This window comes from Gopherus flavomarginatus, chromosome 4 (assembly GCF_025201925.1).
Source record: "Gopherus flavomarginatus isolate rGopFla2 chromosome 4, rGopFla2.mat.asm, whole genome shotgun sequence".
Taxonomy (NCBI): domain Eukaryota; kingdom Metazoa; phylum Chordata; order Testudines; family Testudinidae; genus Gopherus; species Gopherus flavomarginatus.
The window spans coordinates 35,923,565-36,211,922 of NC_066620.1; the positions used below are offsets into that span (position 1 = coordinate 35,923,565).

Below are 288,358 nucleotides of genomic sequence, written 5' to 3' on the forward strand. Positions count from 1 at the left end.
GGAAGTTGGGTCCGGGGCTTGCCCCGCTCTGGCACTCCAGCCAGGGAGCGGGGTCAGGGTGTTGCCCCACTCTGCATGGCTCCCAGAAGCAGCGGCAGGTCCCTCCTGCAGCTCCTATGCATGAGCAGCCAGGGGGCTCTGTATGCTGCCCCTGTCCCAAGTGCCACCCCCGCAGCTCCCATTGGCCGGGAACCACAGCCAATGGGAGCTGCAGGGGCAGCGCCTGTGGACAGGGCAGCATGCAGAGCTGCCTGGCCGCACCTCCGGGTAGGAGCCGGAGGGGAGACATGACACTGTTTCTGGGAGCTGCTTCAGATAAGCGTTGCCTGGAGCCTGCCCCCTGATCCCCCTGCCGCCCTCCGAACCCCTCAGTCCGAGCCCAGAGCACCCTCTTGAACCCCCAACCCCTCATCCCTAACCCCACCCCAGAGCCCGCATCTCCAGCTGGAGCCCTCCTGCAACCCAACCCCCAATTTCATGAGCATTCATGGCCCACCATACAAATTCCATACTCATATGTGGCCCTTGGGCAAAAAGTTTGCCCACCCCTGGTATAATGGAATGGTAAACCAGGCCTATAGCCTTCAAAACTGGGATGAATCCTCCAGTCATTCTGAATAAAGCAGCCTTCCAGCAAGTGGATTCCTGGAGGGTCAATATGATCATCCACTGTGTGTGTCTTGCTTGGTTGTTGATGCTTTTTCTTTTTCAGAGGACAAGTGTATTGGACTACAGTTCTGAACTGAGCTACACTGTGGTGGGGCAGATCCCCAGCCACATCAGGAAGGTGTTAAAGGAGAACAATCAGCCCCAGCCCAGCTCATGGGCAGGTTCATAGGAAGGAGGATCCCTGCTCAGTCAGGGTAGCACTCTGAAGAAGCAGACTGTAACTGAGAGCTCTAGTTCCCAGCTCCTGGAAGAAGGTGTTGCTGTTTGGTGATATAGCTTGAGAGCCTTGTCTGCCCACGCCCTCTCAGAGAGGAGGAGGGCTTGGTTTTTTTCTTTCTTTCTTGTGTGGCTTCCTGGCAGCATATTGATGCCCTCAACCCCAAGTCAAGAGTTTGGAGTAGTATCTGCAGAAGTGAACCCCACAATTAAGACTTAATTATGCAATACAACATCTCACTTAGCCTTGTAATGATGATATGTTATGATGAAAGAGTTCCTGACAGATGGCTTTAATTGTCCAAGCTCTGATGCATTGTTAATTTCAGACGGCTTCCAGAATTTAAAAGTGAACGTCTCCCTACCTTGGCAAGTCCGATAAAGCAGTAGCAATCTGCCCTCACACTAAGGCAGGCAGGATTTGTGACAAATCAATTTGTGTATTCCCATGCAAACACACCTATGCACAAAGTGCTGCCAAATGCACAAACCGCTAAAGTGTGACTTGGACTTTACCCCCAGGCCAGGGAGTAAGATCTGTTTACCCCTATTTGATATACCCAGACCTGGGATCCAGACACACACGAGTAAATTGGGCTATTGCCCACTTATGCCTTTCCCGGGAACAGGTGGATGGAGAGGATCAGCAAATGAGCAAATGTATACAGTAACTCCTCACTTAAAGTTGCATTTTTCAGGAACATAACTACAATGTTAAACGAATCCAATTGTCCCATAAGATTTAATGTAAATGTGGGGGTTAGGTTCCAAGGAAATTTTGGGAGGGCAGACAAAAGGCATTACACTGTATAGTACTGTATTGTACTGTGGTTGGGAAGTGCCCCTGGCTTACCCCACACAGGCACAGCCCGCTGCAGACAAGGATGCTAGGAAGCACCTTTGCAGCAGCGGCAGCAGCTTCCCCAGAGAACAGGCTTGGATTTTGCTGGGAATGCTCCAGGCCCACCTCTTCCTGACCCCGCTCCATTCCAGGCCCACCTCTTCCCACCCCACTCCACCTCCTCTCTGGAGCATGCCACATCCCTCCCCTCGAAGTCCTAAGCACTGTCAAACAGCTGTTTAGCGGCACTTAGGATTTTCTGGGAGGGAGGGGGAGGAGTGGAGACACAAGGCTTCCCTGCTCCTCCCCCTCCCTCCTAGCACTTTGTGCTTAGGACTTTCTAGGAGGGAAGGGCAGGATTGGGGAAGCCCTGCATCTCTGCTCCTCCCACTCCCTCCCAGAAAGTCCTAAGTGCCGCCAAACAGCTGTTTGGTGGTGGGAGAAGCGCAGGGTCGGTGCAACCATTTAGGTGACCTAGGCGGTTGCCTAGGGTGCTGGGATTTGGGAGGCTTCATTTTCTTCGGCAGCAACCGCGGCAGCCAGATCTTCGGCCACCCCTGTTGCCGCCAGCATTTAGGCACAGGGAGCTGGGGCAGGGGAGCACAGGGAGGGCCGCCTGCAGCAAGTAAGCGGGGGAGGCGGCACCAGGGGAACTCCCTGCCCCAGCTCACCCCTCCCCAGCATGCCGTGGCTGCTTCACTTCTCCCACCTCCCAGGCTTGCAGCGCCTAAGCTGATTGGTGCCGCAAGCCTGGGAGGCGGGAGAAGTGAAGCAGCAAGGGTATGCCCGGGGTGCTCGTGCACGGAGCAGGAGTGAGCTGGGGCGGGGTGCATGCCTCAGGGTGAAGGGTGGGGAGCTGCTGTGGGGGAGGGGTGACTCAGGGCGGATAGAGGGAGTTGCCGTGGGGAGGGACGCCTCAGGGCTGGGGGGCGGGGGGAGCAAGGTGGAAGTTTCGCCTAGGGCATGAAACATCCTTGCACCGGCCCTGGGGAAGCGCTGGGAGGGAGAAGGAGGAGGCGGAGAAGCAGAACTTGTGCAATGCTCCCTTGTAAAGTCACTGCTCTTCCACAGAATCTTACACGTAGGCAGCCAAAAGACATTATAAGGGAGTATTGCACAACTTTAAATGAGCATGTTCCCTAATTGAGCAGGGATGCAACATTGAAACAACGTTAAGTGGGACAAGGTTAAATGAGGCGTTACTGTATTTGACAGTGTCTCTTTTAAGTACCATAAGAGAAATGCACCTTGAAGTGAGGCAAAAGAGACCAAACGGTACATTTTTTAAATCCTTTGTCCCCCTGACACCTTATCTGAGTTGCCTTAAGCTTTGCAGAAAAAATCTACCCTATGATGAGCTGGGATGTATGAATTTTCAGATCCACTAGCGTATGTTTCGGGGCTGGCATTTTAAAATGTATAGTGGGATGTTAGGGCCTCTCTAGATGGGGACATCCAGGAAAATTAATCTGAATTAACTAAGGGTGTGAATTTGAACCAGATTAGTTAAACCACATTAAATTCCTGTGTGAACACCTTCATTTGGAATTAACATGGCCTTAATCAGGTTTATTTTAAATTCAAGGCTATGTTAATTCTGAATGAGGGTGTGTACACTGAGATTTAATGTGGTTTAACTAATCTGGTGCAAATTCACATATTTAGTTAATTTGGATTAATTTTCCTGGATGGCCCCGGGTATGTAAACTCTTAGTTTCAAGTGTCATTTATGGAAGGATTAGCTTCTCTCCTTTATGCCAGAGTTTCTGAAATTGTGGTCCATGTGATGAGGTGTGGAGCACTTGCTGGTGGTTTGCAAAACTAGCTGGACACAGGGTGCTGGAGCTCCCTCTTATTCCTGGTTGCTAAACTGTTTTCAAAGGAAGCTAAAAACAAATGGTGTACACTGGTAACATTATTTTTTCATGTTAGCAATTGCTGTATGTACAACAGTGATATTGGGTAAAACTTTCAAAAGCGTCAGTGACTTATGAACCCAAGTCCCATTTTCAAAAGTGACATAGGGATCAAAGTCCCATTCACTTGTATGTTGACCTAAGTGCTTAAGTCACTTTTGAAAATGGATTCCTAAGCCACATAAGCACCTTTTTGAAAACTGTACTTGTTATGAGATTGCAAATGGGAGGGGAATTTGATCACTAGACAATCTTTGTATTAAAATATGGTTCTGTGATGTATTGAAAACTATTAAAGCTACCAGTTTAAGGGCTTTCCTGGTCATGATGGCATGCTGTAGGGAAGCATGTGATTTGCATCTTCAGCCATCAGTCTGTAAACTCTGGAGCAAGATGGAGAGAGTTGTGCCTCAGATAGAAGACTACTCTCTCTCTCTTTCTATTTGGCGATTGTGTGTTAGTTTCGGATTCTTAGAAATAAAGTAGTTTACCTTACAACCTTTCAGGAAGCATGTTTTGTTTTGTTTGTACCTCTGTGTGTCTGCCATGACCATAACAGGTTCAACTATTTCATAAAAGCCTGTGAGGGATCTCTGCTAATTGAGGAGATGGGAATCTTCAGAAAGCCTCCCTCAGACTTTAAGGCTTTGATCTTGCAAACATCTAAGTATGTGAGTAACTTTATTCACATAAGAAGTCCCACTGAAGTGTGTCAGTGTCTGCAGGAGAAGGGCCTTAACGTACTGACATTAGTGATAATGAGGAGCTTGCACGTTGCATCTCAAGTGAAAGCTCTGAAAAGCAAAGCAGCTCTTTTTTGTATGTGTCTTTTAAAAATCACTTAAATAATCCTTACCTGTGCTACTAATAAATAACACTCATTGGGCCCTGACTCTGCAATTGGTTCCATGCCTGGGCTCAAGGGTCCATACACAGAGCTCTACTGAAGTCAAGCGGGGCCCTGTACAGGCAAAAGGGTCCAGCTGTGTGACCTGAATGCAAGATCAGGGCCTATGATGATAAAAACTGATGGCATTTAAAAAAATGAATTTGCTTTTCTAAACTGCTTATGCTCTTTGTGCTAAATCCTGACATCGTTACTTGGCTCATACTCATCCACAACTTTCATGAAAGAAGCAGGAGTTTGCCTGGGTAAGGACAGAATAAAAGCTGACTAAGGTGCTGATGTTTTCATTCATTCTTTACTTCTTCTTTTTCACCTGATGAGGATGATTGAATCAGGTTGGTTAAAGTTTCATTCTTTAACTCTCCTGTACCAGCCTGGTGCCATAGCTTTGTTTTTTCCAACACTGTCATAGAAAGCTTAAAAAAAAACCAAAACTTTTCACATTATTTTCATATCTCCACTTGCTTCTGCTCCCCTATCTGCTTGTATGAGTATGTTCATTTTTTTAAACAAAGCCTAAATTTGGGGCCAACAGCTATTTTTAGGTGTTAGTCCCACCACGTTTAGCTGATAGACGTCTAGTATGGCCAAACACAAGAAGAGAGAGAAGTTGCTAGACAGCAAAGGAGAGCTGCACAAAAAGAATCACAGGGACTTCACATGGAGTCAATGAAGTGCTAGCGTTAACTCACCTGACCCTTTCCTGTTTGGAGCATGAGAAAACCCTGCTACAGTGGCACTTCTTTGTGTTACTTTATCTTCCATCTTAGCAATGGAAAGGGAGGAATAGTTCAGTGGTTTGAGCATTAGCCTGCTAAACCCAGGGTTGTGAGCTCAATCCTTGAGGGGGCCACTTAAGGATCTGCTGCAAAAATCAGTACTTGGTCTAGTGAAGGCAGGGGGCAGGACTTGATGACCTTCAGAGTCCCTTCCAGCTCTAAAAGATAGGTATATCTCCATATATTATATTTCCATTATGTGGGGTCTGAGCCAACCACAGTTGCACAAGGATGGATGTTTTGAAGGATAAATATTATAAGATATCTAGCCAGAAGCATTTCTCATGAAATACATAAAATGTTAGACCCATTCATGGAAGTCTAAGCAAGGCTTCCTTACCACTTGGGGCCTGTATAACACCCAGGTGGGATCCAGAACGCTTGTATTACCTTTTAACTTACAACCTTGAAAACAAGTTAATGCAATGACTGCATGGGATTTTCCATTAGATTCTCCACATGTTTGTTCCAGCTCCAACTAAAGTGTCTCTCATCCATTCAGCAGGGCTTCAGGAACATCTCCTGGCACAGAGAACACAAAGGCTCCTGCACTCTCAATGCTCCCCCAATGACTGCCAACCTGTGTGGTGCTGGAGGGAGAGAACAGGAAGAAGACGACTGAGTGCCTCTGTGTCTCCTTGCTGAAAGGGGGAGACGGGCATTTCCCTGAGAACAGGATGAGATGGAGAGAACAGACTCCCTTGAGCCCTTGTCCCACACGCCTGTTCCCTTGTCTGGACTCACAGGCCTCTCACAAATGCCAGTCCAAGGCACTCTTTGTATATAAAATATAACTGTGGATACTTTAATAGTCTAGTCATGTGTATAGTCAAGTGAATACTTCATTAGTCTAATCATCTGCCAGTAGTTGATGTACTTGAACACCATCTCTAGCACATAGGCTGGTGGGCCCTTAGCTCAGTGGGGCCTTACTGTAGTAAGGCTGAAAACCACTGCACTAAGAGGCTGATTCCACTGTGTTCATTAGACCAACCTACATGAGGCACAAAGCTGGTGAAAAAGTCCTGGGTAACGGCTAGCTTTGGGAAAATAATGAGATTGACGATCCTTCCCTAAGGGAGGGCAGGGTGTCCATTTCCATCAAACAAGCTGCTGTGAGGTCAGTGTGTGACAATTTGTGACCTTATGTTCACCAGTTTTACAAGACTACGATAAATTCTGCACAAAGTATGCCTGGTGAGGTATCACTTGAAAACTCATAATCTGTTGAACATTCTTCTCCTGGTAAAATGCGTGGCAACACTGTATGTAAAGTTATAAGATTCTAGTGTATGACTTTATAGAGACATATTCCAAGTTTAGAAAAGCAGGTAAAGACCAGTTCCTCAGAGACAAAAGGCAAACTGACACCTCATCCAAGCGTCGGCACAATCAGATGGACTATCACTGGATTAAGTGGACATTCTTTGGCAGGAAGAAGGGTGACAGCATCTGGGGGTTCCCATTTAAACAGATTGGCTGTCACTTGAGCTGGAGCTTCTCAAAGAGGAGGAAAAGATATAAAAATGAGTTTCCCAAATCACCTCTCTCCCCTCATCTCTACTCATGGCATCAATGACATTTGGAAGACAAGGAACGCATCATTGAACTGGGGGAAGGATCCTGGCTGAACTGTAAGCATATGGGAAGAGAAATCTTTTTGCTTTGAATTCACTTAGCTTGATAAGTTAGGTTTTAGTTTGCATTTTGCCTTTTATTTCTTTGTAACCAATTCTGACTTTTATGCCTCATTACTTGTAATAATTTAAAATTTACTTTCTGCAGTTAATAAACTTGTATTGTTTTATCTAAACCAGTGTGCGTTTGGACTAAAGTGTTTTGGGAAGCTCCATTTGAGATAACAAGGTTGGTGCATATAATTTTCTATTAATGAAACGATGGACTTTCTATCAGCTTGTGTTGTCCAGGACGGTGCTGGGCAGTGCAAGATGCACGTTTCTGGAGACAAGTCTGGGACTACGAATCTGCTGGTGTTACTCTGCAATATAATTCAGGAGTGGCTGACCCTGAGCACTCCTATAACTCAACTGGGAGTAATTTACATGCTAGAGGGTGTGTGAGCAGGCCAGCCATGGTAGCTCTTACAGCAAAGCAGTGTAAAAGGCACCCAAGTTGGAGAACTGAGGGGACACAGCTGTCAATCAATCCAGATTGTACCCAGGGTAATGTCACAGTCTGTGGTCAAGAAATGCTCTCCTGACATTGTCTGTCACTTTGCCTCTAATCCAATCATTTCAGACAAGATAATAGACAATGGTAGCAAGGCAGCTCCGGCGTGATCTGGAATCTTTGGGTTTCTTGCTTGGAGAAAATATGGAGACAGTGTTAGTTTGTGTGGTTGTTTATCTCCTAGAAATAGACAACACTGATGTTTTTATTGATTTTTACATCTGCCAGCAGCCTTTCATATCACTGACTGCAAAGTTTTGGTGAGTCGACTCTGAAAGGTGTGGATAGGATTGCACTTTTCTTGTTAACAAAGGAAGGGTGGCCCTGTAGCTAAGGCACTGCACTGGGACTCAGCAGTTTGGATTAAATTCCCTTTCTGTCAATCAGTACCTATGGGTTTGACTTTGGATGATTAACCTAAACTATCTGGGTGAGATCCTCACCCCTGCTCCATATTCTTTGTACCATGTAAAAAAGTCAGAGTGGTATCAAGGGGCCTGAAAAGCCCTGTATCCACCAAGGGAGGATTTCTGTTGGTCAGGAACTGTGGAAGATGGCTGTAAGGCTGCCTTCCAGGAACCCTCTGACAAGCCCTAGTGGAGGGGGTGTGACAGGAGTGAGAACTGGACCTGCAGCCTGGAAGGACATGAGCCTACTGTAATTTAGCCTGGGGCAGTGCCATGGGACAAATGGCCCTTTGATGGGAACAAGGGCCTGGTTGCTCATAACAACCATTTGAACTTCATCTTGGAGCAACTGATACTCCAGGTCTAAGTTCCCTCTAAGCTACATGGCCACACAGCTGTCTATTAAGCTCCGCGCAGGGGCTCAGGGCTGCAGTGGGGAGAGATGCCTGTCCCCCAGCATGGACCTGCCGCGGTGGGGAGAGGTGCCCCTCCCTGCTGGCCCCAGCATGGACCTGCCCTGGACTTGCCATGGCCGGGGGAGAGGAGCCCCTCCCTCCGCCCAGCCCAGTCCAGCCAGAGCTGCTGCAGCTGGGGAGAGGAGCCTCTCCTCTGGCCTCGAGCTGCTGTGGTGAGAGAGAGAGGGCTGGGGGGAGTCCTCTCTCCCACTGCAGCCCCAGGGCAGCCTGTACCCCAAACCCCTCATCCTTGGCCCCACCCCCTTGCCCAAACCCCCTCGCACCCCAACCCTCTGCCCCAGCCCTGAGCCCCCTATCACACCCCAAACCCCTCGGTCCCACTCCCACCACATGAATTTTGGTATGTGCACCAACATGGAGGTGATATGTCACACATCACCTCCATATTGGTGCACATACCAAAATTCATTCTGCACATGGATGTAAAAAATTAGAAGGAACTCTGCATCCAGGTGGTTGTTTATTGGCCAGTTAGGAGTGATCCCTCTAAGAAAGATATCTAAGCAGTCTGGGGACAGGGGAGTTCTCCAGGGAGGAAGTGCCTTTAGAGTAAGAATAGGCCTGTAATGGAAAAAGGTGGCTCTCAGGGTAGACTAGCTAACTGAGAGACAACTCTGAAAAAGAGACTGACAACCCTAGTTTACCAAAAGCTGCCTAGGAGGCAAAAGCTGGGCTTAGAAGGCAAAGGACTTGGGGTTGCTTTTGAGGAGGGAAGAACAAGCATTCAGAAAGAATGGACTAGAGACTAAGAATAGCTCTAAAATAAGATTTTACTTGTATTAATTTCCATTAAAGGGAGCCCCTGGGTCAAGGGGTTTCTTAATGGTAAAGGTAAAAGTTTGTTTGGACTAGTTTATACAGGGTGAAAGAGAAACTGAGGCACGATCCCAAGGTGGGCTCTTGGATAGGCAGGGACATAGCCAATATAGACATAACCAGGGCTGTCTCAGGATATCTACTCATGTTGCTCAAACCCGTGCTGCTGTATTTTCAGTGCTATCTGTAGCTATGCTAGCTCGGGTAAAGCTAGTGCAGGTATGCCTACCCAAACCGCAATCACACTAAATTATGCTGGGGGATGCTCCAGCCCCCAAAGCAGCCCAGGAGGGGGCAAGAGTGGCACAAAGCCACCATAGGCATGGCTTCCCCTGGTCTGAGTTTATTAAATAGCACCCTGTGTGCCTAAAATGCTCCCCTACCTGATGGGGTACTGGGTGGAATATTAATTAATTTACACTGGATTATCAAATGCTATGGTGTGGGGTCCGTGTAAGTACACAGAGGGAGATTCACATTGTAGGGGTATTCCTGGATCCCTGATTGATCCTGCAGTCCCAGGTGGCAACAGTGGCTAGAAATGTCCTTTTTCATTTGATTCCTGCTCAAAGACTATTTCTCTTTTATATGGACCTTGCCTGTGTCATTCAGGCCAACTAGATTAAATTACTGATATGTACTCTACATGGAGCTATGCTGGAACACCACTTTTTAGGTGATGCTGAATGCAGTGGTGTGTCAGCTTAATGGCCTTGCTTTAGGCAGATTGTTACACCAAAGACTGCACTGGTTCTTATTCACTTCTGGGTGTAATTTAATTCAAAAGTTTAAAAAACAATTTGTAAATAATGAGTGGGGAACTCATTGTCACAAGACACTATAGCAGGCATAAGTTTAATAGGTTTCAAAAAGAGATTAGACATATATATATTATAAGAACATCTGCAACTACATTAGATGGGATAAAATATTTGAGAGATATAAACCCTTATGCTTGAAGGGATAAGTCAACCACTAACTGATGAGGTTTAAGAAGCAGCAAAGAGTCCTGTGGCACCTTATAGACGAACAGACGTATTGGAGCATGAGCTTTTGTGGGTGAATACCCACTTCGTCAGATGCACATGCATGTGCATCCGACGAAGTGGGTTTTCACCCACGAAAGCTCATACTCCAATACATCTGTTAGTCTATAAGGTGCCACAGGACTCTTCTCTGCTTTTACAGATCCAGACTAACATGGCTACCCCTCTGAGGTTTAGGAAGAAATTTCTCCTTTGGGCAGACTATTCCATAATTGTCTAGAATGGATTTTACTCTGAAGCACTGGGTACAAGCCATTGTTGAAGACAGGGTACCAGCCTAGATGGATCACAGGTCTGATTTCTATCTTTCTGACTTGAAAATCTGGGGTGATGAGTCTACATACAAAACTAGACTCTGTGGTAGAGAAAGGAATCTTGTGAGAAGTATGAGCCACTCATTTGCAATGGTGACACAGACTGTATACTGAAAACCCAGTCAACAACTTTCCCAATAGTCATCAGGCACACTTGGTCAAATAAAGACTATGACTGGTCATTTTTTACTGTTGTTATTCTCTTAGTGCAGAGCACCATAAGGTCACAGTACCATGAACAGTAACCACAACACATGCGAGTCATTGTCCAGCAATCTTCCTCCATGTCTTGTGATCTTTGCACAGCCTTGAGTTGTGTGCCATGCCACATCCCATCCAGTCAGCCACATTATCAAACCACACTTGTTGTGGGAACACCCTGCTGCTGGCCCCAGTCCCTACAAAACTATCTTCAGCAACCTTCCTCTGCTCATCCAGCCCACATATCCCACAAACTCAAGTTTTCTTTCTTTTGGTGATATTGGCTATCACTCAAGTTATGCTGTAAATTCAGAGGATTACCTATTTGTTAGTCATGTGAAAGGTATAGCTAATGCTCAGCAAGTGCCTGTAGCATTTTGATTTGGTAGACATGACATTCAGCTCTTTGTGAGTGCCTCCTGCTGGGTGCGTCTAGTGCTGCAGTCTTTTTTTCTCCTGACACTCCCTCTAGGTTGTCAGCCTCATTAGGCAAATCTTCAGTGGCTCAGTCCTCCAGCCAAGTGAAATCACAAAGCCTCCTAATGTCCTGTTTCCTTAGTGTCCATGTCTTGCTTGCCTATAGCAAAATGCTGAAGAAAAGAGAGTGCATCAATTTCATTTTACACTTCTTAGTAATACCTTTGCTTCTGCAAATTTGGCTGACTGTTGCTGGAATAGCAGTCATGAGTCCAATTTATGTCAGATCTCTAAGTGATCTTTAGTGTCACTTGTAGTCCAGCTACCCACATATTTGAAGTGCTCAATGTGCTTCAGCGCCTCTTCAGATTTGGGTAGATATACTTTTGCCATTTCAACAGACTTAGATGTCACCATTGTAAATTTGTGTTTTTGTGTGATATCTTTAGACCTAACTTCTCTGCTTCCACTGCTACCCTTTGTCGCAATTTTTGTACCTCTTCTTGCAACAGTCCAATCATGTCAATATCAAAAGCACAGATGACTAATGTTTCATTCACCAAGGGGAACACTCTCCTGTAGGATTCCATCAGTGGCTGCTCTTAACATTTCTTCAAGAGTCAGTGATAGCATGCATCTCCGGCTGACTCCGATCCTCAGATCAAACCAATTATTCTGCTCACAAACACTGAAGCTGTCATGCTTCTGTAGATTTTGGCTCAGCCTTATTACATTTTCACCTGCTCTGACCAGCCATAAGATTGCCTAGACACATTTGTGCCATATGCTGCCAGATGTCTTAACAAAATCCACAAAGACATGCACCACCTTCTCATCATTCTCCAGCACTTTCTCACATAGTGCATGGAGAGTGAATATTTATTTGCTCCACCCATAGTTGAGCTATGTGAGTTGAGAGAAACAGAATCTTGAAATATGCTGGATGCTCTTGCCCACTCTCTTTCATAGATTACATATTCATTTTTTTGCACTGCCTACTTGCTTGGATGCTCCCATTAATTGGTTATTAACATTTTAATCTCTTATCCTTTAAACAGTAACAAGCATTATTACATCCCTCTGTTTGGCTTGTGATTTTTTATCACACAAATAATACTAACAACTTTCTGGCTAAAATCTATGCTTTATGAATTACTGAACAAAATCCAACTAATTGAGTTCACACTGATGCCTGGCAAAGGGATATTAATGAGCCCAGCAACTTGTATAAATACACAAAAAGTCAAAATCACAGGCTCTTGCTCCCAGATAGTACATGATGTTTATCATTATAACCCATACATTGTAATCATGCAATTAAAAAACTTAATCTTGATTAATTGTATGATTATTCACACTATTAAACAATAACAGAATACCATTTATTTAAATATTTTTGGATGTTTTCTACCTATGCAAATATACTGATTTCAATTACAACACAGAATACAAAGTATACAGTGCTCTCTTAAAATTTATTTTTTGTTAAAAGTATTTGCACTGTAAAAAAACAAAAGAAATAGTATTTTTCAATTTACCTAATACACCTCTACCTCGATATAACGCTGTCCTTGGGAGCCAAAAAATCTTACCGCATTATAGGTGAAAACGTGTTATATTGAACTTGCCACCTAGAGCACTGCTCTACCTCGTTAGAGCCAAATTGGTGTTATATCGGGTGGTGTTATATTGAGGTAGCAGTGTACAAGTACTGTAGTGCAAACCCTTTATCATGGAAGTTGAACTTACAAACGTAGAATTATGTACAAAAAAAACCTGCATTCAAATATAAAACAAGGTAAACTTTTACAACCCGCAAGTCCACTCAGTACTCTTTCTTGTTCAGCCAATCTCTCAGACAAACAAGTTTGTTTACATTTGCAGGAGATAATGCTGCCCACTTCTTGTTTACAGTGTCACCTGAAAATGAGAACAGGCATTCTCATGGCACTATTGTAGTCGGCGTCGCAAGATATTTAAGTGCCAGATGCACTAAAGATTCATATATCCCTTCAGGCTTCAATCATCATTCCAGAGGGCATCCGTCCATGCTGATGATGGGTTCTGATTGATAATAATCCAAAGCAGTGTGGACCGATGCATGGTCATTTTCATTATCTGAGACAGATGCTACCAGCAGAAGGTTGATTTTCTTTTTTGGTGGTTTGGGTTCTGTAGTTTCCGCATTGGAAAGTTGCTCTTTTAAGACTTCTGCAAGCACCTCGTCCCTCTCAGATTTTGGAAGGCACTTCAGATTCTTAAACCTTGGGTCGAGTGCTGTAGTTATCTTTAGAAATCTCGCATAGGTACCTTCTTTGCATTTTGTGAAATCCGCAGTGAAAGTGTTCTTAAAACGAACAACATGTGCTGGGACATCATCTGAGACTGATATAACATGAAATATATGGCAGAATGCAGGTAAAACGGAGGAGGAGGCATATCATTCTCCCCCAAGCAGTTCAGTCACAAATGTAATTAACAAGTTTTTTTTTAAATGAGCATCATCAGAATGGAAGCATGTCCTCTGGAATGGTGGCCGAAGCATAAAGGGGCATATGAACATGTAAATAAATACCTTGCAATGCCAGCTACAAAAGTGACATGCAAATACCTGTTCTCACTTTCTGGTGACACTGTAAACAAGAAGAGAGCAGCATTATCTCCTGTAAATGTAAACAAACTTGTTTGTCTTAGTGACTGGCTGAACAAGAAGTAGGACTGAGTGGACTTGTAAGCCCTGAAGTTTTACATTGTTTTGGTTTTGAGTGCAGTTGTGTAACAGTACAAAATGTACATTTATAAGCTGCACTTTCATGATAAAGAGATTGCACTACAGTACTTGTATGAGGTGAATTGAAAAATACTTTTTAAAATCATTTTTACAGTGCAAATATTTGTAATAAAAAAATTGACATCAAAGTGTATATTACAACACAGAATACAATATACATAAAATGTAGACAAACATCCAAAATATTTAATAAATTTCAATTGGTAGTCTATTGTTTAACAGTGCAATTAAAATTGTGAGTAATCCCAATTTTTTAAATCTTGATAAATTCTTTTGAGTTAATCATGTGAGTTAACTGATTAATTGACAGCCCTAAAATTTAGTCCTTATATTGAAGGAAATATGGATTGGGAAGCTCTCTCTTCTGTAGAACTTTTTACATTGAGTCAGATTCTGTCAACCTGACTCAGGTTGACTAGCATTTTACTCTGCAGGTACTTCATCTGACTTCAGTGGGCCTACGTGGGGGATGAGGTTCTATTTGGCATGCAGAAAGGTAGCAAAACTCAGCTCTTAAATTGTACAGTTTATTTCACTTTATTTCCTTTCACTATATATGTAAACTTCTAAAATGCTCTTTGTTCCATGTGACCTATTCTTTTTCATAATGGTCAGCACGTTGTGAGCTAAGATTACTGTTTTTTACGCACAATAGGATCATTTTATTGTTACCTCATCTTCCCTTTTGCCTATTTTATACATCTGTTGTGTCTTGTCGCACAGTTGGCTTGCCAAATCTCTGGGACAGGGATGATCTTCTCACTACATGTTTGTACACTTCATATCACACCAAGGTTCTAGGGCTGGCAACTTTCTGAATGCAGAAAACCAAACACCCCTGCCCCATGCCTTCCCTGAGTCCCTGCCACTACCCCGCCCCTTCTCCAAGTCCCCACCCCTGCGCACTCCATCCCCACCTCTCCATCGCTCGCACTTCCCCACCCTTGCTCATTTTCACCTGTCTGGGGCAGGGATTTGGGTGCGGGCTCTGGGCCTGCACTTACCTCAGGCAGCTCCCAGAAGTGGCTGGCATGTCCCCCTGGCTCCTAGGCAGAGAGGTCCGCAGGTGCCACCCCTGGAGATCCCATTGGCTGCGGTTCCCGGCCAATGGGAGCTGCAGGGGTGGCACTTGGCATGGTGCCTGTGCTGCAGGCAGGGGCAGTGCACAGAGCTCTCCTGGGTGAAGGAACATGTTGGCCTCTTCCAGGAGCTGTGTGGAGACAGCTGCTTTGGCCAACCAGATTTTCAGTGGCCCAGTCAACGGTGCTAACCAGAGCCACCAGGGTCCCTTTTCGATCGAGCCTTCTGGTAAAAAAGCAGATGCCTGGCAACCCTACAAGGTTCTCACCCCTGACGTGCTACTGTGCTGTAAATAAAAATACTTAGTTCTCATACAGTACTCTAGTTGTTTTAAAATATTCCATCTCACCAGAGTTCCTTCCCCATGTTGTCTGTGGGGCAGGGCCCAGCACTCCCCAGCTCTGCAGGGATGGCCAGGTATTTTTCCCACTCCACTTCCACTCCTAAGAGGCTCAGCCCTCCAGCTGGACCTGGATAGTCCACTCTTCTGTGGTTGGAAATGAACAGAATGAAAGAGTAATTAATACAAGTGAATCATCCTCAAACTGGGTAAAAGAAGCTCTCTTCCTTCAGCAGGTGTTCAGCAGGCTGCAGTCCTAAGCTGAGTTCACAAGTAAATAGAGGGGTTTAGTCCTCCCCCTGGAGAGTCAGTGTCAGGTCTTCCCTTCCTTCTGGAAGAGGCTATTGGTCAGTGGCCAGACCACACACTCCTGCCTTCAGCTGGCCCCCTCTCCAGGCACCGAGAACTGAATTCAACTCTCCTCTCATGTCTGCCTGAGCCCAGAACCTTTTCACGCTCCTCTCTCCATTTTTGACCTCCCTTACAGGTGTGATGGGGCAAGGCCAGCTGAGCCCCCAGTGGCTTGTTAACCCTGTGTTGCCCAGCGTGGAGTTTGCATGTCCCCTCACACACCTTTCAAGGAAAATGATGACCAGCTTGTCCCATGCCAGGGGGCCTAGTGGTTTAAGATAATGTAATTTCTGTTTGGTTCAGACAATTAAACGCCTTCCAATTGTGGCAGAATCGTAAGATCTGAACATACGTCTCCAGAGATACAAGCTCTTGCACAAAGTCACTGTGCCTCCAATCCCTCCACTAACCACTTGGTCAATACAAAAACAAAGGCCCACAGGCTGATGGTCTGGCAGCAGGTAAGGAAATTCACCACCACAAACCTGGGTAAGGTGCATACCTACCATCAGCAATGAGGTTTGCAAAATTGCAGCTCTCCTTGCCTGAGTCCACAGAGTGTAAGCCCTACATGCCAAAGCATCTCACTGAAAATCAAAAAACAAAACAAAAAACCAGGAGCCCTTGGGGCACCTTAGAGACTAACAAATTTATTTGGGCTACAAGGACTCCTCGTTGTTTTTGGGATGGAGATTAACACAACTACCACTCTGAAACTGTCACTGAAAAGCAGTGCCCCTATTGCAATGGCGCTAATTAATTACCCTTACATTCATGGTGACCTCAGCCATTTCGAGGGAGGCCGGTGCAGAGCCTATGCCTCGGAGCAGCAGCCCCACACCTTCCCGCTCTGCCTCCGGCAGGCGGTTGTGATATATGTTCGTGTGCCCTGTTCTGCTTGTATCCCTCCCGAGGGAGGCCCGGACACGCGGGCGCGGTGCGTGTCACTCAGTCGGCGCTGCAGCACCGGGGCTTGCGGATCCGCTTGGCCCAGTGCAGGGCGCTGGATTTGCTGGGGAGGGGCAGCGAGAGAGGCGGGCGCTTGCGTCCTATTCCCATTCCCCGCCCGCCCGAGGGAGCGCGGGGCCGTGGTGTGCGCGCGCTCTCCCGCCCCCTGGCTCAGCGCAGCTGTCGCGGTGCAGGCGGAGGGGGCCGGCAGGCTGCGGATTCCTCCAGTCACTCCCTTTCGCTCCGGCCACTGCTGCTGCATCTCCCCCCGCTCACCGCTGCGGAGCGGAGCCCTGAGCTTCCCGGGACAGGAGCGGCTCCCCGGCCAGGCGAGGTAGGGGCTCTCGGTGCATGCGGACAACATGGCACAGCCATGAGCGACTCCCCCGGCCCCCTCCCCACAGGCAGCAGGGGGTCGGGGGAATGTCACCTCCCCATGGGGAAGAGCACAAGGAGGCTGGGAAGGGGGAAGTGTGTGTCTCTGAAGGGGTGGGGGACTGCAGAGAAAGGAGGCGGCGGCGGCCTCTGATGCACCCGGCTGAGTCTCCCTCTGCAGAGAGAGGGGAGTGAAAGGCTTTTCCCCTGCCGGGCGGGGGGACGAGGCCGTGGGCTTGCCAGCCCGGCTGGAGATGGTCGGTGTGGGTGCGGGCTGCGCGCTCCCATTGCTCTAACAGGCTCCATCATTATATTGCAGTAGGATTATTGTGCCTGCTCCTCGGGCACTAACGCTGTCTGGTTTGTGCGTGGACAAGGGGATGAATTGTCCAGCAGCAAAACTGGGCAACGACGGGGGGAGGCGAGTAACAGCAGGAGGCTTAACCCCCCCCCCACGCCCCAAATCCCCGACCGTGGGAGCTGACATAGGTGGCTGCCTGTAACGGTACTTGGGATGCAAACAGGCGTGGTCGGGAGCTAGCAGTGCTGCTGCTGCCTCTCCCCCGCCGCCCTTCTGTCTTTCTGGACTGGGCGTACGTCGGCTCTGGAGGAGACCGGTCCATTTCCCCTCGCTGTTTCCCTCCCCCCAGTACTTCAACAGGTTTGTCTTTTAGGGTTAGATGTGGATCTGCCAGGTTCCCTCTGTTGGTATAATTGGCATCTTCGTTACGTATTGGTTAGATTGCGGTAAAAGTGCCTTTCAAGACCATAAAATCTAATCAGATTTAAATGTATCTGTGTGAAATGATGGGGAAGCTTCGCCTCCCTGTTTGCTATGTTGCAGTGTTTATATTTGGGAAGCATGTGTGTGTAAATCATGCCTGCGTTATTTATTGTTGTGGTTTTCCCTTTCCTTTATGCCTGAGGAGAAATGATGCAGCACAATGCAGTGATCTGACAACCTTTATTCGGGGCTTTCCGGCTGCATTTTGCATGATTCCCTTATGCACTGTCAAAACCCCACCCAACAGGAAATCGAGATTGTTTTTTCCCCGGGACAAACGCAATCACGGTCCTATCATTCTACCCTCATGCTTTTTATGTTGGTTGTTTGTGACTCCGATCCGTGTGTCGTGGAGGTGCAGATGGCAATTGTGTATTTAGGGTGTGTGTGTTTGCTTGCTCTTGGTCTCTGTAATGAAGGGGGAGTTATGCGATTGCAGTTCTGCAGCTCTAATGCGGTCTGATGGAGTCCAGCCTGCAGCTGTGGAACATTAATCTGATACTACAAAAGTAGCAGCATTAGGGAGGGGTTAGAGGAAGAATATTATTGTAAATGAGAGAAAACGGTGTACATTTATATTGTACCAGATAGGCATCTAATGTTCATGCACCATTTAAACGCAGACTGTATGTAAATCAGATGGATATAGTCAAACTGATTGTTAATATTAAGTGCCCTTTCACATTATGCAAGAGAGCGTGTTAGACCACTTGATATTTCTTTACCTTATACCTGAAAGGTATTTGTGCTATCATCACCATTAAATCTTTAAATTCTCATACTGTACATTGAAAACACTAACATTTAGTGATCTAAAAATATTTTCTGCTCTTTGAAATGATTTGCACTCCAGTCTCTATTTAAATGAAATCTACAGTCATTGGTCTGTTTTTTTGCAATTTCATTAGTCTCCTTTCAGATTGTTACACATTTCTGTTGTTTATATTTACAGAAGAAACATATGTTTTATTTGGAGTGTTTAAATTTCTTGACTTTTAAATGATTCGCCATATAAAGTTCCAACTTATTTTTTATGAAGCTTTGGCTTAATTTTTTTAATAGGCTGAAAGTTTTATGGCCCTGAAATGCCTTTATTACTGAAGAGAACACATAACTAAAAAAGCATAATACATGGACTTAAATTAATTGTATCTTCCAGATCAACAGAGTAGTTTGATGTCTACAGGCCTGTGGTAACGAAACAAAACCAAAAAAAAAAAAAAAAGGCAGATTTCTGCCAAATATTGCAAGACTGCTGTATCTCTGAAAAATCCATCTTTCGTAGCAGTGGAAAGTGGCATGTTAAATGATTATTTTTAAGTCATCTTGATTTTAAACATAGATCTTTTGATTTTGAAGTACATGAAACATTAATCTATTACAGGACTTAACTTTCATGGAAAAATGGAGTGAGCAATTGAATATAACGAAAAGTCCATTCCAGTCGTCTAGTTCTGAGGAAATTTGTATCCTTACAGTAAGAAGAGTGGGGTGAGAGGAAGAGAAGAGATATTTCTTTCTAGATAATGTCTACACAAGATTCTATGCTTTCATCATGAGATTGTCCATAGACATAGATTTTGAATTATCAATATCAAAAGTAAAATTCCTGTAAATGGAAAATAAAACTACCAAGGTTTGAGATTTCTTGAAACATTATGTACAAAGGTTTGTTGATAGAATTGTGGCTATTATGAAGCCTGTTCATTGAGCTAGGTGACTGATTTTTTTGATTATTTCTGGCCTGTAAGTGAAATCATGTGTTGCCTAAAGACATATTGGAAACATTCCGAATAGTCTTGAAGATTATCTAGTCAGTTGATGTTTATTATTTTATTAAAGAAATATCAGCAGTGTGGAAGCATCACAAGAAACTTAGCCATTTTGATTTGTCAGCCAGTGTGCAAAATTCCCAGCCATAAAAAGGACTTGAATGTACCATGAAGCCTCTAGAGCAGTCATATTTACCATTGTGAGTTGCATCCACACAATAGATATACTACCTGTATGGGCCTGAGGATGTCACGTGGGCTGCAGCTGTGTGCTGATTGGGCCGAAAGTGGCCCGAGAATCACTGCTCTAGAGTGAAAGATGTAAGTTTATGATAGTAATGGTGATAAAGATCAGTAGGTGGCCAAAGAATTAGTTGCTTTTACTAAATTAACTTCTACTGTTCAACAGTTTAGTTGTCAAGATGGTTGACTTTTCTGGAGAGAATTTGCAAAAATGATTGTTGTGATTCCACTGTGACAGCAATTCTTGGTGATTAGTGCTGGCTGGTTAATGTGTCACAACTGATACTAGGAAGACACTAAATAAAATGAATAAACCATAGTATTTTTTGTGATATTAAACTACAGTTTATTCTTTTCATAATATAACAAAGTTGGTACTAAATCTGGCAGTAGAATAGTAGCATTTCTGCATCTTGCTGTAGAACAATTTTAATGAAGTAACTTGTATATGGTAAAAGGTAAAGCTTTTGGTGGAACATAAATTAGTAGTTATGTGTGAGAAAGTATTGTAGAACCTTATTTCAGCTATAGTGTGGGATGAATCCAGAAAACCTTGTGATTACTATGTGCCTGCTTCCAAAGATGGAACAGACTGATGATGAAACATTCATGCTCAGACTGGTCATGTTGTACTCAAACCAAAGCACTACTGCATGATCTAATTTAAGGCCTACCTGCCTTTAAATTGGACATATACCCTCAAAAGAAATTTGGTGAAAGCCCTTTTTTCATATAAAGACTTCCGCAATGTTCATTGACATTATATAGGCCTGGGGAAGAATTTTATATGGGTCAGTGTGACATGAGTAGGGCCCTGCCAAATTCACTGTCAATTTTTGTAAATTTCACAGTGGTTGCATTTAAAAAAATCTTGAATTTCACGGCTTCAGATATTCATATCCTAAATTTCATGGTATTGTAACAAAATATGAATATGTATTTTAAAAAGGCAAAATATAAACATGTAAACCCCTTAAGACTGTTTCTCAAACTGAGGGTCCGGGCCCAAAAGGGGGTTGCAAGGCGATTGTAGAGGGAGTCACAGTATGGCATAAGAGAGCTGGGTGCCCAGCTCTGAAGGCAGCACCACTGCCAGCAGCAGCATAGGAGTAAGGGTGGCAATACTGTGAAAACTCACCCCCCAACATTTGCAGTCCATTGGTGTCTTTCTTACTGTGCCCAATGACAAATTAAGGCTGAAGAGTAACTTGAGCTGTGTTCTTTTAGCGCCATTGACTGTCTTTCTCTGACCCTTTCCCCCTTATTAGTAATTTTTTGTTGCACTGATGTCATTTCAGATGTTTCTGCTTTTATGTACCGTTTGTTTTCCTTTCATAATTTTCTTGTCTTCTGCACAAATTTAGAATTTCCTTAAGCTTTCTATATTTTTTTCATTGTACACAGGACTTCTTTTGACTTGTAACAATTGTCACTAGACTGGAATGCCTTATGCTAGTTTATAGTCACTTTTTTCATTAACTCCTTTGGAAATGTGTCAAGCATTGGAACATTTATTTAAAACATATATAAGTTTGACTTGTTCAGCAATCTTGGCACATCAAGAAAACAGCATGAACTGAACAAAAGGGCCACTCTGTGTGAAAAATTTAGGTCAACAAATGCTAATTCACACCTGTCAGCTACCACGAATAGATTAGTGGCTAATACCAATTATGCCATTGAACCAGAAGAGGTGTGCCATTAATTTGCTGTTCAGAGACACTAACTGCACTGCAATCAGTCTGTTCACAGGTAAATTTTCCAAATTAAGTGGATTTTCCGTTTAGTAGGGCCCTAGTAGATTTTACTACATGCAGCTTGTTTGTCTGAAAAAACTGCCTGCAAGGTTTATCTTGTCAGATCCTGGAGCTACACCTGTTGATAAGAGCTGAGGATGTAGCTTGCCATCCACAAAGCATAATCACCATTTGTTCTGTTGAAGATATTAAGCTCTGGTAATGTGGGATTTGCCTCCTGTTCTGCCCCATGCAGCCCAAAGCTCTGGGCAAGAATGTTTTCAGCTCTCATCTTTGTTTATATAGTGGTGTTTTTTTTCCAGTTGTAACCTGAAAGAGAAAATGCTAACCCTAGTCCATGGAGAGGGTTTCTTCTTTTCCCTCAGTAGGAAAAGAGGTAGATAAAGAAAAGTTAGAAAAATAAAAATGAATAGAGGCCAGTTCAGCTGTCAAATATGCCAGTTTGAACATGATATAACTCTAGTAACTTCAATAGTGATTTATGCTGATATAAGAGGGTAAGACAGAGTCCCACTCAGGCATTGTCAGTCAGAGATCTACTGGGTAACTAAACTAGTTTATTTCAGGTTTTATACAGCATATTCATATTTTAAAGTTGAATATGCAGTTCTGGAAGAACAGTTTATGACTGATGAATCAGTGGAAGGAGTGATCAGAAGTGGAAAAACTTATTGGAATTAAAAAAAAAAAAGGTCTCCCTCTGTCTCTTCATATTCCAGACAAACTTAATAACAGGCAGGTTAATATATTTGTTTAATGTTGATACATAAAGTCCATTGATAACAGGGCTTTCTGTATGACAGTATTAAGTGTATGTGCACCATCTGTTAGGTAAATCTTGTAGAAAGCAGTTGGAGTACAAGTGATGTGCAGCTCCTACATAGGAATAAGTCACAATTCAAGACCTGATCTTGTAAAGTATTGAACATCTTCAATTCTCATTGACTTCCGTCCCAACTTCCCATTGACGAAACAGGTGAGACAACTGCCCATTGTTTTCACATGGGATTGAGAGTACCTCAGCACCTCACAGGATGTGTTCAGCATCAGGCAAGATTGATACCCCAAACAATGTTACTGTCCCTTGTTAATGTTAGCGATATTTACCTGTACAATGCACTCTGAAGTACATTTCAGGTTCTTCAACAAACAATGAACTAGTGTCATATGGCAAATTTAGACCCATCTGTATTTCCTATTACAGCAAAGATGCTGACATACGCTAGTGAGTTAGTTACCATCATATTAACTATTTTGTATTTCTTTAAGAAGGAAGCTTAATTGGCGTAATCACCACTGGGGTGAGCCAGTTAGGTGGGTTCTACTGTAGTATATTATAAATCACCTACTTTATGACACTTGTTCCTTACTGCTGTGTTGGTAAAGTGGAACCTTGTTTATAAGATGATGATTGACCTAAATATGCCAGCTTCCTACAGTACTGAACAGAAAAACCTAGATTGACTAAGTAAGTCTAAAAGCTTAATTAGAATGGGGCTAATTTATGATCATTGTGGCCATTAATGTAGAATAGGAAATATAGTTTTTATAAAACTTGATTGAATTTTTATTTTTTCCAGCTGTGAAGTGTAAGTTTGTTAGTGCAGTGATGCACACTGCAAACATTCCATTTAATTATGGCAAGTGATTCCTTTATTTTTACATTAGAAGTCAGAGAGCTATGGAGGCTCAACACCTCACCTTGACTATCAAGATGCTTATTTGGGTGCTTTAATTTAGATGTAGGTGCCTGACTTCAGGCATCCATGTCTGAAAATGTTATATGTAGCCTGAAGTAATCATGAGACTTGTTTCACAAGGACTATCTCCGACTTTTCTTTCGATAAACAAGTATCTAATAAACGTGTTTAAAAATCTATTGCCAGTGTCTGAAGAGGGAATGCTGTGCTGCAGTGTGTAGTTGTGGAGCAGGTTTTCTGCTTAAGTATGCATTTGTGGCAACAATGGAATACAGCATGAGGTTAACCATTCTAGTTCATTCTTGAAGAAAGCAGTTTTTGCCTTGACTAGTAAGTTATTGATTGCAGTGGTTTTGGAAGGGCACATTGGCTCTGAGGGGCTCTAATGGAAATCAAGTGGGTGTTTTGATACTGAATTCAAGAGGATCATTAGCAGGTGCTGAGCCCTTTATCAAAAGCCAGTATCATCCAATAGACAGGGTGCTGGAGTGGAAGCCAGGAGATCTGGGTTTGGTTTGCAGCTCTCCCACTGGCTTACTGCGTGACCCTGCACAAATCAGGGAAAAGTTTTCACAAGTAACTGTTGATTTTGAATGTTTCTGTTTTTGGGTGCTCAACATTAGATGTCTTAAAGGGACCATATTTTTCCCAAAATGCAGAGTACCCACCCTCTAAAATTAGACGTCAAGTTGGGCTATTAGAATCACTATTCGCTCTTCAAAATCCTGAGCTTAACCTGCTGTGCTTCAGTTTCACTTGAAGATAATGATCCTTTCCCTTGTTTGTAAATTGCTTTGAGATCTATGTATGCTAAGTCCTATTGTCATTTTCACAAGGATGATGATACTGATGCTTATTACCATTTTTTTGTTTCTATGCTGAAATAATTAAATTAACTCATGTTGGGTTTATTGTATAATTTAAAATAATGTAATTTGCTGGGTATAATAAAAATGACTGTAAGATTCCCGTTTACAACAAACAGTTTTGACCATTTCACAGTATCCTCCTTTTGGAGTAAAATATTCTGATTGTCACAGCAAGCACATTTACAAAACCATATTCTCAGGTGGTATAAATCAGTATCTGATTTCAATGGAGCTAAGCTTATTTATACAACTTGAAGATCTGGCCCAGGGCCTATAACTTACTGTTAAAACATTTGTTGGAATCTATTTTAATTATTGTCTTTATAACTTGGACATTTGGAGGAGCTTGTTCCAAATGTTTTTTTCATTTGTAGGCTAAGATTGTGCAAAGTGACCTCATCCTAGTAAGGGTGGGTCAGTTCTAATGTGGAAAAATCTTAGTCAATGTGTCTTAGAGATAAGTGGGACTGAATCCCAACTAGAGCTGTGCATTAAATACTGGAATGTGTTGGAGACCTGCCAGCACTTTGGAAGCGGGACTGTGTGACGAGTACTAATGCAATCACACTATACCTTAAAATAGTACCCTGGATAACAAAAAATCAGGAAAGTTGTCACTTTACCTCATTTTAGCACACATTCATTCCTTAAAATAGATTAGAGAATGAGTATATATTTTTTCTAATTTTATGCTCTGTTTGCTTTTTATAATTTACAGGTCCTCAAAAAACTTTAACGCAGGGCAGAATTGCATTGCAGGAAAGAAGGAAAATAACTCTAACTTTAACACTGGGCACAAGTCCTTGATTAGGCAAAACAATCCATTACCTATACTGAAACCTGAGTAAGGACTGAATAAGGATCTTCACCTTTGCTAGGATCTAGTGTGGTCTTCTCAAATTTGTCTTCATCTGTAAGCAAATATTGAGGCAGAGATAAGTCAGTTACACTGGCACAGAGTTACATGGAGGCAGGATTTGGACTTAAGATTCCGAATGTGAGCAAGCAATATTTGAATATTTAAAGTTAATATTGGTTTACCACCAAGCTTTGTTCAACAGTAGAAATAAGTTTATAGAATTTTCAGGTCCATGTCAAATTTCTCAACAGAACAGTTTGATCCTGCATTTTATTCCTTGGCATAAATGTTTTAAAAACGTAAAACCTGTGATACCTAAAGTAGTTTTTTTTATGGAAAAAGGATGAGTATGTGCTTCTAAATGGGCACTAGGGAGAAGAAAAAGGAGGGGGGTGCTGCTTTTTTGGAACAGCTTGTGCTATTGAGCCTGTCTGTGGTTCTGGTTAGCATTGGTGAGAATCAGCTGTAGAAAAGCATGGAATGAACCAACCATTCTCTTAACACATATTTGTGTTGCTGTGGGGACCAAAACAAGAAACACTGTAATAGGAAGAGGAGAGTAGAAATAAAATGGAACAGCAGATACAGAATGAAAAATACATATGTAAATCGTGACCTTTGGATTCGTGCAGGTCTCAGGACTAAAAATTAGTTGCATTTTTTTTTAAATGACATGGCTTACTTCATTTGAGGAAAATATACAGCACTTTTGATCTTGTTTCATATTTGGAATCAAGGCAACAGCAGTAATTTAGCTCTGGCTGAAAAGGAAAGGCCTGCTCCTTCATTTTGTTCACCCGCATTGAAATCCTGGTCCCAGGACAATGGTCCTTTTGAGCTGGGCTCAGGGCAGGACTCAAGTGTTGGGAAGAGGCAAAAATGGCTTTACGCTACCCTTGTGCTCCACCAGTGGTGGTGCTTTTTTTAGGGTGGGGGTTTCATTCAGGTTTTAGCGTAACTTACAGAACCCTCAGGGCTGCTTTAAGTAATGCTAGCTGGTAACAACACCCTGAGGGTCATTGCAGCAGCCAGGCATAGGTTGGAGCAACAGTGGCACTATGACCGTGCCGTCTCACTTCCAATGCTTGTTCTTGGAGGGGGTGTAGTCTACCAGCTACACCAGTTCTGCACTACCTGGGGATTCCCCAATCCCAGCTGGCCAGCTAAAATAGCTTTAAGAATTTGTATTGTTGGAGTGTTGCTAAGCATCGTTAACGTTTGTATAAAACTAGTATAGTGAAATGGACAATCAAATTCAAAAATTTCAGCCTGAGTTTCACTGAACTTTCCATTTTCCCAGTCTTGTGGTCTTTCAGAAACTACATTATGTAAAAAGCTATTTGAGTCATGACTAATAAAATATTAGGTGACACTGAGTTAAAGAGCAAGTAAATGATGATAGTGGATTATTTTCAGAGAGATACTTCAAAGATATGTTTAGCCAAACAAGGATAACATAAGTTCTGGGTAAATGAAGCATACACTAAAGAGAATTAAACATATTTGACCCTGGCAGATATTTAAATAACACCAATACAATAAAGAATATCTGCTAGTTATTAATAGAAGTCTCAACTGGATTCTTAAATTTATTCAGTCATGGAAGAAAAGAACAATGTTAAACTTAATGTTAATAGGTGGACTAGTTGCAGTGGAGTGATTTTTCTTTTTTCTGCTGGGCTTAAAAAATGAATTGGCCAGATCTTCAGCTGTTATTAATCTATACTGCTCAGCTGAAGTCAGTGAAGCAATGCTGATTTCACCAGCTAAGCATCTGACCTGAGATTTTAAATTCTCTTTGTATAAAAAATGCAAATGACTTTATTTGGGATGCACATTGATCAGTTAAATTTTTAACCAGTGTAAATAATCTGAATCAGGAGAGGAAAGATTTGTTAACAAGTATCCATAAATCACTCTTGTAGATGATGATACCCTCTGTATGGAGAGGTTTGAGTGACACAGAGCTCTTATCTTATCTGTGTTTTGAATCTAAGACAAATAATCCTAATGTGTAGTAAATCCTGTATCAGTATGCTACCGAAACATGTGAAACAAAGATCAGCACTGATATATCTTAGAGAAGAAATAGATTCTCAAGATGCTTGCTTAGCTAATACTTTATGGTGACAGTGCAATGTAAAACTAGGAGTTTAAATTGCTTTGACCACCATTTTCTTTTAAACAAGCAGATGAGACATTATGGAAATCTAGAGAGCTGCTCACTAAAATGGAACTGACAGGTGAGGACCACAAGGACATACCAACTGTAGGTGGAGCAGTGAATTGGTGTGTGATACGCCAGCCATTTTAGAGTTGTTTCTACAGCTGTTGTCAACTAGTGGAAAATAATGTGCATCACTTGGGCTTGCTGTAGCTGGGTTTGCTGAGAGAGTTCAAAGAGACACAGAGTTCCTCAGATTCCTGGCATGGTTCTGTGAACTTACATGTCACTTTAAGGGCAGTTTGCAAAGTCACATGTTCACATTGTTTAAGAGCATCTTTAACAGTAGTTGATATAGTACATCTGTTTTCATTTTTAGCTTCTGGGTGTCATAAGCAATGGCAGAAGGCCAAGGAGCCATTGAAGGGATTTGGGGCTGAAATTACTTTTAGCCAAACTGGATTATAGTGGCATCTATTAGCACTCTTTTATAGTTAAAAATTTTGTGCATATTTCTTTGTAAAACACCAGTCTTTTGTATATCTTGGTAATTTGCCTATTAAATTACTCTGTGCTGTAATTTGGAATACAAACATGAAACAAATAGTTTTGATTGTTTATAATAAGTAGAAAAATGCATCTCAAAAAGAGTTTTTAAAATATAACTTAAATTTTTTGGGTTTAAAATATTATTAGCACATGGTCAGTCTGTAAAAGATTAATGTATCAAATGTCCAAGATATTAATTTTGGAAAGTGGCTGTTAGGCAGGCAGCGTTACTACTTTATTACATGGATGTTTACAAATTGTATTGCAAACATATTTTTTGCAGAATTAAAGTGATCAGGGATTCACCTGTGGAATCGTGTTCATGATTGTTGCAGCTCATCAGTTCTGTACATTTACAGAAAAAATTTCTTATCCCAATAACGAAACAATTTTGAGAATCAGGCAAAAGGAAAAATAACAGAATCAAGCCCCAATCTGGCAGATTATTCTAGATAGCCACGGGGTGCAACTTGCAGGATTGGAGACTTAAAAGTGAAACTCTCTTCTGCTGCTCTGTGCTTCAGGATTGTAGTGCCTATAAAACAGCCCACAGTGTCACATGCTGTTCTGAAGCATTTGTAACATCAAATTAAGAGCTCTCATAGTAAGGTATATATTTGTACTAAATTCTTGTGCCCCTCCATTATGTTCACACATTATGCTGATGTCCAAGGATCTGATTCTGCAAAGTGCTGAGCACCTCATATGATGAGAGCTGGGAGCAATCAGCACCAGTCAGATGATACTCATTATCTTGCAGGCTTGGGCCCCAAGAGCTCAGAACATATCTGGAGACAGTGTGGCCTGGTCTACACTACGCGTTTATACCGATTTTAGCAGAGTTAAATCGATTTAACGCTGCACCCGTCCACACAACGAGGCCCTTTATATTGATATAAAGGGCTCTTTAAACCGGCTTCTGAACTCCTCCCCGACGAGAGGAGTAGCACTGAAAACGGATTAGGGTTAGTATGGCCGCAAATTGACGGTATTGGCCTCCGGGCGATATCCCACAGTGCAGCACTGTGACCGCTCTGGACAGCAATCTGAACTCGGATGCACTGGCCAGGTAGACAGGAAAAGCCCCGCGAACTTCTGAATTTCATTTCCTGTTCAGCCAGCGTGGAGAGCTCATCAGCACAGGTGACCACGCAGAGTTCATCCACACAGGTAACAATGCAGTCTCCTGAGAATCGAAAAAGAGCTCCAGCATGGACCGCACGGGAGGTACTGGATCTGATCGCTGTATGGGGAGAGGATTCAGTGCTAACAGAACTCCGTTCCAAAAGACAAAATGAAAAAACATTTGAAAAAATTTCCAAGGCTTTGATGGGGAAAGACCACACCAGGGACTCAGTGCAGTGCAGAGTGAAGGTTAAGGAGCTCAGACAAGCCTACCAGAAAACCAAAGAAGCAAACGGAAGGTCCGGGGCAGGGCCAAAAACATGCCACTTCTACGCTGAGCTGCATGCAATTCTAGGGGGGGTCCGCCACCACTACCCTACTACCACTGTCCGTGGATTCCGAGGTGGGGGTGGTAATCTCAGCCATGGCTGAGGATTCTGCGGACGGGGAAGATGAGGAGGAGGAGGAAGAGGACGACGAGCTTGCGGAGAGCACACAACACTCCGTTCTCCCCAACAGCCAGGAGCTTTTTCTCACCCAGACGGAATTACCCTCCCAGCCCTCCCAAGCCAGTAGCCCAGACAATGAAGCCATGGAAGCGAGGTCTGGTGAGTGTACCTTTGTAAATATAAAACATGGTTTAAAAGCAAGCATTTTTTAATGATTGATTTGCCCTGAGGACTTGAGATGCATTCGCGGCCAGTACAGTTGTTGGAAAAGTTTGTTAACATGTCTGGGGATGGAGCGGAAATCCTCCAGGGGCATCTCCATGAAGCTCTCCTGGAGGTACTCCAAAAACCTTTGCAGAAGGTTTCTGGGCAAGGCAACCTTATTCCGTCCACCATGGTAGGACACTTGACCACGCCATGCATGTAGCAAGTAATCTGTTATCATTGCATGACAAAGCCTAGCTAAGTATGGTCCCGGTGATTGCTGGCATTCAAGCAACATCTGTTCTTTATCTTGCTGTGTTATCCTCAGCAGAGTGATATCGTTCATGGAAACCTGGCTGAAATTAAGGAATTTAATTAAAGGGACAGAGATGGCCATTCTTACTGGGCTGTTTGCCTGTTGCTTAAAAGAAATCCTTCCTTGCAGGTAGCCAAACGGGGGGAGGGGAAGGGGGTAATGGCGCTGAGCTTTTTTGCGTTTGGCTAGCAGGGATCTTCCCTGCCAGCAACCACGCGGTGGGGCAGGGGAAAGGGGGGTGATTAGCAGTGATCTTCCATGATACCAGCCACGCGGTGGGGGGAGGGGTAAAGCGATCATCCCAGAGAATTGGAGGAGGGAGTAGTTTCTGCTGCTGCATGTTAACAGGAAAGAAACAGCACTGAACGGGATTTGCTTGGTATTTGGGAAAGGAGGGCACTCTGTATATGAAAGCTGCAGAAGCCGAAAGACAATGGCTTACCATGGCTGCATGCAAGCTGAATTCTGCTGCCTGGACCTGCGTCTGTGAGATCTCTAACACAGAGCCGCAGGCACTCAATATTAAGATGCAAAATGCGACCTTGTAGTGAAATCACATGTGCTATGTAAGGTGAATAGTGTTGTTCACTGTGAAAGAGTATAACCATTGTTCTGTAAAATGTATCTTTTTAAATACTTCTCTCCCTTTTTTACCTCCCTCATGCAGCTGCAAATTTTCCAAGCCTCCCTACTCCATCCCCAAGGCTATCTCAGATAAGGCAGAGGAAAAAAAAGACGCAAGATGAAATATTCTCTGAAATCATGGAAGTAACCCGCAATGAAAGAGCTCATCTGAATGAGTGGAAGGACGTGGTATCAAATTACAGGAAAGATGCCAGTGAATGTGAAGACGGGAGGGACCAACGTGAGGAGAGGAGAGACGCTCGAGATGAGAGGTGGCGGCAGGAAGATCAGCGGTGTAGGCAAGAAGATCAGCGGTGACTGAATGCAACGCTGGGACTGCTGCATGATGAAACTGACATCCTCCAACGTCTGGTGGAGCTTCAGGAACAGCAGCAGGGTCACAGAGTGCCGCTGCAGCCCCTGTGTAACCACCCTCACCACTCACCATGTTCCATATCTTCCTCACCCAGACGTGTAATAACACGTGGGGAAAGGCTTCGTGCACCCGCCCACTCCATCCCCCTGGACAGCCCAACCAAAAGGCTGTCATTACTTTGAAATATTTTTAGTGACCTTTTCCTTCCCTCCTATCCTGCTCCCAAACCACACCCGGGCTACCTTGTCAGTTCTCTCCCTCTTTTTATAATGACTTTTTAATAAAGAATACATGATTTTTAAATGATAGTGACTTTATTTCCTTAAGCAAGCTGTAATCGAAGGGGGAGGGTGGGTTGCTTACAGGGAATGAGTCAATCAGTGGTGGGGGGTTCATCAAGGGGAAACAAACACAACAGTCACACCGTACCCTGGCCCGTGATGAAACTCATTTTCAAAGCTTCTCTGATGCGCACCGCTTTGTGGTGTGCTCTTCTAATCGCCCTGGTGTCTGGCTGTACGTAATCAGCGGCCAGGTGATTTGCCTCAGCCTCCCACCCCGCCATAAAGGTCTCCCCTTACTCTCACAGAGATTGTGGAGCACACAGCAAGCAGCAATAACAATGGGGACATTGGTTTGGCTGAGGTCTGAGCGAGTCAGTAATGTGCGCCAGCGCGCCTTTAAACCGCCAGATGCACATTCTACCACCATTCTGCACTTGCTTAGCCTGTAGTTGAACAGCTCCTGACCACTGTCCAGGCTGCCTATGTATGGCTTCATGAGCCATGGCATCAAGGGGTAGACTGGGTCCCCCAGGATAACTACAGGCATTTCAACATCCCCAACAGTTATTTTCTGGTTTGGGAAGTAAAATTCCTTGCTGCAGCATTTTAAACAGAGCAGTGCTTCTGAAGACGCGAGCGTCATGAACCCTTCCTGGCCATCCCACATGGATGTTGGTGAAACGTCCCTTGTGATCCACCAGTGCTTGCAGCACCGTGGAAAAGTACCTCTTGCGGTTTACGTACTGGGTGCCCTGGTGCTCCGGTGCCAAGATAGGGATATGGGTTCCATCTATCACCCCCCCCCCACAGTTAGGGAATCCCATTGCAGCAAAGCCATCCACTATGACCTGCACGTTTCCCAGAGTCACAACCTTTCGTAGCAGCAGCTTAACAATTGCTTTGGCTACTTGCATCTCAGCAGCCCCCACAGTAGATTTTCCCACTCCAAATTGATTCCCAACTGACCAGTAGCTGTCTGGCGTTGCATGCTTCCAGAGGGCTATTGCCACTCGCTTCTCCACTGTGAGGGCTGCTCTCATCTTGGTATTCTGGCGTTTCAGGGCAGGGGAAAGCAAGTCATAAAGTTCCATGAAAGTGCCCTTACGCATGTGAAAGTTTCGCAGCCACTGGGAATCGTCCCAAACCTGCAAAACTATGCAGTCCCACCAGTCTGTGCTTGTTTCCCGGGCCTAAAATCGGCATTCAATGGCTGGAACCTGCCACGTTACCGGCAGGATCTCCAAAGTGCAGGGGCCCGCAGTTTGAGAGAATTCTGTGTCCATGTCCTCATCACTCTCGTCGCTGCTCTGCCGTAGCCGCCGCCTCCTCGCCTGGCTTTGCAGGTCCTTTTTCAGCATAGACTGCATGAGAATGCGCGAGGTGTTTACAATGTCCACGATTGCGGTCTTGATCTGAGCAGGGTCCATGCTTGCTGTGCTATGGCGTTTGCACAGTTCACCCAGGAAAAAAGGCGCGAAACGGTTGTCTGCTGCTTTCACAGAGGGAGGGGTGAGGCTGTACCCAGGACCGCCCGCAACAATGATTTTTGCCCCATCAGGCACTGGGATCTCAACCCAGAATTCCGAGGGGTGGGGGAGACTGCAGGAATTATGGGATAGCTACGGAATAGCTACCCACAGTGCAATGCTCTGGAAATCGACGCTAGCCTCGGTACACACCGCCGAATTAATGTGCTTAGTGTGACCGCGTGCACTCGACTTTATACAATCTGTTTTACAAAACCGGTTTATGTAAAATTGGAATAATCCCGTAGTGTAGACATACCCTGTGACTTCACAATACAGAATGCTAACTGCTTAAAATAATTAGTTACATTATTGTAACAAGTGGCCAAATTCCAGCCCTGGTAATTCTGCAGGATTAACTAATAATCTTCATCTGCAATCAGTTCTCCTGTCTACCCATATTACGGTAACAGGAGTGGTGGAAATTGGTCCTTATTTTTCTGTCTCTTACCAACATAAATAATTCTGTCCTCATTGCACTGAAACAAAAGTAAATCTATAAACCATTGTTCACATTAGTAGTCATTGGTGACTTCAGTGGGATTACTCATGTATGGGTTTGTAGTATCTGCCCCAGTATTACAATTTACAACATTGCTTCCCCAAATAGAAAACACTTCAGACTTAAATATCAAAACCAAGTTTTGTTTTCATAGCTGAACATATTATAGGTTGGAGACTCGAACATTCAAGATGATACACTTGGAGGAGGGACACTTCCTCATTTTTAGAGATTTTTTTTTAAAAAATCACGTTACTATTCCACTCTTCCAAATCATGGAGGTGAGATATATGTGTGAAATTACAGAGTCATGAAATTTATTATTTTAATCTCTATCACTCTATTATTATGCTTTCTGCTGCCAATCCATCTCCTCCAGGATTTACTCCAGCACTCGCACCCCCTGAATTCCCCCCAAAAAAGAAAATCAGAGTTGTCCCCAAAAAAGAAGAAAACAGGCTGCCCCAGAAATATTCTTTTCTTGTTCTCTCCCCAAAATGTGGAATTACTTCAAAAATTACCCAGGAGTGAGGCCCCAATTGGACAAGATTTAATTCTGGACCAGGCAGCCTTTGTAGACCTCAAAATTATGACAATTTTAAAGTTTTATCTCATGACTCTGCAGGAGAAGAAACAGGAGTTTGATATCATTTGGAAGGGTGGACAGATCTGAAATATTCTACTTTGAAGTCATGACTTTTTATGTATAGAAGAGCTATATTGTGTCTTTTTTTAATGATTCCTTCTGAAATTGGTATGGTTGGACTTATAGAGCCTGATCTTGCACCACTGAAGTCAATTCCAGGGGGAGCTGGTTTATAGCAACCAAGGTACCTGACATTTGAGGCAAAGGGATATGATAGATAGTTCCGGGAAAAAAGATTAGAATTCTTTAAAACATTCCTGAATTTATTTATTTGGCAACATATGTGACACATACAGGTAATACGGGGATGTATTAAGGTTTTATTTGAATGTATTTGGGGTGGCATGCTGGCTGTAAATCAGGCTTCCTAAATTCATACTGAGAACACCTTCATGTAACATCACTCTATCGTGTATTATGTATATTTATATATGAATGAGAGGAAGAGAGAGAGCATAGTTGTTCTCTCTTGTATTCACTCTTTAGGAGATTTTCAAATGTTTGTTTAGTTTAATTTTTTTACAACTTAAATCTTACTATTAAAATCATCCTCTCCTTTGAAGTGGCTGGGATAGGGAAATTGTTACATGAATCTGACCAGAGAAGTTCTATCTTGTGTATATTTTAATACTTCCTTTTGCCCCATTCAGTTTCCATAAAAGGAAAATTTCTGTAAGTTATATGGTAAAACTGACAAGCAGTGAAATTGACACATTGTTTGACAAGCATCAGGTAAAGGCACTTTGTTACAAATATTATTCCCCCTTCACCCCCCACCCCTAAGTATTTGATTTAAATAAAGGATCAGCTCACCAGGGGATTTTATGGGTGATGGTCTCATACACATGTAGCATATTTAAATGTGGAAGCTTTTACATAGATAACTGTATGCGCTGTTCATGCCCAGTAAGACTTTGGAATAGTTCCCTTCCTCTTTTAATAGGGTAATTATGACCTGTAGGTTTCAGTAGTGGAAGTTCTTGAAAAATACACTAAAAAGCAGAATTTTCAAGTGGGCTTTAAATAAAAAACAAACAAAAAAACCAATCGCTGCTTTATTAACAGATTTTGCACTTAGCTAATCAAAGTTGTGGATTGCTGAATGATGATGTTATATCTTGTACAGATTACTCATAATGCATGTACTAATTTTTTTCTCCAAATTGATCTTAATGTATGGCAGTATATGACAGCAGTTTCTACATTGGTTCATAGAATTACAAGTAGCTTCCCATTTTTTTTATTGTGATTGGGAGTGATGAATTCTTGTTCTCTTTTGCAAAGCTGTCCTTCCTGTTTTTGACTTTCATTAGCTGGTGCCTGGAAAATATTGGTATTTCTTTTCAGTTGCACTGGAACTCTGTCAGCATTCAACCTGAAGGGCACAGTATACCTTTGGGAAATGCTGATTGGAAGCTTAGAGCATGCTGAAACTGGAATGTCCACAGCTTTAGCACTGTCCAGATCTGATGTCTCCGAAAATAAGAGCCAGGAAAAAACTGCACCATTTTATTAAGACACGGGATAAAATACTAATTTTTCAAGTCAACAGATTTCATGTGTGCATAAAAATGAGCAACTAGAACTAGTACCATCTGATGATTCATAGTCCTTTTGTAGTGTGACCAGATAGCAAGTGTGAAAAATTGGGACAGGGTAGGGGGTAATAGGATCCCATATAAAAAAAAAGCCCCAAACACCGGGACTGTCCCTATAAAATCAGGACATCTGGTCACCCTATCCTTTTACAGTACAGCAACTAACAGCTGATGTTCTCAAAATTATTTAGAAAGCTCCTTATCGCTCCCCTCTCAGATACGTAAGTAGTAGTATCCCCATGTTACAAATGGAATCACAAATAGATGAAACGACTCGTCCAAGATGTCAGTGTGTATCAGGTAGAGCTGAGAGTACAGCCCAGAATATCTGACTCCAAGTCCTGTGCTCTAATCCCTAGACAATACTCTATGTTAAGTACAACTAATTGCTTGTATTTTTTTTAGTAGTGAAAATGCTGATTTAGTGATAGTTTTCAAAGATTTGATCTTAGAAGTCAAAACAGGTGGTCTAATCTTTTGAATAATAAAACATATAAATGTTGATAATCTGTTTATTGCTCTGAAGTGCTGATATTATATTAGTGGAATAACTGAGAAAACTGATTGCAGTGCTGTTTGCCACGAAGCAGGGATCTGGTTTAGGTGGATGCAGCAGCTTCCAGAATAATGACATGTTCGTGGAAATGATGCAGTATACATGTTTTGGAGATTAGCACTGAACTGCTTTGAGTGTTGATTGTTGAGAGAGGTTCCTGGCCCCTTTGATAACAAAGTGTTATCATTAGCTCTTAGCAAGCAAGAGATTCTACCTCACAGTTCGAACAAGAGTTTCTGTTCATGATAGTCTAGTGGAGATGCAACTTTTCCTTGTGAGAGACTGTAGGAAATGGAATAGGTTTGATTTGCATGGTCAGTAGTATAATTGGCTTAATTAGTATTAGCATTGTGCTTAGCAGCATATTGTTTAAAGCTGTAGCTTCCTATTAGAAAAAAAGTAAACTTTGATGGCGTATTCCTGAGTGTCTTGTTTCAGAATGGAGGCTACAGGCCATCTGTAAGATGTCAACTAAAAAGGGGAGATGGGCTTGTAACCTGAGAACCCTCACCCCCCCACCCCCCACAAAAAATGCAAGGGAGAGGCAGATGGGTGGAATTTTTGTGCCTGCTAGTAGTTAGCATTAGCTGTTGTTCTTTCTCTATTTTTTTTAAATTTATGAATGAATGAATGTGTAGTGCTCATAAGTGAGAAACCAATAGGCTTGGCTAGAGACAGGCATGTTGCAAGTTCCCACCATCCAGTTTTACCATTGTACCTCAAAGTTGATCTATAATACCTCTGCTACTCTAGTTGAAGGTTTCTCAAATGTGGCCACCAGGAGATTTTCTTGTGGCCACAGCCTCCTGGCTGGTGATGGGAGGGGGGGAAAGCAGTGGCCCCTCGCGCAGTGGTGCCAGCAGTCATTTGGCCCTGCTCCTCTGGAGCTGCAAATGCCAGAGGAGCAGGCAGCTGGGTAAGTTCCCCATCTTCCCAGGGATGGCAAGACTCAGGCTTCCAGCTTCAGCCCTGGGAGGTGAGCTGCACGCTCCAGCTGCATGGCATCGGGCTCCGTCCCCCACCTGCGGCGGGGCTTCCGGCTCTGGCCCTGGGCTCCCCTCCCCTCCATTTCTCTTGGCCCCCACTGCATCTTCCATCTCCAGTCCCTGGCTGCAGGGCTTTGGGCCCCCACCACCCTCTCCCGCACCCCCCAATTTCCCCTACCATCTCCCCCTGTTCCCTACTGCCTCCCCATCCAGGGATTAATTTGTCTCCCAGCTTGCCAGGGCTGAGTAAGTCTGCTGTGAAAAGTGGTATTTGTATGTTTGTTTGTTAATATCACTTTTCACTGCCTCCCAACTAGCTAGCACTATTTGCTGTGAAAAGTGATAGTAACAAATATCACTCTTCATAGAAGCAGACTTACTGGTTAGCAAGTCAAACAAACAGAGCAACCAAAAGGCAAAATAAACAACAAAAAAGTCAAGAGCATTAAAGCACCTTATTTGTGTTTCCATTCTGTTTAGGTCCAGTAAAGAAGAGAGACAAATGTACATTATATTTAATATTTAGTCTGCAAAAAACCCCAAACCCGTACATAAATAAATTACTGTGATTTGTATGTATATATGTGAATATTTATTTGTTTTTTCTAAGTTAATTAAGTATTTTAGGAAGAATTGTCAGAGCGGCCAGGACCACCAAAAAAATTGTTGTGAGAACCTTGGAAGCAGAGAGACTGCCAGTAGTGACCGACTAATACTTTTGCTGTGTTATGCCCTCTTAGTGAGACTAGACTGTTTCTCCCAAACTCCATTTCCATGTGTAATCCAAAATGGGATGTAAAGTCTAGTCATTAAAGGTGAAAAGATGATACATCTAACCCACAGTACCACATTGTCTTCTCCTGGCTGTCTCACTTTATTGCAATACTGCAGATGGCAGTCACCCATAGATTTATTTGCATTGGAAGTCTAGTACATTGATCTTAAAGATAGACATGTGCTTTGGTCTCTCTTCATGTGTCAGTCCCTTAGCTGAAGGGGGGTCTGCTTTTTTTCCTAGCTCTGCGACAGGTATCCTGATACCGTTTAGATCATGAATGTGAAATGAAATTCTGGGTCGTGGGAAGTGCCAAATGGCAGTGGCAAGAGTGTGCAGTGTCACAACAGCTAGTGTAAAGGATTCCTTGCCACATCTCAACATCTGTACATTGTGACCTGAGTCACAGCTTACTTGAGTCACTTCAGTTTGGATACAGGTGACTTGTGGAGTCTGAGTGGGTGGGACTGAGAGATGACTGTAGTTTTGGGTGAGTGGTTAGGGAAAGTAGTTACCGAGGCAGGGTGTTAGTCACACTGGAGGGAGAGGGTGAGTAAAGGGACCCATGGAAATAGGGGAACTGATACAGAGAAGTTGGGGTGGGCACCTTCTGAAACATTGTTCAGATGATATTTGTCTGCGCTGATGTGGCTCTTCTGGGAAAGTCACCTCCTGCAGTGATTGAAAGTTCCTTGTACAGTGCAGGATATGCTACAACCTGTTGAGCTGCTTTGACCTAGCGCATATGCAGATGAGTAGCACCCGACAAATACCGTACATTTACATATTGTCTTCCATCTGAGGATCTCAACGCACTTTACAATGGTCAGCTCTATCCCTGTTTTTCTAATTGAAACTGAGGTACATGGAGTGACTTGCCCATCATCAAACAGGAGGTCGGTGGCAGAGGTTTAGAAGTTTAACTGTTTTCCAGCTGTAACCATTAGACAGCACTGCCATCATCTGAAGTGTCAAGAAGAGAAAAACGGGGGAGAAGGAGAGAAGAGGTGAATGCAGAGGAAAGAGGCTGGAGGAGATTAAAATAAAATGAGGAACATAGGGAGATCAGAGAGAGAGAGAAAGAAATACATTAAAAAAAATCCATCCTTCCTAAAACCAGGGTTGGATAAAGGCAGGATCCTGATTTGTATTTTGGTGCTTTGTGCAGATGGAGCTCAGGCAAAGCAATGAGAATCAGAGTAGCAGGCAGAGGAGCACTCCACTAATTGCTATTGGGAGGCCAACTGTTGGGGTGGATGTGAACTGACTGGGCAGCTGCACTTGGGAAGAAGATCAAGAACTTGTAAAATGTGAATGTAAATGAGGAGCTCTGCCTATGTGCTGTGGGATTGAGCAATCCAATCAAAATATGGATTATTTAAAAAAAATGTTCTTGTAGATTAGCTAAAGGAAAAGCAGCAAAGAGTCCTGTGGCACCTTATAGACTAACAGATATATTGGAGCATGAGCTTTCGTGGGTGAATACCCACTTTGTCGGATGCATGCACGAAAGCTTGTGCTCCTATACGTCTGTTAGTCTATAAGGTGCCATAGGACTCTTTGGTGCTTTTACAGATCCAGACTAACACGGCTACCCCTCTGATGCTAAAGGAAAAGTTAATAATAAAAATGCAGTTTCTGGAAAAGGTTTCTCTCAACTTGCTGTGGATAAAAATGTGCTGGAAATGAGAATTTAGTCTGAGATGAAATAGAAAAAAGAAAGTCATGCAAACAAAAACGACCAATTTCTATTTAATGAAAGAAAAAGCAATTTGCTTTTCCTGTGATTCAAAGGAGTCAAGTACACCTTAGTGTCATTAGTGAGAGGAGAGAGGAAACCACCCAATGCACAACTTTTATTAGTGCAGTGGAGTTCAGAAAGGCTTTCAACAATTGCTGTGCAGCCAAAATGATTTGTCATCTGCTGCTGAAGGAAATCTAATTTTCCTTCTGATTATGTTGGACCAAGTGAATGATGGTAGTGCTCTTGTGTTTTAATTCTTCTTGAATTTCAGAGTGAAAACGGATCCTTTTTCCTGTCTCGTTTTCAAGTTTGACTTTTGTGGGTAAGGATGAGACTAGCAATATTTTGTTTATTGGCTTAGTTTAAAAAAAAAAAAGGATTCCATTTGAAATCAGATCAACGTTCAGCTTAGTTGACTTGCATATTAGCTGTAGTCCACTTAAAAGGTAAAAAAAACAGAGGAGAGAATTTCTTAGCAGTTTCTTAGATGTTTAGCTGCCAAGAACATATCACCGTTGCAGGAAACAATAGTAATAATAATACCCAGCCCTTACATAGCACTTTTCATCTGTTTCTCTCAAATCACTTTATCAAGGTGGGGAAGCCTTATTGGCCTCATTTTGAATATGAGGATGCTGAGGCACAGAGCGGCAAAGTGACCTGCCAGGGCTACACAGTGAGTTGGTGGTAGCCAGCCAGTCAGGCAGCGGCATAGGTAGCTGCAGCGGCACAGGAGCCAGCAAACAGAGCTGTAAACAGGGGAGTTTCAGTGGGAGTTTGCAGAGGAGACTAAGAGAGACAGGCAGAGGAATAGACAGGCCAGTGAAGGGAGTGGGTAGTGATCTGCCGGTGTTCTGGTGCCCGTTGGGGGTTTGTTTTGCTGTAGGTGGTGGTGGTTTGCTTTGGTTTGTGTTTCCTGGACTAACAGGTTTTAGATGGGAAGACTATGACAGATACAGAGGCAGCAGTGGAAGACATAATGAAGATGACTGGATGTGGAAGCTGTGGCATGTACATGATCCTAGAGGGGGTACCTGAAAAGAGTTTCGTCTGCATGAAATTCCGCCTGATAGAGCTGTTGGAAGAAAAGGTCCGAGGATCAGAGATGCAGGTGGAAACTCTGGTTGAGTTTAGAAGGGGGTTCGAGCAGATGATGGAACAGAGACATGAGGAGGCTGAAGGGAAAAGCTCAAACTTGCAGATGGAAGCAGGACCAAAGAATTCTGAGGGGAGACTACTAGGTGAGGAAAGTGGACGGTGGAAGCATGTGACTAAGAGAACCAGGCAGAGGAAAAGATGGGCCAGTGAAGGAGAAATAATGCTCAGGAACAGGTTTGCAGAGTTGGAAAATGAAGAAGGGGCACAGCAGGGGGTCGCTGAAGGTGAGAGGGCAAGGAAAAAGAAAAGCAGCTAGTCCTGTAGGAAGAGGGGAAGATTCAGTGGAGACAACACCAAATATGAGCCCTGGGAGGATACGAGATGGGTTGCGGAGGATTGCAAGGGAGAATAGAAATTGAATGGACTTGCAGCCAGAGGGAACAGGGAATAGACCGAAGAATCACACCGGCACCCGGAAAAGGCAGGTCTACGTGACTGGGGATTCCTTACTGAGAAGAATAGACAGGCCTGTAACTAGAGCTGATCCGGAGAACAGAAGGTTGTGCTGTCTGCCTGGTGCTAAGATACGGGATGTAGACCTGAGGCTGAAAAGGATCCTAATGGGAGCGGGAAAGAATCCGCTGATTGTCCTTCATGTGGGAATGAATGATATGGTTAGATTCTCACTGGAATGTATCAAGGGAGACTATACCAGACTGGGGAAGACGCTTAAGGAAATCGAGGCTCAGGTGATCTTCAGTGGATTCTGCCTGTTCCTAGAGAAGGGCAACAAAGATGTGACAAGATTATGGCGATCAACAGATGGCTCAGGCAGTGGTGCTATAAGGAGGGCTTTGGGATGTATGGCCACTGGGAAGCATTCATTGACAGAGGACTGTTCTCTCAGGATAGACTTCACCTGAGTAAGGAGGGAAATAGACTTCTAGGATGGAGGTTGGCACAACTGTTTAAGAGAGCTTTAAACTAGGAATTTGGGGGAGATGGTTGGGAGATGTCCAGGTAATCTCCATGCCGGAATTTAACCTTGAGAGGGAAGAAAGCAAAGTAAGAAAGGATTCAGTCATGGGTAGGAGAATGGGCATGAGGAGGAAGTGGAGGACAAGTGCTAGTAATAATAATAGGGCTTAGATTTTCCTAGATGCGTTAGCTGATGGATTCCTTCACAAGTAGTTGAAGAACCAACAAGAGGGGATGCCATTTTAGATTTGGTTTTGGTGAGTAGTAAGGACCTCATAGAAGAATTGGTTGTAGGGGACAACCTTGGTTCGAGTGATCATAAGCTAATTCAGTTCAAACTAATATGGAAGGATAAACAAAAGTAGATCTGGGACTAGGGTTTTTTATTTCAAAAGGGCTAACTTTAAAGAATCAAGGAAATTAGTTAAGGAAGTGGATTGGACTGAAGAACTTGTGGATCTAAAGGCGGAGGAGGCCTGGAATTACTTCATGTCAAAGTTGCAGAAACTATCAGAAGTCTGCATCCCAAGAAAGGGGAAAAAATTCATAGGCAGGAGTTGTAGACCAAGCTGAATGAGCAAGCATCTCAGAGAGGTGATTAAGAAAAAGCAGAAAGCCTACAAGGAGTGGAAGATGGGCGGGATTAGCAAGGAAAACCTGTCTTACAAAAGGAGACTCAAAGAACTTGGGTTCTTTAGCCTAACCAAAAGAAGGCTGAGGGGACATGTGATTGCTCCTTATAAATATATCAGAGGGATAAATATCAGGGAGAGAGAGGAATTATTTAAACTTAATACCAATGTGATCCTGAGAACAAAATGTGATCCTGTTTGTTACACTAGTGTAAATCCAGAGACTCTTCTCATGTTAGTGGAGTCACTCCATATTTGCACCAATGGAAGCTCATACACCTTTTTAGATGGGTTTATGTGTACCTTTATACTGGCCTCCAGCTACTTGCAAAGGGAAATGGTGGGGCTATTGCTATATCTCCAGCCATCCCAACCACATTCTGTTGGGAAATGGAGCATCTGTGGCAGTGCTGCTCTGGTCTCTACCCTCCCCTTTACCATAAGAGAGCACAAGCACTGGCATTTGGGTTGCTTTGTGTATAAAGTGCACAGGGAAGAAAGGGAAGTCCTCTCTGTGTAGGGTGACCAGACAGCAAGTGTGAAAAATCGGGAGGGGAGTGGGGAGTAATAGGAGCCTATATAAGAAAAAGACCCCAAAATCGGGACGATCCATATAAAATTGGGACATCTGGTCACCCTATCTCTGTGTCCCCAAACTCATGCCAGGTCGAAGCTACAAACTTACATTGGTATAACGACATCGCTCGAGGGGTGGGGTGGGGGGCGGAGAGGTGTGAAATATCCACCCCCCCGAGAGATTTAGTTATACCTATCTAACCCTTGATGTAGACAGTGTAGAGATTGCTTCTCCTGTTGACATAGCTACTGCCTCTAGGAGAGGTGGATTAACTGTGCTGATGCTCCCCTGTCGGTGTAGTAGCGTCTTCACTAAAGCACTACAGTGACTCAGCTGCAGCACTGCTGAAGCACTGTATCTGAAGACAAGCCTTCACATTTCATATCAGCTGAGGAGCAGCAACATTTCAGACCTGTTAGTTTACAACTGTTTATCTATTAAAACAAAAACCAACAACAACAAAAGGCAGCAGCAGCAGTAGAGCAGGGTCCTGATTGTAGAGGAAAAAGGAGCAGGGATGGTGTCATTCTGTGTGTTAGTACAGAACCTAGATAATGGGGCCCTAACCCAGACAGTGGGCCCCAACTCTGCTACCATAGCATAAATAATATATTCTGCTGTACTTTAAAAATCAATTTATCTAAGTAATGCCAATATCATTTATTTTCCAAGCAAGATTTCCACTTGGTGTAAACAGGTACAGCTTCAATTAATTACACCACATGTGGATCTGTCCCCCTCTTCTCCTCATGTCCAAATCCTTTTGACAAAATTCATCCCACGTGTAGCCCCCTGTGCTCTATGGAGTAACACCAGGGATAGATTTGGGCCGCTAGGTGTCCTGCCTTTCATATTACCAATGAACAGTGTGGAATTTACTTGTGTAGTAGCCTGCCTTTGGAAGTGAGTACTCAAAACAATAGCTGGTTGATTTTTAAATAAAGTTGATTGTGTAGATGGAATAAAAATCAATATTTCATCACCAATACATCATGCTAAACAAAGGACCAGTCCTGCAAACTGTTAGTAGCACTACAGACATCTTTATTCCCTCCCACCTTTAGTTATATGGACTATGTTTTGTGATTGTTTGAGCTATTAAACGCAAAAGTAGCAACTTTAAAAACAGTTCTTAGTTTTTATTTTAATTAATGAAGTGCCTCATTGTATTTCAATAATACTTTGAAAACATGAAAGTTCCTGCCACTGTAGTACTTACCCAGGCAAAATTCCCATTGGATTATGACTACAGGATTGGATTCCCAAAGAGTTTTTTTTCAGTATTTTTATTTTTCTTGTATGGTTGATATTTTATTTACCATGAAGAAGAAGATGGTTGAACAGGCTTGGCTTTGGATAGTACAGAATTGCGGCTTATTCATTTTCATGAATATTTGATGAAAGTGTCAAGTTTCATCGTGATATGTCTTCAGATAACGTGTCCCATGTGTGTAGCAGCTGCACCACTTTCTCCATTTGACATCTACAGCATTTTCTTTTGTCTGACTCATCTGACCGTTGGTTGTGTTTTGGAGGGATGGAGGAGGGAATGAGGTGAAAAAATCTGGGACATCCGAGATGATCCTGAAGCCCATAAAGCTGGACAGCTAGCAGTGTGTATGGAATACCTTTACAGGTTTGCTGGGACAGCTACCTCAAAAAATGGATGATCCTGGGATAACTGAACAGTTGGCAACCCCAAATAAGTATGTCTAAGGAGGTTGTATAGAGGAAATTATTAACAGGAACATGTTAAAAGAAAAGATTTTAATAGTTGTATTCAGTTTTACTTTCATAGCTGAATGTTACTTTGAAAACTATCAGGTTTTATACAATGGTTCTGTACAAACACAGTGGTCATCATTAATATGTCATCATTTACTCATGTAACCACAGTGGTATCTGAATATTGCAGTTTTTCCAATTCTAAGAACAGGAAAAAAATGCATTATATCAGATCCCACAGGGTGGAATTTGATCTTAACTGCTTGGTTTTCATTGGCAACCACTGTAATTCTGTTAGAAACATTAATAAGATCTTTTTTTTCTGATAATGAGTCTCAGTTTCTCCTCAACAATAATTCAATATCAGAAAAACAGTGGAAAGAAATAATCAGATAAGTATTACCTAAGTATTACCTTTATTACCTAAATTTTAAACATTAGTTTCATTCTCCCCACAAGTTTAAGCCACAGCCTGCAAAGACTTATGCACTTGCTTAACTTTAAACTTTCAACTCATCAGGACTATTCACATGCTTAAAGCTAAGCATGTCTGTAGGTCCTTGTAGGATCGGAGGTTTATTTGTGACTGACTGAATCCTGGGTTCTGATTTATTTTTCCTGCATTTCTTTTTAAAAAAACAACTAATTTTTCTTTGATGGAAGCAATGTCTGTGATTACCTTGAAACCTGCTTGTGAAGGGCATGATGCTAGCGCATTCAGTGGTTTTAAAATAGCCTTATTAGTTGTCTAAAGGTACAAGTACGAAAGAAAAAATATCAGTTTACCTCAATGTAGCTGAAACACTGAGCTGGATTGATACTTGACAAAGAAACTGAAACAGGTGTTGTGAGGGTGAAAAAAAATCTCCTTTTCACATACCTGACTTTTTCAACTAGTATAAAACCAAAACCAGCTTCATGATGGTGATCTAAAAATGGAAAATATGATAAATAAAGTAGAACAGATTTTCTTTTGAAAGAAATGGGAGGTAGTTTAAGATCCAGATTTGTGCCTTTTTGCAAGGCCAGCTCATGGGTTCCCTACTCAGTGCTTCCTCAGACAGCTCCCTGACTGAAGTCAGTGAGAGTTTTGCTTGAGGAAGGACTGAGAGCCAGATTGGACCTTGTGTGGGGAAACCTGCACAAGGGCCCGGAGACCCCACGTTTTAGCTCATATAGTTTCTGGTCCATAATTGAGGCATTAGACTAGATTTGGCCATTCAGAGGGCCAGATACTTCCTGGCCCGGCTTGAGTTCTAGGAGGTAGGAGAGTGTAAGCAGCCTTCTCCTGCCTTTTGCACGCTTCACAGAATAGGAGGGACAGTCACAGTCCTGATGCTTAGGAGCCACAGACACTTGTTCCCTGCTAGTGTCTGAGGAGTGGGGATGCATAAGTAGCTCTGTGAGGGATGGGGAGGAGGTAGTCCGTGACCATCCCCCCCATATCTGATGGAGCTGGCCAGGTACACCATGGGGAGCAGGCTGCACTGTCCTGTGGTCCTCCCATTTGCACTAAGGAGCTGAGGAACAATCCTTCCTGAGCTACCCCTGGAGCAGTGCGGTTCTGCACTGTCCCTTACCCAGGGCTGGCCCCCAATGAGGAGGGGCAAGACCTGTCACACACATGGATCCTGTGGACCATAGAGTGAGGGGATCAGCCATAGAGAAAATCAACCGACCAGCCATAGAAGCTGGATATGTACTTGTAGACTCAGTGCCAGTCAGTTACTCCTTGGGCACCTCTCCCTCATGAGCTATTGCACAATGGCCTCCCTGCTGTTCAAGAAGCTCTCCCCTGGTGGAATGGGAGGTACTGTGTATAGGGGGACAGTGAAGAATAGAAGGTTGGTAGGTTTGGTCTTATCTTCTGTGAGAAATCTCTGTGAGTGTTAGATGGAATAATACTGCAGAGAACAGCCATTTCCTGGCCTCTTAACCCCTCACAGAAGAGCCTTGATCCTGAGGGCTTGGAGCACAGAAGGCTTCTGCAGGATCAGAGGGGAAGGGAAGCACATGCTACAGAGACAATGTTTCCCCTTTCCCAACCTGAAACCATTCCTACCTTCAAAGTAGTTTCTGCCGTGTTAGGCTGACACACTCAAGTTAGTGAGAGGAAGTATATAGAGAGCAAGTTTTGCTACCCAGGCTTGATCCTCAGAGGTACTGAGTATCCACAAATACAGTTCAAGAAAACGTTGGCTGCAGGTTACGGGCACCTTCTGAAACCTAAGTCCCTAGCATCTGGCTGTTGGCAAAAAAAAGCTACTTTGTTCAAATGCCTGTGTCTTCTAATCTATTTCCAGTTTTTGGTGAGACAAAATTCAAAAATTGTGGCTTTGTTTAAACCTGGATGGATAAAAAAAATTTTTTCTGATGTTTTTAGCTGCCAATCCAGTACGGAAAATATAATAATTGCCATGATTTGTAACCAATTAAATGAAGTGGTTGCTGGTTTTGTTGTGTTTTCTGCGCTTGTGCAACCACACAGTAGCTCTGCAGTTTAGTTAAGAGAGTATTCCCAGACACTGTTCCATATACTCCTGCTGACTTCGATTATGCATTTTTGAACAGGTTTTCATTATTATTATTATTTAATCATTTCATTTAAAGAAAATACAGAAGTAAGGAAAAGTGTTCATGGCTATGTTTGTTTCTTTTCTCCAACAACCTACTGAGAGTCTGATTCTGACGTAAGTCATTCTGGCTTTTTACACCAGTGTAACTTTATTTTCTGCAGTGAAGTTACTGATGATTAACATCTGTTGAAACAAGATTGGACCCTTGATATCAAGTAATTTAAATAGGAGGTAATATCATTGTGCATTTTTGGGAATAAGATAGTCTATTAATAAAGACTGATTGTTGTCTTATGAAATGTTAAACCCTGTTATCTTTTTTGATTTGTTTGTGAGGTAAGGCTGTGGCTGGCAACTATTAATTTATAAAGAATTCTTATGAATGTCGGAGCCTTTCTGTAATTTCCTCCCACTCCTGGATTCCCTTTCCTTTCTGTAACCCACACCCTCACATTTGTTTGTTCTGGTTTCAGTTAGTTCGGAGTAATTCATCATTATGCTGCATCTAGCATTATACAGCTTTCCTTAATATCTCAGATTCAGCCTAGAGGTAACTCTGTTGAAGTCAGTGGAGTTACCCCAAAGTTTAATTGGCCCATTTTGTTTTTTGTAAATTACAGAAACACTTCAGGATCACAGGCCTGGTTTAAATCAAAGGCCATATTCAGTGTTTTTGTTACTTTCATGTGTATCTGTTCCCAGAATTGTGTCAGGATTGGATATTCCCCAAAAATGTGATAGTAATTGTCTAGTTCTTTCCCCACCCTTATGCACTACAATGACTTCTTTTAATCTTGTGCTTCACAGGGTTATGAAATAATCTGATAGCAGCTACCAATGAGGTGAACGAGAAAGGCACAAAGAACTTTTGTGCTACGTGTCTTATGTTTTGGGACATTCAGCAGCTTTCAAAAATATGGAGCCTTTATTTTAAATTAGCATTTCTGTTTGTCTTTAAATGACTACTTTGTCCTTCCTGGATAAAGTCAGATAGTAGCTGATAATTTACATTGGAAGAATCTAGCACCAGGATTAATATTCTTAATCTCTTTTGTGTTTGGGGTGCGGTGCATAGAAATTTATTGTGGTGGGTCCCTTGGGGCTCCCAGCAGAATTAATTTTGGAAAGCAGTTTCCATTTTGATATACAGAAAAGATGTTCATGTGGTATGCTATAAAGATTTAATCGTCATAGTTCATTTGAGCCTGTGCCGCTCAAGTAATTCAGCCATGGCAAACTTATGGTAATAAAACAATCTTTATACTACATCATACAATTCACCTAATGTATCCATATTGAATATGGTTTATTTTGGTTCTGTTCTTTCTCAGTCTGTTTTGGGTGGATTGCGTTAAAATTTTTGGTCACTTGTAATTCTTCTATTGATGTTTATATCTTGCATACCAAGCACATCCTTGTTAGCTTTGTAATATGTATTTGGTAGAGAGGAATATGGTAGTCAGCACAATATCTTTTGTCATGGTTAACCAGACTCTCTTCACAGCCACAGCACTTTTTTAACAGTTAGTGAGTTTAATGCAATGCGAACATCTCAATGGAGGGACAGTACTGCAGGCAATTTCAAAGTAACAAGCACCAAAATAAATGATACAGTCTTTCTATTGCTTTGTGCTTATTTTCTGTTGCAGTACCATTAACCTGGAAAGACCCAGTTCTCTTTGCCTGGCACATGCATCAGTTTTGGGGGTCCTTGGAAATGAATATTTAAAAGAACTTACTGACTGATTTATATTTTGTCTTTTTCAGTTTGCGTAAATAGTAAACATTCCCTTAACTGTTTGAGGACTGTAAGTGCATTGTAGTAGCATAAAAATAAACTACTTGCAGACTTCATTGGTAATCTTTTCTGTTGGCATCTTTTTCCAAAACGAAATTGATACAGTAAAACACATTTTTGCATGTACAAAGTAAACAAATATGACTGTAGTCCTACTTGCAGCTTCTGTTTCAATGGAGCCCAAAATCTCGTGTCATTAACTCTGTGTTGTTGGCATCACTTCTAGTTAGATGGATCACTGATTCACAGCAATCTGGATTGCTTGGTAAACTGGATGCAAGCAAACAATATGCATTTTAATACAGCTAAATGTAAATATATACATCTACAAACAACAAATGTAGCCATATTTACACAACAGGGGACTCTGGGGAAAAAAATGTGGTTTCTGGTGGACAGTCAGCTGAATATGAGTTTCCAGTGTGATGCTGGTGGCCAAAAGAGCTAATGTGGTCCTGGGATGCATGAGCAAGAGAATCTCAAATAGTAGAGAAGTTATTTTACTTCAGTATTTGATAGTTGGGTGACCGCTGCTGGAACACTGTCTCTAGTTTGATGCCCACCGTTCAAGAGGGATGTTGGTAAATGGGAGAATGTTCAGAGAAGAACCGGGAGAATGAGTAAAAGGATTAGAAAACAGGCCTCATAGTGATAGTCTCAAAGAGCTCCATATATGTAGCATAACAAAGAGAAGGTTAAAGGGAGACTTAATATTCACAGTCTATAACAGGGGTCGGCAACCTTTCAGAAGTGGGGTGCCGAGTCTTCATTTATTCACTCTAATTTAAGGTTTCGCATGCCAGCAATACATTTTAATGTTTGTAGAAAGTCTCTTTTTTATAAGTCTGTAATATACAACTAAACTATTGTTGTGTGTAAAGTAAATAAGGTTTTTAAAATGTTTAAGAAGCTTCATTTAAAATTAAATTAAAATGCAGAGCCCCCTGGACCAGTGGCCAGGACACGGGCAGTGTGAGTGCCACTGAAAATCAGCTCACGTGCTGCCTTTGGCATGCGTGCCATAGTTGCCTACCCCGGTCTATAAATATCTCCATAGTAAACAAAAATTTAATAATGGGCACTTCAGTCTAGCAGAGAAAGATAAAACGTAATTGAATGGCGGGAAGTTGAAGCTAGACAAATTCAGACTGGAAATAAGATGCAACTTTTTGACGACGAGAATAATTAACCACTGAAGCAATTTACCAAGGGCTGTGGTGGATTCGCCATCACTGATGATTTTTAAATAAGAGCGGATGTTTTCCTCAAAGGTATGCTGTAGGAATTATTCTGGGGAAGTTCTGTGGCCTGAGATATATAGAAAGTTAAACAAGATGATCACAGTGGTCCCTTCTGGTCTTGGAATCTATTAATCTAATTTGCGTTTTTGTTTTACCATAGCACTGTGTCAATGTCTATATCTGTCTCCATTTCATATACAGAGATTTGGCTATTTCATCATACAGGTCCCCAATGAGAATTATTGATCTGAGAAATCCTGCTCCTTCTCACACCCCTGTGAGCATTAGCTACCTGAAAGGTGGTGGGATGGGGATAGGATCATGCCTTTTCTCCTTGCACAGATAGCACAGCTGACCAGGCAAGATAGGAGCATGTTGTGCCTTCCCCAAGAGTGGTTTAACTGCCGTTCTTGTGTGTATTGTCTGGCAGTCTACAGGAGGAATTCTGGTGTGAGTCTATCAGAATTGCTCTGGGGGATTTTGTCTGCAAGGTGGCAGCTTGTGCTCCCTCTAGTGTCCCTGAACACACCATGGCATGAGAGATATTTATCTGCAAATATAGCTCTGCTGCTGCTGTAGGCTGGAGCACCCATGGGGAAAACCCCCCCCGGTCAGCTCCCCTCAATCCCCCGGTGCCCCTCTCCCTTTCTAGGGGGGCCCTGCGGATCAACGCCTCCACCTCTCCCCACGCCTCCTGCCTGCTGAGGATCAGCTGTTTCACGGTGTTCAGGAGGCTCGGAGGGGAGGAGCGAGGACACGGTGCGCTCGGGGGAAGGGTGTGGAACTGGGTGGGAAGTGGGGGGTGGTGTTTTGGGGGAAGGGGTGAAGTGGGGGCGGGGTCTGGAGCATCCCCCTTGGCACTTTGGAAAATCGGTGCTTGTTGCTGCTGTGATGTCTTCTCTTTTTATTTATTTTTTTCAAATGTTCTGGAATAGTATCATAAGTCATAGGTGGGCAAGAACACTAGCATCCATCCCAGTGAAAGTCTATAAAATTCAACACACTAATGTTTTGTCTGCCGTTGCCCCCTAACTTTTTTTAAGGTCTCCCTACTTTTGCAGCTATATGCTTTAGGCAGAACCATTCCAGTTCCTAGATCAGAGAGGTGCTGCCGAATCTGATGTACGTTATCATACTCAAGAGACCAAGGGGACTAGCTAATTCTGGACTTAAAGTGGCTGAATCCTTTTGTGGCTTGGTGTTACTTCAAGATGGAGTCAGCCAAATTGGTCATTTTGGCAATCAGTCTGGGCAATTTTGCTAGCATTGCTGAATTTACGGGGCATCTATTTATTTATTCCACTTGCCTGATGTCTGCACCACTAGCAAATATTTAACTCAGACCTTTTTCCCTTCAAAACGGCACACTCCATGCTACTCTGGCTTGCCAAAATACCAACAGTATTTGCCCAAATAAAGATTGTAATAGCAGCAGGCTTAGGAAAAGGAGGGACCAAGCAGTGATCTTGTGTATCCTTAATTTTAACCCATTGGTAATCTCACAGTGCATGAATTTTTAATGGAGAGGTGCAATTATGAAAAAGCTAACGTGACATAATCCGAGGGTTTATACTAAAGCTTCTTATGAGCATTTTGTGCATTTCAAAGTACTCAATTAATTTATTTACTTTGGAAGAAGATGCACAGATTCAGATGTTCCTAGTATATGCTGGTACAACTTAGTATCCCAAACAAGGTTGCTTTAATTGCTGTTGACCTGATTAAATATGCTTCCTTTTGAAGTATTGATTGCCACACACTGATAATGTTTGTTTCATTTATTTAACTGTTACCCTAATTGAAATCTGTCCTCAAAACTTACTTCTTTTTTTCTGATGCCCAGAGGAAGGGAGTTTTAATGTATTTATTGGGAGGGAAAGGACTCTAGATTATCCCCTCTGCAAGGTTTCAAAAAGTGTCCTGTTTTCTCAGTGTCAGCCAGTCTTTTAGGTTATTCACTCTTTGTGAAAGGGGCTGTCTTTATTTTTTGGTATTGTATAGCACCAAGTTCTTTGTCATTACTAACTGAATACGTCGTTGAGTTATTGTATATCTCTGTGTTTACTACATAACAATATTATAGTGGAGTTTCTGAGTTGCTGGAAGTTTAAATGAGCTGTCTTTTCAAAATGTTTTAAAGTTCCAAATCAGTAATAGAATATATGGGATGATGTAAAATTTACGAATGGATGCATTTGCAATCCAACCATGTTAAATTAGCCCCTGGTTTATCTGTCAATATGTGAGGTTTGGGGTTCCGTTTCTCCTGAAGCAATATACCTCTACCCCGATATAACATGAATTTGGATATAATGTGGTAAAGCAGCGCTTTGGGGGGGGGGCAGGGCTGCACACTCCGGCAGATCAAAGCAAGTTCAATATAACGCGATTTTACCTATAACGCAGTAAGATTTTTTGGCTCCCGAGGACAGCGTTATATCAGGGTAGAGGTGTATATGGATTCAATAGCACTTAAGGCTCTATCTGTTGTCTGTGTCTGTCTACCACTCATCATCATCATCATCATGCATGAGCATGGTTAGATGTTCATGAAGCCATCAACAGTTGCAAAAGAAGTACAGAACCCTGGTCTTGTATCTTAGCAGTTAAAATACCTTTATTCAGTTTTTCATGCTGTTTCCAGTATTGTTTTGTTGATAGTGCATTCTGCTGTTGCCTGGGACACAGTCACTGGTCTTTCTCCCTGGGCCAGCAGGGAATTACTTTCAAGTCAGCACACTGCTCCAGATGGGTGGTATACCACATAGGGCTATGATCTGGTAGACACCAAAGGGCCTTGATAGTACTGCAGTTAGCAAAGCCAGATCAACTTCTGTGGTTCTTGGAGGCCCATCAGCTTTCATACTCGTTACACGAACTCGAACTGCCACACAGCATTTTTTGTTTATTGTTTTTCTTTTTTGAATGTATGCAAGTAACATTTTCAATGTAAGAATAGAGCTGGTTGAGTAACAGAAATAATGGGTGTGATGTTGCAGTCTATATGGTTTTATAAAAAATATGCTAATGAGTGAATATAATGTAACTGAAATATGCTTCATGCAAAAGGTCGCTTGTAAGGTATCATTACCAAGTTTATAATCTGAGTGTGTTCATCCTATTTGTATAAATGTACCACTCTTGTATCTGGAACTAGAAATATAATATAACTCTGAGGGCCTATTGTAATTATGCAAAGTGTGGGCCATTAATGGTGGTTTAGAATCTTGATGATTTCCATTAACCAGGACAATTGACTGCAAATGGCTGTTTTACCTGCAAGTCTTCCTTTATATGTGTGTGCTGGCAAGTGGGCAATGAAGTCTTGCAGTGACATGTGATCATGTCATCTGAACTGGAATCCATCTTTAACCTGGTGTCTTTCCATTGAGAAGGAGGGGGTGGGAATTCAGAGAGGGACAAAGGATTTTCGCCTTATGCAAAAGATATATAAAGGGGTGGAACAGAACAAAGCAGGAGGAGCCATCATGAAGAATCCCCTAGCTACCATCTGAGTTGGAACAGGCGCTGTACCAGGGGAAAGAATTGTGCCCAGGCCTGGAAGGTGTCTAGACTGAGGAAAGAACTTACTGAAGCATCTCTGAAGAGGAGATTATCTGTATTCAGTTTGATTAGACATAGATTTGAGCGTTTTATTTCATTTTGCTTAGTGACTTAATTTGTTCTGTCTGTTACTACTTGGAACCACTTAAATCCTACTTTCTGTATTTAATAAAATCACTTATTAATTAACTCAGAGTATGTATTAAGACCAGGGGGAGCAAACAGCTGTGCATCTCTCTCTGTCAGTGTTATAGAGGGCAAACAATGTATGAGTTTAGCCTGCATAAGCTTTATATTTATTTGGGTTTAGACCCCATTGTGAGTTGGGCATCTGAGTGTTAAAGACAGGAACACTTCTGTTAGTTGCTTTCAGGTAAACCTGCAGCTTTGGGGCAAGTAATTCAGACCCTGAGTCTTTGTTGGAGGAGATAGGAGTGTCTGGCTCAGTAGGACAGGGTGTTGGAGCCCTGAACTGGCAGGAAAGGCGGGGTAGAAGTAGTCTTGGCATATCGGGTGGCAGCTCCCAAGGGGGGTTTTGTGATCCAACATGTCACAATGGGAACATTTGTTCACAATTGTTGCTCTGTATGAGACATTAAAACTTACTTCCACTAGAGGCCTTAGAGACTTGAGCACTAGTTCTGCAGCTTTTAAAGCTATAAATTGATTGCCATCTTGGATGCCCTCACAAAGGAAATATTGTGTCTAGTCTCTTCCTTGCCCCTGAGTTGCATAGACATTTTAGAGCTTTAAACAATTTTTGCAAGAAAAATAAATGTTCAAAATTTGCTCAGAGAAATGAAGCTTTTATAGCTTTAAAAGGCCATGAATAAAACTTTCTCTTTTTGAGCTGTGTCCTCGTCTAAGGTGACCATCTGGAGTGAGGTGTAGAAGGAGAAGTAGTAGCGAAGCTCTGGAGAGTAGCCAGATGTTTGAAAGGACAGTGCAGTTATGAGCTCCCTCATACGTCCCACACCCCTCCTGCACCCCAACCCGCTTCCGTGAGCCCCTTCCTACACACCGCACCCCACCTCCACCCCACACTCCGTCCTGCACCCCAACCCCCTGCCCTAGCCCTACATTCATGGCCCTGCATGCAATTTCCCCAGATGTGGCCCTCGGGCCAAAAAGTTTGCCCATTTCTGTTCTTAGGTTTCTTCCAACCCTAATATTCTGTGATTCTTTTACTAACCCACGAATGCCATGCTAGTTCTCTTACCATTCTGCATCGTTTTAGTCTTGGAAGGGGATGGTTTGTCTTCCTCAGAGTTGATAGGAGAAGTTAAGTAAGCTGTCCTGGCATTTTAGTGTGAATTCCTGCTAAATTAAGAAATAGAAGTTTCTCTGATTTATCTTTTCAATCAATACCTTCAACAAAATCCTTGTAACAATCAAGATACAAAAGGAAGAAAGTTTTACCAATGTACTTGGTATCTGAACAGATAATTATTTGAAGTGGGGTGTCCCTAATGCTATTTTTTGCCTTCCTGTGTTATTCCCTGGTCTTCATAACTTTTACTAGGATAAAGGATTCATGGTGTAGGTCAGTTAAAATTGTTAATTCAGCAGTGTCGGCATAAACTGAATATACCTCCACTTCCCTAGTTGTGGTCACTCTCAAAGATATCCTCAGTATAGCATGTGTGTAAAATAAAAGGCACAACTGAGTATGGAGTTGATACATATGATACATTCATATTTTGACTGGATGAAAGAGAGACATCCAGCTACATATATCATACAGAGAAACTTGACTTGTGTTCTAACATAGCAAGTATCATTTATAAATGTTATCATTCCGCAGCCACTGGGCCACCTGGAAACTCTGGAGTTCTGAAAGGACAGTGTTATCTGGACCCAGAGACAAAGTTCTTGGCTTTGCTCCAATAAACATCTCTTTTTGGAGGAAGACAAGTGTGAATGACTTAGTAGACAACCAGTCTTGTCTGCTTCACTTTTCTTTTTATTTGGTTTAATTGGCTGGAAGTTGAAAGGGAAGAGTTGAGGTTTAATATCTGGACATTTCATAACAGCATCAAAATTTGCCTCTCCACAACAAAAACTATTATGAATATTGGCTTCCATGCACAGCTATATTGGAGATAGTGGCCAAATTCAGACCTAGTGTAAATAAATTTGAGTCTGTTAAGGTCAGTGGATTTGCACCTGCATATATCAGGTCTGAACTTTGGTTCAGTGCATCTTAACAAGCATTTGGGAATAACTAAGTAGCACCTATGGTCCTTAGTTTCTGAGTCGGGGGTAAACTCACAAATAATTAAAGTTGTACACTTGAAAAGAATGAAAAATCAAATTGAACTTAATGAGGAGAACAGGTCATTAGCCTATGGGTTGGAAACAGCAGAGGAAGCATACCAGGAACTATTCAGGGGATAGAGCAGCAAGTAGTGAACATGATACATGAAGAAACTGGAGAGGGTGTGCAATGATTTTTCAGAAGCTAAGAACATTTGCATCAGCTCTTCACAATGTAAAATGGAAGTTTTCACTGGTCCTTTTCATTTTTCACCTTCTTTAAATCTTTAGTGTATTCCTGTCTCCTCAGTGTCTCCTCCCAAACCTTTAGCATAGTATTAGAAGCCATTTAGGGTAGGGTAACTTTAGACAAGTAGGGTAACTTCCAGGACTGTCTTTCTGGTATGTGTTTGTACAGCGCCTAGCACAATGGATTCCTGTTCCATGACTAGGGTTCCTGGGGTGCGATCACAATGCAAGTAATAATAATAATTAATAATGTTGTGAATCAAAAGGACTGGGGCATCCTTGACTGATGAAATCTGTAGCACAGCTGTGGGCAGAGTGGGATATTTCAGGTCTCTATGAATTCTCTTTGCTGGACCTCCAGATTTAACAGAACAGCCTTTTTAGATGGGAATTGGATTCATAACTCCCATAGACCCCTTTGAAAGTCCCAGCCTTTAGAGAATTTGAGCGCTGTGAGCACTTCATAGGAAAGGATGAAATCATTTTTCAGGAAGAGTTTATCAGCAAGCTGTGGACTGTGGGAAAGGATTAAAGAAAATGTCAGGTCTCCTGCAGAGTCACAAACTGTTCCTGGGGTGATGAGGGAGGGGTTAGATTGGGTACTGTGTGACTGACTCTGCTAGAGCAAATGACTGTGTTCACACAAGTAGTTCGCAGAGACGTTATCCTGCATTGAATATTACTATGTTTGATTTTCTTTGGTAAATGCCTGATGTGCGTGTTCGGATTTTTTTGTGAAATATCATCATCCTATTTTATTACATTTCCTTGCCATTGTATGTTTGTGTAAAGAATTGAAAATATAATTTGAAATGTACCAGGTCCTTGCCACTAGTTATACAAAGTGCTAGCAAACTCTCTTTATATTTTCAGCTTACTATTATTTACTGTGAATTATGATACACATTGAAGATTTCAAAATTTCTTTTGGAAAATAAGTTTCATAAGATAAATATCAGATTTCTAAAACCTAATCTTTTAAGAACTGGATTACTAAAGTAGGCAGATTAACCTGGATTTCATCAGGAAGGATGAAGTTCAGATATGTATCTGTATGACTACTGGAGAAGTGAAGTTCACAAAATACACTGAACAAATACAGTTCATATTTCAATAGAGAAATTGAAATAAACTTTGTTTTATGCAATATGTTATTCTGCATACCATGTAAGGTCACTATAAATCTGTTAAGTGTGTCTGGTGATGGTGGGGAAACCCCATAATTATGCAAATATATGAGCATAGTATGTCAGCACGTAGTAGGGTGGATGTTTACTAAGCACCCTCTCCTGGCCAGGGTCACTTTGCAGGCAGGCTGCCTCTTTTAGCCCCTCCTACATGCCCCTTAAGAACAGAAACTATTCTTAACAATCCTCAGGGTCGCAAAATAAAGTCCACAACAAGTCCATACGAAGCTCTGATGTCTTCTCTCACAGCTGGAGCTCTTCTTTTGTCGCCGTCTGTTCTCACAGCCCACTGTTCCAGCTGGAGCTTGGCCTTCTGGTGCTGGCCTCTAGGCCCAAACTCTGCCCAGGGTTTCGCCACTGGTGCCTTCTCCCTGGGTTCCTCTCTGTCACGGTTCACTTGGTTTCAGGGTTTTCCCTGCAGTCTCTGTACTCTTTCTCTATGCTTCCCCACTTCATTGCAGTCTCCTTCTGCTCTTTATAGGGCACCCACCCTCATCTCTCCCCTTGTGGCTCATTGTAATCAAGAATGGCTAGCACTAGCTCTGCAACCTGTAAGGGGCCAGCTGCTCTCTCACAGAGCACATACCAATAAAGTCTGTTTAAAGTCCATGATTTTTGTTTTCAATTCACTGCCTTTGGTGATTTTGATTAGCTGTTTCATCAGGAATTCTAAATAGATTTCCTTTTGAAATATGATAGGTTTAGTGTTTGGGAAATTAAATAAAATAAAGTAGTGAGGCACTGATTGCTTTCAGAACCTGCCAGATACTGAAAACTAAAGTCAAGTTCTTATTTAAATATGGCGTTAATAATAAATGACATATACAAATCCATAAACAAAGATTGTTACTGAGAGAAAACAAGTGGAGTTGAAAAGTTATTTATTTATTTTTGAATGAGAAATTCTAGAATATTCTTCAAGCATAGCATGCATAGTTAACTTATTAAAAAGTCAGAAAGCAAACAGGTGATAGAAACAATATGTGAGATACTGTCCAGTGAGTAAAGCTTCATAAATCTTAACATCTGTACTCAATTATGAAGCCTCTATGGATGTATTTTTTCCTTAGTCCACATTTCTCACTATGAACTAATAGTACATAATAATAAAATCTTGGCCATCTGCCAGCACAAATAGATTTTTGGCTAACTTCTAGAGTGTTTGTGGAAGTAGAAAAGCAATGCAGCTGTTGGGTTGGGTACTTTCCAGCTGAGGATACATTTTCCCGACAAAAAAACTTAAATCAGAATGGAGTGTAATACTCAGATATTTTGTGGATCTTGGCTTTCTATTTCTTTTCTTTTCAGTTTGTCCTGTGTTAAATGTTATGGCTCTATAGGGTTTGTAATCAAGGTATTTTGCTGTGCTCCTTACAGCCGAGGAAACCAGAGAAAAACTATAAGTGATTTGTTTATTTTTTCCGTGAGTATTTTTTGGGGGGACAAACTAAATGTATTTTGACATCTCCTTTTGTCTTTTGAAGTTTATAGCTTAAGCCTTGGTATATGTGTAAAATAGTTTAGGTTCTAAATATATCACCAGTGTTTTTCTTCATGTATTCGCTGCAAAGAGCCATAAAACTCAAAAATAATAAATATGGAGTATGTTAGATGAAATAATGCATTAATCTTTTTTTTTTCTAGTCTCAAACTGAGTTCCACTTAATCTGTGTAGTCATTGTAGCAATATTCATTTGTGGCTTGTAGCTGTTTATAGTAAAGCACCATGACATTCCCAATGATAACAGTAGCTAGATATTTAGATAGAGCTTAACTCATTTTGTTTATTTGCCTGTGTTTGTTCAGTTGTTTAGATAGTGAAAGAAGATAACTAGTCAGCTATAGAGGTTTACTTTGAAATATAAGCTGGGTTATGGTAACTAGCCATGAGTTTTTGAGAGAACCTGAGCTCCTAACAGAAGCAGGGAAGAAGTCTGTCACTGTGCTGTCTGGTGTTCTACTAATGGAGGTGGTGACCTGGAAGAGATGCTTTCATGCACAACAAACTAGCAAGGCAACTCCCAGGTCAGCATGGGCTTGAAGCACTGCTTTAGCTCACGGGGGCGGGGGGGTGGGGGAGGGAGTGCCCTGTTTCACCCTATAGTCACTCTGACTTTTCAGAAGACTAAGTATTGCACTCCTCAGATGAATGGATGGCTCTTGCAACACTATGACAGCGAAGATGGAGGGAGTAAAATTAAAAATGGAGAATGGGACTTGGAGAGCCCTCCAGGATGACTTGGGAAAAGCTAGGGGAAAAATGTCCAAGGCACCATCTTTCATGTCAGATAAAATGTTGTGTTTTAGATTACTTATGGCCCAGTCACTTTTAAAAATGCATTTATTAGCCTTGCATTGCGTACTTTACAGGACAACACGAAACATTTGTGGAAACATATTATGGTGGCCTTTAAAGACTGGCCATTTGTCTTAGATACCTAAATACATTATAAGTGTTCAAGGTACTTCCAATGGTAAGTGTAGGGGAGTACAAGGGAATGTTACAGATACTGAGAACCATATCTGTTTATTTTTGGTAAGACAGGCACATTTCTAAGAACCATGCGGTATCATATAAAAAGAGATAAATGCCCACATTTAAGATTAAACTGCAGGGGAGAATAGGTGCAAAACTACCAACAAAAGACCTTGACCACTGTTAAAACACCAGAAAATTACATGATTTAACCAAATTATTTAAGATGTAGCTTTTCTGAACTATTCCTCCATCTTCTTCACCCTGTCTCCCAGGGTGTTGAAGCACAGTGTGTGTGTGTTTTTCTTTTCAGGCTGCCCCTCAAACTGTTCACTTATAATGCACTGAAAAACAATTTGACTTAAGCTAGATGACATTAAATCCCTCAACCCATCCCAAAGGTCATTGGAGACCTATAGGCATGCATCTACAATTAAGGCAGTCATGATATATATTTCTTTTTCTTGACTGAAGAGGCCTAACTGTTTTATCTGTACATCAGATGGAAGTTTAGGGGGAAAGATTTCTGTTAGTCTTGTCAGGAGTTGGCTAAAAGAATGTGAGGAATGTGGAAAGGAATCGGCAGCTGGGGTCCATTAAAAGCTTCAGTATGACCGAATATAGCCAGTAAGTTTAGTTTTACCTGACATCTTTTCTGTGAAAGATTAGTTTAGAGAGGCCAAGAAGAGCAGGATGATATGTGCTGCTTTCCTTTTGGGACAATGAAACAGAATTTATGTTCTTTTTGAGGAAACATTGGGCCAAACCCTGCTTGCCTATTGACTTCAGTGAGGCTACTCAAGCAGGGTTTGGCTTGGGGTTTTATTATTGTTATTCCTGGATGCTTCTCTTTCTTATCTGAGGGTTCATTTTTCATAAGGTTCTCTATCTTGCTTCCATTTTTGCATACACGCAAACATAACCCCATGCTTTGCAGGTGACACACATTTAAGAATTAAAAAATTCTAACAACTGAGCATGCATTTTCTTTAGTGCAGCAGTTGCACACACAAGTTTCAGTTCACATCCATGAGCTTAGTGAGTAGAAATTGACACTTGTGCATGTAAGTGTTGCTGCAGTGAAAATGTTGCACTCACAAAGTGTAGACACGCATGCAGAGCCTAGAATCTGAAATTTTACTTCCTTGTGTAAGGTATTTTTTGGGTCCCCATGATCTCACTATGTAGGTGCCAGCAGTATCCTGTAGGCTCTTTGAAAAGAGAGACAGAGAAATTTGCGTTCCTGAAAAGCTAAAGAGAAATTGCTAGTGTAAAAGGCAGATGTTAAACACTAAACTAAATGCTGCAAAACAGAGGTTCTTTCAAGTTATTGCACATAAATATGATGTGGACACTGAAGATAAATACACTAAAGATTGTGCAGCGCTCAGATATGGATGTAATGGGGGTCATACTTGAAACAGACATTCTTGGCCTAATTCTCCAAGATGCTAAGCACTGGCAGTTCTCATTTTTGTTTGATTGTTCAGTGGCGGGTCCATAGTAACTAGGGCACTCAAGCAATTAAAAAACTTAATTACGATTAATTGCACTGTTAAATAATAGAATAAAATTTATTTTAAATATTTTTGGATGTTTTCCACATTTTCAAATATATTGATTTCAATTATAACACCGAATACAAAGTGTACAATGCTTACTTTATACTTATTTTTCATTACAAATATTTGCACTGTAAAAAACAAAAGAAACAGTATTTTTCAATTCACTTAATACAAGTACCGTAGTGTAATTTCTTTATCATAAAAGTTGAACTTACAAATGTAGCATTATGTTCAAAAAATAACTGCATTCAAAAATAAAACAATGTAAAACTTTAGGGCTTACAAGTCCACTCAGTCTTATTTCTTGTTCAGCCAATTGGCCAGATAAACAAGTTTGTTTACATTTGCAAGAGTTAATGCTGCCCGCTTCTTGTTCATAGTGTCACCTGAAAGCGAGAACAAGTGTTCGCATGGCTCTACTGTAGCTGGCGTTGCAAGGTATTTACATGCCAGATGTGCTAGAGATTCATATGTCCCTTCATGCTTCAACCACCATTCTAGAGGACGTGCATCCATGCTGATGATGGGTTCTGCTCGATGATAATCCAAAGTAACGCATACCGACCCATGTTCATTTTCATCATCTAAGTCAAATGCCACCAGCAGAAAGTTGGTTTTCTATTTTGGTGGTTTGGGTTCTGTAGTTTCCATATCGAAGTGTTGCTCTTTTAAGACTTCTGAAAGCATGCTCCGCACCTCATCTCTCTCAGATTTTGGAAGGCACTTCAGATTCATAAACCTTGGGTCAAGTGCTGTAGCTATCCTTAGAAATCTCACATTGGTACCTTCTTTGCGTTTTGTCAAATCTGCAGCGAAAGTGTTCTTAAAATGAATAACGTTCAGAGTCATCATCCAAGACTACTATAACAAGAAGTATATGGCAGAATGTGAGTAAGACAGAGCCAGAGACATACAGTTCTCCCCCAAGGTGTTCAGTCACAAATTTAATTAACAAATTATTTTTTTAATGAGCATCATCAGCATGGAAGCATGTCCTCTGGAATGGTGGCTGAAGCATGAAGGGGCATATGAATGTTTAGCATATCTAGCATGTAGGTACCTCGCAGTGCCGGCTACAAAAGTCACATGCGAATGCCAGTTCACAGTTTCTAGTGACATTGTAAATAAGAAGTGAGCAACACTATCTCCCGTAAATGTAAACAAACTTGTTTGTCTTAACAATTGGCTGAATGAGAAGTAGGACTGAGTGGACTTGTAGGCTCTAAAATTTTGCACTGTTTTGCTTTTGAGTGCAGTTATGTAACCAAAATATCTAAATTTGTAATTTGCACTTTCATAATAAAGGGATTGCACTGCAGTACTTGTATGAGGTGAATTGAAAAATACTGTTTCTTTTGTCAATTTTACAGTGCAAATATTTGTAATAAAAACAATAAAGTAAGCAGTGTATGCTTTGTATTCTGTGTTGTAATCGAAATCAATATATTTGAAAATGTAGAAGAACATCCAAAAATATTTAATAAATTTCGATTGGTATTCTATTGTTTTAACAGTACAATTAAAGCTGAAATACTCATTCATTAGCCCGTTCGTTTATAAACCAACGCCCCTAAAAGGATAGGTGAAAATAGCAAAAACCGTATGACCCTTTCATAGGCCAACCCTATGTTTCAGGGGTTGGAAAACTTTGACTCCTGGCCCATCAAGGTAAGTCACTGGTGGGTTGGGATGTTTTGTTTACTTGGAGCGTCTGCAGGCATGGAGCCCCTCAGCTCCCATTGGCTAGGAACAGCAAACCACAGCCACAGGGAGCTGAGGGGCTCCATGCCTGCAGACGCTCCAGGTAAACAAAACGACAATATATTAGATATTCAATTCAATGATTCCATAGAGTTAAAAATCATCACATTTTGGTTTAGACCCATTTATAAGCTGACCCCCGCTTTTTGATAAATCACTTTTTTTTACCAAAAATATTTGGCTTATGAACGAGTATATACGGTAATCATGATTAATTTTTTTATTGCGATTAATTTTTTGAGTTAATCGTATGAGTTAACTGCAATTAATCTACAGCCTTAATAATAACATGAAAATTATTAAGATTTTCTGATAAATGCAGAAATTATAAGAATAGAGTTTTTTTTAACATGTATCTGTGCAAAGGAACTATTTTTATTCAGACTGTCTTGTCCTTTTCTTCATCTTACTTTGCAAAGTGCTTGGATAGAGAGAAACTCTACTTCCCACTGGTGTGTTCTAAAAAATAATTGTGTAATCAGCCTCTTTGAAGTAAACTTGATCAGTCAAAAATTACACGTCTGTCAGTAACTTTGATAAGTTAGTAACTAAAAATTATACAGTCCTTGAAGCATGCAGTGATCTTGAGCCAGTTTCAGCCAATGGGCAGTGAGGCTCCTCTGTTTTAGGGCTACCGCCTGGGGTCAAACACCTAGAGGGAAATTTTAAATCTGGAACTGTCTCTGGTGAGCCTTCTCTGAGTTCTGTCTAGGACAGCTTCCTTTACTAGGTCATGTCCTGGGCAGTTGTTCATATGAGACCAGATAAATTAGGACCTGAAAATGACCTTCAAGTCTAATGAGCTCAGGACTGGGGCTTGCAGTAGGAGCATCAGGTGCACTCAGCTCAACAGTAGGGACATATCTAGTCAGGTGCTTGATAAGGTGCTCTTGAAACTGCTACTGGGCTGGTAGTTACTCCTTCATAAATTGCTGCTCGACCTCTTGGGCTCCAGCCTGGGCTTGCTGTTGCTCAGCTGCCTATTCTTGCTGTTGTGGAAGGGTTGCCAGTTTTGGTGGGATGGATTCCTGGAGGTTTCATCACATGACATAATATTTAATTAATGATTAATCTTTAATTCCTGGAGACTCCAAGCCAATTAGATATTTTAATGTCTCCTCCATTTACCCTTTTTTTAAAGGGAGTTCATGAACCAAAATCTTGCCACCTATGGATATAGCTGGCTGTGACCCTGAGCTGACATCTCTCAGCTGGCCCTTTAAATTACTTCCACCAGCTCTGCCTGGAGTGGTTGCAGAGCTTCTCAAATACACTGAACTTGAAACAAAAACCTTCACAAATTATCCTTTTCTCCCCACGTGCATCTGCTGGGTGGGATTTCCCATTGCTCCCCCACAATTTGAAGGCAGAATCAAAACAATTCAGGTTCATTCTCCCTGGCCTGGGAGATGTTAGCAGGCACTTTGTCTCTTATGAGGAAAGAGGCAGATTTTATGCTACCCTCCTTTTCAGTACTTGTTCATATTGGCTGCCCTGTCCTACACTGTAAAACTTCTGGGTTCTTAAATGAACAGGCTGGGCTTTTCCTGACACCAAATGTTACTCTGGGCCCATTTCCTTTCTCTGAGTGTCTGCACCTATCGTTCTCTGGGTCTCTGCCCCAGAACTCCTGACCTGGCCCCCAAGTCTTGTCTTTCTGGCCTTAAATGGCCAGTATATTCTTACAGTCCTCTTTTTCACAACCATAACAGAATGTCACAGACCAAAGGGGCACCAGGAACAGACAATTAATGATCAATTCTACATACCTATCAGACGAGGCCTGTCTCCTAAATATGGCAGCAATCCTCTTGATGGACGATTGTAACACTACAGCAGAGTTAGTGTCAGGAGAAACAGACAGATTGGCGCTCATAACGTGTGGCGGGGTAGTGGCAATTTGTAGGATTGTGGCCTGGATGGGAAAGTTGATTTTATTTATTTATTTATTTTTAAAGCAACAATTGAAAGTGAGTTATGTCCTTCAGTAAAGAGCCATCACAGTGCTACAATCCCTTTTTTGAGTCTGGGCGTGAGACACAGGCAGACTCATACAGGGAATCAAGGGAGGATTAGTATATCTACCATTAGGCTGGGCTTTTGCCTTCAGTTCTAAAGAATCGTGGCTGTTTATCAAAAATGTGTCTCAATGTTTAAAAACTGAAATTAAAACTTCTGATTATATGAGTCAAATACTAATTCTTCACAAAAATTATTCTTTTGTATCCCAGATCCTGCCCTCTGAAGGTTATTTGCCTAATGGTCCATTAATCAGTCCATGGTATTGTCCCTAACACACTCAGTCACACAACAGGTTATCCATTTTCTTAATAATCAAAGAAAGTTGGAAGAAAAACTTGTAACATGATTAGCTTGGGGAAGGGTGAGAATTCAAGAGTGGGAGTATAAATGCTAAAACTACAACAAGTCCTGAGCTAGCAGAATCCTCAGGCTTGTTTATTTGGCAGTGTTCATACTGAAAGGAGGTAAGAGTTATCAAATTTCAGATTCCAAGGAATTTGACCAGACTACAGGGAATTACACTCTCTAGCTTTAGTACAGCTGATCCCATGTTTAAAACACCCTCTTACCAGAGCCAGTTTTTCATTAGGCTTCTACCAGAGGACATTGGGAAGGCAAGTCTGTGTATCCTCCTTTGGGAAAAGTTATAATAGTCACTGCTGCAGAACAGCTCTCCCACTTTGCTAGATTTTCTTGTTAGCTACAGGAGATGGGACAAAGATCTTTCAGGAACACTCTCATCCCTAGGCATTTCATTTCATGAAGCATACTTCAACCTCCTCTCCACTCTTTCGCCCCGCTTCCCCCCCCCCCCGCGCAGTTCTCCTTCTCCCCTCAGTGATTTTTCTTTAACAAGAGAATAAAATAGTGCTTTAAACACATACCTGCTAATCATAGGAGTATTTCATGAATACGATGACAATGGTCACACTATTGAATGGCTGAAATTGTTTGTCATTGGAATGAAGCTCTTTGCCTTTCATTTCTTCTAAGGAATGACGTTTGTTAGGTTTTATGCCTGATGCTATAATCTGTTTGCAGTCTAAATGTTGGGTAGAAACATGATCCTTAGTGAGACAAGATGTTGCCTGTTGATGCCCTCCATGGACTGCTGCTGAGAAAAGTTCACAAATGTGATCAGGATTTTCTGGCTCTTCCATTCTTCTCCATCTACTCACAAATGTATGCCTTCACCCACAGAAGAGCTAAGCTCCTGGCAGCTGTTACTGAAGCCAGTGGGAATGCGAATGTTCAGCCCCTTTTATGGTCAGCCCTGTAGCAACTCAAGGCCAGTTTTCAATAAAGCGAGTTAGACATTCTCTTTGTCATAAGCTGGTCTATAGCAGAATCGTAGTCAGAAAACTGGCTTTCTCCTCCAAGAGCAACTGTATTTTATTGAAACCCAGAAGGCCCATGAGCTAATATAGAATATTGAAAGGGTTTTTTAATGATATTGAAAGACAAAGGTTCATACTACTGTAAAATATTGTTCCATATTCTGAACTTCTTTTGGAAAAGCCTAGCTGAGGGACTGGCTCCTAAAACAATGAAGGATTAGATGTTGGCATTTAGAGCACTAAGGAGCAGATATCAGATTTCTCAACCTTTTCCCTCATTAATCTTCATCATAAGTAGCTAGTTTACCATTTTACTTTAGCATAAATTTGCATGCGTGCATGAGAAACTCTCTCATTCAAAGTTTATATTCTGGTAATTGAATCAGTTATATTTAGCTCAGTCTTTTAAATTTCATATTCCAATCCATATTTACTTTTAGATTTATAGAATAGCAGGCCTAAGAAAAGTGCAGATGCCTCTAATGAAGGCTAGATAACAGTGTTTCCACCAGGGAGATGCATACCATCAAGATGCAAAAACATTCCATGAGTGAAAAGGCAGTATTGTGTGTGGACTTACTGGAGACAGTGTAGAAGGAATTAATTGAGCAGCTACACTGGAGATCTCTTGAAATTTTTGTGTGAGCACTGATTAAATCTTCCTGTCTGCCTGCCTGGATCTCCCCTGAACTGGTTTTTGGCCAAAATGTACTTAAAGCAGTTTAAATACCCAATATATTCTTCTTTTAATATGATCTCAGTGGCTTTAGAAGTGAATGGGAACTACATACCTCATTAATTTCTGAGCATTCATCACAGTGGTAGTGTTAGTCTGTATCCACAAACACAACGAGGAGTCCGGTGGCACCTTAAAGACTAACAGGTTTATTTGGACATAAGCTTTCGTGGGTAAAAAACCCACTTCTTCTGATGCATGGAGTGAAAATTACAGATACAGGCATAAATCTATATTGGGACATAAAGAGAAGGGAGTTACCTTACAAGTGGAGAACCAATGTACTCAGGCTTTGGCTTCAGACCTGGATGATGGGGCTTGGAACCGCAGGCTTCAGCCCCATGCAGTGGAGCTTCGGCTTTCTGCTCTGGGCCACAGCAAGTCTAATGCTGGCCCTGCTTGGCGGACCCCTGAAACCTGCTCCGGGCCCTCCCAGTGGGCCCCAGCCCCCTCGTTGAGAATCACTGCTCTAGATCACCCTCTTTTCTCTTTCCAGGTGGTGATCATATTATCACTTGATGTGAAATTTGTGTTGGTAGCATCCTTAAAGCATGTCCTAAGTGTGTCCACCATCATCATCTTACCATGTTTGATGCTTTAGGTTGATTTAGTATACTTAGAATTTCTGTTTTTGCAAGAAACGCTTCCCAGTGAACTCTGAAGACCTACAGGCATTTACTTTGGAATGAGCTCATCTTCTTATCAATTTCTGTTGTAGATTTCTATAGTTGCTCCATAAAGGAGGACAGACGTTATGTTGGTGGTAAAAATTCATATTTTTGTTTTAATGCCAATCATGCCACTTTTCCAGATCTTTTCAAGTTTATGAAAGTTGTTTGCTGCTTTTGATATTCGTTGTGTGACATCAAGCATATTATCACCATCATTGCTCATCTCATTCCATAGCTTGGTAAAATGATGTACTTCTTATAGTGTTTCTCCATCTACTCTGATTGTTGCTTTGGGGACCTTGATAGCCATATTTTGTGCCTTTCCAGTTTTCGCCCTCCAGCATCCAGACAAGAAAACCACAGCAATAGAGCATTTTGAGGCACTCAGGGTTACAAGACAGGCAGTGATACAACTCCTCACCTGTCTGGATTGCACCCAGAACGTGACCCCATTGTGACTAGCCCCATACACAAGGTTAGGTCTGTGGCTTTATATTAATTATTTGGAGCTGTCCACATGTGGATGCTCCCCCATCCTGCACTTGGTGGTTGGGCTTGGTAGCTTTGAATGCCCCCAAACTGACAGTGACTACTTAAAAAAAAACAAACAAAACTCATAACAGATAAATATTGGAAAAGATGTTGCATATTCTGAATCTTGCTTAAAACCCATAATAAAGACTTAATATTATTCCAGCCCTACTCAAGTGAAGAGTATTATGAAATGGCCTTAATTACATATTGCTTGTGTGGTCTAAGTGCATTCATGCATATGTCAGCGTTTGGTGCAAACTGTGCAGCTGAGAAATGAAGCCTTTGCTGGGATCCCTGTAGATGTTCACTTTCTGTGCAGAGATGGAACAACATGGCTCACTAGAAATGCATTAAATGGCTTACTTCCACAGCTTTCTGTACCTTGCTGCAGCAAACAGTTAGGCAAACAGTATTTTACTTATTTTATTTTTTAAAAATGTGGTTAGTGTTTTGGGTCTGTGTAGAACCATGCTTAGGTAGTAACTATGATAACTTTCCATCCTGAGCCAGATTTTGTCCTCAATCCTTTCCACCTGAAATTTCTCCTTACTGGTTATTTCCTAGCTTGAGAGGATTTTTTAAAAAGTGAGGTTACTTGGAAAAGTTGTCTTGTAAATATGAGAGTATGAAAACTGATAAGCTTCTGTTATTGGAACAATCTTCATGCATTCTTTGGAATATAATGGGCCAGATACCCATCTCACTGGAGCTATGCCAATGCACACCACTTGAGAACGTGTCCCAAATCATAGAATCATAGAGTATCAGGGTTGGAAGGGACCTCAGGAGATCATCTAGTCCAACCCCCTGCTCAAAGCAGGACCAATTTCCAACTAAATCATCCCAACCAGGGCTTTGTCAAGCCTGACCTTAAAAACCTCTAAGGAAGGAGATTCCATCACCTCCCTAGGTAATCCATTCCAGTGCTTCACCACCCTCCTAGTAAAAAAGCTTTTCCTATTATCCAACCTAAACCTCCCCCAACCAACCTAAACTTCCCCCAAATCTTAAATGGCTTGTTCTAGAACCTCCAGGACAAAATCCTGAAGTCCTTACTGAAGTCAATAGGACTTTTGCCTGAGTAATGGGTGACTCAGGTGTCTCAGTGCTACAAAAACTGAAACTCATGGGCTAAAGTTCCTAATGTACTTTGGTCATTTCCTGGGGAAACAATAACAACATGAAGATTTTCTGAAGAACCGTAACTCTAAATTACCTGTCTTTCAGATGTTTGTGCTTTGAGCTTGGCATGCAAATTACTTACATGGGAACATATATTTGTAATGTCATGACCTATACACACTGTTCCTGCATGTAACTGGAAGAAAGGAATTTCAGTCTTATTTTGCAAACGTATACATTAGTTAAGTGTTTGTGATGCATAGATTGATATCTGGTCTGTACCTAAATCATGAGGTTTCCAAGTAATGCTAAAAAGGTAAATGGGTTAGAGTGAAGTATCCATCTCATGGAGGGTAATGGGTAAAGATGGGGTCTTGCATATGAAGGGTATAATGTGGACCATAAGTGAAGGTAGGTATTTGAGATGTAGCGATATCCAGACTGCTCCATGGGGACAGTAAGGATTCTTATCTCCAGTGAAGAATGCATTCTTCACAGGTCACTATTAATTTTTTTTCTGGACTGGATAAGTGGGCGGGACTGTTACTGGTCTGTTCAAAATTAAATGTTGCATTTCTCAGAGTAAGGAAACCAAGTTAAGGATGATGTTGGAAATGTAGCTGAATCATTTCAGATTTTTTACGCTTGGTTTTTAAGGTCTCCAGTTTTTCAGGTGCATATGTTAGCATGTAGTTAACTAATTGCCAGATTGTGGCCCTAAATCTTTATTTTTTTTAAAAATTAACCGTAGCAGTTTTATGTAAGAATGTCAGGCAAATAAAATAGAGTGAGCAGTGTGTTAGTCAGGGAATAGACAATTTACATAAGTAATGAGATCATTTGAGATGGTTCTTCAAAAGATAACTAGTTATAGAATCATAGGCTTTAAGGTCAGAAGGGACCATTATGATCATCTAGTCTGACCTCTTGCACAATGCAGGCCACAGAATCTCACCCACCCACTCCTGTAACAAACCCTTAACCTATTATTGAGTTATTGAAGTCCTCAGATTGTGGTTTAAAGACCTCAAGGTGCAGAGAATCCTCCAGCAAGTGACTCGTGCCCCACACTGCAGAGGAAGATGAAAAACCTCCAGAGCCTCTGCCAATCTGCCTTGGAGGAAAATTCCTTCCCGACCCCAAATATGGCGATCAGCTAAACCCTGAGCATGTGGGCAAGACTCACCAGCCAGAACCCAGGGAAGAATTCTCTGTAGTAACTCAGATCCCACCCCATCTAACATCCCGTCACAGACCAGTGGGCATATTTACCACTAATAATCAAAGATCAGTTAATTGCCAAAATTAGGCTAGCCCATCATACCGTTCCCTCCATTAACTTATCAAGCTTAGTCTTGAAGCCAGATATGTCTTTTGCCCCCACTACTCCCCTTGGAAGGCTGTTCCAGAACTTCACTCCTCTGACGGTTAGAAACCTTCGTCTAATTTTAAGCCTAAACTTCCTAATGCCTGTTATATATCCATTTGTTCTTGTGTCCAGATTGATACTAAGCTTAAATAATTCCTCTCCCTCCCTGATATTTATCCCTCTGATATATTTATAGAGAGCAATCACATGTTCCCTCAGCCTTCTTTTGGTTAGGCTAAACAAGCTGTGCTCTTTGAGTCTTGTTTCATAAGACAGGTTTTCCATTCCTCGAATCATCCTAGTAGCCCTTTTCTGTACCTGTTCCAGTTTGAATTCATTCTTCTTAAACATGGGAGACCAGAACTGCACACAGTATTCCAGATGAGGTCTCATCAGTGCCTTGTATAACAGTACTAACACCTCCTTATCTTTACCAGAAATACCTCGCCGGATGCATCCCAAGACCACATTAGCTTTTTTCACAGCCATGTCACATTGGCGGCTCATAGTCATCCTGTGATCAACCAATACTCCAAATTAAATCAAAATCTCTTGATAATCCTTGGGGAATAAGAGTAACTTGAAACTGACTGTACAGTTTAGGACATTTTACATAGGAATAATAACTCTTTAAAGTTAAAATAAAGTAAAATTTATTTAGTTGTAATAAATTCAAGTATTGTATTAGGAAGTAAAGCTGGATGTGGTTATGACAGAATTATTGTCACTGTAATCATATCCTATTAACCAGAATAGTGTAATTCAGTGGGTAATCAGTGAGTTTCTTTTAAAATTAATTCTTTCCTCAGACGATCTGAATAAAATTGTTTATTTCCTGTTATCTGATAAATAAATGCATCAGAATCCAGTATATTTATGGGAGTAAATAAAAAGGTTCTTCCCCTTGGAAATACTCTTTGAAAGCTGTGTGAGAGAAATGCTGCCTAGTAGTTGATTCTCTTTTATAAACCACTTCATCTTTTTGCAGATAATGTCAAGAAAGGAGAAACTCTTTTTATACAATATATTTTAAAAAATACTTTGAAATTAAAGGGCTTGATCTGGTAATTATGTGAATGCTGGAGTAAACACCATAGTGTTACATTGGATCATCAGCATACAAAACTGTTGGTTGCAAATCAGGAGCAGGGCTCCATACTTAAGGCCTCCACTGTGTATTTAGGGTACTGTTACCAGGTCTATGACATTTACTTCGTTAATCATCACGTTGATTTTAGTTATGGAGTCACCATTTTCCTTTGTATCTGTGGTACAGTGTATCATAACCTTAGTCCCAGATTTGGACCTTAGCGTCCAAAATATGGGGGTTAGCATGAAAACCTCCAAGCTTAGTTACCAGCTTGGACCTGGTACCTGCTGCCACCACCCAAAAAATTAGAGTGTTTTGGGGCACTCTGGTCCCCCTGAAAAACCTTCCCTGGGGACCCCAAGACCCAAATCCCTTGAGTCTCACAACAAAGGGAAATAATCCTTTTTCCCTTCCCCCCTCCAGGTGCTCCTGGAGAGATACACAGACACAAGCTCTGTGAAACTACACAGAGTGACTCCCCCTCTCCGTTCCCAGTCCTGGAAACAAAAAGTACTTTCCTATTCCCCCAGAGGGAATGCAAAATCAGGCTAGCAAATCCAACACACAGATCTCCCCTGATTTCTTCCTCCCACCAATTCCCTGGTGAGTACAGACTCAATTTCCCTGAAGTAAAGAAAAAACTCCAACAGGTCTTAAAAGAAAGCTTTATATAAAAAAAGAAAGAAAAATACATACCAATGGTCTGTCTGTATTAAGATGATACAATACAGGGTCGATTGCTTAAAAGAATATTGAATAAACAGCCTTATTGAAAAAGAATACAAATTAAAGCACTCCAGCACTTATATTCATGCAAATACCAAAGAAAAGAAACCATATAACTTACTATCTGATCTCTTTGTCCTTACACTTAGAAACAGAAGACTAGAAAGTAGAAACTACTTCTCCAAAGCTCAGAGAAAGCAGGCAGACAGACAAAAGACTCAGACACACAATTCCCTCCACCCAGAGTTGAAAAATCCGGTTTTCTGATTGGTCCTCTGGTCAGGTGCTTCAGGTGAAAGAGACATTAACCCTTAGCTATCTGTTTATGACACAGTGAGGTCTTGCTTTGGTGTAAGAAATACAGTATACATGTGTGTGAATGTCAGAGCATTTTTAAATGCACAGTATACGTTTTGTAAATGAAATTAGTTTATAATTTAAATAAAACTTGATTTCGTTCTCTAAACCCTCATGTGTAAATGTTTTTTCTTGTAATTTTAATACAGTATGGGGCAAATGAAAATGTCTATGTTTTGTTAATTTTTCCTAATTGATACGTTTGATCACCAGCTAAGATACTAGCAGATACCTGCCCCGTAAGTTTTCATTACTGAAGAATGGGAAGGACTTCTCGTTTAAAACTCACCCCCAAAATTCCTGCAGAAGGCTGAATTGAAAATCCTTTATGAATACTGCATATAAAGTTACGATTCCAGTTTGGCCAGTATGGATCAACAAGTTGCTAATGTAACTGCTAAAAGATGTGAGCTTGAATACTTGCGGTGAAATCCTTACCCCACTGAAGGCAATGGCAATACTCCACTGGTTTTAGTGGGGGTAGGATTTCATCCTTGGTTTTTCCTACTTTGTCTCTAAAGCTTTGGTGTGCAAGGCCTCAGCATGGAAATATGGAGGACCCAAGGAGGAAAAAAAACTTTCCATTTCCTAAACCTTTGCGTGGGCCAGGTACAGTCTGCCTCTAAGTTATTTACTTTCCAATGTACACACAGCAAGGAGCATAAGTGTGAAAAGAAATTCTGAAATTCCATAGCAAAGAAACATAGATCTAGGATCTTTGTTAAGTCTTGTTTTCTAAGTACGTACTTCTGTCATGTTCTGTTAGTGTGGAAGCGCTGTACCCTTACAATTCTGTGTATTTGGCTGCTCACAGCGTATGACAGCTAAACTTGATTTTCTATTCAGTACATAAAGTCTGTTGCATTGTTAAATTGCTATTTCAGCTTAAAGCCAGGATATTTTAAGTGAAATAAGTTGCATTTTTGAGCTAAATCTTTTCTCTGTCAAAAATACTTTTTAATATGTGCCAGATATTATATAGTGTATTTCTTGCAAGTGTTTTACCAGACACTTTACACATGACTGGAGAATGCTACAGTAAGCTAATGATAAACAAAACAAGTGTCTCCTGCTTTGTGCTGACTATATAGTTCAGTAGAGCAACTCTGCGCTCACAAAGATCTTGCTGAAATCATCAAGCAGCGGATAATTGAGCAAATACAATTATTGAGCAGAACTTCAGTGAAGGTAACATGCTGTCACTGAAAGACAGATGCATGCTGAAAAGACTTAAATCTGTGATGTGTTTGGAGAATATTATAGACAATAGATCATGCTTTAAGTAATTAATGGTGATCACACCTACTTTTATTTGGGCATAAGCTTTTGTGGGTGAAAAACCCACTTCTCTGTGCATCTAAAGAGTGGATTTTTTTACCCATGAAAGCTTATGCCCAAATAAATCTGTTAGTCTTCAAGGCGTCACTGGATTCCTCATTGTTTTTGTGGCTACAGACTACCCGTCTGATACATAATGGATACTTTCGCAGCTGTAAAAGTATTGTCAAACATTTTTTCCCCATGTTATATTTATTTGTCTTACAGATACTGTGTCCAGCTTTTGACTAGGGGCAGTCGTAATTTAGGAACGCCACTTAAGATTTTAACTAATGAGAGCTACAGGGATTCCTTTTCTAGAATAAGGAACCTGAAAACTTTACCTGATTCTCATATTGACCTTCCTTTTGCTCCCCAGAGCCCCTCGTGCAGTATTTTTCAAACCGTGAATCGCAACCCACTGCTAGGTCGCGGCTTGTAAGGCGCTGGGTTACCTTGCTCTGGTCAGCACCACCGACCGGGATGTTAAAAGTCCCATTGGTGGTGCTGTCCAGCTAAGGCATGCTAGTGCCTACCTTTTCCGACACCGTCCTGTGTCCTGGAAGTGGCCAGCAGCAGGTCTGGCTTCTAGGCAGGGGGCCACGGTGCTCCGTGCACTGCCCCCGCCCCAAGAACCAGCTCCAATGGGAACTGGGGGAGGGCGGTGCCCATAGGCGAGAGTCACGCACAGCTGCTTGCGCGCCTCCAACTAGGAGCCAGAACTACTGCTGGCTGCTTCCAGGGTGCAACACAGTCCACAGTGCACCCTGGCTGCACTGCTGACTGGGAGCCGCTGGAGATAAGTCCACACCCCAATCCCCTGCCCCAGCCCTGAGCCCCCCCCAACCTGGAATCCCTTCCTGCACCCCAAACTCCACATGCCTGGCCCTAGCCCTGAGCCTGCACGCCCCACCCAGAGCCCTGACCCCCCTCCCACACCTGAACCCTCTGTTCCAGCCCAGAGCCCCCTCCCACACCCTGAACCTCTTATTCCTGGCCCCACCCCGCAGCCCTTATCCCAACCCTCTTCCCCAGCCCTGAACCCTTCCCACATCCCAAACTCCTCATCCTCAGCACTGTTGGGTCGCATGCGTCAACAATTTTCTTCAACTGGGTACCCAGAAAATGAATTTGAAAACCACTGCCCTAGTGGAGCAGTATTGGACCAGGGCTGCAGCTGGAAACACAGGAAGCTGCAGACAAATATACAAGGAAAAACAGGAGACTTCCCTGGCCCTTTTTAGGCAGACATGCCAACTCTCACAAGTTGATTTTGAGAATTGTGATGTCTGAGTAAAATTAAGACTCCCTCATGTGCTCCTGATAGAACTCTCAAATACCCGGATTTTTTTTTTTCACCTCCAGCACATTCTTAAAATGTGTTTCCAGTCAAAAAGGAGATACCCCACCCTGAACAAAGTATGTGATTTCTCCATAGGGCAGTTACTTCCAAAGTACTTTGAGAGGCCATCGTTTACATATCAGATAAACAAAGCTTTCAGTCCAACAAGTCCAGAGAAGAGACTATGTAGCTACACCACAGCAGGGAAGAGAAACTTCATCTGAGATATAAAGAAGAGGGGAATGGTAGAGCCCAGTGGCGTAGCCAGGTTCTAAGTGTAGGGGGAGCAAACATAAAAAAGGCCCCCCCCTTGGTGCCTCCTCTGGCCACGCCCCCCTTGGCTCCTCCCATTCCCCCCCAGATTAACCCCGAGGCCCAGCTCAGGACTCCTGTGGGCTTCCTGGAGGTGCGGATACCCCCATTCCCCCACAGTCCCGAGAGAGTCTCTCCTGCCCAGCCCGTGCTGCAGGTGTCCCCTGCCGGGCTGCGCCGCTCAGCCCCACCCATGGGGTCCCATCCCCTCCGCCCCGGGCTCCAGGATCCTGTGCCGCGCCAGGGCCCCCCATCCAGACAGCGCGGCCTGCGCCCCTGCCCTGCGGGCCCAGCCCCGGGGAGTCTCTCACCCGGACCCCCCAGTGCAAGGCACCGGACCCCTGCCGCTCACCTTCCGTCCTGCGCTGACTCTCCCCGGCCGATTCTGGCCCCGCGCCGCAGGCGGATCCCAGCTCTGGCTCATGAGTTGCTGGCTGAGCCTCGCTCCATGGCGCTGCCGGGCCGGGCTGGGCCCTGACCCTCCCGTCACTCTCGGGGGTAAATACCAGCTTGGATCCACAAGCTCGCCCCGCTCCTGGCGCTCGGTGCGCTCCATGCGGGGCTCACCTGCCAGGCGGCCTTAAAGGCGCAGGGGCCCTTTCGCCTCCTCCCGCCCACTGTGATGGGATGCAGAGGCCACAGAATATTTCACTGGGCCGCGAGCTGCTGCCGGGAGATGCTGCTGCTGCCAAATTAGCAAGGGGTGGGGAACGCTTGGCTGCCGAGCCCTGAGCCGCCACAGGAAGTGGCTGCAGCGTTGTTGGGGCCGCGCTGAGCATGGGGCGCGATGGCTGAGGAGCTGGCCCCCTCGCTTCTCTGGCCCCACCTGCTGCCCTTCCCCACATGGCTCCTCTGGCCATGCTGCCCCCAGCACTGGCCCAGCAGGCCCCACTTTTGGAAAATGTGCTGAGGGGAAGCGGCTGCTTCCCCTGCATCCCGCTAGCTATGCTACTGGTAGAGCCCTTCAAGGACACAAAAATGTGGATCTGCATCTGATCTGCATCCGCCAGTATCAACCTGCAATCTGATCCTCAATCCTCTAGCCATCTTTTACCTGTATCCGCACCTGCAGCAGGAAGCCATCTCACTAGGGCTGAGGGCAGGGGGAAGGGAGCGAGTGGGGTCTTGCAGGGAAGAGGCAGCATGAGGGTGGAGACTGAGGGTAAGGGACAGTGCGAGAGTGGGGTCTCAAGGAGAAGGGGCGGCATGGGGGTGAGCTGGGGGAAGGAGCAGCACATCACATGCTGCTTCCAGGGGCTCGTGAGCGACTGCACATGGCTGCAGCAGTGCATGCTGCATCACAGTGGGGCGGAGGGGTGGGGCGATGAGGCCCTGCCCACTCCAATCCCTGTGGTGGGAGCGGGCCCTGCTGCCCAGAAGCCAGTGAGCTGGGGCCAGGACTGAGTGGGGCCAGGACTGAGTGCAGCCAGTGCTTCCAGGCCATGGTGGGGATGCTGGTGCTACCCGAGGGTCCCAAGCTGCTGGACAGGAAGCGGTGTGGTGAGTGGGTGCTGGACAGCCCTGACTCCGATGTGCCACCCAGCCCCAGCCACTGGCCCTGAGCACGCTGCGCCCCCCAGCAGGGCTGGCTTTAGGCCTATTCCACCAATTCCCCCGAATCAGGCCCTGCGCCTAAAAGGGCCCCATGCCTGGTGAGAATCCCTTCCTTGGCTAGAGTCGCCTTTTAAATTTTTACTCACCTGATGGCACTTTGGGTCTTCAACAGCGCTTCGGTGGCGAGTCCTTCACTTGCTCTGGGTCTTCGGTGGCACTTTGGCGGCGGGTCCTTTAGTGCCACCGAAGACCTGGAGCAAGTGAAGGAGCCACCGCCGAAGTGCCACCAAAGATTCAGAGCATCGCCCGGTGAGCACAAGCCCCACGTGTTTTTTTATATGTGTGTGGTTTGTTTGTTTGTTTGTTTGTTTTTTTAAGTCATCCCTGCCGGGTCTCCGTTGAAACTGTTGGAATTGGGCCCCGCATTTCTAAAGCCGGCCCTGCCCCTCAGGCTGCCTGAGTTGGGTGGGGCAGGCGCCGCTGATGAGTAGAGCCCTGTGTGGTTGTATCTGTGTCCAATCTGCCATCTGCAAGAATGGTCTGTGAATATCCATGGATTTTAATGGCTCTAGGGAAGGGCCAAACTTCAAATAAGCAATTGAATCAACTGGGGAAAAAATCCTGACACATGAGAGTTCTAAAAGTGAGGTTTAATTTTACTAAGAAATCCTGTCAGCCTCCCCGGGCGCGGCTGGGGCTCCAACTGTCAGCTGCAGGTGGCTACTCCCCTGCCAGCTTGGGATGTGGGAGCACCCCCACCAGTCCTGGGGAGGCTGAAGAATCCTTAGGAGCAGAGGTGAGGCTGGGGACTCCAGGGCGGGGGTTAGAAGGATGAGGACTGATGGGGTTGGGGGCTGTATTGATGGTGGGTTCCGAGCAGATGGGTGAGTGCTGGGAGAGTGAACTGAGGGCAGTGGGGGTTGATGGGGTAAGGCAGCTGAACTGATGGGGTGGTGGTGATGGGGACTGAACTGGGGGAGGAGGGACTGAATTGAGGGGGGGTTGGATGGGGACAGAACTGATGGGAGGACTGAGAGACAGGATTAATTTCTGGTCCATAAATGAGCACAAGTGGGGTTGAGAGCTCCTACGTTAGGGGACAAAATCACCATATTCAGTTAGGGTTGCCAGGCATTCAGTTTTCGACCGGAATGCCCACTCGAAAAGGGGCCAGAGTGGTGACAGGGTGACGAAAGGTCCAGTCAGTGGTGCAGCAGGGCTAAGGTAGGCTTCTCTGCCTGCTCTGGCTCTGCGCAGCTCCCAGAAGCAGTGACATGTCCCTGCTGTCCCTAGAAGCAGGGGCAGCCAGGCGGCTCCATGCGCTGTCCCCGCCTGCAGGTGCCACCCCTGCAGCTCCCATTGGCCTCAGCCCTCCCGCACCCCAACCTCCTGCCCCAGCCCGGTGAAAATGAGCGAGAGTGGTGGAGAGCAGACGACGGAAGGAGGGAGATGCAATGAGTGGTGGCGGGGCCTCGAAGGGGTGGGGTAGGAGTGGGCCTTGGAGAAAGAGAAGGGCAAAGGTGTTTGGTTTTCAGCAATCAGAAGGTTGGCAATCCTATATCCAGTAGTTGTGTGAGTGGGCGATACTAATTGTCACATGCACAGACCCTGGGGATGGACAGGGGGAGCTCAAAAATCAAGAAACGGATCTAAAAAACGTGATGTACTTTTTTTTTAAATGTCATGATTTTGGGGTCAATTTCATGATTTTTTGGAGTCTGATTCATAATTTTTGATCTCTTGAAGTTGGCAACACTGTTTAGGCAAGTTCTGTATTTTTTTCTGAAGGATTTTTGTGGATTTGTTTAGGGTGGATATCCTGAAAAATATACTGAAATTCTCTAGAAAGAACTGTGGAAACCTCTGGCTGCGGCTTTGATCTCTACAATGTCTGTTCCCTGAGTCTCTGGCTGCAGCTCTGAAACTTCCTGTCTTGATACATATGATTAGGCTGACAGTACAGCCTCCTTCTGCTTCATTATTTCATATTTAAAAATTTTAGTGCAATTTTAAAAGAAATAATTACTAACAATTTAGTCATGGTTTATGTCAGAGCAAGTGAGGGAAATGATTTCATATTGCACTGAAAATTTCCTTTAAAATTGTCTTCACCATAGTACCAGAGTGCTCTCTGGCAAAACACTTATTTTTTCTCTGCAGTTTCTCTCCTCTACCTGCTGGTCTGCCTGTCCCCATGGTACTCAGTCTACATTCCAGACATAAGCACTTCTTTTAGAAATGCCTATTTTCTACAACAATCTTCTTGGAACAACAGGAAAATGCAGGTTGTCCAGTCAAGCAGGTTTGAAATAATGGACCAAGTGCATCTTTATCAGGAATGCATCTTTACCAGGGGTGGATTGGGCCCACGGAATTAGAAAGGAGAAGACAGGAGTAGGTGGGTCACAGCTGTTTGGTATACACATCTGTAGATATAGATGATATAGAAATAGATGAACTCAATGGCCTATGGGAACCAATGGGAAATTAAGAGGGTTCAGTCCTTAAGGTTCATTAATTTTATTTTTCCGTTCTGAATTGCTGCTTTTCAAAAAATACATTGAAACTTCAGGGGAGTCATGATTCTTAGTGGATCAGAAGGAGTGTTGTAAGTTACACTACACATTTCGTATCAAAGACAGCTGTGAGTTTGCAGTTAAGACTGGTCTAATCTGATGCTGTGTAAAAGATATGGGGCCTGCTTGTTTTACACCAGTGTAACTCCATTGACTTCAGTAGAGTTATTCCTGATTTATGCCAGTGTACAAGCCTGATCAAAAACATATGGAAGTCAATGGGAGTCTTTCTGTAAACTTCAGGCCTGATCCAGAGCCTGTCTTAAGTGAGATCAGAATCAGTCCCCTAGTGCTACTGCAGAAATGTGCCTACCATGGAGTGTGAGGACTAATCAGGCTTTTTTCATCCTTTTCTGTGTCTGTTTATTGACATGCTTTAAATTACTCAGGCTGAAAAATATCTATTTTCAGAGTTTTCTGCTGGAAAATATTGGCCCCAAAAGGTAAAATGCCATAAATGAGGGAGGATGATTTTTAAAAGGCCTTCCCAGAACAGCTTGTTTCATATTCTTTCATCTGTTGGCAGCTTAAAATAACAGAACTGATTCCTTCCCACCTTTTGTAAAGGTCACATAGCTCACAAACGTGCTCCAGGAACAGTATCTTATATAACCACTGGCTATCTCTGTGTAAAATAAGGGGATTGTGCTGGAAATCTCCTGGGATTGGTGTGGGGAAATTAACCACACTTTTTATTCTAGGATATTTGGCTGGAAGGCAAGCACATCTCATTCAGAGAACAGTGAAGTTCAATTTGTGTTCCACTGAGATGGGTTTTTTTTTGTCAGCTGCAAAATGTAAAATGCTGATGGAATGAACCTGGACTCAGTAAAACCATTCATATATCCTTATATAGGTTTTGTAACCTGAACTCAAGGTAGGGTAGTAACAGTGCTTTGCTGTGATTGCTATGTAGTCCATTTTCATGTGTCAGTAGGTGGCACCAGATAGCTAGGCCAAATCCAGAGACCTTGTCTTGAGTAGCTTTTGCTTCCCCATTAGATTGTTCAAGGAGTTTTTGTTTGCTGTACTGGCCATTGGCTGTAGGTGTTAAGTACTTTTATTAATGACGACTGTGCTGTTCGGGACCCATTAGCAATAATGAGAGTCAAACTCTACTTCATCATACTTCTCTGTAGAGCTAAATCATCATATTAACATCCAGATGCCTAATGTTGCTTTTGTTATGGCATGATAAGCTTTAAAAAATGTAAGATATGTAATATGTCGTAGTCAGGTCTTGTGTGTTAAAATATCGGGCCTGATCCTGCAATCTTTACTAGAGTTAATATGCAATGCCTGAGATAGGACTGCAGGCCTTAGTCCAAAATCAGCTTGCTGTGTAATTCTGTATTGTTGTAAAGAGCTGTCTTGTATTAGAGAATTTGTGGAGGAGAGGGGAATCATATATATCAATGAAATCAGATTCTTTAAATTTGTTGACAGTGTCTGTTCCTGTGTAGCACATATTGTTTGTATTGGATTTCCTCATGCCCTGACCCTCTTTTTCATATTTTATGAGTATAGTTTTTATCAGTGTTATTTCTTTATGAAGGGAAATTGTGCACTTGATTTTATATTTATTTTTCATCCTTTACATAATTATTTAAAGGCTTACAGCAAATATTTTGGGCCCAGCTCATTAGAAATATTCAGTCCACATATGCACAGTTTGTTTGTAACTGATGTACTTTTCCCTAACAAAATACGGTACTTTTCTTTTCTAATCAAGAGCAGATATTACACCCGCATCTCCCCAGAGATGCAAGGCAGCACATTCACAGAGAGGCGTAAATGAGAAGTAAGAACCTGTTTATATCCCTGCACAGTCTCCCTGGGCCTGAGGTTTGAGTGTGCAGGGGTAAACAGTTACTGCAAACTCAGGACTCCAGCCCAAGTAGGTGGGCAGGGGAGTGAGCAGAGCCTGGGCTCGTTCACCCAACACTAGCCACTGACACAAGGTGGGTAATAAATAAGCTGTTGCTATAGCACCAGTAGAAAATGATGATTTCCCCCCGCCCCCCCCCCCACACACACCCTCATGCCTCTGGAGGACTGATTCCTTCCTTACACTGTTCCTGTGATCTGTGAGCTTGTGTTAGAAGTTATACTGCAGACCTTAGTCATGCTTGTAAAATGCTTTAAGATCCCTGGATGGAAGACAGTAGGGATGTGCTAGATACCATCCTGCTGATTGCAGGATAACATCCTAATGTATTTTTTATAGTATGTAGTGACTGGTATGCTACCATTTTGTTGCTGAAATAAGTACAAGGAAATGGTGGTTAGTGCTGTATGTCACTGGACAGGATTCCAGGTAAATTCCCTGTGATAGTCATTTGATCAGACTTTACATATGCAGAAAGAAATGTTTCTTCCTCTTCATATTAAATGTTCCTGCTTGTCAAAATACTCATCTAGTGAGTTTACATGAGTGTGTTTTTAATTTTTGACATGAGTCTGCACCTTTTTTGGAAATGTGTCTAGGTCTTTTTTTGCACATTAGGTTTTTTGTACCTAAATCATCTAGAGTTCATGTTTTACAGTCATGTTTCACAGATGTAAAATGCAAACAAATTCCCTTTGAAAATAAAAACTATGGAAATATCTTATTGTGCCATTTAGCATGTTCCATTCCCTTTGTTGTGTGTCATGATGACCTTATTTATTTTTTACTGGAAGTAAATGTTGTTCAGTGGATTTCAGCAGGAGCGATAGGCCGTTAAGACTTCTGAATTATATTGGAGCCGTTTCTTCAGTTTACCAAGTGGAAGCCAGTGACTTTAAAGCCAAAAGTCCTGGGTTTGACTCTTACTGCATCTTTTCAATGTATGTGTATAGTTCTAAGCGACCACCTTATTTTTTCCTTTCTCCAGAGCTGTTTAAGGAGAAGCTGATGCCAAGGATAGGTTAAGAAGGTTCAAGATGACAACAACAGTAGCGACAGACTATGACAATATTGAAATCCAACAGCAATACAGTGATGTGAATAACCGCTGGGACGTCGATGACTGGGACAATGAAAATAGTTCTGCACGACTGTTTGAGCGATCCCGTATTAAGGCTCTAGCTGGTAAGCATTCAAGTAATGAGAGCTCAGTGCAAGTAGGTAACAAAAAAAGATTTCCATTCAGTAGAAATCTGATGTGATAAGTGAATTATTGCTTGATGTGACACCCCAAGGTTTTTAAAATATTCCTCCTTGAATTTTGCATGTATTTGCCCCTGTTAAAAACATTATATTGTCTGCCTGAAAGCACCAAAGCCCAAGACTCAAAACGCTAATATAATTGAGTAAAAGACCCTATTTATTTAATATGTAGTGTTTTGGGAGGAGAATACTACCATTGTAGGGCCTTTGTGACATGCCCTCAGCAGTGGATCCCACTTAGAAGTACAGTCCTTCCTTGCCATGTATGAACTTAATTTGTAATGAAAGAGGTGCATGGGCTCAAGCAACTTTTTTACATTCATAACTAATGCAGCAAGCCCAGATGTGCCAGGGCTATGAACTGCCAAGCCTGGAGGTGCTGGGGCTCAGTCCTGGCAAGCTATGGGACAAATTAAGCACTGACCAGACCCATTTCAGAACAGTTTCCTTTCCAAATCAGCCAATAAAAGCTGCCATGGAAACAGTACCCCTCTTCAACCTCCTGCTAGCCTGAGGAGTAGGAGATTGAGATTCAGACTGAATAACTGACATACTGAGGGCCAGATTCTCTGCTCATTTTACACCCATTTAACCTGCTTGATTTCAGTGGTGTTGCATGGAAGTAATTTTAGACAGGTTTTGGCCCTCTATGTACCAACTTAGACTTTAAAGTGCTAGATGATAGAATCATAGAAGATTAGGGTGGGAAGAGACCTCAGGAGGTCATCTAGTCCAACCCCCTGCTCAAAGCAGGACTGACACCAACTAAATCATCCCAGTCAGAGCTTTATCATGCCGGGCCTTAAAAACCTCTAAGGATGGAGATTCCACCACCTCCCTAGGTAACCCATTCCAGTGCTTCACCACCCTCCTAGTGAAATAGTTTTTCCTAATATCCAGCCTAGACATCCCCCACAGCAACTTGAGACCATTGCTCCTTGTTCTGTCGTCTGCCACCAGTGAGAACAGCCGAGCTCCATCCTCTTTGGAACCCTCTTTCAGGTAGCTGAAGGCTGCTATCAAATCCCCCCTCACTCTTCTCTTCTGAAAACTAAGTAAGCCCAGTTCCCTCAATCTCTTCTCATAAGTCACGTGCCCCAACCACCTAATCATTTTTGTTGCCCTCCACTGGACTCTCTCCAATTTGTCCACATCCTTTCTGTAGTGTGGGGCCCAAAATTGGATGCAGTACTCCAGATGTGGCCTCACCAGTGCCGAATAGAGAGAAATAATCATTTCCCTTGATCTGCTGGCAGTGCTGCTACTAATGCAGCCCAGTATGCTGTTAGCTTTCTTGGCAACAAGGGCACACTGACTCATATCCAACTTCTCATCCACTGTAATCCCCAGGTCCTTTTCCGCAGAACTGCTGCTTAGCCAGTTGGTCCCCAGCCTGTAGTAGTGCATGATGGGATTCTTCCATCCTAAGTGCAGGACTTGCACTTGTCTTTGAACCTCATCCGATTTCTTTTGGCCTAATCCTCCAGTTTGCCTAGATCATTCTGGACCTATCCCTACCCTCCAGTGTATCTATCTCTTCCCCTAGCTTAGTGTTATCCGTGAACTTGCTGAGAGTGCAAACCATCCCATCATCCAATTAATTAATGAAGATGTTGAACAAAACCGGCCCCAGGACCAACTCCTGGGGCACTCCGCTTGATACCAGCTGCCATCTAAACATCGAGCCATTGATCTCTACCTGTTGAGCCTGAAGATCTAGCCAGCTTTCTATCCACCTTGATACCAAACCTAGCTTTATATTATGTACTTTTGGTCACTGACGATAAAAGAAAATACAGTAATAATATTTTTATAGTTCCCCATTTCCTCAAGATTGATGGCCTAATAGGGATAAATTTAGTACTGTACTAAATTTGAAGAGCTCATATACTATACTGTCCTTGGAACAAGCTAGAGAAGTTGGTCTGCTCTAAATCTGAATCTGTATGGCAGGCAGTGAGTAGCTTCTATTTTGGTCCATTCTGGCCTATTTTGCTACCTTATCATATCCATACAAAGAGTGTTAAAGAAGAGGCTCCTTCATGCACCTTGACAATACCAACTGCCTGATTCATTGCCCACTGTTGTCAATGGGTGTGCCCGAATACCTTGCTGTGATTTAACTTTCCTTTCCCAGAGTCTGAAAGTGAAAATTCTCAGGCAGCCTGAGTCAGTTCCCCTAAATGATTTGAATTCTCTGAAAAGGAGGGACTTATTTGTAATTATTTGGCTAGATTATGCTGTCTGCTGAACATTATATGTACACTTTAAAATGTAACATTTCTGATCATTGTCTTGGAAATACATGTGGATGCTTGATATTTTTAAACAGTTTTTCACACATAGCATTGTTGAACCAGAATGCTTTTACGCATTCTTCACAGAATACTTCAATGAGTGAATAAACTTGTCCTGCAACTCAAAATAAGTTCCTATCGCCAGTGTACAGAAGACACACACATTATATTTTTGAGAAATATGGATTTGCTGCTTAAAAAACAGGACAACAGAAGGTTAACTTCTTTTGTCAGTTACACCATTATTAAACAAGAGTAATTCCAGTGAAATCAGTGGAGTTATTCCAGATTTATATTGGAGTAATTGCTAACAGTTTTTATTCAGTTTGTTTATCCAAATGCACACAATCCGCATCCAGAGTGCAGTAGTACTTGTTTCATTCTTATATTAACTTTCTTATTGCCTTTCTGAATAAACTGTTATGAAATGTCACTCTTAGCCATTGTGATTTACATTTTTTACAAGGTAGGTGGTCTCTGGTGGATCATGCACATGCCCTTCTCATCTAGAATATAACTTCTGACTAAATTTAAAGCAATGTTTTGACTAGTCTGCTTCAAAATATAAGTCTAGTAATCAAAACTACTTCAGTTACATACATTAGATGGGAATATTCACAGTTTTTAAAATTTTGACTGCATATTCAAATTATTTTGATTCATGGTCCTGTAATGTACAACACAGCCAGCAACGTTAATTTCTAGACCCTAAAGGAATCTGAAGGACATTATAACTTTCACAGTTTCACAATCTCTTCTCTTAGCAAGGTTTAAAACACTCAAGCTGTCAAATGGAGAAATGCTGTGTTTTGGGGCTTTCACTATCAATAGTAAGTTCTGACAAAGATATAAAATTATCTAAATTAATAAAGTTTCTAAAATCCAGGCAGTTTCCTTTCTAACTACATTCTGATCATCATGCAAATTGTGTTTGACTTTATTTTATGTTTTGTTTAAAGGTATGTGATTATTGCATATTAAAGGTTGCACATTAACCAAGTATGTTTGAGTAGCAAAGATATTATGTCATGCCCTCTTAGCTCTGAGGCACTATACTGCAAAGTAATTTTATGCTTTCTGTAAATGATTTCCTGAATCCCATGGTAGCATGCCCACATTCCTGACCTCTGAACAAAATGCCTCAGTAGTATGGGACATATTGTGAGCAGGGAAAATGGCTCAAAATGTGCTGAGGTTCCTGGTCACTGGAATTTTGATTAGAAGAACAATTACAAATACAACAATTGTTAATGTCTTAAAATATTTTATTCATAAAATTTACTTTGGCAAGGGATAGGTACTCTCTGCTTTCATTCATTAGGACCAAACTGCGGGACGAATCCTGAAAGGTGCTGAGCGCTCTCACTCCACCTATTGAAGTCAATGGGAGTTGAGGGCTCACATCACCTTGATGTTTCTAAGTATCATGCAGTATCAGGCTTAGAGCTGGGTAACAGGAATATGAAATAGTTCATTCAGCTAAATAAAGGCCAGATCTTGCAGCTCATACTCATGTGATTAACCTGTTGACTTCAGAGGAACTACTCATGAAGGGGATGAAGGACTGGGTCTTAATTCTAAACTTTGTTACTTTCAGAAGACCTGTATTTTTTTTATTTATTTTTTTGGCACTCACAGATTACATCAGTGAATTTGAATTTGAAGTTATAAGGTAAGTGTCTGCCCTGAAATGGTGAGATTTTTTTAACTAATTTTTTCCAAAAAAATTAGAGCCTGATTCTGATCAGCAGTGACTCCAGTGTGAGCTCAGAATCAGGACCTGTGACCTTCAAAGTTTGACATTACATGAGAAGCAAATTGCATTTTACTACTACCAAGATACAATACTCTGCATTTTATTTTTATCCAGTAGATTTGATGGTATTTTTCTTACAAATTGTACTAGCAGGAATTAGGCACCTGATATAGCTCCCATTGAAATCAATTGCTTCATTGACTTCCATGGCAGCTAGGTCACACCCTATCTGAGTAATAAATAATAAACATGAAACAATCACTTAAAGGATATATAAGTAGGTGCTTAAATAACTCAGATAATCTAAAAGAAACACCAGTTTCAAAGCAGAGCAGATTTGGTATGCAGCTATATTTAAACATACTCATTTCTCTAGTAGGGGGAATTGATTGGGTTTTTATGTGCATTACTCACCATTATTATAATTTTTATACACTTTTACCTCTTTGACTTTGTATTTTATTGTTGGCATTGTGAGCACCTTGTGGCAAGATGCTATGGCTACACTAGAGAGTTTACAGCAGCGCAGCTGCACTGATGCTCTCTGTGTAGCCGCTTTAAGCCGATGAGGGAGAGCTCTCCTGTTGACTTAATCTACCCCCAATGAGTGGCGGCGACTTAGTCTACCCCCAATGACATTTTCCCGCCAACATAGCACTGTCCACACCAGCGCTTAAGTCAGCATAAGTTATGTTGCTCAGGTGGGTGGCTAATTCACACCCCTGAGCAACATAATTTGTGTCGATTTAAGCTGTAGTGTAGCCATAGCCAGGGACTTGGCTTGTTCCTTCCACTGGTGCAGCACTGCTTGAAATACTGGCATCACAGAGCTTTATTTCAGATCAAAGGTACTAGTTATAATCTGAATCAATACTGCAGGCACTCTGCCTGATGGATGACCTTTCTTCCAGTCTCACCAGGCAGACATGCAGTTTCAGATTTTTAACGGGGTCAGGGTAGTTAACCATTGGAGCAGACAAATAAGGAATGTGGTGGATTCTTGAGGTCTTTAAACCAAGACTAGTTCTTTTTCTGAAAGATATGCACTAGTTCAGTCATAAGTTATTGGGCTAGATGCAGGAATCACTGGGTAAAATCCTATGGCTGTGTTATGCAGCTGGTCAGACTAGATAATCATTGTGGTTTCTTCTGGCCTTGCAATCCATGAATCTATAAAACTATTCGTATTGACACTACCATCCCAGAAATATTTAACTCCTTTTAATCTCTAGTCTCTGTTGGCAGATGTGTTTTTGCATCATTGGCAGTGTACATATTTACTTATTTGGCTGAGCCAGTCATCTCTGTCATTGCAGGATGTGACAGAGAAAAGAGAAGGACCTCAGCTGCTCCCATAACAGCTCATCTTTATGACCAAGTAATGGGAATCATTATTGTTGTTGACAACAAGACCCTGCACTCTTGAAAGAAAATACTTATACATAATTTTGCTTCTTTTGATGCGGCAGAATTCACAGTTACCAACAGACAACACTTTGGCCAAAAATTAATCCTCCATCAATCTAGAACTGTATATCTTCACTATTGTCTTACTAATCTGGGTAGTATATGGGATGTTTTTTTGACCTGTTCCTCTTCTATTGAGCCTACACTTTGAACTGCTAATTATCCACCCAGTCTTAGCTATCTCCAGTGATGGGTATATGGAGGGGATGGTGGGGAGAATTCTAGGCCTTTGTTATGATAAAAGTAAGATAGATAAAATATGTTCAAATCATCCATTCTCTCCCCACATCAGTTCAGAACCTTTAAATGATACTCTACAAGGTTCAGAGGTGTTCCTAGAACACAAGAGCAGGGGTATTCTAGGACCCAGTCCAGTGCACATTGAAGTCAGTGCAAGTGTTTCCACTGATTTCTTTGGGCTTTGGTACACAGCTTCACCAGAGAAAGAGAGTTCTTCTCTTCCCTTTTTTGTTTTTTAATCAAATAATCTTTTCTATCTCCAAAAATATTTCACCCACCTACTAGCTCCTCACCTTCTGCTAGCAAATTGAATTTAGATGGACACTGGCTCTTTCTGGATGTTCTGGATTAGAGTAGGTCACCAGATTATAGAGCAGGCTCCTTTTCCAATATGCCCATCTCCTGATGGCCATATTTTTCTTTCCTGAAGTGATACATGAATGACAGGAGCCCTAGATAACTGTAGCTAAGATCACCCAGGAACATGTAGCTTTTTCAAGACATCTCCCTTTCTCTGAAGTGACAGGATAATCAGAAGACATATTTGACTAAGATTTGTACCTTGACACCTTCATACACAAGGCATGCCCCAATAAGCTGTCATTGCCAGTCAAATGTTTATTAACTTTAGTTCTTCTGATCCTTAGGATAGGATGGATGCTGACACCCTGATCCCTCTTTGGATGGCGGTATAGCGCTAGATTCCAACAAAATGAATGTAACGTCTTGTAACCAATGACATTTCCCATTATTAAATCTTAGGAAAGAAATTGTTTTCCAAACATGCTCATAGTGCTATGATTTAAGGACAGCAAGCTTTTTAGAAATGATTAGATTAAATTTTGGAAGAGATTTCTTGCTTCAAAATTTCAGGTTAAATTAAACATCAGATTAGTGAGACTCTATACCTACCCTACCTACAGAAGTGTCAGTCAGGTAAAAACTTAAAAATCACAAGCACCATATATCACTTAGGATATATATTGTGTTACGACCCATAACACAAGTATCCATGAAAGGGTAGTTTTATTTAGTGTTTCATAAATGGACAATGTCTTTAATTTCCCTTCTTTGCTCAGTTTTGCTGTTAAAAATGGCTTTTCTTCTAAAATGATTAAACAGCTCTGGTTGCTACAACCATTTGAATACGGATACAGTGAGATTGATCATTAAGTCTGTGGAATTTTCTCCTGTCAATATACTGCTCTTTATAAAATGCATATCCCCATTATTAGTCTTACAGAACAGATCGTGATTCTTTATGCACCCTCATAAGTAATGGTAGTAACAGGTGGCACTACTGCAGGCATTAGAGACTGCACAACCCATGCATCTGTAGTCAGTGTGAATAATCCTACTGGTTCAAATGCTATCTGCCACATAGCACATCTTTGGGAAGCAGTATTAGGAAAAGTATGACACCTCCAAAATATTCCATTTCTCAACTAGATGTTAATAAAGAATTAGCCCATATTTTTCAAATATGCTTTCCTAAAGCTATTCACTCAACTCCATGTTTTAAATATTAATCTTTGTCCCTCAGGTTTACCTGAGAAAGTAGGAGTTAGGATACTCTGTCCTCAGCCCACAAAGCATTCATGTCTAGGGAGTGTTAACAGCCTTATCTGACCTTAAATGTCACGGTTGTGCGTGGGAACAGGAATGGTCTTTTAGGTAGACAAAGCCCAAGCCACGCATGTCTCATTGTTCATTGTCAACATCGTTCATTGAGTTGCTTCCATAAGCAAACTGTAGGAAATGAAGTTGTCAAAGAGTTTATGCTGTTTATGTGTTTTCCTTTGTTAATAAGGGTAATATGGATTTTTTTTAGGCTGAGGACAGAAAAATTCATACTGGAGATGTGCTGGGTAGCTACAAAGTGAGTCTGTCCTGTGTGAGTAGATACATTGTAGCCCTTGGCCACAATACTTCAGCCTGAATTTGTACTACCCACATTGTTCTCTGGGCCCCCAGAGAACCTCATACGCTGAGTGCATTGTGGTAGACATTTTTATTTTTTACCCAAGAGTATTTAGTCATTTCGATAAAACACAAATAAACAGCTCCAGATCAAAAAAGGGAAAGACGTATCAAGTTACTGCTTACATTACTTTTTAGGCATACACTTGTTTGCCTTTGCTATTTGTCTAACGTATCCCTAGTGCCAAAGTTTCTGCCCCTTCAGTTTATGAAGTATCCAGTAAAAATATACAGTCAAAATAAAGAATTGAGTCTAAAATCAGTAACAAAGGAATATAAAGCAATGATGTAAATTTTGCACCCTTATTAAAGCTAAAAAGGCTTATTCATACATTTAAAAGATACTACTGAGATTAATCTTTTCCAAAATCCCTTTCATGAACCTTTGTCAGATAAGGTGTCTGGGATCTTAATAAAAATAAGTACATTGATTTAAAAAAGAAGTATTTAAGTGGAGTGTAGTCTGGATGGATACTTCTAAATAATATAGATGCTTTCAAGGCCTCACAGACAAATGGAGATCAGGTATAAAGGACATCTAGGGCTTGTCTACATCAGAAAGTTGCAGCGCTGGTGAGGGAGTTACAGCGCTGCAACTTAGGAGGTGTACACATCTGCAGGGCACCACCAGCACTGCAACTCCCTGTTTGCAGCGCTGGCCGTACTCCCGTTTTGTCTCGGGTGTAGAGGATCCAGCGCTGGTGATCCAGCGCTGGTAATCAAATATAGACACTTACCAGCGCTTTTCTTGACCTCCGTGGAATAAGCAGGTATCCCAGCATACCTGAGGAAGCCTCTGGTAATCAAGCTGGTCTCCTTCCCCGGTTTGCTCTCGCGTTCCCCGAACCCCGAGCAAGCAGGTCTCCTTCCCTGAGGTTTGCTGGGTGGTTCCGGGAACGCGAGAGCAAACCGGGAAAGGAGACCAGCTTCGCCGCGGTTTGCTCTCGCGTTTCCCGGAACCACCCTGCAAACCGCAGGGAAGGAGACCTGCTTGTTCGGGGAACGCGAGAGCAAACCGCGGCGAAGCTGGTCTCCTTTCCCGGGTTTGCTCTCGCGTTCCCCGAACCACCCAGCAAACCGCAGGGAAGGAGACCTGCTTGTTCGGGGGTTCGGGAACGAGAGAGCAAACCGGGAAAGGAGACCAGCTTCGCCGCGGTTTGCTCTCGCGTTTCCCGGAACCACCCTGCAAACCGCAGGGAAGGAGACCTGCTTGTTCGGGGGTTCGGGGAACGAGAGAGCAAACCGGGAAAGGAGACCAGCTTCGCCGCGGTTTGCTCTCGCGTTCCCCGAACCTCCCTTGAAGCCGCCCAACAGCGCTGCAGTGTGGCCACATCTAACACCACTTGCAGCGCTGGTTGCTGTAAGTGTGGCCACTCTGCAGCGCTGGCCCTATACAGCTGTACTAATACAGCTGTAACAACCAGCGCTGCAAAATTGTAGATGTAGACATGGCCTCATCTAAAGGATTCACTTGATACAAAAGAGAAACGTAAAACCCACAGTGCTGAGTTAGCAGATGTACCTCTTTCACTGTGTATTTAGTCAGCTGGAATTCTAATGGCTGCTCAAGTACTGAAGATAACTTAAATAAGTATATTTTTATGGGAATATGCAAATATGTACCTATTTTAAATGCTTAAACCAACCTACATTTTTTCAGGACTAGATCTTGCTATCATCACTCATATATAGTTCCATTATTTCAGTAGTACCTAAAATTACTGCAGTGTTATAACCCAGTTAAAGCAATGGGACTAATCATGTGAGAGAGGATGACTTGCGGCAATCAGAGTTGCAAAACTAGAATCTAGAGGACACTCCTCTTGGTCCTTCAGAACCGCCTGATCACTCTTAAAGTGACAAATGTAAGTCTTTTCGATTTATTTACAGTAGCAATGCATAACCCAGCCAGGAAAATGGAAAAGAAAGGAAATGCATATGATCCATTTCTGGTTGCTGAGATCCCCACAAGCCTCCATAAAGTCCTATTCTGTTTCTTTTTCCTCCATTTTTTCCCTGATCCCTTTTCTTTCCTAGATGACAGCACGATAACAGCACTAAATCTAGCCTTAATTTTCAAAAGCGTGCATTAATTTTTGGTGCCTGAGGTTTGATTTTTCAGTGGTATTGATCACTCATTGCACCCATTGATTCATTTAGTGGTGTAGGTTTTCAGCACTCTGAAAGTTAGAGAGATAGGTGTCTCAAACAGGACACTTAAAATGAATGGATCCTTTGAAAATGTAGGCCCGTAAGACTCAGGGCTGGTCTACACTACGGGGGAAAATCGATCTTAGATACGCAACTTCAGCTACGTGAATAATGTAGCTGAAGTTGAAGTATCTAAGATCGAATTACTCACCATCCTCACGGCGCGGGATTGATGTCTGCGGCTCCCCCTGTCGATTCCACAACTCCGTTCGGGTTGGTGGAGTTACGGAATCGATATAAGCGCGTTCAGGGATCGATATATCGCGTCTAGATGAGACACGATGTATCGATCCCCGAGCAATCGATTGCTACCCACCGATACGGCGGGTAGTGAAGACGTACCCTCAGAGAAGATACATTTTATTGCCACACACAAGCATTTCCATCCATCCACAACCATCTCATGGGTAGCACCTTTACAGCAGAGCAGTTAATTTCCTTCCTCTTGGAGATCAAGCATGTCACTGCCACTTGCTGGGTTACGCCTGATTTGAAGAGAAGGGATCACGGTGATCTCTCATCAGGTGTGTGTTAGCACCGTGCTATATCAGCAGTCTAGCAATTTACAGTTCTTTGCTAATCTGATATTTTGCCCAGTAGTCCTATATTCTGGCAACAAAGTGCAATTAAAACTAATTGAGAAATTTCTAAATTTTATTACACCAGGCCAAGGAAATGATTATTTTACATACACTTCAAGGGAAGGGGCGAGAGAGAAGGGAGAAAATTGTAGTAGTTGCTCGATTTAGGTTAACAACAGCTTCGTGGCCAGTTACTAAGGCCAAGTCTACACTAAAAACCTTTTCTAGTCTAGTAGTGTCAGTTACGGGTATGATTCCCCCCGTCTCCCCAACATTTCTATATTGATAAAAGCTCTAGTGTAGATTCAGCTATACTAGCATGTACTTATAGCTTATTTTGCTTAGGGGACCAGAGCAAAAGCCCTTTTTTTGCCATTTATAAACTCTGTCTACACTAGGAGGGTTTGTTGATATAGCTGTCTCAGTACAGATATACCGGGAGATCTTTTCTAGTGTAAACCTGGCATGACACAGTTAGGGCTCTGATTCTGGAATGGCTTTTTAAGCTGTAGTCTTGGAACTAGTGCCTACTGGAACCAGCATAGAACCAAGTGAGCTGGAGGGAAAATGGGTGATACATTTTAGTCTCAAAAATCACGGATATAATTTTAGCATCTAACATGGCACTGAGGGAGAGAGTGTGGCAGAAGAGCTACTGTTACATTTTTGTACATTACCTGCCATACTTACATAGACCAGTGGTGAGCACTATGCTGTCATGATAATATTTAAAGCTTAACCCCATCTATCACTGGTAAATGATTTATTTGATTTTAGGGTGGTTGAGAGGGAAAAAAAAAAAGGATTAGCAAGCAAGTAGCAAAATTGTTTATTTTTGGCTTATTTCATTCCTTCCTCTTCCCCCCCACATTTTAAAAAGTCTTGAGAGGGTAGTGCAGAGGCAAATTATGTACATGGTGTGACGGGATCCCTGGGATACAATCTGAAACTGGGGTACCACAGTGCCCACATAACTCTCCAGCCTGGGCTGTCTCTCCCAGTGCTCTGCTAGAGACAAGCAGTGAACCCCTCCAGGTGATGTTATCGCTCAGCACAACAGCAAGTGGAGCCCCATGCCCAGCTAGATTGTATGAATGCTCCCTCAGCTACTCACAAATCACACAGAGAAAGGCACCAGCCAATTACCCCCAGCTCCCTAGCCTTGCACCCAGAACTGTTCCGTCTTGCCCTGGTCACAAGCCTGACCAATGTACATTTATTACCCAGTGCGCCCCTCTCTCAGTGTGGAGAGGACAAACAGAAGCCTTTGTAAACTGAGCTGAGATTTCCCAAGCCCATCAACCAAACACACCGTTTTAGGTAAAATATAAAACATGTTTATTATTTACAGAAGGATAGATTTTAAGTGTTTAAATGGTATGCACAGAAGGTCAGAGATAGTTACCAAAGAAAATAAAAGATATGCATACAGTCTACATCTTAAACCTTATTACATTAGGCAGTATTTGGATCAAGCAGTTTTCTCAGCCCACTGGATGTTATAGTTCTTAATACACAAGCTTCACCTTTTAATCCTGGGAAAAGTGGCCTTAGTTGAAGTCTATCTTCCCAGCATTCTTGTTGCTTCCAGCATAGATGGGGAAGGACGGAGGCCAAGGCACAGTGCCACTGTCCCTTATTTTATACCCTCAGTCCATGTGCCTGGAAAACACTAGCCCAGACATGTCCTGCTGGGCTTTGCTGAGTCATGGAGTTGAGCAATCTACCATTGTGTGATGTTTGTGCAACTTTCCTACAGTATTGTAAATCCCTTGTTTATAACTCTCCTGCTGATTAATGGTCATTTATCACCCTCCTGGGTGAGAATCACTACCCTTGTTGTCACTGTGGAACTTGCAGTAGAGACGCTCAAACTTACAACATTTTGTAACAGCCATACAGCAAAATCTAATAATTTCATGTGCACTAATGATATACATATTTGGATGGAACAATAGGTTTCAGCAAATCATGACCTTTCATATGATATCTTACATGGCATGCTTTCTGTGAAATATCTCATAATTATATGACACAAGTGAATATTGGGGTTCCAGGGTGCTGCTTTGAGGTACGGAGTGCCACACATGGATCTGTCTGTCTAGCTATCATACATACAGCAGTAGATATACAAGTAAATGGTACAAATAATACTATTTTTGGAACAATATCATTATACATAGTTTGAGGCATAGGCAATTGGTATAGCATTGTTACAACTCAGAAGAAAAGCATGGTTTTGGTGTGGCATAAACACAGTTGTTTGTTATGGCCCTGTTATTGCTCAGTAGGTGCAGGAGTAGATGTTGTAGGAATACATATTTTAAATATGGCCAATATGCAAACAGCCCAGATACATAAATCAGTTGCTTTCCCGCTGTGATTAAATATCAGATCCATGTTCCTATATAATTCCTTGATTATAAAACCAGTTCAAACCAGACTGCAAAAGGGACAAATGCTGTCTGTCTGTCTCTCTATCCATCCATCCAGTTTGTTTAAATGATACACCCTGGTTTGTTTTAAGGGTAGTAATTAAAATTATCAAATGATATGAGGAGTTGGTTAAAGGAACTGATTGCTTGATGGCAAGTTTAATAGCTGTGTGAAACAGCATACAAAAAGCCCAGGTATGACAAGTGTAACTGTCAGAATAGACTTTGATCTCAGGCCTGATCTACACTGGGGGCAGGGGAGGCAAGCTAAGTCGGTCTAAGGCCATGTCTACATCTAAAATTTTGCAGCGCTGGTTGTTACAGCTGTATTAGTACAGCTGTATAGGGCCAGCGCTGCAGAGTGGCCACACTTACAGCAACCAGCGCTGCAAGTGGTGTTAGATGTGGCCACACTGCAGCGCTGTTGGGCGGCTTCAAGGGGTTTTGGGGAAGGCGAGAGCAAACCGGGGAAGGAGACCAGCTTCGCCGCGGTTTGCTCTCGCGTTCCGCGAACCACCCTGCAAACCGCAGGGAAGGAGACCTGCTTGCTCGGGGGTTCGGCGAACGCGAGAGCAAACCGGGGAAGGAGACCAGCTTCGCTGCGGTTTGCTCTCGCGTTCCGCGAACCACCGTGCAAACCGCAGGGAAGGAGACCTGCTTGTTCAGGGAACGCGAGAGCAAACCGCAGCGAAGCTGGTCTCCTTCCCCGGTTTGCTCTCGCGTTCGCCGAACCCCCGAGCAAGCAGGTCTCCTTCCCTGCGGTTTGCAGGGTGGTTCGCGGAACGCGAGAGCAAACCGCGGCGAAGCTGGTCTCCTTCCCCGGTTTGCTCTCGCCTTCCCGGAACCACCCAGCAAACCTCAGGGAAGGAGACCTGCTTGCTCGGGGTTCGGGGAACGCGAGAGCAAGCCGGGGAAGGAGACCAGCTTGATTACCAGAGGCTTCCTCAGGTATGCTGGGATACCTGCTTATTCCACGGAGGTCAAGAAAAGCGCTGGTAAGTGACTATACTTGATTACCAGCGCTGGATCACCAGCGCTGGATCCTCTACACCCGAGACAAAACGGGAGTACGGCCAGCGCTGCAAACAGGGAGTTGCAGCGCTGGTGGTGCCCTGCAGATGTGTACACCTCCTAAGTTGCAGCGCTGTAACTCCCTCACCAGCGCTGCAACTTTCTGATGTAGACAAGCCCTGTGTTACGCAACTTCAGCTACGAAAGTAGCATAGCTGAAGCTGACGTACTTGGAGCTACTTACCACAGTGTCTTCACCCTGATAAATGGGCTGCTGATGCTCCCCCATTGACTCCACCTACGCATTTTGCTCCAGTGGAGTACTGGAGTCAACGGGAGAGTGCTCAGCAGTTGATTTATCGCATCTTCACTAGACGCGATAAATCAACCCTCACTGGATCGATCGCTTCAGTGGTAAGTGTAGACATGCCCTTAGTTAAGTGTCTTGGGAATGATATAGAATGTGAGCAGTTGCTAGCAGAATGTGCTGAAAACTCTGAAAACCATGGTTGCTTTATGCCTCCGCTTAAGCTTTATTGGGGCCATCAATAGCTTGTAAGAGGTGGTCCTGCTTTGAGCAGAGGGTGGGACTAGATGACCTCCTGAGGTCCCTTCCAACCCTAATATTCTATGATTCTGTGAGCCCAGCATCTTGCCAGAGACTGAGACTGTTAATTCTTGTATATTAAGCTCCAGGACTGGAGTGCAGACACCATATTTCCCCCACTTAATCTCACAGAAAGAGCTCCAGGCATGCATCAGTCTTCATGCACAAAGAGGGATGAACTTCATGCTTCTGTGATTCAGCTGAGGACAGAGTGGTCTGTAAAATTTGGTGGTTTAGCCAAATGGAAACTTTTTAAAAGAAAGTGTAGAGCATCTAAGAAAGTAAAGGAAGTGACAAAAGCTCATTAGTTGTATAACAGAGAGCCATCTTTGCAGAGTGGAAAGGAGGCTGGAAGCTGCTGGAAACTCGGTATAAATGTAGATGATTGATTATTATTTTTATTTTTTTGCATGTTCAGTTCCCAGGAGGTAACAGAGAAGTCAGTAACCTATGGACCTGATTCTGTTCTTTCACAATTGTTCTCACGTTAACTGCATTGACTTCAGTGCAAATAATTCTTGATTTACATTGCTGTAAGTGAGAATAGAATAATGTCATAGGACTCCCTGATTGGTGCAGTTCAGTTCTATCCTGTCTATCTTTGTTTTCATCACTTGCTCATCACTATGATATCTGAAGAGAGTGGAGCACTGTGGAGATGTGCTTTTGGCTGCCTCTGTTGCTGAGTTAAGTGGGCTGTAGCTTTCTGCATCAACTGGAGCAGGACAGGCTCTTAAAAGCAGTAAAGAGAAGGCAGGATATTATTTATGAAGAGAACTAAAATAGTTCTGGGAGCCAAGCTGCACAGAGAAGAAAGGAAAAGTGCTCATGATAAGTAAGAAATCTTTCATGGAGAACAACCTGAATGCTAGTGCATAGGTGCTGGAACGAGGGGTGCTGCCACACCCCCTGTCTTGAAGTGGATTCCATTATATATAGGGTTTACAGTTTCGTTCAGTGGCTCTCAGCACCCCGCACTCTAAAAATTGTTCCAGAGTCCCTGCGCTAGTGAGATGCCCAACTGAACATTGGTTGTATCAGATGAAATCATGCTAAAGTACATGTTTCTGGAGGAGAGCTATCAGTCTAGAATGGAAAAAGACCAGAACCTCAGCTGTTGTAAATTGCCATAGCTCCAGTGACTTCAGAGAAACTGTGCTGATTTATACCAGCTGAGGAGCTGTCCCAGAATGAGAATCCAGAAGATTTAAAAGGCTAAAATCTACATGTTATCATCAACATTTTGCATATATTTAACAATTAGCCCAGGATCTTTTCTGTGCTAGGTTCTGCTTATAGCATTAATTTAGTAAAATACTTAAGCATGTGCTTCATTTTAAGTGTGTACTTAAATGTTTTGCTGAATCATGACTTTAAAAGATAAGTTTCTTGTTGATAGTTGCCCCCATCCCAGTAATGGCAGATTTTTTTTAAAAAGCCGTATGACTTCCACCAGCGAGTAATTTGGCCCATAGTGTTAAGCACATTTCAAAATCTAGCCATGAGCCAATATTTTGAGAGAACTGTATGCAAACTCTTTAGTATGTAGAAGAAAATATTCTCATGTCTGCCTTTAAGCTTCAACCTAGCCAGGCTTCTGTATTTATGGAGCCAAAACTCAGGGTATGGCTACACTTGAAACTTCAAAGTGCTGCTGCGGCAGTGCTTTGAAGTGCGAGTGTGGTCGCAGCGCCAGCGCTGGGAGAGGGCTCTCCCAGCGCTGCACGTACTCCACATCCTCTATGGGTGTAGCTTGCAGCGCTGGGAGCCGCTCTCCCAGCGCTGCGGCACTGTTTACACTGAGGCTTTACAGCGCTGTATCTTGCAGCGCTCGGGGGTGTTTTTTTCACACCCCTAAGCGCGAAAGTTGCAGCGCTGTAAAGCACCAGTGTAGCCATGGCTTCAATGTTCTTTGAGTTTCTCCTTTTTGTTGCTTGGATACCTCTGTAGTAAAAATTAATGTCTAGCAGAGCTTATTTCAAAGTAAAGTTCAATACAGGATTTTTAAAAATGTTCCTTAATTTCTAATAACTTCAGAGATATTCCATAGGGGAAAGATTTTTGACCAAAGCATCCCCTGAGACCACAGGTTTGACCCGGCCTTCACTCTTCAGCGGGAAACTTACTCTATGTTCAGAGAAGAGCTTCAACAATGGTTTAGAAAAAAACACCTCACAGTCAGACACAAGAGCCTATTAAGAGGCAGCTTGATCATGACCTAACACATCACTTTAACACAAGCCAAAGATATCTAATTTTAATGCGAGATGGTAAACGATAGATAAGATATCTGGCCCTCAATTTAGTGCACAAAAGCATCACAAGATCCAGTGGCTGGAAACTAAAGTTAAAAAAAAAAAATCAAATGAATACATTTTTAATAGTGAGGGTAGTTGACGATGGAGACAGCTTACCAAAGGAAGTAATAAATTCATCATCATTTGGAGTCTTGAAATCAAGACTGAATGTCTTTCTAAAAGATACGCTGTAGCTCAATCATAAGTAATTAGACTTGATCATGTTCACTTCACAGTAGGGATGAGTAATTCTCTCAATTGGAGGACTGGGTGAAATTCTTTACCCCGATGTTATGCAGAAGGTCAGACTAGAATGATGATCACAATGTGGTCCCGTCTGGTGTTAAAATCTATGAACTATGTTGCTGTCAGCTCTGCATGGACTTCAGAGACCTCTTGACACTTCCAGTTTGCCTTTGTCCTTAGCAGAAATGTCCTCTTTCCCACATTGTTGGGTGGGAAACAACACTGTACATCTATACTATTCAGTTTGTTTGAAGTGTTTGGAATCATTCAGAATGGGAAGTACTATATAAATATGTAAAAGCAGCAAAGAATCTTGTGGCACCTTATAGACTAACAGACGTTTTGGAGCATGAGCTTTCGTGGGTGAATACCCACTTCGTCGGGTATTCACCCACGAAAGCCCATGCTCCAAAACGTCTGTTAGTCTATAAGGTGCCACAGGATTCTTTGCTGCTTTTACAGATCCAGACTAACACAGCTACCCCTCTGATACTTGACACCATGCAAGGCACTGCATTTAGCCATATGGAGTGGAAATCCATCAACGTCATGAAGAAACTTGCACAAATACAGACAGATATCATCTTCCTTTCCAAATGCAAACGGATGGACATCATACCAAATGGACTAAAGGTAAAAAATCCACTGCTATCTACATACTACACAGACCACAGTGAGTGATTATGCCATACTGTGTCAAAGAAACTGAGGAACCACCTGATCAGCATCCTATACAGCGAACAGGAAGACATCAAAAAAGAACTCTCCAACTTCCATACAGACGGACTTCACTAAAATAAGACAAGAGATCTACATTACTCACTTCACCTCTCTACAAAGGAAAAAGGACTGTAAGCTGTCTAAACTCCTACCTGCCACATGGGGCCACAACCGTGGTACCCCTAACCCACTCACCAATATCGTCAACCTATCCAACTACACACTCAGCCCAGAAGAAAAGTCTGTCCTATCTCAGGGACTCTCTGCCCTGCCACCTCCACCAACATGATACAGTTCTGCGGCGATCTGGAAGCCTACTTTCGCCATCTCCGACTCAAAGAATACTTTCAGGACAACACTGAACAGTGCACTGATACACAGGAACCCTCCTACCAACAGCACAAGAAGAAGAACTCCACATGGACTCCTCCTGAGGGTCGAAATGACAGTCTGGACCTCTACATTGAATGCGTCCGCCGACGTGCACAGGCAGAAATTGTGGAAAAACAACATCGCTTGCTTCATAAACTAAGTCGTGCAGAACACAATGCCATCCACAGCCTCAGAAACCACCCTGACATTATCATCAAAGAGGCTGATAAAGGAGGTGCTGTTGTCATCGTGAACAGGTCTGACTACCAACAGGAGGCCGCCAGACAACTCTCCAATACCAAATTCTACAGGCCACTTCCCTCAGATCCCATGGAGGAATACACTAAGAAACTGCACCATCTACTCAGGACACTCCCTATAACACCGGAACAAATCAACATACCCTTAGAGCCCCAACCAGGGTTATTCTGTCTTCTACCCAAGATCCACAAACCCGGAAATCCTGGACGCCCCATCATCTCGGGCATTGGCACTCTCACTGAAGGACTGTCTGGATATGTGGACTCTCTACTCAGACCCTATGCCACCAGCACTCCCAACTATCTCCGTGACACCACTGATTTCCTGAGGAAACTACAATGCATTGGTGACCTCCCAGAAAACACCATCGTAGCCACCATGGATGTAGAGGCTCTCTACACAAACATCCCCCACACAGATGGAATACAAGCTGTCAGGAACAGTATCCCTGATGATGCCACAGCACAACTGGCTGCTGAGCTCTGTGCCTTTATCCTCACACACAACTATTTCAAATTTGATGACAATATATATCTCCAGATCAGTGGCACAGCTATGGGCACCCTCATGGCCCCACAATATGCCAATATTTTTATGGCCGACCTGCAACAATGCTTCCTCAGCTCTTGTCCATTCACGCCCCTTCTCTACCTATGCTACATTGATGACATCATCATCATCTGGACCCATGGGAAGGAGACTCTGGAAGAATTCCACCACGATTTCAACAGCTTCCACCCCACCATCAACCTCAGCCTGGACTAATCTACACAGGAGGTCCATTTCCTAGACATCACGGTGCAAATAAGCGATGGTCACATTAACACCACCCTATACCGAAAACCTACTGACCGCTATGCCTACCTTCATGCCACCAGCTTCCATCCAAGCACTGAGGTACAACTGCATTGGCTCTAACCCCTCAGACAGAGACCAACACCTACAAAATCTCCACCAAGCATTCTCAAAACTACAATACCCACATGAGGAAATAAGGAAACAGATCAACAGAGCCAGACGTGTACCCAGAAGCCTCCTACTGCAAGACAAACCCAAGAAAGAAACCAACAGGACTCCACTGGCCATCACATACAGCCCCCAGCTAAAACCCCTCCAACGCATCATCAAGGATCTACAACCCATCCTGGACAATGATCCCACACTTTCACAGGCCTTGGGTGGCAGGCCAGTCCTTGCCCAAGACAACCTGCCAACCTGAAACATATTCTCACCAGTAACTGCACACTGCACCATAGTAACTCTAGCTCAGGAACCAATCCATGCAACAAACCTCGATTCCAACTCTGCCCACATATCTACACAAGTGACACCATCACAGGACCTAACCAGATCAGCCAAACCATCACCGGTTCATTCACCTGCACATCCACCAATGTAATATACGCCATCATATGCCAGCAATGCCCCTTTGCTATGTACATCGGCCAAACTGGACAGTCTCTATGGAAAAGGATAAATGGACACAAATCAGATGTTAGGAATGGCAATATACAAAAATCTGTAGGAGAGCACTTCAACCTCCCTGGCCACACTATAGCAGATCCTGCAGCAAGAAAACTTCAGGACCAGACTTCAAAGAGAAACTGCTGAGTTTCAGTTCATCTGCAAATTTGACACCATCAGCTCAGGATTAAACAAAGACTGTGAATGGTTTGCCAACTACAAAACCCGTTTCTCCTCCCTTGGTTTTCACACCTCAACTGCTAGAACAGGGCCTCATCCTCCCTGATTGAACTAACCTCGTTATCTCTAGCTTGCTTGCATATATATACCTGCCCCTGGAAATTTCCACTACATGCATCCGATGAAGTGGGTATTCACCCACGAAAGCTCATGCTTCAAAACGTCTGTTAGTCTATAAGGTGCCACAGGATTCTTTGCTGCTTTTACAGATCCAGACTAACACGGCTACCCCTCTGATATTTGTCATATTAAAGAGAGGCGCCAGATCTGCAGGGACTTCAGACCACGCAGGAGAAAGGATAGAGACATTTGGCTGAAGGCCATTCTTATGGAGGCTGCCCTTACTCCAGCCTTGGAGGTGAGCCGGTCCAAATCGGCACCGAGCACGTCAGCATCCATGCAGAGAGCTCCCCTGGCATCAGGCTCTTCCCTCACTGCTCCCAATTCCTGGTGCTGAGGAAGCAGCATAAGAAACAACAGTGCCGACTCTGCCTAGTGCCCTGAGTCCAGTATGGGACCTGCTATCGACTCCCAGGAGCAGCCACCGGCTGTCCCTCCTGATCCTGCCGACCCCTCAAGGCTCCTCATCACCCAAGGCAACCAAAACCAGAAAAGGGTGGGATGCAGCAAGCTCCACCACAGCACTGACCGGGGCAAGCCCTCCATGGTCCCAATGCAAAGGTCACCAGCCCACTGCTAGTCCCCAGTTCACCAGCGCTGCCTGGAAGAGCAAGCGGGTACTGCTCCGCCATGGTCTCCAGCAGAGAAATCCTCTTTGGACTCTGAAGTGGAATCCTTGCTCCACCCAAGACCTACTGGTACCCAACCTACAAACCAGACTTTGATACCACCCTCCTGCTGGCACCTGGCCAATGCAGTGGCAGTACTGGAATCCTTGGGGGGTTCCCAAAATACTGGACCCCCTTCCCACCGGTCATACTCGGTAGTGTCAGAAAGGTGTGCTGCCATCTTTTCCTGTCCATCACCGGACCCGGACTCCGGTACTGACACTGATGCCAACATCCAAGACATGGCCCCAATGAACGTGGTGGAGGAGGAGGAGGGAGCCCCTCCTCTGGCACAGGCTTCCTCCTCATCGTCCCCAGATGAGGCAGTTGCACGCCCTAGTAACCTGTTCCCACAAGATGATTTCAGAGACAGGGCCCACCAGGAAGTTGAGGAGCCTAGAAGGTGGGCCTAGAAGTTGAGGAGCTTAAGGAGTCAGCCCATAGCCTAACAGACATCCTGGCTGCAGCTGCTACCTCCAGAGTGGCCTTGCCAATTAATGAAGCAGTGATGGACCCCGTCAGAACACTGTGACAAACTTCTTCCTCTCTGCCCCCACCTCAAAAAGGGCAGAGAAGAGATACCAGGTCCCAGCCAGTGGGTTTGAGTACCTTTACTCCCACCTCCCAGTGCCTGGGGTCCTGGCTGGTGTCAGTGGCGAATGAGCAGGACCGACAGAGGCAGTTGCCTGCTGCCCCCAACAATAAAGAGCCCAATAGGCAGCACCTGTTTGGATGTAGGGTTTATTCGACGGGCAGTCTCGTTATATATACAACCATCAGGCCCCGGTGGGGAGGTATGATTTTAATTTGTGAGACATGTCCCAATTTAAGAACTCCCTGCCACAAGAGTCAAGGCTGGAGTTCACGGCCATTCTAGAGGAGGGCAAGGCTGTGGCCAGGATCTCCCTTCAGGTGGCTCTGGATGTGGCTGACTCAGAAGATAGGCCTGTGGCAATAACAGTCGCCATGAGGTGCTGTTTGTGATTCCAATCATCTGGCTTCCCTCATGAAGTGCAGCAATCCATCCAAGACCTCCCCTTTGAGGACTCCTCCCTGTTCTTGGAACAGATGGACTCGAAGCTTCACAGCTCAAGGACTCGAGGGCCACCCTTTGCTCCTTGGGGCCTTTTACACAGTAGGCTTCAGCAGCCTCCTAGGTTTGTGGCACCTCCCAGACAGGAGCCCTATAAAAGAAAAGGGAAGGGTTATAAGGAATGCCAACCCCTCCTTCCTACCCCAGCCTCTCAGTCAGGCTCTCATAGATATCCTGGTGGGGCCAGGAAGGACTTTTGAAGGTATAGGCAAGGATGATATACCAGTCTCAACTCCAGAGCCATCTCCCTTTCGTTTTTGGACAACCGATCAGCTGTCAGCCCAGCGTGGTCATATATAACGTTGAATTGTTGAGTAGTTTTCGTCCCCCCCCTTCCTTCCCACCCTCACCCCATCCCTTTTCAGGGACCCTTCTCGCGAGCAGTTTCTCGTCCAGGAGGTACAAGCCCTCCTACGTGTGGGGGCCATAGATGTGGTTTCTTGAGACTTGAGAGGGAAGAGGTTTTATTCCGATATTTCATAATCCCGAAGGCCAAGATGGGTCTGCGGCCCATCCTGGACCTGCGTCGCCTCAACAAATATTTCAAGAAACTGAGGGTCTGCATGTTCTCCCTGGCCTCCATCATTCCTTCCTTGGATCCAGGAGACTGGAATTTCATCCTTGACTTAGAGATGTGGAAATAAGTGTCCTTTATCTTCCACAGTCACAGAAGATTTGTCAGGTTTATGGTGGGTCAATGCCACTAACAATTCACTAGTCTTCCCTGCGGCTTATTGGCAGGCCTACAGGTCTTCTCGAAGTGTATGGCGGTGGGAGCAGCCTTCCTCAGGCATCGAGGCATGCAAGTCTACCCATACCTCAATGACTGGCTGATCAAAGGTCAGTTTCAAGCTCAGGTGCAGCACGGCATCAGTATAGTATGGGTCACCTTCCAGGCACTGGATCTGTTGATAAACGAGCAGAAGTCAACCCTGGTTCTGGTTCAGAGAATAGAGGACACCGCTCGATTCATGAGGACACCGCTCGATTTGACCTAGGCCAAAGCCTCCCTACTAGAAGCCCAATTCCGAGCTATGTCAGACCTGATTTCCAAGGTCACGATCCACCGAATAATGACTGCTCGGGTCTGCCTCAAACTATTGGGATACATGGTGGTATGTACCTGCATGGTGCAGTATGAAAGTCTATGCCTCAGACCGCTCCAGATGTAGATGGCAGCTCCCTGGGCAACTGGTAATCTGCGAAAACCTGTTTTACATCATTGATAAATGTGAGAGGTAAAAAATAGCACATGTTCACAAAAATCAAAGCCTTGTGTCTCTTCAAAAACAACTTTTGATTTTAGGAGATGTATTTTTCATAAATTTTTACAAAGTATCAGTAATATGTGTGCAGCAGGACTTTTCAAACGTAGCAGTATTCAAGTCACATTTGGTGCTGTACACTTTCAAATCCCTTCCTGGATAATACAGAAGAAAATTAGCTTAAGTTTTACACGAAAGGTAGAGAGCTTGGTCCTGCCAAGGCAAAGGCAAAATTTATATCCACTTCAGTGGTACAGGATCAGACACAGAGTTTAAAAAAAACAAACCAACCCCTCTCCACCCCACCCCACCCCACCCCCCAAAAAATCTTCAAAGCTCCATAGAAAATAAACGCAGGTTAAGGGTAGTTGGCTGGAGAATGAGCCTGTATTAACTAGCACTTAAATTCAACTGAAATGAATGGAAATTGCATGATCAAATGTGTCAGTATATTTATTTTGTTTTCTTCTGATACGTCTGACTAGGAGCTAAGGAATTGTGGAAAAATGTGTGAAAGTGACATGCTTGTTTATATATTGAACTTATTGGTTCCAATATATTACCACTAATAACTGCAGAAGGCGAGAGATAATTGAGATTAGTGCATAGTTTTTATGATATTGTGTGTTTGATTCTTCCTTCCCTGCTCCAGTGTATTAGGTAAAAATTGGAGGGGAAACAGGTAACTCTGGAGAGTTAGTTTTAATGTTACATATAGAGTTAAATGTAACACACATGGTTATTTTTGAGGAATTGCACTCTACGTTTTATTATCTGTTGCAAAAGCAGCTGCTTCCTTATTGTCTGAATAACTATTGTGTACACAGGGCCAGATTCTGCTCTCATTTACACTGGTTTAAACCTGGAGTAACTTGAGTAAAGTCAGTGTAGTTACCCTGGGTTTACATCGGTTTTAATGAGAGCAAAATCTGTCCTGTAGTCTTTAGTTCTTGCAGTTGCACTAAATAGGTGTGTTCAACTTTTACCCTTTTTTGGGGAGTAGCAACTGTTACATGATTTGCGTGGCATTTTAGATTAATAAATCATCCTTTCTTACCTTTCAGATTTTCTCTAGTTAGTACCTACAAGAGAATTTACAATAGCAAACATGAGTAAGAAGGAAAGACAGTGATGATGATTAACTAGAAGGTCTATAATTATTGTAAGCCGTAGCTTGCATACTGCTTCCCTCTTCAGAGATTATTGCCTTTCACAGAGTTATAGTTTCACTGCTTTGTTTCAGAACACAACAGTGGAAAGAATACATTTATTTTATATTTTTAAAATAGCTAAGGATACCTTGTGTATTGCCTCTCTGGCTTCAAACATAGGGTGACAGACAATAAATAAATGTCTTTGAATAGGTCAAAACTAGAACATTTTTTCCTAAGCTCTTTGCCCCTTAACCATCTGTCACACAGTTAACTTCATAAGTGTCTACAGAAAAAATGTATGTTGTATTTGAATCCTAATGACTGTGTATGATTGGTTATGATTGTTTTAGGGTTTAGCGTTTCTGATTGTTCGCAAGCTGGCACTAAAGAGGCAAGTTAAGATTTTTTTTATAATATGAATTGTGCATGCAGCCTTTTGAATGCTTTTTGGAGGAAAGTTATAAAATGGAACCTTAACATGGAATTTCCAGTTTTGCTAATTTTATGTTTTTTGAGAAAATGACAGAATTTTCTCAAGGATTTTTTGGCTGAAGAAAGTGATATATTTGTTCAACTGTAACTCATTTTTTGAATAGGAATGTCCTGAGATGTGTTTAACCTGTGACAGCAGTCTGTGAAGACCTTACAAGCTGCTTGGAAAAACTGGCAGATCTTGAAATCCATGCAAGGATGTATATCCTATTCTGTCCCAGATAGTCTCTTGCCTCCAGACATTGTTCCCCCCTCTCATTACTACCATACCAGACCCTTTTGTCTCCCATAAGACTTTAGTCATAAAGCTCCAGTCAGACCATTTACAATTTACAAAGCATGAATCCAACTGATGTATGCATCTAATTTTGTAATGTGTACGTTTATTATTAATGGATACAGTAATCATCTCTGTGGGTTGTTTTGGGAGAGCTATTATTTAAATGAAGTTGCATGAAACTCCAAAGCTACGTATTAAATACAATGGGGGAAGAGTAATTGGAAATGTGTAGGTAAATCTGTTTCAGAGAGATGCTGAGCCGCGAGAGTGCTAGGAAAATCTGGGGGTTGGGGGAAAGGGACATAGTTTCAGATATGTAAGGATTTTTTTAACAAAGGATGGGATTTGCCCCATGCTTTCCAAAATTTTCTAAGTAGTGATGAGATATGATGTGACATTTCATGTCAATTTGATTTGGTTTTGATAAAGATGGGCCTTTATCAGAAGTTACCTTTAACCTTAATTATGATAGCATTAGTGCCCCTCCATAATAATATATCACATAATTAATATTTGTTAAGGTTTCTTGGTCAATTAAAGTGAATAACTGAAGAGAAGTCTAAAAATGAAAAATATCCCAAGGGCTTGGTGCACATGAGAACCTTGTGATAAATTCAGTGCATCGCCACAGAGCAGTAAACTAAATACTAGGTTGATAGTTTTGGAGTCAATAGCAAAAAAAACATATTAGGATTTTATGTTACTAGGGGAAAAATAGGAACTGTCAGGATTTCCATTTGTGATAAATCTTGATACGCCTGGTATAGAGCTTCAGAAGTACAGACAAAACTTATTTGCTTTGCTCTTTCCATTGCATTATCACCAAAGTGTAAAGTGCAGCCTTTAAAAATGTATACAGCGTGCCCAACAAAGCATAAATTATAATTCAGCAGCTGAGTCAGCATCATGTGATGATCCATTCCAGCCAGAATAGCTGATGTGATCATGATGGAAAACTGTCATATCGATCACTAAAAGATCAGTTAGGCTGTCCACATGGCAAGCAAACTGGATGGTAACTAGCGGGGGCAAAATTCACGGAAAACAAGTACAAGAAATCCTAGTGTACCAATGCGTTTTTTTTCACACACAGAAAGCCCAACCAGATAAACTGTCCAAATACAAAGGTTCTTCCCATCGTCGGCATGCTCCTCCGTGGTGTGGTGGAGTAGCACAGAGCCTGCACTGCTCCAGCATGCCCCTATGTGAGGTGGTGGAGTGGCATAGAGCCTGCACTGCTCTGTATCTGCTGTAGCTGCTCCCTGTTCAGAGCAGTGTTGCCCCACATTATGGGAGATAGGCAGAATCTAGCCCCAGGTTCATAATGGGAAGCTGGCTTCAACCTTAACTATTGGAGTGGCTACTGCCATTCTACAGTACTGCTTGGTATTTTGTGCCAGGTTTTGAGATACCTTGGAATAGTGGTGAAGGGCATTATATAAAACCGAATTCACGCTAATATTTGATGTGGAAAACAAATGGTTATTTTGAGCCTTTTATTTAATAATTTTATTTATTTCATTTAAAAAAAAATACAAAAAACAAACACCGTCTCCAAGAAATAGAAACAATGCAGCGTGTGAGACATTTACATTACCATAACAGTTATTATTACCAACATCAGAATAAATACAAACCATGAGGGCTCTTCACAGAAAATGGTTTAGCATTCCATTTGGTGTATTGCAGGCATTTTCCTATTTTAAACACTAAACAGTACAGTTGAGAGAGAATCTCTTTCAATGCAATTTGAGGTGTATTCCAAGGACTTAAAATATTCGTCAACTCAAATTTATCAGATTCAATATTCAGACTGTGACGTTATTGATATAAACTGGGACCATATAGAACATGGTTTGCAACCAAGGTTCTGTAGTGGCACCAAATCTTATGTAAAGGGGGTCATATAAGGTGTCTAAGACCAGGTTACGGATTACTGGTTATGATTATGCTGTCTGTATGTCTGTAGCATTTTGGTAGTTGAAGTTATGAATATTGGCTGTATGCTGTCTGTATTGCAAACTTGTGTTGTGTTACTGGGAAAGATCCCAGACAAGTTGGTGTCAGCTCTGTTTAGCCTGCTTGATGGCCCATTAAGGACTATCACCTACACAATTGTCCCATCGAGAGAAGGCAGTTACGCCCTGTAACTCAGCAGGGTGTGCAGAAACTGGCCCATGTGACTGCAAACTCCATTTTGCTGTAACTTTCCACAGCAGGAAGAAAGGAATGTTCTTACACTTGGAAAAGCCTATGTAAGGCAGAGGCCTCATCTCCATTTCGTCTTCAATCCTGCTTCTTACCTCTGGAGGGATTTTGATACAAGCTGAAGCTCTACACAAGGGACTGAGGACCCATCCCAGTGGGGGATGTTCTCCAGAGACTTGATTTGCACCTGCAGTTTACTCCATCACTGCTACAAGCCTGAACTAAGAACTTTGCCATTACTGTATGTAATTGATTCCATTTAACCAATTCTAGCTCTCATCTCTATCTTTTTCCCTTTATGAATAAACCTTTAGATTTTAGATTCTAAAGGATTGGCAACAGCGTGATTTGTGGGTAAGATCTGATGTGTATATTGACCTGGGTCTGGGGCTTGGTCCTTTGGGATCAAGAGAATCTTTTTCTTTTACTGGGGTGTTGGTTTTCATAACCATTCATCCCAGGACGGGTGGCACTGGTGGTGGTACTGGGAGACTGGTGTGTCTAAGGAAATTGCTTGTGTGACTTGTGGTTAGCCAGCGGGGTAAAACCGAAGTCCTTTTTGTCTGGCTGGTTTGGTTGGCCTTAGAGGTGGAAAAACCCCAGCCTTGGGCTGTGACTGCCCTGTTTGAGCAATTGGTCCTGAATTGGCACTCTCAGTTGGGTCCCGCCAGAACCGCAACGTCACACAGACACATAGGGGACTATCCAGAGTTTAAAAGTTCACATTTTGTTTTTAGTGATTTATTGTTTTAGTGACAGTATTCAGATATTTTTTTCATTTTAAAGCATATCTCTGCTCTATTATCAATCATGTCTACTGTAGTGCTACTGTCAAGACTTGCATAGCAACACTTTGCTAAGGGTGTGGCTGCTGTAAGTGAGTTGATATGACCACAGGTATGTGCACTGCTTACCTATTATTGTAGGAAAAAGCTTTCATATCAGTATAACATAGGTCAGACTTTAGAGCCAGAAGGTTAACCATTGTAGGAGGAAAATTACAAAAAAGAATTCTGCAAGATGGACCTGTACTGGCACACCAGATCCAAACTCCCTTGACCTTTTGGAAATCTCAAATCCATATCTGAGCATCATAGCCCAACCCAATGTGATTCTAAACATTATTCTCGTTAATTTTGGCCTTGCTGTGGAATTTGTATGGTTTGTGTACCTTCCCTCCCACTACTGGAGATCAGAGGGCTGCAAATGCACTGTGTGGATTTCATGATGCTTTCTGTGCATTTCGGAGACAGCTGGTTGTACAAAGATTATCAGGAAAAGGTTTTAGTAGGCATATGGATTTGCCCTACTGGGATCAGAGCCGTGTTCTACCAAGTAGAGTATCCTGCCTCCAGCAGTGATCAATACCTGTTGCTTTAGAAGACGATGCAGACTTTCCTGAGCCCTTTCTGTCCCCCCGAATTTATACATACACCCACATGTGTGTACAGTTACACTCAGCCATTGTGCAATACTGCAAATGAGGTGAAATATCTTACCCCACCCCTGCTGATAATTCCTTAAAGCATGAGATTTGATTGCACTTACATTAGTTTATGTAGCTATTATTTAGTAAGGGCTTGTCTACACTGGCAATTAACAGTGCTGCAGCTTTCTCACTCAGGGGTGTGAAGAAACACCCCCTTGAGTGCAGCAAGTTGCAGCGCTGTAAAGCACCAATGTAAACAGTGTCCCAGCGATGGGAGTTGTGCCTCTCGTGGAGGTGGGCTTTTAGGAGCGCTGAGAGGCTGCACTGTGACCACATAAGGCCATGGCACCACTTTAGCATTGCCAGTGTAGACCAGCCCTTGTAGTCCCTTTAAAATCTAGTGTTAGGACCACATGCACATATGGTGTTCTTAAGACTGCGAGTGGGACTTTCAGGGGCACCTAAGTGATTAAGGGCTTATCTACACTGGCACTTTACAGTGCTGCAACTTTCTCGCTCGGGTGTGAAAAAACACACCCCTGGGCACAGCAAGTTTCAGCGCTGTAAAGTGCCAGTGTAGACAGTGCACCAGCACTGGGTGCTCCGCCCCTCGTGGAGGCACTTTAGCATTGCCACTGTAGACTAGCCCTTACTTAAAAAATTTTACAGGCATGACTGTGGCCTTGGCTACACTGTTACTTTTCAGCGCTGCAACTTTCTCGCTCAGGGGTGTGAAAAAACGCACCCCTGAGCACAGCAAGTTATAGTGCTGTAAAGCACCAGTGTAAACAGTGCCCCAGCGCTGGGAGTGCAGCTCCCAGTGCTGTAAGCTAATCCCTTCGAGGAAGTGGAGTACCTGCAGTGCTGAGAGAGCTCTCTCTCAGCGCTGGCACCATGACCACACTCGCACTTCAAAGCCCTCCCGCGGCAGCGCATTAGAGTTTCGAGTGTAGCCAAGCCCTATGTCGGCAAGAGTGGGTGTGTGTTTTCTTACAGGTGTAACTATCTAGTAAAATCATAGTACAGACACAGCTCTACTGGTATGAGACACTTTAACCAGGTTTAGCTCTGTTTTGCTTTGCCGAACGCAGATAGCCACATAGGTATGAACATTTTTATATCAGTATAACAGCAGCTATATTAAGGATGTTTTGCTGTTTTATCTGTGCTAGAATACTTAAAAAGCAGCAAAACTCTGGAGTGTAGTCAAGTGTTTGGGAGCACAAGTGCTTTTAACTATCAATGGGATTTTGGTCCTGTGTGGCTTTTGGAAATCCCACCTTGAGTTTTTCCTGGGAGGTGCTGAACCCTCTCACACTTCTTGATATCAGTGACTATACAACACCTCCAGAATCAGACCGTTTGTGCATTTGTTCGCAGGTACCTCTGATAGGACTGCTGGAATTTGCACATAACTAGGAGTAGGAGTAGAGCTGCGGCAGTCTGTGGGATAGACTGGTTCTCCTACAGAAATTGTCTTTACAAGTACTGTATGACTAAAAACTGGTGAAACTGCAGTGACAAACAAAGGCAACATTTTCAAATTGGAGTGGGAGAGGAAGGGAGCATTGACTCAGATGGAAAGGAATTTGGAAATGCAAGAAATAGGGGAAAAATGCTTGTGCAAACAATATCAGCATTTTTTTAAAAAAACAGGCAAACAAGAATCTGTAGTGGGCACAAGAAACTGGAATTGAGCTCTGTGAATTTATTATTGAAAGGTGAGGGCTGGGGAGAAGGATGCTTCTGAAGAAAAACTGAAGCACAATGTCTAATATAATTGAAGATCATTTGAGTTTTGATAATTCTCATGCTGCTGCTGTTTATATTACAGAAGTGTTAAAAGGCTCCAGTCAGGGTCAGGCCCACAGAGGGACAAGACATCTTAATTTACATTAACCCCCCCACACACACACACCCTGTATTCTCCTCCGAGTGCAACCATGGAAAATCATTAGTCTCACAGTAATACCCACCATACATGTAACCGAGCAGGCAGAAAAACACACACGAGAGATCAAAATATTTAGCATCTGCAATTAAAATTAAATTACATTGAAAGGAATTGATATTTATACAGCATTTTTACAAAGGCATTTGTCCCTAGCACGGTCCATATTTTTAAATGCAGCCTTTGTGCTAAATACTGAATGAGTGCTTGTACGTCAGCGTTACTTTTTTAAGTGAACAGTCTTGAAGATAAATGAAGAAAAGTGCTCTCCTTTTCAAGTGATAGTAATCTGAGACTTTTCCGTTACATGAGGCTCTTAACAAAAGATTGTAATTCCATCAGCTTTGTTTAGGAAGGTTCCATTGTCTCTGGAGTATGCCTAGATGCTTTAAAAAAGTCCAGGAGGAGAGTCATGCTTTCAGCTTTTCACTTAAGGGCTTGGAATGTATACATTCCATTGAGTGCTTTGGATTGTAAAAGCTGGCTGAATGTTTCAAGATCCTTTTAGCCCTTCCTCTGCACCCCCACCCCCTTGCCCTTGGTACAGCCTTCCTTGCCTCTACAATACTTTATGCTAATCAAGTGACATCACTACTAAGTACACAGTGAGTGGCTACTGATTATATTACAAACCAGCAGAAAGATCTGACTGAGGTGTGTGCTGCTGCTCCTGGAAGCTTTGGAAAGGAGGGCAGTGGATGGCTCTATGCTTCTTTTACTTTGAGTTCAATCTGAAACTTGCTTTTATTTTATAGTTTAATTGCATTAGGGTTAGGTTGTAACTGAAACCATCTTGAAGCACTGAGGGTTCCATGTAGTAGGAAGAAAAATAAACCATGGTGGTTTAAGTTTGAATGTGCTACTGGCAACTTACCATCAAGCTGCACTACCGGATTTTGAACCGAAGCTGGTATTTACTTAAAGTTCAGCCTGAGCATTTTCACTGGTGAGGGGGGCAACCTTCGGAGGAAGCTGGGATTTGCTTGGATGTATGGTGGAGAAACCTGTGGGGTTTTTATGCTGCAGTTCGCCATATCATTGAGTTGTAAATGGAATTACAAAAATCAACCAGTATGCCAGGGCCATTGTCCCCGGGTTATGCAGCTCAGGTGCCATATAACTATAATCAGTTAGAAGGAAGATTCAAGCAGTTACAAGGTAAGCCTGTGCCTATGCCTTTTTCTTAAGTGTTGCTATGATATGATGCCTGTAAACATATTAGCATGAGCTGGTTCTGATGCTGCTGTAACATGCAGAGGCCAAGAGAGCTGCTGTAATAAAAAGCTTTGCATTCTTTTAAAAAATACTGTAAATCCTCTGTTCCTCTGGGAATGCCTTGGTCTCACATAGTATGGGGATATGTTCAGCTTTATAGGTGACAAGAGGACTACCTCGGATCCAGTCATTTAGAACAATAGGAAAGTGGGGGAACAGCGAGGGAGTGGTCTTTTTGTTCAAAACCCCTCTGCAAATTACAGTTGTAAATATGGCATTTAATCATGGAATCTTAATTCACTTAGCAGTGAAGGAGCTACTTCTGATTCCTTACAGCACCTCCTTGTAAAATGTAACCTGGCATTTTCAAATCAAGAATGGTCACTTTTCTTCCAGACATAAGTTTGCTCAAATGGTGAATCTTCAGAATCTGTAATACAGGGAAACAGTCACATATTTTAACAATTCCATTCGCTCTGTAATTAATTTAGTTAAAAAAAAACTAGGTACGTTCATGGGAGGATAGGTCCATCAATGGCTATTAGCCAGGATGGGTAGGGGTGGTGTCCCTAGCCGCTGTTTCCCAGAAGCTGGGAATGGGCTACAGGATGAATCACTTGATGATTACCTGTTCTGTTCATTCCCTCTGGGGTATCTGAGATTGTGTCTGAAGACAGGATCCTGGGCTAGATGGACTTTTGGTCTGTCTCAGTATTGCCGTTCTTATGTTATGTCCTTTTGAAGGGAGAGGAGTGGTATCTTTAATGTCTATTTTAATTTCTGCTTTGTGTGAGAATGGGAAAGTGACATTTGTTTCTAGAAATATTCTTCTGTCCTACAGAAAGTATTGCACGGTCTGATCTTTGGTGGAAATCCAGAGTATCATCAGGGTAAAGAAATAGAAACAGGCCCAGCATCTCTTCTTTTAATATGACAGTACAAGTTCTGATGTTCCTCTGGGTCTGGCATGTCTCAGGGATCAATGAAACTCTCATATTTTAGTTTGAAAATCAAAAAATTCATAATTGAAACCAAAATTCTCTTCACTTTGCAAATCCATGTGACTCAGTAAACATTCCCATAGCAATCCAAGTGCAGTGAAGTTTAACTCCACTGTACATGTTTCTTATTTTCTTCTCATCTGTGCCACAAATGTGGCCTGTGGTTCCTGTCAGAGAAGGAGGAAGAACCAAGGTTAGCACAAAGAATGTTTTTATTTGTTGGCTTAAAGAGGGGAAAAAAGTTCATTCATAGTAGTTTGTTTATTTTGTAAGTTAGCTCACAGTAATGACTGCACACTGGATCCAAAGAGAGAAAATGACATTTTAAACATTGGTAAACTAGACATTTCTTAGGCACAGCATGAAAAAAATGAAGGCTCCAAATTTACACGAGTGCTTATATTAAAATCCTTAGCTTGCACATCTGTCAGATCATACACTGCAATAGTTACTTTAAAAAAGAGCCAGCTGAATTTGTGATGGAGAGAAAAATATAGGGAGTCGTGTCTCTTTCTTTGCTGGTTAAGTTAAATGTCTGAACAAAACAAGTTCTGACATTTTAAGTTACAGCTCTTCAGGAATTCATGTCAGTTTACATCCCGTTGAAACAGTCAAACAGACAGCTTGTGGTGTGAGCATTTCTGTGCTGATTTCAGAAATCAAGCCACTGTAATAATCTCTGTACTGCATTTTTCTCTGAAGACTGGACAGCTAAAAACCAGGGAGTTCTTCACAAGGTGTAGGAAGGGGCTTCACAGCAGACTGCCCATAACAAAAGGTTGTTTATTTGCAATGCAGAGGGGGGGAGGTTTGCTTGAAAAAACAGTGCTGACAGTGATCTTGTTCAGGGTGGAACTTAACTACAGGAAATGTCTTAAATCACACACTAAATACTCCATGAAATACCAAACAATAACACCAAATACTATGTCTTGCAAAGGGGGTGGGGGCAGTTTAATACTGCTGACCCTGGCAATCTTTCCTCAGACTTAAAGGCTCTTTGTTTGGAACATGTTTAAAAGTCTTCATTTTGCAGTTGTATAAAATTCTAAAGTGACTTTTGTCCTCTAAGCTGGCTATAATATACTCAGTTCAAAATATTGTGGGTTCTGTGCACTGGAAATTGCTTAGTGTGGCAATGCTCATGCTTCTGGGCTAATCCAGCCAGCAATGATGATCAGCTGAAGTAGTACAGTATTTGTAAATTGCGCTTTCATAACATTTTTTTCTTTCCCATCACAGGGGGTGCATAAGCAAATAAAGATGACCTTGCAGGCTCTGTGGAACAGCACCATTAAAGTTTTACTGTTTTGGTTTATTTTGGGTTTTATTCTGGGCTTCCCACATTTTATAGCTGTTCTCTGAGTTGTGACTCACTGGCCTGATGACAGAAGTGATACTACCCTAGAGATCCCATAATAATTACAGAGTGGAATAACATTCATTGACCTCTCTACCACCCTGAACCTGTCCCCCTATTTTTTTCATAATCCTAAAGGTTTTTGGTTTTGGCCCTGGATCTGCATCTCTGCAGTGTGCCCTGGCAAGTCTCTGTTCAAATTTAGTGCATTCTAGGTTTCCCCTGTAGGAAACACTCAAGTGTAGATTAAATAGAGGAGTATCTAGGCCCAACACAAAGCTGCATATACATTTAGAGATGAGGATGGCTCTTTCTTTGACCTCGCCTTACAAAAAGGAGGCAAGTGTGCTTGGAGCTGGAAATGTCACATCACAGCAGAAGTTAAAAGGAGCCAGGAAGTAGCTTGAAGCAGCATCCTAAGAACCCAAATGCCAACTGCATTCCTCTATAACCCACGTCTTTCAAATGCAAAGAAGTGGCTCTGAGGAGTAAGAGATGTAGCTGATAAACTTGGTGATGAGGCTGAAGAGTTTTAAAACATGCCCCCCACATATCTCATTGTTTTTTTGAAATCTTATATTCTTTGGGATAGTATCATTTATATAGGGTATGGCTACACTTGAAATTTGGGAGCGCTGCCGCGGCAGCGCTTTGAAGTGTGAGTGTGGCCGGAGCGCCAGCGCTGGGAGAGAGCTCTCCCAGCGCTGCATGTAAACCACATCCTCTACAGGTGTAGCTTGCAGCGCTGGGAGCTGCGCTCCCAGCACTGTGATACTGATTACACTGAGGCTTTACAGCGCTGTATCTTGCAGCGCTCAGGGGGGTGTTTTTTCACACCCCTGAGCGCGAAAGTTGCAGTGTTGTGAAGTGCCAGTGTGGCCAAGGCCATAGAAAGCAGTGGTATTTAGTCTGTGTGGCAGCACCTATCCTCCAAATGTTTCTCAATTCTGACTTTCACACACTAGTCACCACACCCCTGCAAGCCATTTCCACCAGTAGGCAAAATCAAGCAGGGGCTAGTGGGTGATGCCACAATGAGCTGAGATCAACCAACCCTATCCCTTGTTTGTGAAAGAATGCCAAACCAGAAGAGAAACTGTATTAAACTAATGCTATTGGTGCAGATGGCATTACACATTAAAAGAAGGTGCATAACATATGCAGTGTAGTTGTAGCCAGGTCCATCTCAAGATATTAGAGACATAAGGTTGGTGAGATAATATCTTTTATTGGACAACTTCTGTTGGCCAGAGACAAGCTTTTGAGCCACACAGAGCTCTTCTTCAACTCTCTCTCCTGGTGCATAAGGACGGCTAGGTCATCTGCTGTAAATTTAGAGTTACGTAGTCGTCGTGGTCACTGTGCAGGTGAGAATGTCAATGCAGGTTAAGAGGCTGAGGGGATTCTTTTGCAAGTTCTGTTCACTTTAATAAACCTCACATGAGTCGATTTTTTTTATGGTCAGGTCACGCAGTCTTTAAGTGATAAGTAAGGGATAGCTTTACCGACTGCCATAGTCATAGATCTACATTTAGGTGGTCCATTCTTCATGGCCATTTGTTCAGTAAGTAGAGGCCGCCTTTTAGGGTTAGAGCAGCTGACTGCGAATGAAGACAGTCCTCAAAAAGTGGCCTATAGGAAACCTGTTTCACGTAAACCTGCCCAAGGAACTGCTGGAGAGAACTCATCCAATTTAATTGAGAAATTAAATGAAAAGCAAAACACAAATAAGGTGTAATTATTAACTTAAGGGATCATCTTCATTGCACTAACACTGCTGGATCCCACTGGTAAACTTGATGGCCACATGAGAGCTGACATCAGGATGTTAATGTGGCACTGAGAGGTATTTTAAAGTAGATTCTTGCATCTCTACTAAGATCCACAATGAACACCTTGGCTACACCCACGAAAGCTCATGCTCCAAAACGTCTGTTAGTCTATAAGGTGCCACAGGATTCTTTGCTGCCTTGGCTACACTGGTGCTTTACAGCACTGCAACTTACTCGCTCAAAGGTATGAAAAAACACACCCCTGAGCGCAGCAAGTTACAGCACGGTAAAGCACCAGTGTAAACAGTGCCCCAGCGCTGGCAGCTAATCCCCACGGGGAGGTGGAGTACCTGCAGTGCTGGGAGAGCTCTCTACCAGCGCTCGCACCGCGACCACACTCGCACTTCAAAGCGCTGCCGTGAGAGCGCTCCCACGGCAGCGCTGTACAGCTGCAAGTGTAGGCATACCCCTAGTAATTTCAGTGCTGTGAGAAGGCAGTCCTTGATGAGAGAGGAGGCAGCCGTCATCACCACAGTGCAGTGGTTTTCAAACTGTTTTTCTGGTGAACCAATTGAAGAAAATTGTTGATGCTCGCGACCCATGGGAGTTGGGGATGAGGGGTTTCGGTTGTGGGAGGGGTTCAGGGCTGGGGCAGAGGGTTGGGGTGAGGGCTGTGGGGCAGGGCCAGAATGAAGGGTTCAGGGTGTGAGGGAGCTGGAGCAGGGGCTTGGGGCTCTGGGGTGAGGCCGGGGATGAGGGGTTTGGGATGCAGGAGGGGACTCGGGTTTGGGGGGCCTCAGGGCTGGGACAGGCGGGTTGGGTGAGGGAGGGGGTCAGGGCCCTGGGGTGGGGGTGCGGGCTCTGGGGTGGGGCCAGGGCTGAGAGGTTTGGTGTGAAGGGGCTTGGGTTTGGTGGGCTCAAGGCTGGGACAGGGGATTAGGGTGCGGGTTGGGGAACAGGCTTATCTCAGGCAGCTCCTGGTCAGCAGTGCAGTGGGGGTGCTAAGGCAGGCTCCTTGTCCTGGCACCGCTGACCACGTTGTGCCTCGGAAGCAGCCAGCAGTAGGTCCAGTTCCCAGGCAGAGGCACGCAGGCACCGTCCCCCCCCCCTTGCTCCCATTGGCTGGTGCTCAGGGCGGGGGCAGTGCCTAGGAGCCGGACCTGCTGCTGGCTGCTTCCTGGGCGCAGGGCAGTGTTGGAACAGGTAGGGACTAGCCTGCCTTAGCCAGGCAGCACCGCCAATGGAACTTTTAACGACCCAGTCAGTGGTGCTGACCAGAGTTGCCACGACCCAGTGCCTGACATTCCATGGCCCAATACTGGTTTGCAACCCACAGTTTGAAAACCACTGCCACACTGCATCCTTAAATTCATTCCCATTTAATCAACAGAACAGAGTAGCATTTATTAAAGTTTCTGCAATTTATAGCACTGTGCCTTTATCAATTTCTGCAGTGTAATTACAGGGTTCATTCCAAGCTATAAGATTGCACCATAGGTGTGAAATTGCCTACAGTCATTATAGTTTTAGAATCCCTGGAGAGGAAGTCAGCTTGATTTGAACTGAGGTTAAATCCCCATAAGAAAAAGCTTATCCTTGAAAGGATCTGTGTGAAGTCCCATGCTTGGTGGTAGATGTTATTTTTGTTTTTAACAACTTGAGTTTGTGCCTTTTTAATGAGAGCCAAATTCTCTTTGTCTCACTCGCCATCAGATTATTACGGAGGTTTCTTTATAGTTGTTAATTATTTTCTCATGTTCTTGAAAAAATATCTTGCTTTTAGAGATTTAAGGCCTGATCTAACACTCACTGAAGTAAATGGAAAGACACCTTCCCTCCAACCAACTTTCTCAGACTTTAAGGTCAGTCCTTAACTCTGCTTGGTAGCTAGTTGTAGTGACTTGACTCTCTAAAGTTTTCCTTTAATGAAATGTTGAGACTGCTAGGAGATGTGTGTCATAAGACCCCTTCTTTAAAAGCTGATTGATAGGTCTCAAAATGTAACTTGTAAGAGAGGAATCGTCATCAAGCGGCTGTGTTTCTAGTGAAATATCATAGGGATTGGTTCTTAGCCCTATGCTATTTAACATTATTTTGAACAGTAGAAAACATAATATCATCACTGATAAAGTTTGCATATGACACACAAATTGGGAGAGAGGTAAATAATGAGGACAGGTCACTGTAGAGACCAATCTGGATCACTCTGCAAGCTGGGTGCAAGCAAACAATATGCATTTTAGTATCACTAGATGTAAAGGTATACACCTAGGAAAAAGAATGTGGTCTATGCTTACAAGGTGGGAAACTATCCTAGAAAGCAGTGACTCTGGAAAAAAAAAATTGGGGATCGCAGTGGGTAATCAGCTGAACATGAGCTCCTAGTGTGACGCTGCGGCCAAAAGGTCTAATGCAATCCTTGAATACATAAATGGTAATCTCGAGTTGGCACAGTGAAGTTATTGGTGTGACTGCTACTGGAATGCTGTGTTGATTTCTGGTGCCCACAATTCAAGAAGGATGTTGATAAACTGGAGAGGGTTCAGAGAATGAATAAAGGATTAGAAAACCTGCCTTATAGTGTTAGACTCAGGGAGCGCCATCTATTTAGGTTAACAAACAGAAGGATAAAGGGTGACTTGATTCCAGTGTATAAGTAAAAATATGCTCTCCGAATTATTTGATGGGTGGAGGAGGAGAGGAGGGGAAGGCTATTGCCTGTGTTATACAGGAGGTCAGACTAGATGATCATAATGGTTCCTTCTTGCATTGGAGTCAATGAATCTATTCTCACCTGTGGGCACCCATGGTCTGGGACACACATCAGGACACACTCACTAGCCAAGTGGTGGGCCTGCAGCGTGTTGGCTGCCGCTCCCATTGGCCGGGAATGATGAACCGTGGCTACTGGGAACCACGGGCGGCTGTGCCTGCGGACAATCAGTGTAAACAAACTGTCTTGCAGCCTGCCAGCGGATTACCCTGACGGGCCGGGCCGCAGGTTACACCACTGCACTAGCCCATCATGGCGTGAGGTTCAGAAGAGCCTTCAGAATAGCAATATGGAACATGATAGTGAGCCTTTCAGTAGATTTCCTATAGTGATTTCCTATAGTGAAGATGATCGAGAATGATTCTTGGAGAAATATAGTGAAATTTAATCTTGGACTAAATTTGTAACTTTTTTTAAAAATTGTTTTTACTGAGGAAAAAGTCCAAGTTAGAAAATATACTTTTGTGAGCAGGGGTACAAGCAAACATGGTAGGGTCAATTTAGTCCTCTTTACTATACACTGCATTGGAAAAGTAAATTTGACTACATTACACTATAAAAGTGAATGATGATCATTTGACTGTGATGTGTGTTCTGTGCAACAACTCTTATCCTGATAGCGGTATCCTTCAACATAATAACTACTTTTGATGTGAATCTTACACCTGTAGGAAGCCAGAGTAACCAGGTATGGTGGGGAGGAGGGTCACAGTTGGTAGAAAGAAAGAGAGAAATATTGTTTGTAATTTTAAAAAATTGAAGGCAGTCAGATAATATAATGATGGGGCCATTATTTAGATAAATAGATTTTATTCCATAGAGGCCATGGAACAGCAACAAAGCTGCTCCATGGTCTATACACTTTCTCCCCGGTCCCTCTATATGAGAGCAGATGGCTGACGGATCAGTGTACTGGTTGATACGCTGGCCCCATCCCCAAATCACTCTCCATATCCACACCAGAAAGCCTCATGGAGCTGAGCAAACTGCTCAACGTTTAGGCAAGACTTGTATGAGTTATTAAAATTCTGCCTCACCCCTGGGCAATGCAATAACAGCATCTGCTACAACCAGGACCCTCTGAAGATGTGGGAGAAACTCTAAGGGGCTAGCTAACCCTGCCCTATGCCTGCACTGTCATAAAGGATCCATGCCTGGTCCAGGTCAGCTGACTCAGTCTTGTGGGGCTCAGGCTGTGGGCTATAAAATTGAAGTGTAGATGTTCAGGCTTGGGCTGGAGCCCGGGTTCTGAGATCCCGCAGGACCCTGAGCCTGGACTCCAGCCCAAGCATGAATGTTTATTCTGCAGTTATATAGTCCCACAGCCCAAGCCCAAGACAGCTGATCCGGGGCAGCCACGGCTATGTTGTAGATCTTTTATTGCAGTATGGACATAACCTTAGACAAACCATAATTGAGAGACATTTCTGCTGCATTTATTCAGTTTTAAATTATTATACAGTAATTCAGTAGCAATGGTCTGCATTTCTAGAGCCAGTGATTACTAATGGACCCCTCTACTGCATGTAGACTAACCTAGCTACCAGCCATTATTGTCATGCTCATTATTACTAGAGGTGAGGCAAGAGGGTTGGCGGGTGTATTTAATTTCAAATCAAATGTTACTCAATTTTAATGTAGCTATTTAGGCCCAATTTGAATTGCAAGTATATTCATGCTCTGGGGGCAAAATTTGGCCCATATTTCCATCTTCTGGAACCCACTGATGTCTGTGTGAGGGACAATTTGGTCCTTGGGCTTCAGTCGACATGCTAACACAAGTTGTACAGCTAGATGGGTGGAAATGGTTTGCTGATTCCTAAATGCTTATTTAATCTGCTCTAATGATGTTGTTTGAGTATTTATTTCTATGAGAATCTTGATTTCTATTCTTCCCATTTAAAAAATAATTCTGCAAACATGTGAACACTAGACTTGTTCTGGTGTGGTTGTTTCAGAAGGATCAGAAGCTGGTAATAGAATATTGTTGAAAGTCTCCTCTGTTTAGAAATTCATTGGAAATATTTATATATGTGCAAATGTTGAAAGAGGAGGCTTTAAAAAACAAACCTGTGACTTAGCTGAGCATCTAACTTGGGGATTTAATGCCTAGGAAACAACGTGCTATGGGTTGTAATTAGAGCATCCAAGTTCTTCATTAAAGCTGACTTCCCAGGAAAACACCTGCTGGGATTTGTGCTGGATTCTTGTCTGTTCTTAAAATTAGCTGGCGAAATTTAAACCATTCTTGCATTCTTATGCCACCTTTTGTCAGTTTTGTACCACAGTGTGATGTAACACTGACGCAGAGAAGCTTCAAATGATGCAAAGTGGCTCATAATTATTAGCTGTTTCCAAAAATGAAAACCTTCAGTTGCAGTTACATTATAGAAGTTGTAGAGTAGCTCATAGACAGGGCTGTGTTTATTTGCTTTCTTAAATTCTGCAGCAAGAGATCTGGATTCTGAGGCACTCCAGTGCTGCAGGATCGGAACTAATGTGGCAGCTTCATATAAATTAAGAATTGGAAGTTTTTAATGAATTCAATATAAAAGTGAACACTATCAATGCAGTATTCCTTGTGGTATTTAATTTTATATTAAATTGAATTAACTCTGACCCCATATTTTTAATTTTCAATGTACCACAGGGGTTTTTAGAGGATATGTGCATCTTCATTAGAGAAGTCATCAAGGGAAGGCTGGAGGCTTTGGGAGCTGGGTGGGGAATAATTGTGGTTTTAGGCATCTGAGAAGATGTGGGAAGCAGTAAGACTGTAATATATACACTAGGGCTGTCGATTAATCACAGTTAACTCATGCGATTAACTAAAAAAAAATCACGATTAAAAAAATTCATCACGATTCATCGCAGTTTTAATTACACTGTTAAATAATAGAATACCAATTGAAGTGTATTAAATATTTTGGATGTTTTTCTACATTTTCATATATATGGTATTCTATGTTATAATTGAAATCAAAGTGTATATTATTTTTGCTTACAAATATTTGCATTATAAAAATGATAAATAAAAGAAAAAGTATTTTTCAGTTCACCTCATACAAGTACTGTAGTGCAATCTCTTTGTCATGAAAGTGCAACTTACAAATGTAGACTTTTTTTGTTACATGACTGCTCTCAAAAACAAAAAAATATAAAACTTCAGAGCCTGTAAGTCCATTCAGTCCTACTTCTTGTTCAGCCAATCACTAAGACAAACAAGTTTGTTTACATTTTAAGGAAGATAATGCTGCCCTCTTCTTAGAACTGCTTGGGGCAGAACTGTATGTCTCTTACTCTGTTTTAACCGCATTCTGCCATTTATTTCCTGTTATAGCAGTATTGGATGATGACCCAGCACACGTTGTTCATTTTAAGAACATTTTTCATGCAGATTTGACAAAACACAAAAAAGGTACCAATGTGAGATTTCTAAAGGTAGCTACAGCATGATTAATTGCACTGTTAAACTTATTGAAATTTATTAAATATTTATGGATGTTTTTCTATCGTTTCAAATATATTGATTTCTATTACAACACAGAATACAAAGTGTACAGTGCTCACTTCATATTAGTATTTTGATTACAAATATTTACACTGTAAAATGATAAAAAAAATAGCATTTTTCAATTCACATCAGCCAGGTACTGTAGTGCAGTCTCTTTATTGTGCAAGTGTAATTTACAAATATAGATTTTTTTTTTGTTACATAACTGCGTTCAAAAACAAAACAATGTAAAACTTTGGAGCCTACAAATCCACTCAGTCCTACTTCTTGTTCAGCCGGTTGCTAAGACAAAAAAATGTGTTTACATTTACAGGAGATACTGCTGATTTACAATGTCACCTAAAAGCGAGAACAGACCTCCTCATAGCACTGTTGTAGGCCGCATCACAAGGTATTTACATGCCGGATACGATAAACATTCATATGCCCCTTTGTGCTTTGTCCACCATTCCAGGGGACATGCTTCCATGCTAATAATACTCATTAAAAAAAAAAGTGTTAATTCAATTTGTGATTGAACTCCTTGGGGGAGAATTGTATGTCTCCTGTTCAGTTTTACGTGCATTCGGCCATATATTTCATGTTATAGCTGTCTCGGTTGATGACCCAGCACATGTTCATTATAAGAACACTTTCACAGCAGATTTCACAAAACGCAAAGAAGTGTGAGATTTCTAAAGATAGCTACAGCACTCAACCCAAGGTTTAAGAATCTGAAGTGCCTTCCAAAATTTGAGAGGGACGAGGTGTGGAGCTTATTTTCAGATGTCTTAAAAGAGCAACACTCAGATGTGAAAACTGCAGAACCAGAACCACCAAAAAAGAAAATCAGCCTTCTCCTGATGGCATCTGACTCAGATAATCTCACCAGTAACTGCACACCGCACCATAATAACTCTAGCTCAGGAACCAATCCATGCAACAAACCTCGATGCCGACTCTGCCCACATATCTACACCAGCGACACCATCACAGGACCTAACCAGATCAGCCACACTATCACCGGTTCAGTCACCTGCACATCCACCAATGTAATATACGCCATCATATGCCAGCAATGCCCCTCTGCTATGTACATCGGCCAAACTGGACAGTCTCTACGGAAAAGGATAAATGGACACAAATCAGACATTAGGAATGGCAATATACAAAAACCTGTAGGAGAACACTTCAACCTCCCTGGCCACACTATAGCAGACCTTAAGGTGGCCATCCTGCAGCAAAAAAACTTCAGGACCAGACTTCAAAGAGAAACTGCTGAGCTTCAGTTCATCTGCGAATTTGACACCATCAGCTCAGGATTGAACAAAGACTGTGAATGGCTTGCCAACTACAGACCCAGTTTCTCCTCTCTTGGTTTTCACACCTCAACTGCTAGAACAGGGCCTCATCCTCCCTGATTGAACTGACCTCGTTATCTCTAGCTTGCTTGCTAGCATATATTTACCTGCCCCTGGAAATTTCCACTACATGTATCTGACGAAGTGGATATTCACCCACGAAAGTTCATGCTCCAAAACGTCTGTTAGTCTATAAGGTGCCATAGGATTCTTTGCTGCTTTTACAGATCCAGACTAACACGACTACCCCTCTGGTACTTGACTCAGATAATGAAAATGTACATGCATTGGTCCGCACAGATTTAGATTGTTATCAAGCAGAATCCGTCATCAGCATGGATGCATGTCTTCTAGAATGGTGGTTGGAGCATGAAGGGACATGTGAATCTTTAGCACATCTGGCACGTAAATATTTTGTGATGCCAGCTACAACACTGCCATGAGAATGCCTGTTCTTACTTTCAGGTGACATTGTAAACAAGAAGCGGGCAGCATTATCTCCTGCTAATGTAAACAAACTTGTCTGTCTGAGCGATTGGCTGAACAAGAACTAGGACTGAGTGGACTTGCAGGCTCTAAAATTTTACATTGTTATATTTTTGAATGCAGGTTTTTTGGTACATAATTCTACATTTGTAAGTTCAACTTTCATGATGAAGAGATTGCATTACAGTACTTATGTTAGGTAAATTGAAGAATACTATTTCTTTTGTTTTTATACATTGCAAATACTTGTAATCAAAAATAAATATAAAGTGAGCACTGTACACTTTGTATTCTGTGTTGTAATTGAAATCAATATATTTGAAAATGTAGAAAACATCCACAAATATTTAAATAAATCTTATTCTAGTATTGTTTAACAGTGCGATTAATAACGATAATTTTTTAATCACTTGATAGCCCTAATATGCACATAAGTGGGATATTTCTGCTCAAATGTTTGATTGTGGAATAGTTTAAAATGCTGATATTATATTGTCTTTACATTCAAGAGTCAACACAATATTGAAGTAACTGGGAAAATTCACAGCACTTGGAGCTGTCTGTCATTTCAGGCTTTTGACGGATTGTTCTCTTCAGTTTGTATTTAGTGTAACTTTAGCGCCCTTGTCTCCCAGATGGAGTCTGCTCTGCAGGCAGCTCTGGCCAAGAGACAGCATGTGCAGGAATGCAGCAGGAGAAATCCCTTCCACCCCAGGGGCACCTGTTCCAACCCCCCCCCCCCCCGAGTGAACACACCCACCCACAGGAAAAGTACAATGGATATAACAAAGGGAGGTATTTATTTACAGAGGGATGAGAGGAGAAATACAACAAGGGGAAATATAAGGGGAGTTTTAAAACAGCGCTGCATCCAAACCAAGGCCCCACGGGCCCAGTGGTAGCACAGTCTGGAAGGGCAGACATTGAGCAGTGTGTCTGCACACAGAGTTCAGGAGGCCTGAGCAAAGTTCCAGTCCAGTGATGAGTCTTGGGTGCTCCTGGTCATCTTCGGTGCCGGTGAACTCTGCCCAGCAAATCCCTCCAGTGCCCTCTTCTGCCGCTCTCTGCAAAGCCACAGAGCGACCACCTCCCCACTAAACTAGCTACAACCTCCCTCCTTGTTCCCAATGCAGAGTCACAAGCCCCAGTACTCACAGGCCCACGCAGCTCTGGGCAGCCGTGATACTGGGTCCAGCTCCGGCCTGTCCTTCTTGGACGATTCCCCCCCGGCACAGGGCTCCTCCTGGCTCTTATCCTGGGCTGTCCCCGATCGGGCCTGTCCTCCTCAGGCAGGTTCTCCCTGCTTCCTTCTCCAGGGCCTGCCGGCTCTCCTCTCCCTCTCTGGAGCTCCAGACCCGCCCCCTGGAGTTTCCCTCCTTTTTTCTTACTCTCTCCCTCCCTCCCCCCCGGGAAAAAGATTTAAAGGGGCCATGCTCTCTAGACCCCATCAAAGTAGGCAACTCTAAACCATGGATCCCCAGCAGGAGACCCAGGGCCCCCATTCGTCAGAAGCCTTCCCATCATCCATCCCACAGTCCCTCGAGGGGTGAAACAGGTTTTCCATGAGGCATCTTACCCCCCGTGGCACCCCAGGGATCTGTAAGTCACTGGGTTCCCCTAAACGATCATACGTCAGCACACACCTGGGCTTCCCTTCCCTAGAGGAACATCTAGGCTGGCTGTTGAGTGTTGGCTGAGGTGACACCACTGGACATGGAGGCAAGATGATGGGTCCTTGAGGCACGAATTCGAGGGCATCTGGGTTTAAAGTGGCTGTTTGCGGTACAGGGTTCTCTGCCTGCACTGAACCTTCCTCATCGTGTTCTTGGGGGGTCTCCACAGCTTGGGACAGTGTGGCCTCCGGAGTTCTCTCTCTGTGTTCTTCCCCATCACTATCTCTTTGTGTGACAACAAGAGGATCCATTAGGGTCAGGGCATTCCCAACTGGATGTTCACCAAACCCCATTTCATATTCACTCTCTGAGGAGCTGGGCATTTGCAGAGGACAGATATATTTCCGTCGTTGAGACCGTGTCCGACTCACAGAGCCGGGAGTCTCAGAATCTGTTGAAACATCCTTATGGGGAAACAATACTTATCCTATAGGTAACAGATGATTCTGGTGGAGCGTTTTGGTGGGGCCGTGACTGCCCTCAGGACGTATGTGATACACTGCTAGATCCCCGAGTTTCTTTTCTATAATGTAGGGATGTGATTCCCAACGATCGGCAATCTTGTGTTTTCCCTGTAGTCCGAGATTTCGGGCCAAAACTCGGTCACCAACCTGAATCTCCTGTTGCCTCACCGCTGTTCATATCGGGTTTTATTCTTTTGATTCTGGTGACCAGCTGCTTGTGTCTCTATCTGATATGCCTCCTTCAGTTGATCTTCTAAGCGAGTCACATACCCCAAGTATGTTTCTGGGAGTGCACCACCTGAAGACACTCCAAAACAGAGATTGACCAGCAAGCAGGCCTCTCGACTGAACATTAACATGTATGGTGTGAACCCAGTTGCATCGTGTGGAGTGCAGTTATACGCATGTACCAAATGCTCCCATGCTGGTTCCAGTATTTTTTCTACTGAGGCTCCAGAGTTCCCAGCATGTTCAGTAGTGTGCGGTTGAATCGTTCTGGTAGTGGATCCCCTTGGGGATTATAAGGGGTGATGCGTGATTTCTTGATCCTCATGATCTTACAAAGTTCTTTTATTAACTGACTTTCAAAATCCCATTCCTGATCTGAATATAGTCTGGCGGGCAACTCATAGTGAACGAAGAACTTTTCCCATAGGATCTTGGCAACCATGGAAGCTTTTTGATCTTTGGTGGGATAGGCCTGGGCATAATGAGTAAAATGGTCAGTGACCACCAAGATATTTGCAATACCTTGGCGGTCAGGTTCTAATGACAGAAAGTCCATAAAGACAAGCTCCATGGGTGCAGAACTCGTGATGCTGACAAGAGTAGCTGCCTGCTTAGGCAGAGTCTTTCGTTGGATACATCTGGTGCAGGTGCGAATATGGTGGGCAATGTCAGATCCCATCCGGGGCCAAGAGAATTTTGCCTTAACTAGGGCCTCCAATCGCTCGATTCCCAGATGCCCCATTCGATTGTGGCAGGCCTCTAACACACCTCGCCGGTACTTCTGCAGTAGCACCAATTGCTTATGGTGAGGCCTTTGGAGAGGCTTCTGCCCTCGGTAAAGTCGTCCATCCCTAACCAATAGGTGATCCCATTCTTTCAGCAAAAGGACCTTCTCTGGGTGATTCGGTCGAATAGCCCTGGGATCCTTTCCCCTTTCCAATGCATAAAGGATGTCCTTCATCCGTGGATCAGCTTGCTGGGCATGCTCCACCTCTCGATCCTTTAGTTTGGGCAGCTGAGGGTCCTGTACTGTAGTAAAACTTGAGTAGACTATGGGTATGGCTTCTGGTGGTGCACCCAGACAGTCAATTGCTTGTTCTCCATTGGCCGTGGATTTTTCCTCCACAATGGATACCCATTGGCATAAAGCTCTCGATTCAAGGGTCCCCACATTCATCTGATCATTGGGTGATAAATCCATAGAGTGAGGCTGCCGAGACAAGGCATCTGCATCCATGTTTGTTCGACCAGGTCGATACTGCAGAGTGAAATCATAGGCAGAGAGTGCCGCTAACCACCGGTGCCCTGCTACGGACAGTTTTGCTGTTGTCTTGATTTATGTCAAAGGGTTATCGGTTTTTATAGTGAACTTGGCCCCATAGAGGTAGTCATGGAACCTCTCTGTGATGGCCCATTTCAATGCCAGGAACTCCACTTGATGAGCAGTGTAGTTTCTCTCAGGTGGTGTGAGACCTCGACTTGCAAATGCCACTGGTCGGAATTTGCCCTCACGCTCTTGATAAAGGACAGCGCCTAAACCACTGTAGCTTGCTTCGACATGAAGTTCAGATGGCTGGGTGGGATCAGCATACACCAAAACAGGTGCTTGCGTGAGCTGTTGAATAATTTTACAGAAAGCTTCTTCACACTCAGCAGTCCACCGCTTTCCAAAAGGTGCACCCACACTAAAGCATCAATGCCAAGGTGAGTTCCCCTTCTTATTTGTAGGGGAGTATCCCTTGGCGAGCTCTGTGAGTGCATGTACGATGTGTGAAAAATACTTGATAAACCTGCGGTAATAGCCACAGAATCCTAGAAATGACTGTAATTCCTTGAGAGTTGTGGGCCTCAGCCAGGTGGTTACCGCCTTCACATTCTATGGATCTGTAGCTATACCATCTGCAGACACTATGTGTCCCACATACGGCACGGATGTCTGGCAGAAAATGCACTTGTCTAAAGATAACTTGAGGCCAGCCTGTTCCAAATGATCCAGGACTTTGCACAGCCGAGTCTCGTGTTCTTCTAAAGTGCACGCGAACACTATAACGTCATCCAGGTATACTCCAACACATGCATGTGATTAAATTGGTAAAACCCTAAGGGACAGATGAATGCTGTCTTCTCCTGGTCCTCCGGTGCCGTGGGCACTTAATAGTATCCACTGTGGAGGTCAAGGACAGAGAACCAGCAGCTACCATTCAGGCTATCCAAGGTATCATCCACCCGGGGCATTGTGTATTGGTCAGGGGTCGTTTTCCGGTTCAGAGTGCGATAGTCAACGCACATGCACACCTTTCCACTTTTCTTTCGTACTCCAACGATTGGTGATGCGTAGGGGCTCCTGGATTCCTCAATGATACCTGCTTGAACCAGTTCCTGTAGGTGTTGCCTCACATCTTCAATATCAGCTGGGGCTAATTTTCTAGACCTCTCTCGAAAAGGCCGACCATCCTGCAGTTGGATATGGTGCTCCACATCATGTGCGCACCCAACATCCCATTTGTGCATAGAGAAAACAGCCTTCCTCTTGACTAACTTCTCACACAGGCGGTCCTTCCACTCAGCAGGAATGGGGGAATCCCCAAACTGGAAACTATCCCTTCCAAAAGGTCTAGCCTTGGTTTCCTCTTGGGTGGGGACCCCCTCACTTGCTGGTATGCAGCTTTACATAAAGTGTGCATTGGCAGCTCGTGCAAATAGTTGTTCCCTGCCATCTCATGGCATTTCCATGCCAACCTCTGGAACAGGTTTGCATTTGTCCCTAGAATTAAAGGTGCATACTCTCTTCCCTTTGGATCTGGGCAGAGCAGTGCCAATGTTTCTATTTCCTGGTTTACTCCCGCAACATTCTTTGGGAACTGGATATTTAACAGGACATATCCCCGTATGGGCCACCAAGTGTAACTTTAGTGCTCTCGTGGCCAAGATGGAGTCTGCTCTGCAGGCAGCTCTGGCCAAGAGACAGCATGCACAGGAATGCAGCAGGAGAAATCCCTTCCACCCCAGGGGCACCTGTTCCAACCCCCCCCCCCGAGTGAACACACCCCCCCACAGGAAAAGTATAATGGATATAACAAAGGGAGGTATTTATTTACAGAGGGATGAGAGGAGAAATACAACAAGAGGAGGGCTGTTGAGCATTATGTTGCTGAAAGGCCATTCTGGTTCAGATTTGGTGGTCCTGAAATTGTGGAGTAAATGGGGCTCTGAAAAACCGTACTGTTTCATATATAACCATAAGCCAGTCTTTGAGCACTGGGGGTTTGAGCCAGTAGCATTGAACTGAATTTCCTTACAGATTTACAGCAGCTGAGGATCTGGCCCTTCGTATATTATACGGATAATTTAAATTACAGTAACTAAATTTGATGGAGAATCCAAAAGTCAGCTAGCCACTTTAAAGGTATTTAGGAAGATGGTTTCTGTTCCAAACAGGTTGTTATCTTAGGGCTATATCCTGTTCCCACTCAAGACAATTTACACTTTTGCCACTGACTTCAGTGGAAGCAGGAGTGAACTCTAAGTAAACCACATACAGATGACGGTATTGGTAGAGAGAGGCAAATCCATAATGCATTTTCTCTTCTGATTTCTTTCTTAAATCTATTTTATGCTCTTTCTTTCTTTCCTCCAGCCCTTACTTGACTATTAAACGTGTACCCTAAACAATGAAAATCTGTCCAAATTAAGGATCTGGAGAATGTTGGGGGAAGAAGAAATTACAGATTTGCAGCATGATTCACAGGAGCCATGTTTTCTGTACTGAACTGCTCTTCTCTTACATTTTAGTACAGAACATAGTATTACGTTTAATAAGATGTACTACAGATGTTCAAAACTGAATTCAACATGTGAAAATGCAGTACCGTCTTCCTGCTGCTGGTCCAAGCCAAGGCAGTGCATGATTATTCAATTACTAGCACCTCTGAACTGTTTTGTTCCTTTTTAAGTTGAATTGAAAAGTACTGAATATCTGTTATTCAATAGTGCGTGGTATTGACACATTTTCCCATATGAAAATGAACGGAGCCTGTGTATTAAATAAGCAGCTTTAAGGAAGTTATTCAACAAAACAGTAGGATCAGCTTCTCTAAAGTTAGAAGCGTTTGTAAGGGAGATGATCAAGGGAAGAAAAGAATTGAAGAGGGTGACTCAGAATCTGCTTTGTACTTCAAGCAAGGTGGAGCAGGAATGCTGTTTGGGATTTAACCTAAGGGGCTGGCAGGTAACAATCCATTCCAGAGCATCCCTTGTTCCAGCTAACTGCCTTGTTGACTCTAAAGTGACAGGATTATTAAATGGGTCTGAGGTGAAAAGCTCTGAAGTTGGTTAGTTCTATTCAAGTTCAGGGTTAAAGGCCATTAATGGGTCGAATTAAAAACCTGTGAATTACTCTACATTACTACTAATCCCATATTGTTAACAAGTTCTGAATTCATTACAGCAAGAAAGAAACTGTGAAATAGCATGTAAAAACACAGAGAGCCCTCTGTCTCCTATCCACTTGCATGAGAGTGCAGGTATTTGGGGAATCTTATATTTTCTCCAATTTGGCTGTATTGTTAACAATACATGTGAGATCATATAGTGAATGTAGTTAGCATTAGTGCTGAGTATTATTTCCCCTTCTTACATCCTCACATCCCCTAAACCTATACTAAATGTCATTAAAAATGACATTCCAGGGCAATGTTCAGGGCTGCTGAAGACTTGCATACCAGAACTCTTCTGTTCCTCTCTGCTGAGAGAATACAAGATGGATAATGATCACTCATGCTTGTGACTTTTGATGTAGAATGTAAGGTCATGATGGCAGTGAGAATTCTCATTAACACAAAGGACCTTGTACAGTTGCTGCTGGAATTAGGGTATCCCGAGCTGAGAGCGTCCTTTGTAAAAGAAAACCACTGTAGCCAAACTAATATTAACCAGTCTCCATAGATATGCTGAATGCCCCACTGTGTTTCTCTTAGAAAAAAACAAAACTAAAAGGCCCTTCAGTTTTAAGGGGAACAGAACAGTTAAACAGGCACATAGTAATCGTGGCACAGTCTACTCTAGAGGCTGCATTAATGATTTTTAAAAGGTCTTGTGAAAGATCTGGCATAATGAGTTGCTTTTTAATCCTAAAATAATGTGACTCGAAATCCAGATAATTCAGTGTTCCCTGACATTTGTTCTATTCATAGAAAATATGAGGAGGAAATCAACATAGAACCCAGACACAGCAGCTCATATAAGGCTAACTTACATTTCACAGACTTTATTATGTAATTGTTATTTGGCTGAATAAAATATATTTTTAGTAAAGAATGGTGCAGGATTGTGTAGTAGGTTATAAGTGTGTGTGTGTGTCCATCCCTAAACGTGATCAGTCAGTTATCTGTTCTGCATATGCCCTTTAACTGGAAATACAAAAAATACAATGCTATGGTATTCCACAAGGATTGTGTAAATCATTCTTTAACCAGAAAGATCCCAAACACCATCCTCAGAAAGGTATATCTGGGTCACATGCACCTGTAAAAATATCAGGGCAAAGGTTTCTAATGCATTTGGTTTTTAAAAGAGTGAAAATGAGCACTTCAGGATTCAGTTATGAAGAGGAATAGATAGAAGTTCAGCAGCAAGGAGGATTATATACGAATAAGATGCTGTACAAATGTATGCAGGTAGCAGCAGGGTACAGAGGTTATCTGCTTTAAAATTGCATCCTAATCATAAACAAGGGAGAATCCTAGGTCTACAGAAGTTTAACAGCACAATGTAAAATTCATTACATCTGAGTTATGCAGACATTGAGTTTCTCTGCAGATCATCGGCCTAACAAAACGAAATCCTGGCTGCACAGATTTTTGCAGGAAAGTGCCTTGTTATAGAAAGATATTTAAGTAGAATAAAGCCTAAGATTGTTGCAAGGAGATTGTTAGTCTCTAAAGTGCCACAAGTACTCCTATTCTTTTTGGAGATTGTTAGGAGTCAGATGATACAACAGCTGAGAAGCTGGTTGTGTAAATTGTGGTAGCTCCTTTGAAGGTAATGGAGCTACACCAATGTATGGAGCTGAGGATCTGGCCCACAGTTTATTTCTGTGATTCAGGTCTAGCTGCGTACTCTTCTCACACCACTACCTCTTTTTGGTTGCAGCTTCTTGGCATTGATATCGCATATTGGGTTCTTTTTCCCCTAAAGAACAGCAACCTTCTTTGTGTCCCTTTTGTGCTGGTAACGCTGTCAGCTGTTGAGTATGATTTGAGCATGATTCAATTCCAGAAAAAAATAAAAAGGGGAATCATAGAATATCAGGGTTGGAAGGGACCTCAGGAGGTCATCTAGTCCAACCACCTGCTCAGAGCAAGACCAGTCCCCAGACAGATTTTTGCCCCAGATCCCTAAATGGCCCCCTCAAGGGTTTAGCAGGCCAATGCTCAAAACACTGAGCTATTATCCCTTCCCCCACATATCCACAGTTTTTCTTAATTTTTGGCTGCACATAGGTGTCCTCTTACTGCAGTAACCTCTGCTCATAGCTGGGAGAATTGCTGTGTTTTTTTTGTCTCCAAGTGAATAACTTTCAGTGATAATTTCCAGGGAAGGTGGAGTATTCTGTTAATGAGGAGGCCATTATTTTTCAGGGTTTGTACATCTTTCAGCTTTTTAGATTGGCTGCCATTGTAACAAAAATGATTACATTGTTACATGCAACTGCCCTTTGTCTGCAGTTTAAAACATGAGGAGTACTCATTATGTATGATATGGCAGTTAAATCAAACTATGAGTAAGTAGGGGAGGTGTCTCAAGAATTCCAGATGTTAGTTTCATGTTGAACTTTTTGCCTTTAAACTGTAATTATTCATCAGAGAAACTGATAATGTTGACTTAGGCTACTTCTGGTTTTAAGTATCTCAGGTTCTTTTGAACCAAGGAAATTCATCTTGAGCATCGATTCTAGACTGTTCTCAGTGGTAGCAGAGACAGAACAAGGAGCAATGGTCTCAAGTTGCAGTGGGGGAGGTTTAGGTTGGATATTAGGAAAAGCTTTTTTACTAGGAAGGTGGAGAAGCACTGGAATGGGTTACCTAGGAAGGTGGTGGAATCTCCATCCTTAGAGATTTTTAAGGTCAGGCTTGACAAAGCCCTGGCTGGGATGATTTAGTTGGGAATTGGTCCTGCTTTGAGCAGGGAGTTGGACTAGATGACCTCCTGAGATCCCTTCCAACCCTGATATTCTAAGATTCTGTGAATCTGTATGAGCCTGCATGAGTACCCTGGTGAGGCTGCCTAGACTAGAGTAAGCCACCAGCAGAGTGGCTATGAAGAGGTGGTCTCCATGCCAGTCCAACAAGCACCTGTGCAGAATGTGGTGAGAGTGGCAATGAGCCAGGAGAAGGGCCATGGGATCATTGTTGAAATGTATCCAGTAATTCTAACACCACACATAGGTGACTCGAATGGACTGTAGCTACTATTCCAGTTGTGGCCATGGGGATTGGGCTCCATGCTGTGGGGTGAGTTTCATCCCATCACCTCCCTCTGCCCCCCCCATGTGCTTAATTTATTCAGGATTTGTGTGGCTGATGTAAATTGCTTTCCGTGCACATTTTCTCATCCAAAAGAGAAGGTTTGTTTTGCTTTTAACACAAAAGGAAAAAAGTTCTTTGGGCAGCTGTAGTACCACCTCCAACCAGATCCCTAGTTACTACCCAAGTATCTTTTTGGCATTTGCCATTTTCACAGGTGTGGTGATAATCCAGTAATACTATATTATGTTTTAGGTGAATCTGGATGTGGCTGACCACAGCTTTTGCTTAGGTTATTGTTATAAGAGTTCACATTGTGAGACGTGAACTGTGAAATGGAAATGGTGGCATGTTTCTCCCTTTAATCAGTTGTAACTTCTGTATTGCTAAAGTCTCTTTTTATATATAGTGGTGCCTGATGGGCCTTTCATAGCATTTCTGTTACATAAATCCTTATCTGTGGGGGTTTGTAACTAGGCTATTAAAAAGTTGCCCCAGTCTGGGAGAGTTTTTGAAAATATTCTCAAAAGAGCCATGTAATTAAAAATAACATATGGAACCCAGCTACATTGTGTTGAGTCAAAATCTGTGCAATTTTATTTTAGTAGTGATTCACAGGGTATAAATCAAGCTAGAATTTGGCCGTGTAGGCTCAGCACTAACATGTTGGACCTGATTCAGTTATGCATGTTATGTATTGATGTAAGTGTATTGACTTCAGTTGAATGAAACTGATTTGCACCTGAGTGTGAGGGAAGAGTTGGGTTTACAGGGCCTGATTCTCCGTGGTTTTGTGGTTTATGTAGTTATTTACACCTGTGCAAAGTTGTTGTTTTATCAATGAAAAATGTGGGTACTCAGTTCTTCTGAAAATCAGGCCACTAGGATTTAGCACATGAATTTTGAAAATTAATCTTTAAAAGGCCATTTTAAAGTGTTTGACTTGAGATGTCCTTTCTTGCACTTCCAAGAATAACTTTCTTTTCTCTTTTTCTTTCAAATTTTAAGGCAGAAAATACCTTAACAATAAAAAGAGCCAGATTTGTTGATTTTTTTTAAATGGGGGGAGCGTGCTAGGGAGGAAGGGGGGAGGGAATAAAACCATGACTTTTTAAAAAAAATTCTACATTTTTTTAAATAGACCATTTTTCTTAAATCTTACTAGTAAAAAGGCCATTTTCCCTCCAAAAATCTTTTCGTTCAAAAAGGTTTGGCCAGCTTTGGTTAAAAGTGGAATTTTGTCCTTATCTGCCTTATGCTGACGTCTGGCAGCAAATCCTTGACTCCGGCTGACAAGTGCAAAGCCCAGCTGAAGAGCGGTACACCAGCATGGCCTATGCACTCTTGCTGTCCAGGGTCAGTTGTGCGTTGCATTGCCCCAGTTCCGCTCTAAATAACTCCAGCAGCCAGTGGCACCAGAAGGCTCATGGCAATTACTGGAGTATAAGGACGTTTTGACCATGTCCTATTTCCTTAGGCTATGTCCCCCAGCAGGGAGGGAGTATAGTATGTTGGGGATTCTCCCCAAACTAGCTATGCTGGCTTTAAGACCAGAATCTACCAATGGTGAAATGTCATTTCTACACTGCAGAATTTGAGCCAAGGTGAGTAAAATAACACTATTGGATGATGCCTGCAATGGCAGGAACTATGGGTTGGGTAAAGGGCTACCTTTCATCCTTATCTCTTCTAAATTCCACTGATGTGCTTGACTTTAAACATTTGTTAGCATAGCTTTAGTATGTCTCTGTACAAATTACTTAACACTAAAATAGCTTTTGTTCTCTGATTTACATAAATAAACCCTCATTTCTGGTTTAGCTGCTGTTGCCAAGTTTGAACTACACTTTCCCAGCAGCTGTTGTAAGTCACTATGGACCAGTTTTTGAAAAGTGTATACATAGAGCATTTTTCACACCCCTGAGCTGCATATGTGCTTGAGTCAGGCTTACATGAGCTCACAGGTATGTGCACATGAAAATCTCTGTTTTGTGGGTGTGCATCAGACATGGAGCACACACAGAACACACACAAGCATATGTTTTCAAAAGTGCATATAAGTGCTCCTTCAGAGCTTAGGAAGTCTATCAGCCTATTTTTCAGCTACTATATTGACTGAATTTTCTTTTTACTCTCTGTGTTTGTATGCGTATGTGTATATGTGTGTGTGTACACACACACACACACACACACACACACACACACACACACACACACACTCTTCAGCAAGGTACTTCCTGACTTTAGTCCCATGAGTTCAGTGGGACTGTTCGCTTACTTATTTAGATGCGTGCCTAAGTACAATACCATGCTGAACTGGAGATTAAATGATTTATATATGTTATATAGTACCAATGCACCATTAATAATGAGTAATCAAACACTCAACTTTTGGAATTTCCTGAATTTTTATGATTGCAACAAAAACATTAATTAAGCTACATTGTATATCTTATGGTATATATTCATAACAAAATAATACACTAAGGTTTGAATTTGGAAACAGATCTGGAATATGTTACATATATGCCACATGGCCAAGGCAGCATTGTTGGAACAACCCTCCCTGTGGGAATTTCCTGAGTTTTTTGAGTTTTCTTTATTCTCTTCATATTGTATTAATATTAGGTTTGGGCATTTAATTTCCCTTCTTGTTTTAAGAAAAGGGGAATGAAAAAAGAAATCTGAAGGTATATATGACTTGGTGAGCTTGGGAGACAATTTGAACTGTAGCTATCCTCACTAATTCTGCTTTCCATAAGTGAGTTCCCTTATGTGGAGACTTTCAACCTGTGAATTTTATAAACTCCCATCACCAGACTACAGCATCCTTAATCAGAGCCCCTTACCAATTAATTTTACAAAGGTCAGAAAAGTTTAAGTGTGGATGCATGAATCTACCAACAGGTATTTCAGATCTTTGGAATTTCATAATTATTGAACCAATTTCCTTCAAATTTGCCTTGTCTTTTATATCTCAATGAGCTCTATAGAACAAGTCAGGTTTGGATACTAGAAATTTCAGTCTCTCTCTTCAGCCATTTTGGAGGTAATTATCTGAGCAAAGCCATTTCTTACTGGAAAAGGCTATTTTGAAGTGAATTTGCTTAAAGGTCCCTACTCATCCTGCGCAAAACCAACCAAACACAAACAAATAAATAAAATCGTCTTTGGGCTGGAACTAAGCACAGAAATTTTCACACCAAAAGGAAAATTCTGAAGTGAGAGATTAGAATGAATATTGAAACTCAGCCTTAATTATACCCTGCAGAGCACTTTCTAGAGAAGATTCGAGGAGGTGATGTCTTCGAAATGAAGAAATTGTAAATAAAGTTTTGATTAGCTGTGTCCTTTTTTATGGTTGAATTTTTGTGTACATTTTGACTGACTGATAGAATGTTGACATTAGGGGGTGACGTACAGTGGGGTATAATTTTTTAATGCAGGTTTTTCTGGAGCATTTCTTAAATACACTGACAGATTAAAGGGCTCAGTTCTGCAAGACTTGAGTTATGTGAATATTGGGACTAATGGGAGCTCTCTGTATGGCAGGCTTGCAGATCTGGGCTTGTGGAGAAGACAGGTATTCCTTTTAATACTACTTATTAGTAATCTGCTTCAAATCTCATTAAATATCATTAATTTTAAATCTCTTCTTAGAAATAGCCTTATGTTATAAATTATCCATATATTTCTTCAGTTAGTACAAGTAACTTTTGCTGTGACCTAGATAATTTTTATTGCCAATATTCATTCTGTTTTAATCAAGGGAGAGCTTAGGGGCCATTTTAGCTCTAAACCATAGCACATGCTGATATCCAGCATTATTACCTGATTTGTTACTGCTTTTATTTGGCAATCTCACTGTGCAGAACAGTATATCTCCATATATACAATATACCTTGTAATCATCAGAGGTAAATTATTCTGTGACCATGAAAGCAGACTGAACTGAACAAATCAAGAGCAAGGTTATTAAATCAGCCTATTAAACTGAAAATATTATTAATCCCCAATTGATACTGTGGTTATTTAAATATATGCTTGTCAATTTAAAATATTTAATCTAATAGTACAAATATATAATTTAACCACAAATCATTATAAACTTAACTCCCAGATTTTAAATTTCCAAGGGATTAAATACAGTCATGATTGAGTGTGAGCTTCTGTCTACCATGGCAGTGTGTGCCCACTTCCCTACCTTAATGCTGAACGTGGGGCTGCACTGAAAATTATAATCCCAGTGGACAGTTGTGTACTTCATATTCCAGAGCCTCTTGACACGTACGATCTTGGAGCTCCAGGATGTGCAGCACTCCAGGTTTCCCTCTGCACCAGTATGTACACACAGCTGAATCATAGAAATAGACAGTTAGTTGCATCTAGGCCCAGTCACAAACATGTCTGAGCCCTGAGTTCATCATTAAGATAAGGAGGGAGTGGGGAACCGGAACCAACAGTACTGCATCTGAGAGGGAACTGGGGAAGACTGAAGGAAAAGAAATGGCATAGAGAGGAGGTCATAAATAATCTGCCCTACCCCCAAAAATACCCTCCAAAATTCAAACTTCTGATCTTCCCTTCTCCAAACAACAAAGAAAAGTAGATTTATTTTAAAAATACATTCACTGTATTGGTTTGCTAGACAGGAGGGAAATAACAGGTAGCAGAGGTACGGGTAAAGTTGTGCCATAGCAGCTGCCTGCCTGGGCTGTTCACAGAACTAGCACTGCCCCCTAACATCAGCCTTTAACCATCTATGTCTATGGGGAGAGATTTTTCTGAAAATCTTTTGGCCCATACCTGCACTGTGCCGGTAAAGAATGTTTTTGGAGGAAGCTACAAAGGCCACACAAGACTGTGTGTAGTTCAGAACACCTCTGTGATCTTGGTCATTTTCGTTGTTCTTTTGTGGGAGTTTCATAGACAATATATTGAGACAAGTCAGTTCTTTCCCCAGATCTCTTTTAAAAAGGCGGTGTCTCTGACTTGATTGCATGTACAGTTTTTTCCCCAAGAGACTTAAACACTCAGGACCAAATTGGTTGTGCTGAATTTGTGTATTTTAACATTTTTATTCTGTTAGTACATGAAAGTCTGTCTGAGCTATACACCAGACAGTAGCTCCTTTATTATTATGCTGAGGCTATTTGTCTGTTCTGTTAGGCTGTTCACCATAGATGCCATTTTCCTGGGAGGTGCTCAACCTGTGCTCCATCCCAGTCCCCGCCCCCACTCCATCCGTTCCACCAAGGCCTCACCCCGGCCTCACCTCTTCAAGCCCCATTCCGTCCTTCCGCTGCCTCTTCCTGCCCTTGCTTCTCCCCTTCCCCCAGTGCCTCCTTTGCATGCCACTGAATAGCCGAGGGAGCGGGTGAGGAGGAGCTGATCGGCAGCGGGAGGTGTGGGATAAGGGGGGAGCGGGAGGAGGGGCTCAGCACCCACTATCTTTTTTTCCATGAGTGCTCCAGCCCCGATGCTGTTCACTGATATGTCCCTGTAGTACTTTTTTCCGGATATAATTTCTGGAGTTCGGAAAAAATGTGACTAGGCCTTAGTCCTGCAAATGCTTGTGCCTGTGCTTCACTTCAATCATGTGAATAGTCTCATTGAAGTCAATGGGACAGCTTATGTGCTTAAAGCTAAACACAGGCATACAGCTTTGCAGGCGTGTCACCTAAGGTGTAAAATGGATTTAATTCTCCATTATGACAGTTGGATTTCAGTGGATGTTCTTCAGTTTATACAAAAAGGGTTAAATATCTGACTTGCATACTTTAAACCAGGGGTTGGCAACCTATGGCACACGTGCCACCTTTGGCACACGAGCCGATTTTGCCTGGCACGCGGCTGCCAGCTGGGGTCCCGGCTGCCAGCCCCACTCAGCGCACGCGGCCAGCTGAGTGAAGCAGGGCCAGTGGCCAGGACCCCAGACCGGCAGCAGGCGTACCCTCCCTTCCCCCCTCACCACACCGGGAGTGTGAGCCGCCGGGGCACGGGGCCCTGAGCCTGCTGTGAGAGGGGCGGCGGCAGCTCACACTTCTGGGTGCTGCAGAGCCTGAGCACGGCGAGGGAGGAGCTGGGGGGTGCATGAGGCCCGCCGCCAGCATGCATCCACTTCCCGAGCCTCCGCCCCCGGGGAGGGGCCACCGGTCCGCAGCCCGGGCAGGCACACCCCCCGGCTCCACCCTCACCATGCTCAGGCTCTGTAGCTCCTGGAAGTATGAGCCGCCACCGCTGTCCCTCCCACAGCTCCACCCCCTCCCGCTGCCTCAGCACTCCACGTGGAGGCAAAACTCCACGTGGAGCCAGCATCTGATTGGCATGGGCACGGTAAGGGAGTCTCGGGGGGCAGTCAGGGAGCAGGGGGAGGGTTGGATGGAGTGAGAGTTCTGGGGGTCCTGTCAGGGCGGGGAGTGGTTGGATGGGGCGTGAGAGTCCCCCGGGAGTCTGTCTGGGGGCAAGGATGTTCATAAGGCTTGGGGCAGTCAGGGGACAGGTAGGGGGTAGAGTCCTAGAGGGGCAGTTAGGGTGGGAGGGTTTCAGGAGGGGGCAGTCAAGGAACAAGGAGCAGGGAGGCTTAGGTAGGGGATGGGTTTCTGGGGAGGCAGTTAGGGGCAGCGGTTCCAGGAGGGGGCAGTTAGGGGACAAGGAGCGGGGGGCATTGGCACTTCTGACTGGGGCAGTCGGGGTGGGAAGTGGGAGGGAGTGGATGAGGGCTAGGGCAGGGCTCTCCCCTCTTTTTGATGGTTGAAATATGGTAACCCTAGGCAAGGGGGAGCCGGGGGGGCGCATGGGGCCTGGCACCTACATACATCCACTGCAGCCTGTGGGGGTGCCAGGCCACAGCCTGAGCAGGAGGGGGTGGGCAATTGCTCCCTGCTAGCAGTGCCACCACCGCCTTTGCAGGGCTGCTGCCCCCCTGCAGCACGCTGGCTCCTCCATGGCTGGGGCTCGCTGCTGCCGTAAGCGGGACGCTCTGGCTCTCTGGTGCCTCCGGAAGGTGGCTTCTCCCTGCCGAGCTGCTGCAGCAGCCCAAGCCTGGCAAAGCCAGTGAGTGGACTTGGGGTGGGGGCCACCTGGGTTGGGTTGGGATGGGATGGGATGGCTCCTGGGGGGGGGGCTGTGCACCCTCCAGGGGAGTTCAGGGAGTGGGGAGGGGGGAACCTGGTCTGGGGAGCAGCCCCTGGGCACGGCTGGCCCCTGGACAGGCTGTCAGGGTCTATAAAGGCTCGTTGGGGATTTGCCCCTCAATGAACTGATGTGCAAAGTGGAAGTTTTGCCTGGGGCGCAAAATATCCTTGCACTGGCCCTGCCCCAGGGGATGCGTGCACCCCAGGTTAAGAATCACTGCACTAAACTGATAAGATCTGCATTTTAATTTAATTTTAAATGAAGCTTCTTAAACTTTTTAAACAACTTGTTTACATACAACAATAGTTTAGACTTACAGAAAGAGACCTTATAAAAACGTTAAAATCTATTACTGGCACACAAAACCTTAAATTATAGTGAATAAATGAATACTCGACACACCACTTCTGAAAGGTTGCCGACCCCTGGCTTAAACCAGTCTAGCGAGGATAGGTCAAAGCATATTCCTCTCTGTAAATCTGCTATGTGATTTGTCTTCTTTAGAATAAAAATAGGCAGAGATTTTCTCTGTGGTTAATCTTTTAACCCCAGATGGCTTTTATGTTACATTTATTGGAATGTGAGACCTCCCACTGATTGTCAATATGGACATAGTCATTCTAGTATGTACTACACTGCCTTTCTCAATCTTCTCATGGCATCTTTTTGTATAATAGCACCAAACAGTTATCAACCCTATGCAAAAATAATGACTATGAAAATACCTGACCTCCCAAACTCTGTACTACTTGGCTGACTACTCAACATGGTTTTATGCAACATTTTGTCTTCTGGGCAAGGTTTAGCAACATCAAAGAGAAAATATCAGAACGTTTTTTACGCTGATAGCCTTGTGCAGCTGTTTTCCTTTTCTCATTTTAAGACATTTTAGGCAATCAAACTAGATATATGATATATTGTTTATAATGTGTGTGTTGTGATATAGGACTTAAACTCCCTCTGGTGCGTCCTAGTAAATGAGGAAGAATTATGAAATACACTGCATTGTTTTGAAGTTTTGGAACATTAAGCCATTGTGGTAGAGTAGAGGAGACTCTGGAGGCATTATCCTGCTCCAAATGGAAGTCAATGGCCAAACAATGTGAGCAGAATAATTTCTTACCTTTTTAATCTTTAATGGGTGAAGTTCAAACACATGTATGTAAAACCTTGGTTATAACATTGTTTTCTCCAGTGGTGTTAATCGAATGCAACACATTTATCTGTAGTCTATTTTGTGTAATAAAATATCCCTTTTTGAGTGCACTAGTTTTACCTTGAAAACATCAGTTGGCGCCGCTTTGCTGTGTTAAACTACCTGAGAGATTGAAGTAAAAATAGAGCAGATGGCCATTATTTTAGAAGTTCATCCAGCATTATTAAATATGGCATTATTAAATATAGCACATACATTAAATAATGTTCTCAGCCTTGGAATGCTTACTTTGACTTTCTTCACATTTCATTTTTATTTTGTAGCTTGCATGTGTCTTTATTGGGGATTTTGGCTTCCAGGTTAAATACCTTTCTTTATCCTTTTATCAGTCCATATTTTCAGTACCAACATCTTGTCAGCAGATGGAAAACCAGCACAGTGCTAGAAGACAAGAAACTTTGCTGTTCAGTTTTATTTGCCTTGTTCTTAAAGGGAAATATGGATACAGTTTTAGAATGCAGTAACGTTAGGAGAAGCTGTGTTTTTTGCGTTCATAATAGTGACCTTTTTCTAATAGTGTCTAGTAATCTTAGTTCCCACTTGACATTTTTTTTTCCTTTTTGTGGATTCTAAACATTTTAAATTAGTCTTCATTAGCATAACAGACTTGATTTTAGTTTGAGTTAGTTTTATGTTTCAGGCTGGAGATAACGAGGGTAGTTCAATCAGAGAGGATGAGGCCCTCTTCTAGCAGTTGAGGTGTGAACACCAAGGGAGGAGAACTGCTTTTGTAGTTGGCTAGCCATTGGGCCTCATCCTCCCTGATTGAACTAACCTTGTCATCTCCAGCCTGATTCTTGCTTGCATATATATACCTGCCTCTGGAAATTTCCACTCCATGCATCCAGCGAAGTGGGTATTCACCCACGAAAGCTCATGCTCCAGTACGTCTGTTAGGGCTTGTCTACATCACAAAGTTGCAGCGCTGGTGAGGGGGTTACAGCGCTGCAACTTAGGAGGTGTACACATCTGCAGGGCATCACCAGCGCTGCAACTTCCTGTTTGCAGCGCTGGCCGTACTCCCGTTTTGTCTCGGGTGTAGAGGATCCAGCGCTGGTGATCCAGCGCTGGTAATCAAGTGTAGACACTTACCAGCGCTTTTCTTGACCTCCGTGGAATAAGCAGGTATCCCAGCATACCTGGTAATCAAGCAGGTAATCAAGCAGGTCTCCTTCCCCGGTTTGCTCTCGCGTTCCCTGAACCCCCGAGCAAGCAGGTCTCCTTCCCTGCGGTTTGCAGGGGGGTTCGGGGAACGCGAGAGCAAACCGCGGCGAAGCTGGTCTCCTTCCCCGGTTTGCTCTCGCGTTCCCCGAACCCCCGTGCAAGCAGATCTCCTTCCCTGCGGTTTGCAGGGTGGTTCGGGGAACGCGAGAGCAAACCGCGGCGAAGCTGGTCTCCTTCCCCGGTTTGCTCTCGCGTTCCCCGAACCCCCGAGCAAGCAGGTCTCCTTCCCTGTGGTTTTCAGGGGGGTTTGGGGAACGCGAGAGCAAACCGCGGTGAAGCTGGTCTCCCCCGGTTTGCTCTCGCGTTCCCCGAACCCCCGTGCAAGCAGGTCTCCTTCCCTGCGGTTTGCAGGGGGGTTCGGGGAACGCGAGAGCAAACCGCGGCGAAGCTGGTCTCCTTCCCCGGTTTGCTCTCGCGTTCCCCGAACCCCCCTTGAAGCCGCCCAACAGCGCTGCAGTGTGGCCACATCTAACACCACTTGCAGCGCTGGTTGCTGTAAGTGTGGCCACTCTGCAGCGCTGGCCCTATACAGCTGTACTAATACAGCTGTAACAACCAGCGCTGCAAAATTGTAGATGTAGACATACCCCCAGTCTATAAGGTGCCACAGGACTCTTTGCTGCAGTAACTGTCTGCTTCCTCCTGTCTCCCCAGAGGGGGTGAGAAGGAGACTGAACCATGTCCTTGTTCTCTCTGCCACCACCACCAGGAATCTAGCCAAAATTCATTTAGGGGATTGTGGGCTTTCCCTTGTGCCATGATCAAAATGAAGCCTGTAGTCATGGTTGCCTAAAGCCATGGCTTTCAACCTTTCCAGACTGATACCCCCTTCAGGAGTCTGATTTGTCTTGTGTACCCAAGTTTCACCTCACTTCAAAACTATTGGCTTGCAAAATCAGACACTAAAATACAGAAGTGTCACAGCACGCTATTATGGAAAAATTGCTTACTTTCTCATTTTTACCATATCCTTATAAAATAAATCGATTGGAATAGAAATATTGTACTTACATTTCAGTGTGATACTTGAACCTGTTTTTCACTTGTGAGCCTTGTCTGAAGCTGGAGCTGTGGGTGCTGAGGCTGGAACCCAAGTCTTGCCCCCCAGGGCTGAAGCATGTAATTTAGCTTCACAGAGCCCCCTGTGGCTTGAGGCCCCGGGCAGTTGCCCTGCTTGCCACCCCCTAACACTGGCCTTGCTCTTGCCACCACCCTGGGAGTTGCAACCCCTAGGTTGAGAAACACTGATCTAGATGAGTTGAGTATCCCCTAGAATACCTGTGTACCCCAGGGGTACATGTACCCCTGATTGAGAACCGACCCTGAAGAACACACTTTTGTTCCATCTTAGAATTATTGTACAGAACCTGTTGCTGCTGTTAAAGATACTGGGTGAGAGCCTCACTCCCACTTGAGCCCCCTTGTTGCCTCATAAAGGCACCCTAATATCCCCAGGTCTAGCTGCGGGAGGACTACACAGGAACTCTAGAAGTCGGGCATAAGACTGCCCATGAAGATCCCTTCACAGGTTCTGCTGTAGATGGTATGTTGTGAGGCAGGCCCAGAACTGTGTAAGTTGTACAGAGGGCCCCAGAGCAGCCCAGGATAGGGAGGTGCAAAGATGCCTGAAAGCTGCATTATCTGCTCTCTACCTGGGTTTCAAGTTCTGGGATGCAGCACAGAATTTCACCCATTATATTTATTAACTGGCTCTTACAGTTATAAAGCAGTGAAAGCTGTAGATTGTCACAGTGAATATGTTCATGTTTCTTCATGATAAAGTCTGCACAGATCATAACAGAGTTGTCCAGATAACCATTCATTGTTTTCTCAGGCATCCTCCTTAATAGGAAGATCTTCAGGAATGGTTGGAATTTGTGAAATCATCTATTATTGGCAGCTGAATTCCATATCTTTGCATCTGTGTAAAAACATTAGACCAGAGTAATATCCTGCATCCTGGAAAGCTGAGAATAGAGTGACCATTGGCCTGAGAAAGAAAGTTCTGTTTTCCTCTCTGCACTGTTGACCTGAGTTCTTATGATTCTAAGAGTTCTTGGAAGCTGTTGATGTTGAATATCGTAAGCAAAAGCCAGGAGCCTAAATTTGATCTTTAAGACAGTGTATTTAACAGAGTTTGCTGGGAAGAGCATACTATCTATATTTCTTTACTGTGCAGTAAAAAAAAAATATTTTTAAGCTTCAGAAATTATATTCAGCTTGTAAAAAAAAAATTAAATATAAAGAAGCTGTTGCATTTGCAGTTAGGAAGGAAAAGATGTCCTGCGTTCACCCTGGTTGAAGTATTGCACAGGTCTATAACTGGTGAGTATAACATATACAATACACTGCTTATTACCTGGGCACAGCAGGGAAGACTTGAAATGAAGCTTCAGCCCCGGATCTGAACAGTATGTTCTGACAATACTGCTAGTCCAGATTGTAGGTTAAACACCATGCAGCTAGTATTAGTCAGACACTTAATGCTTCTTTCATGGTTTCTTTTTCTGGTTTAATTTCCTTGTCTTTTTTTCTGTATTATTTGTGCTAATTTTAGAACCCTCCCTTTGCAGTTTATCAGATTGAGCATAGCATCTATTTCCAGTTAAGTGGTGGTTATACTTTTTAGGCATCAACTGTCAATGTGATTTTGACTCTAAATGCCTAAATCTCTTTTGAAAATAAGCTTTAGGATCCTAAGTCTGTTAGGTGTTGCAATATTGAGTGCACCAGCATCTAAATACCTTTAAAAGGCTGGGCCTAGAATTCTTCTGCTTGTGTTGGACTGGGTACAGTGCTTGCTGAACAGATTTAAACCCAATTTTAAATGGGGTTGGGCTCAATCTGTTTAAAACAAACGTTGGTCAATGTAGAAGAGGGCAAACAATCTTTAAACTGAGTTTAGAAACGATCTTCCAATTCAGGTAGCCTTTGCAGCCACAACATTCGATTGCCTTTGTGCTAAAGGAATGGTGCTGATTAGGGCTGTAAATAGTGGTTAAAAAAAGTAACAGTGTAACCAACTAAAAATGTATTGGTTATACATTTAGCTGGGGAGCTAGGGGTGGAGTACGTTTTACGCGGGGCCCCGGCTGCAGGCCCTCGCACCTTGGGATCCCTGCTGCCAGGTGCGCACCCGGAGTCCCTCCTGGCTGCCACTCCCAGTGCAGCAGCAGAGTTTAACTGTTAACTGAAACCGATAAGACTGCTTATCCCTTAATCAGTTAACCAGTCAAACTTTTACATCACTAGTGCTAATATCACTCTTCTGCACACTGTGGGGAGGGCTGTGTATGTTTGTGCTTGTTGGCTGGATTTTTTTACTTCCCACTTCATCTCCTGAGCCAAATTCTCCATTATATTGGTGCAAGCCCACTGAGTTCATTGAATTCAATAGGACGGCACTGGTGTAATGGACAGCAGAATATGGTTCATGGATTTTTATCTAGAAAACTACAATGCCTTTAATTTTAATGAGAATTGGGCATTCAGATTCCTTTGGCAGCTTTGAAAATCCCACCCATAATATTTCAGAATGTTGCTAAAATTGTAAGGGAAGAGTGTTTGTCAAGGAAAGTTTATAACCTAACTCCTGTTTCCTTACTAAGCAACTAAACCAAGTCAGCCACAGTAAATTACAAGCACTAAGCATGAGCTGCAAGTCCACCTGCTAATCATATTGTCAGAGGAGTTTCCGTCCACAGGAAATTTCCTTCCTAATGTTGCCTCAAGATAAGTTGGAGTCTGTATTATCAATACAGCTGTTAAGAGCTACTTCCCTTTTCCTGCTGTGCATGTTTTCATGATGCTCGTTTGTCTTTACCCCTGGGAAACAAATGTTTTCACAAGCTAAAAGACATTGGCAGCTCCACCCATATCCTCTGGTTTCAATTAGATTTTTCAAAATCTAAAAATATCTCTTTAAAGATGTGAAGGATATTTGTCAGAAATGTCACATTTGTTAATGTAAACTTTAAAGTCATGAGTGACTATAAATGGTGTTTCCTTTCCCACTATTGATATTAAATACCCATCATTAGTTATTAAGGTGTATTACCATTAGTATTCTTTGCTTTTGTGTAATAGTATATACATGACTTTAGCATGAATTAGTTATTTTCTGTGCGTTGTTGCATTTTCTAAGCTGTCAGTGCAATTCCTGGCTTAAAGTAGATATGCAAATAAAATTGATGGTCTTTAATTCTGCCTATGTTTTAACTTGAAAGACCTGCATAAAAAATGTACTTGCAGTTTATCAGTTTGAAGGCGATGGTGAAATCAGTTGCAAGTATCTGCCATCATTGTGAAATGCCAAGCAGAAATAGTCAGTAGAGGTTTTAAAACTACATGCCACACCCCATTCAAATAAATTTATCAGCAGTTTTAATCTTGTTTTCCAGTTACATGTATAAAAACATGTATATATTAGGGGCTGTACTACAGGGGGTATACATGATGTGGTGGTAAAAATGCCTACACTCTGTCTACTCTGGTGTTTGCACTGTTGCTACTATCAGTGGAGAATTACAGAGCTGAGTTTTTCCAGCATAGCTGCACCCAGTGAGAGAGACAGAGTGCCCTCGGGTGGGTAAGGATAGTGAGAGTCCAGAAAGGGCTGCAGAGCTGCATTCCTGGGTATCTTTCACTGCCTATTTGCTGGCTCTCCTGAAAAGCTGGCAGTCAGCGGCATGCCACAAGACTATGTGGGAGCCTGGCTATTTACTATCAAGCAGGGCTTTCTCAGTGCAGACAAGTGGATGCATTTGGCCAGTCAGTAATTTGACTTTCCCCATGGCAAGCTCATTTTTCCATCCTTACTACTCAATCATAGTGAGCAGGAAGAAAGAAAGAAACATCCCCCCCCCGCCACCCCCGTTCCCCCGCCCCACCCCCAAACCCAGATATGGGTTATAACAAATAACTGGAATGTACAGGGATTGGAGAGACATAAGACTTAGAGCATGGAAATTAGAGAGAGAGAGACTTCATGTCTGAAAACATCACAGGTGCAGTGACTAGAATTTGTATTGCCTCCATTTCTATCTTTAAGTTAGTGTAAACAGTGGGGAGAGGAGGAAGGAACCACCAGGGGTAGGAGGAAAAGGGGTGGAAGCCGAGCAAGAGAGGTGAAAACAAGACAGAGGAGGGTGGAGAAACAAAGAATCAGAAAACAACCGATACCAATGCAAAGGAAATAATGGAAATCACAAAGGGCAAGACAGAGTGCATAAGTAAAAGGAGAGGAGCAGCAACTGTATTGGGACATGACTGGAAGGGAGTAGCCAGCCACTGATCTGTCAGAGGGGTGGTAGGGTCTCCAGGTGAAAAGGATAGGAGTCACTGCTTAAGGAAATAGAGGTGGCTTCCTGGGGATGGTTTAACTGAAATACATTGTTTAACCCACACAGCTGTTTTCCTTCCCCAGACATTGGGCCAGATCATCAGCAGGTATAAATGACTATAGCTTGGTTGAAGTTAACACAGGTTTATGCTAGCTGAGTATCTGGCCCAATGTATCACCCTATGTTTTCATGTAACATCCTTAGTCTGTTTTACCTTTCTCTGATTAGTCCATATGTCTGACTCCTCAGTTTCCACCTGCTAGAACAACATGGTATCAGCTGGTTTGCTTTCACCATCCATCTCATTTTACCTGCACCCTAAGGAGGACTGGAGAAGGGCTGATAATCATGTGTTTATTTTATAGGTTCCATTACAGATAACTTAGTAACTAGATTTTACAGCTTTCTTGAAGCTATAATGCTTTGAACATCTGAACTATAAGTCTGTACCAGTATCTCTCTATCTGTAGAGTAAATATAACAGGCATCTCTTAATGTTACATTGCTATATAGAAATTACAGTAGTTAGATAAATATACGTTATGTAGTGTTTTTGGACACATCTGGATCACCATGAGCTTTTATGTAGCTTTATGGGGAAGGGAGAAGTGGTAATTATTGTTGGAAATTTTTTAATAGATGTAAAATGTTACTACTTCTTTACCTGTTTTCTGTTACTCGCTAGTTAAAAGGAATCACTCTTGACTTGAAGCATGAATTAGCAGATGTGCAACTGTGCAGATAAAGCATTCTAAGGAATTCACTATAAATAGTTCTGAACATCACGTTTAAGGTTACTAGAGAATATATTTCAATTATTATTTGGATAGGCTAGTATTTCCACTAGCCAGATATGATGGGATTTTTTCCTTTGGTGCAAGATTGAGCAAACTGTGCTATTATGCTGCTGGAAATGAGGAGCAGCTTGGGTATCGGAAGCTGTGTCTTTTGACTCTCTATATTTGTTTTTGTAATATTGCTTTGCTAGAACAGAGTCTGTGCTTTCTAATGAAGTGGCCCACATCCTGTTCACACTGCTTATTAACAATATATATCTTGGCTTTGTATTGTTGACATAATGTAATAATTGGAACAAAATATGTGGTCACAAAGCATTGAGCATTTTGTGGGGGCGAAGTTGCAACACAATCAGGAGTAGATAGCTCAGTGGGGCAAAGGTCTGCAGCATGTAATAAACTAGGGTTGGTTACTATCAGGGTATCAGAAAGCAAGCCTCAGTTACTGCTAACTTCCTCTTGTGTTGCCATGTCATTGTAACACTGTACTTTGCGAAGAGAGAGCCACTGCAAACTGCACCATGGGCTGTCAGGCTGTTGAAAACACATTGGTGTAATATAACATAAACACCTTTGAGGGTCAGTTCCCTCATAAGGTACTGCAAGAATAAATTCAGAAATACACGGGAGGCACTGAGATATTGTAGTGACAGGGGTCATATACGTAAACAAATATCTACTGTCATTGAGCTGCTGATAGCGCTCTCTCTCCTTTTCAGATTCCTCCTTCCTGTTTCCTTCCCTTACCACCCGCACCCTTCTTGTTTCCATTGCTATTTATTTCTTTACTTTCTATGTTCTTTCCCCTTTGGCTTCAGTTTTCTTCTCCTCTCTCCTATCCCATGCTGGGACTGAAAAGGAGAGAGAGTGTTAGCAGCAGCTCAGTGGCAGCAGCCCCATTGAGCTATCTGCTTCTGATTGTGTTTAACTTTTCACCACAAAATGCTCAATGCTTTGTGACCGCATATTTCATTCCAATTATTATTACAACATCTCAACGTCAGCAATACAGAGCCAAGATATATATTATTAATAAGCAGTGTGAACAGGATGTGAGCCACTTCACTAGAAAGCACAGACTATTCTAGCTAGTTTTAGGAGAATATAGTAAAACTAGCTATGAATATGCCAGATTCATGCACCTGTCCATGCTACAGGAGCACTGTCTGTAGGAAGACAGGCACATTGCTTCTCCTGGGAAATTCCAAAAGGACAGGGAACGTGGGAAACATCAGACAGATTCAGTTCTGCATGAAAATTTAACCCTCCTACATTTCAAAAACATTTCATCTATCTAAAATAATGTGTCCAGAGGTGTGTTTTTTGTGTGCCTAAAATTAGGTTTCTAAGGCCTTGGCTACACTGGCGCTTTACAGCGCTGCAACTTTCTCGCTCAGGGATGTGATAAAACACAGCCCTGAGCACAGCAAGTTACAGCGCTGCAAAGCGCCAATGTAAACAGTGTCTCAGCGCTGGGAGCGCAGTTCCCAGCGCTGCAAGCTAATCCCCACGGGGAGGTGAAGTACCTGCTGCTGCGACCACACTCGCACTTCAAAGCACTCCCGTGACAGCGCTGTACGGCTGCAAGTGTAGCCATACCCTAAATCATAGTGGCCTGATTTCCAAAAGCACTGAGTACCCACAGATCCCAATGACGTCAATGAGAGTTTCAGATGGCCAGTGCCTTTGAAATCAGGCCTCTTATTTAGGTGCCTAAATGTGGATTTAGGAACCTGACTTCGGACACTTACATTTGAAAAGTTGGGCCCATCATTCTTCCAGAATCCAGTGAAATCACTGGGGTTCTTTTCATAGTGTAAGTCCTGTTAAATAAGGGCCTGATCCAAAGCCCACTGACGTCAGTTAAGACCCTGAGTGACCAAATGATGCAGCATTTTCTGGCTAAAAGTCATTTGATACTCAGCCGACTACTACTTAAGAGTTTCTGAATTAACATAGTCTATAGTGAGCATACACATTAAATGAGCTGTGACTTTTGCCAACGGTTATCTGTACAAACAGTTATGAAAGTGCCTGGTATATATATGCTAAAAAAAAAATCCATTTTTCTATGGCTTTCTGTAAATGCAGGCCAACTTCACTCTTGCAGTTTTGGAACAATTCATCCTGCTCTTACATAAATATTTGTGTAAATCTTTGAATCCTAAAATAAATGCTATAATGAGGGGGAAGGAATAAAATAAGTGAGAGGCATTGGACCAAATTCTGCTCTCACACCAATGTTAAACCTGAGTAACTCCATGGATTTCAACAAAGTTACTCTGAATTTACACCTGTGTAATCAAGAGCAGAAGTTGTTTAAAACGTGCAAGATAACCAAGATTAACAAAGCACAGGGCGGTTGGATAATTCACAGACACTCTTTAGGTTATTCTTTTACAAGTCAGCTATTCGCATTTTAAGAAACAGGTTCTGCTGCCAAATCCTGAAGTCCATAGTCCAGATTTACTCCTCAAACATTGCTGAGGCAAAATTCCCAATGAAATCAGTTCTCTTGACTTCATCAGAAAGTACTATAAAATAAGAGAGCTGGATTTTCTGTGAAATGTCCTGATTAAAAAAACTCCTTTGGAGACACTAGCAAGCCTCTTTATTTGAATATATTGGAACACGGGTTTGAATATCATTATCTTATATCTGTGCATAAGCTTTGATTTGTTTAGAATAATCCTGTATTATTTCTTTGCCTAGATGAACGAGAGGCAGTTCAGAAGAAGACTTTCACAAAGTGGGTTAATTCACATTTGGCACGTGTGTCATGTAGAATTACAGATTTATACACTGATCTTCGTGATGGACGGATGCTTATCAAACTGCTGGAAGTTCTTTCAGGAGAGAGACTTGTAAGTGTCTATATCTTTATATTCTTTTTGTCATCAGTTCTTTAAAACCATGGGTGAAATCCTGGCTTCATTGAAGTCAGCGGCAAAATTCCCATTAATGTCAATGGGGCCAGGATTTCACTCCATATTTTTAAGAAACCTCTTCCTATCAATTTTTAAAAATTGTATTTAACATAAATAAGGGCTTGATTCTCTTCTCATTGAAATGTCTTTGTATTGTCTTCAATAGGAGTTAGAACCTTTAGAGTCTCATCTATCGTGAGGTGCTGAGCACTACCAGGAAGGTACTGAGCAGCCTCAACTCCCATTGGAATCAATGAAGGCTCTGAAAGGTGCTCAGGACCTTGCAGGCTGTGGCTGTCTTTGATTAAGGGTGTATGCCACTTGAACTAGAATCCTCTGGGTGACACTTTTTCCTCAGGCCATGGCTACACTGGCGCTTTACAGCGCTGCAACTTTTGCGCTCAGGGGTGTGAAAAACCCCCCTGAGCGCTGCAAGATACAGCGCTGTAAAGCCTCAGTGTAATCAGCGCTGCAAGCTACACCCGTAAGGGATGTGGTTTATGTGCAGCGCTGGGAGAGCTCTCTCCCAGCGCTGGCGCTCCAACTACACTCACACTTCAAAGCGCTGCCGTGGCAGCGCTTTGAAATGTCAAGTGTAGCCATACCCTCAGTTATGTATGTGAGCAGTTCTCATTCTCACCAACGGGAAATGAGTGTTAGTATCTGAGGCAAGATTGACCTTGTGGACTGGGTGTAATAAAACTCCAGTGGTAAGAAGTGGTGCTGTATGACTATTGGAAGTGTATTTTGGGGAATGGTGACGTACTAGTTTTTCCACACAGATCATTTGTTGATGTCTCTGCTCTCAAAACAACCTTATCAAAGGAATTCAGGTCTACAGCTGTGATCCAAGGCTAAATGAGGTTGCAGCTGTGTAATTAGGTGTCATCAACTGGTCTTATTAATGGAAGCCATATGGGTTAAGACTCTGCATAGAAAATTGGACATATGCCCCACAATGCTGTGTTAGTACAGCAAAACTTGATATAGGGATTTCCAAATACTGTTTTATTATATAAACTCTGAGGTGCATACAAGTACACTGTCCCGATATTCTATAATAGGAGTTAAATATCCTTAGTATGTGTGTGTATTATATTTTGCTCAAAATAAATTCCTTTATGCTGAATAATTTATTTTAGTGTGGTCTTAGTGTTTGATGTACTCACTGCAGACAGTGCTTATTCCAGATACTATGTTCAATTACGGTGGTGTAGCTGAGAACAGAATTGATCTTTATTGTAAAATTTAGACTATTTCAGGTATCAAGTCTGCAAACCCTTCAACGCAGTTTCATCCCTTAATTTCAATTTAATCATTTGCTCTGAAGTGAGTTTTGAGGTCTCATATTACTTTATCTATGGGGAAACACAGACCAGCCATGCAACTTTCTCTGTGTGATTTTTTTTTTTTTCTCACCAAGGTTTGAAAAATGGATGTTATATTCAAATAGAACAGTGTTTCCCAAACTTGGGATGCTGCTTGTGTAGGGAAAGCCCCTGGCGGGCCGGGCCAGTTTGTTTACCTGCCACGTCCGCAGGTCTGGCCGATCGCGGCTTCCACTGGCCATGGTTCGCTGCTCCAGGCGAATGGGAGCTGCTTGAAGCAGCGTGGGCCGAGGGACGTACTGACCGCCACTTCTAGCAGCTCCCATTGGCCTGGAGCAGCGAATCGTGGCCAGTGGGAGCCGTGATCGGCCGAACTTGTGGACGCAGCAGGTAAACAAACCGGCCCGGCCCGCCAGGGTCTTTGCCTGCTCAAGCGGCGTCCCAAGTTTGGGAAACACTAAAATAGAACATTTGCTGTTATATTGGGAGTAATGGTGCCAAACCAGCAGCATTTTCCTAGTGAGAATGTTAAGTGTGGTTACATCTTCATTAAAATAGCATAGTAGTGGTTTGCAACACTACTACAAATTCTTATTTTAGCATTGTTATCTCAGCTTTAGAATGTGAGTACACCAACCTTTGTTTAAACAGCACATTCTAGCATGCCTTCCACTGCAAACACGGATATAGATAAGGTAATTCATGAAACCTGGAGACAGTTACGCACAATGAAGAATATATTATTATGATGAACTTAATGTGGCTTACTTGCTGAAATTCTGTTGCTCTTTGTAATTACTTTTATTTTTTATTTGTCATTAACTGGCACAGTGTGTTTAGTGCTCCATGAGACCCAGATATCGAAACAATCTCTGCTCAAAAAAAACCTACCATCTAGAGAACAAACAAGAAAGTCAGGACAACTGGGATAACTAGAGACAGACGCTGTCTATGTTACTTTTAAGTTTTAAATGCAATTGATATTCATTCAATAAAATATGTAACAACCTTACTCTCCTGTTACAAATTCTCGCCCTCCTTCTGCAACATGGAAGAATAGTCTAGTGGAAGAACAGTCCAGTGGTTAGGACGCTATCCTGGGATGCAGAAGAGCGGAGTTCAGTTCAGTGCCTTGTCAAAGACTTCCTGTTTGCACTTGAGCAAGTCACTGAGGCCTAAATTTTCAAAAAGGTGTGGTGATTTGGGATGCCCCAATCTTCAGGTGCCAAATTTATACATCTCTGAAAACCTTTGAGGTGTCTCAAGTTGGGAACCACAAAATTAAGGCACCCAAAATAACTTCAGTTATGACAACTCTTTAATAATCATTGTATCCTATTTACCTGAAGGTCAGACTCCTTGGTCTATAATTCCTGGGATCACCCTAGTACCTTTTTAAGATATAGGTACAGTGTTTACTATCCTCCAATATTCAATGGACATGATTTTCAGGCCAGTTTTCAGTCTAGATCTTATTACATAAAGTCTAGAATATGCCAAGATTTTAGAAGCAACAAGACAGCATGCCAAAGTCTCACTGAGCAAAGCGGGAAAGAATCCAGTCAGGATGAAAAAAAAAATGGTAATTTTGGTTCCACATACTGTTAACCAGTTTCTCCCAAACAGAGAAATAAAGCTAAGTATTGTATGTTGCATAAAAAAGAATTTAGCTCAGTTTCTCCTTTAATTAGATAACTGCTCAATAATTACTTCAGAATTTCTGAAAGTTCAAAGGTCAAGCCATTTAAGCAGACCAAATGTCAAATCGTCCTCATATCTCTTTTTCAGAACCCTTTTCAAATTTTCAACATCCTTTTTGAACTGTGGGTGCAAGAAAAAACACAGTACTCCTGTGATGGTGTCTCTAATGATATATATGGAGGTAACATCACCTCCCTACTTCTACTTGATATTCCCTTGAATATGCAGCCATGCGTTCACTTTCTTAGCTACAGCATCACAGAGAGCTCATGTTCAATTGGTTGTCTACTATTAGCATTAATTATACTACCATCCTTCAACTTTTTTACTGATTGTATTCCATATTACCCTATCCATGAATTTGCCTGTGCTCAATATCTGGCTCCCTGGCCTAAGTCATCCCATTTACCACTTTTAAGTTATTGATATGGCTATATAGCTGTTTTCCAGTCATGTGAAACTTCTCCATTGTTCCAAGATAGTTAAAATATCAGTACTAATAATTCAGTGAGCTCCTTACCTGATCCTTGTAATACTTTTGTGTGCAAGTTATCTAGTCTTGCAGATTTAAAATATTTAATTCTAATAGTTGCTCTTTAACATCCTCCCTAGTTACTGATGGAGTAAAAAAGGATTTTATGGTCACTGTAAGATATGAATACATTATCAACTGGAAACACAGCAGATTTCAATCAGGTGATTACATCAGTTTATGCCAGTGTTGGAAAGTCCACCACACAGAGATTGTGACAGTAGAAAAGAATGGCAACCTCTCCTTTGCTACATAGAGAAAAACATCCTCTCTGATATAAAGGCCCAGGCAGGCTCTGGGAGATGTATTTTACACCACAGTGAGCTGCCCTATGTGAATCTGGCCCAAAGCTTTTGGAAACCTTGGAATGACCAATCCCTTAGGCTCTCTGTTTGTCTCTGGAAGAGATGACACCCCCACCTAACCCTCCTCACACAGGGTATGGAACTATTTTTTTAAATTTAATTTTTGTTCATGATTAGGACATAGTTCTTAATAAAATGAAAGAAGATAAGGAATGGTTTGAATGAGTAAATTCCCTCTGATGAAGGAGGGATAGTGGACAGTTTCTTCTTCTGCAGCCTGCCTCCTGGTGGACTTTCCACCATGGATTCTCTGTGCCTGAGATTAAACTGGCAGACATCAGTGCTGGGCTGAATCCTGCCAGTCAAAAAGTGCAGTCGGGGTCAGTTAGACACTGTGGAATTTGTCCATTTTATTAATCTGAGTGGTCCTCTGGGTCTAACTCATTCAGATTTATTATGTCTTCTTGTATTTCACATGAAATCTGTATTTAGGAGTCAGAAAGTCTTGCCTATAATTTGCCTCTTTTAAGGTTATATTTCCTGTATTCTTATTTTTGGGATATGTGTTCAACTGTAGTTTGGGAACAAAGTCTCAGAAACTAATTAACTAATTTGTTCTATAAAACACCTCTGTGAGTATGTTATTTTGATTTAGGAATTTCTGTCACTATTAGCCAAATGAAATATTTTCTCTGTAATTGTCTTGAGACATTAGTGTCCAGTTCTGTTCCCATTTAGGTAAATGATATGACTCCTACCGAGTTGAATGAGAATAGCATCTGGTCCTTAATTACCTGTTAGAAATCTTCAAGATAGCACCAGTGAACTTTTTGTGGAAGCTTCACAATAAGGTCTGCGTGCACCTTGTGTGAACTGTAAATATGAGGTCTTGTGTACACTAAAGCCTGCTCTGACAGTGTGTGGAAGCCTCAGATTGGAAATGTAATTTCTGCCCACTTTGAGGGCCTGTTACATAGCCAGGGTGGTATAAAGTAGCCGTCATGTAAGTGAGAATCAGGTCCCTGGAAATTTACGCCCTGGATCAGAATTAATGCTGACTTAGGCCACGCTGCCCCCAAAAGAGAACTTGTGGTCACAGAAATTTGAAGTGAAACCAGTGACTGCTGACACTTCAGTGTCCTTAAGCATATTTTTTTAGCAAAGCGTTTCATGTTTATTACTGAGGTTGTTCAGGCCATTGTTCCTAGGATACATAATAGAAATCTGGCTGAGACCTTCTGTCTCCTGAGTGTACAGTCTGAAGAAAAGATTTTGCCTGATCTATTTCAGTGGCTAGTTAATTACATTCACTGAATAAAACAAAGAAAGCTGTGTGGATTAGTGTTTTGTCAGTGAGCACTGTACTTCATATTCACCTGTAATGTTTGTCTACAGAACAAAGTTTCTTTAATTTTATTCTGTTTTATACCTGACTTGCAAGTGATATTACTGCGTTCATGGTTTTGCCTGGTTACATTGATCAAAAATGTTACTTTCACGTTGCTGTCTTCCTTTTTTTTTTTCTTTTAAAGAAATCAGTTGGAATAAATGTATTCTGCTATTTTGAGAAATTCTGCCTGTCTTTAAGAGTTAAAGAAGTTTTGAAATTTCCTTTTCATCATACCTCATTGGTTTGTTTAGGGACCAAATCTGACCTGCCTTTAAAAGAGTTAAATGTTGGCAGGAGATGTCCTCTGGAGTTAATCATTTCTCTTTATTGCGTTCATGCATTGGTGAGCTTGCTTATTTAATATATTTCCCAATGCAGTAAATATTACTCTAAAAACAAATCTGACTGACTGGTAGAGAAAGGGGCGTGTCAGTAAAACATACCATTATACACACCCAGCAAAATCAGTAGTCTTTCAGATAACAAATAAGGTAGTGGATTGAAAAGAGTGAAAGGAGGATGGTAGCAGCATATTTTGACTGGGAGGTAGAATGAAATTTCCTTCACTTCTGCTTCAGAAGCTTGATCACGTTCTCAATGAAGATGTTCACTTTCACTCTTTAAATTGGCCAAATTATCCTCTATCATCTCTGGGTGTGGTAACCAGTGGTGCGTTTTCTGGTTCCATAAGCAGTTATCATTCCATTATCAGTTGGTTGGGGATGCACTGGTCCTCTGACTGGTTTGGATACATGTTTCAGCCAGAGATAGACTCATAGATTTTAAGGTCAGAAGGGACCATTATGATCATCTAGTCTGACCTCCTGCACAATGCAGGCCACAGAATCTCACTCATCCACTTCTATAACAAACTCCTAACCTATGTCTGAGTTACTGAAGTCCTCAAATTGTGGTTTGAAGACCTGAAGCTGCAGAGAATCCTCCAGTATGTGACCCGTGCCCCATGCTGCAGAGGAAGGCGAAAAACCTCCAGGGCCTCTGCCAATCTGACCTGGAGGAAAATTCCTTCCTGACCCAAAATATGGCAATCAGTTAAACCTTAAGCATGTGGGCAAGACTCACCAGCCAGCCCCCAGGAAAGAATTCTCTGTAGTAACTCAGATCCCAACCCATCTAACATCCCATCACAGACCACTGGGTATACTTACCTGCTGATAATCAAGGATCAGTTGCCAGATTAATTGCCAGAATTAGGCTATCCTGTCATACCATCCCCTCCATAAACTTATCAAGCTTAGTTTTAAAGCCAGATTTGTCTTTTGCCCCCACTACTCCCCTTGGAAGGCTGTTCCAGAACTTCACTCCTCTAATGGTTAGAAACCTTCGTCTAATTTCAAGTCTAAACTTCCTAGTGTCCAGTTTATATCCGTTTGTTCTTGTGTCCACATTGGTACTAAGCATAAATAACTCCTCTCACTCCCTAATATTAATCCCTCTGATATATTTATAAAGAGCAGTCATATCCCCCCTCAACCTTCTTTTGGTTAGGCTAAACAAGCCAAGCTCTTTGAGTCTCCTTTCATATGACAGGTTTTCCATTCCTCGGACCATCCTAGTAGCCCGTCTCTGAACCTGTTCCAGTTTGAATTCATCCTTCTTAAACATGGGAGACCAGAACTGCACACAGTATTCCAGATGAGTTCTCAGCAGTGCCTTGTATAATGGTACTAACACCTCCTTATCTTTGCTGGAAATACCTCACCTGATGCATCCTAAAACCGCATTAGCTTTTTTAACGGCCATATCACGTTGGCGGCTCATAGTCATCCTGTGATCAACCAATACTCTGAGGTCCTTCTCCTCCTCTGTTACTTCCACACAGCAACATTATCCTTTTAAAAATCAGTTTTACAAGGAAAGCAATTTAAAGAAAAAAGTAAATAAACCTATTCTTCTTCCAGTGCTTGCTCATATCCATTCCAGTAGGTGTGCGCGTGCCGCATGCACGTTTGTCGGAGACTTTTACCCTAGCAACACTTGGTGGGCCGGCAGGGCGCCCCCTGGAGTGGCGCCGCCATGGCGCCGGTTATATACCCCTGCCGGCCCACCGCTCCGCAGTTCCTTCTTACCGCCCATATCGGTCGTTGGAACTGTGGAGTGCAGCATGCTGTTCTCCACCTCCCTAGCGATTCACTCATCTTTCTCTCATTGTATATAGTTCGATTAATTGTAGTTAATTAGTGTATTTAATAGTTGAGTTTGTGTAGTGTAGATAGTTCGACAGGATTGGGGGTTAGCCCCTTCCCCGGTACCGGGCCCATGCCCGGCTCACCGGGCTTCAAGCCGTGCGCGGTCTGTCGTCAGCCGATGCCCACGGGTGACCCGCACGAAGCCTGCCTTAAGTGCTTGGGTGAGGCCCATCTGACAGATAAGTGCCGGATTTGTAAGGCCTTTAAGCCCTGAAAGAGCAGGACATTCGCCTCAAGCAGTTGCTGATGGAGGCAGCGCTATCTCCTCGCTCCTCAGCACCGGCATCGGCACCGAGATCAACCACTTCATAGGCACCGGAGCATACCTCAGCGAAGACTGTGAGTCACCGGCCTTCTCCGGCACCGGCTTCTACCCGGCACCGCTCGACGTCACCTCCGAGCAAGAAGCGCAAGCCTCCTGCGGCTGCCGTGCCCGCACCGCAGTCAGAGCGCTTAGCCAGGCCGGACTGCCCGGCACTGCCGTCTGCCGCGGCGTCGACTTCTACCGCACTGTTGACTCCGGCCCCGGATGAGCCCTCAAGTCCGGTGCCTACCAGCTCCCCGGCGCGGGCCGCTGTTGAGCTTGTCGTGCCCTCCACTCTGGAGACGTTCTCCGCAGCACGGGACCTGATCGCATTAACGGAGCCTGAGCTGCCTCGACCCCCGGCACCACCGGTGCGGGTCCCCCAATCCACAGGCAAGCCGGCCCTTGTAAGACCTTCCTCGCCTGGTACCATGGGACTTGGCCAGTCTCGGTCCCTGTCCAGCTCCCGCAGACACTCACGGTCCTGCCATCATTCTCGATCCCGCAGCCGCTCGCAGTCCTGGTACCGCTCCCCGTCACGATACCGGTCGTATTCGCGGTACCGCTCGAGGTCCCGGTCGCCGTCCGGACACTACCGGCACCGTTCCAGGTCCCATCATCATTCACGGCACGGGGCTTCCCGCAGCCGATCTCGACACTACGGCTCCCAGCACCGGTCGACCTCCCGGCACCGCGCTGGTCGCAGGTCCCGGTCGCAATCTCGGCACCGTCGAGGCTCGGGGCACCACTCCCCGACACCGTGTAGGGACGGTTCCAGTGGACACAGGGACCATCACTTCACGGTCTCCGCCTCGCCATGGCCATCTCATCCACCATCAGTCTCCTCCCATGCCGGATCGGCATCGTATGGGGACTCGGACAACCAGCAGGACCCTCAGCAGTGGTCCTTTTGGACTCCTTGGGCCTACCATCAGAGCCAAGGTGCCCCACATCCACCGCCGCACTCGAGGCCCTCCGAACATAGGGCACCAGAGACCACGGTGAGTAGACCCCCTCCAGCGGATACGGAACATCTCCCGGCGCTGGGCTCGGATGTGCAAGACCCACCCCAGGACATCCCACAGGACCATGACTCGCTTCAAGACCCAGTGGTCCCTGGGGTCTCTTCCTCTTCGTCACCAGACGAGGCAGTAGCGGGGACATCCATATCTGGACCGCCACCAATTGATCTTCGGTCGCACCAGGACCTCCTCCGCCGGGTCGCTCTTAATATAAATCTACCCATGGAGGAAGTTCCTGAAGTGGAAGACCCAGTGGTCACCATCCTGTCAGCGGAGGCTCCTACAAGGATGGCCCTCCCCTTTATTCGTACCATACAGGCTCAAGCGGATACAATCTGGCAAACCCCGGCTTCCATTCCACCTACAGCCAAAGGGGTAGAGCGCAAATATATGGTTCCATCCAAGGGGTACGAGTACCTGTACGTACACCCTCCCCCTTGTTCGTTAGTGGTCGAATCCGTTAACGAACGAGAGCACCATGGCCAACAAAAAACGAACGAGAGCGCCATGGCCAACAAGCCCCTGCGCCTAAATCGAGGGAAGCCAGGCGCATGGACTTGTTGGGAAGGAAGATCTACTCCGCGGGGGGTCTCCAGCTCAGAGTGGCGAATCAGCAAGCCCTCCTGAGCAGATACAATTATAACACATGGGAGTCGGTTGGGAAGTTTGTCGAACTAGTCCCGCAGGATTCCCGCCAGGAGTTCTCGGCTCCCCTGGAGGAGGGGAAAAAAGTGGCATGAACCTCCCTCCAGGCCTCGTTAGATGCCGCTGATTTGGCAGCTCGAACGGTCGCCTCAGGGATCGCTATGAGGCGCATATCGTGGTTGCAAGCGTCCGGTCTACCACCCGAGCTGCAATATACTATACAGGACCTACCATTTGATGGTCAGAGCCTGTTCTCCCAAAAGACAGATCCGCGCCTCCAAAGTTTGAAGGACAACCGCGTGATCATGAGGTCCCTCGGCATGCATATGCCGCAGACCCAGAGGCGACCTTTCCGCCCTCAACCTCAGCGCCACTATCCTCTGCCTCGGCCAAGACAGGACTTCTCCAGGAGGAGAGGCCGTAACTCCCGCAGACGCCAATCTGGCCCGCAAGGGGGTAATAACTCCAGCCCCGCCAAACCACCTGCGGGACCGAAGCCAAACTTTTGAGGGTGCGCTTGGGAGCACTGTACCAATTACCTCCCAGGATCCTTTTCAGTTCACCAACCGCCTTGCCGCATTCTTCCCTGCATGGTCCCAGATAACATCAGACCGATGGGTTCTCAGCACGGTGGAGTGTGGCTACCGTCTTCAGTTTATTTCGTCCCCTCCTTCCCACCCTCCCTCCCCGTCCCTCTTCAAGGACCCCTCTCACGAGCAACTCCTTCTGCAGGAAGTTTCGAAGCTCCTTGCGTTGGGAGCTATAGAGGAGGTTCCAGAGGACCTAAGGGGAAGAGGGTTCTATTCCAGATACTTCCTAATTCCCAAGGGGAAAGGGGGCCTCCGGCCCATCCTGGACCTGCGAGCTCTGAACAAGTTCATTATGAAGTTCAGGTTCCGCATGGTGTCCCTGGGAAACATTATACCCTCCTTGGATCCCGGAGATTGGTACGCTGCTCTCGACACGAGGGACGCATATTTTCATATTGCCATTTACTCCCCACACAGAAGGTTCCTTCGCTTCGTGATAAACCACCATCACTACCAATTTACGGTCTTTCCCTTTGGACTCTCCTCGGCCCCTCGAGTATTCACAAAGTGTATGGCAGTAGTCGCCGCCTACCTCCGCCGCCGTCGAGTTCACGTTTTCCCGTATCTCGACGACTGGCTTATTCGAGGGACCTCCGTGGCTCAGGTTACCGCACACGTAAGCATCATCAAGGACCTATTTTCCCATCTAGGTCTGATCCTCAACCTAGACAAGTCCATTCTGCTTCCTACGCAGAGAATAGAATTCATCGGGGCCATGCTCGACTCAAATCTTGCAACGGCCAGTCTACCTCCACAGAGGTTCCAGGCTATAGTCTCTCTCATCCAGAGGCTACAAGCCTTCCCAACGACCTCTGTCCGTACCACCCTCACCCTTCTCGGCCACATGGCAGCGTGCACTTTCGTGACAAAGCACGCAAGACTACACATGCGCCCTCTCCAGACTTGGCTTGCCTCGGTTTATCATCCACGCAGGGATGCCCTGGACATGGTAGTCACAGTCCCAACAAAAACCCTGGACTCCCTCAATTGGTGGCTGGCACATTCCCTCATGTGTGCCGGTCGCCCGTTCCACCCACCACAGCCTTCAGTGTCGCTAACCACGGATGCTTCATCCCTGGGCTGGGGTGCACACTTAGGGCACCTTCACACCCAGGGCTTTTGGTCCTTGCAAGAGCTGGCTCTGCATATCAATGTTCGCGAACTGAGGGCGGTCCGCTTGGCATGCCAGGCCTTCCAACACTGTCTACAGGGCTGTTGTGTTGCGATTTTCACGGACAACACAACGGCCATGTATTACATAAACAAACGGGGGCACTCGGTCTTCTCCCCTTTGCCAAGAGGTGATGCGACTGTGGGACTTCTGTATAGCCTGCTCGATAGATCTCGTAGCCTCCTTCCTTCCGGGAGTCCAGAACTCTCTCACAGATCGCCTGAGCAGATCCTTCCTGTCCCACGAATGGTCCATCCATCCAGACATCCTGCTTTCTGTATTCCGGAAGTGGGGCTTTCCCCAGATAGACCTATTTGCCTCCAGGGAAAACAGGAAATGCCAGGTGTTCTGCTCCTTTCAGGGCCGGGCCTGGGGCTCTCTCTCGGACACGTTCCTGATCCCCTGGAAGGGACATCTTCTCTATGCCTTTCCACCCTTTCCCCTAGTGCACAGAGTCCTGCTCAAGCTCCGCAGGGACAGGGCCAGACTGATACTGATAGCTCCGGCGTGGCCGAGGCAACAGTGGTATCCCATGCTGCTCGACCTATCCCTAACGACCCCGATACCACTGCCACTCTGCCTGGATCTTATAACGCAGGACTTCGGCAGGCTTCAACATCCAGACCTGCAGTCCCTGCACCTGACAGCGTGGCTACTGTCTGGTTGAACCAATCCGAGCTCCGCTGCTCTGACCAGGTTCAACAGGTCCTTTTGGGAAGTAGGAAACCCTCCACGAGGACGACATACCTTGCCAAGTGGAAGCGGTTTTCTCTTTGGTGTACACAACGTTCCCTAGTTCCAGAGGCCGTTTCGATCCCTATTATCCTGGACTACTTGTGGTACCTCAAGGAACAAGGTTTGGCACTCTTGTCAATAAGGGTGCATTTAGCCGCCATCTCCACCTTCCATCAAAGAGAGGTGAACAGTTCCACCTTCTCTCACCCGATGGTTTCGAGATTCCTTAAGGGCTTGGAGCGCCTCTACCCACCGGTTAAGCCTCCTTCCCCTACCTGGGATCTCAACCTTGTTCTGACTCGGCTCACAGCCCCACCCTTTGAGCCCTTAGCCACTTGCTCGTTGCTGTACCTGTCCTGGAAGACGGCCTTCCTGGTAGCTATCACATCGGCCAGGTGGGTTTCGGAGCTCCGTGCTTTAATGGCAGACCCTCCGTACACGGTCTTCCACAAAGATAAGGTGCAGCTACACCCACAACCGGCTTTCCTCCCCAAGGTGGTCTCGGCCTTCCACATTAATCAGGATATCTTCCTACCGGTCTTCTTCCCGAAGCCGCACGCATCAAGCAGGGACCAACAGCTTCACACCCTGGATGTCCGCCGAGCCCTCGCCTTTTACATCCAGAGGACAAAACCCTTCAGGCGCTCGCCCCAGTTATTTATAGCGATGGCGGAGCGTATAAAAGATATGCCTATATCTGCTCAGAGGCTCTCATCATGGGTAATGTCCTGTATCCGGACATGCTACGACTTGGCCCACGTCCCGATTGGCCGTCTTACCGCCCAGTCTACTCAGGCTCAAGCCTCGTCAACCGCCTTCCTGGCACACATTCCCATCCAGGAGATATGCCGCGCAGCTACCTGGTCGTCAGTGCATACGTTCACTTCTCACTATGCGCTCGTTGCCCAATCAAGAGACGATGCCGCCTTTGGCTCAGCGGTTCTGCGCTCCGCAGCGTCTCACTCCGACCCCACTGCCTAGGTAAGGCTTGGGAATCACCTACTGGAATGGATATGAGCAAGCACTCGAAGAAGAAAAGACGGTTACTCACCTTTGTAACTGTTGTTCTTCGAGATGTGTTGCTCATATCCATTCCACACCCGCCCTCCTTCCCCACTGTCGGAGTAGCTGGCAAGAAGGAACTGAGGAGCGGCGGGCCGGCAGGGGTATATAACCGGCGCCATGGCGGCACCACTCCAGGGGGCGCCCTGCCGGCCCACCGAGTGTTGCTAGGGTAAAAGTCTCCGACGAACGTGCATGCGGCACGCGCACACCTACTGGAATGGATATGAGCAACACATCTCGAAGAACAACAGTTACAAAGGTGAGTAACCGTCTTTTCTCTCAAGGAAGAAATGCTTACCTCAGATTGAAAGGGATTCATGTGGGTCAGAGCCTGAGATGAGGCTTGGCCCCTAAAATGATGTGTGACCACAGATCATGAATTGTGTTTTTAATTTTGTCATCAGCGTTAAATCCCATCTGGAGAGAAAATACATAATATTGCCAGACGGAGAATGGAAATTGTAGATGACTGCACCTGTTTAGACTGAGTGGTTGAGAAACATTTTTTGCAGTTTCAGTAATATCTTTTTTCCCTGTCTGTGTTTTGCCTTGTAGCCCAAACCAACCAAGGGAAGGATGCGCATCCATTGTTTGGAGAATGTTGATAAAGCCCTTCAGTTTCTGAAAGAACAAAGAGTGCATCTAGAAAACATGGGATCCCATGATATTGTGGATGGGAATCACAGGCTGACACTTGGCCTTATTTGGACCATTATTCTGAGATTCCAGGTAAACAAATTACTTTTGAGTTCTACATGTTTATTCTCAGTGGGCCTGATCCTCCAAGTTACTGGGGACCTCCTGAGAATTGCTAAGTGCCCCTGACTGACTTCAAGGAAAGCTGAGAGTACTTAGTACTCAGCAGGACATGCTTAGGAGCTTACAGAAATGGACAGCAGCTTGCATGATTGATGCCTAAGTAGCACTACTGATCCATAGCAGAAAGCGATTGAGAATTGTCAGCCTAGGTTTTCTGCTATAATTCAGATACTATTTTCTAAAACATCGGTAAATACAAGGCGCAGAGAACAAAATAAACTATTTTATTTTCATTATTAGGGTATTTCAGTATATGATGTGTAAACACTTAAAATCACTGCAAGTGTTTTGTAGAGGTTTCACAGTTTAGTTGTAACCCATAGTGTAAATGTATAAAGCTTATTTCTCTTATCTTTCTACTCTTGACAGCCACAAAGTTGTTTAAAATCTTAATATTTTTGCCTTTTATGGCTTTACTTAAAACCATGCAAACAATGAATGGGAGTATTTTTGGTTCTTTGAATATGTATGAAATACAGGAGAAAAGTTCCCATCTCAGTGGAGTAGAATGTAATTTTGAAAAGTAAATGTCTCTTTAACTTTTAAACTGGTCTGAGCTAACCGCTAACTCACAGTTAACTTTTATGGCAGTCACATGACTATTCCCTTTTGTTCCTTATATGTAAGGAAAAGATTTATTGTAAAATTTCTGTGTTCTACAGCTATCCTGATACAAAGTCAGTGTAAAGGTAGAAAGTCTGACGTTTTCCAAACAAAATATTTTTGGTTTACTTTGACTTTATAAGGCAAAAATCATCAACTTGCCCATAGGTTACCATCTTTATTTAAAAGTGAATAAAATTGTAGACTTCAGCATACTCAGTTGTGTTGCTTCTAATGCCAAAACTCTGGTTCCACTGAACTTAATGACAAAACCACATTGTCTTCTAAGTATCCAGAATCTGACCCTAAGGTTTCCATCTCACAAGATGCTGAGTGCTGCCTGTAGGCATTGAGCATCCTCAACTCCCACTGAAATGAGTTGAGAGTACTCAGAACGTTGCAGGAAGCACAGAAAACCTCGCAAGATTAGGCCATAGCTTTGTATAAAATAGAGTTTGTTTTGGCAATTTAAATGGGATGTTTCTGGTGAATTTTAAATTGTTTGTCCATGGAATTTTAAAAATATCTTATGGTAAGTTAAAGGCAAAAGAAGCTGTTCATTTTATTTTTCTTCAAAGTCAATGATATAGATGATTTGTGCACTACTGCTCTTCTGCGTTGCTGTTCCTTGGTTTTCTGTGTTGCTTTTGCTCTGGTATTAATTTATTTTATTTCTTTGGAAATATGCATAATTGACTGACAAATGACAAATTGATTTCATTAAAACTGATTTGTGACTTTTAGATCCAAGATATCAGTGTCGAAACTGAAGACAACAAAGAGAAGAAATCTGCTAAGGATGCTTTGCTCCTGTGGTGCCAGATGAAGACAGCTGGGTGAGTGTGGATTAAAAGATTATCTGAAAAACTCTTCTTACAGCATTCTGAATTTTCACTGAAATTGTTTTAAATGTATAAACACATATTTTCCCTTAAGTGGATTGAACTAAGACAAGGTAATCAACGGAAATGGATGAATTAATATGAAAAGCTTATATTTACAAGTTAGTGAACTCTGGCTTACTTATTTTTCTTTCATGTGTTCTACTAGCTAAATATCAGAATCTGAGAATTCGGGAAAGGTTACTAGCTCAACACCCCCTTTCCATTCATATTGTGAGATTGTGATGACACTGAGGCATGTTTGTGACCAGATTTTTTTCCCTTAATTTTTTGTGAGGTCATAGATAGATACAATAACTAGCATTTTAACTGTTTCAGAAGCTTTGCCTCAAGTCGTCTGTGTTTTCAGTGGAATTTTGGGTCATTCTAAACAATGGTGTTCTGCTCATGGGTCATTGGATTATTATTGTGAGATTGACAAGATTCTGTGGTATATAATCCTGGGTTGCTGGTTCTTCATGTTTTGTTTTGGAAAATATACTAAGAACAAAGAGCTGTTTCCATGAAAGTCAGTGTCAATTTCTCTTTGATTTCAGTGGGAGCAGGCCAAAGCATAGGTAGTTGAAAATCAGTGCAGTCCTTTTGAGTTTGTTGAATAGGGTGTTCCGTATCTTTTTCTAGAATATCTTTGGAACACAAAGAACTTTGAATCTCACTCTCCTTTCAAGGCAGAATCTCAGAAGACTCTAACATCTGAATAATATAATTTGCCCTCTTTCTGGTTGTGAGGTGATTGTTGTGGGGTTGCATTTTGGGGTGGAGAAGTTGGGAGTTGTTTTTTTGTGGATAGCATAGGCTGGGCAAAAGGATTTAATGAAACAAAGATGTTCATTGTAGTCTCAAGAGTGGTATAATTCTGAGGACCACAATTCTAGTCTTCTGAAAGTCCTTCTAACCTGCAGAAATAGTGTGTCGCTTTTTATAGGAATTCAGTGTTATGCAATGGAATTCACCCTATGTAATGGAAAGAGTTTTAAAGGTCAAAGGAGGACTGTAGCTTGTCTTGGTTAAATCTTGTAGTGTATGCTAAATTTCGGTGGATTTGGCCCACAGGATATCTTTTGAGGGCTGCAAGGAAAAAGAGTATCAATGGGAAGACTGTTGCTGCTTCTCTGAAACAGACTTCTTGGTGTCCTGCTGCCTCTGAGGTAGCCACACACATTTTTTAGTGCAGGTTTGAATTTGTTAGGCAATTAAAGTTTTGATTTCTTTCACATTCAGAAAGAAGGCTTACATAATCAGAAGTGCTTCCAAAATGCCTTTCACAAATAGTAGCCTTCTTGCTATTAACCGGCTATCTATTATTTATAGAAATCCACTATGTTTCTTTCCTTCATGAAACTTGAATGGATGTGTAGCAAATTGAGTGTAGTTAAGTAATTCTAGCGAAACGTAGGCCTTCCTTTCAGAGAGTTCACCTGAATCAAAGCTTGCAAACAACTTGAACGTTTTCCAGAAACTTTGAAAGTCCCTGAACCACTGATAAAATGAATCTTGAATCTGCTCAATCCATTAGGCACAAATTTGACCCTCACACTCATAATCTTGAGCTCTTGGTTGAAAGCATTTGTGGCGAAAGGTCATTCCTCTTAAACTTTCTGTTCTGCTTCTCCAGCAGTTCCTATCCCTCTCCAATATTTAATATTTCAAGTACTCCAAAATAATAATTTTTCAGCTATTGAGTCAAGAAGTGACTTCAGACTTGAAGAGATCGGAACAATACAAACTGCAGACTTGGCACCAAAAATTAAAATTACTTTTCTAGTTTTTTTTAAAAAATTGGTTATCATCACACATGTAGAATGTATATCTTTTCTTTTAGTGTTACAAAGAAAACTAAGATATTCTTGCCTCTTGCTATTCACATGATTAGAAAACAGTCATTATGATTGTGAAACTTTAGTAGCTGGTTGATAACATTGATGTTCTAATTGTCATTCCTTCAACCAGTTTCCACTGACGTATATGCAAGGCCAGAGCAGGAATGCTATATTGATTATGCTCTTTCTGTTTTTTGTTGTGTCAGTTATCCCAATGTCAACATTCACAACTTTACAACTAGCTGGAGGGATGGGATGGCTTTCAACGCACTAATCCATAAACACAGGTATGTCCTTGGGATATTTTTTATAGATTTAGAAAGATGAAACTTTTGCTGTGTACTCACAATTTTGTAGTGCTGTTTGATTTTTAAATCTGTGGGAGTTGAAGATGGGTTGCAAGAACATTGCAGAGTCCCATGGGCGAAAGATGCAGCAAAATAATCAGGCTATTGTAGCTCTTCATGTCTGCCAGTTCACCCCAGTGCTAGTGGCTGGTGTTGCACATCAAAATGGCTACATTTGTAGTCAGGTGTATAAATCATACATATGTGATTGTATCACTTTGTGATTGACTACTTTCCTTGCAATGTCCATGCAGTACCTAAGTAAACAGTTACTCTTTAGGAACCACATGTGCTACCCTTACTTATGTTGACTAGCATCATTGAATTCAATGGGGAGCTACTTGTACAGTATGGTGATACGCTGTGTTAGTAAGTGGCAGAATTTGGCCCTAGGTTAAATGTTCATTAGGAACTAAACTATACCACTTATGCTCATATTGGTGACTACTTGCACAAGTAGGTGCTCACAAATGTGAGTAAAGGCTGCACAATCCTGGCTGTAGATTATTTGTTTTTTCTTATTCACTTAGGTCATATTCATTCCTGGTAAATTATACCCATTTTTATCATGGGCCAGATTGTGCCACCCTGGCATATACTGTGAGGTACCTTACTCCTTCAGTGTCCCACTGAAAGAGGTACGACTACTTGAGAAGTAAAGTATTAGACAGTACGAGTAAAGGTGTTAGAATCTGATCCAAATTCATCCTTGGTGAATTTGGCTCCATAGGTCACCACTGCTATTTTGGGTGTGTCAGATTTATTTTTATTCATTCATTTTAAAGTAACATGCAGGTATATTGTGGAAATCAAGGAATTTTCTTATTTTTTAGGCCTGATCTGATTGATTTTGACAAGCTGAAGAAATCAAACGCACACTACAATCTGCAGAATGCTTTTAACCTGGCAGAGCAACACCTTGGTCTCACTAAGCTTCTGGACCCAGAGGGTAAGAATTCCTACCCTTATAGCACTGACTGGCTGTATGTGGAGGAATGGCATTCCTTTTTTACAACCCTCCATGCCCCAAGGTGATGTTTTGTGGCAGACTTTTGTGCTGAAGGGCAACTGGATGGAGCTCTCTCTCCTATCAGTACCACTCCCTGCATTTTCGTGAGGAAGAGTAGGTAGGACATCAGAGAGAAGCTCGAGATGTTCCCTTCCACAAGGGACCTTCAATCCCAGTTCCCTTCATTCCCAGTCAAGGATCCCAGGACTTGAGCTCTCATTCTCTCATGTGGCAGTGTTTTGCTGTAAATAGACCATCATGCTGGCCTTGTATATATGTATAAGAACATCCCAGTGAAGAGGCATCTCTATCATCTGTATCGTAAAATTTGTTCTTTAAGCTAAAATATAGATGATACATTCTTCATAGAATTGTTAGCAGTTTTTCAGCCAACAAATGAGTATTAGTGTTCATGTGCAGCATATAGTTTCAAGTAAAGGTAATATTAGAATAGGGAGCTTTAGTGTCACAGGACAGGTAAAGGTCATGTTGTCACTGGGCAAGTTTCTTCTCGCTGACTTTGCAATACATCAGCACTTCTGCAAGGACAGGAAATAATTTACTCTCCCTCTACACTCATTAAAGGATTCTCCTGAACAAATATCCAACTGGATTTGCTTGCCTTTGTGAATTCTAAGTATGACTGTGGGTGACAGTCTATAGCTCCGTGGTGCTGGACGCTGGAATTTCCTTTCTGTAATACTATCATAACATCATTCTTCTAAGCGTTTGACAAACATTGTGCCTCACAACATCCCTGTGAAGATAGGTAAATATCAGCCTCTCACAGCAGAGGTTGGAATAGAACCAAAAGGTCATGACTCCGTCTCCTTTATTTCAATGACAGTTTGCATTCTGTAAGCCTAACACAAAATATAGCACTTAGTAGCCATGGAGTTCTATACTTGCCACTACCAAAGAATTTGAGACTAACTCGGAAGCACTAAATGTGTTTTAGTTTAGGCACATAAGGCTGGACTTCAGATGAAATCTGGAAAGCTGAAAGGCCACTGAACCCACATCTCTGAGTCTTATGTAGTGGATTGTCAGCACTGTATGCATTATTTCAAACCACATATCTAACAGTATACTAAAGTAACTCTTATTTGGTTTTCAGATATCAGTGTTGACCATCCTGATGAAAAGTCAATTATCACCTATGTGGTGACATATTACCACTACTTTTCTAAGATGAAAGCATTAGCTGTTGAAGGAAAACGTATTGGAAAGGTTTGCAAGCTAAGATTTTATATGTGATGCAGCAAACTAATTACTCATTTCTAGTGAGCGCTTCAGCCCATTGTATATGTTAGCTTTTATTCATGGACGTGAACACTATATAGTCCTATAAAATATAGGAAGTGGTTAATCTTTCATGATATTTCCATCCGTATCTTAACAAAAACCATTTAGCTGATATTTTATTTTGCTTGTTACCTTTATGTAGAGGCAGCTTTCTCCTGCCCGTTAGCTGCTCCCCACCACCAAGAGTTTCTCTCTCCCCATCTTTGCAGACTTGAGGAGTCCCTTGTTTAAAAAAGCACACGTGCTTTCTCTCCCACTTTGCACGGCAGCCACCATCCTTGCACTTGAGACAGACAGAATGGGACTCCTTTCTCAGTCGATCAATCACCACATCCTGCCCCTCAATTTGCCTGGGGTCATGGGAATTCACTGCAGAGCAGCGCAGGGTCCCCACTCCAAAGTTATCCTATCCCCTATTGTACTCCAGAATTAGCCATTGATTTGTAAGCTAAGTCCCCCTGCACAGTCTCTTTTCCATAGATGTAGGATTGAAATGCATCTGAAGTGATCTGTCCTTGTTCCTCAGTTGTTTTATGCTGCTTGTTACAGGTGCTTGACAATGCTATTGAAACAGAGAAAATGATTGAAAAATATGAATCGCTGGCTTCTGACCTTCTTGAGTGGATTGAACAAACTATTATCATCCTGAACAATCGCAAATTTGCCAACTCGCTGGTTGGTGTGCAACAGCAGCTACAGGCATTCAACACTTACCGCACAGTGGAGAAACCACCCAAGTAAACTCAATCACTCTGCTTTTGTTTTTTATTAATTTCATCTTAAGAAAATAGCTTAAAAACCTTCTACTTAGTCCTGATCTTTATCACTCAAGAGTGGCTTATTCCCTTTCACTCATCCACACACACAATAGAACAAGAAAATACTATGCCATTTGCAAGATCTCAGATATGAGGAGATACTGCCTCACAACAACTATTCATAACTACTCACAGTAATGTACAACAAGGAGCAATAGCGTATCATTGTCAGACAATAATGCCGCGTTTATGCATGTCAGCACTGTATAATACAAGTACACAGCTAATAATAGAATTTCATTGTTTATCCCAGATCAAGAGCAAGTGTCTGTAGTTTTACAAAACATAACTTTGAATGCTAAAAGCTGATGTAACAAGAAACTAAGTCTCTCTAGTTCTGTAAACTGCCGTGTAATGTTAAGACCCTATAAATATGTATCATTTGTTAATGCAGTTTTCATTAATAATAAGCACCATCCAGATGCATTACAATTGCGGTTGGTTTCATAGTGCCTATAAAATGAGTGTGTTTTCTAAGAAGTGCTCTAAAGGTCTGATTCAAAAGAAAGAGTCTCATTGACTTCACTGAGCTTTGGATCTAGCCTTAAATTCCTGAGTCAGTAGATTAACTAGGTCTGTTCATGAAATAAAAAAGCTGCCTCCTCCCTCCCCGAGGGATTTCAATATAGAAAAACAAATCAGCTGACTTTGAGCAATCATTGTGGCATTTGAACCAGTTGGTTCTCGTGGGCACTACTCCTGTCCTTCCTGCTTTCACACAGAATGAAACAGACAAAAAGGACCAATAATAATTGTATTACTGAGCTATGGACAATGTCAGTCCTTCAAGAAAGCACACTTCAGTTCATTAGAAGTGATGAAATACTCATTTTAACCCCTTGTTTTCTTTTGGGAATTTCTGTCTAGATTTACAGAAAAAGGAAACTTAGAAGTACTGCTTTTCACCATCCAAAGCAAAATGAGGGCTAACAATCAGAAAGTGTACATGCCACGGGAGGGCAAACTCATCTCAGACATTAACAAGGTGAAAGCATAAACTCTGTTTTTTCAGCTCCTTATGTGCATCTCAAATGTTTCTTTTCTTTTAATCTTTCTTCCAGCTTGCTAGGGAGAAAACTGTCCCCCACACCAACCCCACAACCCCTGGCTTGACTTAGGGGATCCTAAAGGATTGAAGGGGTAGAATGACATTTCCTGCCGGCCACACTGGGTAACCACTAATGTAGCCTCAAGGCTGCAGCAGCATCTGCAGCACTTGCATACACTCTCTCTGCTGGGGAAAATGGTGACTGGTTGTGTACCTGTGGATCCACTGGCCTTGCCCTGCTTTTTGCTAGTCCTGCCCCTTAGAACTCACTGGGTATATCTACAGAGCAGCTGTGATTGTGCTTCCCAGTGCGGGTAGACAGATACGCACTAGCTTGGCTCAAGCTGGCACGCTAAAAATAGTAGTCTGGCCCTGGCACTTGGGGCTAGCCACCTGCATACAGGCGATTGTACTTGGGTGGCTAGCACCCCCAGCTGCTGTGTAGGCATGCCCTCTGACAGAAAAGAGAAAAAACATTTAGTGATTTCTTCCGCCCCCCCGCGCCTCTTAAGTCCCATTTTCCAATGCACTCTACCAGCCATCAAAGCCCCCTGGCAGCTAAAGCAGAACAGAGTTCCACAGTGAATCAGGGGTCTTCCTTGGCCACAGAACAGGGACCTGAATTTGCCCCATAAGTTTCTCTAACCTAATGTCCACTATGCGAAAGTGTTAGGAAAGGAGAAGGTTTGTGTGAAGCCACTAGGAACAATCTTGTTGGTTCCCAGTCAGGGTTTATACAACTAGCTGTTACTCAGCTACAGCTGGCTGAACAGCAACAGGTCTGACAAGATCTCTTGGGGATAACAAATAACTTCAAACTGTGAGCCTTCCTAATTTGCTTTTTATCATGCTTGGAATTCCCAGAGCAGCTGTTGCTGGTGTCTGTGTTTCGCTCTGCATCCGGGAGAGCAATAAACTGCACAACTCCCCTGTTTATGTTATGCTCCTGTGCCTGTAAAGGCCTAAAATCCTTCGGTTTCAGGCAGTCACATCTGTTAGGATTTAGAGGAATCTAGGACAGTGTCTGATTAACTCAGGTATCTTTGTTTTTTTATGAGAAGGATCTGTAATGCTGATTAGCTTGATTTTAATTAATTTGTAATTTTTATGGCAATAGCTTAATGTACTTGAACCGCTTTTTACTTTTAAAAAAAGATGTCATGCAATAAAAGAAATAGACCCCAGTGTCCTGCTCTTTTTCTGAAAGTCAGATCTTAAAGATCTGTGTGCAGGAATGGTTTAGGGGAGAGAGCGTGTGAATCATATTTTCCCTCCCTAAAAGGGAAAGATTTTAGCTCTTTTGGGAAAAGATTAAACACACTTGCACATAAAATTCAAACCAGTTGTTTTGCTTAAAAAAGAAAAACAGATCTAAAACAAATAAATAAAGGTCCTCACAACACTCCTGTGAGATAGGCAGGTTTTATACCCAGTTCATAGACAGGTAAATTGAGGAACTGAAAGTTTAAGTAGTTCTTCCTTGGCCACACATTGGCAGAGCTGGGTATAAAGCCTGACAGTCCGGTGCTCTTTCACTAACTAATATGGGCCAAATTAGTCCCTTATGTAACTGCTTTGGCCACAGAGAATTTACATCGGGAATTAATTTTGGTCCACAGTATTGATTCATGCAAAGTTGATGTGATTTCTCAAAGTTCTTTAAAAATGTGACTCTAAAGAATATGATGCATTTTTTCCATCTCTTCAGGCCTGGGAAAGACTGGAAAAAGCTGAACATGAAAGAGAACTGGCACTGCGAAATGAGCTCATAAGACAAGAGAAACTGGAACAACTTGCACGCAGATTTGATCGCAAGGCAGCTATGAGAGAAACTTGGCTGAGTGAAAATCAACGACTGGTTTCTCAGGTGGTGCTTTCAGAACTATTTGTATGACTAAACTTATCACCGTGAGTAATTATGGGATACAGTTTCTGCGCGCAATGCGTGTTCCCTCCTTCATGCTTGGTGCCCTACAGTTTATGCTGTGTGTGTGTTAGGCTCCTTCTGAACTAATTCGGCAAGTCTGTACTCAGTAGAAAATCATGCCAGTATGTCTCCCCAATATTCACTATTTCCATGAAATGGTAGAACAAAGTAAATGGCTAGTGAATTCAGTGGAATTACGCCAGGGATGAACCTGATTCATTGACATTAGAGAGAGAGAATGCCTATAAGGTCCCCTTGCCGTAAGGCCAATTCATGATTTTCCCAGTAGTATATCTGCTATTTTTATCAGGGGATGTATTTTCAGAGTATTTTGAAGCCACAGTTGTTAGCAAATTTGTTTTGAATAATCAAAAGTAACGTTACACAGCTTTGTTTGAGCAATCGCATTTTTGATGCACAGGCATTACTAAAATGAATTCTGTGCATTTACAGGATAACTTTGGTTTTGACCTTCCAGCCGTGGAGGCTGCCACTAAAAAGCACGAGGCCATTGAAACAGACATTGCAGCATATGAAGAACGAGTCCAGGCGGTAGTTGCTGTTGCAAAGGAGCTTGAGACTGAGAATTACCATGATATCAAACGCATCACTGCAAGAAAAGACAATGTTATACGCCTGTGGGAGTACTTGCTGGAGCTACTCAGGGCACGTAGACAAAGACTGGAGATGAACCTTGGTCTGCAAAAGATATTCCAGGAAATGCTTTATATTATGGACTGGATGGATGAAATGAAGGTAGATGTCACCAAGATAAGATGAGGGCAGGAAACTGCTGCTGATTAAAGATTGTGCATGTCCTTTATCTGTTTGAATTATGTTTGTTTTAAACATAATGTCTCTATAACCAAATGTTCAAAAACAGGAGCTCCCCATTCACATATATCAATTCACTTCTTGATACACAATGCTGGACTCTTTAAAATATAAAATTAAAACAGCTACAAAAAAAACCCAAGTCTCTCACCTTCTAAACAAAGTAATATTTTATTTTTGTTTGTCTCTGTCTGGGGAAGGCAGATTTACATTCACTACAGTACTCATTCTGAGCCAGAACCTTTACACAGTGCACATGTGGGTGGAAGAGGATAAGGACCTCTCTTCCTCAGCTGTGCAGCTCCCATGAGGGCCAAGAAGACTTGCAGCTGCTGTGCTCAAGAGAACACGCAAACTGCTTCCCACCTGTCTTTGGGCTGGGGAGGAGGGCAGGGCCAGGGCTCCATCCATTCTTCCTTAATTGTAAGCCAGCAGAGCCTACTGGCTGTGCAGAGGACTGACGCTGCACCCCCCTAAGGGCTGCAGTAGCTGTGTGCAGTGCCCGGGAACTAAGGGAGGCAGAATGTCTCCCAGTGCTCCCCTAGGCAATACAGCTCTGCACCCTCCCCAACACAAGACCGTTGCAATGGCACAATGAAGCCCTTCTTGTGTAATAGAGTTTTGAAAATATTGGCTGAAATATATTGTCACCAGTGTAAATGTGTAATGGCTCTATGTAAATTACTGGTATCACTCCAGTTTTAAATCAGTCTACTGAGAGCCGAACTTGGCCCATCATATGTAAATATTGCTCACTCTATGCTTATAAGTGGCGTAAAAGTACTTTACTGGCTAAATAAATAATTTTGAAAAAATGAAAACCCAGTCATGAAAATGCTACTTGATGCCTGGGGTCTTGTAACTGTAAAGGAGACCGTTGCCATATAGCCAGTTGCACTGTAGTGAGAATCTCTAGTTCTGTGCTTCTGGGAGGTGCATGAAGTAGATTGTTTTAACAGTGATTATCTCAACACTTTTAACTTGCTTTCTTTGAGCAGGTGCTTCTGCTATCTCAAGACTATGGCAAGCATTTGTTAGGGGTAGAGGACCTGTTACAGAAACACGCACTAGTGGAAGCAGACATTGCTATTCAGGCTGAACGAGTGCGGGGAGTCAATGCATCTGCTCAGAAATTTGCCACAGATGGAGATGGTAAGTTGTAGTTTTACATATGTATTAGGTTTGAAGAGCCAATAACTTTGGTTACATATTTATTGAGCTTTATTAGCCATATAATACACATTGGGCTAAATTCACCAACATAAGTGGGCCCAACTCCATTGATTCAAGTTGGATTTACTTATGCCAGAGGTGAATTTGGCCAGTTTCCTTCTCAGAATTCATCAAGGCAACATATTTTGCATGGCATTTCACACTGGTAGCTAATGGCTGTTCCTTTTGCCTTACAATTTCCCATTTTACCTCTTTCTAATGGTTACAATTCAAGTTATTGGATCTGACTCTGATCTCATACACATTAATGTAAATCAAGAGGAGTTTCACTAAGTTACACTAGAGTAAAATGTGCCTGTTTTTTATACTGCAGTGTTGCTCTTGAGTTCATCAGGGTAGTAAATCCAAAGTAATTTTTTTTTTAATTCACAGAAAATACTCAGGATTTACACACAAATTAGTAGAGTGAGGTTTGACCAGTATTGCCTTAAACACTGGTCTTTTACTGCACTCTGCTACTCTGTGATGGAGACCTACTAAGCAAGCGTTAAGAGTCCAAGGTGCTCTGGCTTTACAGGTGAAAATAAGTGAGATTGAACTCTAATACATTTCTGTCTGAACAGGTTACAAACCATGTGATCCACAAGTGATCAGAGATCGTGTAGCTCATATGGAGTTTTGTTACCAAGAGCTGTGCCAGTTAGCAGCTGAACGCCAAGCTCGCCTGGAAGAATCCAGGCGTCTGTGGAAATTCTTCTGGGAAATGGCAGAAGAAGAGGGCTGGATCAGAGAAAAGGAGCAGATCTTGTCATCTGATGACTATGGGAAGGACCTAACTAGCATTGTCCGTCTCTTGAGCAAGCACAAGGCGTTTGAAGATGAAATGAGTGGCCGTAGTGGCAACTTCCAGCAGGCAATAAAAGAAGGTGAAGGTATGATTGCTGAGGAGCACTTTGGGTCTGAAAAAATTAGAGAGAGAATAAAGGATATGCGAGAGCAATGGGCTAACTTGGAGGAGCTGTCTGCCATTAGGAAGAAACGCCTGGAGGAAGCCTCTCTTCTTCATCAGTTCCAAGCTGATGCTGATGATATTGATGCATGGATGTTGGACATCCTCAAAATTGTCTCCAGCAATGATGTTGGCCATGATGAGTATTCTACTCAGTCCTTGGTCAAGAAACACAAAGATGTTGCTGAAGAGATTGCAAACTATAGGCCAACCATTGACTCACTGCATGAACAAGCAAAAGCTCTGCCTCAGGAACATGCCGAATCTCCAGATGTTCAAGGCAGGTTGTCTGGAATAGAGGAAAGATACAAAGAGGTCGCTGAACTGACACGGCTCCGTAAACAGGCTCTGCAAGATACCCTTGCTCTGTATAAGATGTTCAGTGAAGCAGATGCTTGTGAACTTTGGATTGATGAAAAGGAGCAGTGGCTTAACAATATGCAGATTCCGGAGAAGCTTGAAGACCTGGAAGTGATCCAACACAGGTGAGAATAGAATTGCGAGGAGGTCCTGTTGTACATCAGCTACCTGTGTGCCTCACTCTAGTCTTGTCTTGTCTGTGACTGAGGGTTCCCAATGCCTTTGTAATTTTTTTTTCAGATTTGAAAGCTTAGAACCAGAAATGAACAATCAGGCATCCCGTGTTGCAGTGGTAAATCAAATTGCTAGACAGCTGATGCACAGTGGTCATCCAAGTGAAAAGGAAATCAAGGCTCAGCAAGACAAACTCAACACAAGGTGGGTTAATGACAGACGACATGTGGAAACTTGATATTATAGGAGATGGTTAGCATTGTTTCTTTTATGTTTCTGTATATTTTATATGTATGTTTTTGAAACTGTCACGGTCTGATTTTCACCTAGTGAAAACTGATGTTCTGTTTTTGAAAAAAAATTCTGCCTCTCTCTTAGGGCCTGATTCAAAGCCAGAGTTGTTCCATTGACATCAATGGACTCTGAATTAGGCCCTTAGTACTGTAGCTATAAATCTGTGATAATGAAGATTTACTGTACTAAATATTTTGTTGTAAAAATAAACTGGAACAGCATATTTTACAAAACTGTCTTAGATTCTTAGTTCTAGTCTTCATGTGCATTCACACCATGCAGAAAATCCAGAGAGTTAGAGTATAACCTGCAGAAAATATTTGACCCTGCAAAACGTGAAAATGTTGAGATCCAGTCCATTGCTGTCTGGTGTTTTCTAGTACACACTGTAGCTAACTGTGGGGGGGAGGGGAAACAAAAACAAAAACAAAAAGAGGTTATTTAAAAGTTCAATAGGCTTACTTCAGCCATTTTCCTCATTCAGAAATGTTGACATTAGACTTTACCATTATTGTATATTACCCTCAGTTTCTCTGCTTTTCTCTCCTCCTCATTTTTAGGTGGAGCCAGTTCAGAGAACTGGTGGACAGAAAGAAAGATGCTCTTGTCTCTGCTCTAAGTATCCAGAATTACCATCTTGAGTGTAATGAAACCAAATCCTGGATCAGGGAAAAGACCAAAGTAATTGAATCCACACAAGATCTGGGCAATGATCTGACTGGAGTAATGGCCCTTCAGAGGAAGTTGACGGGTATGGAACGTGATTTGGTAGCCATTGAGGCTAAGCTAAGTGACCTGCAAAAAGAGGCTGAAAAGTTGGAATCTGAACATCCTGACCAGGCTCAGGCCATCCTGTCAAGGCTTGCGGAAATCAGCGATGTGTGGGAAGAAATGAAAACCACCCTCAAGAACCGGGAAGAGTCCCTTGGAGAGGCAAGCAAACTACAGCAGTTTTTGCGTGACCTGGATGACTTCCAGTCCTGGCTCTCCAGAACCCAGACTGCGATTGCCTCAGAAGATATGCCAAACACACTGACAGAGGCTGAAAAGCTGCTCACTCAGCATGAGAATATTAAGAACGAAATCAACAATTATGAGGAAGACTATCAGAAAATGAGAGACATGGGTGAGATGGTAACCCAAGGGCAAACTGATGCACAGTATATGTTCCTACGCCAGCGCCTGCAGGCTTTGGACACTGGGTGGAATGAGCTTCACAAAATGTGGGAGAATAGGCAAAACCTCCTTTCGCAGTCTCATGCCTACCAGCTGTTTCTCAGAGACACTAAGCAAGCTGAAGCATTTCTTAATAACCAGGTGAGTGGACAGTAATTTAGTTCCTTAATATCACACAAATTCACACCACTTATTGCAGTCGCCTAGCTAAAGAGATCAAGCCTTTTTTCACAAAAATGATCTTTTGTATCAAGTTGATATCTGCCAGTTCTTGGCAAACACTCTTGCGTTCATGATATGGGGAATCTTTCTCTGTCAATCAGATAGCAATTATAACATGTCTTATGCTTTTTTGTCTGATATATTTTTCTCAAAAGGAATATGTTTTGGCCCATACTGAAATGCCCACTACCTTGGAAGGAGCAGAAGCTGCTATTAGAAAACAGGAGGATTTCATGACCACAATGGATGCCAATGAGGAAAAGCTCAATGCAGTTGTAGAAACTGGCAGGAGGCTCTTTAGTGATGGGAACATCAACTCTGACAAGATCCAAGAGAAAGTGGACTCTATTGATGACAGGTAACGTTTGCCAAGAGTTTTAGTGACTGTTGTGCATCAAACTTCCCAACCTGCTCACCCAGAACTTGATTTTTTTTCTGAATTTGCCTTTATCCTTTGGACTGTGGAGATTTCCTAGCATGAAGCACTGGTACCGGTTGGACTGGTACTGAGATGTAGAAAACCCCAGCTCCTAGGAGCAAGGAATTAAGATGAAGTATGCTGGAAAGTGGGTTTGCTTCTCTCTCTTACATCAGTGTAAACAGGGAAGAACTCTACTGGACTCAGTAGAGTTACACCAGTGCAAAGCTGACCTAAGTGACCTGAAACTCAACCCCTGTACGTTTTAATCCAGTTTTCTTGTAGATGGTTACAGCAAAGGGACGTATCAGAAAATCCTAATATGGTATGTTTTCTTTGTCTTATAAAAACATTAGGAACCAGAAGGCTTCAGGAATGAGATGGGCTAATCGTAATCAAAGATGACCTCTGCCTCCTTCTGGAGACATTTGAAATAGTGAGCCAATAGTAGGATTTGGCTGTGAGACAGTTGCTATTTCACTGTATCAGAGCATTCATAAACTGTTTATACTATGAATTGAGGGAGCCTTAGAACTAACCTTCCCTGGTTCCACAAGTCTAAAGTTTCCCTGCTATCACCTGGCTAATTTAATTAGATTAATGTATTCCTGTCCTTCTCCAAAGAAGGAAGGTGGCTCCTCTGGAGTGCAACGGAAATTGTACCTGTCCTACCCACTTGGCTTTGATCACGATTCCCAAGGTATAACAGAGGTTCCCTGCCCCTTTTTATGAAATCAGACTAGAAAACGTTGGTAAAAATGTCCCTCTCATCCTAAAACAGGCTATTTTTTTGTCCTTATTGCTGGGACGTGGCAGCTGTAGGTTGTAAGCATTTTTCTTTTGTAAATTCAGGATGTTTAATTGTGATGGGAATGAACCTAATGCCTTTGATGCACTTTTATCCTTAGATCACAAAGCACAATAATAATAATAATAAAAAACTTATGTAGAAACTTTATGCCAAATAATACTATTAATCCTTATACCATATGCTCATCTTACCCTGATTACATAAGTTTCTCCTTCAGAGAAGCTCAGCGATAGCCAATTGCTCTTCTCTCTGAGGATGAACCTAAGTGAAATACTATAGGATATTCCATTTAGTCATTTGCCTTTCTTCTCTTTCTGGGTAAGGCAAACGCCTCTAGCCTGTATGCATTCTGCCTCAGTTATGGCCCACCAAGATGCCCTCACAGAGAAAGGCAGAATATTTCTGTTACCAGTGATTCCCAGGGATCTTTTTAGAAGGATTCCTTTAGCACTGCACGTTTCAGTGATCCTCTAGCTGACCAGGATGGAGTGGATATGGCTCCCTTTAGATCCCAGCAATGATGCTCCAAGTGCCAGAAAGATGGGATCCCTTGAAAGTGACCTGAGGCTCAATTTCATTCCAGGGCCCAAATGTGCTGACTCTACAGAGCTTCGCACTCCTCCAGCAAAGAACCTGAACTGAGATACACAACACAGTGGCCGCTAGAATGGGCCTGCCCGCATGTCCTCGTACAAATATACATCTCTGCTCTATGAGGGACTATTCAACTTCTCCTAGAAGACTGTTTATAATTAGGAAAGGCAATAACAGTACTAAATGTCACACTGCTGCCAAATTATCTTTTAATCAACACCAGGACACAGTGTATATCCAGTCAGTACCAGCACTGATTTCACTTTGTCTGCCCAGACTTGAACAGTTACAACTATACAGTCTCTAGCAATGTAGGGATCTTGCTTCCATACTCTGTTTATTTCTGGCACCGTATATGTTAGAGGAGAAGCAGAGGATGTATTGATGGCATAGCACATTGGGCACTGGCATTACCACAGAATTTTAGAAGTTCCAGGCTTTCAACAACCCTCAAACGTCACTAACTCTCCTCAGGTGATGACTAATTTTCATGAATACCTGCTTCTCATTCATGGCTTCTCCAATAAGAGAAGTGGAAAATAAAAACGAATATTTGGAAACAGAGAACAAGAGATTTTCCTCTTAATAATAAGGCAATTGCGCAAGCTTCCCAACTTGCCTATGACAGCATCTTCTGACTTGATTCTGACTTAGATTTTGCAAGCTAAGATTTTGTTTCTTAGGCAGAAATATAACATGATCTTTACACCATAGTTGCTGTACTGCTTGAAAGGCCAGCACTAAATATATTATTAGCATGAGGTTAGAAGTTCTTTCCTCCCACTCATCCATAGTAAACAAAGCAGGTAACCTCAAACTTTCCCTCCTCATTTTTTCTGATTTTCTCTCTCCTTCACCTTAGCTTTTTCCTTCCACTTGCTAAGGGAGGGAACTTGTCTTCTGGTCAGCCAGCCTTTTCCTACAACCTCTATCATTAAGGGTGGATCCAGGAACACAGAATCTTCTGGTCAGCTTCTCCCTGAAGCCCAGGCTATGGTAATAGGCAGCTGAAGTGTGGGGATATTCTAGGCCTGACTGGACCACTTTCCATTTCCTATACTTCAAAGAAGTTCTCCCAAAACTCAGGGGTCTTGTTGTCAAGTGACTCTTTCCTGCAGTGGAAACCTCCTTGTTACCCGTACCGTTTTATGGCACTGTAGTAGAGTGGGTCTCTGCTCCGGCCCGGAGGGGGTTAAAACAGCCCTGGATAAGGGCTGGGGCTGGAAGAAGCAGCCTTTAAGCTGGGCTGATTGGGGAAGTGGCTGCAGCTGGGGCCATGCCCCAAACTGAGCGACAGGGCCTAATAAGAAGGCCAGGGAAGCCAAGGGCAGACAGTCTTCCTCTGCCTATAGAGGGAGAAGGGCCTGGCTGCATAGAACTGACAAGGTACCTAGCGTGGAGCACGGCTGGGGAAAGGCAGAGGAGCTGGGGAGCTCCTGCCTGGAAAGCCCCAGGCTGCGTCCTAGAGTTAGGCCAGGAGGTACTGGGATTGCAGGGTGCAACCCAGGGGTAGGCCAAGGCAGCAGGTCCAAACCCCCTTTGCCGATGATGAGAGGCTAATACTACAGTCTGCCCTAGGGTGTGGGGCTAGCTAATGACTGGGCAGTTGCCAAGACACTGAGGCAAAGGGAGGATAGAGGGTGGGGGGTTCCCAGGGAGGGGAAACCCCTAAGGAAAGAGAAAGGGGCCACTGCCGGGGGGGGGGGTAGAACCCCACGTAAAAGGAGCACCGGGGTCCAGGGAGGGACACGGGGCCAGTAGCTGAGAACAAGGTGGATCACTAGCCTGCAGAAGACGCTCCGCGCTGGAATTTGAGCTAATTCCCGAAGCAACCTGCAGGAGGCGACGCGGGAGTGAGTCGCGCCTGGTTACAGGCACCCTAGATGGCTGCCTTGCAGACCTTAACTGCATGACATGAGCTGTACGTGTTCCTGCTTTGAATGCAAGGCAAATCCTAGACGCTGTTTTTGATTTCATTTTACATCAACACATTTCCTCATTTCCAAAGCTATTTATGTGGAACACTACAAAAACCACCCAGTGTTATACTATTAAGGAAATACATGCAATTGCAGTTAAGTTTCTAGAAGCGATAAGCCTCAAAAACAAAGTGTAAAGGCTTGTCCTCACAACCGGGGAGATTGCCGCTGCTACAATTGATGCAGCGGGTTTCGATTTACTAGACCCGCTAAATCAATGACAGAGTGCTCTCTGGTCGACTCCGGTACTCCAGCTCCCCAAGAGTAAGATAAGTCAACTGGAGAGTGTCTCCCATCGACACAGCACAGTGAAGAGACTCGGGTAAGTCAGCCTAAGCTACGTCAACTCCAGCTACATTATTCACATACCTGGAGTAGTGTAACTTAGGTCAATTTACCCCAGTAGTGAAGACAAGCCCTAAGTTTTGAGTGTTGTGAGAATGTGTTTAAAGGAGACCTCTTGATTTAACAGAAAGTATATCTCCCAGTCAGGCTCCATCTGGGTGTACAACGAAGAAATTGGGCTGTCTATTAATCGCAGTTAACTCACGCAATTAACTCAAAAAAAATTAACTGCGATTAAAAAAAAATTAATTGCACTGTTAAACTTATTGAAATTTGTTAAATATTTATGGATGTTTTTCTGTATTTTCAAATATATTGATTTCTATTACAACACAGAATACAAAGCATACAGTGCTCACTTTATATTATTATTTTTTTACAAATATTTACACTGTAAAAATGATCAACAAAAGAAATAGTATTTTTCAATTCACATCATACAAGTACTGTAGTGCAATCTCTTTATCGTGAAAGTGTAACTTACAAATGTGGCTTTTTTTTGTTATATAACTGCACTCAAAAACAAAACAATGTAAAACTTTAGAGTCTACAAGTCCACTCAGTCCTACTTCTTGTTCAGCCAATTGCTAAGACAAACAAGTTTGTTTACCTTTATAGGAGATACTGCTGATTGCTTCTTATTTACAATGTCACCTGAAAGTGAGAACAGGCCTCTGTATGGCACTGTTGTAGTCGGCATCACAAGGTATTTACATGCCAGATATGATATGCCCCTTCATGTTTCATCCACCATTCCAGAGGACATGCTTCCATTGTAATGATGCTCATTCAACAAAAATAAAAGTGTTAATTAAATTTGTGATTCAACTCCTTGGGGGGAGAATTGTATGTTTCCAGTTCAATTTAACATGCATTCTGCCATATATTTCATGTTATATCTGTCTTGGATGATGACCCATTACATGTTCCTTTTTAAGAACACTTTCACAGCAGATTTGACAAAATGCAAAGAAGGTACCAATGTGAGCTTTCAAAGGATAGCTACAGCACTCAACCCAAGGTTTAAGAATCTGAAGTGCTTTCCAACATTTGGGAGGGACAATATGTGGAGAATGCTTTCAGATGTCTTAAAAGAGTAACACTCTGATGTGGAAACTACAGAACCAGAACCACCAAAAAAGAAAATCAACCTTCTGCTGGTGGCATCTGACTTAGATGATGAAAATGAATATGCATCAGTCCACTCTGCTTTGTATCATTATCGAGCAGAATCCGTCATCAGCATGGATGCGTGTCTTCTGGAATGGTGGTTGAAGCACGAAGGGACATATGGATCTTTAGCGCATCTGGCACATAAATATCTTGCGATGCCAGCTACGACCATGCAATGCGAACACCTGTTCTCTCTTTCAGGTGACACTGTAAACAAGAAGCAGGCAGCATTATCTCATGCAAATTGTAACCAAACTTGTTTGTCTGAGCAATTGGCTGAAATAGGACTGAGTGGACTTGTAAGTTCTAAAGTTTTATATTGTTTTATTTTTGATTGCAGTTATTTTTTGTACATAATTCTACATTTGTAAGTTCAACTTTCATTATAAAGAGATTGCACTACAGCAAGGGTCCCAAATATGGTGCCTGCGGGCACCATGGCACCTGCCGGGGCATCCATGTGTGCCTCCCTACTGGCCACCAGACAAGCAGCCGCTGAAATGCCACTGAGAAGTGAGGGTGTCAAGAAGCGCTACTGCCAAAATCCCACCAAATTTCGGTGGAGTTTCGGCAGTGACACCTCTTGACGTTGCCGCCTCACGGCGGCATTTCAACAGGTGCTTGTCCTGCGGCCACTATCCTCGGCAGCTAGTCGTCCGGCATCCGCCCCACGGAAAAGGTTGGAAACCACTGCACTACAGTACTTGTTTTAGGTGTATTGAAATACACTGTTTCTTTTGGTTTTTTTTACAGTGCAAATATTCGTAATAAAAAATAAATATCAAGTGAGCACTGTACACTTTGTATTCTGTATTGTAATTGAAATCAATATATTTGAAATTGTAGAAAACATCCAAAAATATTTAAATAAATGGTATTCTATTATAGTTTAACAGTATGATTATTTGCACGATTGTGATTGTTTTTTTTAATGGCTTGACAGCCCTACGAAGAACCTAAACAAACAAGTCCAAATCCATGACGTTGCTCAGTGCTTGGCAAGCATAAGAAGCTGAGGTTTTTGTTGTAAAAAACTTTTGACTTTGGCTTTTTTCTATTGAGAAGAGGTAGAGGACCTCATCTAATCTGGTTATGTGGATGATGAGCCACTTATTTCTGAAAATAAGTTCTAGTTTTAAAACACCAGCATGACTGACCCAGGTCACAATGGAACTGTTTTTGCCAGGTTTTACTCAAAGTGGCTGTGAGTAACTTCTTCCAAGATTGTTCTTGTCAATTCAGGGAATAGAGTTTCTTGACTCCTTCAGTGGAAGAGTTGCACCTCCATGAGAAAAAAATTGAACAGCATAAACTTTGTTGAAACAAACAGGAATGGTAGAGCCAAACTAACAGATCTCTCTCAGCAGGCAGTTACCTCCACAAGTGTTTGACAGTCTTGCTTTAATGATGTCGCAGGGCTTGGCTACACTTGCAATTTAGAGCACATTAAAGCAACCCCAGGCACCCTAACTCCTGACCCGTCCACACTGTCAAGGCACTTAGAGCGCCTGGACTCTGCAGCTGGAGTGCTCCTGGTAATCCACCTCTACGAGATGCATAATGCTTGTTACGGCCTCAGTTGACATGCCCCAGCGTCAGTGTGAACGAGGTGTTGCATTACTGCGCTTTGATTGGCTTCCAGAAATGTCCCATAATCCCCTTAAGTCAAGTGGCCACTCTTGTCATTGTTCTGGAATCGGCTGTAGGAATGCCGCTACCCCTGTCAAAGCTCCATTTGTGACAGCTGGCATGCTTATCTGCTCCAGGACAAAGCAAGCTATTAGTGTGGTATGTTGCTGTTGCGTGTGTGTGAGAGGGTGGTCTGAACTTACAAGACAGCATGCTGACACACTCTCAGCACCCAAAAACCCACTCTCTCTCCCCCCACATACACACAACACACTCCCTGTAACACTCCACCCCACCCCTACATTTGAAAAGCAGGTTGCAGCCACTTGAACGCTGAGATAGCTACCACAATGCACTGCTCTTTGTGGCATTGCAAGAGCTGCTAATGTGGCCACGCCACAACTGATAGTGTAAACATTCAGCAGCATTTTCCCTGCTGCGGTCTCCGAAGGCTGGTTTAACTCCCAGTGCTCTACATCTGCAAGTGTAGCCATGCCCTCAGTTTCTGTTCCTGTTCAGGCTCGGTGAAACCCACAGATTAACTGTTGAGCTACCATGACTTTGTTCATTTTTCTGACTCATTAGTGTTCGTAGGTGCCTTCATATAGAGCAAGTATCAGTAACACTGTACAAACCTTTTAGCACTCTCCTTCTGGGTAATTTTATTCAGATATATGATAGTGATTAATATCTCTACCATTCCTATTTCACATCCTTCATAATTCTCCCACAAAGAAGAGACTAAGCTCTTGGGGTCATTATATGAGTGTACAACACCTAATACAATAGGGCCCCATTTTTGATGGGACCTCTATGCACTATTGCAATACAAGTCATAAATAGGAATACGTTCATGAAAAAATCTGTTGGGCATACACAAGTGTTTTAAAGAATTGAAGGCCGAAGGGGAAACTCTTTCAAATGTGTAAATGTTGAATCCCCTTCAGAAAATGATTTTAGCTCATTAATAAGATCTTTTACCACCTTGAGTAGCAAACATGTATTGACTTGAGCCTAGTGGAGACAGAAAGTTTTGGTGGTTCTTGTTACAAGCATCATTAACTTACTAGAAAGCCATGTGTTATGGTTATGGGACTAGTTGAACCTCTGTCCCCTTCCTGGTCTCTGAGTGCACCCTCTCAGGGTTCATACATTTACCTATCTTATCACACAATGTCAGAGTTCGTCCACTCTTAGGGCCCGAGGTCACAGTACCATGTATCAACCATTCTTACCTCCAGGTGACTGAGTTCTGGAACCTGTGGTTCTTCCCTTTGTGTGTCTGTGACCACTGGTATATAGTGATTAGAGAAACTTCTTAAAACCAAGTAGTATTTGTTTAAGCAGCAGAACAAAGTTTTTAGAGAAAAAATAATTTGAAAAACAACAATTTACACACATCTATCTTACCTAAATCCCTAACATCCTGTGATGGTGATCTAAGCATGGGGACCTTCTCCAGACACCCACAGCAATCCTGTCTCATTCTGGTTCCCCTGAACAGCTACCTTCCTCTCTTGAGAGAACGTCCCTCTTTTGTTCTTCTCGGTTCCCAGGCTTTTGTCCTCTGGCCAAACCAGTCCTGAAGATTCAGCAGGAGATTGAGCCAGAATTCTCAGAACCAATGATTCTGTCATTGTCCCTTAACAACTCTCAAGTGCTTGCTAGGGGAGGCTTGTCTTGAGCCACTCTTTCTCCCTCCTGCCTATTTTTTCGAGCAGACTTCTAATGAGTTAACCCACTGTGTTCATGCAATATTTATCTCAGTAATCAAGCTGATATACAGTACACAAATTGTTATGGAACAGCTCCAACTCCATTATGTCATGGCAGAGGAGAGTCTCATTTTGTCATGAAGTGAGTCAGTATTGCAGTTTTGAAAGGAGTCGGCTATTGCTATAGGTATGACTCCATCCTTGAGGTTTTGTTAACTATACCAAGGTCTTGCAAAAGTGTTCCATGTCTCCTACCCATTGGACAGCCATTATTTATAGAATTAATGTTTCTGTCTCTGAATTAGTCTTTCATTCACCGTTTAATCCTAGAATAAAACTGGATCTTCTTGATGTACTTTTTTTTTTTTTTAAGTGAAAATTCAGATGACCCTAATCCTTTCTTCTCACTCCAGACTATCGAGTGAACTTTGGGAATTAAACTAATAGCATGAACTCCAAAGGTTATGCTTATTATGATCCTGAGAAAAATAATTACACCATCATCTGTTTGATATCCATATATGCTTTCCCCTCAAAGGCCCTGACATTAGTGGCTCTGTCACTCTTTTGTTTAACCCCCCGATTCTCCTGCTCTAAGATCTCTGCACATTTAACTTAGTTCAAGTTAATACCTTGTAAATTCTCTTTTTAATTTTATAATTTATTTCACTATTGGCAACAGGTCACTTTTATCTAGCAGGATCACCCTGCAAATTTATTTCCTGATTTCTTCCTTTTTGTTTTGACTTCTTAAAAATGTGTGCCTATCCTGTCACCCTAGGAGCTTATACAGTAAAACATGAACAGCTATGCAATACATAACTAACATATTCTCTCAACTTCTACCTGTCAATTTAATAGATATCATTCCCATTTAACCCATCTCCTTCTCAAAAGAGAGTAGGGGGAAGAGAGGTCTCAGAAAACATACCCAACTTAAGTGCTGTGAGACCCAAAATCTTGTCTGAAATGCCTTGGGAATTAATTTAAAAGCTTATGTGGCCATTTACAGACAAGCAGTTGTGAGTGGCTGAGAATAGAGTCTTTCTCTGAGAAACTTATTCATGGCCAGATCATCTACCAAAGTCTTTCAGACCTCCACCCCAACCAAGAGGAAGTCAACCCAATCCTGCGGTGAGCACATGCAGTTATGAGGGGGAAAATGGAGTTTCCTGAGAAACCTTCTTTTCTTCTAAACCAAGTTTGATCTTAAACCTTTTTCTCAAATAAATAATGTTTCTGGAAATATAAAGCTTCTGTTTGCAAGAATATATAGTTAAATTGAGGATTGTGGAAACCACTGCAGCATGGTTCAGTAGGAGCAGGTCTAATGGTGCTGCATCATAGTGAAAAATACATTAAAGCTCCTTAGAGCATGTGTATGCTTTGAATTAGTTAAGTAATATGTGATTTAAGCAAGACTTTTTAAGGTTTTTTGTCAAAGTCTTAACTTTCATGTGGTCTTAAAACTAGTAGGCCAAATTCTGTACTCAGTGACAACCATAAAATCTAACTGACTACAGAACTTGGCCTTGTTTCTCAAAACTAATCCAGAGTAGGTCACAAAATGCATAGGAAACTTTAAATAAGCACATTTGGTAACCAGCCTTAATAATGTCTTCCATTTGAAAGGCAATAAAGTGAGGCTGCCGGCACACGCACATTCATAACAGTTATTCCATAAAGGCTGCAAAAAATGATAAAATCTTAGTTTTATTTAAAAGAGCCTATGTAAGTGTTGTTTTTGTTTTTTAAATAGACATAGGAAGAATCGTGAGGCAGCCAGTGAGCTTCTGATGAGGTTGAAAGACAACAGAGATCTTCAAAAGTTTCTTCAGGACTGCCAGGAGGTAGGTTTTGTGTCACTTGGCTATAATCTTTAAACACCTCAACCTGCAGCATTATGAGCATCTCAATTTGCATTCAGTGGGAGCTGAGGGCTCTCGGAAGCTCACAGGATCAGGCCTTAAATGCACATTGGATATGTATTAAACGATCCCGATATCTAAGAGTGAAACGAATGCTTTCTGCTCTGTTATTACTGGGATATCATGTAAGCCAGCTCCATCATGGTCTCAGTTTCCTCTCCATTATACTAAGTTAAAAAGAGGAAAAAAGGTTGCCTAAAGAAGCACAAATTTGAAGCTATGGTTAAATTTAGTCATGGAATCTGGAAAGGATTAAGAATTGTTTCACCTGTGCATTGTGTGTCCTGAAATATGGCTTATCCACGTGGCTTGTACATGGCATTAGTAAAAGGAACACAAAGCAGTAAACATGGGCTGAGTAGGAACAAATTGGATAGTTTCTAATGTGGTGTTTATCTGTTGGTTTGTTTTTTTTTAATTGGAAAGCATTACAGCATTCCTTAAAACATTCCTGTCCAGATCTCCTTTCATTGGACATGAGCCTTTTGCACTGCACGCAATATTTAAAATGGGAAATAATCTTTCTCTTAACATGTGGAATTAGTCTAGTGATTATCAGGTTATTTCATGCATCGCTTACAACACACATTAAAATTAGCTGTGCAAACCTGAGACCCTCAGTGAGGTGATTGGGAAATAGCTGTTTTAAATTTCAGTTTATCAGCCATACTTCTCAACCACATAATGCAGAACACAAGCCACAAAGATGGTGTTGTACAATAGTTAGAAATAATTGCTCATTCCATAGGAGAAACATACAAAATATTCATAACCTGAACAAATGATGTTTACTGAAGGCAGTGCAGTTGCATTCATGCAACCCCACAACTGAGTGTCATTTTCTTGTATAGCCATGAATTTTGGCCCAAATAGTATTACCCCATTAATAAAAACTTACAAATTAATAAAAATTCTGCTGGTATTGGCAGTTTGTTCTTCCCTCCTACAGAGTATTAATAATAACAGAGATCCATCTGGTTCTCTGGACTTGGGCCTTTGTGTGAATGTTGATGTGCTCTCCAGATTCTAAACCTACACCTGGCCAACAGGAATTTGGATTTTACATTGATGTTCATACAAAATCTCTCTTAGGTCTAGTTCAGCCTGTTAGAATGTGCTGGAGCACAATGATCATTCCGTCTTAGCTCCCCTAGTGCAGAAGCCATCCTGAAGGGTGGAGAGGAGACAGAGCCAATCCTCACCCCCACCCTGCACTCCCTTCAGCAGCTAATGGAGTTTGTCAGGGACAGAGAGGTGAACACAATAAAGGGATAGTTCAGCATGTACACCCCTCACCCCACGCGCTCTAGTGCTCCTGGAGGCTTTGTGTCTTCCTGAAATACACTGCCTCCCAGAGCTTCCCCTGAAGTGATGCTGCTCCATGTTGTTCCCAACATAGGGCTAAGACTGGGTTAGGAGACCTGATCTGATCCCCAGTCATCTGCTTCTATTTTCCAATGTCCCCAGTTGATCCCTTATCTTCCCTGCATACTTCCAGTTGCAGATGTATCCCATTTCATCACTGTCAACAGTAACCTAAAAAAGTTTTTTGAATAGTCCTTTCCTTTCACAGTACTATCAGTCTCATGATTAGTCACCCAATCTAGCAGTGGCACTGTACTGAGTCCAGCCCATGGCACACAGTTCTTCCTTTCCATGACTCAGTGGAGCACAGGAAGAAAACAGGATAATGCTCATAGGGACAGCTCAGCCTATAGGGAGCGGACAGAGCAACTGGTTTTCTCTTTTAGCAGCCAGGTATACTGCTGCATTGTTACTAACTGGGCATCATTCTTCATGTCTCTCTCTCCCATTCATAAACATGGATGTCTCAAATAAATCTACCGAATGAATGAAATTAAAGTATGACACCAGTGAAAACGTAGCAGATAATGGTAGAATTCCTGAATTTTGTGCCTTGAAAGCTTAATTTTGCCATTTCGTTTCCTTTATATCCTCGTTCCTAGGTAGCCTACCCCTGAAGAGCTTGGAAAGCTGAATTTCCTCTGTTAATGCTTAGAAGTCCCAGCACTTTCTGGTCTGATTTCTCTTGAGAAGTCAGAGTTAAAGAAGGTTTTGGCTGGATTCCACGTCAGATGTGCTCCATCTGTTCATTTAGTGCCAGCAGGTTTTGTCATAAATCTTAGACATTTATGAACCTTGTACTTCCAGATAAACTTTGGCAATCTGCATATTTACCGTGTCTGAGAAGAGTAAGGAAAATGATATCATTTCCCAAGAGTCAATGGTGGAAACTGTGTTATGAGACAGAGGTGCAATAAGTGGGAGAATATCTAGTACTCAGCTCCCTTTGGCATTAAGAACCAATGAAGCCAATGGCAAACTCCCATTGATCTCAGTAGGACAAAGATTTAGCCTTACTAGAATACATACATCTTTTTTTTTCCAAGGCAGTATCTCTGGGAATGAACTGCTGCTGAAACATCATTGTGTCTATATCAGTACAGAAAATGCTGGCTTGCAGCAAACAATACCTGTCGCTGCTAGTTTCAAAGACAAGCTTTTAATGCTGATGCCTAAAAATCCCTGATTGGAGCTCCTTTGTGAGTTAGAAGAGGTAAACAGGGAACTGGGAGTCAGAAATCTGGGTTTTATGCCTTACTGACACTGGCTGTATGACACTTCTCTTTGATGTGCCTCAGTTTATCCCATCTGTAAAGCAGGGATAATGATACATTCCTTTGTGAAGCACTTAAGGATCCCCAGATGGGGTTAATATTGCCATTGAGAGAAAACAGACAAGTGGGAGACAAGCACTGTAATTACTAGAGTGTAAGACCTGTCTCTTTTCTGGAAGCTTAAGTGTACAATTACTGATTTAGAGCTATATAATAATGTATTTCTTAATATGGACTCTGACTGTTAAACCTTCAGAGTCCATATGTTCCCTCCCCGTAACCCCCTTAGACCTATAATAGCTGTGTTAAGATGGGCATTGTTGTTTAGTTAGATTCAGTAAAAAGATCAGATGAGTAATTTTTCTGACTCTGTTTATATGTTTTCTATTTTTACAAAGATTAACCATGCTCTTTAAAGACCTTTTAAAAATGTTCATGAATTGTATATGGACTTTGTTGCCAAGAACTCTGAATGAGCAGTAGTGATCTGGCAAATTTTCCTGATCTGTTCCACTACTCTAGCTCACATAGTGTTTTATTTGTAGAATGGTGCATATTGCAGAATTGGCCTCATTAGTAGCAAAGCTTAGGTTTTGTTTACATATATTCCTCTTGGATGGTGACACTAAAGATGCAGAATGTGCATCTTCTCATAAGCTTTTGTAAGTGTTCTGTGCTGCATTTCTTCATAATTAAAAAAAAAAAAAAAAACGGCCAGGTATGAATGAGGCCACTCAGATGTAAGCTTCAACAGAGGAAAGGTTTTTTTTTTTTTTTAGTGTTAGTAGAAAGCATTGTTTTTGCTATTTCTCACTACCTCTGCTATTGGCCAAAAGAATATTTTTAAAATTTTACTTGTTTGTTCAATTTTGATATGAAAATTTTCATTGTTGATATATTTCAGGACAATCAAAGCAAAAAGGAATGAACTGTATTTATATGAAGGGGAATGGAATTCTGGTTTTGTTTGAATTACAGGAGTATGTTTAATGAATATTTGGAAACAACATTTTAAAAAAAAGAAAGAAATAGTCCTTGGGTATTAAAGAACCTAGTGAAAATTAGACAAAGAAATAGTTCTAATTTAGTATAGTGTAAATGAATATTGTGTGCACGTGCGCATGTGTATTCATATAATGAGAGTGACATAGACATACTGTGAAGTTCCAACAAAAACTTCTGTGTAAAACGCTGCTTTGATATAGGTATAAGGATAGAACTTCTGATTCAATGCAGATTTACTAACGTAGATAGATCTCTGCACTTGTGTAAAGTCACGTTGATGTCAGTGGGACTTCACGCAGATGAGGGATCCACACTACAGTACCTAATATAGGGTCAGGGTTCTAAGTAGGACATTTCTGAGAGAATCTTTTAAGACTGTGTTGGTGGCATGTGGATCAGACTTCTGCCTACAGAGAAATAGAGGAAACATACTGTCGATCTTACCAATAACTAGAATTCTTGTGCCTGACCCAGCTTCCACTGAATTCAGTGGGAGCTTTGTAGTTAACTTCAATGGAGATAGGGTTGGGCCCTTTATCACTGCACCGAGGTATGACCTCTGTAGTAGTGCCAATAACACATTTGATGTAGTAGTCATTTTGAATACCCTGTGTTAAAATGTTAGAGATGTTGAGTTTTCATGACAGGGGCACGGTGACAGAATGTAAACAGGCAGGGAAGGTGGTTTTCCCAAGTGTCAATCAAGTACAGTCTGAAAGAGACACAGGTGTTTTGATATACTGCAAGTATTAAACACATAGGACCAGAGCCAAAGCTCATTGGAATCAATGGGAGTTTCTCCTGTTTCTTCATTAGGCTTTGGATTAGGCCCATACCATATAATAGAAATGTTGGTTATATGTATATTGTAGATTGCCCCAGACAAGAGTCCTGGCTTCAAACAGCTCCCAGATCTGTTCCAAACTTCTTGTCTCTATCTTTGGAATGGGCCAGCCTAAACCCTGCTTCTGAATACCCTCAAACTTTCTACCCACCTCTGATTCTGTACTACAGACAGTTTAAAAAATCTCAAACAGTCATATTCTTTTTCACATTTTTTCAGCTGTCACTCTGGATCAATGAGAAGATGCTCACAGCCCAGGATATGTCTTATGACGAAGCAAGGAATCTACACAGTAAATGGCTAAAACACCAGGCATTTATGGCAGAACTTGCATCCAACAAAGAATGGCTGGAGAAAATTGAAAAGGTAAATAAAGAACATTTTATAAACTTCCTCTCTCTGTAAATCATGGTTGTCTTCAGAGAAATGACAGTAAAAATGGCTTCTCTTTAGTCAACAGATGAAACCCCTGTTGTCTTTGATTGTCTAGTCAATTTAGACCAAAAAAGTTTTTATCATTGCTGACCAAATACAGTTATGAAAAGCAAGTCTGTCCAGTTTCTTTGTGGCTATATCTCAGTCTGTTTTATCCTCTGTGTAATCCACTTCATTCTGTTCTATTTCTCATCAATCTAATCTTTTTGCTATTTTTGTCAGTTTAAGATATCCAGGTTTTTGTAGTGCATGCACTAGCCAGTTTGCCAATTCCGTTCAATTGCCAAGTCGTCCTTACTTGTAATGATGTAAGGAGGAAGGCACAAGTTGATTTTCAGATGCCAGGGTTGGAAAGTACAAAAATCATAATTTTGATTTATAAACCGTACACGGTAACTATGTGGATCATGGAAAGAAAATAACTATATAACCCGTGGTGCCATTCTGACTGTCACTGTTTTTGTAATATAATCACAATACTAAACAGAAAACAAACCTTATGTGAGAAGTTAAAGCTCAGCTTGTTTTGTGAACAAATAACATCTCCGTTGAGCTAGATCAAGTGATTTTAATGGCTTTAATGTGCTGTACTATTTTTTCTGCTTTCTTGTTTGAAAGAAAGAACACTGGAACATTAAGAAATTCTCATCTTTAGCTCTGACAATGGGTTTCTGTTCTTTGTAAGTTAGCATAATTGCTCATTTCCTTCCCAGTTTGGCACTCTTTGTATCCCATTAGTGGTTTTTCTGTGTTTTGCAACAGTAATAGTTTTCATCGGTATAACTGAAACACTGCTCTCACCAACAGCAGTACCTTTTCAGCGATGCTAGTGCGCTCCCATCCTCTGTCCCGGAAAAGTCAGATTGCAACAAAGGATAAAATACCTGCACCAAAGGTGTATGTTGAACCACAATTACAAAACATTGTATTCTTATCGGGATTTGTTTTGTATTAAATGTGCAGTGTTGTGTACAGAAGTCACCATTACAAAGCTTATTCCGTATTGAGAGAGATTACCAGTTCAAGAGGTATAAGCATATTTTTAAATAGAGGATATGTCTCTCAAGCTGGAGAAAATCTTTCCAAATGAAGAAATATTTTAAAGTCCAAGCACTCTGTTGGTGGTTCTCTTAAATATAGGGCCCCTGCTTCCCTATATGTTGTTGTTCCCATTGGAAGGAGAACTAGCGTGCAAAAGAAGCTAGGAGTTCAGCACCATAAAGCTGGTGACTTTGGGAGGGAGCCAGTGGGGGCAAAGGTATAGTTGCCTGGCAACACCCATCCTCTACCGCAGCATCTTGATAGCACAGTCATATTGCACTGTACTCCCTCTGCCAGCATTACCCTTGGTCTCCCTATTCCCCAAATGTTGCATAGTATTGTGAAGATCCTGCACAAGTTACGGCAGGTTTGTTTTTCAATAACTTGCTCCACTTTGTCCCACATGTTTGTGGGTAAGCATGTCCCACCCCCACAAAAACAGATCCGGATCCCCCCCAGAACCCACAATGAGGAGGGACTTTTAAAGGGTCTAAATGAAGGAGGGGAGCAAGGTATGCAGCCGGTACTCTCCACCCTTCCAGATCCTCCCAGACCTGGGGTACAGGAACCTTGCTCCTTGTGGAAGTGGCGGGACTGTGGAGTCTTTGTTTTGGAAAGAATAATTGACATGTAATTTTGACAGACCTTTAGTGCTCTTCCCTAATGTCATTATGTTTGCTATGTGCTTTGCAGGAAGGGATGCAGCTCATTGCAGAGAAACCAGAGACTGAAACCGTAGTGAAAGAAAAGCTGACAGGCCTGCATCAGATGTGGGAGGAGCTCGAATCTACTACCCAAACCAAGGCTCAGCGACTCTTTGATGCAAATAAGGCTGAGCTTTTCACGCAGAGTTGTGCTGATTTGGATAAATGGCTGAACAGCTTGGAGAGTCAGATACAGTCTGATGACTATGGAAAAGACCTCACCAGTGTCAACATCCTGTTGAAAAAACAACAGGTAAACAGACTGAGCAGAGAGTCTAGAATAGAATAGAAGGAAAGGCAATTGTAAGTAGGGTTGCCAACCCACCTGGTTTGGGCGGGAGTCTCCCGGAACTGGGATCGATCTCCCGGAGGCTACTGAAGCCAATCAGAGAGATTTTAAGTCACTAAAAGTCCAGCAGTGCAGCAGGGCTAAGGCAAGCTCCCTACACGCCCTGGCTCCACACCGCTTCTAGAAACAGCTGGCATGTCCCAGTAGCTCCTCAGAGGCGCGGCCAGTGGAGTCTTTGTGTGCTGCCCGATCACCAACTCTGCAGCTCCCATTTGCTGGGAAGCGGGAACTGCGGCCAATGGGAGCTGTGGGGGCAATGCTTTCAGGAAGGGGCAGGGCCGGCGCTACCATTTAGGCGACCTAGGCAATGGCCTAGGACACCAGAATTTTGGAGGGGGCGCTATTTTGCCGGGGGGGGCGGCACGCGGGTCCGGTGAACCTACCACAGTCATGCCGGCGGACGGTCCGCTGCTGGAAAGGCTCCGGTGGAGTTACCGCCTTCATTTCGGTGGACGGTGCGCTGGTCTAAAGGCTCCGGCGGACCTACCGCAGTCATGCCTGCGCGCCGAAATGACTGCGGCAGCTCCACCAGAGCCTTTCCAGCAGCGGACCGTCTGCCGGCATGACTGCGGTAGGTCCACCGGGGCTGCGGGAGGCGGCGAAATAGCCATCCGCCTAGGGCGTCAGAAACCCTGGCGCTGCTCCTGAGAAGGGGCAGAGCCACCCGTGAGCCTAGGAGCCACAGCCAGACATGCCGCCGCTTACGGAAATCGCCTGAGGTAAACGCAGCCCGACCAGAGCCTGCATCCTAAAACCCCTCTGCACCTCTGCCCCAGCCCCCTCCTGCACCGCCTCCCAGAGCCCACACACCAAACCTCCTCCCACAGGTCGGAACCCCCTCCCACACCCAAACTCTCTCCCAGAGTCCTCACCACAAACCCTCTCCTACACCCCAGCCCTGAGCCCCCTCCCACACCCAAACTGCCTCCCAGAGCTCACACCCTGATCCCCCTCCTCCATCCCAACCCCCTGCCTCAGGCTCAGCCTGGAGCCCACTCCCACATGCTGAACCCCTTGGCCCCATCCCAGGGCCCGCACCTCAACGCTTTGCCCCAGCCCGGTGAAAGTGAATGAGGGTGGAGGAGAGTGAGCAACGGAGGGAGGAGAGCTGGAATGAGTGGGGACAGGGCCTCAGGAAAGGGCAGGGCAGGGTTTGGGGGAAGGGGGTGGGGCAAGGGTGTTTGGATTTCTGCAGTTAGACAGTTGACAACCCTAGTTGTAAGCAAACCAAGGAACAGATAAAGGACCCTTTCAGTTTAGATTAAGATTTAATTTGCTCTTCTTTCTTCCTATTTGTCCCTTCTTTTAAGGGAAAGCAGCAGCCATTAGATACCCCATCCCCACATCTCTCAGTGCAATCTGTCCTCTTCCTCCCCGGTTCTTCCCCTCCTGTTGATAGTTTCTTTCCATGTGGGGATCCTCCAGTAATTGGCTGCCCTCCCCACCCCACCTGTGAGTGGCTCCCTGATTCCCAGTAATTACAGCAGTGAATAAAGTGACTCTGCTTCTGCTGTTACACTGAACAGTTTGGAGTAGAGTTAAGCTGTGAGCAACTAGTAAAAGAGTAAGAACTGGGGACCAAATGCACTACTTTTGGAAGCAGGCACAACTCCCTTGACTTCAGTGGTGCTGAGTCCAGCAATTCAGCCGTGAATCTGGTCTTAATCCTGCTTCCATGCACTGGCGCTCCCTATCAGGAAATGGATCTAGTCTGCTTCATATGCTGTCACTGCAAAACATGTCACAGTCATTATTAATATGGTGAATTCCTAGTTATTGTGATTCCTCCTTTGTTCTTGCCCAGGATTATGAAGCTAATGATACTTTTTTTTAATCTTGCAAATTGCATCTATACGAATGCCCAGTTTTTCAAGCTCTCTTGGCACTTTCCCCCTACTTAGATGCTTGAGAACCAGATGGATGTTCGTAAGAAGGAGGTAGAGGAGTTGCAAAGCCAGGCCCAGGCTTTGAGTCAGGAGGGCAAGAGTACTGATGAGGTAGATGGCAAACGCCTTATTGTACAGAAGAAATTTTTGGAGCTACTGGAACCCTTGACTGAAAGGAAGACAAATCTGCTGGCCTCCAAAGAGGTCCACCAGTTCAACAGGGATGTGGAGGATGAAATTGTGAGTACAAATCACATTCCCCAAATGCTAGAAAATGCTCAGCCCCATCAAGGGGACTTGTCTGAATTAATCTCTCACTAGCACATTAGACTGTTGCATTTCCCAAGGCATCTCTTGCAGCCTCCAGCTACTCTCCCATCAATATTACTGATGTTTCATGGGGATTTTCTGAAATTTCTCTTTCAGCTGTGGGTTGGAGAGAGGATGCCTATAGCAACATCTACAGATCATGGACATAACCTCCAGACTGTGCAGTTACTGATAAAGAAAAATCAGGTAAGTAGCTGCTGTTAGAGTTGTTTCTGTCCCTGTTAATTAATGGTGCCCAGAATCTGCCAGGAAAAATGTTTGAGGAGGCTCTACTTGGAATGAGTCTGTTTGCTGTAAGTGCTTAGGGCTGAATTATGGATGCTTCAGTGCATATGTGCTGAAGGCTGAGAAAACTCAGGGAGCCCTTTCCAACAGTGTACTCATGCAGGAGGCAGTCATAGCTTGTCCACACAAACTGTTATGGTATGTATTGCTGTGCCTGCTACCCTTCTGCCTTAGGTGACAGCCCTGCCTGGCATCCTCATTTTGTAAGTGTGTTGAGATGCTGTTTCTAATTAATATGTTGCTTTCCAATGTAGACACTTCAGAAGGAAATTCAAGGACATCAGCCTCGTATCGATGACATTTTTGAGAGGAGCCAAAACGTTATTACAGACAGCAGCCTTAATGCTGAAGCGCTTCAGCAGAGACTTGCAGATTTGCAACAGCTGTGGAAACTCCTAATTGAGGAGACAGAGAAACGCCACAAACGCCTGGAGGAGTCTCACAAAGCACAGCAGTATTACTTCGATGCTGCAGAGGCTGAAGCGTGGATGAGTGAGCAGGAACTCTATATGATGTCAGAAGAGAAAGCCAAGGTAAGTAGCTTTATGGTGAAACAGGTTTGCAAGCACTTTGGGGGACAGGATTAGAATTCAAAATGGCCTTGACAAACTGGAGAATTGGTAAATCAAGACATAATGGGCTTAATCTGCAGCAAAAGAGATTTAGTTTAGATATTAAGACAAACTTTTTAACTCTTAACAATAGCTAAGCTTTGGAATAGGCTTCCAAGGGAGGTTATGGAGTCCTGTAATTAGAGGTTTTTAAGAACAGGTTAGACAAACACCTGTCAGGGACGGTCTAGGTATACTTGGTCCTGCCACAGCGCAGGTGACTGGACTCGGTGACCTCTTAAGGTCCCTTTCAGCCCTATGTTTCTCTGATTCTGTAATCAAATATGTCACAAATACAGTGGTGACATAAATGAACTGAATTTACTCATGAGATCCCACAAGAGATCTCTGTTTGGGTAGTGCTACTCACAAGTTACTGTTTTCCTATGGAACACTGGTCTTGCAGTACCAGGTCATGTTAACAGTGCAGCATCACCTGACAATACCTGTACCACTAACACACAACACTAGTGCTTTACAAGGAACCTTGTTTTTGCATTTGGTGTGTGCCATACATGTATTTTCCTGTTTGCTGATATACGGCCAGAGTCACCAGAACCAAATGAATGTTCGTAAGCCGAAATTTCCAGGTGTTTTGCATCACTGGAGCAGTGTAAAACAGCTAATCTGTACTGGTGAATCTAGCCCAGTACTTCAGAACTCAGGTCATTCCATTAAGGGTCTGCTGCTGCTGCCATTGTAGTCAAATCCAAACAGGATCAGCCTACATAAGGGAAAACAATCTATTCCTTCCTCTCTGCAGTATTGGGGGGAGGGAGGGGAGTATGCTATATAGGTTTTTTTATTATTATTTTTAATGCCCCAGGGCAATAAATAACCATTTCACACCCATGTAACAGATTCCAGGGGCATTCAGTGCCCAGCTAACAAATGTTTTGCTTTACTTTGTTTCGCAGGCATTACAAATAAAAGAAATCTTAAAAATGAAACCACAAACAATCAGTCCACCAGAATGTTTCAGAGAGAAACACTTATAGGTGGTTTCAAGTTACATCGTCAGCCGTGCTTTATTTTACTTAATTTTAGCTGCATATTGTTTTAATCAAAATTTCTGCAGGCATTTTTGGGGAGCCTTTTCCAGATCCTTAGAATTTCTTATCTTTGACCAAGGGTGTAATTGCAAAGCCTGACCAGTGATATGTCAAAAATCTTTTCTGTTGTAATGGGCCCTACACATCACCAATGTTCTATAAACGCACAGCGCTCTTCACAGTCAAGGAAATTCAACATGTTTGATGCACAGCTGATTTAATCTTGCTCTGGATCCCAGAGGGGTCATCGTATTCACCCTTTCACTTGTTTTCTCACTGTGAATGGACACTATTTACCATAGATTTAACTAACATTTTTATACCATAGTCAGAACAACTTTTCTTCAAGTTGCGCTTAAGAGCAATCCTTTGTAAATCTTTTACACTGCTGTCAAGTTGATTTCTCATATTTCACCCAACCTGGTGAGGTTGCCATTGCTGAGTATTTCTCTAAAGGGGAGGACCTGACTGTATCATTCTGTCCCTGTTACAGGATGAACAGAGTGCAGTGTCCATGCTGAAGAAACACCAGATTTTGGAACAGGCAGTAGAAGACTATGCTGAGACGGTGCACCAGCTTTCCAAGACTAGCAGAACTTTGGTTGCAGACAATCATCCGGAAAGGTTAGTAATCCCTTACAGTTGGATTTTTAACTTTCTTTGACAATTAGATCACTTCATTGGTGCACCGTGAAAGATTAATGACTAAGACAAATTATAAGTAACTCAGGAAAACATGTCCAAAGTGGGACCAAGTTCTATCCTAGCCAGACAACAGGTGTATGTCTTGGTGCATCCTTGTCAGGGTGGAATTTCACAGGGAGATCTAGTGCACCAGACTGCAAGGCGCAATTTGCTGATGCTCTGATCAGGATTAGTGTACACAACTACTGATTAGTACTGGGCATGTTGGGGCCATTGCATGGGCTGGTGCATTAACCATAATACTTCCATGTGCATCCTGTAGAAAAAAGGAATCCAATCATGCTGCTTGTATAGGGGAGGAGTATCCAGATACTCTTTCTTCCCTCCCATTGCACATCAGCGGGGAGCACTGGGCCAGTGAGTTAGAATCACCCAAGCCCATTCACTTTTGAATGTCAGTGGAAGTGCCTCCGGATGGAGGTCCTACTGCCCTGCCGTGGGGTTTATAGTGAGGAAGGGCAGCTTTACTTTCTAAGGATGACAGAGACTCGTCTCTGGAGACTGCTGAGGGTTGCGCAGAATACTGTACTAGCCATCCCCTCTTTGTAGCTAGAGCCCCCCACTTTATGGGTGTGGCTTGCTTCTACAAATATACACCAATATCTCCTATGTTGACTCACTATACAATGTATCTGTGCTTACACATCCAGCTTTTCACTCTTAACACACATGGAAAAGCACCATGCTTGTAAAGCTAGTATTGGGATACTCTGGTGTCTTGGTGATTGTAATAGGCCCTGTGGCACAGGAGACTTCCAACGCCTCTACATTTGGTCAGTCTCAGAAGGAGGGGAGCCTTGTTCATGAAGACAGAAAGTTAATACATGAAGAAATATGGCCCTCGGAATGAAGGAAATAGGAGATTCTTAGGCTATTCCAAAGACGGCTCCAGGTGGCTAAATCCGTTTTATTAGATCACATGGTTCAATGGAATGAGAATGGAAGGGACACTATCAGAAAAAAATTAGTTAAATCCAGAGTTACATACTATAGGAGAAGCCAATTCAGTTATGACCTTTACCAGAGATTGATTTCAGGCTATATATCACTAAGAGACCTTAAAAAAGTAACTTTACCATGGTAGTTACAGCCACGGAGACTGAATTCTCCATTGACAATACACTGGCTCTATGGCAAATTTATTTAACCTACCCCTAGTCTGGCTGGAGCTGGGAGAGTCTTGGCGATGACAGTCTCCATCTCTATTGGAAGGGTGTGTGCTGCATAATTTAAAAGCACTCACTCATGGTCAGTTTTGAGTTTTTATGGCTCTCCTGATTGAATATTGCAATAACCTAGTAAACCTGTATCTTTGGCAGAGGAAAGGCAACGTTAAAGGGGGTTATGCAGCTCACAGGAAACAAATCCAGGAGATCTGGTAAACAGAATTATTAGTTTCCTTTGGATTATTGAGCCTTAGACTGAAGAAACCCGTTAGTGCTGTTGACCATCAATTTAGCATTAACTTTCAGTGCTGAAGGAAATTCTGACTGCTTGAACCAAGGGAGAGATAGTCCAGGTCCTTTCTCTCAGTCCTAGGACAAGTCCATCGTGTGATCTTAACCTCAGTAAATGAGGTTCTTTGTTCACATATACATTTTCCACAGTTAATGGGTGTGGTCTATATTTGCATGGTGGGCCAGGTTCTTGGCTGGTGTAATTGGCATCACTCCGTTGACTTTAATGGAGTTAGGCCAGATAAGGATCTGGTCCGAATGTTTACAGGCAAAGTTTTAGTTACTTCAGAGACGTGTTTTATGGGCTAAATATTCTAACAGTGATTTTTCTTCTTAGATTTTTTGATCCCTGATGTTTGTTTGTTTTTTAAAAAATCAGTGGTGACTCATCTTCTTGCGGATTTTTTTCAGCGAGCGTATCAGTATGCGCCAGTCCAAGGTGGATAAGCTGTATGCAGGCTTGAAGGATCTAGCTGAAGAGAGGAGGGGCAAACTAGATGAGAGACACAGGCTATTCCAGCTCAATCGTGAGGTGGATGACTTGGAGCAATGGATTGCTGAAAGGGAAGTGGTGGCAGGATCCCACGAGCTGGGACAGGATTATGAACATGTTACAGTAAGTTGTTTGGCAATAGCTGCAGACAAATCTGATTTTTCTGGGAATTGTACACATTAGCTGGGTATCAATGGTAGGTTTTGCTTATTTGATACACACTATATTTTGAGGGTATTGAGTCATTTGCATGTTCTTGTCTCTTCACTACAACATAAGCGATATGTTGTGGGATTCCTATAGTTGTCATAAACTATTTCAGGTTCCTGCTTGCGAATTCTATTGCAAGTAAGACACTCCAGTATAGCATTCCTGGTAATCTTACACAATTTATATTAAAAAGTCATGTGCTACCCATCACATTTGCAATCCCCAATGATAGATGTAAGTAAAAAAAATATAGCTTGGGCACTGCTGATTTACAGCTCTTTGTTCACATTTCAGATGTTACAAGAGCGGTTCCGCGAATTTGCCCGAGACACTGGAAACATTGGACAGGAACGTGTTGATACTGTTAACCACATGGCAGATGAGCTCATCAATTCTGGACATTCTGATGCAGCCACCATTGCAGAGTGGAAGGATGGTCTTAATGAGGCATGGGCTGACCTCTTGGAGCTCATTGACACAAGAACACAGATTCTAGCAGCCTCTTATGAACTACACAAATTTTACCACGATGCCAAGGAGATCTTTGGACGTATTCAAGATAAACACAAGAAACTGCCCGAGGAACTTGGTAGAGACCAAAACACAGTGGAAGCACTGCAAAGGATGCACACAACGTTTGAACATGATATTCAGGCTTTAGGCACCCAGGTGTGTATTATGCAAGCAACTTTTCAGTGTGTGTCTGGATGTAGGAATCTGGGATGACATCAGATATCTGCCACCAAGTGCTGAGAGACAAGATTGTGGATTGCTGTTCAAAAACATTTCTATGTGAATAACATCACGTGGCTTATTTTACTACTTGTATTTGTAATTTGCTTCTCTAATTATATAGTATAGTTCTGTTAGTGTCTAGAGTGTTAGAAGTCACTCTAGAAGTCCACCGCTTCTATATATACAGATAATTGTTTACTGAACATTTGTCATGTGCTGTGCTTGATTAGAATAGAAATCATAAAGTCAAAGGGCTTGTATATTGCTTATGATGACAGGCAATGAAGGTAAGATTTTCAGCCCCAGCTAAAGGTGGTAGCCATACATTTCCCATTAGTACTGGGGTGCTGCGTACCAATATAAAAACATGGATGGAAGGGAGGATTGTAGGATAGGTGGGTAGCTTAGTCTGACTTCCCAGAGGACCTGTTTCAGATAGGCATATATAGTAGTGTCAGCATTACGTTGTCTGGTTTATGCAATTGGAAGATAAATTAGGAAGAAAAAATGTTAATTTGATTTAAATAGAACACCTATTAAAGCAGTTTCAGTGAGGTATTGAGCTGGTATTAAATCTATCAAGTTTTTTTTGTATATCAGTGCTAATATATAAACACAGATTTTAGCTTTTTCTATGCTCTTAACACAATCTTGGGAAGGTTAGTAGTAATTATGCTAAAAAGTCACCTCTGAATTTTTCCATGCCCCAGTGCCCATATTTGCTCCATTTGTGAACATTGCACAAAATAAACTGTCCAGTGGAAGGACAGATGTTCCAAACTGTATGCAGGGGGGAGGAGGGGAAGCAAAAATTAAAGGAAATGCCTTAATCTTCTCCAGATTTTCTAATGCTTGGTATTCTTGTTTGTAGTGGCTGATAAAAACCTTAGATCTTTAAATGCAGTTACGTATCAGAGGAGTAGCCATGTTAGTCTGGATCTGTAAAAGCCGCAAAGAGCTCATGCTCCAATACGTCTGTTAGTCTATAAGGTGCCACGGGACTCTTTGCTGCTAAATGCAGTTAATCTACCAAACAGCTATTTTTGTTACGCATTTGGATATTATAACTTCACCACTATTGCTTCTTGTATTAGTTTCTGGAAATAGTAAACTAGGACATTTAAAATGGTAAAACTCTCATTGACTTCTGTGGGAGCAGAGTTAGGCCAAGACCAAGTGCTTTTGAACATTTCACCCCTAAAATTCAGAAACTGTTCAGATGATGGACACAATGAGCTCATTCTGATTTGATTTTATTCCATTCCACATTCTGTACTTACGCATGCACAATATAAAGATTAGTAGAGTTCAAAATGCAGTAACTGTCAGTGTGTTTAATTCATTAAACATTTAAACAATCTGAAATGTCAAAACTACAATTAAAAAAATGTATTTTCTTAAGGCAAGTATATTAAATAGGCAAAAAAGAGAATAGCTATTAATATACCATACTAGGAATTATAATCCCCACTAAGGCATACAGCTGCTTTTAACATGAATGTTTCAAATGGGAGAAATGCAAGTGAACTCGGTTGCTATGAACTAGTGTTTTTCTTCATTGTTGGGAGTGTCTGGGCCAATTCACAATGGCCCTGCAACTTGAGTAGTCATTTACACTAGTGCAAAGGGAGTGCAGAGTGGATGTAACACACTATCATCATGTTCTGATAATGTTTTGTACCTAGAAATTAGGTCACTTATACAGGATAGAAGATTATATCCTGGAAAGAATTGTCTCTGAAATGATTTGAGAATCAAGCTGGATGACTAACTGAACATGAGATCCCAGTGTAATGCTGTGGCTAAGAGGTTTAACATAGTCCTTGGAAGCATACGCAAGGGAGTATCAACTAGGAGTAGGGAGATATGTTGCCTCTATATGCTGCATTAGGGAGGCCATTACTGGAGTACAGTATGTAGTTCTTCCAAAAGGATGTTGGAAACGTTGAAAAAGATTTAGAACAGAGCCACAAGAATGATTTGACATCTAGAAAATATGTTTTGTAATAGAGACTTGGGAAGGTCAGTCAGTTTAGTTTATCCAAGAGAATGTGATCAAGTCACTTTTTAACAATCTACAAGGTCCTATGTGGGGAAGAGATTTTTTGATAGTAGTAGTCTCTTTAGTCCAGCATACAAAGGCATGACAAGATCCAGTGACTGAAAGATGAAAATAGATACATTCAGACTGGAAATAAGGTTCAAATTTTTAAGTGAGGATAACTAACTATTGGAACAACTTACCTAGGGATATGATGGGTTCCCCATCACTTGAAGTTTTTTAATCAAGACTGGCTGTCTTTCTAAAAGATATTTCATCTATTTCATCCAGACTTGATGATCATAATGATCCCTTCTGGCCTTAAAATCTATGAATCATTTTGCACTGGTATAAATGATCACGCAAGATGCGGGCAATAGGGAATTGATGTGTTTTTCTTCTGAGGATTATTAACCAGAAGTCTCTACTTCTCTAGGTATGAGAAGTTCTAAAATGAAAGGCTGACAGGACACCAAGAGTGAGGCTTTCACAATGCAAAGTTCCAACTCTGAAAAGTTGCAACTTATAAAACACTTTAAGGAGAAACTCAAAACATTAATTAGTATCTGAAATTTCCTTACACTGTGGATTGTTTTGACTAAAAAGCATACACGACCTGAGGTGCAGTTTTGTTGTTTGCTTTTTAAATACATTAGGTGAGACAGCTGCAAGAGGATGCTGCACGCCTACAGGCTGCCTATGCTGGGGACAAGGCTGACGACATCCAGAAGCGGGAGAACGAGGTCCTGGAAGCATGGAAAGCATTGCTGGATGCCTGCGAGGGACGCAGGGTTAGACTAGTGGATACAGGAGATAAATTTCGTTTCTTCAGCATGGTTCGTGATCTCATGCTCTGGATGGAAGATGTTATCCGGCAGATTGAAGCCCAAGAGAAGCCAAGGTAATGTGAACATCTGCAATGGAATATTATGATATTATTATGGTAAGGCTGCTACTTTTGCTGAGGAATATAGCAGCCTGTTTAAAGGACTGAGCCAAGATAATGGGAGCAAGGTTATCTAGATAATTTAGATCCCTCCAACCAGTTGAAATAAAATGGCTGTCTAATCAACCTTTCCATATAGACAGAGGAAAAGCAGGCAGTGGGTGGCATTCTGGCTACCCATACCACAATTAGGAATGGCAGCTATGCTGACTGTCAGATGGAAGGAACTGCAGAGCTGGCTGGAGAGAACTAGTGAAAAAGAGAGATTTCACTACTCTAGGAGGATGACCTCACCACACATTAAGTTGTATGGGCCATTGTCTGGCTCCTGGCTCCTAGGAAAAGGAGAGTGGCCCTGTTGAGAGCTAGATGGACAGAGAATAACTTGCTGTGGCAGTTTGAGAGCAGATCAGCATGGGGATTCAGACCTATTTCCCCTTCCCCCCCATCCCCCAGATTACTGGAAGGTGGGGGGCTACTCATGTCCACACTGGTGCAGGAAAAGCCCTCTTTTCCCCAAACCAGGCAAAGCTGCCCCCACCCTCCATGGGAGTAGTTCAATACCAGGTCTCCTCATGATCCGCTGTGGGCATTACACTGATCAGTCCTTTCTTGGGGAGCTGGAAAGGAATTTTTTTCCTCGCTGCTAGATTGGCCAAAGTGAGGTGGGGTGGGGTGGGGTTCAGTTCGCCTTCCCCACAGTAGGTTGGGGGCTTAGTTTGGCCAGACATGAAATGGCGAGGAGGCTGTGATGTCACAACTTATTATGTAATCACGGGCTGGATGTCCAGCGCAGGTACTCCATAGGGAAGGAATACTGTGATCAGATAAAATGGATTGACAAAGGATTCAAAGGCAGTATTCTTTAAAGGAGTAGAAATGAGGGGATTCAGGAGTCCTGTGACTGGTACAAAAGGGGGAGCTGAGCTCTCCCTTAATCCTCATTTGAGGGGGCAGGCGGGTCACAGCAGTGAGTTGGCTGTAGAACAGGGTGGATAAAAAGGTGGGGGGAGCTGACAACTGCAATTCCCCCCCCGCATATATATAACTGCTTATGGAATTACCTGCACTGTACACTTTTATTTGCCAGGTACTCCTTGACATTTAGGAATAAAGTTGCAGCCTATTTAAACCCCATTCAATGTCTCCTGTCCAATGTTCCCTCTAATTTTTTCCATCCACGTGCAGAATAAATTTTGTTATGTGCACTGAGGTATGTGCAGATGTGCACCACCAGTGAAACAAAAATCTTAGGTATAATATATATTTTTTAAAAATTACCATAGGGATAATTACTCCGGCCAGGACAAGTTAGTTATTTTAGAACTCACTGCTCAAAGAATTAAATTTAAGTATAAGAGAAATAAAAATTATGAAATGCATAGACCAGTCAAAACACTAAAATAACACACTTTGAAAGAATAAAATTACAGAGAATATATGTGCATTGCAGGAAGTACCAAGAAATAACAATGATACAAGTATGTGTTGAGAGGTGAGTGTGAAAGAGAGAGAGTGTGTGTGTGTGTGTGTGTGTGTGTGTGTGTGTGCGCGCACACGCGCACACACGGCACAGAGACTCTGTGTGTGTGTGTGTGTGTGTGTGTGTGTGTGTGTGTGTGTGTGTGTGTGTGTGTGTGTGATACAAACTGTGTGTGTGCTGTCTGCTGGGGACATTTCTGAGACACACTGTGTGCTGTCTCTTTAAGACACTCACTGAAAGCTCTCTTGCTCTGTCCTGAGCCCTGTTGTCTTCCCTCCCCTGCTCTGTGAAGATGGGGTACATGTGGGGGGCTGGGGGAAGGGGTTGGAGAGAGAGAGAGACTGTGTGAGCTGACTGCTGGGGAAATCTCAGAAACAGTGCACTGTCTCTTTAAGAAAGGTACTCAGTCACTCACCATTTATGGCAGAGTCCTAGCCAGGCTGTCCCCCCTCTGCCCTGCTGATCGGCTATAGGGGCGGGAGGGAGGGGGACACCTTGACATCAGCACTCTCCTTCCCCACCCTACCCCATCCTTGCTCTGCACAGCTAACAGGAGGATCCTGGGAGGGGAGCAGCTGCAGGATGGAGCAGCATGGGGGAAGGGCACCTGAACACATGCTAGGGGCTGTGAGAGCTCCACTAATCAGCTGGGCACCATCTGAATCTCTCCTGGGCAGCCAATAGCCGTCCAAGTGCACAGCTTACAGAGAACACAGCTCCTGTCCTTCCGGCATAGCCGGACAATTACAGCTCTTTCTCATACAGCCTCTAGAGTCTAGAGTAAAGCATAGGATTAAGGAGTTAACGTCACAGCCCTTCGCTCACTTCATGTCTGTTTCAGATCAAAATTGTTCCATCTTAATGCAGCTGTTGCTTTTTTGTTTACAGAAAATAAATATGCGAATAGCTTAAAAAATCCCTCTTGCCATATCAATTCATCATCAATCCCTTATACCCCTTCTCTTTTATAATGAGCCTTTCAGCCTGTTGATTTCAAGAAGACAAATTATACTCTCTTGTATGGTCATTTCATTGAATATCTACTGACTGGTAATTCTTGGCTCTTTCTTGTTAGATTTAAGGGCTGTTAGATGCATTTAGATTCCTTGTGCCTATAAGGCACAGCCACAGTGCAGGCTCCAGGAGCCACTATTGTCATGGTGATTCAGGGTAGCATGGCCATTGTGCCACATGGGGAGAGGAAGCAGTGTCTAGTTCCAGTGCAGAGGGGGAGTGGGCCTGCCCCTTCTCTCCCATTTTGGAGAGGCAAGCACTAATAGCAACACTAGTTTTGCATAGTGCTTACTCTTAGTACTGACCAGGATATAGATGTGTATCCTTGTATCCTGTCCCCAGTCATACACATCGCGCAGAGGCTGAGTACCCTCTTGCCTCTTGTGTATAATGACAAACTGGGAATTAATAAATTCTAGATTGTGCATTTCTGTTGTAGTTTATTTGTTTAAAAGAACAACTATGTGCTTCCATTAATTTTGGAGTATACATTTCTAAACCACAATTTGTCATTTTAGGGATGTTTCATCGGTTGAATTACTAATGAACAATCACCAGGGTATCAAAGCAGAAATTGACGCCCGAAATGACAGCTTTACCACGTGCATTGAGCTTGGCAAATCTCTTCTGGCAAGGAAACACTATGCATCAGAGGAGGTACTCTGCCTGCTGACTATACAAAAGCTGCAGTGCAGCTGAACTATGGATTTTGTTTCGGTTAGAGAAGGCTTGCATTGTGTAATCTGCTGATTAATGAGGTGTTCATTTATAATGACTGCATTACTTTAGGGTCCATTGCACTTGTATTGGTGAGATTACTGTATTATTTCTAATCTGTGGTCAGTTCAGCAGTACCACTTTGTATATCCATGTGGGGGATCAGTATTAGAGTCCCCAGTTTGGCACCTAAACTTACCTTTTGGTCCAGGTAACATGCAGAAGTGACACTCTCAGTTCTGATGTGGAAGAGGGATGTGCACTGTTGGGATGATGACACCTATGAGCAAAAAAGGCAGCCTTGAGTGTTATCAAAACCAAGGGGAGTGATGTATTACAGAGCCTACTCGAAGAAGGCGTAGGAGTGGTTTTGTGCCTCGCTGCGCAAGAACAATCTTTAGCTTGTGTGTGGTGGAATATTAAGGGGAAAATTGTCCTGTCCTGAAATCATAAGGGAGAAATCTCTGACTCCCTAGTGCTTAAACCCTGGATTTTATTCCTAATTTATCCTGATCCATTTGGGACCCAGTTAGAGAGGCCCTAAGCCTAAGGAAAGATGCACAACCCTCATTTCTTCCCCGGATGGGAGGGGTGAGGGCAGCCTTATTTTATAGCCAAGTTACTGTCTATCCAGGGAATCGATTATTTCTGTGTCAGCATTACAGATAAACACAATGCAGTCTCCTCAAGGAGGCATTTAGTAGGCAACTAGAGAGGCTTTTCCAACCCATGTTCTTGTTGAGAACAATGTGGGGTTCATGTAGGTGTGTCAGTGGATTTGACTGTTGTCAACATAGACTGCTACTGACATGTAGTAACATCCATAGGTTAAGTAATGTGGATTATCTGCTAGAAAAAAGTGGTTGCTCCTCTTTTATCCTGCTAACAGTTAACAAAATGCAGACTGGATTGGCAAAAATAAGCCAGGTCCAGTTTATATTTCTTATTAATCTACATGTTGTAGTTTTAAAGTAAATATTGTTATCTCAAGTCATGCAAATGCTGTATTTTAACTGCAATATTGTACTTACAATCAGGATTCAGAACATCAGTGTGTCCTCACCAAGGGTTACTGCTGACAGTAAGCAACTGCACCCACTTCCATTAAGTTAATTTTAAATTCCCCACTGATGGTTTTGCACAGTGTATCCTGTTTCTGAAAGTCAGCGCCTTTTGTTTGTGGTAACAGCTTATACCAGGGGTGGGCAAACTATGGTCCAGGGGCCGCATCCAACCCTCCAGACATTTTAATCCCGCCCTCAAGCTTCAGCGGGGAGATGGGGTCTGAGGCTTGCCCCACTCTGGTGCTCCAGCCAGGGAGCAGGGTAGGGATCTTGCCCCACTCCGCACGACTCCCAGAAGGAGCAGCATGTCCCCCCTACAACTCCTACGCATAGGAGCAGCCAGGGAACTCCACATGCTGCCCCCTCCCCATGTACCGCCCCCGCAGCTCCCATTGGCCAGAAACCACAGACAATGGGAGCTGCAGGGGTGGCGCCTGCGAACAGGGCAGCATGCAGAGCTGACTTGCCACACCTCTGGGTACGAGCTGGAGGGGAGACATGCCGCTGTTTCTGGGAGCTGCTTGAGGTAAACGCTGCCCGGAGCCTGCCCCCCTGATCTCTTCTTGTGCCCCAACACCCTGCCCCAGCCCTGATCCCCCTCCCGCTCTCCAAACCCCTCAGTCTCAGCCCAGAGCACCCTCCTGAACCCCCAATCCCTCATCCTCAGCCCACACCCCCAGCCGGAGCCCTCCTGCAACCCAACCCCTAATTTCATGAGCATTCATGGCCCGCCATTCAATTTCCATAGCCATATGTTGCCCTGAGGCCAAAATGTTTGGCCACCCCTGGGTTATGCAGTGTGGTTGGTGGTGTTGAGTGATTTGGTGCTTATGTAACATTGGTCCATTCTCTTAAACTTAGATCAAGGAAAAGTTATTGCAGTTGACAGAGAAGAGAAAAGAAATGATTGACAAATGGGAAGACAGATGGGAGTGGCTGAGACTGAGTAAGGATACATTTAAATTGCTTATTAGCTGAGTGAGATGTAACTATTTCTGCACTGATATCTTTGGCTACTGCAAGAGCACACAAGTACTTTCCCTGTTAACTATTGCTGGTTGGAGTTGAGATCACATTGGAATGATAACAGAAACATTTGCTACTGCCAGAGGTACAGCAACTGGATAATGGCTGCAATGAGGGCCCAGTCCCCCAACATCAAAGACCAACTGGGCATTTTGCCATTGACTTCAGTGAGGACAGGATTGGCTAGCTAGATACACAATACCTTATGGATGTATTTAGTTTCATTTTCTTTTTTACAGTTTATTTTTAGTGGGTTTCCGCAGTAACAAAAAGGCATTTGAAAGGGCATTCCAAGCACACATTACACATATGTGCAGTTTATACCTGTGTTATCTGATATAACAGAGTCTACATGTTTGGAAGTGCATTGGTTCGTAAAGTGTGTATTTTTAAACCTGTAAACCCATTAGGTTTCTTATACCAAAGACAAATAGTCAACAACCACAATATTTAGGGCTGTCGATTAATTGCAGTTAACTCACATGATTAACTCAAAAAAATTGACTGCGATTACAAAAATTAATTGCGACTAATTACACTGATAAACAATAGAATAGCAATTAAAATTTATTAAATATTTGTGGATGTTTTTCTACATTTTCAAATATATTGATTTCTATTACAACACAGAATACAAAGTGCACTGTGTTCACGTTACATTATTATTTTTTATTACAAATATTTGCACTGTAAATATTTGCCTCAGACAAGTACTGTAGTGCAATTTCTTTACCGTGAAAGTGTAACTTACAAATATAGATTTTTTTTGTTATACGACTGCTCTCAAAAACAAAACAATGTAAAACTTTAGAGTGTACAAGTCTGCTCAGTCCTACTTCTTGTTCACCCAATCGCTAAGACAGACAAGGTTATTTACATTTACAGGAGATACTGCTGACTGCTTCTTATTTAAAATGTCACCTGAAAGTGAGACTAGGCGTTCGCTTTTGTAGCTGGCGTTGCAAGGTATTTACGTGGCAGATATGCTAAACATCATATGTCCCTTCATGCTTCGTCCACCATTCCAAAAGACATGTTTCCATGCTGATGATGCTCGTTAATAAAATAATGCATTAATTGAATTTGTGATTGAACTCCTTGGGGGAGAATTGTATGTCTCCTGTTCTGTTTTACCTGCATTCTGCCATATATTTCATGTTATAGCAGTCTCAGATGATGACCCAGCACATTTTAAGAACACTTTCACAGCAGATTTGACAAAACACAAAGAAAGTACCAAATGTGAGATTTCTAAGGATAGATACAGCACTCAACCCCAGGTTTAATAATCTGAAGTGCCTTTCAAAATCTCAGAGGGACGAGGTGTGGAGAATGCTTTCAGATGTCTTAAAAGAGCAACAATCTGATGTGGAAACTACAGATCCCGAACCACTAAAAATGAAAATCAACCTTCTGCTGGTGGCATCTGACTTAGATGATGAAAATGAACAAGGGCCGGTCTGTGCTACTTTGTATTGTTATCAGGCAGAACCCATCGTCAGCATGGATGCATGTCCTCTGTAATGGTGGTTGAAGTATGAAGGGACATATGAATCTTTAGCACATCTGGCACATAAATATTTTGTGATGCCGGCTACGGCAGTGCCATACGAACTCCTGTTCTCACTTTCAGGTGATATTGTAAACAAGATGTGGGCAGCATTATCTCCTGCAAATTGTTACCAAAATTGTTTGTCTGAGCGATTGGCTGAAGTAGGACTGGGTGGACTTGTAGGTTCTAAAGTTTCATACGGTTTTATTTTTGAATGCAGTTATTTTTTGTACATAATTCTACTTTTGTAAGTTCAACTTTCATGATAAAGAGGTTGCACTACAGTACTTTTAGGTGAATGGAAGTATACTATTTCTTTTGTTTTTTACAGTGCAAATATTTGTAATCAAAAATAAAGTGAGAACTCTACACTTTGTATACTGTGTTTGTAACTGAAATCAATATTTTTGAAAATGTAGGAAACATCCAAAATATTTAAATCAAAGGTATTCTATTATTGTTTAACCGTGTAATTAATCATGATTAATTTTTTTAATTGTGCAATTAATCTTTTTAATCACTTGACAACCCTAATAATATCGTAACATCCCAATACACAGTGACAGACAGAGGTCACATTTCATAAAATCTTAAATACGTCCATTGACAGTGTAAGGCCCAGCCAGCAATCCATGATCTTATTATTAATGTTTGGTTTAATGCATTACTTGTACCAAAGACACATGCTTTGCATAGTATCAGAGGGTAGCCGTGCTATGTTGGTTCCTGAGACACAAGCTGCACTCCTGACAGTGCTGCTGGAGTAGAGCTCAATTCAGCTTCCACTGAACTCAGCAGATGTCTCTTCATTTACTTATACAGGAGCTGAGTCAAGCCCATAGTTAGGAGTTTAGGTGTTGATTTGTGTGTCTTATTGCATCTCGATAGAAGCATTGCTCAAACTACCTCAGCAAAACCAGAACATCAGAATTACTGTCTAGTATAAGTCCATTCAATTCAGTTGACTTGGTTCAGAGATAAATTCATCCAAAGACACTTAAATCCCTCCCTCCCTCCAACCCTTCTAAAAACAAGAACTAAAGGCACCTGACTATATTGTGCCACTTTTGATGTTACTAAGCACTGACTGCCTTATATTTTTGCTTAGTTCTGGAAGTACACCAGTTCTCAAGGGATGCTAGTGTGGCTGAGGCCTGGCTGCTGGGACAGGAGCCATACCTATCCAGTCGTGAGATAGGTCAAAGTGTGGATGAAGTGGAAAAGTTAATTAAGCGGCATGAAGCGTTTGAAAAATCTGCAGCTACTTGGGATGAAAGATTTTCAGCACTGGAAAGACTGACTACAGTGAGTACTCTTCAAGTCCCCAAAGGGCTGCTTTCTTGGCTACTTTATCATGTTTTGTTCACTGTAATATTTACACTTTCCCTTCAGTTTATTCAGTCAAATTGATCCTGTCACTCAGACACTATGTGTCTCTCCCACTAATGCTAATACCTTCCCTACCTGCCTCCAGAGAGAGCCTAAGTGAATGAATGGCCTTTGCAACAAATTGGAGCTGTGTGAGGCCAGAGAGGAGGAAAGAAAGGATGTTCCAGAGTTTAGGGGCCCCTCTAGCCACTGGTGTACAAATTGCATTACTTGCCAGCCCTTTAACAGTTTAGGATGTTTTCTGTATATTTAATATAATGTGTTTGTTTTGAAGATACAAACACAAACAGTAAATTATTGAGGAAATGCTCTCTTAGTTGCTAATGTAGGAGGTAGTAATTAGGGCCTTGATATTGCATAGATTGCAGTGCGACAACACACTTGTGTGATGATTTGCAGGATCGGGTCCAAAAGTTTTGTTTCAATAAACTTTAATTTTAATGCTGTATCAGCAAAAGCCCTGAGTTTTATAGGCATCTTCTGGAAATGCTTCTTGAAAACGACTGAGGTGTGAGTTGTTACCATTCTCCAATATTTTCCCTCCCTAGCTGGAATTACTGGAAGTACGTCGACAGCAAGAGGAAGAGGAAAGAAAGAGGCAGCCTCCTTCCCCAGAGCCAAGCCCAAAGGTTCCAGAAGATGCAGATTCACAACAATGGTAAGCTCAGACCAAAGAAGGCAAACTGCACATGAATTACTCCCCCCTGGGCCCCACAAGTAATAGTAAACTTACATTCAGACAAAAATCTTAGGCGTGCTGATGTGTTTGATGTGAGGGACCCAGGGTTAATGTTTCTCTGTATGGTGCATACGCATCTACTGAATGCTGTGTTCCAGATTATAGGCAATAGTGACAGGATGGTAGATGCTAGCACCCTGCACGAAGGAGCCCGGCTTCTCTGTGGAGCTATAACGCTGCATAAAGATACAAGATATTTACTAATGAGGCATAGTGGAAAGTGCATTTTGTTAACTGTTACCAGGATACAAGAGTAGCAGGATTGTCATTCTGAGGCAGAGGGAACTACTGGTTCGGAGCAAATAAGCCTAGGAACAACCATGTTTAGGGAGAGCTTATGTTCTGTTATGGTTTGAGTTGCCTATATTTTGCACAGAGGAGGGTTGGAACTCCATCTGTCTGATTAAATGAAAACAATTGTCCTCAATTACCTGCTCAAACAATCTTGGATTCAGAACTAAAGAATGAGGGGGAATTCTGAGTGTAGAGAGGAAGGCCCACAAACAAGATATTTGATGCTGACAACAGCCCAGTTTCATTTAATTAGTCACTGGAAATCTCCATGAGCCTGCAGGGAGCTTGGCTTCCGGTTCCCCTCCTTAGGTAAACACACTGAGGGCCAAACCTATTGAAGCATTGGCAGCGCGTGAACCGCCGGCTCGGGGAGGCTTGCCCCCAGCCTGGCCCGCCCTCTTCCCTTGCCAGAGTACTCTCCCTTTCCCTCCCGATCCCCCCAAGGTTGATGGCAGCCTGCCCCAGTCCAGGGCTACCTAAACGCCTCCAGCTCTGGAGCTCCGAAAGTCCCTGGCCGCAGGCTGGCCCCCCTAATCCCAGCCTGGGGCCCCGGCCATGGGGAAGAGCACCAGTGAGAAGCAGGAGAGGTCCTGGAGGCTAAGTGTGGGCAGGGCCACACAGGGCTGTTTGGGGAGCCTGGGCCTCCCCCGTCCTGTGATACCTGCCGCCTATGCATTGAAGTCAATGGACAGATTGATTTCATTCTCAGTGTAAGGACATGTGGGTAAAACTTTCTAGGTCTGCACATTTGAGGAAGTTGCTCAGTGTGCACCAACTACAGTTACAATTTAAGTCGCACGCAAATTGCAGTTATTTTCTATGTGATGAGGACAGAATCCTAGTTAGGTTATTATGATATAAAAGACTCAGGGCCTGATTCTTCCCTCACCTTATTCCATATCATATGTAACCCACAGAACTCAACGTACTTGTACTTTTAAAACTGATGTAAATCGCAGGAGATTCAGGCATTTGTAGAACAATTGCTTCTGTTTCTACAGTGCACAAAATTCAGTAGAAAAGTTTGTTTTTTGTGAGGAAGGTTTTGTGACTTTCTAGAATTTCATGCAATTTTGTTTTCTGTCTCCCAACAGGGATGGTACAAAAGGAGAACAGGTTTCCCAAAATGGTTTACCATCAGACCAGGAGTCTCCACGGGTTAGTTACCGCTCCCAAACCTACCAAAACTACAAAAACTTTAATAGCAGATGGACAGCCAATGACCGGCCATGGTCTGGACTGTGACATACAAAACCAATTGCAGCGAAAACCATCTTTATTCAGTATTTTATTGGTTTTAATCTTTTGGCTTAAAATCCCCTGCTGCTTTTCTTTTCTCCCATCCAGTTGACTTTTATTTAATTAGTAGCCCTCCTGGATATATATTTGATTCACTTTAATCCTTGTTTATTTGAATCTCTTCACTGACACTCAGTTAAGTTAAAGTGACACTTTTATTTCCTGTTACTTATTGTGAGTTTTTCATGTCATTAATAGCATTAAGATTTTACAGCTAAATCATCCTTTAGATGGGTAATTGAGATTTAATGAGATTGCATCATAATGAAGAAGAAAACTAAAATCTGACAGGTATGACACATTCAGTTATACTAACAGGTTTCAGCACGGCAACATTATTAAATTAGCTGCATTAGCAAGTGAGTTATTTACAAGGCTGAAGATAATCTATGCAAATGAGCTTGACAATACAGGCTGTGGGGGAGAAAAGAGTTATAACTACCAAAAATAAAAGCCTAAAGGTTAGATGTGTAACATTCCATGCAGAATTAACTTTTTAACTGAAGATAAAAAAAATAAACAGAGAACCTAGAATGCTAAACATTAGCAACTGGACTTTTTGATATTCAATCCTTATAAGGAGTTTTAGTCTTACCACATAACCATTTAGGGCCAGATTCTCCCCTGATTTCTGCTCCGTTTACACCATAGAAACTCCATTGAGTTAAATAGACACACCTTGGATATGGTGGTGTAACTGAGAGCAGATACCAACTCTGAAAAAGGAGCTGCAATGCTTTCTTTAAAAAAAAAAAAAAAAGCATATAATTGTATAAGACCCCGAATTTTTAACTGAATACAGGCTAAATCATTCTTGCTTTATTCATGTGAGTAATCCTTACCAATAGGAGATGTCCAAGTGAAGTCAGTGGGAGTGTGCATAAGAATAAGGCAAGCAGGAGTTAGCCTCATATGTGCAGACTTAAAAATTACCAATTAATACATTTATTTAGAACAACAGAATAGTAGAAAATTGGTTTGTCTCTGATACCATTCTTGCCAAGGTCTGAAATCAGGGTCTGTTTCCCCTGCAACTTGAACTGCTCTAAGACTCAGAGTGCTGTAAAGCATGCTGCTGCTCCTTGTTATGTCTTTGGACCTGATCCTGTATGGTGCTTACAGTCATCTTAAATAACCTAAATGAGGGGCCATGGGTTATTAGTTATCATTTTTGCAGTGGAAATGCAAAGCCCTGTGTGACGAGTTGTCACTCCCAGGATGCAGTCTGGGAGCCGTGGGAACCTCTTTGCCCCCAAACCATACAGCTGGGCTGGTCCTCCTCACACTGCTCTGCTGGTAACTCAGCCAGTCTCTCCAGGCCTTGTTATCACCCAACACACCAGCAGGTGGCACCACTCACCCAGCTGAGCTACCTGAGTGCTTTAACTAAGCCACTCAGCTCCCCAGCTTTGCACCCTTGCTTTAGTATAAACCCAGAATTACACCATCTTGCTCCACAGGGTTCTGTGCAATGCAAGCTTATTAATATATTTGCTTCCTCCTCGATGTGGGAAAGTTATGCAACAGCCTTTGTTTACAGAGCTGAGATTTTCCCAGACACGTCACTCAAAACACCTTGGTTAAGATAAAACATTAAACAAGTTTATTAACTACAGAAAGATAGATTTTAAGTGATTATAAGTGATAGGAATCAGATCAAAGCAGATTATCTAGCAAATAAACAAAAAACCACTAAGACTAACATACTAGATAGATAGGATTTGAATTAGCTATTTCTCACTCTGGCTGATGATACAAGCAGTCCAACAACTTTCCGTACACAGGCTAGAAATACCTTTAGCCTGGGACCAGCACTTTCCCCAGTTCAGTCTTTGTTCTTCAGGTATTTCCAGATGTTCTTGTGTGGGGAATGAGACCCCCAGATAATGTCACTCTCCACCTTATATAGTTTTTCCATGGGGTGGGAAGTGGGAACACTTTGTTCCAAGCTAAGTTCCCAGCCCAGTTTTTGGTAAAGTACAGGTACCAAAATGGAATTGTCATGTGGTCTGGTCACATGCCATGGCATGTCTTGCTGAATCATAGCAGCTATTACTCATAGGCTGGCTGAAACAAGACTTAACTCTTCCATTGTCCATTATCTTTGTTGATGAACCATTAGCAGTGTCTAGCTTCTTCATTGTTGTATCTGAAAGGCTAGGTGTGGACATTACCCAGAGTAAGCACATTTGAAATACAGATACATAGTCAATATTCATAACTTCAGATACAAAGATGATTCATGCACACAAATAGGATAATCATATTTGGCAAATCATAACTTTTCCAATGAGACCTCACATGACCCATCTTGTACAAAATGCATCATCATTATGCCATAATCATATCATAATCATATCACTATGATGACTATGGGGTCCAGTGTCATACCCTGAACTCAGATTTTGGCAGGAAATGCATTTCAGCAGTTCACCTCCCAAACACCTATCCCTAGTGCTTCTGGTTCTGCACATATATTCTGTAAACATTCTGGGGTGTCAGACAGTTTTTCCGTGTTCCTTTCTCCAATAATGCATTTTAGTTCACCTTTAATATTAGAATGATGAAAACTAGATAGTTTTAAATGCCAGGGCTTTGCAAAAGTGATTCCACAAGTAAATGTGATGAGGAATTTGAGAGCGAGCCAGCAGTAGCACCACAACATTTTTGCATACAGCAAATCTTCTTGGTTGTTACCATAACCTTATTCAGCTTTTCTTTTCTTTTTCATTTGTTTTTGTTTTTTTATTATGGAATCTTTTTATAACACATTAATCTTCACCGTCTGCATGTTGATCTCTTAATGAGAGCTTTCTAGCCTATAATTTAGTGAACCACATGTTGGAATACATCAGACACACACCAGTTTTGCTATTTGTAACAGAGTTGATATAAGCTGCTGAAATATAGATTTCAAAAGAGTATCTTAGCAAAGGTAACTGATGGACTGTTTTCCAACAATTGTACTTTTATAATAACTTATCTTTCCACTTCATGATGCATGTCTTTTCTTTTCTTTTGTCAGGATAACAACATATAGCTTCTTAATCCCTTTTAAATTTCTGTATACAAATATATACAAATGTTCTGGTGGATTCAGTGCACCAGTATTGGGTCTCTGTGCCTTTAAAAGTATTACAGTACTCATAAAGCTTAGCTGCGTCTTTAGACTTGCCAGACCAGGAAGGTTTTACATGTATTCTGGCTAAAAATAAGTTATTTAGGTAGATAATAATTTTTAGTTTATATCATTAGGGTTAAATATATAAATTTTGCTTTACTGTCAAGAAAAATGATTAAAATCATAATGTCAGACACTAAGGAAGTATAATATTTTTACCTGTTAATTATGACTAAGATCTCAAAATTATATCTTTGACAGAACAGTTTATTGGCTGTAATTTATTTGTCTTTGAGTTGTAGTACAGAGACTCAAGTTGATGAACTCTGAATGTAATATTGCTTCATGCACTTTGAAAATCAAAGGGATGTTTCTAATCATGTCACCAGCTGTCATGTTGCATGTCACAGTTGTGATTTAAATACCTCATGAATAGTAGCTCGCCACTAAAGTACTTGCAACTAACCTCCCGTAAACAGTCACAATAAAGAAAAACGTATTTGTGTGTGTTAACTGTTTTGTTATTGTAACAGTACAGTTTGCTATTAATGTTTGTCCTCTGTTCTGTTGTTTCTGCATGCTCAAAGCATGTTTTCATTAAAGTTTATTTAGCTCCTCTTTTTTTTTTTTTTCTTATTTACATGGCACATACTTGGTATAAATATTTGTCGTCCACGTGCAAATTTATTTTGCTTGTCTTCTGTTCATTGTGGATAACATATAAAAAAGAAAATTATGCTACAAAATTTTCCATTAAAGAGCATCCAATGAGCTTTTCATAGTCCTAGCATAACTGTAGTGTTTTAGTTTGCATATGCATTTTGGTTTTTATTTCAATCCAGTAATTAAAATCAATAGTTAAATTGTAAGTGGAAATAGAAGTTCAGGGACTAGTTATGTAATTAAAATGGGCAGTTATCATTTAAAACAACAGGTTTGCAAATTGCAGCAGTGAGTTATTTTTTTATCTCTTCCATAAAAACATTCTAACTAGATGTGCAGTGGCTGTACTGAAAAACTTCTCTGTTTTGCCTACAATGAGTAGATATGGATACCTCCATATCTGTGATATTCTCATATCCTTTCTATACTTACTATGGGAAATAAGTTGAATCTTGCAAATACTGAAGTTAGATTATAGGTAGTTTTACGTAGTTATATAAGGCTATTGGCAAGTATTTAAGTTACCATCATCCACTGTAATGTACAGTTTACACACATGCCCAGTAATTCTTGTTCTTCATTTAAACGTCATGCAGTCTCACTGTATAGATCTGTCAATTTAGAAATAAGAATTTGTTTCAAGAACAGTAATTAAGCTGTCAGTAGCCAAGTAGCTTTTTGCTTAGGGCCCCCTACACCCCACCCTCCCCGCTTTTTTTTTTTAATATGATGAACCAGGATATTAGCTTGCTTTGTTATAACATCCATTTCCTGGTAACCATGCTGGCAGCGTCAGGATACTCATCCACCAGTCTTTTTTCCTATAGCACGTTTTGTTTTATTCTGATACTTGGTTAAAGGTGGCAGATGTTAATGGCCCAATGTGCAGAATAAACTCTGCCACTGCTTTACTAAGGCCACGTCTACTCTACAAACTAGGGGTGTGATTCGCAGCTTGTGGACACATACTTGTGCCAGTTCAATGTAGAAACAGTCATGTAGCCATGGTAGCACAATCAGCAACCACATAGCTTAGCTCTGCTGAGTACAAACCTGTCTGAAATGGGTGGGTACATGTTCTGCACAGCTTAGCTGTGCTGCCCCTGCCCATGCACTATGGGTGCACTGCTACTTATCCTCGTGCTAGTTCTCATTGAGCTAGCATGTGTATGTGAGCTGGGACCCATACCCTTAGCGCATAGTGTAGACGTAGCCTAAAGGTGTAAAATACTGACAGGAAATAGATAGAACCATAATCCAGGATGGACATTTTCAAGTGGCACTTGTTTTCCAATAAACTAGATCAGCGGCTCTCAAGCTGTGGGTCAGGACCCCAAAGTGGGTCACAACCTCATTTTAATGGGGTTGCCAGGGCTAGCTCAGACTTGCTAGGGCCCGGGACCAAAGCCCGAGCCCCACCACCTGGGACCAAAGCTGAAGCCTGAGTCCCACTGCCCAGGACTGAAGCCAAAGCCCAAGGCCCTGGGTGGTGGGTCTCAGGTTACAGGCCCCCTGCCTTGGGCAGAAGCCTTGAGGCTTCAGCTTCTCTCCGCCCCAGGCCGGTGGGGCTCTGACTTTGGTCCAGCCACCCAGGGCAGCTGGGCTCAGGCTTTGGTCCCCTCTGCTGAGGTTGTGTAATGATTTTTTTTGTCAGAAGGGGGTTTCGGTGCAAGAAAGTTTGAGAAACCCTGAACTAGATTGTAGGGTTGTACGTCTTTAGAGGCATAGTCCTATTAATTGAATATGCCTGAAATGTAATGTGAGTTGTGATTCTTTCCCTGTTTCAGTGATATAATGTATATACTCTGAAAATGTAGTTTGTTTAAAGGCAGTTAACCAATCCTTCCCATATTCATAACAAGTTTATACTTGAATTTTTCTAGGGTTCAGTATATGATGTACAATGATCTAAGATATAATAATTCACAGTGGACAGGCATGAAAAGTTCTAGCAAAGGGAGGTCTAATTTGTAGTTCATTGCCTAATAATTCTGCTGCTTTTGACTTGTTCAGCCCCTGTGCAACAGTGGGAATGTCTTTAATTATTGTGCCATTTGCAAATGCTTGCATAAAAATGGTACAGAATGTTTGTAATCTACTAGAGCATTAGCAGCAATGAGCTTTAGTAACTTGCTAATAACAATACCAGACACTCCTTGTGTAACCTGTGGGCTGCTACCAAAGGCTCTACACGTCAAAGTAATGGTACAGGAAAAAGTAAAACTGGAACCAAGCTGCATTGCAAAAGCACACTAGCCATTAGGATTCCAATTTAAATGATTTTTGGATGAATGGCTCCTGAAGACGTCGACAGCTTGACCAGTCAGAGCTGCTGGAAACTTGGCTGCTCTCTAGGCTATCTCGAACGCAGTGCAGCAGGCAACGCGATCAACAAAGCAAGTGATGGGCAAGGCCTTGGTTCTGTCTTTGTTTGGGGGTAAATAGCTGTGTGATGTTGAGTGACTGTGGTGGTTTCTAGTTCCTTTAACATAAATCCAATCCACCTAATAATGAAGTGTGTAACAGACTTTGATAAATTGACATTTGACCTCTCACCTTTTCCCTGTCTTTAAGATCCAAATCCTAACTGGGATGATGGACATGAAATGCATGGTGTTATCTTCCTAATTTCTGCATGTTTTGATTATGTGCTATCTGGGACCTGGGAGGAGAGAGCATTTACAGAAACCAAACAATTTTGCAACATTCATTAAAGTTGTGTTTTTGTGAATGCTCCTGGACAGTTCTGATTGTATTTTCTGTTTACTTGTAATTTAATAGATGTTTATAATTTATGTTAAACTTAAAACAGTAAAATTATCAATATATGTAAGGTGGCTGATGTCTGTAACTTTAATTATTCCTCTAATGTTTACAGAAGTGTGATTGTTACTGTTGCAAGTCTTTGAGTACTTAGCAATGGGATGAAATGCTCTCATTTTAGGATTGACAATATATAAAATAATATGGATTGATTAACAGAACAAAGTGCAGTAAAACTCACACTGATGTTTAGCTCCTCTTATTTTTCCTGGTTTTTTTTCATCTGTAAAATGGGTACTAATCCATTCATAAGTCTAATTTCCTCAGCCTTCTGTGTCTCCATTGGGGGTATGAAAGTGATTTTACTGGATTGTCTTACTCTATAGACAAAATGTACACTCAGCCACATTGTGCAAGATAGAAAATTAACTCTAAGATATTGTAGCTTTGTGTGGCCTCTAGCTGAATGTTTTTTCCACTGTTCTAGATGGCAGAAACTGTGGAAACAAATGAAATGGTCAATGGAGCTGCAGAACAGAGGACAAGTTCAAAGGAGTCTAGTCCTGTTCCTTCCCCAACTGCAGACCGCAAAGCCAAGACTGCCATTCAGGCTCAGACTGCGGCTACCCTACCAGCCAAAACACAAGAGACTCCTTCAGCTCAGATGGAGGGCTTTTTGCATCGTAAACATGAGTGGGAGACACATAACAAGAAAGCCTCAAACCGGTAAAGTATCCAGCATTTAATGCAAATAAGTTTTTTACATCCAAATATACATTAAGATTACTAAACATCATTATTTGTACTACATAGCCCCTAGAAGCCTCAGTCAACATTAAGGCCCCATTGTGCTAGGTGATGCACAAACACATGGTAAAAGATAGTTCCTCCTTGTAAGAGCTTACCGGCTAAATAGACAGAGAAGACAAAGGATGGAGAAAGGAATTTTATTGTGTTCTCCTACCGATGGGGAATTGAGGTACAGGGAAATTAAGTGATGTGCCCAAGGTCACGCAAGAAGTCTGTGGCAGAGCTGGGAATTGAATCCAGATCTCCTGAGTCCCAGTGTAGCACCTCAATTACAAGCCCACGGGAAAAGAAAAATGTTCAAGTGTGGTACTAGAAGCATCCACGTTTTTAGTTGTTTGCAGTGTAGATGGAAGGTGTTAATTACAATCTGCTCAAAGTGTGGGTTGAAGTAAGATTTGTATGTATTGGTTGATTTAATTTCTAAGAGCCTTATTCTGCAGTCCCCATACAAGGAACACTCCCACTCCCATTGAAAGTTTTATCTTTGTGAGGAAGCAGAATCTGGTCCTATATGTCCATTGAGGGGAAGCACTGGGAAAGCCATAACTATAATTTGCCTGGAAAATAAAGTGTTATCTGAATCCTGCTCTAGCTCATCACTCCCTACTACTAATGGAGTGAACTATTGGGTTGCAGCCAAGGGGGCAAAGATTTGAATTACAGTAAAATGGCTGTCTTTGTCCTCTTACCTTGAGTCCCACGTCACATGGAAAAATGATATTTGTGCTGTGACTGCTGTTGAGGAAGAAGTTTTTCCACAGAGTTGAGATTCTACAGGAATGTGTCAAACTATAAAACTTGATGTAGATAGTTAGGTCGGGTATTAATATTCAAGGAGACCTGCTTCTAGTATTCCTTTCTTTTTACAACCATGTTACAGAAGAAGGTAATAATTATTGCTACAGAGTGTACACAAGAGTCAAGAATTGTATGTACAATTCATCCATAATCTTATAACACAGTGAAAAATCCCTCTACAAGAACAAGTACTCATTAAAAGGTCAGGCAGTTTCTATCTCAAGTATGTAAACTGCCTATCTTCCAAACAATACTCCCACTCTTAGGGTATGCTAATGTGGTATATGCAAGAGCTCTAGAAATCTCTGTTCCATTTGGCAGAAGATCAATACTTTTGTCTTGAAACAGCACTTGCATGAGAAAATTCTCAGCCTGCAGTTATGAGGGCGATACATGTTTTGTTACCTCCCCAGACTGAGTTGGTGTTCATTTTATAAATGTATAAAGATGATTGTACTTGATTAAGTCAGTTTCATGGTTCATTGAAGAGAATTAGACTTACACCTGCTTTGATTGCTTTCTCTTTCTTGAAGATCCTGGCACAACATGTACTGTGTTATAAACAACCAAGAGATGGGCTTCTACAAAGATTCCAAGGCTGCTGCTTCTGGCATTCCCTACCACAGTGAGATCCCCATCAGCTTGAAAGAAGCAGTCTGTGAAATAGCGGTTGATTACAAAAAGAAGAAACACGTGTTCAAGCTAAGGTATGATTGTTGAAGCACCATTCTGGGAAAGGAAAGGTTTTATTGCAGAGCACATTCTCTCCCTGACAAACAGTTCCCAGTGCTATAAGATGCTGACTGCCCTCATCTTCCGTTAAAGACAAAGGGATTTGAGGGCACTCAGCCGCCAACCCACAGTCTGGAAACTGGCCCTTTAACATGTAGAACAAGATTTTTTTTTTTTTTAGTTCCTTAATAGGCAGAGAAGCTAAGTTCAGCTTCACTGATAGTTTAGTTCATTATTTTGGGTGAAATTCTGCCACCCTTACTCATATGAGCATTCACTAAAGTTCTACTCACGTGAGTCAGTGCTACCCAATGTAGAATAACTGGGCACCTCTTTATTTAAGTTAAACGAAACTATGACAGTGCAAGCTACTTTCTTACGTGTGCCCAGTCTCATCGAGGTATTTTAGCATGTGCCCAACTTTAAGCAGATGTCCACTTTATAGCATTTAATAAAGGTGTTAACTAATGACCACGTTGCTGCCCTGCAGATCTCTGTAGTGGAAGCACAAGCTCTTTCCGTCCATGATGTCACCATAGATCTCATGGCGGTTCCATGATGACGTCTGGAGCAGGAGAACCTGATACCATGTATGCCTCTACGATGCATAACTAGTGATAGCTTGAGTACCCTGAGCCCTTGGTGCTTCAGCTGAAGGTAGACAAACAAGGAGCCCGATCTTCTTTTGATTCGGTGTGCTTGATATAGATCTTCAGTGCTCTTCGAACCTCTAAAGTGTGTGACAACTTTTCTGTTGGGTGCTGTGGGTTTGGACAGAATGAAGGGAGGATGATTTTCTGTGACGCATGGAAAGATTAAATCACTTTAAGCAAGAATGATTCTTGGATTCTTAGCACTGTCTTCTCATCAAGGAACACACAGTGGGGTTCCTGCATGGATAAAGCTGCCAGTTCAGAAATTAATTTAGCAGACATTATGGTGACCAGAAAGCAGGTTTTGATGGACAGATAGAATGAAGATATTGATGTCAGTGGCTCAAAAGGATGGGTGGTTAGGGATTTTAATACCAGTGGTAAGTCAGGAATGATTGGCCTGATCACAAGTTTAGCTAGTCTGACTGTTCTGACAAATCTGGATACCTTGTTTTTGTCAAGGAACCAGAAAATCTTGTGACTAGGATACTACTTATAGCTGGTATGCAATAGTGCTGGGATGAATCTCTTGTCTGTGCCTTCCTGAAGAAAATCCAGGATAACTGGGATAGCAGGATCCTTGGGATTTTTGTTGTGCTCTTGTCACCACAAGCTAAACCTAATCCAGATGGAGAAGTAGACCTTCCGTGTTGAAGCTAACCCGGAGGATTATAGAGTTCCAGTCATTTTGAAGGATAGTCGTAGCTTAGTTAATGTTTCCCTCTCATTAACTAGGCAGTCAGCTATAGACATTCTGGGTCTGGATGGAGGAATGGGCTTTAGTAAAGAATGTCTGGGCCTACTGGTAGCTGGGTGGTGCCAATTTCAGTTCTGTCAGATTGGAGAACCATGGTCTGCTTAACCTGTGCAGAGTGAGGACTATCACCTTTGCTTCTTCTGACCTTATCTACTGGATGACCTTTGCTAGAAGTGGAAAGGGCACAAATGCATATATCAGGCCTTGTGAAGGAGCATCCATCCCCATTTGGGTCTGCTTCCCTGGTGAAATACTTCAGTCTCACTTTGTTTTTGTGACTGGCGAACAGGTCAACTGCCAGAAGGCCAAACTTGTGCAAAATCAGAGTGAAGGCATTCTGATTTGGCACCATTCTGAGTTGTTGACTGTGCATCTGCTGGGTCATTCTGTCTTTTGGTTCATCTCTCTTCTTATATGTATTGCTTTTATGGAACGGAGAATTCTCTCTGCCCATTCCATTGTCTCCATTGCTTCTGCATGTACGGTTATACTCTTAATTGTTAATGTACGCCACAGTGGTCATGTTGTCTGACTGGACCAGAACACGTTCATCCACGTTCTGGAACCTCAGTGGGACTAGCTTGACAGCTCTGAGCTCCAATAGGTTGATGCTCTGGTTCCTTTCCCTGAGGTTCTTGGCGCCTTGCACTGTTCTGTGCCCCTGATGCACTCCCCATCACACCAGGTTAACCTCAGTTGTGAGTACCTGTGGATCTGTTAGACAAATAGGAAGATCCTTACAGACATTCTGTGGGATTGTTGAGCACCTGGTTTGGAACCAGGACTGGATCTTGGATGCGTTGTGGTGAATGGCTCCATTTATTCAGGAGAGAGGCCTAGACGCACTTGATATGGGACTTTGTCCATGGGTGGTTCCTATTCATGAAACCAGAGGGGGACATGGCTAGCATAGGCTGTGCGTTACCTTTGAAGTGCCTCCAGAAACTGCCGACAGGAAGGGAATAACCTATACATATCAGAATTGTGGGAGATGCTAAGTTGCAGAAAACTATAATAAACAGTTTATGCATTTGAGTCTTCATTGCGTGCAAAATGTCTCAGCCCTTTGAAAACAGCTACAGCTAATTAACATCAGCTGAGAGGCAGAGAATACATCACACAGGATAACTGTCTGAGATGGCTGCATTATTTATTTATTTGTATTTATTCTTGCACATTATAAAACTGCAAACAGTCATGCAGGTCATCACAAATGTCTGCATGTAAAACCTTGGTGTAACAGGACAGTTTCACATATTCTGTACAGAACAATACCTTAGAAATGTTCTTGAGTTTTATAAAATTCTTTAGAGACTGTTCTTGATTTCCCTTTAGTTCCCATTAGTCCCAACTGTAGAAACATTTCTGTACAGATAAATGAAAATATTACATGTTTAAACCTCTAAACTATACCTCAAATAGGTTTTTTATATGTAAAATAAAACAAAGTTCAGTATCTCTTGGTATAGAGTGCCCATTTATATCCCCAGGAGATCATGAGATATTGAACCTTAAATCTGTCACTAGCCCAGGTTTGAATATGGCCCATCCTGCACTTTAGGGCAGGTTGTTTTTGTTTTTAAATGACAGCTTCTCAGAATTAAAAATGTTGGTAATGATCCCAAGGAACATGGATTAGTGGGCGGAGTGCAGGCCAGGTGATTACAGGTGCATGGAAAATACAGCTTATCACACGGTTGTGTTGTTTATCACTCGGGCATGTAGTCCCATTTACCTCAATGGGATTGCCTGCTTGAGAAAATGAAGCAGGATTTGGACTCATGTATTATTAGGCTAATATATGTGGTGGTTGTTTTTAATTGCAGATTAACTGATGGCAATGAGTATCTCTTCCAAGCCAAAGATGATGTAAGTTTCTTTCAGTTTGTTTGTTTGCTGGTTTTAAAGTATTGCTGTCATATTCTGGTATACTGACATACACTAAGAGAAGAGAAATGGTTTAGATATTAAGGGGTACGTTCTCAGCCTCCGTCTTGCACGCATGTCCATGTACTTGCAGGTCCGCAAGTAATGTTGGAATTTGCTCCTTCAAAACCCATCAAGACAGAGGGACTTTCAAGGTGCAAGTTCTAATACTTGTATCCATGAAGGGATTAGGTGTTTGTTTGTTTGTTTTTAAAGCGCACATGCAGATTTTTTTCATCAGCAAAGTGCAAGTGCATGGCACATGAGTGGCAGCTGAGTAAAGGCCTGGTTGAAAAATTGATGCTAAATTATGACTTGGGATCATGTTCTCTTTAATTTTCTACTTCCGTCTCAATTACCTTTTTGAAATGTTGTTTGAATGATAGAAAACAGTATGAGCTGATGTGCTGATTCCTACATTTTAACTTTGATGTTTGTTGAAGGAGGAAATGAACACATGGATTCAGGCCATCACATCAGCTATCTCCTCTGACAAAATTGAAGTGTCTCCAAGCACACAAAGCACTCCAGCTTCTAGTCGTGCCCAAACCCTGCCAGCCAGCGTTACAATAACCAGCGAATCCAGTCCTGGCAAGCGGGAGAAAGACAAAGAGAAAGACAAAGAAAAGCGATTCAGCCTTTTTGGCAAAAAGAAATGAATTCTGTCTCCACACACTGCACTTCTGATCTTTTCAGTGGAATTCCAGCATGCAAGCTCAGAACCAATACATTACTCTCTGTGCCTAATGTTCCTCAATATGATTTAATTTTTATTATTTATAGAGCATTAAAAAACCCATTACAAATGTATGAGGTGCATTGGGCAGCTTCTGTATGAGAGGGAGGACCAGGTTTTGTTTTTGTTTTTTTAATGGAATTAATGTAGATTAGAACTTAATATTTAAACTGTTCCTCAATTTTGTGAGGCTGTCTTGGAAAAGAACCCACATCCTGTGCTATTGGTATGCAAGGCAGCGGTGCTTACAAATTTACTGTGCACATCAAAGACAAATGTACAAATTTTCAACCATGTTCACTTCCATTTAAGATTGTTATGCTGAGTCTTGACTAATAGAACCTCCCATTACAAGTCTAACTTTATTAAAATAGTGTATTATCTTTGCTGTAACAGAGTGCAGATACACATTAACTTACGGACAGACCATTTGTATACTGGCATCAGTTATTAACACAATGTGAAGCTTTTCTGCATCAAGTACAACAGTTAAGAATGTTGGTATACAAGAAGGATTTAGCATACTGATACAGTTTTAAATAATCTGAAATTTCAATTTTTTTTTTTGCTGAAATACATTATATTGTATGCTTCAGCTAATTCTAGTACAAAGTATAATAAGACTAGATGTATAATAAACCCTTTAAAATCATTGATAAATGTAAAAGTGAAACTGAAGCATTTACTGGAAAAAAAAAGTAATGTTACTCAAATGGTTACTTGCTTGTCAGCTACAGCACTGTGTGTTATAATTTTGCTACATTACCTTGCTATTTGATACATAGTGTGCATTTCTCTGTCACTGTAACTATTGTAATGAAAAAAAATACATCTTACTGCACAATCAAAAATTACATTTAATAGGAATGAACTTTCAATGACTGGGCCTGTAGTCAGAGTAGTACTGGAACTGGCTTTCAGTTGTATGGAACTGTACCTCTAAAACTTTTACCCTATCTGTTAAATATATGCTATGTCATTAAATGCTTTTAAAACTAAACATCTTGGTAGTTTTTTATTTCGTTTCAGAGCCTGTCAAATAGGAATTCTGAGATATGAGCAAAAGTAAAAGTAATTCAAAATGACACTTTTCCTTTGTAGTGACGGTAATGGGCTTTTTAAAATAAATATTTTATTTCTGTTGTGTGTGAGAAATTCCATATAGAATAATTCTCATGGAAGAACAGCAACAACAAAGAGCTCAAGGGAGATCAAGGGGAAAGGTGCTGAGGAGGGTAAGCATAAGGAATAGCCCTCTTACAAAATACTGGACAATTGGTTTTGTTTATTAAAGTAGATCCATCAGAATCAGTGTGACTATGCTTAGTAAAACAGGCTGTAATTTAGCTACTATAATTTATTATTAGAACCATTCCATTTAATTTCATATTCCTTAATGTCAAACCTTTTTCTAAATACAGATTCTCTTGAGATAAAGTCATAATTAAATTTACAAGTTCTTTCAAGGCTCTGTGTTCAACACAGTATATAAAACAAAAAAATGGTCTAAAATGTGTAAAATATTGATGTTATACTTCTAATTGACATCTGGATCCAAAGCTAGATATTTCTATGGATTTATCATTTATGTATACAATGTGGCATTAGCTTTCTCAGTCTTCTTTTCTGGTGAGAGAGGCTGATACCTCCTGAGTAATTAAGGATATTCATGAAGTTGGAGGCCATTCAGAGTAGCCAGCTAATCCCAGCAGATATGAGGGGACAATTTGTAAGAGTTCAGTGAAAAACAAGGACTCAATTTTTAAATAAAATGCATTTTGAATGTAATTTTAGACAGTAAACAGATTTAGTGTAAAACACCCACAAGGTGTTTTCAAACCTAAATCTCCTTAACATGCAGGTAATATAATGTCAATGTTACACTAGTTTTCAATGAAAGGGATTATCATGTTTATCTATTTTTCTTTTGTTTTTTAATTTCTGCATTACATTAAATTTTGAGACTTATGCTCACAAGTTTGTACTGGTATAATACTGCACTATTTTAGTTTGAAATTAGTGACACGTGGATAGGAGCTAACACCAGCAGTCGTGTATATGTATAACCAAATACAAAAAAGCAAAGGTTTACTATGTCAGAATAAAATATGAACTATTATTCTTGGTTGATTAAAACATACCAGAATGTTTATGACTAATCACATTTGTCACTTCTTTATTCAAGCAATGACTGCCAGGAACTCAACACTGTTGTGGGGGTGCATGTTGTGTGTGATTCTGGTGTGGTTTGTGGGTTTGTAATGGGGTGTATGGTTTGACTTTAGTGGGGGTAACTTCGGAATTATACTGATGTAATCAGTCCAAACCCTCCGGATTTGATGCCTTGTTAGATGCAATACATCACTTCTGGCTACCTATGTTGAAGAATTTAGGGTATTATTTGTGGTTTCTTAACACTGTATTTATTTTATTCTGTATTCCTGTGTTAGTAGATTCTGTAACATATCCTGTCTTTATGCTATTTGTCTCCTAAGACACTTTTAAAAGTAACACTTCCCTCCTTTAACTTCGGAAAGACAATGATTTAAAAACCGAAAACTTTTAAGCTAAAATAATGTAGCTGTTAGGAAGAAGAGTGAGATTCTTTCTGCTATTCAAAGAACAGTTTGGATCAATCTTTCCTCCAAATGGGAACCCCAAACCCAGTTCAAGAATATAAAAGAAATGGGGCCTTGAGTGGATCTGCTACTTTCTGATGAATTTTGGATTAAGAACAATGAGAAAATGTGCTTTAACCATTGGGATTAATGATCCCATGAGTGGGACTACCTTTCAGACTGATACAAAAAATCTTTCAATCCAATGCATCTCTGCTCGATGTAGAGAAGCAGGATTTATGATACATTCAGAGAAATATATTATGCTTATGGCTAATATTCTTGCATCACATTGTTCTAGTAAGTTTTCTTCTTGTGTTCCCTTTCAAGCATTTATTTACATTTGATGACTTTGCTGATAACATTCTTGAAGTGTGGAAGGCCCTTTAATATATTTTTTGTAATGAACTGTTTGCATGCATGATTTCATGCTGTCTTTTGTTTATGGAACTTTTAGTTTTCAAACTTGGCTAACAAGGTGTGGTGGTTGGGTATAAATAGAAACTTAAATTACATGGGATTGGAACATATTTTAATTGGCATGAATTCCAAAGGGAGCTGTGGGTGTTCAGCACCTCTGAAAATCACTAAGTGACTTGCTCAAAGTCAAACTTGATCATTGAGAAATTTCTCATTTCTCAATCATTGAGAAAGCAGAATATGAACTCAGATCTCCTGACTCCCACTCTGATGGCCTGTCTACTGAATTGAACTGTCCTTACTGGAGACTGGAATGAACTGGTGTACTCAGCAGAGATGGGTGGCATCACCAGGTTTGGTTTAGTTTGGTATCCTGTCTCCATTTATAATATAATAAAATCTGTCCTGAGTGATCTATAGGACCAAGAAAAGACTGATTGTCAGGTAAGAAATTATCCTTAATCCAGCACAACATTAACATCTGCGGCCAAGTTCTGACCACAGCTAGACTCCTATAACTTCTTTGGTTTCTGTGTGGCTGCACAGGTGTTGCTGAAATCAGAATTTGGCTCAGTCAGTGTAATGCCCTGATCCTTCAATGAACCCCCTGTGGGAAGACCTCTATCTCCGCACACAGTCCCAGCATCTTCACTGGTGCTCCACATTGGTCCAGGGGCAACCCAAATGGATTTTAGGCTCCAAGGGTAAAGTCAGCAGTAAAAATGTAGGTGCCGAAAGGTTGTGATATCCATGAGAGACAACTTATATACATGAATAATGGAAGTGCAGTCTTTTGCAGTGTAATAATTCATTTAAGGATTAAAGCTGGTGTTTATTTGACTTGCACTTATGGAAGCCAGGCTGAAGATCCTGACAGCTGAAGCAGTGTCATTGTAGTTTTCACGCTAAGTTGCTATTCATTGCCCATGTTGAAATCTCTATTCCTATTTAGAGTGATCTTTTTTTTCATACTTACCTGAGGTTTTCAGACTCCACTGACCTTGTCAGCTCTTGCTGATTTTGACTGTGGCTGTGATTTGTTTCATTAACATTAGTAACATGAGTGGATCTGGTTGAGTCCCTGATAATGTCCCTCTTAACCACTGCTCACCAACAGTTACTTGAAGCCTGCTTCTGATAGTGCTTTCTATCAGCTTGTTGGATGCTTCCTCCCTCCCCCCACTCCACCCCAGTTCTTTTATTTGGAAGTTGTGTTGTTACAAAATAACTGTGACTGTTAACATCACATATTGGTGACCATTGGGCTACAAAGAGAAACCCAAGAGAGCAGGGGCAGCATCTCTGCACCATCCCCATGCCAACCCCACTGTAGAGATATGCTGAGGGAGTGGAAAGGGACATGCCAAAGGCATAAGAACAGCCATACTAGGTCAGAGCAAAGATCCATCTAGCCCAGTATCCTGTCTTCTGAGAGTGGCCCAGAGGGAATCAACAGAACAGGCAATCATCAAGTGATCCATCCCCTGTCACCCATTCCCAGCTTCTGGCAGAAGGGGTAGTGACTGGAGCACAGAACTGGGCTGCAGGGCAGCCTATTGGCATCTGTGGACAAGCTACCATAAGTTCTTTGAGTGATTGCTCATGTGTATTCCACAATAGGTGTGAGTGCTCGCCACCTGCACTGGCACCAGAAGTTTTTCCCCTAGCAGTACTGTAGGGAGGAGCACCCCCGGTGGCCTCTGAAGTGGCGCCTGCCTGGCACAGTATAAGGGGAGCTGCGTGCTCCCCACACCCTCAGTTTCTTCTTGCCACCAGTGAAGGTGCTTCAGAACTGCTTTGCTCCACCTTTGCTGTAGCTTGTCCCCAGAACTGTGTGTTCGTTCAGCGTTAGTACCTTAGTTAGTTAGCTGTTTAGTCAGTGAGCCCGGGCTGGGGCATGCCCTGCACTCCAGGATTTAAGTCGTGCGGCTCTTGCAGGCATTCTATGCCAAGGAGCGACCTGCACAGACTGTGCTGCTTGGGAGAAACCCATATCAGTGAAAGGTGCAAGCTTTTCAAGTCATTTAAGTCTCGAACTAAAAGAGAAAGGGACATTAGGTTCCCACCCGTCCTGATGGAGTCAGCACTGACCCCAACCTCGGCACGCTGCTCTGAACCAGTACCTGGCACCATGGCATCAGTATGCAGCAACCCTCCAGTACCATTGACCAGTCGCACCATTCCCCATCCACGGGGCATGCCGAGAGGGCCAAGAAGACTCCCTCTTCACAGCAGCACCAAGGGAAATCTGAGACGGAGGCTAGGCCCATATCAGGCAGTCCTCGATCCCCACTGGGCCCAAGGCCTCCGACTCAAGTTGAACAGAGTATCCTGGCCCCTTCAGAACAGGCCTTTCCGGATGTTTGTCTGCCTTCCATGCCTGAAGCCCTCCAGGCAGCCTGGGAGATCGTGTCCATGCCAGTGCCTGGAGCACCACTGATGTCAGCCTCGTGTTCCAGAGGCAAGTCACCGCTGGGATCTTTGCAATCGCCTCTGGCTTGGTACCGATCTCAGTCAAGGGAACGTTCCCGACACTGATCACCACCCAGCAACCACTCAGGGAAGAGTCCAGGTGGATTGCCTTCTACACTGACCAGACTGGGTTCCTGCTGGCCGGGACTCATGGCGCTGCTCGTCCTCAAGGAGCAAATATCAACAGGACTGTGGTGGGTGTCGCTGTAGGTCCTCGTCTCAGAGAGGGTACCGCAGTCGGTCACGTCATAGTCATTAATGCCATTCTCGCTCAGACTCCCGCTCCAAGACACCGCAGCCCCGGGTGTCGATTGCCAGCGTCTCACTGTCATGGGTCCACCTGTCAAGGCTGTTAGCGGAGCAGCTATTACCATCGGTACCAGTCCTCCACGTCAAGATTGCAGTCCCATGGCCATTGTAGATCCTGGCACCACCACTCCTGGTCCAGAGACAGAAGTGGATCTTGCGCCAGCCTGGTCTCCATTCATAGCCATCCTTCGATGGGCCAGGACAGCCAACTCAGACAGCCGGCCCCATTGGTGCTACAGCAGGTGCAATGGCACTGAGCATTGTGGCCAGCTGAATGGTACCAGTAGGCATCGTGGCCACTGGCGCAGCCCCCGTGGGAACTCGCTTGGTGGCCAGAGCTTCAGAAGCACCATCGGCCTCCCTCTCTGGACCCCCTAGAAAGGAGTCAGTTGGATGTCCATCCTCGGCACTGTACCCAAAGTCTGACCAAGTGGTGGACTCTCCGGTGCCAGCCGACACCCAGAGCACCGCACCAGCCTCTTTGCCCCGCATATTCGAGGGTCACAGACACTTCCTCCATTTTGTGGTGGGACAGAATCATTACCATTCACTGTCCTCCTGTTTGGTCTGTCCACTGCCCCCAGGGTGTTTACAAAATGCATGTTGGTGGTAGCAACCTACCTCAGACGGCGTGGGGTCCAGATATTCCCCTATCTGGACAATTGGCTTGTCAAGGGCACCTCCCAATCGCAGGTGAGGGAACATGTGGCACTCCTGTCCACATGCACTGCCTCGGGCCTGTTGGTAAACAGCACCAAGTCCACGCTAGTCCTGGTCCACTGCATAGAGCTTATCAGGGCACTCATGGACGCAGTCGGACAGCGCCTTTCTCCTGCCAGACAGGTTCAAGACCCTGAAAGGTCTCATCGACTCAGTCACAAGGTTCACAGTGACAACAGCCAGGGTTTGCCTGCAACTCTAGGGTCACATGTCATCTTGCACATATGTGGTCTGTCAAGCCAGACTCAGGATGAGGCCCCTCCAGCTCTGGTTGGCCTTGAATTTCTCCCAGGCCACAGATAGGATGGACAAGGTCCTCACAGTGCCGGACCCTATGATCACCTCCGTATGGTGGTGGTCCACCCCAAACAACATGCTTCAAGAGGTTCCATTCAAGGACAGGACCTTGTCATTGGAGCTGGTGTCCGATGCGTCGGACCTGGGTTGGGGGCCCCATGTGAGGAACTTTCAGACTCAAGGCCTGTGGTCGGCTCAAGACCTGACCCTACATATAAACGTCAAAGAGCTCAGGGTGGTGCAGCTGGCATGTATGGCTTTCTGCTCGCACCTGGAGGGCAAGGTAGTCAGGGGCCTCGCAGACAACACAGCCTCGATGTTCTATATCAACAAGCAAGGTGAGGCCTGATCCTTTGCCCTCTGTTGCAAAGCCCTCAGGCTGTGGGACTTCTGTATAGCCCACGACATCCATCTGAAGGCCTTCCACCTACTGGGCACCTGGAATGAGAGGGCAGATTGCTTGAGCAAGGACTTTTCCTCACAACACGATTGTCCCTCCACCTGGAGGTGGCCCACCAGCTCTTCCTAAGGTGAGGAACTCCCCAGGTGGGCCTATTTGCGACTCAGCAGAACCAGCGATGCCCCCAGTTCTGTTCCAGAGGGGGCGTGGGGAGAGGTGCTATCTGCGATGCCTTTCTCCTGTCCTGGTCAGGCTGGCTTCTCTATGCCTTTCCCCTGTTCTCCCTACTCAGCAGGGTCCTGGAGAAGATAAAGTTGGACAAGGCCGAGATCCTCCTAATTGTCCCGATATGGCACAGGCAGCATTGGTATGGGACCCTCATGGGCCTGGTGGTGGCTCCACCGTGGACATTGCTGCTCCGCCCAGACCTGCTCTCTCAGGACCAGGGCCGCCTCCTCCACCCCAATCTAGCAGCTCTTCACCTCATGGTGTGGATACTCAGTGGTTAGACGGAGAGGAAAGGATGTGCTTGAACTAGGTTCAGCGCATCCTCGAAAGTAGATGGCCCTCCACTTGCCACGCTTATTTGGCGAAGGGGTCTCAATTTTCTAGTTGGGCAGCGGACCAGGGCGTCTCCCCGGTAACTGCCCCGATCCAGCTTATCCTTGATTACCTCCTCCACCTGAAGACCCAGGGTCTGGCACCCTCGTCGGTTAGGGTGCACCTGGCAGCCATATCGGCCTTCCATCCGCCGGTGCACAGGCACATGGTATTCTCCCATGCTATGACTGGCCAGTTCCTCAAGGGTTTGGACCGTCTTTTTCCATATTCTAGACCCCCGGTCCGACAGTGGGACCTAAACCTGGTGTTGATTCATCTCATGGGGCCCCCGTTTGAACCACTGGCCACGTTCTCCTGGTCTCACCTCGTGGAAGGTGGCCTTCCTGGTTGCAATCACATCAGCCAGGCGAGTCTCAGAGCTCAGGGCTCTGATCTCTAAACCACCGTACACAGTCTTTCGTAAGGACAAGGTCCAGCTCCTCCGACACCCTGCATTCCTCCCGAAGATGGTCTCCACCTACCACATGGGTCAGGACATTTTTCTACTGGACCTCTGCCCCAAGCCTCATGTGTCCAGTGAGGAGTGCCGTCTCCACATGTTCAATATGTGGCGGCCTCTGGATTTCTACCTCGAGCAGACTAAGCCGTTCAGAAAGTCTTCGCAACTGTTTGTTGCCTTGGCTGAGCACGCAAGGGGCCAGCTGATTTCCACTCAGAGGCTGTCCAACTGGATCACTTCGTGCCGCCATTCCTGTTATGAACTGGTGGGTGTTCCCCCGCCGCCCATTCTGAGGGCACACTCGACTTGGGTGCAGGCCTTGTTGGCTGCCTTCATGGCCCACGTCCCATCCAGGACATTTGTAGGGCCGCCACATGGTCTTTGGTTTACACATTCATCTCGCACTATGCAGTCGTCCCCCAAAGCAGGGATGATGAGGAGTTTGGCAGGACTGTCCTCCATCCTGGGAACTTGTGAGCTCCTACCCACCTCCAACAGATATAGCTTGGAATCACCTATTGTGGAATACACATGAGCAATCACTCGAAGAAGAAAAGACACAGCTACCTTTTCTATAACTGGTGTTCTTCAAGATGTGTTGCTCGTGTCTATTCCACATCCCACTCTCCTTCCCCTCTGTAGGAGTTGTCTGGCAAGAAGGAACTGAGGGTGGAGGGAACACACAGCTCTTCTTATACTGTGCCAGGCAGTCGTCACTCCAGGGGTCACTGGGGCGCTCCCCCTACAGGTACTACTACGGGGAAAACTTTCGGCACTGGTGCACATGGCGAGCATGCACACCTGTTGTGGAATAGACGTGAGCAACACATCTCTAAGAACACCAGTTATGGAAAAGGTAACTGTCTTTTAAAGCTGCCATAGGGCCATATTGGTCCCAAGAATTTGAGCAGTACAAAGGTAGCATAAAGATGTGAGGCACCGTACAGAATCTGGCCCATTGTCTCTATCAGAGATTTCCCAAAAGGAAAGTGAAAGAATATAGCACTCAAATTATAGTGTTTTACATTTTTTAGTAGTTAATATGCACTAGTTCTTTTTTTTATCATTTTTGGTGCTGTCCTCTTTTTATTCATTGCCTTTAACAAAGCAATTTTAACCTCCACCAAGGAGAGAAAAAAGGCTGGTGAAAATTACCTTTTTAATAAGACAACTAAGGTAAACAACATGATTATTAGTGACCCTCGCAATAACAAATGAGTCACATCTTCACAGGTGTGCTGCAGCTGCCCATCCCCCCATGGGAATTCCCTGCCAGTGCTCTTCAGAGACAATGGGTAAACTAGGAGCAGAGTTCTCAAAACAATTTGAGAAGTGATTTGAAATCATTAAAAGCTCTTCAGAAAATTCTAACATTTATCTAAACTTTGGGTTTTCATGTTTATTTGCCAAGTAATAGTAAAAAAATAAATAAATGACAAAAATATTCTGTGCTCTTCAATATAAATAATCACTTCTGTTGCAAATCTGAACTACAGGGTGGCTTAAAACTTGTTTTGAAATTTGTTCATGTTTAAATCTGTAAAGAGTGTTGTATATTTACTGTAATATTGAGACTTAGATTGAATGAAATGTTGACACTTGCTCATTTAAATTTAAATGTTTTACAGGGACCCTGCCAACTTCATTTTTTTTAATTTCTAATATTTAAAAAATCTAGTTTCTGGTGAATCTTTTAAATACTATGTCCTGAAGTATAAATACATATATATATAAAGGTTTTTCTGCTCCCTGTTGATGTTCATAAGGGTCTATTCAGCTAGGGAGAAACAAAGGCCTCGATCCTTCAGGCACTTACTCACAACTTTACTTCCATGAGTAGTGCCACTGAAATGCTCCAATCTCGAAGTTCCTGATCTTGCAAACAATCAAATGTGTAACTGTATTCATGTGTGTAATCTCATTCACTTCACTGAGACAGCTCACATGAATAAAATTATGCATGTGTTTAAGTATTTGCAGTTGAAGACCTAACTGACTATACAGAAGAGAAGCTAATGCAGTAAGTAAATTAGAAAAATAACAGAAAATATCTTCTTTAGATTGTCAGTGACAGTAATCTTAGGTGTTGTTTGTAACAAGAGCAGGTACAAAATTTTTAGGCAGACGAACAGAAAACTTGATTTCCAAGTTAAGGAAAAACATTTTATGTCCTTATATGCCTAGTCCCAATTATTTTTAATGGAAGTCAATGGCTGTAGGTACAAGAGGTATGAGATCAGTCCATTAATGCTGGGACAATGTTATTCTCGTAAGTAAGACGAACTGTTCCCTTGTTTAAATATCCACATAAATCTGTAGGTACCACACCTGTGTTCCTACCTGTAAACATCAGGTGTCAAATTTTGGTAGTTTTTCTGCCTTCAGGTAATTTAAACTATGGGACAGGCAGTGCTAACATGTTTCTTACATAACTATTGATAGTATAACCTAGTCATTTATTTCATTATTCATTTTGACAGGCCTAAGAAATGGACACTTTTACAAAGCTCCCACAGGACACTTCACTATCTTTGAAAATCTTCAACAATTTCATTTCTAGGGCTTGATGATGCTTCCATTGACAGAGCTTCAGTGTCATTGGCCATGGCCTCACCCCCCATTTACGTCAATGGTCGCATGCCTGGACCTACAGGCCCCACTCCTGCATACAGCTCGATGCTAGTAGATGCCTAGCCCCACATGGAGCCTAATTAAAATTAAAGGAGAGACATCCACAGCAAGCGTCTCAGCACATTCGGCCAACACTGAAGGTCATTTGCTCTCTGGTGTATTTGCACACTTATTTCAATACACTAAAGCTTCTAGAATTAAAAGGAGTCTTCATTATTAGACAGCTATGCAGTAAGCCAGCTATGCATTAAGCATATGTAAGAGAGTTTGTTGCTGGGGAGAGATTAATGCTGCACGCAGCTATGTGAGCTACCTGCAATACCTAGCCAATCCAGTGACCACAGGAGGTTGGTAATTTTACATGATGCCATCACAATTAACATAAAGCAGACAAGAGGGAGTAATAAATATTGAATTGTTTAAATTAATGGACTAGATTTCAAGTTGATGGTGTCCTTTTAAAAATTGTGTTCTATTTCATTTAAACAGGCAGCCACCATGGTCCAGAGAACATTCTGTTCGAGAATGTCCACTTTTTTAAACCTATATTAGACCCTGTTCCTCCAAATACTTCTGCACATGCTTCACTTGAAACACAAGGTTAGTCCCCATTGACTTCAGTGAGACTAATCACATATTTATAGGTAAGCATGTGCATTTTTGCAGGACTGGGGCCTTCCTTTTCACTATCCACTTAATACATTTTGAACCAAACTAACCAGCACTGCTGTATCTTTAAATCCTGTATACAAAAAGCAAGTATCTTCTACAGCCAATATACCTGAGAATTAGAAACTAATTTGCAGTCAAAAAGCCATAAATAGGTGAATCCATATATTGTACTTCATTTCTTCTGTGATGTCTGGATCAGGGCAAGCAATGTTTTTTAATTCCTTATGTTGATTTGCATTTGCTTTCATTGCTTATATCTCTCACTTAAATCACTAAGAAAACCCCCATATGCCCTTCAAACTGTTTTCTCTGCTAATGTTTGGATCAGCATTTGTTTTATGAGGTTGTTATTAGCAAGTCCATAGTTAAGGGTGGATTCATTTTTTTCACTTAAATGAGGGATTGAGCCTTTTTATTTCGTATGAATACAATGCATCTTCCCCAAACGGCAACGAAGAACATGAGGGTGAAGAGTGAGGGCCAGATTCTCAGTAGTACAACTTGGCATTCTGTCGTTCTAATAATTTCAGTGGAGCTATGCCAAATAAAGTAGCTGTGAATCTGACACTGATTTTTGGAGGATTTTCAAGTAAATCAATAGTTAGTTTATAAGTTAAAATTAATTTTTAAATTGTTTTTTGTCTCATTTTTTTGGGTCCCTCTAGTTAACAAATGGCTTGTTTCTGGTGTCAATACTGTTAAAACTCCTTGAAATCTAAGGGTATAGGCACATTTGATGTATATTACTGTTTATCTTTAATAAATGTCTGGCATTTACTGAGTGGGTCAGATCATGCCCATCCCTGCCCAGTTGTACAAAGAAGGGGCAAAGGAGTAAGAAAACTTTGCTCCCTATGCAGGTGCAAGGCAGCCAGTTGCAATCCTTTTGTTCAGAAAGACCAAGGATTGCGAAATGCAGGTCTGACTCTTCAAAATGGGCGAGGAAAAGGTTTATCCCCCTTCAAAACAGCAGAGGAGCTTTCCCAGGAGTAGGGAGCTGCAAGCACACACTGCACACTCTGTCCAAGGCTGTGACAAAAGCGCATGCTTGGAGGCATTTTGAGACGTCTTATAAGTAGTGCTAGTGAAGCAAATTTGGATTAGTTACATGTATGTTCACCTGACATCTGAGTCAATAGGTATCCTAATCATCCAAGTGTGCAGCTTCAGTAGGATCATGTGGTCACATCTGCAGTGTGTCATAATGCAGGCATACAATGTGCATCCAAGAAGAGTATTAAGACAGGAGGAATGGATATTACACACTCGTAAATGGCAGAGAATCTTAAGTATATTCTTCATCTTAGCTGTTAGAAGATTAGTAGTAATGTGTTTGTGGTAAAATATCTCTTTTATTCTGCAAGGTGGAAATGCAAGATGTTATTACAAATTATAATTCATAGTAAGTCCTTTGGTTTCTATCTATGCATGCAAATTAGCCTGGTTATAGTGAGCACCAAGTCTAAGATACAATTTCAACAGCTCTGGTTGTTCTTTAAGCTTAGAAAAGTATAATTTTATGTCTATTAAAATCAGACATTTTACAGAATAAAATTCTTTGAGATCATCTGATGCTTTTTATATTACAGGTGAAGAAATTCTCAGTGTCTTATTTGAGTTGCATAAGTACAGTCTTATGAATACTACAATTATAATTTGGTTGCTTAGTTTAGAAAGTAATTCATCTTGTTCACAGAATACCAGCATTATCCAACAGAGGTCACCCTTATCAGTGCTGTCCTCAACTATGCCATATTCACTACACATAGGCCTGGTCTACACTGGGGGGAGGGGGAGGGCGGGGGGAAATTGATCTAAGATATGCAACTTCAGCTACGAGAATAGCGTAGCTGAAGTCAACATATCTTAGATTGACTTAGAATCACTTACTTCGCGTCCTCGTGGTGCGGGATCGATGGCCGCCGCTCCCCCGTCGATTTTGCTTCTGCCTCTCGCCGAACTGGAGTTCAGCAGTCGATGGGAGAGCGTTCAGGGATCGATTTTTTGCATCTACACTACATGAAATAAATCAATCCCTGATAGATTGATTGCTACTCACCGATCTGGCAGGTTGTGCAGATGTATCCTTAGTAATATCACCTCAAAAAGAAAATGCAGGCATTTTTGTGGGCTTGCCTATTTGTCTCAAATGTAAAAAGACTTTTGCTGTCTAACAAGGTTTTATGACATTTTGTTCTCTTGCAATTTATGGATACATAAATTGATGGATGGATGAAATAATATATTTTGTTTTAAAGCAACTATTTAACACAGTTGAGTAATAGAAGGAAATTACATTTCAAAAAAGTAAAAGCAAATGAAATGTCAAAAAATGGTTCAAAATCAATTCTTATTTTACATTTTACCTTTACCTCCCGGATGGTGATTTAAGAATTAAAAAGTCGGACATGTCCAGGAAAATATGGATGTATGGTAATACTAATGAGGAGAGTCCGAGGACAAGAAAACTGGGAACACAAAGCTGCTGCTCTTGCTCATTATTGAAAGTGTGGGGAATTGTGCCCCACCTACTTCACATGCGAGTTTTCTCCCTTCGGCATGGAAGTCAGCCACTTCTACAGCAATACCTCCTGTGGCCCAAGACCATGGACCCTCCACTGATCTGGGGATCTATGCAGGGTTGAATGAGGACTGGATAAGCAAGCCAAGGGTAATGCACATTATCTTCTCTCTGGTCCCACAGAGATTACAAAGGAAATATAATACTGGTATTATCTTTTTTGTGGACATGCCATAGAAGGGTTCTCCCCTTCAAAGACGCAGCCACTCCCTCCATCCCTTCATGGTTTAAAAAAAAGCCAAGAAGATGATCTCAGCAGTAATGTTTTGAATAGTCAAGCTTATAGTCAACAAGACACAAGCTAGTGAGACACTGGATGAGAGTTCTGGTGCTTTGTTGAAATCTAGCATAGCCATTTCAATGTTATATAGGATAACGTGGCAATATTTAAACACAGCCTGAATGTGAGTATAGAGGGAAGGCTGAGTCAAAGATGATGCCCATGTTACAGGCCTGAGTGACTGGGAGGATGGTGAAGTTGTCTACAGAGACTGAAAATTATGAGGGAGGAAAAGGCTTTGTGGGACAGATTAGGAACTCTGTTTTGGTCAGGTAGAGTTTAAACTGATGTCTGGACATCCATGAAATGATGACCGAAAGATAGACTCAGATTGGATTGGGTAAGAGAGTCATTTACAGAGTTTACCCATAATAAGTCATCTGCAAATCAAAGAATTGTTGGGGAGAAAAAGCTGTTCTTCTACTGATGGTCCCTATTTTATTCTACTGAGGGTTACCTTGCGCCCAAAGTTGGAGAATTTGAAAGTACGGTAAGCAATGAGTTTTATTGTCTTACCAGGGCACAATCCACAGCAGGAGAGCATTCTATGTCAATAATTATAGGCTTGTCAGCCTGACATCAATCTCAGGCAAGATAATAGAGCTGCTGATGTGGAACTCAATTCATAAAGAATTTAGGGAGGGTAATGTAAACCAACATGGGTTTATGGAAAATGGATTCTGTCAAACTAACTTTTTTTTTTAAAGACAATTTTGGTTGATAAAGGTGATAGTGTTAGACTTCTGTAACGCATGTGACTTGGTACCATGTGACATTTTGATTAAAAAACTAGAAGACTATAAAATTTAACATGGCCACACATGAAATACTAGCTGATAGGTCTCAAAATGTAATTGTAAATGGAGAATCCTCACTGAGCAGATGTGTTTCCAGTGGAATCCCACAGGGATCAGTTCTTGTCCCTATGCTATTTAACATATTTATCAATGACCTGATAAAGTTTGCAGGTGACACACAAATTGGAGGAGTGATAAATAGTGAAGAGGAGAGGTCACTGATATACAGTTATCTGTATCACTTGGTAAGCTGGGTGCAAGCAAACAAAATGCATTTTAATACATCTAGGAACAAAGAATGTAGGCCATACTTATATGATGGGGGACTCTATCCTAGGAAGTAGTGACTGAAAAAGATTTGGGGGGTTGTGATGAGTAATCAGTTGAACAAGATGCTGTGTGACACTGTGGCCAAAAGAGCTAATGTGAAACTGGGATACATAAATGGGAATCTTTAGTAGGAATAGAGAGGTTATTTTACCTCTATGTGTGGCACTAGTGTAACTGCTGCTGGAATTCTGTGTCCAGTTTGGTTGCCCACAATTTCAAGAAGTATGTAGATAAGTGGGAGGGGGTTCAGAGAAGAGCCATGACAATGATCAAAGGATGAGAAAACATGTCTCATAGTGATATACTCAAGGAGCTCAATCTATTTAGCTTAACAAAAAAGGGTTACTTGATTAGCTGATAAGTATCTACATGTAGAACAAAAATTGAATAATAGGCTCATTAATCTAGCAGAGAAAGGTATAACACATTCCAGTGGCTGGAATTTGAAACATATCCACACTGGAAATAAGGTGCAAATTTTTAGTAACGAGATAAATTAACTGTTCAAACAATTTGTCAAAGGTCAAGGTGGATTCCCCATCTCTGACCATTTTAAAATCAAGATTAGTTGTTTTCCTAAAAGACATGCTCTAGAAATTATTTGGGGTAAATTGTATTGCCTGTGTTATACAGGAGGTTAGACTAGATGATCACAACTATCCCTTCTGGCCTTGGAATATGTGAATCAGGGTGTTCTGGCAGCTGAGTGGGTCTTGGGGAACTATCATGATGTCTTTCAGTCTTTGGCTTCTGACTAAAGGAGATGATGGTCAGACTAGGAAATGGCCAGTGGCTCACCCCCTCTGGTCAGACCAACTACTCTCTCAAGTGTCAGACTTGGATTGTATTTATACATCTAGCAAAGCAAGTAGGCCCAGGGATGGTCTAGGCTAGGTTTACTTGGTCTTGCCTCAGCAAAGGGAGCTGGACTGGATGTGATGACCTTTTGAGGTCTCTTCCAGACCTACATTTCTATGATTCTATATCAGCGGTTCTCAAACTTTGAGCTGGGACCCCAAAGTGGGTCAAGACCCCATTTTAACAGGGTCACCAGGGTTGACACACTTGCTGGAGCCCGGGGCCAAAACCAAAACCTGAGCCCGACCGGTTGGAGCCAAAGCCTGAAGGTTTCAGCCCTGTGCAGCAGAGCTCAGGTTGTGGGCCCCCTGCCTGAGGCTGAAGCTGGCCAATGGGAGCTGAGGATCCAGCGCTCAGAGAGGAGACAGTGGAGCCAGGTAGGGAACCTGCTAGCCCAGCACCCGTGGTGCCTCCGGTCCACCTTCCTTCCCAAGATTTAGTCAGGGATATATAGTGAAAGTCATGGACAGGTCACAGGCCATGAATTTTTGTTTACTGACTGTGACCTGTCCATTACTTTTACTAAAAATACCGGTGACTAAAACGTAGCCTTACCTATTGTTCATCTAAGAATTCTGTCCTGCCCAGGAATGGTATAAAAGACTCTTGGGGACCTAATCTTTTCATCTCATATTTGCGTATGCTTTATCAGGGAAAGTATTGAGCTGCAAGATTGAGGTCTCCAATTTAATTCGGATCACCCTGGTATGGAACATTGGACTGAAACCATGGACTAATTCTAAGAATTCTCTGCAGCTCCAAAGCTCACATCTACTGTGAAACTGGTCTCAGATCTGTACTTATGTCTGTATGTATAATGATCTTTTAACCAATACACTTTCTTTTCTTTCTTAATAAATTCTATTTTAGTTAATAAGAATTGGCTATAAGCACGTAGTTGAGTAAGAAATGTTCATTAACCTGGGAAGTAAAGTGTCCGAGCCTTTGGGACTGGTAGAACTTTCATATTTGACTTGGTTGTCTGGGAGGCAGACCAAAGGCTGGGTTGCTTTTAAGGGAACTGTGTTTTGTGTAACCAGTAAGGTTTTGTGCTGGCTTGATAAATCTAAGTATTGGAGTATCTGCCATCTTTGAGGATTGTCTGCTCCATTCTGTGAAGTTTGCCCTAATTGAGCAACCTCGGTGTCACCCCCTTCTGGGACCCCAGTCACAAGGATTTTACAGACTTTTTAGTGGAGGAGAAGCTGGATCTCTTGGCCTCTCTCCACCTGTGCCTAGGATACTGAACACTATATTAGTTTGTCTTTAATGTCATGGAGTTCCATGGCAGAGGTGGCTGCATTTTAGTGAAGACTGCAGTGATGCTTAATAGCTACAGACTTTAGTCTAAATAGGCTGTTGTGGGGCTTACATAGCATTTGAAAATTGCTCCGCAATCCTTTAAGAAAAGGTGCTTTAGAAGTACAAAACATTCTTTTTTCCAATAAAATACATACAAATATCTAAATAAAATAATAATAAAAATATTAACTACATTTTTCTTTCAGTTGTGCAATTTTGAAAGCATTCTGAAAGCATTGAATGCATTCAGATTGTTCCTTTTGGACACTATTGCTTTTCTTTTACTGAGGTCCAAGTTCTTTCTACAATAGAGCTATATAAATATGTCAATCATCTATATTAAGTATAAATTTGAGTTACACTTTATGTATGGGAAGGCAGAGGAAAGCCCAGAAGAAATACTTTAAGGGCAAAGGATCTGAATGAATTAATGGGATTAAAATAATAGTTGACATTATAAAATAAAGTATTATACCATCAGACCTCTGTTTCAGGTATAATATTTGATTATAATACTAATGCTGATGTAAAAACATAAAAGCATACTCCATGCTGTACTGATAATCAACTGTAGGGTGCAGTGTTTATGTAGATATATTCTGCAAAATGTCTATTCCTGAAAGAAACTGAATCCCTATCTCAAAAAACCTTCAGAAATGGCAATATTAATATTTACTCCTCAAAATAAGCTGCGGAAAACCCTTATGCACACTGATCACAGAAAAGTAGAAAGGATTCTACTGGCAGAATCAGTTAAGGGTTTTTTTATGTCGTTTGGGATCCTGGTCCATGGGTGGGACACATGGACTTAGGGTTGCTATGGGTGTGAATCTCGGCCGTAGGGTTTGGGTTCCTATCGGGAGGGCGCTGTAGGGTTAGGTTTCCTGCGGGTAAGCCACATGGATTTGGGATTAGGGTTCCTATGGGTAGGCCACTTAGAGTTTGGGGTAAGGTTCCTGTGACTATGCCACCTGGCGTTAGGGTTCCTATGGGTAGGGATCCCAGACCTAGGGTTAGGATTCATATGGGTAAGACTCCTCACTCGTGTGTTAGGGTTCTCATGGATAGACCACTTAGAGTTAGGGTTCCATTGGCAGGGCTCTCCACCCTAGGGTTAAGGTTCCTATGGGTAGACCACTTGGAATCAGGGTAAAGTTTCCTATACATAGGCCACTTGGCATTAGGGTAGTGTTCCTTTGGTTATGCTAGTTACAGTTAGGTTTAGAGTGCCTATGTGTAGGGCTCCCCTAGAGTTAAGGTTCCTCTGATAGGCCACTTGGAGTTAGGGGTAGGGTTCTGTTGGGATTTGATGGTTCCCAGTGAGTCTGATGCTGAGTAGAAATCATGGGACTTCGATCCAATGTGATTCAATTCAATTCAATAAAACTTTATTCAACGTGCACAAAGAAAGCCCCTGGTACAAAGAATCAGGCAGAGTCCCTCCAGCAAGGAGCCCCTCCCCTTGCTACTTTATAGCACATAGTGTTTATATAACATGTTATATAACAACTTACATAACATGAACCTCTAATCAATCAGAGTTAAACAAACCCATATATGGGTTTGTTTATCACATGCTCATAGTGCTCCAGTCCACATGCTGAGCTCACACCCCTCCCCGTGGCCTTCTCCAGAATGTTCCTAGGCCAGTGAGCCACAGCATGCTTCCCTATGTGTAAGCACCCTGTAAACCACATTTTATCTAAAATAAACACAACCATACCCTTCAGCTCCTATGGTAGGGTTCCCGAACCTAGGGTTACGGTTTGTGTGGGTGGGTTTCCCCCCATTAGGATTCCAATGGGTAGGCCACATGGAGTTAGCGTTAGGGGTTCCTATGGGCAGGGCTCCCCCCCCATGGTTAAAGTTCCAGTGCATAGGGCTCGGCGCAGAAGGATTAGGTAGTTGGGCCACCAAGTGTTAGGGTTCCTATGGGTAGGAATCACCACTCTACGGTTTGGGTTCCTATCGGGAGGGCACTGTGCCTTAGGTTAGGCTTCCTTCAGGTAAACCACATGATTTTGGGGTTAGGATTATTATGTGTAGGCCACATGGAGTTAGTGTTAGGGTTCTTATGGGCAGTGATCTCAGACCTAGGGTTAGGGTTCGTATAGGTAGGACTCACCACCCTAGGATTAGGGTTTCTATGGGTAGGCCCTTGGAACCCTAAACCTAGGGCGAGGAGTGCTACCCATATGAACCCTTACCCTAGGGTGGGGAGCCCTACCCACAGGAAACTTAACCCTATCTCCAAGTTGCATACTCTTTGAAACCGTAACCGTAACTCCAAGTTGCCAATCCATAGGAACCCTAACCCTATCTCAAAGTGTTCTACCTATAAAAACACTTACACTATATAAATTATAAAGAGAAAGTCATTTCTGACCAGTGCTTGTGCCAAATTTTCATGGAATCTTCATCTTAATGCTATAGGATTCTATCCTGATCATTTGGAAGACATCAGTCTGTGAAAATTAATAACAAAGCAAAACTCTTAACTCGTAGCTGGGGACAAATTTCTCATGGAATCTTCATATTACAGCAGTTAGGATTCTGTCCTCATATTTTGGAAGAGATCGGTTCGTGAAAATTTGAAACAAAGCAAAACCATAGGAACCCTAATTCTACCTCCAGGTGGCCCACCCACAAGAACCCTAACCCTTGGGCTGGGAGCTCTACCCATAGGAATTCTAACTTTCTCTTTGTTTTTAGTTTTCCCAACCAATTACAGGAGATTACATGAGAAATCAGTCAGCCTTTGCCCCTTCATTGATGATGTAAGGCTTGGAACCTCAGGACAAGCACATTCCCCCTCTCCGCATATCTCTGATGCCCTCATATCTTTCTCCCCATCCCCTTACCTCCCACACCTCAGGCCTTCAATAGAGCCTCAAAGGAGTGTCCCTGCCATGGGTGAGGAAGCTTCTGCTCAGCCACCTCCCTGGCAGAGCCCTTCTCAGCAAACCTCAGCGCCATGCTCCCAGCCCCTGCTGCAGCCTGGGCTGGGGGAGAGGGGGCCTGCACTAGGCAGATGACCAGTTTTCTAGAAAGCAGAGTCCCCAAAAAAGGTGGAGATTCCCAGCAGGAATGAGGTGAGTCAGGAATGGCCTGGCTCTCGAGGGCACTGAAGAGCAAAAGAACTGCTGTGTTTTGTAGCAGCAAGTCCCTGCAAGGCTTCAGCAGCTGCTTCTCCCCTTCCACAAACAAGTTTCCATCAGTCTTCTCTCTTTCCCCCCTCTCCTTTCCCCAGCACCTCCCACCATGCCTCATGGCAGCAGCTCCTCCCCCATTTTCTGCTACTGATCACCAAGGGAACAGAAGTGAGCACCAGGCCTCACTGCTCATGGGAGGGGAGACCAGAGAAGCATCTGCAGCAGCCAGTGACCTGGGTCATCACTCAGCCATCACCCCAAGCCTTGGCTGGGGAAGGAAGAGCCAGAGGAATGGTGGGGAAAGCAGAAGGGAAGGAGCAATGGAGTGGGGGAGTGGAGAGATGGGGAGAAACAGAGACTGAGAAAGGCGATACGCAGCAGGAATGGGGGGAAGGAGGGAGGCTCCCTGTAACTTGTCCGTTACACCCCTCTTCACTCTTGACCCTCCCACGGTTAGTGACCCTCCTTGGCACTGCACAGGGTTGGGTTTCTCTCCAAGGCTGTGCTGATGGGGATGGGAGAAGAACATGGAGAGATTTGCCTTCTCTCTAGACTCTAGTCAGCTGGGATGAAATTGGATGCAGGATGCTCTCCAGACAGAAATTGCGCCTAGGACATCATGGGGCTGCAGTGTCTTGCACAGTATCTCAGGCCCTGTTCTGCACAAGATATCTATGGCGCCGGCCCGGTGGCCCCACTGCTCCTGCTAGCCAAGTCAGTTAACACATGGGGAACTGGAGCAGTGTGTGGATTATGACTGTCAGTTGTGTTACACTGTGATATTGCCTGGCTTTAGCTGGGCTTCCCCACTCCCTGTGGGAGAGGGGCAGTGTCTGCTCAGCTGCCATTTTACTGCTTGGGAAGGTGTTGAGGGGGGTGAAGAACCCAGACAAACCCATCATGCAGCAGGAAATCATCAACTGCTTGCTCCCGCAGCTGCTCCACCTTGGAGACCGGGATGACAAAGTGATCCTGGTAAGTGCCATGGTCATTATTTCCCTAAGAGCAAAGAGCTGGAATCCTCTGGGACCCCCAGTCCATTAATCTCCAGAGCACCTTCCCCAACCAGAGTCGTCTTCTCCTTGCTTCCCTCCATTCTGGAGCCCAGTGCCACATTTATTCTCACATCACACATCACAAGTTGGAAGAAAAGCCTTCTGGGAAAGACTCCTGACACTCTATTGCAAAGACAGGTCTCAGGCCTTTGGGCTGCTGCATCCAAAGGTTCACAACAAGAGGCAGCAAAATAAAAGGGTGCATAGATCTGCAAGTGCCCCTTCAGTTCAGGGAGCTGATATCTGCCCACAGCAACTGCAGCCACTTCTAGGCTGGTCTCTCCATACAGCCTTCTAGAAAGTGGGTGCAGCTGCCCTGACTTCTTCCCTGGAGCACCTGAGCCTCCCAACATTCACCAGATGTTGCCTTCTTTCATTGGGCCAACTAGGCTGTGGAGGGAAGCCTGATCTGAGGTCTCCTTTGTTCAGACACTTTGGAATCCGAAAGCTCTCTCATGCAGTCTCTTTGTGCAGAAGGACTGAGCTGTGGAGATACTTTATGGCTGTCTCCAGCCAATTCTCAGTTTCATCTCCTGAGCACAGTCCTGTGTAGAACAACTTATAGGAATCTCCACTAGCAGGAAAAGGAGAACAATGGACAGGTGAAGGTTAGATGTCCCCCAAACTATCCCTCTCTCAGTGAGACCCCTCTTAGTCTCACCTTCTCTTGCAGAGATGTGAACTGATGCTCTTCTGCTAACAGCACCAGAATCCTAAAACAGTGTGTGTGAGTATGTGTCAGAATTGCATGGGCAGCAGCAGTGCAGGCATGGCTGAGCCATGCCAAGTACACACCCACCCACCAGTTTCAGAAGGTTACGTACTCAGCGCTTCCCATGCCACTGCAGCTACAATACTACTTATACCCACACAAGCTTTCATCAAGCTACCACAATATGTGTATGGGGCAGGGGAATTCCATCCCTAGCTTCTGGTGTATTCCCAGCCTTAGAGGTGTGTGGGGAGACTGTCTTCATAAAGGTCAGAAAGTCTCTAAAGGAAGGCCTGACAAATGAAAAGGGCTGTTACGACTATTACCCTTTGTAGGAAAAGATTCATCACCTGCCGTCCCTGTAATGGAGTGACTGTGGGGCAGGGAACTTCACCCAGAGATTGGTTATCAGCTCATAGGAAATCCGATGAGAGCACATTGGAAACACCTTTCCCTGTGATCTCTGAAGAAATGAATCCACAAAGGATTTCAGTAGAAGTTAGGAGCCTAAAGCCCTTTGCAGATCTGGGCCTAAATGTCTGATGGTTTAACATCTCTGCTTTGTCACTTTCTTGTTACATCCGAAGAATAATTGTCCCAATTGCCTGTGTGTATGTGTGTATACTGGAGGAGGGGGACGTTACGCATAGAATGGGGTCTTCTCTCTGTCCAGGGCTATATTGGAAGTAGCAGAGGTGTTATGCCCCAGAATCTTAGGTAGATAATAGCATGTGGCGAGGGCCATCTGGCGTGGAGATTTCCTAGGCACTAGTTACATCCCACCATGGGGTTTTCAACCTGATTCCTCTTTGTTTCAGCTTTTCAGGAAGTGCGTTTGAAATCTGACAGAACCATGTGGTACATCCTCAATATACATTACAAATGGTTACAGAAGCTTGGAAATCTTGCATTGGGTTATGCCTTTGAAGAGGGAACCAGGACCAACACAGAAGACCTCTTTGTCCTGCTATGGTATGTATAACAGACATACCTGGTGGATATTTGCAGATGACACAAAATTATGTAGGTAGTAGAACCTAGAGAAGACTTTGAAGCAGTTGAAAGGGACCTAATAAAGCCATGTGACTGGGCAGCACAATGGCAGATGAAGCCAGTGCTGACAAATGCAGGGTCATACACATGGAAAGCAGTAATGTGAACTACACCTACACATCGCTGGTGTCAGAAATCAAAGCAAGGATGGTTGGGCCCAATGGTTGGAACAGTGGCAGTGGGGCTTAGTGGTCAGAGTGGTGGCAGTTGAGCCTAAGGGAGCCTAGGGGAGCCAAGGTTTGGAGCCGGAGTCAGGATCAGGATTGGAACAGGCTAGGAGTAGGGCTGGGGACTAGGCTGGAGCCAGAGCAGGGCTGTAATAGGACTAGGGACAAGAGAGGAGCTGGAGCAGGCTGAGGCCCAGGCAGTCTGTCACCACTATCAGACAGAGAGCTCCAAGCCACGAAACAACACCGAGCAGACTGAATTGCTGGTTCTCCTCTGAGGCGCTTATACCTGCTCCGGGAGCTACCAGACCAGCTCCTGGCTTATGCATTGGCTGGAGCCTAACACAAGAAAACTCCTCCGAGCATATCGCTTCATCAGGCTCCAGTTCAGGGATGACTCAGCACCTCAGAGCTGCATGACAGATTCACAATCACTTCTGAGGAAACAGAGCACTACTGTGGCCAGCTTGACGTGGCCATAATACAGTGTCGTGCTTTTCCCTTCATGGGACCGCTCGGATTCCACAGTGCACAGGAGGAGGGGCTGTGATACCCACGGACTTATTCACTTAGATGTGCAACTCGAGCAGATGCTACAAATTGAGCAGCTAACTCCAGAGGAGTCTCTAGGCTCAACTAGTCTGCACCACAGAATCATTGGCGAGATGGCAGATGAAGTCGAATGAGGAGTTTGTGCACCTCCCAGGAACTGGAGAAGGGCCTGAGGGCTTGAGAGGAGCTAAAACTCATGTTGATAAAAGGGCCAGGGAAAGGACTGGGGAACAAGACTGCCAATATTGTGCCAGGCTCTAAAGTCATGGTAGGGGAGCACTTGGGCAGGTGCTGGTTGGTTACAGACACTCCACAGGCATTTACTAAGAGGGAGCCAGGTTTAAAGCCAGGTTTGATTTAAAGCTGTACCCATCCACACTACAATGCACTTTATATCGATTTAAAGGGCTCTTTAAATCGATTTCTGTACTCCTCCCCAACCAGAGGAGTAACGCTAAAATCGATATTAACATATCGGTTTAGGGTTAGCGTGGCCTCAAATCGATGTTATTGGCCTCCGGGCGGTATCCCACAGTGCACCACTGTGACCACTCTGGACAGCAATCTGAACTCAGAGGCACTGGCCAGGTATACAGGAAAAGCCCCGCGAACTTTTGAATTGCATTTCCTGTTTGGCCAGCGTGGAGCTCTCATCAACACAGGTGACCACGCAGAGCTCATCAGCACAGGTAACAATGCCGTGTCCTGAGAATAGAAAAAGAGCACCAGCATGGACCACACGAGAGGTAATGGATCTTATTGCTATATGGGGAGAGGATTCTGTGCTAATAGAACTCTGTTCCAAAAGACGAAACGAAAAAATATTTGAAAAAATTTCCAAGGCTATGATGGGAAAAGGCCACACCAGGGACTCAGTGCAATGCAGAGTGAAAGTTAAGGAGCTCAGACAAGCCTACCAGAAAACCAAAGCAGCAAACGGAAGGTCTGGAGCAGGGCCGAAAACATGCCGCTTCTACACTGAGCTGCATGCAATTTTAGGGAGCTGCGCCACCACTATCCCCCCCCTTGTCTGTGGATTCCGAGGTGGGGGTTATAATCTCAACCATGGCTGAGGATTCAGTGGAGGGGGAAGATGAGGAGGAGGATGAGGAAGAGGAGGACGACCTTGCAGTGAGCACACAGCACTCCGTTAGCCCCAACAGCCTGGAGCTTTTTGTAACCCAGACGGAATTACCCTCCCAGCCCTCCTAAGCCACTAGCCCAGACAGTGAAGCTATGGAAGCGACCTCTGGTGAGTGTACCTTTGTAAATATAAAACGTGGTTCAAAAGCAAGCGTTTTTTAATTATTGATTTGCCATGAGGGCTTGGGATGCATTCGCAGCCAGTAAAGTTACTGGAAAAGTTTGTTAACATGTCTGGGGATGGAGCGGAAATCCTCCAGGGACATCTCCATGAAGCGCTCCTGGAGGTACTCCAAAAGCCTTTGCAGAAGGTTTCTGGGCAAGGCAGCCTTGTTCCGTCCACCATGGTAGGACACTTTACCACGCCATGCATGTAGCAAGTAATCGGGTATCATTGCATGACAAAGCATAGCTGAGTATGGTCCCGGTGATTGCTGGCATTCAAGAAACATCCGTTCTTTATCTCGTTCTCTTATCCTCAGCAGAGTGATATCGTTCATGGTAACCTGGTTGAAATTCAGGAATTTAATTAAGGGGACAGAGATGGCCATTTTCCTACTGGGCTGTTGCTTAAAAGAAATCCTTCCTTGCACGTAGCCAAGCTGGGGGAAGGGAGGAAGGATAGCGCTGAGCTTTTTAGCGTTTGGCCAGCAGGAATCTTCCCAGCTAGCAGCCACGCGGTGGCAGGAGGGAAATGGGGAGATTAGCAGTGATCTTCCATTATACCAGCCATGCGGTGGGGGGAGGGGTAAAGCAATCCTAGAGAATTGGATTGGGGAGGGGAGGGGTTGGTGTCTGCTGCTGCTTGTTAACAGGAAAGAAGCATCAGAGGGCACTGTGTATATGAAGACTGGAGAAGCTGAAAGACAGTGGCTTACCATGGACGCATGCAAGCTGAATTGTGATTCCCGGACCTGCATCTGTGAGATCTGTAACACCAGAGCCGCAGGCACTCAATATTAAAAGATGCAAAATGCGACCTTGTAGTGAAATCACATGTTCTATGTAAGGTGAATAGTGTTGTTCACTGTGAAAGAGTATAACCATTGTTCTGTAAAATGTATCTTTTTAAATACTTCTCTCCCTTTTTTCCCTCCCTCATGCAGCTGCACATTTTTCAAGCCTCCCTACTCCATCCCGAAGGCTAGCTCAGATAAGGCGGAGGAAGAAGAGGACATGAGACGAAACGTTCTCTGAAATCATGGAAGTAACCCGCAATGAAAGAGCTCATCTGAAGGAGTGGAAGGACTGTTATAACCTTAGTCCCAGATTTGGACCTTAGCGTCCAAAATATGGGGGTTAGCATGAAAACCTCCAAGCTTAGTTACCAGCTTGGACCTGGTACCTGCTGCCACCACCCAAAAAATTAGAGTGTTTTGGGGCACTCTGGTCCCCCTGAAAAACCTTCCCTGGGGACCCCAAGACCCAAATCCCTTGAGTCTCACAACAAAGGGAAATAATCCTTTTTCCCTTCCCCCCTCCAGGTGCTCCTGGAGAGATACACAGACACAAGCTCTGTGAATCCAAACAGAGTGAATCTCCCTCTCTGTTCCCAATCCTGGAAACAAAAAGTACTTTCCTCTTCACCCAGAGGGAATGCAAAATCAGGCTAGCCACTTCAACACACACAGATCTCCCCTGATTTCTTCCTCCCACCAATTCCCTGGTGAGTACAGACTCAATTTCCCTGAAGTAAAGAAAAACTCCAACAGGTCTTAAAAGAAAGCTTTATATAAAAAGAAAGAAAAATAAGTACAAATGTTCTCTCTGTATAGATGATACAACACAGGGCAATTGCTTAAAAGAATATTGAATAAACAGCCTTATTCAAAAAGAATACAAATCAAAGCACTCCAGCACTTATATTCATGCAAATACCAAAGAAAAGAAAACCATAGAACTTACTATCTGATCTCTTTGTCCTTACACTTAGAAACAGAAGACTAGAAAGTAGAGCTACTTCTCCAAAGCTCAGAGAGGCAGGCAGACGGAAAACAAAGACACAGAGACACAATTCCCTCCACCCAAAGTTGAAAAAATCCGGTTTCCTGATTGGTCCTCTGGTCAGGTGCTTCAGGTGAAAGAGACATTAACCCTTAGCTATCTGTTTATGACACGCCCCCCAAATTGCAGACAGTGGGGAAGCTCACTGGCGGCGATTTCCTTCTAGAACTTGAAAATAAACAGATTAATACAACACATACACCTTTACATATACTCCTAAGTATATAACTAACAGACTTCTACATTTTAAGAACACTTTTTAACTACTGAATTCTGGGAAACTCTCACGGGAGAGTGCATCAGCAACTTTATTAGAAGCTCCTGTGATGTGTTGAATTTCAAAATCAAAATCTTGGAGAGCTAAACTCCAACGAAGAAGTTTCTTGTTGTTCCCCTTGGCAGTATGAAGCCACTTTAGTGCAGCATGGTCAGTTTGTAGTTGGAACCGCCGTCCCCAAACATATGGGCGTAGCTTTTCCAGGGCGTACACAATGGCATAGCATTCCTTTTCACTGACTGACCAGTGACTTTCCCTCTCAGACAGTTTCTTGCTGAGAAACACGACAGGATGGAAGTTGTGATCTGTTGCTTCCTGCATGAGCACTGCTCCTATACCACGCTCAGATGCATCCGTGGTTACTAGGAATGGCTTGTCAAAATCCGGGGCCCTGAGCACAGGGTCAGACATGAGCGTTGCCTTAAGTTGGGTAAAGGCCTTTTGACACTCATCAGTCCACTTAACTGCATTTGGCTGGGTCTTTTTGGTCAGGTTGGTCAGTGGGGCAGCGATTTGGCTGTAGTGTGGTACAAATCGCCTGTAGTATCCGGCCAAGCCTAAGAAGGATTGGACCTGCTTCTTTGACTTTGGGACAGGCCACTTTTGGATAGCATCCACCTTGGCCTGTAGGGGGTTTATGGTTCCTCGACCCACCTGGTGCCCCAGGTAAGTCACTCTGTTTTGGCCTATTTGACACTTTTTGGCCTTAACAGTTAGTCCTGCCTGCCTGATGCGCTCAAAGACCTTTTTCAGGTGTAGTAGGTGTTCGGGCCAGGAGTCTGAAAAAATGGCCACATCATCGAGGTAGGCAACTGCAAATTCTCCCAGTCCAGCTAGTAGACCATCTACCAGCCTCTGGAAGGTGGCGGGTGCATTTCGAAGGCCGAAAGGAAGGACATTGAATTCATACACCCCCGCATGGGTGACGAATGCTGACCTCTCCTTGGCAGGTTCATCTAGCGGTACTTGCCAGTACCCCTTGGTTAAGTCTATTGTAGAGATGAACTGGGCACGTCCCAACTTTTCCATGGTCCCTGCCAGGAAATTAGACCCTGAATCTGTAAGGATGTCAGAGGGCCAACCTACCCTGGCAAAGATGTCTGTTAGGGCCAGGCACACAGTGTTAGCCCTGGTGTTGCCTAGAGCGACTGCTTCTGGCCATCGGGTAGCAAAGTCCACTAAAGTTAGTACGTACTGCTTTCCTCTGGGCGTCTTTTTTGGGAAAGGGCCCAGAATATCCACAGCTACTCGCTGAAATGGGACCTCAATTATGGGGAGTGGCTGGAGAGGGGCCTTGACCTGGTCTTGAGGCTTTCCCACTCTTTGGCATACCTCACAAGACCGGACATACTTGGCAACGTCCTTGCCCATCCCCTCCCAGTGGAAGGACTTCCCCAACCGGTCCTTGGTTCTGTTCACCCCAGCATGGCCACTGGGATGATCATGGGCTAAGCTTAAGAGCTTCCCCCGGTACTTAGTTGGAACCACCAACTGTTTGTGCGGCTGCCATTCTTCCCGGTGTCCACCAGAAAGAATTTCCTTGTATAAAAGTCCTTGGTCTATAACAAACCGGGATCGATTAGAAGAGCTGAGAGGCGGTGGGGTGCTCCGTGCCGCCGCCCAAGCTTTCTGAAGGCTGTCATCCGCTTCCTGCTCAGTCTGGAACTGTTCCCTTGAGGCTGGGGTCACCAGTTCTTCCTCAGACTGTGGACTTGGGCTTGGTCCCTCTGGAAGCGATGTAGGTGATGGGGTTGTTTCCGTTGCTGGTGAACCGCTCTCCGCTGGTGCACCTGAGGGTATTTCAGGCTCCGGCTGAGCCTTTTGGGTATGGCTGTCTGTTGCTTTTGCCAGTTTTGGCTCGCTGGCGCCCTCTGGCGTTGAGTTTGAAGATGGGGTTGCACTTGCTGGTGCTGGTTGCTGTTCCAGTTCCGGGCCTGGGACTGGAGGTGCTGTGGCTGTTTCAGTGGTTGGCATGGAATCCGGGTCCACTACCTCTGTCTGGGTCTCTGGTAACACAGACGGGGCCTCTGTGGACGGTTCAGGAACAGGAATGGGTCTGGAAGCTTGCCTGGTTTGGCTACGTGTAACCATTCCCACTCTCTTGGCCCGCCTCACCTGGTTGGCCAAGTCTTCCCCCAGTAGCATGGGGATAGGATAATTGTCATAGACTGCAAAAGTCCACATTCCTGACCAGCCTTTGTACTGGACAGGCAGCTGAGCTGTAGGCAAGTCTACAGCTTGTGACATGAAGGGGTAAATTGTAACTTTGGCCTTTGGGTTGATGAATTTGGGGTCAACGAAGGATTGGTGGATAGCTGACACTTGTGCCCCCGTGTCTCTCCACGCAGTAACCTTCTTTCCGCCCACTCTCAAATTTTCCCTTCGCTCCAAGGGTATTTGAGAGGCATCCGGGCCAGGGGATCTTTGGTGTGATGGTGGTGTAATGAATTGCACTCGCATGGTGTTCTTGGGACACTTGGCCTTGATATGTCCCAGTTCATTACACTTAAAGCATCTTCCATCTGATGGGTCACTGGGCCGAGGTGAGTTACTGGAGACTGGTGAGGTTGAAGGGTAGGGTATCTGTGGCTTTACTTGGGTGGTATGTGGGGTCTTTGGCTGTCCTCGGTTGTAGGGTTTATGGTCTGTGTGCCCCCTGGGGTAATCGTTCCCCTTGACAGTAGCTTTCTTGCTTTCTGCCAGTTCCATCCATTTGGCTCCAATCTCCCCCGCCTCAGCGATATTCTTGGGGTTTCCATCTTGTATGTACCGCGTGATGTCTTCAGGAACACCATCCAAGAACTGCTCCATTTGTATGAGGAGGTTCAGTTCTTCCAAGGTTTGAATGTTGTTTCCTGTTAGCCAGGCCTCATAGTTTTTTGCAATGTAGTAGGCGTGTTTGGGAAATGACTCCTCTGGTTTCCACTTTTGGTTTCTGAAACGCCGACGGGCATGATCTGGGGTTATCCCCATCCTGTATCTGGCCTTGGTTAGAAAAAGTTTATAGTCATTCATTTGGTGCTTAGGCATTTCAGCTGCCACCTCTGCTAAAGGTCCACTGAGCTGTGACCTCAATTCTACCATGTACTGGTCTTCGGGAATGCTGTACCCAAGACAGGCTCTTTCAAAATTTTCCAAGAAGGCCTCGGTGTCATCACCTGCCTTGTAGGTGGGAAATTTCCTGTGCTGTGGAGCAATAATGGGCGCCGGGTTGTTAGGGTTGGCTGGAGTCTGTTGCTTAGCCTTTTCTAATTCCATGGCCTGTTGGTGGGCTTCCCTTTGGAGTTCTATCCGTCTCCTGTGGGCTGCCTCTTCTTCTGCTTGCTTCCTTCTATGGGCCACCTCTTCTTCTTCTATTTTTCTTTTGTGTGCTGCCTCTTTGATTTGTTCTTCTCTTTCTTTCATCTCCATTTGTCGCCTGTGTTCAGCTTCTTTGAATTGCTCTTCGGCCTTAATTTTTGCCTTAGAAGTCATGGTTCCTGTTTTCTTGTGTTGGGGTGCCCTCCGGTGTTTATCTTCTGAACTGCAGGTTCTGTTGCCTCCTGAAGTCTGCCTAGCAACAGTGCTTTTTTCCTTTTCTCTCTCTAGCTAATGTTCAATGAAAGGAAACCAGAAAAACCACTTTATTTGCATTCATATAGTGCTGGTATGACTCTCAATGGGAGTGCTATTGTGTGACAAAAGACTGTTAATAGTCCTTAACGACTTCTGCTTAACATGCAAGCCACAAACTGCCAGAGAGAGCAAAAAAAAAAAATTTCTCTCTGGTTCCCTTTTAAAACCAAACTGTTTCTCTCTGCTAAAAAGCCCTTAGCAGAGAAAAGAAAAATATAATATTCCTACTGGCTTCTGGATTCTAATCCCACCGCTGCCACCATGTTATAACCTTAGTCCCAGATTTGGACCTTAGCGTCCAAAATATGGGGGTTAGCATGAAAACCTCCAAGCTTAGTTACCAGCTTGGACCTGGTACCTGCTGCCACCACCCAAAAAATTAGAGTGTTTTGGGGCACTCTGGTCCCCCTGAAAAACCTTCCCTGGGGACCCCAAGACCCAAATCCCTTGAGTCTCACAACAAAGGGAAATAATCCTTTTTCCCTTCCCCCCTCCAGGTGCTCCTGGAGAGATACACAGACACAAGCTCTGTGAATCCAAACAGAGTGAATCTCCCTCTCTGTTCCCAATCCTGGAAACAAAAAGTACTTTCCTCTTCACCCAGAGGGAATGCAAAATCAGGCTAGCCACTTCAACACACACAGATCTCCCCTGATTTCTTCCTCCCACCAATTCCCTGGTGAGTACAGACTCAATTTCCCTGAAGTAAAGAAAAACTCCAACAGGTCTTAAAAGAAAGCTTTATATAAAAAGAAAGAAAAATAAGTACAAATGTTCTCTCTGTATAGATGATACAACACAGGGCAATTGCTTAAAAGAATATTGAATAAACAGCCTTATTCAAAAAGAATACAAATCAAAGCACTCCAGCACTTATATTCATGCAAATACCAAAGAAAAGAAAACCATAGAACTTACTATCTGATCTCTTTGTCCTTACACTTAGAAACAGAAGACTAGAAAGTAGAGCTACTTCTCCAAAGCTCAGAGAGGCATGCAGACGGAAAACAAAGACACAGAGACACAATTCCCTCCACCCAAAGTTGAAAAAATCCGGTTTCCTGATTGGTCCTCTGGTCAGGTGCTTCAGGTGAAAGAGACATTAACCCTTAGCTATCTGTTTATGACAAGGACGTGGTAGCAAAGTACAGGAAAGATGCCAGTGAACATGAGGATAGGAGAGACGCTCAAGATGAGAGGTGTAGGCAGGAAGATCAGTGGTGGCGGGATGCAATGCAGGAGCTGCTGCGTGATCAAACTGATATCCTCCGACGTCTGATGGATCTTCAGGAAGAGCAGCGGGGTCACAGAGTGCCGCTGCAGTCCCTGTGTAACCACACTCACCACTCACCATGTTCCATATCTTCCTCACCCAGACGTGTAAGAACGCGTGGGGGAAGGCTTTGTGCACCCGCCCACTCCACCCCCGTGGACAGTCCAACCAAAAGGCTGTCATTACATTGAACTGTGCTTAATGGCCTTTTCCTTCTCTCCTATCCTCCTCCCAAACCACACCCGGGATACCTTGTTAATTCTCTGCCTCTTTTTATAATTACTTTTTAATAAAGAATACATGCTTTTTAAACAATAGTGACTTTATTTCCTTAAGCAAGCTGTAATCGAAGGGGGAGGGTGGGTTGCTTACAGGGAATGACTTTTAATAAAGAATACATGCTTTTTAAACGATAGTGACTTTATTTCCTTAAGCAAGCTGTAATCGAAGGGGGAGGGTGAGTTGCTTACAGGGAATGACTTTTAATAAAGAATACATGATTTTTAAATGATAGTGACTTTATTTCCTTAAGCAAGCTGTAATCGAAGGGGGTCGGTGGGTTGTTTACAGGGAAGGAGTCAATAAAGGGAGGGGTTCATGAAGGGGAAACAAACACAGCAGTCACACCGTACTCTGGCCCGTGATGAAACTCATTTTCAAGGCTTCTCTGATACGCACCACTTCCTGGTGAGCTCTTCTATTCGCCCTGGTGTCTGGCTGCGCGTAATCAGCGGCCAGGTGATTTGCCTCAGCCTCCCACCCCGCCATAAAGGTCTCCCCCTTACTCTCACAGAGATTGTGGAGCACGCAGCAAGCAGCAATAACAAAGGGGACATTGGTTTGGCTGAGGTCTGAGCGAGTGAGTAATGTGCACCAGCGCGCCTTTAAATGGCCAAATGCACATTCTACCACCACTCTGCACTTGCTCAGCCTGTAGTTGAACAGCTCCTGACCACTGTCCAGGCTGCCTGTGTATGGCTTCATGAGCCATGGCATCAAGGGGTAGGCTGGGTCACCCAGGATAACGACAGGCATTTCAACATCCCCAACTGTTATTTTCTGGTCTGGCAAGTAAGTCCCTTGCTGCAGCCGTTTAAACAGAGCAGTGATTCTGAAGACGCGAGCGTCATGAACCCTTCCTGGCCATCCCACATGGATGTTGGTGAAACGTCCCTTGTGATCCACCAGTGCTTGCAGCACCATTGAAAAGTACCCCTTGCAGTTTACGTACTGGGTGGCCTGGGGCACCAGTGCCAAGATAGGGATATGGGTTCCATCTATTGCCCCCCCACAGTTAGGGAATCCCATTGCAGCAAAGCCATCCACTATGACCTGCACGTTTCCCAGAGTCACAACCTTTCGTAGCAGCAGCTTAATGATTGCTTTGGCTACTTGCATCACAGCAGCCCCCACAGTAGATTTACCCACTCCAAATTGATTCCTGACTGACCGGTAGCTGTCTGGCGTTGCAAGCTTCCACGGGGCTATTGCCACTCGCTTCTCCACTGTGAGGGCTGCTCTCATCTTGGTATTATGGCGTTTCAGGGTAGGGGAAAGCAAGTCACAAAGTTCAAAGAAAGTGCTCTTATGCATGCAAAAGTTTCGCAGCCACTGCGAATTGTCCCACACCTGCAAAACTATGCGGTCCCACCAGTCTGTGCTTGTTTCCCGGGCCCAAAATCGGCGTTCAATGGTAGAACCTCCCCCATTACCAGCAGGAGCTCCAAAGCGCAGAGGCCCACGGTTAGGGAGAATTCAGTGTCAACGTCCTCATCACTCTCGTCGCCGCGCTGCCGTAGCTGCCTTCTCCTCGCCTGCCTTTGCAGTTCATGGTTCACCATAGACAGCATGAGAATGCGCGAGGTATTTACAACGTCCACAATTGCGCTATTGATCTGAGCAGGGTCAATGCTTGCTGTGCTATGGCGTTTGCTCAGTTCACCCAGGAAAAAAGGCGCGAAATGGTTGTCTGCTGCTTTCACGAAGAGAGGGGTGAGGCTGTACCCAGAACCACCTGCGACAATGATTTTTGCCCCATCAGGCACTGGGATCTCAACCCAGAATTCCAAGGGGCGGAGGAGACTGCGGGAACTATGGGATAGCTACGGAATAGCTACCTACAGTGCAACACTCGGGAAATCGATGCTAGCCTCTGACCATGGACGCACACCGCCGAATTAATGTTCCTAGTGTGGCCACGTGCAATCGACTTTATAATATCTGTTTTATAAAACCAGTTTATGTTAATTCAAAATTATCCCATAGCGTAGACATAGCCTATGATTCACTTGGGGCCACTCGCTTTCCTGGCAGCTGGAGTAGAAGAAAACTGTTCATATAATGGCCCTGCCCATTGTGTCTGGCCAAGCTGTGCTCACTGCATGAGTGTGCGAGGTGGGCAAAGGTGACTTAGTGCTTCCACCACCCTGGGACCAGCCACACTTTGCCAGACACCCCTCCACCAGCCATGGCCCTGTGCTGCGTATGGAGAGGGGCCTGGCTCAGGGCTGTCAGTGATGGCATTTTTGTTCCTCAACATTGTAATTTTACATTAGGCCAAGGAAGTTTTTGAGTGCCACATATTTCCAAAACACCCTATCCTATGTGGTTGTAAAAACAGTGGGGGACAGAGGCACAGTGAAATGTAGGAGCAGGAGCATATCTGCTTGGAACCCAATTGTAAGCTCAGGTCTTGACTAGCAGCAGGTTACAAGCAAAAATGAGCTGAGCACACACTCCCTAGTCTATCCCATACAGTGTCTGCCCCCACAAGCCAGCTTCAGGCAGCACCCTCAGTCGCTCAGTCACAATGCGAACCAGCTATCACAAGAAGCGCCCACTCTTGGCTTATTGAACGAGGATTCCCAGCTATGGCTCCTTTCATGAGTGCATCATTTTCCTTCTTCTGCCCCACTCCCACACGCTGTTACAGTGCAGGACACTGGAGCTGAGCTCTGAAATCTCCCTCCCTATAATGAAGTTACTACAGAGTAACAACAACCCCACCTTTGGGCTCAATGTTTGACATCCCACCCCCACTGCATAGAGCCCTACATTCACATAGCTTCTCTCATGTGATTGCCTCAGTCATCAATGCCATGTGAAGAGAGGACAAATTCTCCTAGATTCCTTTTAACTATTGCCAGCCCACAGGTAGCAGAGGTTGGGGGTTGAGTGCTCTCTTTAAGAAATGCCAGCTCTCAGAGAAGTTGCAAATGAGTAATAGCAAAATGGAGTGGTGTGCCATGGAAAACTACCCTGCTCCAGATTTTCAACCTTGAAGGTTTTGTTCTTCTAATTTGTGTTCCTGCCCTTTCTCCCTCTTACAGACTTCTAGAGGCTAACAGGAGCCAATTGAGCTCATCACTAATCAAATCTCTTGTGAGAAGGCAAAGCAGCTCTTGCATAAGGAAGACGAAGAGTCAGAGCAGTATGTGACGGTGCATTGGACCAGGGGGAGTTAACTCCATAGTCTAGGCAGAGGAAGCTAAGCCCCTCTCCAGCCCTGCTGGACATGTTACAACTGAAGCACCAGTATAAAAGGGAACAGCTCAGCTCAGTCTAGTCAGACCACCGAAAATGGAGGATGCACGTTGCAGGCTCCAGCCCAGAAGCTTCTGAAGCCCCTGACTGCAAAGACCCGAGGTGCTGAGACCCAGGTGCAGCCCCAGGCGCCTGCAAATGTGCAAGGGAGATTGAAGCCTTTTGGGAGTTACCCAGCCCAGGAGCCCGGAGACCCCCACCCATGGCCTCAAGACATCTCATAAAAAGTAGCCCAGGGGTGATTAGCCATTGTCCTGAGTGACATCAGCATATTTTGGTTGGATCCACGGTGACTCAGTGACAAACACACTCACCATTGACAAGACCCTGGGCTAGGACCCAGTGCAGTAGAAAGAGCCAGGGACCCCTGCCCTGGTTGCCATCCATCCCTGGGTGCCAGCCCACCTCACCAATGTGCCACTAGGCTGCACAGCCTCAAGAGGAGGGACAACCATATTAACTCTGAACATTGAGCCAAACAGCCTTGCAAGGAAGGGGAGCTATATTGACTCTGGCCATTTGACCACACAGTGCTGAGGGAGAGACCAGCCCATCCTGACTCTGGTCATCGGGCTACACAGCCCTGAGGCAGAGGGCAACCATATTGACTATAGCCCTCAGGCCACAAACCCCAGAGGGAGAGGGCAGCAATATTAGAATCATAGAAGATTAGGTCTGGGAGAGATCTCAGGAGGTCATCTAGTCCAACCCCATAAACAGATAGCTAAGGGTTAATGTCTCTTTCACCTGAAGCACCTGACCAGAGGACCAATCAGGAAACCGGATTTTTTCAATTTTGGGTGGAAGGAATTTAGTCTCTGAGTCTTTGTTTTCTGGCTGCCTGCTTGCTCTGAGCTTTGGAGAAGTAGTTCTACTTTCTTATTTTCTGTTTCTAAGTGTAAGGACAAAGAGATCAGATAGTAAGTTCTATGGTTTCTTTTCTTTGGTATTTGCATGAATATAAGTGCTGGAGTGCTTTGATTTGTATTCTTTTTGAATAAGGCTGTTTATTCAATATTCTTTTAAGCAATTGACCCTGTGTTGTATCATCTAATACAGAGAGAACATTTGTACTTATTTTTCTTTCTTTTTATATAAAGCTTTCTTTTAAGACCTGTTGGAGTTTTTCTTTACTTCAGGGAAATTGAGTCTGTACTCACCAGGGAATTGGTGGGAGGAAGAAATCAGGGGAGATCTGTGTGTGTTGAAGTGGCTAGCCTGATTTTGCATTCCCTCTGGGTGAAGAGGAAAGTACTTTTTGTTTCCAGGATTGGGAACAGAGAGGGAGATTCACTCTGTTTGGATTCACAGAGCTTGTGTCTGTGTATCTCTCCAGGAGCACCTGGAGGGGGGAAGGGAAAAAGGATTATTTCCCTTTGTTGTGAGACTCAAGGGATTTGGGTCTTGGGGTCCCCAGGAAAGGTTTTTCAGGGGGACCAGAGTGCCCCAAAACACTCTAATTTTTTGGGTGGTGGCAGCAGGTACCAGGTCCAAGCAGGTAACTAAGCTTGGAGGTTTTCATGCTAACCCCCATATTTTGGACGCTAAGGTCCAAATCTGGGACTAAGGTTATTACAAGCCCTCAGGCCACAAACCCCAGAGGGAGAGGGCAGCAATATTAGAATCATAGAAGATTAGGTCTGGGAGAGATCTCAGGAGGTCATCTAGTCCAACCCCCTGCTCTTAGCAGGACCAACACCAACTAAATTATCCCAGCCAGGGCTTTGTCAAGCCAGACCTTAAAAACCTCTTAGGATGGAGATTCCACCACCTCCCTAGGTAACCCATTCCAGTGCTTCACCACCCTCCTAGTGAAACAGTGTTTCCTAATATCCAATCTAGACCTTCCTCACTGCAACTTGAGACCATTGCTTCTTGTTCTGTCATCTGCCACCACTGAGAACAGCCTAGCTCCATCCTCTTTGGAACCCTCCTTCAGGCAGTTGAAGGCTGCTGTCAAATCCCCCCTCACTCTTCTCTTCTGCTGTCTAAACAAGTCCAGTTTCCTCAGCCTCTCTTCATAAGTTATGTGCCCCAGCCCCCTAATCATTTTTGTTGCCCTCTGCTGGACTCTCTCCAATTTGTCCACATGCTTTCTGTAGTGGGCCCAAAACTGGACACAATACTCCAGATATGGCCTTACCAGTGCCGAATAGAGGGGAATAATCACTTCCCTCGATCTGCTGGCAATGCTCCTACTAATGCGACCCAATATGCCATTAGCCTTCTTGGCAACAAGGGCACACCGGTGACTCATATCCAGCTTCTCGTCCACTGTAATCCCCAGGTCCTTTTCTGAAGAACTGCTGCTTAGCCAGTCGGTCCCCAGCCTGTAGCGGTGCATGGGATTCTTCCTTCCTCAGTGCAGGATTCTGCACTTGTCCTTGATGAACCTCATCAGATTTCTTTTGGCCCAATCCTCCAATTTGTTTAGGTCATTCTGGATCCTATCCCTACTCTCCAGCATATCTACCTCTCCCACCAGCTTAGTGTCATCCACAGACTTGCTGAGGGACTGATCCCTGGGGCACATATTAACTCTAGCCCTCAGGCCACACAGCTGAGAGAGGGCAGCCATATTGTCTGTAGCCATCAGGCCACACACCTCGGAGAGAGAGGGCAGCCATATTGACTCTTGCCCTCAGGCCACAAAGCCCAGAGAGTCCCCACCCTTCCTGCAAAATTGTCTGGGCAGGCTCAAAATGTATGTCATGAAATGCCAATTGAGGAAGCCCTGGTATATTCTAAGTTTAAATAAACTGTTCTGAAAAGGTTCCAAATTACTCCTGAGGTGGACAGGGTGAAATTCAGAAGTATTAGGAGTGTTGCTATGAGTAAGCGTGAATATTTTTCTGGGTAAGGAAATGGGTTAAGGGAAAAGGTGCTGAAAATTTTGAACAATTGCTTGATCTCATTGGTCAGGAACATTTCTTGAGTATATTTAAGGATCATATAAAGCAATATCTGTGGGATAGATCTGAAAGTCTGTGACAGAAATGGCTGCTCTGGCAGATATGTCTCAGTAAGCCCAGTCATCTAGTGAGCATAAGCCAGAGAAAAAGGAGTCTTAACCTGGTGGGAAGGGGAGATCCTGTTCACCCCCAGGACAAAGGAAGAGGGTTGGGAGACAAGGGACTGACCTCCCACAAATCATTCCTCTCCTATTAATTCCCATTACAAACCTCCTGTGAAGAAAGAGCCCGAGGAAATGTTATCAGTGGAACTACCCTGAGCACCAGAGAAATCAGGGCCCTGAGCTGACAGAAAACAAGCTTCAGCCAGTTCACCTTAACTCAGCTGTCCTCAGCACAGAAACCACAGAAGTTTACCTGAAAGGATTGTGAGGATTGGCTCTGCAGTGCTAAAGATGAAGCCTATTACAACTGGTAAATCAATGACAGAGTATGCACAGGATGGAAAGATACAGGGACACAAAATTCTCCACTTAAATCAAGTGTGATTCCAAAATCTGACCTGTTGCCTGGTCAAATGGCAGAGCTTATATTAAGGGGATAATCTAGGAGTTTTGTACCTTGAGCCATGGTGCATAGAGAAGATGATAGTTTACAAAGTGATTTACAAGTGGGGGTGCTGGACAACATCCCCGCTGACATGCTTATTGGGAATTATTTTTTTATGTGGCTTAGACTGTGGATGTGGTAACCCGCAGCAAAAGGCATCTTTGTGCTTAGATCCCAGAGGGAAGGCGGGGAAACCCCAGAGCTACTAAGAGACACAGAGAAAGTATGTTTGACACCCCTGCAGCAGAGAGAAGCAGCGTGTCTCCATCAGCAAAGAGAGATCTTGCTCTAGAGAGCACCAGGGATGGTGTCTTAGAGAGGGCCCCAGGAAAGGAAAACAGGGAAAGGCCTTTTGAAGAAGCTGCAAAATTGTCTAGGGGAGCTCCTGTGGGAGAGAACCAAAGCCCTGACCAACCCTCTCAGCGGTTGGGTGTGCCAAGCCAGCACTATGGGGAAGTAATGTTTTTAGCACAGGAACATCCTCATGCTGGTCACTTGGGGATGGCTGCCCCGCACAGAGAGGCTGACTCAGCCTCTGCCCCCACTTCCTCTCTACTCCAGGCAAGCAGCCAGGAACTCAGACTCAGAAAATGATCTGTGTAGCTGACCTTTCGGAGGAAAGCAATCCCACAGCCAACCCCTCGGGGACACGAAGTGGTGGCAGACAGGCTCCCAGTCCCGGCCCTAGTGCATATGTCCTGTTGTACCCTGCTGGGCACAGACACATCTGATCCCCAGTGGGAGCAGGTGTTGGGATTCACCAGGACATCTGTTTTGACATACTTGTGGAAAATGACAGTATCTCTTTAAGACAGAATTCAGCCCCTACCGCTGTAACAGCCAAGGATGAACCCAAGGAGCCTTCAGGCTGAACATGCAGGTGTCTGTGAACATGGAAATGACCCGACTGGCTGCGGGTGGGGGGCGTCTTCCCCTTGGCCAGTAGCATAAAGGAAGGAGAGGAAAGAATGCTGCTGGTATAAGGGATGCCTGGACAGAGGGAGGATTCGCTTAACCCACAGAGCCCATGTCCCAACCCTCCAGGAAAAGGGGCTAGGGAAGGACTCAGTCCTGGGGGTTAGGACCTCAGGTTAACTCCAAGAGGGAAGATGGGCTTCTTACATACGCGCAGTCCTGAGGTTGGGAGACAGCTCCAGACAGGGCCTGCCAATGTGTAGAAGCACCCTGCATCCTCACCTCACCAGACTCTGGGACACCGCAGCCCCAAGATTCTGACTGGATGAAGGATCCGTGCTGAAGGGAACCCTGAGGGAAAGGAAGAGCCAATAACTGAATGCAGACAAAGGTTCAGGAAGGAGTTAAAAGTCGCAATGGGGATTGTCCAAATCAACCTCAGAGATAGAGGATCGAAACAAAAGGCATAGGATGACAAATACCTGTGAATGCTCTTTTGTAATGAGTGAATTGATGTTAATGTTAACCCCTGTGGAAATATACAAAATGCCAAATTCTTGGAAAGGACCCTTTGCAATGATAGAAGTGGTAAATAAAGGCACATATGTAGAGAAACCTCATGGAAAAGCTGTTTCACAGCTAATACATGTAGACAGACTTGAAAGTATCACAGCAGATAAGCTGTAGTAAAAATGATCTTCTGTGTAGAAGGGGAAACTGAGGTATGCCACCTCAGTGATTTGATGACTGAATGCCAAGATAACTCCACACTAGAAAACATTGATATCTACAGTGAGCTAACATCAGTTGAAAGGGCAAAAGTGTTATCAGGGTTACCAAGACACACACAGGTGTTTTCTGACAATCCACTTGCTAACTCATGAGACCACTAGACTGGGTCACAAAGTGTTACCTGGTCCACAGAACTTTGCAAAAGCATACATGGCTAACATTACAATGTATAGCAACACTTGGGAGTTATGCTGTCAAAACTCAAAAGGGCCTCAAACACACTGGCCTTTGCATCTGCCACTGGCTGACACACGTGCAGTTCTGAAAGTGTGACATCCTGTCCCCCATGTTCACCGCTTTTATAAGGTGATGATCTATTTTGGACAAAGTATGTCTTGTGAGCTATCATTTGAAAACATATACTCTGTTGAACATGCCTGCCCAACTAAAATATGTTTATCAACATTGTACAATTCAGTGACTGGTCTGTGGATGTGGGGAGTGCAGGAGAAGGAGCTACTGGGAAATATTGCTTTAGGGAAGTGGAGATGAAGAGTTCTCAACAGGCTCGATCCAAAGCTCAAACAAAGTCAATGGAAAGACTCCCATGGTTTCAGTCCCTACCTGAAGGTCTTTTAAGCAAGGTGCCTGTCACCAGGGGATCTCAGCATCCTTTGCTAAGGAGGTTAAATATCATTATTGTTTTATTAAAGTGAAGGAAGTGGAGAGATTGAATTATTTGCCCCAAGTCACAAAGCAAGTCAGAGAGAGAATTTCTGTAGAGTGGAATCCAATGTTTCTTGACTCCCAGCACTATCACAAGTGAGCCCCAACACAAATACATCAGGATGGACTGAAGACATTAGACTGTTTTGAAATGACTGATATCAATCAGCTCCCAAAGGCTTTGGGTCCAATAATTAAAAGGACATTGTTAAGCACCCTGCAGGAATAGGAAGGCACAGGATTTGCAGAGACAGGAGTGGGGCTATTATATAGAAAAACAAACCACCAGGCTGGAACATGTTATCGTGTCAGAAGCCACAAGAAGCCCACATTTCTTGCTTTCTGCACTGAGCCTCTCTCTCCTTTGCTTTAATGAATTACATGAGACACTTGGTACCAGGAGAAAAAAGAGCACAGCAGGGTCCAAAACCAGAGTGCTATCTCTTCATCAACAATGCTCATAGCCCCATCTACAGGTCACTGGATGAGCTGTTACACCACTGTTTCTTCACGCTTTAGGTAAGAGTTGGCACTTCTGCAACTGGCAACTATCACACAAGTTTCACTCTACTATTAGGAGCAGGAGTGGACAGAAGCATCAGAAGTATTGGTGTGACACTCCTATGCAGGTTTTGCCCCAGGATGATTTAAAAAGTGCTGGGGGAGGGATTCTTAGAATTCCATGTGAACAGAAATGCCTAGGGTAATAAACTAGGCAACTTTGTGTAGGCAGCCTTTACTAGAGCGGCCTCTGAACTTTATTGGGAGTGTTCCAGGGGAAAAGCCCATGTGCTGCATTCTAGCCTCAGAGACTACAATTCCCATGATGCCTCGAGGAAAGAGGTAGAGACTTCCTCATGCAGAGAGAGCAGGTGGTGGGCTCCATTTTGGGAAAAGGAGTGAGGTTACTGGTGTGGAGCTCTGTCCATACCAGGAGATGCTGCTAGGAAACCAAAAGCTGCTGCTGAGAGCCTGCAGGGGCTTTGAACAGGGAGCCTCAGAGATAGGTTGGTGGCTTCACTGGAGCCAAGGGAGAGATTATTGCTGTGCCTGGAGCTGACTGAGGTGGGCCTGCAGTGAAGGCAGTGTGAGTAACCCTCACTCCTGTTTGGGAAAGTATTTGCATGGGAAGGGGCACAGCAGAGAGTCTGAGTCTGAGGAGAGGCAGAGTGATCTTCCCATGGAACCAGGACCCAGAGCTGTGGACATGTGGTGGAGCCAGCTCCAGTCGTCAGAGGGGTTGTGCAGCTTGTTGTCTTGGCTGGACAGATACACAGAACTAACAGAGCGCTGTCTCCAGCTGCAGATCTCCAAGCGCTCCCATGCATGTCTAGGACTCTGAAATCCAGAGGCGTGTCCACTGCGGGGTGGGGTAAATGGTTGCAGAGCAAATGCCAGTTATATAAGATTCATTTATTACTGTATATTATTTTGTTAATTGATTTTTTCAGCTGCCCCTTGTGGATTTAAATCAGTAGTGACATATCTTAGACTGTTATACCCTGTTTTTTTAAGTTAAGCAAAGGTGTGTTAACTCTAATTTAAGTATATTGGATGTATATTATTTATAATTGATATTTTTGAGTTACACCCATGCCACAGATTATATTATTATTTATTATTAACATAGATTATTCCTGGAGGTTCCCAAGGCACACCATTGAGTGTGTATAGGGGCCAGCCAGGTGGAGGCACCAGCAATTTTAAATTCCTTTAGGAGTAAAGGGACTGCAGCAGAGGGGTGAATAGAGGATTCCCACCTATCCAACAGCACCACGGGGATAATCAGGATCTTTTTAAATGTCAACATCAGGCGCCCAGGCACACAGGTGAGTGTTGCCTGCTCTCGAGTAACCCAGGGAGGAAAGGGGGATTACACTTGCACCCAGCTATTCCAGGGCAGGCCCGGCAAGGCATGTCAGTTTTCAGTCTTTTAACAAGAAGATTTATGATTGAAGCACAGAAGCTATCAGACAGCAGGGAAAGAGTTCATCATCTAGAGTTCACCTCTAGAAGAGTTCATCAAATTGCACTTACCCCAAACTGCTGATTTTTGTAGGACACCAGCACATCTCTGACTTTCTCTAGCTACAGTTACATGGTTCAAACCACAGGGAATGAGGAGCTAATATTACTCCTATTTCATGCAGAGAAATGGAACCTTCCTATCTGGAAGGGGAGCTATCCTCTCCAAACTGCCCACCTTGGGCAAGCCATTTTATATCTTGCTCACTGCTTACTCCAGACAGAAGGCGGACATCAATCCATACTTGGCAATTCTTTTATTATATTAGATTAGCCATTCTCAGTCTTTTCAATACAGGAAATGCCAGACTGGATCACACCAGTAGTCCACAAGTTTGTCTCCAACAGTAACCACTTCCAGATGCTACAGAGAAAGGTGCAAGAAACCCTGCAGTAGTCAGTTATGAAATAGCCTGCCCATGGAAGACATCTCTTCCTACACATGACAGTTAGTGGTTGGCATATGCCCTGAAGCATGAGGGTTTCTATCCCTATTATTTTGTTTTAAATGCAATGTGATGCAACTTTTCATATTTACTATTCAAATAAACATCCAATCTCTTTTGTAATCCTACTAAACTCTTGGCCTCAAGGGTATACTGTGACGTAAATCAAATAGCATTTCTTTTCATCAGTTTCAAATTTTTGTCTGTCTCTGGACCTCTTGTGTTTCCGTAGTATCTCTGAGGCAAGAAGACCACAAATGAAGATGGTGTTCTGGCTGAAGATCTATCACTAGGTTTTATCTGCCATCGGGCTGGATGAATCATATAGACCTGAGGCCTGATTATGTTGTTTTTACTATTTTGCACACCAAGTCAATGTCATTACGTCTCAACTGAGCATATCCTTGGAAGGAATCACATTCCAGGGCTTCTTGGGCTTAGATTATTATAATCTGTAGGTGAAGAAAAGAAGTTTATGGAGGCTAATTAAATATTTTGCTAAAGCCAGGCGCACTTTGGTGAGAGCAGCACATTAACCAGGGCTTGTTTCTACCCAAATGTGTTCTTTCTCACTGCTCCAAAGTAGGTAGCACAGCCTGTGATGCAGGGAAAGATGGCTAATGAAGTGAGCAGGGCGGGAAAGGCAGGTTAGCCAGTGAGGTGAACTGCATGGATGGAAGGTGGGGTGGGATGAGACAAGGCCATGTGCCCCAATGGGGCAGGAGGCACCGTGCCTCCAGGGATGGAGCCCTTACTACAGGATCAAAGATGGAGATAGCTTGATTTCAGCTCTGCTTTACTCCTTCCCTGGCTTGGCCTGGGGTTAGCTGCCCATTTGATTTCAGAAATCAAATGCTGGAAGCAGGGAGGTGGGGAGGGAGGAGATTGGAAAGGGGTTTGGCTAGCAGATTTTTGTTTTTAAATCTACTTTCTTAGCTCCCTGCTGCACTGAGCTCAGCTCTATAAACTGCAGCCCAGCACGGCTGGGGTTGGTAAATTTCAGCAGAGCCTCCCTTTCTTGCCAGCCTGGATTTGAGCCGGCAGGTTAGTGAAAGAATTTGAGAGTAGTGTTTGCCACATGCCCCTACCAAGAAAAGCAACAATCATGAGTTCAGTGACTATGACCCAGCTGACCTAGCATTGGTTGAACAATCATCATTATAGCACTTAGAATGCTGATGTAGTTTCCTGCTTTACTACAGGCAAGAGTTTGAACTATACATCCGTGGTGTTACTGCGGGTCACATCTGTCATAAACAGATAGCTAAGGGTTAAGGTTCTTTTACCTGTAAAGGGTTAACACCAGTAACCTGAAACACCTGACCAGAGGACCAATCAGGAAACAAGACTTTTTCAAATCTGGGTGGAGGGAAGTTTTGGGTGTGAGTCCTTTGTCTTGTGTCTGTGCCCTCTCAGCTCTGAGAGTGATTTTTCTACCTCCAGGCTTTCTAATCTTCTGTTTCCAAGTTGTAAGTATAAAGATAGTAAGGCAATAGGTTTATATTGTTTTCTTTTGTATTTACATGTGTGTAGTTGCTGGAGTGTTTTGAATTGTATTCTTTTTGGATAAGGCTGTTTATTCATTTTTTTTCCTTTAAGCAATTGACCCTGTATATTGTCAACTTGATACAGAGCCTATTTTTAATGTCTTTTTCATTCTTTTTTATATAAAGCTTTCTTTTTAAGACCTGTTGGAGTTTTTCTTTAGTGGGGACTCCAGGGAATTGAGTCTGCAGCTCACCAGGGAATTGGTGGGAGGAAGAAGTCAGGGGGAAAATCTCTTTGTGTTAGATTTACTAATCCTGACTTTGCATACCCTCTGGGTGATGAGGGGAGAGAGATTAGCTCTCTCGGTACTTGTGTTTCCAGGACTGGAAGCAGGGAATCTCCTAGGATCGTCCAGGGAGGGGAGCCTGGGAGAAAGTAACCAGGAAACAAGGGGAGGGGGTTATTTCCCTTTGTTGTAGGACTCAAGGCATCTGAGTCTGGGGATCCCCCAGGGAAGGTTTTGGGGAGACCACAGTGAGCTAGGCACTGTATATTCCTGGCTGGTGGCAGCTTTACCAGGTCCAAGCTGGTAACTAAGCTTGGAGGTTTTCATGCTAACACCCATATTTTGGACGCTAAGGTCCAGATCTGGGAAGAAATGTTATGAAAACATTGCTCTCATTTAGTCTGGAGTAAGTTAGTTGAAGATTTTGGAGTTACTCCAGACTTACAGTGGTATAAATGAGAGCAGAATCTGGACCATAAATAATTAAGCTCATTAGCCTAGAATCCTGTAAAAATTATGATGAATGAGTTAAAATCTACCTACTTTTGTCATCACTTTTCAAAATTGTAGGTCAAATCCCAAAGTCCTTCTGTTGTTTTTATTCAGAGGCAAAACTCCCATTGGATCTGAATCTCCTTACCCAGTGGTGTAAATCAGGAGAAGCACCATGGAAGTCAATATAATTGACTCAGTGTAAAATCAGTGTCAGAGAGAGGAGGATCCATTCCATTTCTGTCGATAGTTTTGCCTATGTATAGGCTCCAGGATTTGATCTGGCCAGTTTGAAATGCTTGCTTTTAAACAAGTATAGTCAAAACACACCACACAATAAAGGATCTGAAATGTTACTAATGTAGAGAGCGAGAAACCCACTTTAAGATGAAATAACACTGGTCTACAATTTTTGAGAAGTTGTCTGCTTCAGAGATAAAATGTGCTCTTTATTATGTATTTTGATGTGCTGAATTCAAATATGACAATTAAAACAACTGATTGGCTACTGTTTCTAAGATATTTAAGTTTTTACATTTTATGTCTATGTATATTGTGTAAATAGTAGAGTTTTAATCATAAATTGTAAACCTAGGTCTTTTCATGTGTTTATGGTTGCTTTACATGATAATATTTCACCTGTCCTGTTTATGTAACACTTTAAAAATCAGCAAAAGAGTTATATAAATAAAATTTATTATGAAACAAAAGGCAAAAAACTATTCTGTACATAGTTTAGTCCTATTTAGTGTCTACTCGGCGCTTCTTGGCTTGTCTCTTGTATTCATTAAATAGAGCATCTCTTGTCACTGTCCAGCAATAGTCTGCAAGCATTGATTGGCTCCATTTGCCCTGATAGCCTGCCAGGAGATTCCACTGCTGTAGTCTGGAGCCCAACAGCTCTACCTTACTCTTGGGTAGTTCCAAATCCCTGACAAGGTCATTCAGTTCACCTTGTGTTATGAGGTGTGGTTCAGAGGAGAAGGATGGGAGAAAATGTGGGTCCTGTGACATTGATGGTTCAGGACCAGAAGTTTCATCCTCTTCCTCTTCCTCATCTGACTCAAGTGAGAATGATTCTGGTGCATCAGGAACCGGCAGTCCTTCTCCGTGGGGTACTGAACGTATAGCTGATGGAATGTTTGGATAATGCACAGTCCACTTTTTCTTCTTTGACACACCTTTCCCAACCATGCAGAAGTAACAATTGCTGGTATGATCTGTTGGCTTGCTCCAAATCATTGGCACTGCAAAAGGCATAGATTTCCTTTTCCTGTTCAACCACTGGCGAAGATTTGTTGCACAAGTGTTGCAGCATATGTGTGGGGCCCACTCTTGTCCTGATCTCCAATTTTGCAGCCAAAATAAAGGTGATAGGCTTTCTTAACCATAGTGGTTAGACTGCGCTTTTGTGATGCAAAAGTCACTTCACCACAAACATAGCAGAAATTATCTGCACTGTTCACACAAGTACGAGGCATCTCTGCTCACTCTGGCTAAACAGAAATGTGTCCCTTTGCAAAATCAAACACTGACAAATAAAAGAGCACGACACTGTATGATTTCTAGAGCTGATATAGGGCAATTTGTTCAGCAGAGCGATGAAGCTTCGTTATGATTGCATCATCCATGACTTCTAGGAATAACATGATGCAATTCATATCATGTATGATGCAATACCAGCTTCAGATTGCATCATTCATTGTTTTGCCTAAAAAGCAAGTACTGTCCAAACCCAGTCATAGATTTATTCATAGATCCAGTCAAAGATGTATTTTAGTCATTTCTGGTTTAAATTGAGATCCTTTCCCTTTATAACTCACTTATCCTCCGCCATTCCCAAGTCAAGGGTCATCTATACTGACCCAATAGCATATCTTGAAAACTAGAGCCAATCAACAATTTTAAGCATCATTTTTGTTCTCAGTGACCCAGAATTAGTAAAGTTGGACTACATTTATTTCAGAAGCATTTTGGCTGTAGAGCAGTGTAATAAATATTTGTTAAAAAGCATTGACAATTGACGCTTCAGTTTAAGGCAAATTTAGAGATTTCACTGTCTATAAATGTGGTCCACAGAATTTTTGATTCAAGAATCAGGAGAGAAAAATTTGACCACCCTCAGAGGTTTTACAGAAAGTTAAAAGAAACACAAGTTCTCAGTAAACGGCATATTTCAAATTTAGAATTACAGGTATAAAATTACTTAGAACACACAACTCAGAGCTACACGGAGAATTTACTCTGATTCCAATGGACTGGGTGGCACATAGCTACACTCCAATAGCAGCATCTGTGGGAAGGTTTGTGACTCAGAGACAGCCTCATGATACAATTCCTCCTGGGATAGTGTTACGCTCTGGGATGAAGAGAGTATGCTGTGTCATCCCACTGCCAGATGCAGCACACTTCCCTTTCTCATATCCAGCTAGCACAGTAATATTTACAATACAAGGTTAATACTACGAATAGACTGTTGATTAGAAAATGTGCATGTAATATTGTAATGAAAAATGAAGTTGTATGCAGCGATGCAGGGCCTGTTTTTCAGAGTTGCTTTTTCAGAGTATTCAGTTGTAAGTGCTCAGCACTTCTGAATATATCGCCCATTATGGGCATGATTCTCCTCTCTGAGTCACAATGTGGATCTCTTCTGTGCATTACTGATCTGTACTGCATAATATGTAACTCCCAGAACTCCCATTGATATCAATAAAAGCTGTGCATGTGGCTATAAAGTGAAAGCAAATGTGAAAAAGTTAAGAAAAAAAAAAGTATGCATGTTGCACTAAATCCGGCAGGGACCAGGTCACTCTTCAGTTTACTTTTGGCAATACTCTGCTCCAACACCAAAATCAGTCTGGCTACAGCCAAGCCCCAGAGATCTTCTCCAGCTCTCCATATATCTACATATGGGCTGAGGAGGCAACAGTCAAATCTGGTTTTGATTTAGGCAAGCGTTTGGGGTTCAGTTCCAAATCAGGGCCAGGATTTGGGTTCCTTGCTGCCAAAGTCTTGCAAGCTATTCTTGAAAGATTTTTGCTCCTTCGGAACCAGAGCTGGAAAACAGATCCCTTCTGATCCTGTACCTAGGCCAGAACTAAAACAAGTGGTGGATTCCCATCCAGAGATTTGAATCTGAACTCCACCTGTCAAAATTCAAAGGGGTTTGTATTGGAGGTTCTAGTTGTGGCCTCTCTCATTTAATCCCCAAAGTGCAGATCATTTTAAAAGTTAAAATCCTCTTTAATCAATTGACCAAAGTTCTTTCAAGGAGAGCGTGAGACTGTTATTTCAAAGCCTTTGCTACTCGTTTTGGCCAGATTTTGTTACTCTTAGCCACCCTTGAGTAGTGCCTTAATCCGTGTGAAGTTCCACTGAATTCAGGGGTAGAATCTGTGTTTTAAGAGTCTGAGAGAGAGGGACTTGGCACTAAAAGAACTTCTAGGGGCATAACTATGTGTAATAAGAAATTTGATTTGTATTGCAATGTTTCAAATTTTGTACTAGGGTAATAGCTCAGATTAACACCTTCTGGAGTTTGTTTATTTTGGGGCATGCGCCCTTTACCCAGCAGAGATTCTGTGTGAGAAAGCACAATGCATCTACAGAGGCCAACTGAGGTTTTGCCACAGATTATAAGGTGTGTCCCAGGAGCAGACACAGAGCATCAACCTGCCTCCTGGTTTCTCCTGTCCCAAGGGCAGAAGGGGGATGTACCCTGTGTCAGCCCTATACCTGGTACTGGCTGGTGGGTTGAGGGCTGGAGTCACAGCTCTGCCCTTTCCCCACCACTTCTCTCCCACATATATAGAGACACATAATGGCCCAACAGAGGCTGCTCTCTGATGTATGGTTAACTGGCATAGGGAAGTAAGGGGGTGGCTCACCCCCAGTCTGACTCTTTCTGCCTCATCTCCTCCAACCTGTGTCTGGCCTAGTCCTGTCTCTTCTAGTCCTGTTCTCCTCATCCAACCAGTCCCAGTCTCCATTCGTCAGGCTTCTCACCCCAGGCCCAGTCTCTTTGCCCAGAGCATCCTTGTCTCACCCCTCCAGACTCCCCATCACAGTCTGAGTCTCTCTCCCCCTCCACCAATTCCCACTCTCCTCATCTAGCCATTCCCAGTGTTGCAGGGGAGCCCTGGCCATACTGCCTGTCTCTCCTCTTTGCCACTCTGCCTCTCCAACATTTTTAGAAAGCAGAAGGAACATCACTGTGCACCCTTTTTTGCAGGTCACAGTGGACTCTCCTCTCTTTGCATCTCTCTAGTCTGGCCTTGTGTTTGCCTCATTACCCACTGTTCATTCTGCCTCCTTCCTCTGCTACAGACACATTTGCAATGAGTGCTTGATGCATTGAGCCACTTCTAAGCACAGAATTTCAATTTAACTGATTGCAAAGGTTCTTCCACTTGCAAAAATATACGGAATATGCTGGCTCAGATCTCAGTGTTTCATTTTTCAATGCTATTAATA

The 288,358-nt window shown here is 43.2% G+C and overlaps 1 protein-coding gene across 3 annotated transcripts; it reads left to right on the plus strand.

The window, feature by feature from the left end:
* The first annotated feature begins 16,864 nt into the window (after positions 1 to 16,864).
* Positions 16,865 to 239,117, plus strand: SPTBN1 (spectrin beta, non-erythrocytic 1). Of its 3 annotated transcripts, none has more exons than XM_050951699.1 (36): positions 16,865 to 17,039; positions 83,113 to 83,309; positions 156,010 to 156,161; positions 169,778 to 169,951; positions 171,389 to 171,480; positions 173,573 to 173,653; positions 174,547 to 174,662; positions 175,840 to 175,952; positions 176,577 to 176,764; positions 177,713 to 177,830; positions 179,602 to 179,760; positions 180,274 to 180,576; positions 181,653 to 181,806; positions 182,451 to 183,321; positions 183,437 to 183,574; positions 184,225 to 184,981; positions 185,218 to 185,420; positions 195,486 to 195,576; positions 200,362 to 200,508; positions 202,312 to 202,575; positions 204,573 to 204,797; positions 204,984 to 205,073; positions 205,427 to 205,705; positions 207,329 to 207,459; positions 209,409 to 209,613; positions 209,995 to 210,369; positions 213,133 to 213,377; positions 216,438 to 216,576; positions 218,562 to 218,646; positions 221,387 to 221,583; positions 222,216 to 222,325; positions 223,795 to 223,858; positions 231,034 to 231,272; positions 232,688 to 232,861; positions 236,123 to 236,165; positions 236,666 to 239,117. In XM_050951699.1, exons 2-36 carry the CDS (start codon positions 83,162 to 83,164, stop codon positions 236,879 to 236,881), a joined length of 7,086 nt encoding a protein of 2,361 aa, XP_050807656.1. In that variant the 5' UTR covers positions 16,865 to 17,039; positions 83,113 to 83,161; the 3' UTR covers positions 236,882 to 239,117. The 3 variants fall into 3 exon arrangements, with proteins under 3 accessions (XP_050807656.1, XP_050807657.1, XP_050807658.1); XM_050951700.1 differs by lacking the exon at positions 16,865 to 17,039 and adding an exon at positions 17,657 to 17,741; XM_050951701.1 differs by lacking the exons at positions 16,865 to 17,039; positions 83,113 to 83,309 and adding an exon at positions 114,888 to 115,390.
* The last annotated feature ends 49,241 nt before the right edge of the window (positions 239,118 to 288,358 follow it).

What these genes read in the sequence shown, in the direction of transcription:
- SPTBN1 (XM_050951699.1), top strand. Translation starts at nt 83,162, where the DNA reads ATGACAACAACAGTAGCGACAGACTATGACAATATTGAAATCCAACAG. An exon ending in ATTTGCCACAGATGGAGATG is followed by an intron (nt 181,807 to 182,450) that starts GTAAGTTGTAGT and finishes CTGTCTGAACAG; the next exon opens with GTTACAAACCATGTGATCCA. An exon ending in GCAGACAATCATCCGGAAAG is followed by an intron (nt 207,460 to 209,408) that starts GTTAGTAATCCC and finishes GATTTTTTTCAG; the next exon opens with CGAGCGTATCAGTATGCGCC.